General features: G+C 45.6%; 5 protein-coding genes across 16 annotated transcripts; 2 read left to right on the top strand and 3 right to left on the bottom strand.

The window, feature by feature from the left end:
- Positions 1 to 42,089: 42,089 nt before the first annotated feature.
- Positions 42,090 to 88,291, bottom strand: IFT43 (intraflagellar transport 43). Of its 2 annotated transcripts, XM_054067461.1 has the most exons (10): positions 88,212 to 88,291; positions 87,940 to 88,029; positions 82,341 to 82,370; positions 72,923 to 72,990; positions 60,331 to 60,363; positions 59,769 to 59,815; positions 46,625 to 46,697; positions 45,164 to 45,239; positions 44,746 to 44,808; positions 42,090 to 43,907 (listed from the first exon to the last, which is right to left on the bottom strand). In XM_054067461.1, the coding sequence occupies exons 1-10, from the start codon at positions 88,248 to 88,250 to the stop codon at positions 43,797 to 43,799; spliced, it is 630 nt and encodes a 209-aa protein (XP_053923436.1). In that variant the 5' UTR covers positions 88,251 to 88,291; the 3' UTR covers positions 42,090 to 43,796. The 2 variants fall into 2 exon arrangements, with proteins under 2 accessions (XP_053923436.1, XP_053923437.1); XM_054067462.1 differs by lacking the exon at positions 82,341 to 82,370 and having other exon boundaries at positions 42,091 to 43,907.
- Positions 88,292 to 93,933: 5,642 nt separating this feature from the next.
- TGFB3 (transforming growth factor beta 3) lies at positions 93,934 to 107,963 on the top strand. The gene is made up of 7 exons (XM_054068644.1): positions 93,934 to 94,592; positions 99,529 to 99,692; positions 101,046 to 101,175; positions 102,733 to 102,840; positions 103,654 to 103,825; positions 104,333 to 104,486; positions 106,537 to 107,963. The coding sequence occupies exons 1-7, from the start codon at positions 94,115 to 94,117 to the stop codon at positions 106,693 to 106,695; spliced, it is 1,365 nt and encodes a 454-aa protein (XP_053924619.1). The 5' UTR covers positions 93,934 to 94,114; the 3' UTR covers positions 106,696 to 107,963.
- A 4,378-nt stretch (positions 107,964 to 112,341) lies between these two features.
- Positions 112,342 to 240,158, bottom strand: TTLL5 (tubulin tyrosine ligase like 5). 9 transcript variants are annotated; one of them, XR_008449999.1, is made up of 36 exons: positions 240,087 to 240,158; positions 239,749 to 239,915; positions 237,077 to 237,186; positions 235,103 to 235,185; positions 234,139 to 234,245; positions 232,658 to 232,788; positions 232,030 to 232,112; positions 229,993 to 230,062; positions 229,622 to 229,706; positions 217,123 to 217,224; positions 216,321 to 216,412; positions 214,135 to 214,242; positions 206,260 to 206,341; positions 204,981 to 205,042; positions 204,150 to 204,241; positions 201,668 to 201,709; positions 198,547 to 198,660; positions 198,096 to 198,187; positions 197,433 to 197,495; positions 196,458 to 196,496; positions 194,992 to 195,137; positions 193,691 to 193,979; positions 189,819 to 189,939; positions 188,061 to 188,207; positions 184,949 to 185,049; positions 181,896 to 182,029; positions 181,211 to 181,324; positions 180,391 to 180,801; positions 178,745 to 178,935; positions 167,572 to 167,726; positions 140,390 to 140,567; positions 132,427 to 132,647; positions 125,198 to 125,283; positions 121,403 to 121,515; positions 120,728 to 120,825; positions 112,342 to 114,916 (listed from the first exon to the last, which is right to left on the bottom strand). XR_008449999.1 is itself a non-coding variant. In XM_009563631.2 (33 exons), exons 1-33 carry the CDS (start codon positions 239,832 to 239,834, stop codon positions 114,876 to 114,878), a joined length of 3,978 nt encoding a protein of 1,325 aa, XP_009561926.2. In that variant the 5' UTR covers positions 239,835 to 240,074; the 3' UTR covers positions 112,342 to 114,875. The 9 variants fall into 9 exon arrangements, 5 of the variants coding, with proteins under 5 accessions (XP_009561926.2, XP_053923650.1, XP_053923653.1 ...); XR_008449998.1 differs by lacking the exon at positions 240,087 to 240,158 and having other exon boundaries at positions 239,749 to 240,074; XR_008450000.1 differs by lacking the exons at positions 132,427 to 132,647; positions 140,390 to 140,567; positions 240,087 to 240,158 and having other exon boundaries at positions 239,749 to 240,074.
- Positions 240,159 to 240,240: 82 nt separating this feature from the next.
- On the top strand, positions 240,241 to 242,436 carry ERG28 (ergosterol biosynthesis 28 homolog). Of its 2 annotated transcripts, XM_054068614.1 has the most exons (4): positions 240,249 to 240,482; positions 240,602 to 240,692; positions 241,881 to 241,999; positions 242,172 to 242,379. In XM_054068614.1, the coding sequence occupies exons 1-4, from the start codon at positions 240,350 to 240,352 to the stop codon at positions 242,249 to 242,251; spliced, it is 423 nt and encodes a 140-aa protein (XP_053924589.1). In that variant the 5' UTR covers positions 240,249 to 240,349; the 3' UTR covers positions 242,252 to 242,379. The 2 variants fall into 2 exon arrangements, with proteins under 2 accessions (XP_053924587.1, XP_053924589.1); XM_054068612.1 differs by lacking the exon at positions 241,881 to 241,999 and having other exon boundaries at positions 240,241 to 240,482; positions 242,172 to 242,436.
- Positions 242,437 to 242,585: 149 nt separating this feature from the next.
- On the bottom strand, positions 242,586 to 278,465 carry FLVCR2 (FLVCR heme transporter 2). Of its 2 annotated transcripts, XM_009563679.2 has the most exons (11): positions 277,930 to 278,465; positions 265,914 to 266,055; positions 264,629 to 264,769; positions 259,881 to 259,948; positions 258,980 to 259,083; positions 252,217 to 252,327; positions 251,481 to 251,586; positions 250,883 to 250,994; positions 250,391 to 250,446; positions 248,072 to 248,169; positions 242,586 to 244,207 (listed from the first exon to the last, which is right to left on the bottom strand). In XM_009563679.2, exons 1-11 carry the CDS (start codon positions 278,413 to 278,415, stop codon positions 244,201 to 244,203), a joined length of 1,431 nt encoding a protein of 476 aa, XP_009561974.2. In that variant the 5' UTR covers positions 278,416 to 278,465; the 3' UTR covers positions 242,586 to 244,200. The 2 variants fall into 2 exon arrangements, with proteins under 2 accessions (XP_009561974.2, XP_053924586.1); XM_054068611.1 differs by lacking the exon at positions 248,072 to 248,169.
- Between the last annotated feature and the right edge of the window lie 2,505 nt (positions 278,466 to 280,970).

Raw genomic sequence — 280,970 nt, 5'->3', positions numbered from 1 at the left:
GCCCGTCCGCCCCCCTCAGGGCTGCCCGGCGGGAAGGGGAAGGGGAAGGGGAAGGGGAAAGGGGAAGGGAAAGGGAAAGGGAAAGGGGAAAGGGGAAGGGAAAGGGAAAGGGGAAAGGGAAAGGGAAAGGGAAAGGGAAAGGGAAAGGGAAAGGGAAAGGGAAAGGGAAAGGGAAAGGGAAAGGGAAAGGGAAAGGGAAAGGGAAAGGGGGCGAGCAGCGCCCGCGGGTGCAGCACTGCCCCTCTGCTGAACCCCTCACCACAGACAAGCTGGAGCTACCAAAGAAGGACTAAAACTCGGGTACCAAAATACATTTGGATCTCCACCTCCCCCGCCCAAGCCAAAAATGCTGAATACCCTGTTTATTACACCATCCAAACTGGCCTTGAACACTTCCAGGGAGGGGGTGTCCACAGCTTCCCTGGGTAACCTGTGCCAGTGCCTCACCACTGCCATGGTGGAGAAATTCTTCCTTATATCAAGCCTAAATCTGCCCCTCTCCAGTTTGTACCCGTTCCCCCTCGTCCAATCACCACAACCCTTTATGAACAGCCCCTCTCCAGCTTTCTTGTGGGTCTCTTTCAGGTACTGGAAGGTAGCTATAAGATCTCCTCTGAGCCTTCTCTTCTCCAGGTTGAACAACCCCAACTCTCTCAGGCTGTCATTGTAGGGAAGGTGCTCCAGCTCTCTGATCTTCTTTGTAGCCCTCCTCTGGACCCATTCCAACAGCTCCATATCTCTCTTATGTTGAGGATTCCAGAACTGGACACAGTATTCCAGCCAAGGTCTCACAAGAGAGAAACAGAGTGGCAGAATCCCCTCCCTCCCTGCTGGCCACGCTTCTTCTGATGCAGCCCTGGACACGGTTGGTTTCTGGGCTGCGAGCACGTGTTGCCGGCTCATGTCGAGCCTCTCATGGACCAGCACCCCAAGTCCTTCTCTGCAGGGCTGCTCTCCATCACATCATCCCCCATCCTGTGCTGATATCGGGGATTGCCCCAACCCAGGTGTAGGACCTTACACCTGGCCTTTCTGAACCTCATGAGGTTCTCACAGCCCCACTTCTCTAGCCTGTCCAGGTCCCTCTGGATGACATCCCGTCCTTCCGGTGTGGCAACTACACCACTCAGCTTGGTGTCATCTGCAAACCTGCTGAGAGTGCAGTCAATCTCACTGTCAATATCATTGATGAAGATATTAACTCTTATGTGTGTGTGTGTGTGTGTGTGTGTGTGTATTTTAATATGCAACCAATAAACTCGGTACTCAAACTATTGTTTGTGTATATCAGGATGGAAATTAAGTTAAATCTCTCTGTGTTGTTCCTCTCTCCATAAGCTTTGCACCACTGTCATCAAGTTACACATCACCAACAACCATTAGAGTAAAGCCAGGTGTGACCCTGCCACTGCCCAGTTTTGCTTAGTATTCCCTTTTATTTCTCATCTTTCATGTTTTGTTTTGTTTTAACTCAAGTGGCTGCATTCATATTCAAGCCCATACTGATTCATTTTTCAAGTTAACATTTTACAAGGCACTGTATCAAAAGGCTCTGCCAAAGTCTGGATACATTATGTTCGTGGCATTCTCTTCACTAATTTTGTAAACTCAATCAGAGAAAGTAATCAGGTTTGTCTGGCGTGATTTGTTCTCTATAAATATACGCTGCTGCTTATTGGTCATAGATCTCTTATCTTTTGTATTTTCAGATATTTTTTCTGCCTCTATTTATTCAATCATGTTACCAGGAGAAGAAGTTAGTCTGGAAGGGTGATAATTGACAAGATCACTGCCTCCTCCCAGTTCTCCCCGTAAAAGACTGGTAGGAGCTTGCTGTTCCTCAGTCCTCTGGCACACTCTCTAATTTGTCAAGATACTTCAAAAAAAACCCAAATCCTTGACTTTGCCATTGATTCTCACACCCCTATAGGATAGTTGTCGTTTTGCTTCACCAAGCCCTCTACATGCCTTTTCTCTAACTAGTCTGTTATGTCCGTCTGAGCTGTCACATTAACATTTTCATTACCTTTTAGTTCTCTGGGAAATTTCCTTGGAAACAAAATACTAAAAGAAAAAAAATTGTCATTAGATAGATATTTTTATCCCATTTCCAATTGCTGCCTTCATTTAAGTTACTTAATCCACACCAATTTGTCTGTAAAATTCTGTCTTTTTGTCTTTTTAACCCTTTCTCTGGCAGTAAGTAACTCTGCTTGCCTGCAGTATTTTGTTTTCCCTGCCAGTTTCCTATTTCCAGTACAGGGGTTTTCTTTTTACTCTCAGATCTGAGAGCCAATCCCTCCTAAAATCTAATCCTGTTTCACCGCTACAATCCTTTTTCATGCTTCAGGATATAAAACAGCTACAAAATGTCTGGGTTAAGAGAAAAACTCCCCTGATGGGAAGGTTATTCTGTAAACATCCACTTCAGAGCTTCTTACCCCTTCATTTCTAGCACTCGGTACTGGCTGCCGTTCCAGGCAGGATGACAAACCAGACAAACAATTGTGTATAAGAAATCCTGTTTTCAGATGTCCTGGGGAGATGGCAGCAAATGCCCACTCTAATTTATCTTCTTTTCCCTTCATTTTCCAACTAGTTCTCTGCTGTTTCTGTTGGTCAACAAACTGTTTCACAACTGGTATAAATTGTACTTCACTCATTCAATTTTTTTTGCCATTTTCAACACTTCTACCCAAATTTCAGGAGCTGTTGTCAGCAGTTTGGCCTGAGTAAAGATGACAGACAGGTGCAGGGGTTGATTTTCTGGGAGTCGTAAAGGGCAAAAGCAAAGCACAGGGTGAAACTGCTTTTGCAATTTTGAGAGTCACAGGAACTAAAAGGGGAGAGCAAAGCGACATTGATGCGTACAGGAAAAAAAGCAGAAAACTGGGTACAGGAGTTGGAGAAATATAATGGGGCAGTTGAGGTAGTCTGGTTTTGAGCAGTTTATGGTATTTCTGTCCTTTCTTACAAGGTTCACTCTGACATGGTCTGGTGAGCATAAATTTTGAATCCTTGCCTGCATTCGATTTCATCCCATGACCCTGGCAAATTATTTACTCTCTGCAGTTTGCAGGTTCCTTGTGTGGGCAATGGGAACCGGCCCATCTTTTCAGCACTAGTTTTGCTCATGGAATGCTCTAGGGAGGATAAAATGTTTAGCACGCTTATCCCAGCTGGTTTGATAACCCATCACTGGGCTTTATACGTAACAGGCTTCTTTTCCCTGCCCAGGGGCTGCAGACATCAGTGCTGAACTGTTGCTAGGCCTGGAGACAAGCAAGGAGATGTTAGTGGTGAGGGACATCTCTGAAGTGAGGAGGAGAGGATGTTTGGCTGGATGCTTGCAGCATGTCGTGGCGGCACCTTTCCCCAGGTCCCTGTCTGGTGGTCAACAGGAGAGCTCCGGCTCGGTAGGACGGGGAGAGCAGAGGGGTCGTTGCTCTACCCTAGCAAGTGCTTTGCCTGGTCCCACGGTGCTTCTCAGCAAAACCTTCCAGGGGTTAAAAGGGAAAAAAAAAAGAGAGACAGAAAGGGGACAAGAGACAAAGGGAGGAATAAAGTCAAAAAATGTGCCGTGAAGCTTCTTGCAGCAAAACGCGGAGAAAGTCATTTCCAACTTCTTTCATCTCAGAGATGAAGCCACTAAATAAAAGGGCAGCGCAGAACACAAGGGCTTTTAATCTGTCTCATCTCCTTCATAATAACTGCAAATTTTCCCTGGGCTCCTGGGAGTGAGCCTCTTTCCTCTGTCTTTGCCTTATCTCCCCCCTCCATATTTCACAGCCGGCTCGGCTCCCCTCACTCGGCTGCCCCCGGCCTGGTCTCCGAAAGGCCTGTGGGAGCCACCAGCTCCCGGGGCCTCATTGTTCCCGGCTTGGGAGGAAGCTCAGGGAGGGAATTGAAGGCAAGTCAAAGGGAAACGGCATCATCGCTGCTTCATTAATGGGAACCTTTCAGCAGAAAACATATCAGAGCGAGGTCTTTTCAGAGGCAGTAATTAGCAATTTGGAGCCTTCCCCCCTCAGGAGATGCAGCTGCGATCTAACAAGTGGGAGCCGTGCTCGCCTCCTTTTACGCTTCATATTTATTGTTTTTCATTTTCTCCATCTTCCTCCCATTGTCCAGCCTCCTCCTCGCTGCCAGATAAGGGCCCTTTATTAATCGCTCCCTTTTAATTCTTCATTAATGATAATAACTTTCTCTGGCGCGCGGAGAGGAGTTAATCTTTCCTGGGTATTGAGAAAGGACAGGGCTGAAAGGGAGGGAGTGAAGAAGTGCATGGTGGACAAGGCTGTACCGCTGCGTTTCCCCCGGCCTCGCCACCCGGAAGGGGTTTCTTTGGCTGTCAAGCTGTCAGTTGCCCGTTGGAAAGCCTCCAGGCTGAGAGTTTGGTCAAGCCGTGTGGGTTATTCCCTGGCTCAGAGATACGGTCCTTACCAGACACAGGTACTGAGCTGGAGGGCGAGACTTTCTCTGCATGCCTTTGCACAAAAAAGCCCAATGTCTTAGTATGACTAACAGGCTGTGTCTACTCATCTCATAAGAATGCTCCCTCCAACATCTTCAAAGCCCTGTTTCCAAATTGCCAACACTGTCCAAGGTTAAACAGCACCTAAATGTGGAAAGAAATGGTATCTGGAAAGCTCTGCACATAACATCTTCCCTGGTGCCTACCCCGAGCATCTGTCGCAGTCTGCCTTGGATTGCTCCCATCTGAAAGTGTGTGTCCGCCAACATGGACATTTAGGAAAGGTGGCTGCCGCCAGGCTGGCTCAGCATGGGCAGCCCCACCACAAAACTGGATGAAGATTGCAGGGAATGGGGGGAAGCTGTCCCACAGGGAAGGCTGTGGCTGCATGCGTGAGGGCTACTATCGGTGAATACCAGCCCCAAGAACATGACTAGGGAGGACAGTGCCTCAATACCCAACTCGCTTACAGAACTTAGCTTCTCTTCTTAGTGTTGCGTACCACTGGTTTCATGAGAACTCCTGCTAGTAAAGGCCATGCAACCAATCTTGCCTTCTAGCGGTAGCCTCAGCCCTTTCTGCATAGCTGGGTGTGATGCTATGCCATTAAAAATATTTTACTACTACCAAATATGAGGAAAAAAGGGATGGATGCTACTGTCACCAGGTTAGGTGGCTCCACAACCTCACTGAGGAGTGGCAGCATTGAGAGATGCTGAGGGAAGGGAACAAATGGCATAAGGAGAACCCAGGAACTTCACTGCAGGAACTCAAGCTCGTCAGTCAATGGCAGAGACAGCCCTGTGGCCTTCTCTCATATGGTGGTCCCATCCCAGCTTCGCACTCCATGTTATTCCATGGATGTTGCCAAAGAAGCCAGCCACAGTTCAAACTGTTGAATCTCGTGGCCCTGGAAGCCCAAGTCCCATATGCCTACCTGTGACAGAAGTCACCACAACACCATTAATATCATTGTGTGTTGATCTGAGGCAGTTGTCTCGCAGAACTGAGAACGGGGGGAGAAATCAAGCTGCTGAGGGAGTCAGGGCAGGAGCGGGAAGAGGGAAAAAAATTAAATTTGCCGTTTTCATTTGCTCTTTCTTCAATGCCTTTTGCAAGGCAGATATCCTGTCTGCATTCTTTTACAGATCGTGGCAGTAGATGTTTTTTTCTCTACACTCAATGCTCTTTCTTGGCCCATCATCAGGACTCTTTCTAATGGTTGTGGAGCAGAGAGGGCCAGTTTATTTCTGGCTACTGTTCTACAAGAATCAGTTGGTGTTTCCTTAATATGCTATTCGCAAGTGTCCTTGAAGGTGGAGTGAAACTCAAGCCTACATTTACGTTCCTCTGAGTAAACTGCTGCCAGCATCTTTGGTATTCATTTTATGTGGACTTTAGAGGATTCTTGATGGTCCAAATAATCAGGGATGACCTGTATTTTAGTGTCCTGTGACAGACCTGTGCTTAATTTCCAGTATACTGTGGGGAAATGTCTAAAAGTATTTTCTAACTATGAACTTAAAGTAATATAGAAATTGGGGCTGGCCTGCCTGTAAATGTTGCATTACAATCTCCCAGTGGGTCAAGCTAATCCCTTATATGTGAGTTGGGCTTTAGGCCTTATTGTTCGCCTACAGCATCTCTACATGAGGCCAAAAGAATTCACTTCAACATAGCAAATGGAAAAGGTTTTCACACTTAACAGCAATAAATGGATTTTGTATTTTAAAACATCCATCTTTTCCTTAGACTCAGTAAATCAGGTCTCTAGTCTAACACTGCTCCTCCGCACTGGCAGGCCACCAGGGTCTATCAAATCACCTCTTCCATCTTTGCTGCCCTACTAGTCATAGAGGTGCTCTGCACCTTCTGGGACTGCTGCCTGCCTTCATACATCTGGACAAACTCTGAATGGTGGAGACAGAGGGAGCTGAAGTGAGGGGAGCCAGAAGGTTTGTGGAACTCGGTGAATAGGAGAGCCACTGTCCTTCCAGTATTGTGTGCTGCACACCGAATAGAGATGCAGATTCTAGCTCAGTCAGGATTCACGGAGACTTTGTGGCTGCTAGCAGTCAGCTGAGCAATGATCATGTGCAGCATACATGGTCAGGACTTGTGACAAGGTGCCACTCCTGCTGGTATGGCCAAGTCAAACTCCTTATTGCTATGGAGAGGACACTGTGAATATAGGCGTGAGGCAACATAAACCATATTTCCTTGGGAAAGAAATTTAAAAAATTAAGATCAATCAGTTTTACATGGATTCCTCCACGGAAAAGACATTTAAATATGGTAAGCAGGATGCTAATAATGCTGTAACTTGGAAGCAAGAACTAAATAAAAAGAAAAACTGACTGCAAGCATGGCAGGAACTGAAGAACCACTAAACAAATTACAGGAATCCCCTTAGTCTTGCAACTGGAAGCCTGGTCATGAAACTACTCATCTCTAGTCTAATATTTTTTGTTTGATAATTTGTCTTATTTGGCAATAGATCAAGGACTTCTGTAGGACTGGAATGGTCTAGATTCTTACTATAGTACCTGTCCACACTTCATTGCTGGCCACATTAATGGCCTCTAAGCCACCCAGAGGGGCAATCGGCAGGCTCCCAGCCAGCCTCAGGGAGCCAGCAAAGACTCCAGAGGATAGTTTCATGTTCTGAAAATAAATATATTCATCCCGGCAGCAGAGAGCTAGCAGTCACACCAGTGATGCTGGGGAGGGCTGGAACATCGTGGATGTTAATGCTGAGTGGCAGGAACTGAGTACTAGCTTGCCCTCAGCAAGAACTAGAGGTATTTCAAAAGCTGGAAGCCTCAAAGCAAGCCAGCATAGCCAAATGTGGGGATCACCCCCAAGGACTAATAAGGGGAGACCTTATTACTCTCTACAACTACCTGAAAGGAGGTTGTGGAGAGGAGGGAGCTGGGCTCTTCTCCCACGTGACAGGGGACAGGACAAGAGGGAATGGCCTGAAGCTCCGCCAGGGGAGGTTCAGGTTGGATATCAGAAAAAAATTCTTCACAGAAAGAGTCATTGGGCACTGGAACAGCTGCCCAGGGAGGGGGTCGAGTCGCCTTCCCTGGAGGTGTTTAAGGAACGGGTGGATGAAGTGCTGAGGGACATGGTTTAGGGGGTGTTAGGAATGGTTGGACTCGGTGATCCAATGGGTCCTTTCCAACCTTGTGATTCTGTGACTGGTGAAGCTTCAAGGAGGCTGAAATTATGCCCTTTACAGGTGTAATGGTTGCAGGTTTTGATTCCTGAAAGTCTCTGTGGAGTCTCTTGCTCTTCTCCTGCTGTCCCTGTATCTTGCACTGATCTGCCTGTTGCAACGAGTTCAGCTGGTACGCAGGAGAGCAGCGGGGCTTATGTAGGGCTGCAGGGCATCTCACAAGTCTGCATAAAGTAGGCAAGCAGGGGTTGCCAGAAGGCTTTGTTGGGTGCATTGTCGTTCCTCATTTGAGAGGAAGGTGAAGGTGCTCTACCCAGTGGGTGTGTGAACCAGGCTGGGTGTTTCACGCAGGGGCACGCTCGCTGGAGTGGCTCTGCAGGCTGGAGGGCTGGGCTGGGCCAGATGGCTTATTTTTAAACATGGCACTATTATGCATGCAGGATCTATAAACGTGTAGCTTTGGAAAGCAACCCAGAGGACAGCAGTCACAAGTGTTACTGAAACACAGCTACATGCAACAGCAGCCAGATCCCTGCCTCAGGCTGCACGTAACCTCCTCCTGCCCTCCAGACACACCTGCAGATAGGGCTCTCCTCCATTAACCCCATGTACTTGCTGATTCCTCCTGCCACTGCCTTCTTCCTACACAGCCTATTTGCCTGGTCCTTGCCTCTTCTTGCTCAGGACCCAAGGAGATCTGCTGCAGGCTCTTGCCCAGTGAGCAGTTCCTGCTTGATGCCTTACCTGGCCTTCGCCTGCTGGGTGCTGTGGCCTTCCACGGCCGCTCCCAGCCCTGCACCCCGGCACCCCGTCCTCCTACACCATGCTGTGGTCAGGGGGGAGCCTGCGGTGCTGACATTGCCAGGGCTTTCGGAGGGTTGAGAGCGCTTCATGGAAAGGAAGAAGGCAGCAGTGTGGATCTGCAGGGAGGGGGAGGGGAGTAGCCTGACAATCCCCTTCGAATTATAAACATATCCTCTTTAAATACATTTCTAAGGATAACATTTGTATTACTGCGTCCTGTGGCTGCTGATAGGGCCCTGCTTATCGCCTCGGTCTCTTCTCCTTTCTCTGGGCCCTGCTGGGAAAGGTCCCTATCTGGAGCCGAGCTGGCAATCCTCCGCCAGGCAATTGTTTCAGTCCAGGGGAAAAATTAATTTCTGCCTATCGTTAATTGAGAGAATTGTGTGGAGAGCTGGGAGGGGGGCTGGAGGGGGGAGTGGGGGATGGAGTGGGGGAGAGAGAGATCGTGTTATTAACAGTGTCCCTTTCATAACCAAATACCCTGATTTCCATCAGCGAGATGAGAGGCTCATTACAGCAAGAAGGCGATTAGAGAACTTGGAGGAGCTATCAGGCTAAGCAGGAGAGTGGCAGGGAATTCGGGAGGGACTCCCAGCAGAAGAGCAGCCACACCAACCAACCACTCCCTCTCACCCTCACTGCCATCTCCTCCACTCCTCCTCACCCTGTCAGCCCCAGTGACCTCCTGCCCACATCTGAGGAGAAAGCAATGAAGACGTTCCGAAGATCAGCAGTTTTAGTGGCTGGAGAGAAGCTTTATGTGGTCGCAGACCCTGCACACTCATAACCAAAAGCCCACTGGTGTTGTTCAGCTCCCCAAGGCCCAAGTGACAGCTCACCTTAAACGCCTTTCCCCAACAGCCAAATAAGAAGATGCACAAAAGCGGCAGCCTTCCTCCCAGCTATGTGGAGAAGTCATGCATGGACATTCAGAGTGTCTTTTAGAAGCCGATTCCTCAACAAGTGGCTAAAAACTAGGACCCTGACTGTGTCACTCACTCACAGAAATTACATACAAGTAGAATCAAACTACCCCAGACTGTATTCTGATCCAGCTTTTGCACCACTCTTTCCATGCATGTTGTCTTCTGCAGTATTTCCCCTATTTTAGAGATATTTCTGCTGTGATACAGCCCACCAGCCCCCAAGCCATCTCATGCACCATGTGTATGTCTTCATGAATTTGCTGTCCTTCAGCTCACAATCACTCCCCTGACAAATAGCTACAGAATCCCCTTGATTTCTGACATTGCTAGAAATAACTTTCTCCCCCTTCGGGAAGGTAAGCAGCCTTGAAAATTCATCCAGCCTGCATAAACCTAGGGGATGGGACTAGGATAAAAAGTTGAACTTCTTCCCCCTTGCATGTGAATGATGCAATAAAAAAAATCACTTTAATTTTCCTTCTTTTTTCAATATAAACCTTTGCATCCCAGACAAATTTGTGGCAGACAGGAAGATAATGAAGATTCTACTAAATTAGAGTAATCTATCTAACCATTACTCCCATACTTAATATTAGTTAATGCTCTAGTTAATAGGATTTTTTTGTTGTTAGTCTATTGCCAATGTTGTACTTAAGACTGTCAAAAATCCTGTTCTGAAATGACAAAGGGGTCTTTGGCAAGGTCTGTAATGGAAAGAAAAACTGCAACAGAGAAATCAAAGTGTCAGCTGAGCAGCCACAGATTGAAAAAAATTATGGGGACTGAACTTTCCTCTTCCTTTGATGAAAGCCATTCCTCTGGGCTCGGGCTGAGAGGCAGACTGTCTCACGCTAGAGACTGCAGGAAACCCAGTCCAGCATGGCACTTGCAATAAATTGATGTGAAAACAGAAATACTTCTAGAAGGTAAATGGGCTATTTCTCATCTAGATCATGCAAGAAAACGTGAAGGCAGACAGAAGTGCTCACTGTCACAGTGTACAGAGTTCTGCATAAAGTAGCACAACCAGCCTCTCCTAACTCCTGCCCCAGGCAGATCTCATACCTCTTCTTATCCTAATCACATCTATCCATGACTGTATGCTGATCTCCGGTAATCTCCAGCTCCTCTGGGATATCCAAAGAGAAGCAGACCCCCCCCACATAAGGCAAGGCCTTCCATTTTAGCACCAAGTTTCATTGCGGACAAGCAGAGAACATGTCCAAGAATATATGGCCTCTTGGAAAGCCAGCTGGAGGGTAGAGTGGTCACCAAGTTCCATTCAATTCTTAGCAATTTCTCTTCATTCACTTATCCCCACGGGACAGTTACTGGCAAAGAGCAAACTGTTAACAGACAGTTAAGAGTAGGCCCAGAGCCAGACCTAGAAATCTTTGAAGCCAGAATGATTTGTGAGAGTCTGTGTATTTAGCCTTTCCTTTTTAACAAAGCGTTCATGGCTTAGCTGATTTCATGTGCCTATCACCAGTAAAAGGGAAATGGAGAAGAATTCTTCTCATAAATAGCTTGAGTGTTGAAATTCTGGGTTACTCATATCATCTTCTTCTAAAGATGCTGAGGACTTAGCCTTGAATTTCTAGTATCACCAGTCCAATAACAAATAAAGCGAAGGATCCTGTATTATTAGGTAGCTCTGTTCTAATACAATTGATAATAAGATCAAGCTTCTTGCCAGCCCCTCAGCTAATCTGACCTCTGGCCAGAAGGGTTCTGGAGATAAAATACAATACCATGACGGGCAGCCTGACCTAGGGACTAAGCACTCAGTCCTGGGCAGTTGGACACAAGTGCCTTCTCACCAACTCTTAAACAGATGAGATTCCACAGAGGTACTCTAAGCTAGTAGCCTCTGGCTTCGGATACACAGCCTGAGCTATTGTTCTACATTCACATAACCAATGTTGCCTTCAACTGGAGAAGCCTGGGCCTCGCATCTCAAACCGAAAAATTATCAGGCATTTGCAAAAGCCTCCACTACTAGTTTTTTTTCTTCCTCAGACAGTATACTGCCACCAACTTTGCAAGGCTGCAACAATGAGGTCTGAGGAAGAGCTTGTATGGCTGCTTCTCATTCTCTTTCCTCTCTCTCTCTCTGTAGCCCGTCAGGAAGTAGAAAAAGGGAGAGCCTACATGCTTGGCCTCCTGCTAAATCCATCCCAACTGGTGGCTCTGAAGTGTCAACTATAATGACTAGAATAGAATGAGACTGGGAAAGGGGGTAACTGGAAAATGTAAAAGGAACAGAAAGAGGAGGTATTTGGGGCAAAAAAGAGCCCAGTAGTGACAGTGAACTAAGGATGGTGACTGCGATAGCTCAAGAAGATGGATGGGAGGGAGAAGAGAGGATTACAGCTCCTCCAGCAGGGGAAAGCACCAAAAAAAGAGAAAAAGAAAAGACTGAACTTAAATATTACAGTGATATAAGACCTTCATAATAACTTCATTAAATGGATCAGTGAGAAAACAACACAGAAGTTGACAGTGCACGAAGAGAGAGAGAAAAAAAGCAAACTAACAGAGGGAGGATGGGAAAACAAGCAAGAGAGTGCATACCATTTCAATGCTACTGAGCTAAAATGACCAATGTTCCTATTTATTATTACCTTCTTGGCCATCACCCTGTATCTAACTTCTCTTTGCCTCTATGCGTTTGGTCTGTCTGTATGGGATTCGAAAGGAACAGCATGATTATTTTGACCACAGGTTCTCTATTACTGTGAGTTACTTTAGATCCTATAACGAGTCATCTATAAAAAGAGAGCATAACTGAACCATGCCAAAGCACGTGGGAGCATTTCAGCAAGTAACAAGAAACCTCACTCACAAATAGCCATTCATGTTGAAACCCTTCCTGATGCTCACACTGCTTGGGCACTGTTGAGTCATGTAAAGAACCCAACAGTGGTTAGATGGAGCCTTTGGAGAGAATGGGATGAGGGTGAACATGCTGAAAATCAGGTCATGGGTCAACTCCAAGATGCTCTGATGATCTCTGGTGGCCCAGGGACTCCCAGGGCAAGGCAAGCTGAGACAGATCCTATGCTGGCATAGGGAGCACGTACCTCCCAGCCTCTTTCCATCAGATTTGCACAGATAAAAAGGTGAGGAGATTAGCCAGACTCACAGAGTAAAAGTGAGAACGACCCCTGTACAGAGAGGGACAGGCCAACAAACTAAGCTGCAATCAGAGAACATAAGAGAATTGCAGGAGAAAGAGTTTGAAAAACAGAAACGTGACTAAAAAGAGAGGAAAGTAAAGATGAATGAGACAGAGAGAAATGGAGACAGGCTGTGTTCAGAGGAAGGAGCATAGGGAGAGAAAGGAGGGGGCAAAGTCCGAGGCATTCAGCAAGTTCAGAACAATCTCTATTCTCTACAGCGCTTTCTGTTTAAAAAAATAAAAAAGGAATGATGGAGAAGGGGAGAGAGTCAGACAAGTTTAATGATGTGTGTTCAAAGCTCAGATTGGAAAAATGACAGAGAAAAGCAGCCTGTTTCGGCTCTAATAAATTGTTCTTTGCTGTAAGAGACGCCTTTCGCAGCATTAATACAGGGCCCTAATACACGGGTCAGGGTTAAGTAATTTTCTCCGGCAACTTAAGCGAATAATGAAGCTGGCAGCGGCTAGTGGCGCAGTGGGAGAGATGGCCCGGGCCGCCGGCACTTTGTCTTCATTTATTATGCCAGCTCTCATGATTTGGGTACTGGCTGCAGCGACGGGAAGCCTCCGCCGAGGAGATATCGCTTCATTTCGGCAAGGTAATGAAAGCTGGTATGGGGGGAGGATAAACCAATTTGCTGGCTGACATGGGAAGGAGTGATTTGCAGACCTGAGTAAGGGAGGGGGGCAACCAAGCGAGAGGAAGCACAAGGCTAAACCTAGGGGGGGTGATCAAGGCCCTTCCTTGAGATAATGGCACTGTGGGCTTGTGGGGAAGGCGACAGAGCTGGACCGAGCAGGAGGGGATGGTGGGGCTGGAGCGCAGCACATGTCAGGGACTGAGCGTTAGGGGAGCAGGGAAGAGCCGCTAGGAATAATAGTGTTGGCGAGAGAGGCTGGTGGAGAAGGAAGCAGCAGGAGCAGGTCCAAGGGCTGTTGGAAGCAGTTGGTGAAGTAAAGTCCAAGTAGAAGAACATGAAACGGTGGGATGATGGAAGATGAGAAGAGAACAGCCACGTAGGGAAGGCAGGCGCACAAGGAGCAGGGTGAAAGGGAGAGCAACAGATGTTGCTTGGCACTGTGGGAAAGAGAGGCCCTAATGAGCCACTTGTCTAAGGCATAGAGACTGAGAAATTGCAGTTCTGGAGCCCCTGAAGTTCATCCCTACTGAGCCCATCACTCTTCTCATGAGGAAAAACTCCAGATGCCTGCAACCCTGCAGCCACATCCTTTCCAGGAGAAGAGGGAGCTTCTGTCTCCTGCACTTCATCCCCACCACATGGGCATAGGCAATCTATCGCCAAGACTACTTCTTCAAAGCAAATTAGCGATGACCAGTTTTGGGGCTTAACTCCCAAAATGTGAGCGTCACTCTGACCAGCCTGGGTATACCATTTGCATGCTCACAATCCCTTTACCACTGCATTGCTGCCCCCTCTTCTCAGCCTGTGAGGATATATGCCATCTTTGTCCTTGTTTTAAAATCCCTGCATCACTCAGAGCAGATCCCCACCTCTTCCAAAATCCACGCTCCCTATTCTTGAACAGTGAGTGGAATGGAGGCAACAGAGCCCTGGCAGAGTCAAGTCTTGGACTCTTACACTTTCCTTCCCTCCCCCTCCTCTCGATGTGGGTTAAGGATTTCCAATAAGGACCAAGTGTTGGAGGCTTAACACTGCAGTCTCTGGAGAAGCAGGCCAATTTCACACTAATCTTCCCCATGAAGGGAGAGAGCATCGGAAGCAAGAATTACATCAAAGAGAAGTTAATGCTGAGAAGCAGACGACAAAAAGGAGCTGCTTTCAGTTTCAAATGAATACACACAGCTGGATTAAGAGATCAGGCAGCTCAAAGCCTGTATCACAAGCTTTGGTACCCAGGATTTAGCCAGCAGGGAAGACTTCTGATCTGGGGGCCCTTTTGAAAGGAGAGGAGGGTCTTTACAGAGCACTGCAGAGCCAGGTAGAAGGCAGGGAGGCTGATGTCTTGGTCTGGCCTCTGCTGACCTCTTCTAATAAGTTTCATGACAGACTTGGATAATGAGAGAGGTTTGCATAGTCTACATATCTCCCGAAGCCTTTTGGTTAGCGGGCAGCTAAGCTGTCACTTCCACCTGTCCCACACAGCCCTGCACAGCCCCCTGTCCCTTTGGTCTAAGGCAGTGCCATTGGATGGGGAATAGCTCTCCAGGCCCTGAAATGCAGGCAGTGCTTTTCCTCATGCCAGGAGGTATGTTCAGCTGCAAATGCTACTACCAAAGACAGCTGAGCTCCCTGTAATATAAAACACACCCTCCGGAGGAAGGGAGAGCAGAGGGTGACTGCAGTAATGTGTCTGTTGTCCCATTTTAAGTGGTGCTGAAGTGAGTCTCGGGGCGCTCCCCCCGCTGGGAGGCTGACAGGTGTAAATCCCGCGATGAATGAAGGCACCGAGCCCTATAAAGCTGGTGTCTCTCCACGCATCTCCGCTCTGATTGACTTGTCGGCTCTCTAAGGCTGACTCTATCAGCTCCTCGCTGCCTCCAATTCCAGGTGTGATTTAGTTTGGAGATGAGAGGTGACAGTTAACATTGGTACTCGTCAGTGTAGATCAGACACAGTCACGCTGTCTTCTCCTGGCTCACTCCCTTGCCTCCTCCCCCGTGCTCCCCACCCCTCTGGTATCTCCCACTCCTATCTGTTGCGCTCACTCTCCCTGTCTATCCTCTTCCAGTCCCACTGTTTACCACCATATCCTTTTGACCCCTGACACCATTGCCAGAGCTCATCCTCAGTAAATTCTTCCCTTTCTCTTGTCTTGTCTTTTCTATTCCAGAGTAACAGACTCCTAATGCCCTCTTCAAGGAAACTTCTTTAATGAAAAGACCAGGAACAGCTGTTTTGTCTTGCCCTTTCCAGTCCCCTGTAAAACCAAGCAAGCAGTATTTCACAAATACTCTATTTGCCAGATTTTATGTATTTGTCCATTGACGGGCTAATCATTTGTGTTGAATTCTCTCAACTGTATTTGCTGTTTGGAATTCACCAAACAGTTTTCAGGAATTAATCTGGCCTTAAAGACAGAAGAAAAGAGGGATTTTGCACTTGGTGAGTGAGATTACAACTGAATTGTTTGGTGTGGAAGAGCTCTTTGTAGTTCATAGGCTGTAATATCCTAAAACAGCCCTGCAACCACGGTCTCTGACACAAATGCTCAGATTTCACATCTGGAACTCCTCCCTAATTTAACACTTTCAGTTCTCCAAACATTTCCTGCCAATGCCCACTAACACTTGTGGAAAAGGAACACAAGGAAAAGAAATCCCACTTTTTATTAGAGCTAATAGTTGCAAAAAAATCTTGTATGTATTCCCACAGCTCTTTTCAACCCAAGTAACTTTATGCTTTATGTCACTCACGGTCTCCCATTTGCAAATAACTTTCAGTTTCAGTTCCTAGTACTTTATAAGTGTCAGGATTTCTTCAAACCACACTAAAAAAAGGCTGCTTAAGATGTGACTCAGTAGGCAATGCATTGGTTAGGTTCACCTTTCAGTTCCCAGTTCCCACCACTTTCATTTTCAATAACTTATGTAGCTGATTCCCTTTTCCTCTTTTCCTGGGGGTGGTCACCCATCACAGAATCACAGAATCACCAGGTTGGAAAGGACCCACTGGATCATCGAGTCCAACCATTCCTAACAGTCCCTAAACCATGTCCCTAAGCACTTCATCCACCCTTTCCTTAAACACCTCCAGGGAAGGCGACTCGACCCCCTCCCTGGGCATCATCACAGTCTTCACTGTACCAGAGAGTTTGCTTATAAATTTACAGATTAATTAAGCTGGAAGAGAGTGAATGTGCATTTTAGAATGGGCTGAGAATCCAAAAAGATCTTGAAAAATTGGAGAAAAATGTCTGGAAGAAAGAAGGCACCATGCCATCCAGCGTGGAATAACACGAGCAGGTGGAACTGTTCAACTAAACAGGAGGTGAGAGACTTGCAGAGCCACATTGCCTCAGCCCAGGACATATCATGTTGCACTTTGAAGTGGTAAAGGAGATGGGCTAAAGCTCCTTTAGCGTGCTCCCTCTCCTGTACATCTGAGCTTGAATAATAACTGCCCAATCGTGGGTCTGGAGAAGAATCTGGTAGGTAGCAGCACTATAGAAATGGATGTGGGGAGAAACAGTGGGTCATAGGCTGAAGACATTTCCCCATGACAAGCTGTTGTGAAAAGGCAAACAATGTACTGGGCTCTAAAAACAAGAGAAGAGCCTACAAGGCACAGGAACTAATCCTTGTGCTCTCCTTAGTGTTAATAAGGCCTCAGCTGGACTTCTTGGCCCTTCATCGTTCTTCTCTGGACACTGAAGTTCAAGGAAAAACATGGATGAGTCAGAAAGACTCAGGGAAGATAAGAATTATTTGAGATCTAGAAAGCTTGGCATGCAGGGAAAAGGCTGTAACTGAGTTTTAGTCTAGAGAGGAAAAAAACCCCAAACCTGAGGAGAAATGATGGCAGCCCTCAAATACATAGCAGGCTGCTTTGAAGAGTGGGAGAAATTGTAGCTTTAAACCCCGGAAAGAGAAATTGAGAAAGCTTAGAGAACTTTTTAGCTGTGTGTGTAGTAAAGTCTTGAAATAATTTGATTAGAGAGGTTGTGGTAGCATCATAATTTATCTTAACCAAGTTAGGTAAACATTTGCAAGGAATGAGGTATCTTTGGGCTGGATTAGATGAATTTTCAGCATTCGTCCCTGCTGTATTTTCCCTGAATCTGCAAATATATTGATGGCACTACTGACATGACAGGGACTACCCATAACACATTGTCCTTCCGGAAATAAACACCTGCTGAAAATCTGCAGTGGAGCTGCACTAGCATGTGAATAAGAGGGATTGATCAAGTCCTGTCTGTGCTTCACAGCACAGCTATGACAAGCAGAGAGAAGTACCACTATACAGGTACCATGACATTACCTAGAATCTGAAGGAGTGTATCCTTTTCTCTGCAAGAGAAAGGCCAAAATGCAGAACTTGGAGACTGAAGATTGTCTCCTGCAGATATTGCTGAGTTCTGTGATTCCTTCTAAGTTTAGGTATTTTAATGATAAATTAAGTTCTGAGCCTTTGAGCTTCAATGAGGTGTGGCAGTAGTTCTGTTCAGGGCTAGTGGGAAAGACAATGCTTAGAATACACTTATCCTTTAATTCAGACTACATGAATAATATTTACTCTAGTTCATTCCGTGATATTTTTCCTCTGGCTTCCCTTAGAGTCATGCCACTGTGGAAACAGTAATGATATGAGAAGGTACTAACGTTGTTTAGTTCCTTCTTGTTTAGTCTGTTTTGGATTGGTTCCATTTGGTTTATTTCAGGTAGCTTTTGATCTCTGACACCTATATATAACCATTCATTCTCAGCAGCCAGGAGACACCATGAACAAGATATATCCCTGGCCTGTGGATCACCAAGAAGTTCTGTCTCTTTCTCTGAGAGAGGAACAGAGAAACTCTGACTTACCTATCCACCCCGTAAGTATGAAGGGCTGTCATTCCCTGTCGTGTCAAACAACACTACCCAAAAGCTCAAAGCGACACTAGGTACAGCTGTCCGCATCACCATGCTCCAACTACAAAAGTTCAGGGGAAGATCTTAGTGATGGAGCACATCTGCCAGTCTCATGAACTTCCCTGTGACACACCGATGACAGCCACTGTTAGAGCATGGATGTCAAACTAGATGAACCACTTGCCTTCCCTACAGGGGGGAGGAGGGGTACAGTACTGCATGTTCTTCTTCACCTTCCCACACATAGCCCCGGATCCTAAAAAAAAACTTCAGGCCCATTTATAGTAAGAGATACCTGTGCTATCTGTAGCTCACTAAGACAGTTTGAGTCATTGAAAATACAGGAACTGGAAATGCTCCCATGTATATCCCTGGAAAGAGGAGCTCTCAGTCCTAGCCAAGGGAACAACTTGATCAAGTGGCTTCCAGTTACGAGAAGAGCAAAACAGAAATTCAAGTTTAAGTGATGAAGTCTTAGGAAGGCACTAACAGAACCCATGGGAAAACTTGTATATGCTGAAGTTACCCAAGTCAGATCAGAGACAGAAACAGTTGTCTCTGAAACATTCCCACAGATCTTCTCAGTTCTTGCCCCAAAGCTCAGCAGTGCTGGAGCCTGACCATACTCATGACTACACTTGCTGCCAAGACATTTCTCAACTTCACCTTAGCCTCTCCAGCCCTTGTCTGCCAGTCAGCATTCTAATTTTCCCATTGTCAGAATCTAAATTATTTATTTCATTTATATGGCTCTATGACAGCTGTCCCCCTGTTCCATCCAAAATCCTCTTCTCCAGGATAAAGATACATACCTCTCAATCGATCTTCATCTGCTTTTTCCTCATTCTTTGGTTTTCTGAAGATCCCATCTCTACCTTCAGTCAGAAAGGGGACGTTTGTGGTGTATTTGGAAGACTATTTACCCAGGCAGCCTCAAGTAGTCCATTAAAGACTCCAGACACGGAAACTGCAGAGGCAAATAGGTACTGTCAATGCAGAGCGCTGGATGAATGAGCCTGACAACTTCTCTGTCAAATCACCCCCAGCAGAGCACACATACATCTCATTTTTTAATGTCTGAAAGCACTCTTACCTGTGTTGTCAATGTTGGGATGCAGCAGTGGAGGGAAATTGCAACATTTTAAGGTGGTCAAAAGCCTCTCTAAACAGAGGGCTGCTTCCTGATCCCGGGAGAGATCCCTCCAGCTTTCCAAATGCCCTTTCTTGCTCTCTGGAGGCCAGAGGTTTGGTTTGGGGAACTGACTGGGCTTTACACCACTTCATTTCTCTCCAGAACGGAAAACCTCTGCCTCCCATAACCCCACTCTCATCTTGTGTCCATCCGCTCCCCCTCCCGGCTCCAGCACCTCCCTCCCCACCTCCAGCCCGGGTGACGATCCATGAAAGCCCCCAGCAGTATGTCACTGGAGTGATAATTACATCCCCAGCTCGCATCATGCCGCCTGCTGCTGACCTCTCACCCCTCCTCTCTTTTAATCACCCCCTGGCATCAGTCACTCTGACAGGGCAGCGGCACGGGCCACGTGACCTGTCAGCCCACGGACATGACTTATAGGGCCCGGCCGGTGGACAAAGGGAAGGGAGATAGGCAGCATAAATCTCCAGGGTGAATAAAAGAGAGTGATGGGGCACTGTGCCGAGGCCTGCGTTAGCAGATTCTCGGCCTCTTGTTATTCAGCCCAGAGTTATGGTGATGAGGAAGTGGCCAAGAGTGACACGCGCTGGTCCCAATCAACCTTGCGAAACCTGCAGAGCCCTGGACGAGCCTTAATGTCACGCGTGGCTGGAGAGCCCCAACGAAGCGGGCTAAGGCCAGGGGAGCGGCCAGAGCACCCAGAAGCTTCTGGCCTGCTAAAGCTTCAGCTGTCAGAGCAGGGAACGAAGTAACGGGACAGGAACACGGACAGGAGAACCCAGGGTTGTGCCTCCTCCTCTCAACTGAGCACAGCTGCAGCAGGATTTGCACACCAGAGCACACACCACTGGCTCGGGGCACAGGTTTCTCCCCAGATAGCACATTCCTCCAGCTCCCCACCAAGCCTCTGCTCACCCACAGGTTCCTCTGCCATATATCTCCTTTCCACCTGCTCCCGTGCACTCACCTGTTGCTTGGTAGGATGAAATCATTGGTCCATCAATCAGTTGCTGCCATCATAAAGGTACAGGACTCTTGGGGGTTCCACCAAGGAAGAGTTTCACATTGCTCCTCTGATGGGATAGAATTGCTGTTCTTGGTATTGCAGAGACCGTCTACTTCTGTACACAGCACAGGAGGGAGTATGGTCCACTAACGCCTGCTGTGATGAACGCTGCACTGGACAGAGGCACCAGAAGGACCCATCTGGATCATCAACTCTGTCCAGTCACCAGCCAGAGTCCTTACAGGTCATCCTGTCCCCCTCATCCATATATTTCTCAAGAGGGAAAGTCGCAAAGGAGAACTGATGTCCCCGGTAGCTCTGTAATTCACCTAATACCACACCTTCAGAGAAGCCCAGGAGCTTTAACCCAGAAGGTGTAGGAAAGAAAAGGAAGGCCAGAGATGAAGGCTGGGGGCAGTTTTGAAGGAGGAGAAATTAGGGAGAGGGAAACACCTGGGAGGAATACAGGGAAATTTTAAGTACATTTTCTTCCATTTGTTTGAAAACTGATACCCCATCATTTTTAAGAAACACTAATTTCTAAAACAAGAGGCATGTAGGGGCAATGATGAGTGAAGGTTTCCTTGTGCCATTCCCTGGGCCGGGGTCTGCTCTTCTGTGCCATGGTGTCCCCACTCATGTCCCAGCTGAGGGGCCCCCACAGGGCTGTATAACCCTTACAACTCAGTGCTGCTTCCAGTTAAATGAGAGGGAGAGGCACTGAGATTGACTCTTGGACCAAGGAGAGGGCTCAGCACGGTCACAGCAGCATCCCATGAGTATCCTGGACCCTCCTCCACCGCGAGCGCCCACCGCTGCTGCCCTCCTCGGTTTTCCCATCCCTGCCTGCAGCCCCTGAGGCCACTGCACAGCACAAGGCGGAGGGGCTGCCTCCCACACAGAAGCAGCTTTATCTACGCAAAACTCTTCAGCCCTGGATGTGAGACTGAATAGCACCCCACGCTTTCCTCTCCATCCTTCCCAAAGACCTCCTGTCCACTGCCAGCTTCCCTCTGGGCGGAGGGGGAAGCTCCACAGCCCTGTGCCTCCTCACCAGCTGGGTCTTAGCCTCTGACACACAGCTCCTTACCCTCCTCCCCCCCATCTGCCTTTTAACGATGATGGAAGCTGCTGTCAGCATGCAGCGACAGTAATAAACACTCTTCTTAATAACACAGGGTGTCCCTCTTATTAAAATGAATAGACTTTGGTGGTGAAGCCGGGCTGCCTGCCTTGCAGCCTGGTGGAGACAGCCACCCTCAAGCAGAGTAGTTTATCTGCTGTAATTACAACAGCAGCTTCGGCTCCAGGACGTTCCTGGTTACGGCACCGTACTGTACCCTCCAGGCAGAGGTACCTACCGATACACCAAAATGCAGGCATATAATTGCCTGCATTCCTGCAAAAAAATGTATAGTAATCTCTGGGATGCACGAACACAGTAGAGTAGGGTTAAATGTATGCACAATCAGGCTTTTAGGAATCCTAACCCCACTGAAACTAGCGGCGGCAGCAGCTGGTGACACTCCTTCTGCCTCTCTCATGCATAACAGGTATGTTAACACATGCATTTTAACACACCACACTGAAGGAGGTAGGGGAAGGCGAGTGCTTGGTGTGTGGGTGAGAATCCCCTCCTCCACCAGCTCACAAAGTATCTGCTCAGTTTTTCCTGTTCCCTGGTCGATAAGAGGTCACAGGATAAATGTATTTCAGGTTTTACATACCAGTACAACATGTTGAAAAGAGCTGATGTGGCATCCCTCATATCCACTCTTTCTGGGGTTTGGATCTCAGTTAATGTATCGGTTTCTCCCTCATGGGGAAGGTATCCATTTCTCAAGCACAAAATTCAGAGGATCTCTATATCCCAAGCACTGACTGTCTTTCACCCTGCGTGCAGTGGCCAAACACCAAGTTAGGGATCCATGAGACAGGGTAGGAAACCATCTGACGTGGTGCTTGCCAGTGGCTCTTCTGCAGGTATGTTTGGACTGGCTATTATGCAGTAGCCTCTATGTACCCTTCCTGGCCTGAGAAAACAGAGTATCCCCTCTGCTGATCTGCCTCTGCCGATCTTGTTTATTTTCTCAGCATTTACTGAGCTGTCTGGATCTGCAAGTGTACCCAGCACTGACCAGAGGCTACATGTATGTGGAAGAAAAGCAGCACTGGAGAGCACTTTCCTCCTTTGGAGCTTCCTCAAACAGAGATTATCCAAGAGGAAAAAAAGCCTATCAGAAAGAGAAATGACAGTAGTACATCCCAACATCCACTCTGCTGCCATCTCAAAGCAGTTCTCTGGGCTGCAGAGACCCAGCAAGACCAAATCTGGTCCACTGCATCTCACCTTTCCAGGAGTAAGCACAGAGAAGCTGTTGCGTGATTTCTCTGTACCTTCAATTTTCTGCATTGCTGTCATCACCAGGCCCCAAACAACTCACTCTCTCACAGGATTCCAGCATTCAGGAACACCGAACTCCATCTCACCTTGCAGCGACCCTCACCGAGGAGCCCACAGCAGACAGCAAATGTAGCAGCAGGCGATTTAGCAAATTTAGTAATGGGGTAGCATTAAAAAAAAATTGATTCATGTGCAGCCAGGAGAAGCCGTTGGCAGGACCTCCCCAGGAAGAACCAGACTGAGGTGTGTCTTCCTTTATTATCTGAGAGAGGCTGGCATCTGTAAGCTCTCCCTAGAAAATATTCGTGGTGTGCAATACTACATCTCTGGTTTTGCTGGTGTTTAGTACAGCAAGAGAGACTAGCGCAGTGGAGCAGATAGGAAAAAGAATGAAATAACAGATAAATGAAGCGGTCTTTCTCACCCAGTGACTTCCTGTGCTGAGAACCTGCAGACATATTGTTGATTCATATTTCCCAAATCACTTCTATGCCATGTCCTGAATTTGTCTGCCTTTCTGTTCAGCAGAAGATTAGCAAGAATCATAGAATCACGAGGTTGGAAAGGACCCACTGGATCATCGAGTCCAACCATTCCTAACACTCCCTAAACCATGTCCCTCAGCACTTCATCCACCCGTTCCTTAAACACCTCCAGGGAAGGCGACTCGACCCCCTCCCTGGGCAGCTGTTCCAGTGCCAGATGACTCTTTCCATGAAGAATTTTTTTCTGATATCCAACCTGACCCTCCCCTGACGGAGCTTCAGGCCATACCCCCTTGTCCTGTCCCCTGTCACTTGGGAGAAGAGCCCAGCTCCCTCCTCTCCACAACCTCCTTTCAGGTAGTTGTAGAGAGCAATAAGGTCTCCCCTCAGCCTTCTCTTCTCCAGGCTGATATACCAGAGCAGATCACTTCCTATCACCTTCATTGACCACAACGCTGGGCTCAGGCCCTCATACCGAAGGGCAGAGCTGGTGTCTGTAGCCACCAGGCTGTGGCTCATCACCTATCACCAAACAGCACACGGAAAGCACAAGAGGGAAAGAAGCTGCAGCGTCCCGAGTGAAGTGTTTCTCATAAATGCGGATACCCCAACTCCTGAGCAGGTCTTATGTTCCAAGTAGCCGGCAGAGATTCTGCTTGAGGATGTGATTCATCATTGCTACAGTGAAGTGAGACACAGGAGAGCAGAGAAACCAATCCTTCAAAAATAATAGCACCCGTAACACCATTCTCCTCTTTCCACTGGAGTGAGTTCCAAAGCAGCATCAGGGTTTTGCTTCTGGTGCCCTTTGCTGAGGGGCCATAGGGCTTTGCAGCACCATCAAACACACAGTTGTTGCGGAGGCATCGGCTCAGAGAGGCAAGATGAGACCTATGGATGACAGCCTGGCCAGAGGACAAGGAGTTGGGAGATAACCAGCTCTTAACCAGATCCTAGAATGCTCAGACCATAGTTTTGGCAAATCACTTTCTGAGCAGGTGTCTGGGTGGGCTGAGTGAGGGCAAAGGGCCATCCATGTCACCCAGCTGCGGAGCCTCGCCGCGCGGAGCAGGGCGCTGGGAGGAGATGGGAGCTTGGCAGAGCCAAACAGCAGAAGGCAGATCCCAGATGGAGACACTCCCAAGCAGTTAACGTCCAGGAAACCGAGTCAGGAGAACTCAGTCCCATGACTTCGCTAGGCTTGCACGCTCCACGAGGCTGTGACATGTCAAGAAGCAGATGAAGAAATTATTCTGAGCAAGTGTATTTTTCTCCCATCGCCCTGCAGACAAGCACATACAGATAAAGAGAGACCTCTAGTGATGCTGGAGGGACTCTGCCTGTCCTCCGCCTCTGAGCATCCCTCACAGAAACAAATATCTCCATTGCTCCAAGTAGCGCAGTAATCGCTTTCCTCTCGAGTGGGAGAAAAACAAGGGCTGACCACAAGAACGTCTGTTCATCCGTGGAGGGGTGGTGCTCGGAACAGAATCACAGAATCACCAGGTTGGAAAGGACCCACTGGATCATCGAGTCCAACCATTCCTAACACTCCCTAAACCATGTCCCTCAGCACTTCATCCACCCGTTCCTTAAACACCTCCAGGGAAGGCGACTCGACCCCCTCCCTGGGCAGCTGTTCCAGTACCAGGGGAAGGATTATGCCACACTCAGAGGGAGGGGGGTGTTGGGAGAGGGTGTCAGAAAACCTAACGAAGGTAAGCACTCGGGTCTTGCCCACACCTGCCTCCCCAGCTGCACCTGCCCAAGCTCCAGCACAGTTCTTGGATCTGACACACGATTCCATAGGCATGTGGAGGGTGGGCAATTGCCAGTGCTGGAAGGTGATGTGCAGTTTGGCTGCAATTTGAGCCTGAAGTTTGCATTCAGGCAGAGAGGGAGTTCAGCAGCTGCCAGCTCAGCGTGGCGGAGGCAAGGAACAGCAGGTCCCTGGTAAGCCCAACCGTGCCAGGAGATGTCATATCCCCCTTGCACAACCCTGACAATTGCAGTATCTTGCACTCAGCTGAGGGACAGAGGAGCATTTTTTGTTCTTGCTGAATTCAGGCTCAACCCCCCTGTCTGGGTGTGGACAGAAAGGATGGGACTGTGCTCATGCAGAGCATCCCACGCCCACACGAAGAGAGGAGGTGAGGAAACACCACCAGTCACGTTCTCAACGCTCTGCACTGAGCGGCCGGACACAGAGCCAAGAAATGTCTACTCAGGCACACAAACCACTACATTAGATTTTCCAGGCATGAAAACAGTTTGAGGGAAAACATGAGGAGAAGAGGCAAATGCTAGGGGCGGACTTAGCTGTGGCGCGGGCACAGCAGTTGTGCTGTGCAACGTCAAAAAGCAGACAAATATACCTGTCCTGCTGCACTCCAACCCAGGGTGAGAAAAGAAGGTAAGCGTTCCTGCCAGGTAGAAGAACAGGCCTCTCACCTGCTCCTGCCACCTTCTCTGCAGCTCTCAGCTGCAATTACTCAATTCCCAGCTCCTATAGTACCCTCCTTCAACTGAGCAGTCTCTCCTGTCGCCCAGCCAGCATGTAAATCAAAAAGGAGCAGCTCTTTACCCGGGTTTTCTTTTTCTTCTGCTAGTCCAAGCCTCAGTGACCTCTTGTTGGGAGAGGGGGCAGTCATATTTTGTTGGAATGTTTTATTTTCTGTGCTGCATGAAGAGTAATTGTGGAGGGAAGGGAGAGTGCATGCACAAGAAAGCATGTGCGCTGCCAGCCAGGCCAATGTCCTTGTCCCACAAGGTTATGGATCCATTTTAGCTCAAATAATAATAATAAAAAAAGCCTCATAGAAGCAAGGGATTCATAAAACAACACAGGAGCTGGGCATTTGGCAGCAGCTGCCCACAAAGTAGGCTGGCTGCCTCCAGCAAGTCTGGAGGTAGGAAAACTCGCTGTATCCTGCCAGTAGCTCAGAGATTTCAAGGAGCTGGCAGGGTTGGCGTTAGTGTGTGCATGCATGTCTGCACATGTGTATGAAGAGATAGCCGGCAGACGCCCGCTCTTTCTTTCCCTGCATTCTTTACTGATGCTATTTCAGATACTCACTGCAGCAGAACTCAGAGCGTCATTCAAACTGAGCTCTATATCTGACCCAAATGGAAGCAAGGGGCAGGAGGGAACAGCCCACACGGTGATCTCCCCCTCTGCCCTGCTGCCTCCCAACACGCTTCCCAGGACGGCAGAAATGCAGCTTTTTAACATCTGCGCAAGACACTTGCACTGAGTATTTCTCTTCCCTGTTTAGAGGACAAACATCACGAAGCACAGAACAACAAAACAGCTTATGCCTGAGACGCAAGTGAGAATTCAGGAAACTTTGGGGATTTGCGAGTGTTCTGATGAAATCCCAACAGGCACGTGAACATTTCCAAGTGACAAATAAAGCCCTGAGGACCAAGATGAAGATTTTCTGAAAATAAAGATGTTCCAATTCGTTTTGCTTCACATACAGCAAGCTCTAATAACAACTACTAATTCTTTCTTGTAACAGGCACACACGATGCTCTCCTACTGCAGAGGACACCTCACTTGCTCATTTCCAGTGCATCAGGACAGAGACATTTAGATCAATGCAATGGGAGCTGGGATGAGTTAAGACAACCCGATACTTCGGAGAAGTCAATTGTTTCATAGATTATGCGTTAGCCAAAAAGATTTCTGACTTGGTAAGAAATTCAGCTGGTGCTGTTGAAAGATAAAATCTGTTTCTTCGTGATAGGTGTTCTTACATTAGAAAACCCTACAGTTATCTAGGGAAGCTGAAGGCAATATCCAAAAAGTCAGGGGAGATTTCTGAGTTCACCGCTCAGAGTGCAAGAGGTGAGACCACTGACCAATATCCACATCAGCCTCGACTATCGGTAGCTTTTGACCACCCAAGCTCAGCATCTCCAGGCTAGAGGCAACAAACTGGAAGAGCAAAAATGAATGGAAAACGAGGAAAAATATGAAATTATTTTTTTAAAGCAAAACCAGCCATCCCTAGTCTACCAGAAACCTCCAGGAAAATGGTAAGAAAAGGAGACATCGTTACCTGGACTTCAAAAAAAATAATAATTCATGGTCCTGAAGACACTGCTGATGAAGTTAAGCCACGACGAGGCAGAGGTGACGCTGAAGTGCTGACGTGGGTCTGTGGTAGCAGAGGTCTGTTTAGGAGATAAGACCAGAAATGGGACCAGAGATAAGCAGAGCTACAACACAGCTCAGGAAGGGAGTGAGTGGCCCAGGCAGAGCTTAAATGGAGTCCCTGGGAAGGACGTGTGGGTGGAGGTCCCAGGTGAGACCACTCAGGGCTATTCAGGCCTATTGGTACCATCAGGGCTCTGACAGTTGTGGTTGATGTACAGACCCACCTCAGCTGGGGTAGGATCACCCACAGGAGGAGTTCACGTGGAATTGCCCTTCCTCGCTAGCCGGCTCTTATTGACAGCTTTCCTTACATACTCCTGTAACATCTGCCTGCCTGCACTCATGACAGGGAGCACGTGTTCCCATCCCTCGGGAAAGGATTTAGCACCATCCAGGCAATAGAAAAAATAAATAAAACAAACAAACAAACGAACAAAAAAAAACCCCAAAAAAACCAACACAAAAAAAATTAGGTAAAACCCCACCAATTCCCTCAAAATCTCAAACTGCATTAAAAATAATGCAAACGCCTTTCCACTTCTGAAGTATAAAGAAAAAGGGCACGTAATGGGAATAGCTGTGATGGGAGCACAGAAGGAGGCTGTAAGAGTCGCTGTGTGGAGCACGTACGCCCAGCGCGGCTCAGGCGCTCGTGCGGGTTGTGGAACACCCGCAGTGACCACGGGCAGGATTTTAAACATGTGATTTGTGAACCTTCCTTGTCAAGGGTGTGTAGCAACCGTTAAGCAGCTCGAAAGAAGGAAACCAGTACTCTGGGTGGCTCAGCCTCCAATTGTCCATTACGGTGTTTCTTGGCCTTTTTTACCCCCAAGGTCTTCGATTGTGGCTGCGCTGAGCACTGCGGAGGGAAATCAGTTCTCTCCGTATGGACAATACATGTGTTAAGGGAGTGCTTTTTTTTCCCACAGCGCTCCACAAGGTGCTGCAGGATCAAATAAAGTGTATTTTCTGTCCTGAGGAGTGAGCTGTGCAGACGGGAGAGAGCACGAGAGCAGACAGGCAGCCGGGAATGGTGATCAGCTGAGAGTGCAAAGGCAGCACAGGGGCTCGTAAATATAATGTTTTGCTGTTACTCTGGAAAGGCAAAGGCACGTCCTTGTCGGAGCCAGACTGTACAGATTGCTTTATTATTTTCAGTCCAATGAAATTAGCAGGAGTGGAGGGAGAAGTGGAGGAAACGGCAGGAAGGAAGAGCGGCGATGGAGGGCACCACGAGGGCTCCCTGTGCTCGGGGCTGCACAAACCCCCATCCCAAACCCACCGAGCTGGTTGATGCCTTGGAAGCACCGTGTGGCCGCACAAACCGGGGGGTCTGTCCTTGCGTGGTGGGCCCCGCAGTGCCCAGGTGGAGGTTTGGCGTCAGGGCCCCTTCAGTTCACTGCCGGAGCCTGTGGTGAGACTCCAGCTCTCTGCTGCTGCTCCTGCCTCGCAGGGCTGGGACCTCACAGAGCTCCACACCTCTCCCTGGTCCACCATCCTGCCTCCTCCCTTCTCTGGCGCTGAAAGCAACAAGAGCCCACACTCCATCCATCCCTCCACCCATCCATCCCTCCATCCATCCATCCCTCCATCCACCCCTCCATCCCACAGGCTCTGAAGGAAGCAGCGCAGCGGCTGCCATGCCCATAGGCACATTGGTCACTTATTCCCCTACTGTGTTTAGTGATTTATTTATTTGATGTAGAAGCCTCCTTTGCGTGCTCCCCCTCACCCCTCATCTCCTTTTGCCATCTGTCAGTTCGTTTGGAAATCTGTTCCAGCTGACCTCGAGCTGACCAGCTCTTCCCTCTTCCCTCCATCCTGCCATGGGCTCCTCCAGACGTCCCCAGCTCAGCTCAGGGGCTTTTAGCTGACTATGCAAATGTCACCCAGCCAGCTGGTGTCTGCCTCCCAGAAACACATGTTCCGAAGCCCCCCTGGATGGCCGGGGGGGAGGAGGGGGCAGATCCCTGTGCCCCAGCCCGGGGGCCGCACAGAGAAAGTTACTTAGCCAGGAATTATTCAACAAACAGATGGGAAGAGGAAAGGAAGGCTGCGGAACGGAGAAAATAAGAGTGCGGTGCGAACGTGTGTAGTTGTGGGTGTATGGGGGTCCCGGGCGAGTGTCCGGGAAGTACGAATGAAGTCACTGTATGAGGACAGGTTGTGGTGGAAAAGGGCGTGTGAGATACGTTGCTCGTAGTCTCGTGTCCTCCTAATGACGTCTTCTGCAGCACTCAAAAGGAGTTCTAACAGCACAGCATAAAGGAGACGCCGCTGTCAGGGAGCCAAACAGCGGCCCCGTGGATACAGCCCTCCGAGAGAGATACTAAAGCCAGGCAAGGCCAGGAGGGCTCCTTTCAATTCTTCTTCAGCAGATCTCTCTCTTCTCTCCATTACCAAACATATGACCATCCACTTCAGATCTGTACGTGTCCATGGAGGAAGAGGGTGGAAATACTAGAGCTGAGGATTTGGGAAGGCATTTGGGACTGAATCAAGAAGGGAAGAGAGCAGAGGAGCATTGCCACCACACCCCAGCAGGGATGACAACCACTGTAGGACATACATGTCCAAACAGAAAGTCCCCCATGTGCAGCAGTCCAGCTCACTTGGGAGCTTTGCAGGACACAGGCTGGGACACAGTCATTTCCTGAAGTGCTGGCAAGGAACAGGGTTAATGTGATGATGCCTGCTAGGTCTGTGCCATGAGAGGAAAGCTTGGAGAGAAAGGGACAAAGTCTTCACAGTATCTCTTGTAGACCTCCTCAGCCAATCATGGACCTCCTCAGCAGCTCTGCTGTTGCACCCAAAGGCTAATGCACCCTTAGTTTCTCAGGCGGAAAGGAAAGATTGGATGTCCACGTGTAATTATCCAGGGCTTGGACTCTCTCTCCACAAAGCAGAGAAACTGTTTTTCTTTACCTCTTTCAGATGTTCTCCCTCATCTCACTTCAGGTGTCTGAGTATTTACCGATAACATTTGAGCAGGGCGACGCCAAGTCACGCGTCACTGTTTTCTCCAGGCTAAAGAAAAATCAGTGTATTTGCTCTTAAAATTTAATGAGACTCTTGTAATAGCAATTAAAGTTAGAAAAAGCCAAGGTACCTCTCCCCAACCTAAATTTTTCCTGTCACAACTGCAGCGCTGGCCCTCTGACGGACCCCTTGGGCTCCCTGGGAGAAGGCAGGATGGCAGCTCCAGATGTAGCTGACAGATGATGTTCTTCCTGGCCGTAGGCAAGAACTGCGCGATGGTGAGCTGCCAGGAGCAGCTTAAGGAGAGCGTGTGTGCAAGGGAATCTGAGGGGGTTACAGCATCAATACGGAGCATAGGGGAGCTGCCGGACATCAGAGATGTCGCCTTTGTATCCTGACCAGAAGTGACAATGAAGCCTGGCCCTGAGTCAAGCCTAATGGTAGAGAAAATGAACGTTGTGTAAAAGAAACCCGGGCAGGACCACGTCTCCTTTCCACTGAGATTAACAGGACACCTATGCAGGTAACCAGGGCTGAGTTTGCTCCCCAAAATGTGCTTGAAGAGACATTGAAGGATGGAATGGACTGTTCCTACTCACAAACCACGTCCATCTTATCCAGGTTTAGAGCAGCTCCCAGGATGTCAGTAGGTTTTAGAAAGACCAAAGCGGAATACGTGAGTGGATAGTGCCATTCTTTAGGTGTGTTTGATGTAGTTGTGTTTGGCATAAGAAATAAAAGCAGCAGTGGTTTTGATTTTCACTGAAGAAGAAATTTGGGTTCTTTTTGCATTATGGCATACGTCTTGGTCATCCTGGAGATATGGGGGAGGTACCCGATAGGCTTAGCTCCCTCAGGATCAGGGATATGGGATAAGGGGAATGAGGCAGCCATGTATTGGCTGCCGCAGCCTTCAGAGCGGAGACTTGTGAGCACATACTTTGGTCGCTGTAAGACCAGCTGAACATCCCTGGACAGTTTGAGATTGAGAAGATGTTCATCACCAACCTGCTGTAGCCTCTCTGGGGCCTTCAGCCCAACGTGCATGGCAAGCACAGCATAACCACGCCGTGACAGGCTGTCAGGAGCACAAGGCAAACTGGGTTAGTCCAAAGGACCATCCAACCAACCTCCAACAGGCAGAGCGGGAGCAGTACAGGAACAGGGTGAGCACTGTTGTGGGCTTTAATGTGAGGGAGTGTATCCCACTTCTCTCAAGGCCAAACAAGCATTAGCTAAGCCAAAAAGAGCAGAAGTCACCTGCACTCAGTGTGCACCCACCTTCCTCACAATCTTTGACAGGGTCTTTGTGCCTTGTGCTGCAATCCTCTCCTGAGTATCTCTCAGCAGCGTTTTTGTAGCTACATGTTTTTTTCCTCCTAACTCCAATATCCTGAGGTCAGAAGTCATCCACCAAACAGGGCAAGAAGGAAACCACAAGGCTGCACCCACACCAGCGAATTTACCAGGGCACGAGCCCCAGCGCTGGCGCTCTTTGAACACGGGCGGGATGCTGGTACCCACCAGCTAGTGCCTTCCCAGGCACCGCCTGGCTGCGGTGGAAGAGGTTTGGGACATTTCAGCACGAGTTATGCCCCACTGCTTGAGTTTGCTTGAATATACTTGCACAGGCATCACTGCAGAAGCCCATCGAAGGATACCAAAGGGAGCCCGTTTCAAAGAGAAACTCCGAAACCGCACATCAGGTTGGAGACCTTATTACTCTCTACAACTCCCTGAAAGGAGGTTGTGGAGAGGAGGGAGCTGGGCTCTGCTCCCAAGTGACAGGGGACAGGACAAGAGGGAATGGCCTGAAGCTGCACCAGGGAAGGGTCAGGTTGGATATCAGAAAAAAATTCTTCACAGTAAGAGTCATTGGGCACTGGAACAGCTGCCCAGGGAGGGGGTCGAGTCGCCTTCCCTGGAGGTGTTTAAGGAACGGGTGGATGAAGTGCTGAGGGACATGGTTTAGGGAGTGTTAGGAATGCTTGGACTCGATGATCCAATGGGTCCTTTCCAACCTTGTGATTCTGTGATCAGTGGAGTGCCCGCTGCCGCCCGGTGCTCAGCCAGACCCACCGAGGCAGAGCCAGCACCCCAGCCCAGAAATCCTCCTTCTAGCCAGGAAGCCAGAACTCGAGCGTCCAGTTTAACACAAACCCAAGGACTTATTCTTTGCTTCTGGCTGCCAGCGTGCAGAACCAGCTCGGCCTCTGAAGCAGCCGCGAGCCCTCCCGCCACTCTCCCGGCGAAGCGGGGTGCGGGGTCCCCGCCAGGCTCCCCCGTCTTCGCAGGGATGCTGTGAGGCAGAGCGTGCGAGTAGGGGAGCTGCCTGCATCTCATGTCTCCTCTCCCTTTGTATGTACCTCCTGGTATGATTATTAAACACAAATTACAAAAGATGTGACCCAAACGATCTTTATTTCTTCTTTCACCGAGTGGTGCCTGCAGGGTCCTGATTCTGAATTCCGTTTCAATTACCGATGCCATTTTAACACAAAGCTGCTTCTGTCTGCAATTACCGGCACTGACGGCGGCGCAGAGACAGCTCCGGTGGCAGAACACAAAAGCCTGGCATCTTCCGCCTGTTTGGAAACTTTCATTTGCCGTGATTAAAGGCAGAAGACGCGGGAGTTGTCTGTCTGCAGAAGTGCACTGTACGCCGCGCGCACTCCTTCACGGTACAGTCCCCGAGAAACCAGCCCTCAGCACTCACCTCCACGAATCACTCAGAAGGACTTTAACTGATGTTCCAGGCGATATATGAAGATAGACTGACAGAGTTAACCCCATCATGCTTTAGCTTAGCGAGGAAACTCTCTGCTTTCACTGCTGATAAAGCCGAGCAGCCTAGACTGCGGAGCAGAGATGCTGGTACAGGCTGGAGGGCAGGGTGATGCAAAATTAAGTGTTTTCCTTTTACAGTGGCAAGAAAAAGCGCTAGCGAACAATTCACAGAATGCACTCTTCACTTACAGCTGAAATGCAGCATCCTCTAAGTGTGAGGGTAGGAAATGCTGTATAAACTACCGGCACAAATTAACAAAGGAAGAGGTGATGAGGAATCCCTGGGCCAAATGAAACTGGTAACAGGAGACTCGCACATCTGCCGGAGTTGGCAATTACCTAAGACAAGGGGAGTTGACATCTGAAATCTGCGGGGCAGGGACCCAGCCTTGCATCTTATCGCAAAACCACAGCTCCACCACACAGCATCCTCTTGGTTCTCAAGCAAAATTCACAGTGACTGCAGTTTTGACAGCTAAAGTCAAACACAATGGGATTCAAAGAATACATTTCCTTGCGGCAGCTGCACGTCGCTCCCTGAGGCTGTATTGCAGAGCCCCTGCTCTGCCTCGAGCTGGGGCACAGCCTGCATGCTGACCCACCGACAGCCACGCACATGCTCCCAGGGTCACCCACACTCGTAGCCGGGAAGGCAGAGTTTTTCCTGCTTCTTCAGTACGAGTGGCTGTGCCACTTTGTCCTTCAGCTCATGCTTCTTCTCTTCTCCCAGATCCTTTCCTCCTATTCTGTCCAGCCTCCACCAATGACACCTGCTTCGTCCCTCTCACTGCTTTTTCCCATACCATCCATAATGTACCAACCATTTTTCCACGTGTTTTTAATGCCACTGCTCTCAGGGGAGTTTCTACAGACCCACAATAAGGCTGACCACAGGTGCTGCCGGCTGGTAAGAGGTGTTGTTCACATTTATTTTGTTAACGTGTTTTTGTTTTCTCAGCCAGTGGTTTATTTCTCTCTCCTGTATGTCTGTTCTAACACAAGCGCACAGCATCAAGCGCATGTGAGCGCTGCAGGGTGAGAACAGCGCCAGGGGAGCCCTGGAAAGCCCTGGAAAGCCCAAGGCAAGGCAGAGATGCTGCCTCCCGGGGAAGGTCAGTCGGCAGCTCGGGTGGCTGATAATGCCGTGGCACTATTCGCACGGGCACAGGGAACACCAGCCATGGAGGCCCTGGCTCTCAGAGGTCATACGGTGCTGGAGTAGAGCGGCCAGCTCAGTCACAGAATCACAGAATCACCAGGTTGGAAAAGACCCATTGGATCATCGAGTCCAACCATTCCTAACACTCCCTAAACCATGTCCCTCAGCACTTCATCCACCCGTTCCTTAAACACCTCCAGGAAAGGCGACTCGACCCCCTCCCTGGGCAGCTGTTCCAGTGCCCAATGGCTCTTACTGTGAAGAATTTTTTTCTGATATCCAGTCTGACTCTCCCCTGGCGCAGCTTGAGGCCATTCCCCCTTGTCCTGTTCCCTTTCACTTGGGAGAAGAGCCCAGCTCCCTCCTCTCCACAACCTCCTTTCAGGCAGTTGTAGAGAGCAATAAGGTCTCCCCTCAGCCTCCTCTTCTCCAGGCTAAACAACCCCAGCTCTCTCAGCCGCTCCTCGTAAGTCCTACCTCCTGGGACCAGAGGGACTCTTGGGAAGACACTGTCGCCCCTTCCCTTTAAAACTTTCCCAGAGCTTGCATGGATGGAACAAGTCTCAAGAGTCTCCACAAAACAGAAGGTAAGCTGGTGGTTTGTAGGTCAGGAAGGTGGTTCGCGGCCCTTTGCTGCACAACCCCCGTTTTCCAGTAAACCCCTGCGTCCTCTTGGGCTGCGCGGCCCCATCGGGGAGTGAAATGGAGACATTAAATCTCACAACCCCAAAGGGCAGCGCTGGATATGGCTCTGCCGCGGCGTGGCTGGGGTCCAAACGCCCACTGCTTCTCCCCATCGCACCCTTGGTGGGGCCGCACGCTTCACGTGGGCTCAGCCCCGGCGCCGGGGGCTGGCGGAGGGTGAGGAGGGGGCAATTTACAGCCATGGTTATCGAGTGGTGTGTGAGCCGTTTGTCACGCTGAGCCCCGGCACCTTGTTCTACCTGTGTTGTGCGTGTTTTATTGGTGTCGAGCAGAGGGAGGCTGGAGCGGAGGGGAGGCTGGGAGGAAAGGCACTCAAGTGAAAAATGAACTGAGCCAAACAGGATTGAGAGAGAAAGAGAGAGAGGCATGCAGGGGAAGGGGGTGAAGGGGCCAGATTATAAAACAAAAGACAAATGTCCCCACTGGCAGCAGGGTTAGGGAAAGAGGGAGAGGGAAGAGATGAGGGGGGCAGAGGAGGAAAAAAGAAAGAGAGAATAAAGACACTGCCTTGTGGCCAGCACTATCCTAGTGGGATCGGGGATGCACACGTAGTCAGAAAAATAATTCTCAGTTTAACAAAGCAAGAAGAGGGGGGCAGGAGTGGAGGAAAGCTACAGATCCAAATGGAAAGTGCCCCAGGGTGTCCAATCTGCTGGGTTTAAAAAAAAAAAAATCATTTTGTCTCATTCCCCTCCTTCCCCCACCCGGGAGCCAGCTCCTTCCCCGTCCCCCCTGCCACCACCACCAAAAGGAGAGGGACCGAAAAGCAAGCAGAAGGTCTGTTTAGAATTTCACATCCCTTCCATCCTGCTCCCTCAGTGCTAAACTTTCAAGACAAAAATCATAAAACGAGGTGCTTTGTTGGTGAGGCAAATTCAGAGAACTTCCTGTTAGGAACAAGAAAGGGAAGAGAGAGACAGAGAGTGAGACAGAGAGAGAGCTAGATGGAGGGCTGGCTTTGTGCTTGCAACAAGCCACTAAAGGTGCATTTTTAATTAAATTTATACAAAATGTGTCAGTTTTATCTCTATGTTTCAAACCTGACTCTTTTCTATCAAAGTAAAGTATTGATCTTCACTGCCCCGAAGCTACCTGACTGAATTAAACAGAATAAATAGAAGAAGGACTGAAAGGGCTTAGAAACAACTGCAGAGAGGCGAATGTTTAATGGCTCCACAGTCATTTGCTGCAATTAAAAAACAAAACCGTTTAGAGGGGCTGTTAACACCTTGAAGTCTGAAAATCCTCACTTCAAAAAAGCCCCAAAACAGCTTCCAGGCAAAACATTTTAATTGCCATAAATACTTCCAACCTCAGCCATCACTGGTGCGTGTGCGCGCTGTAAGATAGACAAACAGATCCCTGGGCCCAACAGGACAGAACTCGCTCAGCTGGTGAGATATAGGTATGCTCTATAGGGCCCAGAGACACCTCCAGCCAAAGAAAGGCACGTATCCCGTGTGATCCAGATACACATCCACTTCATGGAAGCAAAACAACATATTTGTCTCAGAAGTTAAGGATGGATGTTCTACACTCACACACATATTCCAGGTCTATTTGTCTAATGTGATTATTACTCTCCAAACCAATGCTCAATTCCAGGTCTTGCAAACCATAGGTATCTCACAAAGAGCTCACTGTGTCCGTCTTATGTCACAAGAAGCCACAGACTTGCACCACTACCAGTCCCACTCGATCATGTATTGGGCCTGGGGTACCCCGTGACAAGAACCTACAGCCCCCGAGACACACAGGACCCGCAGTTATGCAAAAGGCTCTTAACCATCACGTGACATTAAAAAAATAACCAAACCGGCAACACATTTGTTTGGTTAATCTTAAGGCAATGTAGTACTGTATGACTTATCAGAGCCCTTCTGAACGGCCCGTGCGTCACTCAGCGTGGACAGTATTTCCCATCCCTACTCTGTGGTCCTCTTCTGCTGAGCTCTGAAGAGCTTGATTTTGGGGGATTCCCTATGGAGAGACAGCAGCAGGCTGAAGAGCCCTATGGGCTTCAGGCTTCCAGAGTTTGTGCTGGAAAATAGTTAGGCACCTTGACAACTCATCCCTTTCCCTGGGTATTTCTGGGACACGAGGAGCAGGCTTATGGTAGGAAGCCAATTTTGCAGAGGATGTTACGGTTTCCTACCTCAGTGAAGATCCGCCAGGTGGGCAGTGTGCTGTGCTGTTCCTGGGGAAGGGGTACAGAGACTGTGAAGTTTTGCTTTGTATATTTGAAAATCTGAAAGGAGCTCTATAGCCCGAAACCAGCTATTCGTTGAAAATCAAAAGAAAACAAATACACTGGTCTTGTAAACCTTTTCATTTAGTTGGTGAAGTAATGTGGGTGAGGCACTGGATGGATGCTCAGAGGGGCCGGATTCAGTTCCTAAATGTGCCACAGTCTCACTGTGGGACCATGGAAAACTTGCATTATCAGCCCATGATTCTGGTCCCTGTGTTTGAAATCAAGAGCATCCAATCCCCTTACACAGGGACAGACGGGGTCTTAAGTCTTTGGCACCGCTTGTTTGAAAGCAATGGAAGTGAGTAAGAGTATCTTTAAAGGGCATAGAATGATGTAGAGGGGCAGTACCAGAAACGGCTTTAAAAGAGAGCTCAGATCCCTGAAGAAGAGGAGGCACAACACTCAGATGCGTAAATCCAGGCTCTGGGTTAGACAGAGTTTGCTATCTGGACTATCTTTGAGTTCGCTCAGGCATAGCTACAATGGCCTGAACTGTTATCACCCATTTATTTACCAGATCGATTCACCAAGCCATACAGCACACATAACCCCGCAGGCACAGGAAGCCACAAGCTTGACTCTAGTTTAGCTTTGGAACTCGAAGCACTTAGAAGACTGCTTGACTTGGACAAAATTCTTTGGCAATTTCCCAAACCATTTTTCCAGCTTTGCAGGTAGTTCTGCTGCTTGGGGTAATGACCAAAGCAAGACTTCAGCCTATCGCATGCAAGTCCATCTTTTTTCAGCTGATACAAAATGTGCCACAACACCAAAAAAGGTCTCTCTCATCATTTCAGGGACAAACCATTCTGAGAATTTTCCTTCCTTGGATCTGAAGGGAGGATGATTTTTGAAGGGTCAGATAATAAAAGCTCTGACCAGTTACTAGTGCGTCAGTTGAGGCAAGTCAACCCTACATTTTCTCATCTTTCAGACGTTTTGTTCAACGTCAAGTAATTATGAAAAGATGGGCAGCAGAATGTTTCACACGGAAGAAATGGCATGAACGTCACCATGCACAATTCCTGCCTGTGATTGTTACAGAATCACATGGTTTTAAAGGAGCTGCTAAGCCACGTGCGTGGGTTTGTACCGTGGCAGCTCCTTCTCCAACATCTGAACTGCAGGTTAACATTCATCCCAGTTAGCTGAAATGCTCCAAAGCAACAGAAGCACAGGGACAGAAGCCAGCGTGGCTCTGCTTCACAGCATTTGAGAGCAACTCTCTCGCTTGAGCATCAGGAAGTTCTGCCCTATACCCTTCCTGGACCCGCAGCCTCTCAGGGGTGAAACAGCCCACAAATCTGAGCCAGTTGCCATATTCCGTAGCAGAGGGTACATACGCATTCAGTCAACGCTGCAACTTGTGCATCTGAAATGAATCGTTTGGGAACCGAAGAATATGCATTTTTAGTGCTAAGGTTGAATACTCCTGCTGCTTACGGCTAAGCTCCTGCTGCTGCACTTCAGAGCGTTTTGCTTTGTTACGGACCCCTGATTAACACTTTCTAAGCATTTCAGCCCACACTCCAGTCACTTTACGGATTGCAATGAATGCAGATTTGAGTTTATGGGTTCATAAAAGTGTGAATTAGCACAACAATTTTCCCGCAGCCTATTTGCACAGCCCTTCCTCGAGTGACCTGTCCTGTCAGGCAACACAAATATTTCAGCTCAAGTGAACTGCCTGGCGAGGCATTTTTAAGAGACTAGAACGAGATCCGTAGCCCCAGGAAGCAGCGGCGGTGGGAGCACAAAGCAAGAGCGTCACTATAAAGCCCAGCACTTACATCTCCTGGCAACATTAGAAAGTGCTGAGAAGCAAAGTCCTTTAGCCTCTGTAGGGACTGTAGCCCTCGCAGTGCCACCTGCACAGGCGCTGAGCCTGGCATTGCTGTGCCACTCATTCCAAGCAGAGAGGGGCAGCAGAGCTCCCCTGCCTCCCTTGCACTGCTGCAGCGCTGCCTCTCACATGTGCTTTAATCTCTTCCAGCCTCTACTCCAACATCCCCTATCTTTCTGCGATGGAAAACAGTCACCCAGTAATCTACCCCTTTTCCTGCTCTCTGCATATCGCTGGGGCCATCAGGCCTATCTCTGCATGGAGGAGGGGCTGGCTGACCAAATTTCTTTAATTAAAAGAAGAAGGATCAGGTTTATTCCAGATAAGCAGGCAGGATTAAAATAGACAGAAAGAATAGACAAGGGGCAGCTGTCAGCGCTCCAGCCAATCCAGGGTGATTATTAATAATGATAAGCAGGAGAAGAGGGCTAATAAAAGGATAATGAAGTGGTCCTGAAAGTGACAGGAGATGGAGCCTGATAAGAGGGCCTGCGGCCTGGAGCTGCTCTGGCCCCAGAAAGGTCTGCGAAGAGCAGCCTGATGGGGCAGACCCACATAGCAAGGTTTCATCCCCCCAGGGACCATGGCAAAGAGATTAATGGGCTCAGGAGCCCTGGATGTCAGTGTCATGCAGCACTGATGACTGAATCAATCAGGAGGCTTCCTGGGCTGTGGACACATGGAGTGTGGGTCATCCCCCCAGATAAAGCACAGCCCTGGGAGGATTGGTCTCACCGGAGCAGCCAATTGTGCATCACTCATGGTGCCCCAAAGCCGTGACCCTCCCTTGGCCCTCACTCAGCACTGCAGAGTCCCAAGCAGAGCCCAGGCAAGGGATGTCATGCTCTGAAAAGCAGTGCAAGTGGAAAAAGCTGCTGAGGTGTGAGGGCAGTTGCTGGGGGAGCAGAGAATTGGTGTGTGGGGCTTCTCTGCCCTGTCTGGGGATCACCCACTGCATTGGTTTCTCCTGGCTCTGTCAACTCTGCAGGCCAGGAAAGTGTCCCAAGCGGTTGCTCAAAAAGGTAGAAGGATGTGGCTGAAGAAAGAGCAACCAGTGGAGCATTGGCTCTGGTTGCCCTTTCCCAGGAGAAAGCTCACACACAGAGCACGGAGCACAGGAAAAGACTGCTGCAGCCTGGAAAAAAAACAGTGCGCCCACCTGTATACAGCTGGATACAGCTCCTGGCCGTGCTGCAGGTCGGTGGAGGAGAAACAAGGTGTGGAAAGCTATTTCCCAAGAGCCATTATACAGAGAATGAAAACCCACCTAAAAGCAAATTCAACTTCTGTCCTTGCTGTTGAAGAGAGAATCAAATCATCTGTAGACAAGCAGTGGGAAACAAGGAAGAGGGAGAGTGAGGAGTTAGAGCCTCACAGCAAGCCACAGATTATGCCAGATGGCTGGAGAAGGGAGGACGTGGTCAGGAAATGCTCTTGGGAGGAATGGAGGCTCTTTGGGACAAACTGGATTCGTTTCCATTTGAATTGGTCTCTTTTCTATTCAAACATTCCCTTCTCCTGCCTGAGCCTACAGTATTTCTCATTCTTCAAAGGGAGGAAGACTCTGGCCATGGCCTGGGCTGTGACAGGCAGGCAGGAGACTGGATGTGTGCTCAGCCGGAGCAGCCGCGCCACGCCAACGCTCCGCCACAGGCAGGCAGTGAGCAAGGCCCCAGAGAGGAGCAGGAAATACGGGCTCTGGCTCGCACTGCCTGGCGCTGCGCTCCCGCCACTCCGGGTCACCCCAGCAGATGCTGAGAGCATATGCCATGAATTAATTCCACTTTCCCTGAGACGCTCCAGCGAGAGGAACGGTGGTGCCTTTCCAACTTATTAACATAGCAGCTCCCCCCACCTCCCATCACTTTGTCACACTTAATAAAACAGCCAGCCAGAGTCCCTTCAAGAGGCTCCAGGCTGGCAGGCAGGCTCTTTAATGGAAGATTGCTGGGTCTGGCTATTTTCAGCTTTTGTTTACTTTTTTTTCCGGTATTGTTTATGCTGTATCTGCCCCAGCATCCCCCACAGACAACAAACTCTATCTAGTAAGGCACGCCAGCAAGAAAGACCATAATCCACCAAGAAACTCTACAAATACTGTATCGACCATTATATGCAAAACCTGAAAGGACTGGGAATTCATTTTTCCTTTGTGCACTTCTTTTACTTTGTCTGTAAGAAGGCTCCCCATTTGCCCTGAATAGGGTAGGTATTTAGAGCCATTCAGAACCCCAGCAAGTCCCGGGGCGGACACCCCAGTCCCGTTAGCTGAGCTAAAAATGCTGTTGACAACACACACTTCAACAGGTTCACAGCTCCCTCTCAGCAATGCATGAGCAGAACAGAACAAAGAGCAGACAGGACACGAGACTCTCTACACTGAATTACCATCTTCAAATTGAAGGTGGGAAACACTCACCAGGTACATGAAAGACACGTTTGAATCAAGCATTTGAGGTTCCTCATTTCTAACCCTGATTCTGACACGGATCTGCTGGGTGGCCTTGGGCACACTCCTGCACCTTGCTTTATCCATCTGTGGAGACAGAAAAGGGATTATTTGCTCTATTCCTCAGCTAGGCACAGCCAAAAGGGCTGAGCTGAGTTGCCAGGAGCAATGTTCTGAGCTCTCACTTCTTACCTGAGGATCAGGTAGAGCTACACCTTTGCAGGCTACAAAAAAAAAAAAGGTACACCTTTCATTTCTGCCTTTATACACCCTTTCCATGGGACTTTTCAGAAATGCGGGTTCCTGAGGCCAACGCGCACTGGTACCTCACCAGGAGCCAAGAGCTGGCTTGGGCATGCAAAAGAACCTCACTGTTTCTTTTTAGCAAGGAGAGTAACGGGAGCGAGTTGTCCTCTGAGAGCACCACCACCTGAGAGAGGAGAAGCAATAGGTCTCAGTCCCCTGCCCAGCACTATAGAACATGACTGTGGAAGGAAGGTGGGTGGAAACAGCTTGCTGGAGGAAGGCCAGGAGCCAAACACTCGCCTTCCCTCCTCCAGCTGGGAAAGGAATTGAAAAGACATGGAAACAAGTCTCAGCCTATTAAGTTTATTGAAGGAAATTAAAGAGGCAACTTGATCACAGTGCACATAAATACTGAAGCAAGGAGAAAATATCTGACAGCATGGCTTAACTGGGAAGACGAAAGCATAAGCAGGCTCAGGGAACAGAAGATGAAACTCAAAAACTGAGCCTAGAAATAAAGCAAATTTTGAACCACCTATTAGAAAACCTAACCAGGGAAGACTTTCAAATATACTGTCTGCCTTTCTAAAAGACAGGGAAAGCTCAGCCACATCTCGCTGGACTCTGCTATGGCTGTATCATAGCAGGTCAGACCAAATTATCAAAGTTTCCTCTTTCTGGCTCGAAACAGAGAAGGCTGTGATATTTTCCAACTCCAACTCCACCCGAGTATTTGCTGAGCTCCCAAGGTCCCAAAGTGGGCACAGACCTGGACCACACACACTTACCTCCCATCCCAGAGCATCCCTGCCCAGGGTTCCAAGCCAGAGGCTCCTTGAGACAGATGAGCCTCTCCCTTTTTTTTGTGGCCCCAGACTGGAATTCAATTGCTTCTCTCTTGTCGGTAGAATTGTTTGGCGTATCAATTCTGATATGAAATTCTGCAGAGTACTGAATTCATAGCAAGTTATTTGACATTTGACCTGTCCTCCCATCAGTACAAGAGTGGGAATGCAGTGCTATATTAGACTGACCAAAGAAGCTAAGGAAAAAAGCACAGCAAGTCTTCCTCCCAGCGCCTGCACTGCTCCCCAGAACTATATAGCAAGATTCTCCAGCAGGACAAGGCTTTGAAGGACATTGGCTTGGAAGTAATGTTACTGTTTCCTGCAAATAATGACCACAGTTCTATGGGGACAAAGCATTAACAGCTAAATGGATTTTTCTTTAGATGACAATGAGAGTGGGTTACTTGGTTCCAAGGAGACACCCACTAGGGAGTCACCTTGTTTCAGAGCAGCAGGCTCCATTCTTTCACAGAGGTGGAATAAACAGTATTTTCTTTGCAAACTACCTATTGCCTGAAGCTATCTCCATTCGGGATGTGATCTCACCTGATTGCAAAAGCTAAGTGGGGTTAGGCCTGGTCAGAACTTTGCTGGGACACCTCAAGGGAAAAAAGAGGTGCCTTAAGAAGCGGAGTACTGGCAGTTCAATAGGTGACGCTGCTTCCTCTGAGTCAATACAGAGGTAATGTACCAGGAGAGAAGCTAAACTAGCAGAGGATGGCTGGAGGCTGCTGGATGAAACCTAAAACAGGTACCCTGAGAATCTGTGGCATCTGTTGTGAGGAAGATGGCAATGTTGATGTCCCAGGCAAACAAATCCTATCAGCCTAAGCTTCTCTGATACCCATCATTGAAGACCACAATTGGTAAGATTGTCCACCCCAGAGAAGCTGCATTTCGGTAGAGGTAAGATTGACTGTTGCAGTTATCTATAACAGTGCTAGTGAGGTGGAAGTGACTATTCATAAGTAAATATTTTATTACATTTAGAATTCTTAATCTCTTTTGAGAACAAATATTTTTATTACAAAATACCCAAAACTTCTCCCGAGCCAGTCTTCCCATGAAACAAGGTCCTACTTATTTTCACATCGGAAATAAATTCTCAAATACAAACAAGTGAATAGAAAATTGAAGTGCTAAACTGTTTACAGGGGATGCATGTATGAGATGTCTTGTGTGTCAGTGCTCTACGGCAGACTGAGGTGGTCCTCTCTCTCAGACTGTCCCAGGTCCCATTCAGTCACCAGTTCTGAGGACACCTCTGTGAAAAGACGGTCCCAATGCCAGCTGACATCATCCTACCAAGAGGAAAAAGACAAACATGCTGAAATGTTACTGGTGACACTCAAAGGTCTCTGAACAATGCCAAATATTCGAGATGAACAGCAAAGAGAGAAACTAAATGGCAACTGCCCCTGCCAGGGAAGTCCCAGATTCAGTTGGCTGAACAGGAAAATGGGAATCTTAGCCAGAACAAAATGTGAATCCCTGCTACGATTTAAAGATTTTGACAGAATTATTCATATTCCAAAATCCCATCAAGGACATTTTTTTTTATACTTGTTAATCTCAGATGCTCCCAGGCAGGGTGTAAAGAGGAGCCATAAAAATCTTCCACACTTTTGCATTTCTGTTGAAATATTTGCAATTCTAAGCTGCAAAAATCTTTTGTTGTAAGTCCTGAGCTCTTGCCCCCTCTCACTTGTATTGAGGTTGTTCTGTCCTGCTTAAACTCATTCCTCTGCCCAAATCCCAAACGCTTTCTGCCTTTGTTCCTCTGTACCACCCTGCAGAATTACCTGGAGCTCACGGTGGCCACCAACAGACAACCGAGCACTGTTTCTGCAGGGATCTGTGACAGCGCTGGGACCTTCATATTTTCTGTACTAGCTCTTTCATACTGAAGGAGACCAATCCTATCGACATCATAATCTCACAGAGAGAAAGCCCTATATATCTTTAAAGTGATCTGCTGGGGAAATCAGACCTCCATCCTCTTGGAGAAGCTCCTCTTCACAGCCTCCTCCTGATATCTTTCTCCTCCACCCCATTGACAAAGGCTTACTTTCCAAGTACAGTCGGAGACACATAAGAAGCTTTTGCTGTGTTGGTGTTCCCGCAAAATAAAAGACTCACCTCTTGTAGTTCAAGCTCTGGAGCCAAAACTTTGGTGAGAAGTTTCAGGTCAACCTCTCCATCCTATGAACACACACAGTCAGTCTTGCAGACAATGAGAAAGCGGACACTATGATCTCACCAGATAGAGACCAGCAAGACGCTAGAGTTAGGCACTGTATTTGCCTCATAAAGAACAAATACTTTGTCCAGGACAGCAGGAGCCTCATCTGAGCAGCAGATACCATCCCCACACCATTTACAGGCACAAACAAGGATGAAAGCCACAATGCAGAGAGGACGAGACTTGGAAGCAGACTGCAGGTTGTTTGGTTGATAGGCCTGCGTATTTTATGCAGCTGAGTATCACTGTGGAGGACAATGGGAGCCTGGAAGGACAGGGATTCTCACTGGTCATCCCACAGCAACATCCACTTACCAGAGTCTGAAAGGCAGCATAATTCATGAGATCTTTGTCCAGATCATGGTAGGTCAGCACTCTGTTCACCTGTACACTGCAAACAGAAAGGGTCAAAGAACCAGCACAGGTAATGGTGGAAGCACGTCTGAGAAGAAAGGTTGCACGAACAGGAAATTGGTGACACCTATCTCAAGTGTCCACATCACCCATGTGTAATCTCAAGATGAGCGTCTCCAGACAGAAGGAAATCTCATTCAGCAAATGAACAGTCATTGACAAATCTGTATGCCAGGTTGTACACATGGATAAAAGTAGGATGTGGATTGACCACAGATTCCCTCAGAGAAGCCAGCACACTAGAGAGAAGTTTCACAGACTACCTGCAAGGTCCAGAAAGAAAACAGGAACATAGTGAACATTGGAAGAGCCCCGGCAGGCTCTGAAAGCCCCACCATACAAGTTGCAGTATAGTTGGGACTTTGTGATTTCCACATCTGAGCTGGGTCACAGCTATTAAATACAATTTCTTAAAAGCTATCCTCCAAAGAGAAACATGGTATGGGGGGGATGATACGGTATTTCGCCATGCTTCCCTTTGCAGGTGATGCAATACTATAGAAAAGACCTATATTAATTTAATTGCTGTTTGTGTTTTTCTACGAAAATTACTTGTCTTTTCGGTTGCAGGGAGACTATGGATACAGGAGAAACAGATAGGATTATAAAAAAAAGAGAGAAAACAAAGACATGAACTCCAGCGAGAGATGAAGTAATTTTAATTTTCTGCTATGAAGTGTCATTTATTTTGTTAATAGCTATTTAATTACAATACCTACTCCATACTTTCAAGAGAGGCATCTGTGGTCAGGCATAAGATATCCTACCTCCCCAAATAAAGGTCAATAGAAATCCCAGTCTGTATCTTGACAATAGGCCCAACAGAGGAGGGAAAACTTTACTGATATATTTAAGACAGAAACCTCAAAACTTCCATTTTTTTAAATTTGCTGGTCTGCCTTGAGCTAACCCCCAGACTGTGCTGATAACACCTTCAAACAACAAGATTGTAACTAAGCTCTTGAGTAAAAATGATATCCCATGGAGGGCAAAGCAGCCTATGACCATTCATAATCAAAGTATGTCTGATAATACATGCGCACTGGATGCATTTGAGGTCATATAGGCAACATTAAATCAAGTGATTCCTAACTTTTGAGTTTGATTCTGCAACATCAAACATGCTACTTGAATGTAGTTTTTGTATATATATAGAGAATATGCAGTAATTGCTATCCCTGTGTAAGAGGAAACAAGAAGGTCACAGTGTTCGATTTGGAGCCCCACTGCTACAATACACTGCCCCAAATGCTGCTGTGCTGAATGGCACTGCTGCTGACGCCCGGAGAGCGTGAGATAAGATGAAGTTTAATTTCACCAACCATTTTGCACTGCCTCAAGAACACCTGGCAGTGGTCCTACCTGGGGGGAGCTGCCACTTGCATGGCGAGGTCTTCTTCCTGGACTTCCTCCAAGTCAGGGATCACGGGAATGTCTGCAACAAGAGAAAGCAGCAGCAATAAGCGGGGAGTGTTATGCTCTCTTCTCACTGGAGACAAAGGTCTCCTCGCTTCACAGAGATAAAACAGCCCGTTTCTTACTAGAGGAAAACACAAGAGAGTTATGTAGCAATGATTAAAAATATATTGTTTAATATTAAAACAAGGCAATAAAGCTGTGAAGCCTGGGGTCAAAAGAAATCTTGCAAGAGGAGCAGACTTGGGCTGGGCAGAACTCCACAGCCACGGACTGTGCATTTGCACACAACATTGAAGCTGAAAGAAGCCAACTGCACCAAACGCTGCTGCCTCACTGCTTCATTTTAAGACTGGCATGAATTTGCTTATGAGATACGTTCTCATTCGCTCGGCTCAGCCGCCAGCCACCCAGACTCTGTTAGGAAAGAAATGTGGGGCAGAAACTGAAAGAAACCATGCAAAACTACACGCTGAAGGAGCTGCTGGCTGGGTCTCGGAATGCGCAGAGGCTTGTGACCTTCCTGGCAGCCGAGGAAGGAAGTGCTGGTGGTCCGGCAGATACAAAGACTGGGGAAGACTCACCTAGTTGTAATGATATAAACCTTTTCCTGATATCCAGCATGACCCTGGAATGGCTGATGCCTAGGTCACTGGGTATTCCCGGCACAAGAATACAGCAACTCCACCAAAAAACAATGCCAGAGACAAAAGAATGGAGGAGGGACTGGGAGCACACTGAACCCTGCTAAAGGAGCAAGGCTCTGGGAGCACAGCATGCCTTTTGCTTTGACTATGCCTTGTAAACAGTTGGAGATTGAGAGAGCAAAAACGGAGAAAGGAAGAGGGAACTGGAGGCGCAAAGCAAGGACGAAGTCCACCAGCATAGAGGTCCTTTGAAGATTCAAGGCCACAAAGGCTCTGCAGAGATCCTGAGCACTCAGGCTGCGGAGAAGCTGGTGGTTCAGCTCTGAGGTCTCACCAGCACGCTGTGCCGGCTCTGCAGCCAGCAGGCTGCTCCCAGCTGCCGCGGCTATGCCCAGTTTTGCAGCCCAGTCTGAGATGAATATTCAGGAGCTGGAGAGACGTTCCCACCTGTGGCACTCAGGAGTCCAGGCAGGATCTTCCTGAAAAGCCCTTTGTGGGGCCACTTGTCAGAGCTTTGCAGGCACTCAGCTGCTGTCCCCTGCGGAATGGTCGCTGCAGGATGGCAGGATGGGAGGCAGCCCTTGCCCAGCTGCAGCAGGGCATGGGTCAGCCCAGGCCTTGGCGTGGTGGCGCTTTGGAATTGGCCACACAGTGGGATTTCTCGCTAATTGGCTGCCTGGTGGAAGGCTGAGCAGGACAGGGGCTGCCACAGCAGCCTGGCCACGGCGAAAGGCAGTGACAGCTCGGCCAGCCGCAGCAGAGCTGTGCCCCCCAGCTCCCCCGCCGCCCCAGGAGCAGGTGCCTGCGGAGCAGCTCTCCGACTGCAACAAACTTCCCAAAGACATTTAAAGGGAAACTGCAGCAACAGGCCCCAGGCTGTCCCTCAGACGGAGCAGTCCTGCAAGAAATGCCTGACTAGAGCATTGCTGGGCATTTGGGGCAGATCTGTCTCCCCTCTTGTAAGGACGATACACAGAAGGAGCTGCTATCCCACTGGCTTTTCCCTGGGGGGGCTCCCAGCTCTTCATAACACTTGCAGCAAAATGTAATTACGGGACAAAAGCATCCCCATGGACAGGTAGCTGGTAAAACCTGGAAATGTCAGAGAAAACCCCTGTATAGAAGCAACAAATACCACGGAGGGAATATACTGGTGAGACTGGTCCAAGGGGAGGAACGAAGTACTGTGCAGAGGTCCCCTGTTAGGTCCAGGCAAATGGCATGGGAATGAGAAAGAGTTTAATCTTTTCTGAGCTAATTTATCCTTTTCAGCAGAAGACTGTGAACGTTGCTCAGCAAACATTGTTCAGCGTGGAGAAGAGGAGACTCCAAGGAGACCTTATAGAGACCCTCCAGTACCTGAAAAGGGCTACAAGAAAGCTGGAGAGGGACTATTCCTAAAGGCTTGTGGGGATAGGACAAGGGGGAATGGGGACAAACTGGAGAGGGGCAGATTGAGACTGGACATTAGGAAGAACTTCTTCACTGTGAGAGCAGTGAGACACTGGCCCAGGTTGTCCAGGGAAGCTGTGGCTGCCCCATCCCTGGAGGTGTTCAAGGCCAGGTTGGATGGTCCCTCGGGCAGCCTGAGCCAGTGGGATGTCCCTGCCCATGGCAGGGGATTGGAACTGGATGGCCTTTAAGGTCCCTCCCAACTCAAACTATTCTATGATTCTATGATTCTAAACATAACTAAATGAAGAGCTACCTGGGAACAGAGCTGTCCTTGCTCATAGAACATTCCCTGTAGCAGGAGGAGGTCAGATCCTTATCCTCTTTCGAGAGCAGATACGTGGAAGGTGTTCGCAGCAAAATGTATGTCTTCACTGGGTGCTCATTTTGGCAGCTATTTCTGGGGTTTCCTCTTCCTGGTTTCCTTTTATTTTTTCTGTTGATCTCTTTTTGCACTACAGAAAACTGTAAATCTAAGTCCCTGATCAGTGATGTCCCTTCCATTTTGCAGGTTCCCAAAACTTCCCAGATTTGCCAGTGCTGGTTATATTTTATTGCCATTTCATTCCATGGAGACATTCCCAAGCCCCTCGCAGCACACTGCCTCTACTCTCTCTTAACAAAATCTAGTCAATTTGGAAATTCTTTCCAAAAGAAATTCAATATTTTAGAGGTGCTTTGAAAATATTTCAGACAGAAGAGCTGCAAACGCTCTGGGGGCTCCTGCCAGCCTCTCCAACAAAGGCCAGCATATGCTTGTTCTTACTGCAAACTGCGGGTGATTTTGTCCATTTCCAGGCAGAAGCAATGCCCTTTAGGACTGTCAGAGACTGACAGGAAACAGAACAAAACCGCTGCAAATTATAAGAAAATATCAGCTCCCCAGGCTAACTGCTATCAGTAGCAAATCAGCCCTGAAATATTGGGGTCTTTATTTTCCTTGTTACTTATAATTTCCCTCTTCCCTCTGACAATTCCCATGCTGCCACCTCTCTAGAATCTCTCTCCCTTCTCTCTCCGTACAGTTTGCCAAGTGTCTCAGTTCTCAGTTCATCATCAAGGACCCAGCATTTCCCCTCCCTCAGTCACCAGCTGCCTAATTGCTTTTGTTGCTTTCCTTAGGAGTCACATCTTTTCCTCCCAGTAAGCTTTGGCAACACAGGCAACTCATGGCACTACGTCAACTGCAAACGGAAGAAGCACGTGGGCTGCAAGAGTGCAGGCATATGCTTTACTTTCAATATCGTCATTATCTGCACTGAGGTGACATACAACGTTAGTACATGCAGAAATGTTCATGGGACCACGTTCCCCCCAGTCTCACACTGCAGCACTCATATAGCTTTTCCCAACAAGATTACATTACAAACTTATACTCTGTGTACCTTGTTCTGTGACCCACTTTCCCCTCTCCTCTTCAGTGTGAGGGTTTCAGATCATTTTCCATCACACTGATTTGGTGCAGAATCTTGACACATTACTGCCCAGACTCTCATGCCTGAATCCAGTGCCCAACTTCAGAAATTACCACACAACGTACCTACATGCTAAGAAACTGCCTGTATGAAAAAGGAAACACCTCCACACATACGAGGTGGTGTCTGCAATGAAGAGAACAAATGGCTTGTTCGTTACAAAAAGAAAATGTTTTGCCGCTGAAAAGATGGGGTAACATCAAAACCTGAAAACAAAAGGTGATTCTCTGCAGTCTTGCTCTAGGTTGGGGTGGGGGGAAGGCTGCATTACTTAGCTGCATTTTGGAGGTGAGAGCAGCTTCCATAGTCTTTAATATCAACCAATTTTAAGCACAGAAGCACCATGACAATTTTACAGCTACAGCCGTTCTTCCACTTTCCTGCAGACTTTGAAATCAGAACAAACTGACATGATATTAATAGTAAGAAACATTAAAATAATCGTTGAGTTACTGATAAAAAAATATTTTTAAGGGGAACAAATTGAGAACAATTGTACAAACCATCTTATGAACTTTGATCTCTCAGCTGGCCCCTGAACACTGTGCTGAAGGTACTGCTACCCATGCCACCTCCCTCAGCCTCCTCCAGACAGAACTCCTCTGAATCTCCATTTCATATGGCAGATAAGACTCTCAGAGTGAGTACTCCTGAAAATGACACTCACTCTTCCCCTGAAAGTGAGTATCCTGCTTTCATTTTAGCTGAACAGAGAGGAGAATAGGTAGACAACACATTAGTAGTGTTTTGGAAACAGAAGAAAGGAGTGTATAAAACAGAAGACGGAATATAAAAACTCAGTGCATGCAGTGACCTGAGAGAGGAATGGATGAGGCTTCTCTTTATGGCTGAAAATGACTGGGAACAGCGTAACACAAAGTCTTTCCCAATACAAGGAAACAAGATATTAGCTTTAGAGACTGCTCATGGTAGAGGTGTGAAAATCTGAGCGAGCACCAAATGCTAGATGACCAGGGCAAACTCTCAGATGATGGTGAATAAGAGTGGATGAAGAAAGCGTGTCCATGCAGAAGCTGTGGTGGGGTAGGAGACACCAGTACCAAATGCTGGCTAACAGGGCAGTTATAATGCACTGAACCAAACTGTCTCAGAACATCTAAGTCCAAACTTATAAGTAAGAATTGGTATTTTTATACAATAAGTGGACTGAACCAGGTCTTACACAAAAAGAGCTTCATGGCTAAGTTATGGCAACGCACCAATAGCATAAGGTACAATTGTGTGGGTGGTAGGAGGAAAAGGTGGAAAGGCAAGACTGAGGGTGATCCATGCTACATGCAGAAAGCCAAACAAGCGAGGAACAGCCCTTTAAGTCATAAAAAAGAGAGTTTTATGTGTTCATTTTAAAGTACATGCAGTAACCCTCATCTTTTTTACCTCCTGGCAAACACCTTACTGACAGCTAAGGAAGACAATCATAGAAAGCAACAGGGGGGAGGTAGAAGAAGCTGCACTACCTTAATACCCAGTTGCTCCTGCAAGATGATGAGTTGCACCTCCACTCCTAGACAGAGCTGATATTTGGTTTAGTAGCAACATCTGCAGGCTGGGACCCTTAAAAGCCTGCAAGCTTGCAGTAAGTATGGTCCTAGCCCCAAAGAACTAAGTTCTTTATTAGAGAAAAGCCAGCGTGTGGGGACAGATAGAATCTGTTCAAGGTCAGCCAATAAATCAGTAGCAGAGCTGGATCTAGAATCTGTGTCCCAGGTCAGGCTCGCAATTAAACAGCAGCGTGGATGCAGCTCTCTCCTTCAGCTGCTCTAAAAAAAACCACCCAAGAAATTACTCCATCTCATGTGGTCTGATTCGCTTCCCCCACCTGGGGGAGTGTTTCAAAGACCAGTTCAGAATGGACACTCCTGCAGTGGGGACCGTGCTGCCTTCCCTATCCACACCCCCCCCAATATCCAGAGAACACAAAGAGGGTAGTGGCTTCTGGCACTGGCAGTCCCCTGTCACTAAGCAAGCATAAGAATGAAACTAACTTTATTTTAAGTTGCTTGCTCATAAAATGTGAAACTGAAATAATTACAATATCTATGCCGCTGCAAAACTTTGTTTTACTGAATGCTGTTACCTTCTGCATCACGTTTAGGGAATTTTAAACAGGCAAGTGGAAGAAGGTCTGATTGAAGATGAAGTTAAGTGAAAGAAATTGGTCTCATTTAGCACATGACAGGATTCATCTGTGTTCCCAAGTCCACTGAGGTAGCATCATGGGCATTTCATATTCATGAGCTGCTGCGACACTGTGTCCCCTCATTTACAAAGCACCGTGTTCAGCAAATTCTGTCCCTGTGGACACTCTGTGCATTTCATGGTCTTGTCAGAGAGACATCAAACACTTCAGTAACCAAATACCAGAAAATGGCTTTAATTAGCGCATCTCAATGCAATAAATAATTTTTCTCTCTAAGTGGAAAAACGGAGAATTAAAAAAAAAAAAAAAAAAGAAAAGAAAAAAGTGGAAAGCAACAGGCAAAAAAAAACTTCAAAAAAAATATGAGGAACAAGGGACACAGACAGCTTCTGCTGAACACACAAACAAGCTTGAAGCCTCTTGGAAGCTTTCTCAGGAGAGCAGCAGACAAACGGAGAGGATAAAGAACACTTCTTTGGATGCTTGGACATTAATTTCATAGGAATGCCTTTCCCTGACTAAAATTGTCCTACTAGTAGGCCAATACGGAATAGCGTACCTGCCTGATCAGCCAGCAGGGAGATGAAAACAGCCAAGTGAAAAGCAGGCAGTACCAGAACTACTAGGGCACTGACTTAAAAGCCAAGACAAGGAGAATATAACCTGAGTGTCCCATGTCCCAAAGCATCCTTTTGAGAAGAGAATGGTGACAGCACAACCCGACCGGGAAAAGTCACCCAGTCAGTGGGTGCCGGAGGATTCACAGCATCCAGGGGAGGTCACACAACTGATTCAGAACCGATCCTCTAGCCCTGCCTTAAAAAATCATGCATTTGTCTTGTATCAGACAAAATACTTTTTTTCCTCAGCCAGTAAGCTCTGATGATGTATCAGCTAGACGGACCACTGGCTGGGAGGGCAGGTGGTCCACGAGACACTCTGCTTGCTTTGATAGTATTGTGCTTTCCCAGACCGCCTGGTGTGGCATGGCTTGTTCCTTACCCGAGAGCTCGCTGGGGACACCTATCAGGCACAGTTGCTGCTCCCCAGGGCTGTTGCTGACACTGAGCCTCTGCCCAGTTTCAAGCTTTGGGAACTGTGAAGGGAGACAGGGCACAGAACAGCTGCTGGGCTCAGTGGGGGCCTTCAACGGGCAGGAACCCATGGCTTGTACTGCGCAAGAAGCAAGGGCAGACGCCGATGGCTTTAAAGACGAGGAATCTCTTAATGCATAAGTTTGTTCACCAGCAGCAGACTAGAGGAGAGACCGGAGGCCACGCTCAGGACCTGGAGTCCACCATATTCCTGAGTTTATCAGCATTTAGGGTGGTAACACACCTCCTAGGCTTACCAGCAGCCCCCTGACAGAGCACTGTGCCTGCCCTCCTTTTCAGTAACATCTGTTTTTCTCTTTTCAAAGGCCGTTCCCTGTTCCTTTGCAGTATTCCCCCCTGCTGAAACATACTCAAAAGGTGGTGGGGCAGCAGATGAGAAGGCATGAGGTGCCTACGAGAGTCTGATGAACTCAGAAACACAAAACCCTCAACAATGCTGGAGATGAGTGATTTTGCATTACAGCGTTACTGTGGCAGGAAAAGCAGCTTCTCAGGATGCTCCTGTGGAAGTATGTTCGGGAGCAGGCTTGTCTGATTCTATTTCATCCTCTTCATGTTACACTGGAAAAACAAGACAAACTACATTTCTCTTATGCTAAATCCTCAGGTTTTTTATTTTTCCTTATATATATTTATTAAAAAATGCCTCTTTGATCGGCAGCACCATGACACTTCCACATCCAGCAACTCCTCAGAAGCCTCCCTCACTCCACACAAGGCCACCGCAGCTGACAGCCAGCCGGGTTTGATCAGAGCCACTCAGAATCGGATTTTCATAAGACAGATGAGGAATCTTACTGCTGCTCTCTCTCATATCAGATGAGAAACTGAGGGGGAGGGGGGACGGGTCCTGAGGGAATGACACTACAATCAAGGGCTATGCAGTTCTCTCTCTGTCCCTCCACTGCTACAATTTTCAAAGGAGTTTGCCTCAAGCAGTTTTAAATGATGGTGTCTCAATTCTGTAATCATCTTTCAAGAGCTTTTTCTTAAAGGGTATTTTAGGTAAACCTGGTCCGTCAACTACACTTATGGACTCAGCAATCACAGAACCAATATGACCGTGTATCTACCATATAGCAGAATTTAGTGATGGAAGATGCTTACCCAGACCATGCTTTTCAGCCCCCTACAAGCTGTGTGTGCTCCCTTGCAATTAAGCTGCCCACCACCCCTTGGCCAGGGGTCTCCTGAGTCAAATAAGACTTCAGACATATCCCTCGGGACATAATCTCTGCTCTCCCCCGCCCACCGCAGCTGTCAGGAGGGAGCTTTTCTTGAACACCAGATGCTCTAGATCACCATGCCAGCAGTCACTAGAGGAGTTCAAACTGGACTGGAACAACAACAGGTCAGTGGAAACCATCCGGTTAGGCTGAGTCTGCCCTTCACTGACCTTGCACAGGGACTTAGGGCAGCACGTTACGGCAACAGCCAAGGACTGCAGTGTGCTGACAGAGCCACACACAAAGTCACAGTGCAGAACCCCAGAAACTCAACAGTCACTGTCACTATTTGTCCCAGGCCCTTCTCTTCAGCCCATGTTTTTCACTGTCTCCATTTCTCTAATGCTCAGAATTTTTCCATCCATTTAACTCTCCCCAAACCACTCCACCACTGCCTCCTGAGCCTATCAAGTGCCTACTAGCCATCTCCCTGACTGTTCATGCAAATCCCCCCCTGTATTCCTCATGCTCAACCAACACAGCTCTCCTTGCAGCTCACAGCCCCTGGAATCCACCAGCACTTGGTATGCTTTGTAAAAACAGCAGCTCACCAGGGAAGCCACTGGCAAACTTTATCAGGAATGAATGAGCCAGCAATAACCCACAGTGCACTCTATTTTCAGGTCTGTTTGGAGCAATTTCTTTACTGGTGCATATCCACATGCAGCTCAAGAGGTGTTGGATATCTTATGGCAGTGAATTCCTGGTGCTGGATATCCTGTGAGGGCTATCTCCCACTTGACAGATAGACATCGCTCCCCAGAAGGATATAGGGATGACGGCATATGCCCACTTCCTCCATCTCCTTTTTTTTCCTCAAGCAAGCATGATTAACCTTTGATGGAGCATTAAAACATTTTCCATGGCTCCCGTTACACACAGAGCCTGGACTCCCATTCTGTTCAAATGCAAAGGAGGTGCTGGCACATGCCAGAAGGGTAAGAAGTCCTTCTGGAAGCTTGACATTGTATAGAGAGGTCTAATCCATCAGCTCTGCTTCCTTGAGGAGGCTTCCCAGCAGGCAGGAAGGGGTTTTGCCTTGAGGGCAAAGATCTAGTGTCTGTCTCCTGGCAGCTTTCCTCACCTGCAGGTCAGGTTTGGGTTGTCTGTGTAGCATTGTCAGGCTTTCCTTTCACTCAGCTGTCTCATTCACACACACTATCTGCTTTAAAATAACAAGCCGTTGTTCCTGCAGACAGAGAATCACACATCACCTCCCAATCCTCCACAGAAAGCCCTGTTCTAGGAGTTACGCATCCCGAAGGTAACAGAGAGAAGGGGGCAATAGTCTATGGGGGAAGGATAGCTGGGAGACAGATGACAGCTTAGCTAACGAGCCCCCACAGAGTGCCAAGGAGAAAAATCCAAGGGCAATGTCGTGAGGAGACGGGTATCTGGGGGAGCGCAACTCAGCAGTGCAGAACTGGTGGACAAGAAAGGAACAACAAAGAAACTTCTAGCCAAAAGGACAAAGCAGTTTGCCGATGAGGGGGGTTGGGGTAGGGGTGGGGGAACACCAGCGTTTCTCATCCCAACAGGAAAGACCCCTTTGTAGCTGCATGCCAGAGACACACACAAGCAGAGAAAAGCCAAATCAAATATCCAAGCAAGAGCTGAAGTAGAGATTCTGCTGTCCTGCCGGAGAAAGTAGCAATGGGAGGAGAAAGCCCTTAAACGTGAACCTGGTTGTTCTGTCTTCCCACCCACTTCATGAGTAAGAATAGTCTGCACCTGGGAGAAGCTCTTGGCTGCTACAGAAAAGCAAGCGTGCTCTGCAGACAGCACTTTTAAATTCTGATAAGTCTCACATCTCCCATCTCATGCAGTTCCTCTGCCATACAGAGCTCAGTCACTGCTGCCCATTTCCCCTGTTGACATGGACAGAAAATTGAGCAATTACCCTTAAACTCCTCTCTCTCAGATTGCCCAGATTGCTACACACACAGCATTAAGCCCCCAATTACCCCTGGCCAAAAGTGGCTCAACTAGGCCTGTCCTTTAGGAATTAAACACTTTTCTGTTGCTTGTGAAGGTCTATTATTCCTCAAGTTGTGATGCATTCAATTCTGCTAAAGTAGGTTTCCCACCATGCAGAGGAGCTGCCCACCCCCCAACCCCCTGACAACACTCAGCTGGACACACATCCACCTAGCAAACGTGCATTATCCGTCTGCTACGGCTGTGTATCGGCACGTACCAGTGTGTGTTCAGGAGCAACGGCACTAAGCTCTCAGTGGGTTCTCTAGGAATGTCCGATATCCATCCACATCTCTAGAGCTGTTTCTGTAAAGACACCGCACAGTCTTTCCAGACTGGAGTTTTAGAGGAGTAAATGGTGCTTTTAGTCAAACACGTGTCTTTGCTTTCCTATAACTCAAAACTGTCTCCTCTTTAAAGTGGCTCTCTTGTCCAAGACTAGCTCCCATGAAGAAGAAATATGGATTTGAAAATACAAATTCTGAGTATGACCTGAGCCAACGTACTTCACTGCTAGTATTTCAACAGTCTGTATTGCACAGTACGGATGATTTGCATCTTCTGGGTTTTCCCATGCACCTGTAAGGAACGGCTGAAACCGCAGATAGCTCAAGTACGTGCCCCCTCTGGTCTACCCACCTACAATCTTCCGTATTACTTCAGACTTTCCTGACAGCTTGAGAAGAGACTGTCCTTCTCTCCCAAACTCCCATGGAGATGAGGAATCGGACACGATTTCATGCACAGGGTGAATGGCCACGAACAGTGAGAGAATTCTACTTTTCTCTGTGAAACTAGAAAGCATATCAAGCCCAAAAGTCTCCACTTGGCTGTACAACCTTCCCTCCACCCTCCACATACCAACTTGGGCTCTTTCCAGGCCCTACGCCTTTTTAACATTTTCTCCAATAGACTCTAAATGCTAAGCTTTTAGGTGTTAGTGCGTATTAATGGTCACAACTGAGCACATTTCAAATACACAAGAATACCTTTTTAAGGGCATATAGTTTTGTCATTCATTCTTCTAATGAAAAGGTTGGGTGGGGGACAAACTATGTTAATGGAATGGTACAGTTACGCTTTCTAATAGGTTAAAGGAAGGCAATCAAAATGCATTGGTTGACAGCAGCAATCATTACATAACTGCGCCTGTTCATATTAAGGTGTACAAGCTAACACATTATGCAGCACAAAATAACCGTGACCCATCCTTGGGGATCCATATAACAATGTCTTGACTTTTGAGTGTTTAGAATCTGAGCTGCTACAGTTAATGACACAAGGCCAAGCACAGCTCTGTGCAAAGGGAAAGTTGATAAGGCTCAAGTTACCAGACAGCTACAGCAGGCAAATCCCTGCCTTCTATAACACTGGGCAGTTATTTGTATCTCTTTGTTTATTCAAAAAAAGTAATTGTACTCAGATACCAGAGTGCATTTATGTTTACATGTCACTTTTCTTCACTGCAATTGCTGAGCCGACACGGAAAACTCCTCTCCCAGAATAGCTGGTTCAATCTCACTGTAGAAACAGCACCACAAGCATGCAATGCACTGATCTGTTTAGAGATTTTCCAAACACAAATTAGATCCACAACCGAGTGTATTTGACTGTACCAGAAACTGCTTAGGTTAGAATCATAATCAAACCAGTGCGATCTTTCTTCCAGCACACAGATTTAAACCGGAACTGAATCCTGGTTTGCAAACAATCCAGATTCAACTGTTAACAACAGGTTAGGCACAGACATATAAGTGAAGTGTATTAGGACTTGCTATGTCTTCATATCACATTCTGTATCAGTTCCAGTCTGTATTTATTACCTAAGGTCCTGGAGCACTAAAAGTCATATTCTGCAGACATTTTGATGCCTGGTTAGCAAAGACAATTATTATACTCTGAATACAAGACCAAGGTACAACAAGAAGGACAGCACATATGCAAAGAGTCAAAGAGCTGTTCAGAACAGACTATCAGCCTCAGTGACATACGCTGAAATTTAAGAAGCCCAAGAAACTTCCCAGGGGGAAAATTAAGTCTATTCTGAAGATGCCAATGCTATAAAGGTGCCAGTTCTGGCAGTCATATGTTGCAATGCTTAATCTGTCTGCGAGACCCAAATAAGTCTTCATTTAATCTCATTAACCGTACTGATGTCTGATCCTTTGTGACTCCTGGTAATTCTTCTGATGCTTGGTGATATTTTAGAGATGCAATGTTTTATATGCTGTGTAAAATGCTTAGCCCTTGAAAACTGAGATAGCTCCTAAAGACTTTAAAGAATTTCTATGCTCCGCACAGTTCTCTAGTGCTCATCTCGAAACTCATACTGTGGATTTTTCCTGAGATTTCTCTTGGCTCATTCAGTCCTAGAAGAACAGGTAATACGCACTATAAAGAAAACTAGTGCTAAGTTAGGAGTCCAGCGGATTTCACAGCAGCCCGTACAGGGCCTGGGTTACCAACCAGTGCCTATGTTTAGCCTATCATCTATGATCTTGGGTTAGAGCAAGCGGATTTTTTACATGAAGAACTGCCTCATGACAGAGACCCCAGGAGAGGAGTGCAGGCACTTGTCCTAATGGGAACAAGAAAAACATGATCCCATAAAACATAAGAGAGGCTTTCAGTAGAGCATACGATTACCTAAACTAGGGGACAGCAGTGATCTCTCTCCTTGATCTTAACCTTTTATTGCTCTTTTAGTTCTATTTTTACCCCAGTCCACTCTTCTTCACGTAGAGGTAACCATAGAGAAAAGTGTGTCCTCAACACTTTCTTCCTTCCTAAAGGTGCTTCATCATTCTGTGCTAATGAAGAGCCAGAGTTAGACTTCAGTCCACTTCCTCCTCTCCATTTCTTTTGCTCTCTCTCCCTCCTTCAGCAGCTGCTAAGCCACAAACAGCTCCTGCATTTGTTTACCCCCAGGGTGCTTCATTTCCTTGCAATTTCTTACAAGATGCCTCTGCTCACTTTACTGCAAAACCCCCAGACATAAATGAAGGCACTTCTTGCAGCCAGGTAGGTGATACCTCACCTCCTCCATCATCTGATGCCTCCACGCTGTGCTGTCTGAGACGATGGCTGCAGCAAAACACAAATAAAGAAAGAATTTCACCTGTAAGCCCCGAAAAGCATCTTTTCCTCTCCCCTTCCTCCCTACAAGCCTCATGGCCTGTCAAGGGGAGAGTTCCCAGGCACACTGAGCCTGCAGACTGACCTTCTTCCACACGCCTCGTGGCTGGACTCAGCAGAAATGTCAGCTTAGAATGTTTAAGCAAGATGCCTTGTACGAGAGACAAACCCCTAGGCTGCACACAGCAGGGCCTGGGGTGGGTCTGGGAGGAAAGGGAATGCTTTCTACTTTTTCCTTCTTTCTGCCAAATGGGAGTGACAGACATCACCTACTCCATATACAGGAAACTACAAAGTGACCAGCCCTGCCTCATCCCAGGATACATGACAGGAATTCATGCCAGGTTCCGCACCCCTCCCAAGTTCCAGATCTTGGTGTACTGATGCTTAGAGTTGCACGTCCCTTCTCCACGAGATCAGATGTAAATGTTGTGAAAGAAGTCTCAGCAACAGTGGGTACTTACTCTTCTAATTCTTCTGCATGCTTTCTTCCTGACCTGCAAGACAAGGAAAGGCTTATGCTTAGAAAGGCTAGAGAAAATTTAAAACCTGTTTTATCATTATATCACTGTTATTGTGCAAAACAGTTCCTACACCAGGTTCAATATAACACATCACACCTTTAAAGAGTTCTGAGTGAGCATTAAACCAGTGTATCAAAAAGTCCCTGAGTGTATCAGACTGAAGCAAAACCATTTGGGTCCAAAAAGACAGCCGTGCTAAATAAGATATATATCAAGAGCCATATTCCCTGGTTTTATTTTAGCTTCTCAGATATTTTTTCATCCCCTCTGACATCAGCTGCACATAAAGTTTGCCTTACCTGAATAGTGAGGTCAGCACATTAAGGACTGAAAAAGATGCTATACTGTGTCTACTAACCCTGAGAGGTCAACGGGTTCTTCCCTGACTCTGGTCGTGTATAAAGATTATCTAGTTGTCTTTGTAGGCTGGGAGCCCCACCTGAGCTGGCCAAGTTCAGGTCAGACATGCTGTGACTGCAGTAAATCAGGTTCATCTGGCTGAGTTAACAGGAGTTCATAATAATAAGGGGAGGGGGAAGGGGAAGGCAGTGGCAAATGGCAGCTCCCTTGCTCTCCACCCCAGCAAGCCTAAAAGTAATTCAGTCCCGATTAGGGATGCTTGTTCAATATTCAAAATGTAAAACATGGAGGTTGCTGAACCAGCACTTTGAAAAGTTAATTAAATGCCAGGTTTCTTTTTAGCAGATACTCCATCACTCGCTGATTGCTTTGGCCATTTTGCAGAGTGAAGTTTCATCTCTGTGCACTGGGAATAAATATTCCCCACTCCCTTGAAGTCAGGGTGCCATGACAAAGAATACATGGGTCTCTCCCCTACCACATGCACTGTCCCAGGACACGGCAAGATGTAAGAGAAGTTACTTCCATGAGATGGGACAGGCCTTATCTAGCTCTCCTGTGAATAATTTACTCTCCTAAGAGCCAGGAGCAGAGCAGGGCACAGAGGATGTCTAGCTATGAGGAGTAGAAACCCCTTGTCTCCCCTGCTCTCTCTGGAGCTTGCAATCTGTGAGAAACTAAAGATTACACTGAACTAGTGATCTGAGTCCAGTAATATCCTCTGGTACAATCAGAACTACAGCCGTGTAGGTGACGTTTGCACCCGCTCTTTCAGCTGTATCTGCACCCTTCTGTTCATCAGAAGGGGCAGAAGTGCAACGGAACTGGGGAATTTAGGAAAGAGCTCTTCTAGTGAGGAGTAATTGTCCAGATCCATCTTCTTCACAGTGCAAAGCACTTTTTGTGCCCCCCCCCTCCCCAGATACTATGGAAAAAAGAAAGGGATGGCTTCAGAGAGCCCACCACCAGCTCTCACTGGAGTTTAGAATCTGAAAAGACAGAGATAGAAAGATGATGCAAGATTTATTGTATTTTATTCCTCTCTCCTGCCTTCACAGAACTGTTTCCCAAACCCTGTTTTCATAGCCTCCCTCTCACGGAGCTGAAACATCCCAAATGATGGTTGGGCACAGCCTTGCACAGTGAGATGATTTCCTGGAGGTTCAATCTAACCTCTTCTTGGCATGATCCCTTCACTCCTGGTAATTGCTCTGCCCCAAATAACACTCTGTTCCTCAGTACTCACACTCCTTACATCTTTGCTCATCTCCTGTCCCCAGGCAGCACTGAAAAACTCCACACGTTTGTACTTCCCAGGAGAGGGTCACTCCTGCTATCCCCGTAAGCAATTTCTGTTTCTTTTTCCTGAGCTCCCTGTCATGACAGATATCCAGGTGGCCCACAGGGAAGGCAGTCATATGTTAGTCCTAGAGGCAGAGACTACTTCACTCATGTTGCAAGACTTAAAGCTTTCTCAACTTTTCCTTGTTATGTTCGGGAAGGACTTATTCAAGGCAGGAAGCAAACACTTCATTATAAAATAGCTGCATTACTTTGGGAAAAAATAGATATTAGGGGAACAAATTCATAAACCGTGAGGGGACAATAGTACTGATGCCTTTAATCCCAGAGCCGAGGTGCCAGAACACTCTCCTGTTAAACAGGACAGCCCCCTCCTCTCTCTAGGGGAAGCTACAGCCCCAGAGTCCGACCCCGCAGGAGAACACCCTCATCCCCGTGGCACAGGGTCTGAAGGCAGCAGCGGGTGATACCGCTCTCTCATGCTGACAGCACTATGGTTTATGCAGAGCATTTAAATACCAACAGCACTAGAGCAGGAGCGAGAAATGACTGTCGCTCTGTTTAGGCGAGACATCTGCTTACAGTCACCTGTACTAGATGTGTTTGTGAATACATGATTGGAATAGCATTATTTTGTTGAAACTGGCATTTCAAACCAGTTGATAAGCTCACACATAGGGAACTATTCTGGAAATATAGTATGCGACTTCTGGAACACAAGAAAGAATGACATGTTTTACACTCTCTGTACCCTTAGTGATTGAGCTGTTAGCTAAAGAAGACACCAACCGGCCTGCTATTTCCTTTCTTTTTTTATAGGGCTTCCTTTCCTTTTGCTTGATGCCAGATTATTTTTTCATTCCTGTTTCAGATTGGAAAAAAAATAAAATCACAAAGTATTTTTGGTTTGTTCCTGACTAATCTTTTGTTTTTTTGGCCCAACTGCATCACCTAAATCTACCTAACAATGTGACCCTGTGAGAAAAGGCAAAAGAACCTTCAAAGCAGAAAAGGAAGTCATTAACAGATCATCAAAAGGTGCCCTACCTCCAACCCTGTCCATTCCATAACCTTAGCCAACGGCTAAGCTATACATGGAGATGCTGGAGATGCTACTTCTGCAGAACCAGTCACCTGCTTGTCTCAGGTGCTATGGGAAGCCCCAGTGGCATTCTTCGTGAAGTTATCACCCTGCTTAAAGCATTGCAGAGTAACTCCTCCTGAGAACCAGCTCATCAATGCCAACTGCAACTCAACTCAACTCGTTGAGACGAGACCGACATTTCACCCTGCAGGTATATCAGGCCTGGGTACACAGCTTCATTCACCGCTTGGGCATGGATTTCTAGCGGTGAGTGACAGCAAACATGGAAGAAACCAGACTGTAAACTCAAGCCAGCACAGACGGATTTCCTACTCTTTCCTTATATTCTCAGCACTGCCCTGGACCCTGGAGCTGGTTTGCTCCAGCAGGAGGCACAGCTCAGGCAGGGCTGCAACAAGCACCCACAAACCCAGCAATTGTGTACCAACGAACTAGAGATACACTTACTCAAGTGAGCGCAAAAAAAGCAACACGTTCCTGGGATCAGTGCTCAGAAATGCTTTCAGTCTGCTGCACTACATACCATCCGCCTCTGTTTTTTGTCAAGACAGCGATACCTCTGTTTCGTTAATTTCTTCTAATAAGCCCATTGCATCTGGAGAGCCAAAGAACATGGACTGACCCCACCACCTGGACGGTTCCGTTTAAACTCCCACAGCAAGGCTGCCTGTATTCCCAAACACATCCCAGAATATTCCCTCTGCTTTGGCCAGCTGCAGCTCTCTCTCCATTTCAGGCTGTTGAATGGCTGATAAACTGGGCAGAAGACCCCGATAGAGCGCTGCGTAACCCCACGCTCCGTGACTCCCAGCACAGAATACCCATTTCTCTCACAGCTGTGTCCTGGGGCAGAAGATATAGGTTTGATCTCCCTCTCGAGTGTTGTCTTTGCTCAGTTCTGACCAGCAGGAACCCTCCCTCCACATTAACCGGAGGGAGTTCAGCCTCAGAGCCGAGGCTCCCCCCACGCACTGCTGAGGGGCCTCAGAGCTGCTACAACTTCTGTGCTGAAGGGTGAAAGGCAGTTCTGATGTAGACATCATCGCTGTTAAACCATTTCTTTCTCATTTAATGGACTACCACGGCGATCTAAATGGAGATAAAGTAGCAGGGCTCGGAGAACAGCCAGGATGCTATCTTCATGCAGCATGACAATGTGCAGTGGTTAATTAGACACCGTTAACCTATTTTAGCGGGGGACATAAGTGGGATGAATGGAGGGAAACGTCCTTGAAGTCTTTTAATGTCCGCGGCTCAGCAGAGCTCTCAGACACCGCGCTCCGAGCAGGGCCAGGTGCGGGGAGGGCGGTGTGCGGCAGCCGGGGCGCTCTCCTGCCCGCAGCGCGCAGCCCCGCACCGGGGCAGCCATCCCGCGCTCCCGCCCGCTGCAGCGCGGCGCCTCCCGCAGGGGACGCGGCACTGCCGGCCCGCGGGCGCCCTCTGGCGGGCACGGCGGCTCGCACCGGGCAGCCCGCCCGCCGCGGGGGGATCCGGGGGGTCACAGAATCATAGAATCATGGAGCAGTTTGGGTTGGAAGGAACATGAAAGCCCATCCAGTTCCAACCCGCTGCCATGGGCGGGGACATCCCACTGGCTCAGGCTGCCCAAGGCCCATCCAACCTGGCCTGGAACACCTCCAGGGATGGGGCACCCACAGCTTCCCTGGGCAACCTGGGCCAGTGCCTCACCACTCTCATAGTGAAGAAATTCTTCCTAAATGTCCAGTCTAAATCTGCCCCTCTCCAGTTTATACCCATTCCCCCTCATCCTATCCCCACAAGCCTTCATGAACAGCCCCTCTCCAGCTCTCCTGTAGCCCCTTCAGGCACTGGAAGGCCACTATAAGGTCTCCTCTGAGCCTTCTCTTCTCCAGGTGGAACAACCCCAACTCTCCCAGCCTGTCCTCGGATAGGAGGTGCTCCAGCCCTTTGATCATCTTTGTAGCCTCCTCTGGACACATTCCCGGCCGGGATGCTGAGGAGGCGAGCACCGGAGCTTAGACGTGGCTGCTAGCAGCCCGCAGGGTCAGACGGCACCAGGGGCTGCGAGCTGAGGTCAAAGTGAGCTCTCAGTGTTTTACCAATCCCAGGCGGCGGTGGGAGAACCACATCTGCCTGTGGGCTGGCTCATTTCCTGGCTTCTCCACCGCTTCTCTTTATGATTCACACAGAACCAGACAGCTGCTTCAAGCTGCCCTCTTGCAAAGCGAACAAAACAGGAGAAAAGGGAATGTCCCGATGTTCAGAGATGTTTTGAGAGAGCAGGGCAATCAAAGGGAGAGCAGAGAGGTGGGTTCTGCATGGAGGAAGGTAGCCACTGGCCACCGTTCTGCCACCATGCTTCCATCCCAAACCATACCCACCCCAATGCCGAAGGCTTGGCTCAGCCCACAGAGAGGCGAAGCCTTTTGCCTCTAGGGCACAGCCTGTAATGCAGGTCTAGGCCTGAGGGGAGGAGGGGGAAAGATAAAAAAGGACATTGTACTCTGTTGCTCAAAGTATTTTTTTGGTGCCCATCACCACAGTGAGTGGGCGGTGAGCTACCGGTTGTATATTGTTCAATAGCCTAAGGCACAGCTAAGTTGCACATCCAAAATGACGCACCAGTGCTGACTGATTGCTTCTCCCAGCTCTGGAAGTGTGGGTCTTGGTCACTGCTTGTTTGCTGAGGCACAGGGAGAGAAAAACACTCATCAAAGCTGTGTGTAAAGCAGAACTGCAGCCTGTGCTGGAAAACACTACCACAAGGTGTCTTCTCAGTTATTCCATTGCACCTTCCTTGGAGCTCTGATCAGTTAAGTTTCTACTCCCTCTCCCTAGACTGTGGCAGCCTTGAAAAGGCAGGTTTGCCTTGGTTAAATCAAGGAGTTCAATCTTCACATCTCCCAAAATCAAGACAAGTTTTGCCATTGATTTCAGGAGAGCGAGGACAAACATGGGCCTTTATTTCTGTCATAGGATGTCACCTCACAGCCCTCCACTTCCAAGCCCCGGGGCACACCGCTACCTGTAACTTCTCAACGGGGTTTTGAGCAGACACACTTTTTTCCAAACTGTCCCATCATCCACCTTCTTGTCCCTCGCAGGCTTCCTGGGCTTCCTGGACCATGTGTAGAACACATCGCTCTAGAGCATGGCACCAGAGGAAGGGTGCAAGGATGAGCAGGCATCCTCTGTGGGACGGGATCTGAGACGCTGCAGCTAACCGCCTCCAGCTGAAACGGGCTTGCGAGGCACTAATCAATCTAGCAGAAGTGGTGGTGTTTCTCCTCGTGTCTAATACGTGGGTTTGCTTAACAGAAACAACAAAGGAGGAAACCTCTGACAAGCACGACTTAGGAACCGGCACAAAAGAAAAAGCTGACAGAGAGAGGTCAGGGGGTCACTGAACCTCAGCCTACTCACTGCACCCCCTGTAACAGATGTTCCCAGGGTTCCCCCACCCGCTCCCTGGTAGAGAGTTGACCTGCAGAGCTGTTCAGAGCTCCCACTGAGCAACAGAAAAAAACCAACAACACTCAATACAAATTCCTGCTGTGTGGGAAAACAGCGCTGCAGTTTCTAGAGGTATCCACCACACATCTTTGGTCCCTGAGAACAGGGGCTCCTATCCACGTGATCGCTTCCGTCTTTGGTCTCCAGTCAGCACCAGGGCCAACTCGCACACCAAATGGCTGTAGAGGTTACAGGAGTATTTCAGTTTCCATTTAAAGGGAAAAGCATACTTCTGACCCTCACGGTTATACAGAAGAGCTGACTGCTAAAGAAGACAGTACTAGAATGCAAAGAAAAAGTATCTAAAGTTGATTGTTTTTTTCCAAATCCCACAACAGAGAACAAACTCATGATTCTGAAGTAATGGCTTTTCACTTGTGATTGGCCTCACTGAAAACATTTAAATGAAAAACACTAGAAAGAAGTAGGGTTTATTACAGAATGGCACTTTGTGAGCTGGCCAGACAAGATTTCAGCTTTGACAAATACAAAAGGGTCGCAAGTTAGATGTGCTCTTCAAGAGGGTTTTGCTTTTGTAAACTAGAAATACTTGAGAAAGCAAGGATAGTATCCCCTGAATTTCCTGGTGAATTCCTTGCAGATGCAGAGAACTACAGAAGGAAAATGCTTTATCCCCAGTCAAAAAAATCGGAGACTTCACCTGGAGCACACTCTGCCACCTCAGCATCTTACATGGACTGTTACCAAAAATGTCACACTCCTGCTCCATCTTTGTCAATGCAGGCTTTATTTTCTAGGGGAGCAAGAGGCTACAATCCTACCAGTTCTTCCACTGCCTAGTTTCTTTCAGGAAAAAGAAGTCAAATAAAACTTCACTAACAGAAAAAAACAGAGATCTAGCTTTAAAAAAAAAAAAAAAGAGGGGAACAGAAAAAGAAAAAAAAAAGGAAAAAGAAAAAAGCCCAACTCTTTTTTTTTCCAGGCTCCTCTAGGCACTGCAAAGACACAGGAATGAGTACAAGTCTAGCATTTTCTCTTTGCAGGAAACCCTTGCAAGTCACATAAAGCAGGATTAAAAGGAAAAATATCCCCCACCACAGCCATGGTACCGAGGGATTCTCAGGTGACTCCTCTGTCTTTTAGGGACTTTCCTTTTTCTGCTGGTTCTCTTTACTGAGTCTAAACAGGAACACCAAGGAGAGCTCACCTCAGCAATGACATCCAGGGACAAGAGGACAAGAGCCTGTTAGCATTCCTGGAACATCCTGCCTATTAAGAAAAGAAAAAAAAAAAAGAAAAAAGAAAAAGAAGTGGGGAGGGTGAGGGAGAGAGAGGGAAAAACCCACCCTGGGCCTCCACATCGCAGCTTAGCGCCATCTTGATGTCCTTGATGCGTGCCGATGGTGTGGAGGCGGTTGGCACCAGATCAGCCCAAGAGAAGGAATGAGAGGCCAATGGAGATTTATGTGAGGAGAGTGAGATGGACAAGGTAAAATTGTCAGGAGGAGTTGTTAGAAAGTAAAATATATTGTGACAATTCCACTCCTGCCGTTCATCAATAAACTGACAGATCATTTAGTGTCAATTAGGAGTGATAGATGGACAAGTCCCCATGATCCTGGGCCAAAATTAATGGCTGGGAGGGAGAGGGTGATTGAAAATGACGGCTGACATTGAGAGGAAAGTCCTGAAGGTCCCCAAGGGGCCATTACTTGCCTCATTCCCTTGCAGATCAATGCAGGGACAAACCCAAAAACAGACACTTCAAGACAAAACTTAATCAGACTTCCTTTTCTTTCTTCTCCTTCTAAATTGTGCCCCCTTACTTGGCAGCCTCGATCCTTTGTGCCTATACTCTTCACATCTTTGAGGACACCCACAGATGCTCAGTGAGGCCGTCATCTTCCCCACCACCAGGAGCCCGGCTCTACTCTTAACACGGCAGCGTCACAGGGAAGCCCAGCCTGAGATGGTCCTCAACAGTGCAGGACTGGGAGTAGAGGGCAGAAGCAATGACACAAGCTTCCCTCTACCATGTTAGACAGAAATTCATGAGCATTTTACTACTCCCACTTGCAAGAAGGAGACGGCTAGAGTTACCATAAACCAGGCACTCTCAGAGATCATTTCATATAGATACAACACAGGATAGTTTAAGCCTGTATTTTTGAAACAGGAGGTTTTTAACTTTACTTACCTCTAGAGACCTTGAATCATAAACTCCCTTAATCTCTTAAATAACTTTCCTCCAGCTCCAGGGTGCAATCTCACCTCCAGAGCCCTAAATGATTTCTGCACAGAGGCTGGGTTACCTTGCTCTAAAGGACTGCACCCCTTCCTGTAGGCCCTTAATATTCGCCGCCTTGTTAAATGTATTCCTGGACACTGTACCATCAGTTCTGTTCCAAATACTTCAGTGTGGTCATTTTCCTAAACAAGCCTTGATTATTCCAACTCTGTGAGACCTATCAGTCAGAAAGGAGAAATTTCAGTTGTAGCTGGAGCACCTGTTGCTAAACTACCATGATCCTTGCAGAAGAAAGTATGCATGCAGGCACTGGAAGGGACTTCCCACTGAAAGGAGCACTTGCGTTTGCATGCAAGACCGCCTGGAATGAGCCTTGGTTATTCCACAACAACCCTAGCTGCTGCCTGCAGAACTCTATGAATTTTAAGGGGCTGCCTGCAAGACCAAGGAGACCAGTGACCCAAGTAAACTGTTAGTGTCCCAAGAAACAAAGAAATAAAGACACCAATAGTGAGAAAAAATGAAAAAAAAAAAAAAAACTATAAAGAAAGTAAGATAGATGAAATCAGCAGAAGCTGGAATTAAATGGATCCTGGAAGCACCTCTCCTTTGTCAAATCCTCACCAGTATGCAAAACTGAGCTCCCTTTTCCTTTTCCCATTAGCAGACACTTGGTGTTTCTTCCTTCTGATGCATGAGATAACCTGACAATAAACCTCTGCTTTGCTTGTCACAAGTGTCAACACTAATGTCATTAAGGACATCAGCACAGCGTTTAGAATGGCACTTGGGCTCCATCCAGTGGTTAGAGAACTCCTTCTGTGGCAAAACCAGCTGTAATTACTATTATTTATGTAATCTCAGCAGGGTACTAGGGCCCAAGTAGCTGCCTAGGTACTTGGCTGATCCCCTTTCCTCTAATACGGGGGCTAGAATATTCCTCGGACAGCAATGGGACTGCTTCTCATTGAGATTGATTCTCCTCTCTGAGTACAAATTTAAATAAATACAGCAGATTCAGGTGCAGAGGACCCCATCAGTAAGTAAAAGATATTCTTCTGTCACGACTTTGTACCGTTTATTTGATAATCGCAGAGGACAAGTCTGTGGGTTTGCTCAGGCACTTACCTGCAGTCTTCATGATTATCCATATATTCAAAATGGAACTCCAAGCAATGACAGCTGTTCTACAGAGGTACTGAGAGTCCAAAGTAATATTTCCACACTTGACTTTTGAAAAATTATCAGCAAAAGACAGCATTTTGCTAGTTCCAAGGAATTCAAATATCTGACGCTTGTAAATGCTATGGGAACTCATGATAAAATACTTTATCTTACATGCACACCATCTGTGTGAATTAATTTCAGTCTGGAAAAATGTTAAGGGCCTTCCTCATCTTCCTGTCTTGCAACAGTCTGAGACAGCAGTAGTCTGATGGGAAGAATCAGCAAGATGGTGAGAATACTTGCAAGTTTACCAAGGTATGAAAAAACCTGGGCAAGTAACGAACTAAAAAGAACAAGCAAAGGTAGTGAAAAAAAAGAAAAATGGATTGCAAATTAAAATCTGCTCTTTCATGTGCCAAATGGAAACACAAAGAACAATTTCAAGTGAACTAGAAATACAGCAGAAAAGATTTTAAGTGTCCCTGCAGGAAAAGCAACAAGTATGCATTTGCAACTGGCTGAATCCATCAGAAATGGGACTAAAAGCTTAGACCTCAAATGGGGAGAGAAGAACACAAGAACAACTATAAGATCATTTCACAAGTAGCTACAGTATCCCATCTGACCCACAAAACACTTACACAACACAGAAAATCTAACTGTAGGCACTCTGCTCATCATTCCTTTCAAGTAGGGAAAAAAAAACCCACAAGATTTTAACACTATCATATCTGAAAACCAAATTACTTAAAGCAGTACAATTCCCAAGTGTAGGCTCAGTTACACTGGCACAAAAGTGCTTACACCTACATCAGATATATCAATAGAAGCACGTTAGTCTAACTGCATCTGTATGAGTGAAATTGGAGCAAGTTAACTTGATGGGCTTCCAAACTGAGTTAAAGTGGTTGAAAAGCTGTGGGGAGATAGAGCCTGAGAAAACAGAAACAACAAAGCCACAGCACATTGGTATGACATCAGCCAATGACTCAGACTTTTCACATGAAGATTTTACTCTGGGATATGTCACCAAGACAGCCTTACAGGCCAGCATCTCAGAATTTTTTAAGGGAGAGATCAGCTCGGGGAGAATACACAGTTGAGGGAAGGAAAAGACAAGGGAAACTAAGTTGTACAAAATCCCTGCACCCCATATGACTGAAGAAAGCTTCCCTTCATAAAACTTATTAAATAAAAGCTCTTAATACAAAAGAAAAGAATATGTCAGATATGACATGATATTGTACGCGTGACTGAGTAGGGGGCATATCTTCATCTCATGTCCCACTATGCAGGGTCTCACAAGTAGAAAAGTCCCAAACCCTTCATCTTCTGTTCAGCTTCTTCAGCTGAACTGTGTCCAATGTCATAGAAGGATTTACTCCAGATACCTGCTATATCTGTAAACCATGGAACTGGGATGCTGGAAAAGCATCATTGATGGGTACTGTTCCAAATCCTCCAGATGAAGCTAATGTCAAACAATGGAAAGCATGTTAAAGTAGCACATGGCACGGTGTTGTTACATTAGGAACCTGTACACGGTCCTTTGTCCTTCAGGGCACACTAGGCACAGCCCTGAACAACTGTTTTACCTCCAATCCAGTCCTTCAGCTAGCCAACAATTACATAATTTATTTTTCCTAAACAATGCAATACACCTTTGTTCTCTGCTATCACATTTCCATAAAGTTTCTGCTTGGTCCTACAAAGATACAGGATCACTGGTGGTACTTTTTTATAACTCTTAGGTGGATGCATCTTTGCAGTGGCAACTTCTAGCTGCACCCAGTCAAAAATAAATAACAACATTATCAGGGTTAAACTGAGAGGAACAGGAAGAGTTCAGGCTGAGATCTTTATTTCTTTGCTTTACTCCAGTGTTCAGATTTTCAGCTGATTTATTCTTCAGAGAAAAACAGTGATAATTTTCCCAGAAAAGTACTGCTCTCCAGAAAGGCTATTCCAGAATATAGATGTCTCCTCTCAAGAAATACTGACTGTTTAACAGGTTTCTGGATGTCCTCTCCCACTCTCAGGGCTCTGAGAAAGAAAATACGTAACTTTTCCATAAATCAGAGTGCCTCCAAAGTTTATGTCCAGACACATACACTCTGATTATAGGCCTTAATGTTTATAAGCAACCTCACACCACTCCATGATTGAGCGCTTCAGCTCTGTGAATAGGAAATTTAACACCAGCAAAACTTTACAGCTTGAAAAATAACAAATAGCTCAAAACCAAGTCATCCAGTCTGAACTGTCCTATAGTTTTCCTACCCATTCTATTACCATGTCCAGACATTTCCTTTTCCTTAGGTGTCCTTCATAAGTATCAGGCTTCTCAACCTACATGCTACAATTTTAAACCTTTTTCTTCCCATCACTTCTCGCTGACCATCTCCATCCATCTCCATTATACCATAACCCCACATACACATAAACATTGACAAATTTCACCTTTACTGTCAAGGCTGATCACTAAATCCTGAACTGTTCATTGCATTCTTGTCAGTGGGGCCCCGTCATGTGTCAGTCTCCTGGAAAGGACACAACCAGTCGAATCCCCCTGTCCCAGCTCCTGCATTTAACAAGCTTATTATGTTCTTGACTCCTTCCAGTTACTGTACCAGGAATACACTGACTCTGGCAGACAGTGACATGTACACAGTTCTGAGCTCTGCCAGGACAATTTATAAGAAACATTCACCAGCAGAGCCAACCATGAGCAATACTTCAAATGGTTTGAAGGAGTTGCAGCGATACTGGAGGCACAGGTCAGCTACCAGGTACAGCAAAACTGTTCCAATCCCTGTGACAACAAAGACCAACCAGTGATGTTCACTAAATCCATGCCTAAGGCCCTCACAATAAGGAGAGAGAGAAGGACTCACTTGGTAGGTGCTGGTACAGGATCATCTGCCCAGCCTCCTTGCCGGCGTGGAGGTTTAGGTGGTGGACCCTTCAATAAAGAAAAGACACATTACTACTACCAGTTCCAGTCAAGGCAAAGTGAAGCCAACCGAGTCACCAGGTCCACACACACTAATGTAACACTACCAAATAATACATGGAGAGAGAGTGTCCAGTGCTGTTTATTCATAAAATAAAAGGAAGATAAATATTGCAGGATAGGTTTGTAAGTTTCTCTGTAACCAAAAGATGTATCACTCTAATCAGCATCTTGACAAGTTTCAGGTCTGTGTGCCTTTGACACAGTATCGCAGCAGACTGATCCACAGAGGATGCACCCTCATGGCAAACTGTGGTTCACCGGAAATTTGTTCATTACTGCTGCCCACATTTCAGTGGAAGGTATCACAGGTTACGCATTCCCTAGGGTACAAGTCAGCACATTTTAGACATCTTGTTTCAGATGAGGAACTGTTCCCAAAAAGTGTCTGCTTTTGTCCGCTGCCTATCACAGGCGACCAGCTCAGACACAGCCACCCACACCACACATCTGTGAAGTCAGTTGAGATGAATCCCACCACTGCCACCACCAAAATGCTAAAGAGGAAGATCATTTGGAGCTTAGAGACACTCCCCGCTATTTTTTTGCATTGTCTTGTGTGGCACTGTGCTGCACAGCAAGAGAGAACAGGAATTCAGCTTGGAGCTTACGATAGGAGTTGTCAAAGAACAGGGCCATGAATTCCCACCATGTGGGAGCTGCCCACTGCCTTTTGCAGTTCTGGGCTCGGTTCTCACTGTCAGAAGTACCACGTCCAGCAGTGCCTTCAGTGTTTTGCACAACAGGCAGAAGGGAAGGTGAACCCAGCAGATTCCATTTTAGATAGATCCCAATTGACAGTGCCCAGTGAGGGATGAAGGGTTACAAGGACCATCATGAGAAAGGACGATTGGGTAAAAGAAGTCCCAAAAGCGGGAAAAATGGTCACTGCAAAGGATTCTAAGCTGGAGCAATGGTGGGCGGACAGGTGGCTCTCACAGCTTTTATTAAGGGAATGAGCTGTGCGAGTCCTAAGGATTTTTGACTTGACAGAGGGGATCTTGCGTGTGTGGTGGGGTCAACCCCGAGCCAAAGCCGAATTACCTCTTGCCACAGATGAAGAAGAGGTTGAGCTAACCCCTGATGGTAGGGGTCTCCCGTGTTTATTTCTTGAAGCAGAAGCATTGTTTGCGAGTGTGGGAAATGAAGAGACCAGGCCAGGCGCGGCCACTGCCTGCGGCAGGGAGGGGGCACGACCCTGCATAGCTCCCTGATAGGAGCAAAAATAGTCATCCTCCAAAAATAAACAGGGAGCAGGAATGAGGCAGGAGCTGCAGTCCCAAAATACCAGCTTTCTTCGGCAAAGGGAGCACAGGAGGGCAGACGGACAGGCAGGGAGCGTGAAACGCAGGAAACAGCCTCCTTATATGGGCTCATCCACAGGGGACAGAGCTCAGCCGACTGGAATGACCATGTCACAGAATGTGAAGCCTTCAGGGGCCAAAGTGAATGGAGTTTTCTGATCTTTAAATGATTCCTCCAGATTCTTAAGATGCCAAACCAGAGAAAAGGCAACAGTGCCAAAAAAGGAGCATTTTGAATTCAGTTGATCTGGACACACCCGGAGCCCAGGAAAAAGGGGGAAAAAACACCACATATGGGCGTGCATGCCCACATAAACATCCCTATTCCCATTACACACCCCTACCTCAGCAGCACACTCCCTCCCACATGAATCCTTCCCATGCAAACAACGCTGCTTCCCTCACAGCATCCCCATAGCTCCCCTGCTCCCCACACACAGCCTCACAACTCCTCACAAAGGTACACGTTGTTACACAAACGGCCCCAAAGAATCCGTGCCATAAGGCGAAGGGAAAACGCAACGCTTCCAGGTCATTCCTATACACCTGCAATTTAATTACCTCATCAAAAGTAGCCTTCAGACCAAAGATATCTCAAGTGGGGCACTGCAGATCAGAGGGTGATCAGAATCTTCGCACCGGGCACGACTCCTTGGCATCTAGGGGGTTGATTCTAATGTCTTGACAACGTTATAATATCTTCCCATTGATCATCCACACCACGCAAACCTGGATGTCTGTCAGGCCCTGACAAACACCTCACATATACCTACAGGTCTTTTATTCCTCTTGCAATAAATCAGGTAATTCTTTTTGAACTGCCTCCAGGACCACTAGCAGCAGGAAAGGCAATGTTAACTGTCAGCTGAGAATAAATAGCTTTTCTTTGTTAGTTGCCTGGAAAGTGCCATAAGAAGGTCACATGCCACATGCACTTTTGTCAAGCAAATAAACTTACCTTCATAGACTTTCACACTTCCAAAACCTCAGCATAATTTACAATTGAGAATGTGGTGTCACGCATTGCCATAACACGGTGACAGGTAGGGACACCGCAGCTGCAAGCAAGAGCCTGAGGCAGAAAGTGGGAATAATGTCAACCTCAGAGGAAGAAGAGCAGAAATAGAGGACAGTGTTCTTCTCTAATGGAGCAAATGTGCTTCTGAACATAACCTTTTGGTGAAAAAGACTGGGGGTTTAATGGATCAGAACTTGTTGGTACCTATGTACTCTGTCTTGGACAAGACTTTTATGCATGTTCCCAAATGAAAAGCTAAGCTATACACCCAAACGCTTTGGTGTTCAAAACACTGACATTGCACCAACCCCTGACAACAGTTGTCTCTCAGCTCTCGCTGCTCTGTCTCTTTCACAGCATTAACTAACCACTTGCTTGCTGCAGTTTGCTTGTCCACTTAAGTGTTGACAGTTATTTATCTCCAGAAGCTTTCCTCTACCTTAGTTTCTGTAGATCGTCCACTTTTTCAAGGAACATTGCCATGGTGTAGGCTTTTTATTTTATTTTTTCTCAGAAATTCAGTTGACTGGTTTTGTGATGGCACTTTTTCAATATTTCTCAGGCCACGTTCCTTACCAACACTTTTAAACTACCACCATAATCAGTATTTTATCTCTCCCTTTGAAAAATGACTGGCCTGGATTCCATATCTCCCGCATTAAAGTACAAACTCTACCACCTTCTTTGTAGGTAGTCATGCCCTTTCTTACCCAGACAGATGTAGAATTCTAATTTGGCTTCTCCATTAAGGAGAATTTTCAGGCCACGTGTCAGAGCATGTCTGCAGTTTTGAAGGCGCTAGCTGGATGTTACTTCCCTCGTTGAAGCAACTACCCTGTGTGTCTCTGTATCCTAAGGGTTCAGCAAAGTTTCTTTTAGGACCTACTACAACACAGGCAGATTTACAGACATGTTTCGTCCCTCAGATTCTCAGGTGGGTCTGGAAATATGGATTAATTTACCTTCATCAACATGACAGCTCCTTTGAAACAGTGAGCACTCTGTTCAGGGAAGCAGGGACTCAAATGACATTGACAGCGTGCAACAGAGGACACGCAATTTTTCTGGCATGTAATATATGCCCCAAAATCTGTGGGATCTACATTCTGCCTAATATACAAACACTGTGAAATTTTATGCAGTATGCAGGCGTTTTGCTTCTGTCCAATATTGACCACGGAGCAGAAAGAAAGAATTATGGCCAGTCTCAAGTTTCCTCTTCTCCAGCAAGCTGCCTGAGGCTCCCGCGACTGAGGAACAACAAATCTCCACAAACAGGCCTGATGAATTAGTTTTGACTGCTGCCAGTTAGGAGCTGGCAGTCAAATAGCCCCACCGCTTCCAAGCAGCCACGTAATACTTATAATCTATAGCGATCTCAGAGCAAATGTGCTATCAAAAAGAGCTTGATTCTCACATCTATGCAAGCCTCGGCTGTTTGCAAAGAACAGCTCATCTCTGATGGCCCTCTTTATCATGTCCACACACCGTTCAAGTACTGATTTTCTGATTTTCATGAATCCCCTCCAAGGACCTCTGCATGTCTTAAATGCCTAGCAGAAAATACTGTATTTCCATTTCATCCACACTTTGTTCTTCTTTATGGTCACTGACCTTCCTTTGCTAGGGTGAGTGCTACCAAGACAGAAGAAGTTCTTGGGGTATCTTAAACATTCTCTGCCATCTATCACAGCAGGTAAAGGAGCAGCTTATGTTGTTAAACAGCTTTCAATACTTTCTTCCCCGAACAACTATCAGCTTCCACTTGCACCTGCTAGGAAAGCTGTCATATTGCAGCATTTGGCACCATAACCTGCCTGAAGAGTTACTGCTCTCCTCTGCACGAAAACAGTGAAGCAGCACACAACAATCTGATTCTCTGAGGAAGGAGTTACCAGGTAGAATTCTCTCACAACCCACCGTTACAGGGCAGTGCCCTTGAGCCCTCTTAGGCACCAACATCTCTCAAACCACTTACTACTATTGTCTGCTACATATCGTCAGACTCCACCTCCACCACTTCTGCAGTTCTTTCGTTGCCTCCAGGAAGGTTCAGGAGTGCTCAAAGTGTAAAATAAACGCATGGAAAGGAAAAGCTTTTAATAAAATTATGTTCAATAGGATTGTCCCAAATCTATATCAAGGTAGCCAAGCATGTTGGGTACTACTAGAAAGGCTGTGCAATACGGCTGACTACAAGTGCTATTTCAGTAGATGTCATCAAAAGGCTAGTAGATAACCTCAGAAAGCTGAAAATAACTGCCCTGCTGGCCAGTCACTTGGGGTGCACCGGAGAGAGGCAGCGCAAAGCCTTGGGGAGCTCCACGCCGTGCAGTGCTGGGGCTCACACTGGGGAAGTTGGCCTAATTAGGGAACAAAAGTTCAGCTGCATTTTTGAGATTCCTCCTGGAGAATCTGGCCAACTTCCAGCTCAGCAGTCCCCAGGAAGAGGTTGGGAGTCCAGCATTTCCACAAGCAACCAGGAGACCACTGCAAAAAATTAAGCAACATCTGTAAAATGGAAGCAAGTAAAAAAGCCAGTGCTTCTTGGATGCTGGTTCCCTTTGGTGAAGCATGTTTACTAACACAATCCAAGACTCCAAACAGATGACAGAAACTCTGGGACATGGAGAGACAAATTCAGCTCAGCACATGACACGCAGATTCACGTGCAAAAACTACAGGAAATTCTGTCTCAGAGAACCCTCCCAGGTTCTCACAGATGCCAGTTGCTTCAAGAGCTATCTACTGCGAGTCCATCCCATTCCCAACTGTGTGCCTAAGAGGGCAAAACCCTGGCAATGTGCCATATATAAAACACAGCTAGCCCCAGGTCAGGGCTCTTCTACAAGCTGAAGATCACAGGGAAGAACACGATGCTAGAGAAAAAATATGCAATCAGACAGTATGGTCTTTGGGATAGGAACTTTTTGTCCCAGTAACACACCAACGTTCTCTAGATCTTACTGCAATGCAAGTTGCAGATACAAAAGGGGCTACAAGGGACTGCATTACAATTATACATGACTTCTTAGGTCACTAACTCTCTGAAGTAGAGAGGCTAGACAGTGCCTAACCCACTGTGATTATTTTTACACAAATAAGGTCCCCCAGCAAGCACCCAGCTGAGTGCAGCCAGTGCCGGGCTCCTCCGTCACACATTTCCAAGCCTCAGGGGACGTGGGGAAGAGCATTTCGGGGGTGGCTGCTGTGCAGATCCAGATCAGACAATGGAATGAGAGTTTGGAGCTGTGTGCCAACCACTTTGTAAGGGTAAGAACTAGGTCAGGAAAACACCGCTCTCATCAAAGGCCCTGATCATATAAAGCCCTAGGACATGTCTACACCACAGGCGCAGACACACCTGTAAGCTGGATCCACGTGACTCTGCTTGAGTCTGGAAATGGCTTACCTTTAGGTACTTCTGATAACAAAGCTGGTATCTCCCCCCCGCAGAGTGCAGGTCACTTCTCACTGAGGGATCTCCTCATCATTTGCACCATATTTCAGGATACAAGTTCACCCAAATAACCCCATCTATCTAAGCCACTTTGCAACATTAAGTCCACAACTGGCTCACATTTCTGGTTCTTAAACTTTTTTGATAGCTGTTCATCCAACAAACATTTACGGAAAACAATTGTTCCTGACGTGTCTTAACCTGAAAAATAGCCCGTATTTCACCCATTTTTTTTTTTTTTCTTAAAAGCACTGGGAACTAGAACAACAAAAGGACTTGGTTGCCCCCTCTGGAAAGATCAGAGTCTCCAATCCTCTTCCCAGCTGCTGCCTTAAAGAGTGTCATCACTCAGACTTTGAGTGATAAAGACCCACAGAGGTCAGTATCTGCCTAGTTAAGAGTCAGAAATAAGGTACTCTCCCTCCTTTAGACCATGAAAAACTTTGAGACTACCTATGGTATGTCTACTAAAGCATAACTAGAGAACAAGGTCCCAGCTGGACTCATTAGGACTGGAATAGATGTCTTCCTGCTAAAATGCTGATGCCTTCTGTTAGAAAGTCCTTCCCTGTAGCCTGAAAATTCTTTGTTTCCTTTTCCAAAGAAGAGTAGCTTCAGGTGAAAGGACTGAAAGCCTTCTCAGACCCAGAACAGCTCACAGCGCTGTCATTACATAAAATATTCCCTAGGGAGGTGGGAAAGACTACTTGATACATCTTTCAGGATGAGGAGAAGAATAAGACCAGTATCTTCCAGCTTAGAAAGGAGATGGTGGGTTTAATCTTAAAGCTTATGTATAAAGCAAGTGGCTTCAAAATCAAAATTAACACCTCCATCCCTGGAGGTCCCCAAAGACAAGGAAAAGCTCTGCTTCACTGCTGAAGGCTACAAAACACAGGATGGGGGTCAGGATCACTCACTGCTAGCAGAGGAACGTGTGCTCCCAAAGCTCTCAGTGACATACCACAGCTCCGTGGGACAGGGTTTCAGACACACTGCAGTCCCCGTCCACTCTTTACCACCTTAATAGATCCACAGGCCCATCCCGAGATTGTCTACACACTACGTAGGCACCTTATGCAGGCTGTGGATTTTGCTAAGAAGGCATTTAGAGACTCCTGTGGATCTGAGTTTAGGGAACCCCTGCAGTCCTCCTACAAAAAGCTCCAGCCCATCTTTTAGACAGGGACTAAGCAAACTAGAGGAGGGACTTCTCCAAGGCCCCAAAGCAAATCTGTGGCAAAGGCAAGAAGAAAACCCAGCAAAATCTTGGCTCATGGTCGTATCTCCTGCCTATTCTGCCTCTGCAAATTAACTGAGATATTATAGCACACTCTTTATTACACCATTGATCAGGCCTACAGCCTCTGACTAACTGTTCCAGGCAGCCTCGGAAGGTGCAGCCAAATGAGTGATTCAACTGGCAAACATTGAGATCCAAGATGAGTGGTTTGCCAAGGGACGCAAAACAAGTCTCAGAGCAAGCAGATGGCTGGAGGGCAAGACTTCAGCAGGTACGGTCACATCGACAGCCCAGATGGGGCTGCTTGCTAGTATTCAGGCAGCTTCAAAGTATCTTGAGTGGAGCAAGAGGAAAGGGACCAAATCCAGGAAGACTCAGCACAGCCCAAAGGGAGTTCACAGAAGGGTTACATGAGCCATCAGGAAGATGAAGGGGCCAACTTCGGACAAATGATTCAAGAAGCCAAGTATTTTAGCTTGGCCAGGCAGTGACTAAGGGAGGGATACACTGCAACAAGTTTTGGATCACACTTTATAATATAAAGTTCGACTAACAATTGGTTTGGAAGTGACCTACCATACAATTACCGGAAGTTTGTAAGCATATAGTATTATAAGTTAAAAGCAGCTTACTGATCAGTCAGATTTCTGAATGCTCAGTTAACCATCTTGTTACCCTTCACAAATGGAAAAATACTATAAGGTGCAACTGTGATGCTTAAGAGCAAAATCTTGAATAAAGGGTGCAGGAATTATCTAAACGAGGAGTTTCAAAGCAGGGATCACTGCATACAAAGGAAAAATCTCCTTCCCAGGCACCATAACATAACATCCTTGAAGCAACAACAATTATCAAGTGGAAGTCACATCAGTTTAGCTATTTTAATAAAATTTATCAGCCATGAGCAAGAAGGCACCCGTGGCATGTGACCAGCCACCACTCGGTACGGCAGTCCTTGGGAATCAATGATTTAGGGCACTGTATGGAGGTGGAATTAGTTCCAGTGAAATGACTGTATGGACTAGGTTCCAGGGAAGGCGGGGGGGGAAGTTTAGATCAATTATCAGGAAAAATTTCTATTTGGTAACCAGTCCCCAAAACTACACCCACCAGCAGGAGGTCTCTTTGCCTGATAAACGGAAAACTGCTCTGGGCATAGTCCTTAACCATCCGTCACTGGTGAATAAGCCCAGTGGATCTTTCATTCAATACCATCTCTAGTGCTACCAAGAGAAAACTGAGCTAATCTGAACAGTCGTGACTCCTGGTGACGTGCATACCCCTGTGAGGCCAGAATTAATGAGATGGGTGATACACGTTTCTTTCCTGGGCTTTAAATTTCACAAATGGACCTATTATGCTACCACTGCCGGGCTGGTGCTTCAGCAAAAAGAATGAAAAGTACAGGAGAGGATGCTTTAATTGTCTAACATACACAGAGAACAACTGTAGCCAGGGAAAACTGGGCAACACCAATTCCATGCTTAGGAGTCGTGGAAGACAATCAGCCTCAAAAGTTTAACAGAAACAGGTACTAGTCCTTCGGTTGTTCTGAACACCACCAACCTGGCTTTTAATGTCACAGGAACGCCGAGAAGTATTTTAGCTTTGCAGGATGAGAAAGGATACGTGAATTCTTTTTGTCCGTATGACAGAAGCCTGTTATACGGAAGCACTGCAAGCTTCTGCATGGTAGCTTAAGAAGCACTTATGGTAAGTAAGCCTCTTACCATAAGTGGTAAGAAGCACTACGCCATCCTATTAACCACAAATATTAGCATTCCAGTGCTGGTGCGATAAAAAGGAAAGACTCAGAAAACACAACAGCACATTTCCTTGCTACTACTCGCTAGCCGTCTCCTCTGGGGCACCAGCAGGACTCCACAAACCCTAAGGACAAGTTTTCATTTTATGTGAGCAAGCTAACTATACTGGACAGCAAATCTAGGCTCAGTCAGGCTTCGTACTCTATTAGATAATTGCTGCCCTGACATTCAAATGAAAGAGTATCTTTCCAATGGCCACATATACATCTGTGACCACAGAACAAGACACAGCAGCTGATAACAGCAGCTGTTACAATGATAATTGAAAAAAGTCCTGTCAGCAACAGGAACAGGGGATGCAGGAAAGGCACTGCATCTGAGGCAAATGTTGTCTTATTCCCCAATACAAGAGTCCCCTCTTAAGGCAGTCTCCAGACACAGGAACAGGTTAGTCCTTCTAGTCCCCTTCAGAGGAGCCAGCATCTACCTAGAAAGCCTCTAGTCTTACATGGTCAACATTTTCCTCAGGGTCTTCATCCTAGAAGGATCAGGAGGAAAAAAAGAGAGAAAGAAGTTAAAAAGAAGAACTACGGAAGTCTGCACAAAATAGCTTGAAGATTGACACAAATGGCTGTCCTGCAGTACATGCTTTGCAACTTTATTCACTTCAGCAAAGTTCATGCCACCATTGTGAGATTTTTATATCCACAGTCATTTATGCACACACCAAGTACAGTACTATAAAGCACGCCTGCTTGGCTGCAGTGGCAGGGAAGTCTGCAACCAATCAGACCCTTCAAAGGCACAAAATGAAAAAAACTACAAATGAGAGCGAAAGGACAGAAGACTTAGTTCCTCTTCCCTATAGCATGAGAAGGCCAAAATTATTCAGGTGTGTAAGACACTAGAATAGTTGTATGGATGGGCTCTGCAATAATGCCAGAGACCTGAAATTATGCTGTACCGGTCATACTGGGGGTTAAACACCACAGCAGCCTGCGGCTCTTTTTTCAGGACCTACTGTTTCTCAAGCCAAGGGCAGATCCTCCACTGGGAGCAGCAGCTGTAGCGGTCAGCACAAGATAGGCCAGGCTGACGACAGCATCAGCTTTCGCAGATGAACTTTAGCTAACCCTATGGAATAATGGAGTAGCTTATTTATGAGGTGGATGAGTAACTCAAGGGAAGTAGCCTGTTAATCACAGTGAAAGCTGCAAACTGGTAGAGAACCTTTCTGATGATCAGACTGCCAGCATCAGGCGTGACAGCCAGTTCTTAGGCACCAAATGCAGTAATCCAGAACCCAGTAACCTCTACGAGATCCTAGAAACGACACTGCTCAGAATCACACAGGGAGAGCGAGCAGCAAAAATGAAATCAGATTCACTCAAGTGGTAAAATCTGTTGGAAGTGTGTATCTATCAGCCAGGGCCCCACGTGTTCCCACACCCGAGAGCAGAAAGGCTTTTGCAAGGCCCAGTGTGACCTAAGCTTCTCTGGATGTACGGAGCCCAAGTGGTTCAGGACTCACGGTAGCACAGAAGGAAATTCAGCTGGACAACACATGTTGGAAAAGCATTTAATAACCTCTTCTTTGAGTAATCTTCCAAGTGGATTTCACCCTCAGCAATTGATTTGCAGTTGTTTATTCACTTGGGTTAGATAACCAGAGTCCTATGTAAACAATGTCTGGATGTCAGCCTGAAGAATCACTGCCAGGAGTGTTTGTAAGCTGGGTGGTGGAGGTCCAAATAGCTGCTTTGCAAAATCCACCTGTGGAAACATCCTTCCAACATGCAGTGGAGGCAGAACAAGCTTTTGTTCGTCTACATGAACCTAGCCTGAATAAGCTATTTTTTACAGCACAGACACACTCCTTAACTACCACCCCCAGATTACAACTTGTGTCATCAAATTAACCAACAGCAGGTAGGACAAGAAGAGAAGAACATACTCCCTCAGAAGTGAAAGCGCAGAGCCTTTCCCTGGGCCTTAGAGAAACATAGGTAAGAGAACCAGCAAGGAACGTAGATAATTTTGGACAAAATCTGATATAAAGTGAAAGTGCGGAGATATTCTCATCACAGCCTGGAAACTCCTCATCCTTTAGGCTGACATATGGCCTAATAAAGCAGTCTCCACTCAAAGGATCTACAGGTGTCACCAGAGCGATACAGGCAACATCACACTGAGACGGTAAGAGGCAGAAACACAGGGAAGTCTCGAACAAGGACCCAAGGGAATCTTGTCACTTTAAGATGAAGAGAAAACAGATTCTGGAAGCAGGATAACATTAAAATATTTTTGCATACTGACTTCTTATGGAACAGCAAATAGTTCACCCTTGCTGGGAGGAGACACAGAAAAGGAAAAATTTTGATATATTTTTTAAAAAGGCTTTTCACTCAGCCTCCCAAATCAACCTCCTCAAGAGCTCCAAGCCTGGCCAAACAACCTCTTTTGGTGGATGCCATTAAGCCAACAGTCAGGCTGTTGGAGGCAGCAATGTTAGAGCCAGGAAAAAGGTATAACTTTTATTCTATGAAACTGCCCAGAACCCCTGGTAGGATGGGACAGCAAAGACCTTCAACAGATCTCGTTATATGACATGGTCCTCCCATTACACAAATCATATGACCAGCTTGAGTTTGTCCCATTTTGTCAGAAACGTGATAGCATCAAGATGAGTAAAAAGAAACACATCAAGCCAGGGGATGGGAAAGGCCGCCCAACAGAAAAATGGGATACATTACTCCTCTGAAAATGAATGTCTAAAATGCGGAGTTCTGGCACGCAGATTTATCTCTTGGAATTCCCATTTACAGCATATTCCCCTGGGTGCCCAAGTGCCTGCCTATTTGCCAAGGAGCTCTAAAGGCCAGGAACACACACCGCCCCTGCTACAGGACGATGCTGACTGCACCAATTACAGCAAAGACTCGTGTTCCTTCTTGCCCCATGAAATAATACATAGCTGCAGTGTTGTTTGTTAGTACTTGTACTTCTGAAAAGGCAGGAATGCTCTGCATGCCAGATGGCAGACTGTGAGCTTTGTGACCCTTAGTGAGCCCCTTGAGGAGACAGAGGTCTGAATTTGAAGGTAAAGCAGATACTTCCACAGAGGAATAGGAATTATCAATTAGAGATTTGGGCAGAGGAATTATAGGTACACCACTACAACTGAGGAACTTATTGTGGGAGTTTATATATACACACCCAACATGCACTGAAAAGATACTAAGATATCGTAGGGTTTTCATAGAGCTTGAGGGGGCTGTATTAGGCTATAGGGCACAAAAGACTGCAGTTGTGCCCAAGGGAAGGAGGTTTTAACAACTCTTTTCTGAGAGAAGACACACAACTGAGATGTACCATTGTTTGGAGTCTCTTTTGGAAGACAGATTCCAGGTCAAGGAGAGATCAGCAGTGATCTGATAAGCTCACTCTCCAAGTCAGATGATTTGCCTACTGACTTCAAAACAAAGACCTTTTAATTATGCTAAATGAATTGTTCACACCTCAAAGTGAACTTCCTTGTAAGAAGCCCAAATGTTGAAACATGGATGGACAGGTACATTTTGCTTCCTTCGGGCAAGCTGCTCTGCCTTGGAAACACTTCATGGATGGTTCTCAAGTGTTGTTGAAAGACCAGAACAGAACAAATAGTGTGTTCATACCAGGAATTTGAGCTGGGTACAAACTAGGTGGATTGACATGGAATTAAGAAAAAAAAGTCAAGGCGAATTTTAAGAGAACTTTAAAACCCTGAGGAACTACTGAGGACAGAATCCAGAAGCATAGGAAGGTGTAAATATGGCAAAGGTTTAAGACAAACTCATTTGTCTTCAACATCAGTAGTGAGAACCTCCTACGCTGAAATAAATTACATGGGGCCTCATCCACTACTGTCAGTTCCAGAAAGAAAAAGTACTTTCTTTAAATTTTGCATTTCTTCTGGGAAGGTTCCTTGAAAAGTTTTCAAGATGACCAGATGGCTGAATGAGACATCCATTGTGAGAGCTGACTGCACCACTTGGAGGCAAGCCAAGGCCAAGCTTCCAGAAAAGTAAAAGGTGATTGCCAATCTAGGGTGAAGGGAAAAACAGTATTAGTTCTATTAAATGCTCACTTTTGTATCAGATATGGTCACATACGAGGGGCCTCCAATTCTGGAGCAAAGGAAAAGGCTGAGGCTCATTTATAGTGGATTTGACGTCTTCTCCAGTAGCTCCAAGGTTTTCAGTTAACTGCAACGTTTAGCAATAAACTGTCGGAAGAGAGACTATTGACACAAGCATTTCTTCCTGGTGGTTAAGATCCAGTAACAACATATTTGAATCTTCTAAGGCGTGGAAGGCTGCACCCTTCTGCTGAAGAGCTCAATGCTTTCAAACAGAAGATTGTAACTACGTCTTAGTTCTGTCCAGGGGTGCCCAAGGACAGGAGCCTTTATGATCTCTTCACGGCTGTTACAATGCCTATGATGCAAGACATACCAAGTAAAACTGCAGTAAGTCACAGTCAGCTGTGGTCTCTGCTCTCTTTCTGACCAGGGAATCAGTCCAGGAACTAGGACAGCCAGTTCCAGTAAGAGAACAATCTGACAGTGAGCCACCCTAATCTGGAGGCTAACCAACAACAATTACACTCACCTAAACCACCAGCTGGTTTAAGACTTTCTTTACCTATGAGGCCCGTGGTTATTTCAGTTTCTTAAACCATGACTTCTGCAAACTCCCTCATGGAATCCCTCCTGAACTCCTACAGCATACCTGGGGAGAGGAAAACGCATAGGTGGGAGGTGATTCTCCGTTATGCCTATCAAGACAAAAGAGCACACTTTCAGCAGAAAAGAAGCCTGTTCTATGAGATGCTATTGTAAGCTAAGCCATAACAGTGTATTTTTTAAGAGCAAAGCAGCGACTCCCAGGAAATATCCCCCCACAAAACCATTTTGGCACAGATGGCTGGGATGCAACCACTCAGCGTAAGCCAAAAGTTTTGTCCCAGCACAGAGGATCAGGGAGTAGCCACTCCCAAGACAGATGGTCCCAGGACTCAGAGCACAGCAGCCTGAAGCATGTTCGTTGCCAGGATGGCCAGCAGGGCAAAGTGGGTTTGCAATTTAAAGCCAAGAATATGGTATGCTGGAGACCTCCCTAGAATTGCAAAAAGCTAAGGATCACCTAATTTAAACAAATATCACTGTAAGGTGGCAGTCTGATGACTCTTTTGTCCACCTGAAGGTGGTAGAGAGCAAAATCGGTATGTCATTTCTTGACAGGTGGTACTTCCAGCAGTACATACCCGTGGAGGAGCCAAGCTAACATCAGAGCAAACTTCCAAGTAGAATTTAAGCATTTTGTGGCGCTAAGCAAGACGGTGAATAAAAAGGTTTCATATCTCCTATTTCTGGGTATCAAAGGTTGCTGCCTCATTGTCCTGTAAAAGAGGGGTTCCAGATCATCTTCTACCTTTTAAAGACGTAACGACAGAACGGACTCTGAACAGAAGTTTTTCTCAAAAGCGATGCAGAAACGGAGTTTGCATGTTACAACCCACAACACAAAGCCTCAGATGCTGCAAGGCTGGCTCCTAGCATGACCTCCGTAGATTGCACACGGAGGAAAGGGAAACGAGTGTCCCTACACAAACTCAATGCTGACCACCTCAGATACTGTACTTTGGCTCTAGCAAGTGCAAAGTGCAAAAGTAAGGCGTTTGCTCACCGGTACTCTGTCTCGCTACTACAGATGGTGGTGCAACTGGTCACAAGGTGATGTACCTCCTCATTCTTTTATCCCTACAGATGATACACACGTACAAGAGGAGGCGGCCCCGAGTCCTGTTTGATACTACTTTCCATATCTCACATTTGAGAAACTATATCTCAGACGTGACCCTGTGTGAAAACCACACTCCTGCAGAGGGCAAGAGCCGGACAGGGACAGGATGGGCACAACTCTATGATGGTCCCAACTCTCGAAGTCCCAACTCCAAGAATAAGCTTCAAAGGACAGAGCACAGCACGTGCGAAAGAATCTTAGAAGAAACGACGAATCCCCCGCTGCGGGGTCACAGACAGGTTCCCCCGACAGGACACCCACCTCTCCCAGAGAAGCAGACGAGGAATTCTTCCTGCTGAGATTTTCATCCGGAAGGAAGTCCGGGCGGGCTCGGCGGCCCATCCTGAGCACCTGCGGCGCAGGGGAGACACGGGAGGGGTCACGGTTGGGGACAGACGCCGCTCGGAGCGGGGCGAGACCCCGGCCCTGCCCGAGCCCGGACGGACCGCCCGGAGGGTGCGAACGCCTCCCGGGCCGCGGGCACCGCCTGCCCCCCCACCGGGCACCCGGGGAGCCGCTCCCGGGCCGCTCACCCCGCCGCCGCCCGCCCGCCGCGCCGCACCGGCCTCCATCCTCCGGCCGCCGCCGCACGTGCTTCCGGCACCGCCCCCCGGAACCGCCCCGGGCACCGCCCCCGGAACCGCCCCCGGGCACCGCCCCCCCCGCTCTGCCCCGCGCACAGTTCAGTGCAGTTCGCTCTAAGGCTGCGCGGTCATAGACTCGTGGGGTGGTTTGGGTTGGAAGGGACCTCAAGCCCACCCAGTCCCACCCCCTACCATGGGCAGGGACACCTCCCACTGGATCAGGGGCTCCGAGCCCCATCCAACCTGGCCTGGAACCCCTCCAGGGATGGGGCAGCCACCACTGCTCTGGGAAATCTGGGCCAGGGCCTCCCCACCCTCAGCGTGAAGAAGTTCCTCCTCATGCCTGATCTAAATCTCCTCCCCTCCACGCCAAGTCTCGCAGATCCATCTCCTCATAGGGAGTATTGCCAAACCTCAGGAAGGCTTCTGCTGCTCTTCCCGACTGTCTCTCGCGCCGCGCTCCAGGCAGGGCAGCCAGGCCTCAGAGCGCTCCAGGCAGTCCCGAGGATCAAATATAAGCGCGAGGATCCTCACACACACACCTCTCAAGCATAAATCGTGCAGACTTCCACCGAGCTGCATAAAGCGACCCCTGGTCCCTTTCTTGGCTGGATAGATGTACAGATATACTGCAAGCAGATCTGTTTTTAGCACCACGTGTTAAGTAAACGTGCAGTTCTCCAATGCCTCGTCCATTCGCCTATACTTTCTGCTATCTGACATTCCTCACAATCTTCAATCTTCAATAATTGTCATTCGCCTCATTCTACTCCTACAGTCAAGGATTGCACCACACCACAAACCACACCATGATGAAAACTGACTGTATAAACCTAAAGTTTTAAGCCCTCCAGGAATTCCTTCTACTTAAAGGCACCGGATCTCACTCCGTACCTGCTCAGCTTCAGTAGAAGCTCATGGTCTGGCTAAAGAACTTTAAGAAGTCTATATAAATTGCATCAAATAATTCTCCTTTTTTCCATTCTTTACTGAAATTTTCAAATAGTTGTGATGTGACTGCGACAATCAAGCATTAAGTGTAATAAGATTTGTGGGCAGAGGGAAAAACTTTTTATTAGGCCAACTGATACAGCTGGAAAAAAAAATTACAGGAAGTATTTCTGTGCCCGAAAACTTGTCTGTTTTTTCCACCTATATCAACTGGCCTAATAAAAGATACTATCTCTCTTTACAAACTTTGACATGTTCAAGGAATTCAGCGAGTGAGATGTGATTTTTTGAAGCCAGGCTGGTTAGGCTCTATGAAATCATGATCTTGCAGATACTTCTTTTCTTCTCTTTTAATTAGAGATTAAGTATTAAGTATTCATAAAGTAGAGAGGGCAGCTTTCACCTAGCCCCATGCTTCACCACCAGGAATATCACCCTGCATTTTCCACTTCCCATCCACTCCTCCAAGGAGATGCCGCAATTGTGCAGCTACACAGACACCAAGAGACAGAAGGTACCGTAGCCCTCAGGTTGCAGTAGCTACTGCAGGATGTCCAAGTAGGAGTGTAGACTTAGAGTTGACCTTCTTGATCAGAAAAAAGAGCATCCTAAGACAAGCACGATAGATTCCAGAGCAACATCAGCTAAAACAGGAGGGCATCTGTGGAGCGGGAATCCTACGGTAGGAGGATCCTAGGGTAACATTGCCAGTTATGGCCACAAACAAGTAGCTGGCGGGGTGTTGATACCAGAGGCATGCTAGGAACAGTACAGGGTGTCATGCTAGACAGGAGTCGGCAGGACCCATGGGTTCACTCGTCTTGAACTGACTCCCCCAGAAGCCCTCCTGATGACCCCCCCCAGTCCCCATCCCAGGCGCCACCCCCCTAGCACATCCTAGCCCCTCCCCAGACGTGCTGCGCTGCCCGCTGCCCACCCCGGTGACATGAGTCCCAGGCCAACAGAAGGAGCGTGGGGTCCACATGTAAGAAAGAAAACATGTAAGCAGTTGGGGAATCGTGTCTTGCCTCAAGATGACTTCAGAGATTTTCGATGAGAGGGAAGAGCAGATGTGCAGAAAGAATGAAACCTACAATCTGTCCCGCCTTGAGTCCCTTTGGACTCCTCCACTCATGGTGAATGGGATTTGTCACCTACTCCCGCACATTTTTTCCTACTTCGGGAGGGCAGTGGTTGAAAAAGTTTTCATCCATCGTTTCATGTTGTGGCTAAAATGGATCTTCCTTGCTTTAAACATCGGGGTCACCTTTTCTGGACAGCTCAATTCTGCTCTGCCCTACTGCAGGCACTGTTTGATCCTGGGCCTAGAGCAGCCCCAGGAGACAGTTATCTGAGAAGGAGACAGTTATCGGACAACTATCTGGTGGTGCTGTCGCTGTCTAAAGCCATTTTCTGTGCTTGCTTCCCGTCCAGCTCAGGTCCGTGGTGCCAGGGTTTCCCTTTCGCTGTGTACAGTTTCAGCGGTATTCTCAGCTCAGGGTCTGCCTTACTTGTTAAGTTTTGTCCTCGCTATAAATCACTGCTGCCACCCCCTCTCATCTGAACAGCAAGTAAGAACTACGCAAGCATTCCTTTCACAGACAAGTTCTCACACCTAAGCATGGACTCTCTCCATCTGGTTCCAACCCAAACCCGACCACGCAGAACAGGACCAGCAAGAGTCCCCTACTAGCACTGTTTGCTGTTGATTGCTCCTGGACTGGACCTATGAATAGAGCTTGTGTCTGGTCCTCCTCCTACCCAGGAGAAAGCTGGGAAAGTCTGGGAAAGCAATCACACTTGAGCACTCCCACATGCTTCTGGTCCTGGACCACCTTTAGAGCAAAGGCACACACGCATAGTTAAAGCTACAGCTATGGTGGAAAGCCCACATGGCAGCGCTGCTGTGAGGGAGAACAATGACCACCTTATTCGGAGCGGCCAGAGGTTTTGTTAAGTAGCTTTCTGGCAGCAGTAGGATTTATGGGATGCAGGACAATTCCAGTAGCAATCAGTAACGCTGCACTACGCCTGCCTTCCTCACCCAGTCCTCCCATCAGGCGGCCAGCCAGACTCCCAACTTTGACAGAGGCCAATTCCTTGAAAACAGTAAGCTCCCATTGGGAAGCACAGCGCTCAGTGAGGACTGCTCCCGTAGCTGGCTCCACACTAGCAGCACACTGGCAGCTCCGAGCACCTCAGTTTAATTTTTCCACAATTTTTTTTCTTAACACACCTCAAAGCATTTACCCCATCTGTAAGAGTTTTCAACTGCAAATATTCTGTTATTTGTGCCGGTTCCAGGACAAAACCTTCTAGCAACTGCAAAGCTTCAAACAAGAGGTTCCTCCCTCTGGATGGTGGAAAGGGGCTTTGATAGGCAGAAAAGGCCCACGCATTTGCCTGTCTTGATCTCCATGAGAAGAGATGCTTTTCGGGTTACATCAGCCCCAGCACAGACTGTCAAACCCAGGCAGGATTGCCAGGTCTGAAATATTTCCTACGATACTCATGTGTTCAGAAGCCTCGTTGGGCTCTCCCTCAGCCCAGCTCGACTCTAGCGTGTCCAAGACGTGCAACTTGTTAGCGACTGCTACTCACAGCCACCAGCAGCAGTTCCAGCACACGTCAGGGCACAGAGTTTCCACACCTCTTCTCAACCCACAGAGAGCAACGCGCAGAGCAGAAAGTGAGTGACCCATTACTGGGAACCAGCAGAAAGTCCCTGAGGTCAACTCCTGCGAGAAATGTCTGCTCTCAGCCATTAACATAACCCTACTCTTTGTACTACGGCATTTCATTCCACTTCTACTGTCTCAGCCATCAAAATTGCTTTGCACCACTTATAGGATATCCCAGTTCTCCCGTATATCGACGATGCCTCTCAACTTTGGACGAGCAGCCAATTTCATGAGCACATCCATTCTGGTGTGCCAAGATTATTAATGAAATCTGGGCCCGGGACCAACCCCTGGGGAGCTCCTCTGGTAATCTTCTATAATTCCTGTACTTATCTCCATCTTAACTAATAACTCGCCACGCGGCACTGTAGCCGATGGATTACTCGAGTCCAAAGCCATCAGTGCTACCGCATTTAGTGTGACCTCCGACCTAAGGCAGGGTAGAAGAGCACCCAGAGCAGAAAAAGTATCCAGAATTCCTGTCAGAAGTGCCAGGGGAGCTCTGGAAACATCCATCCTCATCTCCACAGAAGTCATCCACGGACAGTTAATGGCAGCGCTCAGACTTCTCGCCTCGCTCCGAGCCGTGATTTGCCTGGCACGGCCTAAGAGCCATTAGATCTTATTACATCTTTGTCTGCTCCACCACGGAGCTGCAGTCCCCCCTCCGAGCGGCGGCCCCGCGGGTTCCCCCGCCGCTCGGTGCCCCGGCGCGGGCCGGGCCGGGCTCCCCGCAGCAGTGCCGCTGTTTCCGGCCGCGGGGCCGCCGGTCCGCCCGCCGCAGGTGCTGGTGGTGCCGCTCCCACAGCAGCGCCGCGTTCCCCCCGCAAAGCCACGGCGTTGGCGCTGGGGCAGGAAGGCACGAAATCATCGTCGCCGAATCACAGAATTACCAGGTTGGAAAAGCTCTCTTGGATCACCGAGTCCAACCATTCCCATCTGCCACTAAACCACGTCCCTGAGCGCCTCATCCACCCGTCTGTTAAACCCCTCCAGGGATGGGGACTCCCCCCTCCCTGGGCAGCCTCTGACAGAGCCCCATGACCCTTCCTGGGAATTTTTTTTCCCGGTATCCAGCCTGACCCTCCCGTGGCGCAGCTTGAGGCCATTCCCCCTCGTCCTGTCCCCTGACACTGGGGAGAAGAGCTCAGCTCCCTCCTCTCCACAACCTCCTTTCAGGCAGTTGCAGAGAGTGATGAGCTCTCCCCTCAGCCTCCTCAAGGCTAAACACCCCCCGGTGCCTCAGCCGCTCCTCTTGTTCTCCAGCCCCTTCCCAGCTCCGCTGCTCTCCTCCGGACACTCTCCTTCGCCACTCTGGAGGCTCCGGGGGGAGCGGGGCGGCGGTGGGGCGGTGCCCGGGGCAGGGGGCGCAGGAGCCCCGGGCTGTGCCGGCAGCGCCCGCGACAGGAGCCCGCGCGGCCCCCGGCCGGGGTTTGCCCTCGCAGCCCCTTCCCCCGGCGAGGCTACCCCGATGCCCACCTGCCCGCTCCCTCCCTCGGAAAGAAACCACACCGGGAAACCATCCGGGAAGGCACTTCGAGCCGCGATTTCGCAGCTGCGAGCGGTTCCCCCCCCTCACCCCCCCCCCCCCGGCCCGGCTCCGGGCGCCCCGGACCCCGCGAAGGGCCGTCCCGCCGGCAGGGGGCGCCCGCGCGCCGCGGCTCCGCGCCGGCCACGTCGGAGGGCGCGAGGCAGCCCCGCGGCGGAGGGGCCCGGCCGGGCGCGGGGGGGGGGGGACGCGGCAGGGCCCGGCGGGGCGGGGGGGGCGGCGGCGGCGGAGGGGGAGGAGGAGGGCGGGCTCGCGGTGGCGGGCTCGCGGCTGCCGAAGCCGTTAGCGCGGTGCTGCGGGCGAAGGCCGGGCTTGGAGCTCCCTCCCCCGCGCGAGCCCCGTCCCGGGCACGTCATGGGAGGGAGGTATAAAATTTCCTGGCGGCGGCCGGGGCGGCGGCAGAGCGCGCGGCGCGGAGCGGGGCGGTGCGGGGCGCGGCGCTGCTCCCGGCCGGGCGGGGGGGCGCCGCGGTGCCGCGATGCGGGGCGGCGGGGGCTCGGCCGGCGCAGCGCTCCCCCCGCGGCGCGGCGGCGCGGGGCGCTGACACGTGCGGCGGCGCGGCGGGGCGCCCCCCGGCTCCGCGTGGGGACGGAGCCCGGCGCGCCGCTCTCCCGCTCGCGGAGCGCTGCCAGCTCTTCCTGGAAGCGCCGAGTTTCGCGCGCGGTGAGTTCATGCACCTCCTCGCCAAGGCTCGGCCCGCGGGATCCGGGGAGGCCGCCGCCAGCGCTCCGCCCGCCGCCGCGCTCGCCGCCGCCCGGGGGGCTCTCCCGGGGGGCTCCGCCGCCGCCCCCTCGCACGTGAAGATGTGCGTGCAAAGGGCGCTGGTGCTGCTCTCCCTGCTGAGCTTCGCCACCGTCAGCCTCTCGCTGTCCTCCTGCACCACCCTGGACCTGGACCACATCAAGAAGAAGAGGGTGGAAGCGATCCGGGGGCAGATCCTGAGCAAGCTGCGGCTCACGAGCCCCCCGGAGACCGTGGGGCCGGCGCACGTGCCCTACCAGATCCTGGCGCTCTACAACAGCACCCGGGAGCTGCTGGAGGAGATGGAGGAGGAGAAGGAGGAGAGCTGCTCGCAGGACAACACCGAGTCCGAATACTACGCCAAAGAGATCCATAAATTCGACATGATCCAGGGCCTCCCCGAGCACAGTGAGTGCCGGGACCCCGCGGGGGAGGCGGCGGGAGGGGAGCCGCGAGCCCGGCCCGGAGCCCGGGGGAGGCGCGAGGTGGGGAGCGGCGGGTGTCGGGGCCGGTGGTGCGGGGCCGGCGGTGCGGCAGGCGGCGAGGCTGGCAGTGCAGTGGTGGTGGGCTGGCGGTGCGGGACCGGCGGTGCGGGGCCGGCAGCGGGGCGCCTGCCGCAGGGCCGGGGCAGCCCGTGCGGGCGGTGCGGAGGCCGCGCTGCCTGCGGGACGCTGCCCGGGGCTCGCCCTGCCGGCGGGGGGGGACTGCGGGGCTGCCGAGCAGGTGCAGAGCAGGCGGTGGGGTGAAGGGGAACCCCCGGGGGGGACACGCAGGCACTGAGGAAGCGCGGCAGATGTTGGGCAGGTGTGGAACAGATGATGCGCGGGCCCAGATGTGGCCGCTGAGCGGATTCAGGTGCGGGATGCGTGTGCAAAGACAGAAACCAGACAGACAGACCGAACCCCGAGCACACTGCAGATGCTGAGCGCGTGTGGGCACCGGCTGTCCTTTCGGTCTGTGCTTAGGATTCCTTAGGGCTGGAGGATGGTGGGCATGCAGTTGCACCACCATCCGGGGTGTCCTCCTGCCATGTAGTGCGGTCGTGGGGATGCGATTCGAACGCCGGCAGTTCTGGGGAGGAGCTGTGACTTGGTGCAGGCAGCCTCAGAATGCACTTACTGTGCCAGGTTTATGTTAATCTTGACATATGATGAGCTGGAATAAGAGCTACAATGTGGTAATGCAACAAATTTCACTTAATCTCTAGCAGACTGCGTTCCATATGGTTATACGATTAGCTCTTAGCTCAGGAGACGGCGAGACTCAAGGAACAGAGACTGCACAGGGTAGAGCAGCTTACCCATATTTCAACATTTTTAGCATACTGAAGTGTCGTTTGTGAAATCCTAAAAATATACAAGGAAGCCAAGTCTCTGTGCAAAATACTACAGCCACTCTATGAACCGGTGTGTTTCGTGAAGGAAACTGGGGAAGCACAACCGTGGGAAATGAAGGCAGAGGAGTGGATTTGGATAGAGGGGAAAGAGGAGTGAAGATGTGGTGCGTGAGAAGGAGTAGTGGAAAAGGACTGTGGGTTGGGGAAGATTCCCATGGAAATGAATGACCCTGTCCCAGGTCCCTGTAGGACACTGAGCAGCAGATTCAAAAGACCTAGTGCTGAGATTGAATTCCGAGGAGTGGGCAGTGTAGATGCCACCAGCCAGAGAAAGAGGGAACTTTGGAATTTGGTCACGCTGGCAGAGACTAGCTCCAGAGAGGCTGTGGTGTCAAGCCATGTGCTCCTTTTGAAACCTAGGAAGTTTCATCGCTTACACCATGGCTGAATTTGGCCCCATGTCTTCAGAAGTGGCTGATGTTCAACTTTCCCATGATTCTGTCACTGTGCCAGGTGGTGATCTCAGAGCATGCTCTGAGCCAAAGCCAGTCTCCGCTGGAGAGAAGGGGAGGACTGCTCCATTGAGGGAGCTGCGAGGATGATACAGACAAGTCTGAAATGTGTGCACAGGCACACTCACGCACACCAACTGTCCTAGCTCCAAACTATTAGTCAAGCGACTTTTTGGGTCAGAGAACTCATCTTTCTCAGACTTAAGGTTCAAAAGCGAAGTGAGCTGAGAAGCAAAAATAGCAGTGGAGAGAGCCCCATCCTGCTAGGAAGGAAGGATATTAAGGACTGGGTTCCCCATCTCTACTGTGAGCTGTTTGGTGACACATGGAATGGTCTTTCTGCTGTGCCCCTCAGGCACATCGCCTGAACTATAAGGGGCTTTCAGAGAATAAGTTGCTCTTGACCAGCCAGGGATCTCCTAAAACTCACAGGATTCAGACCTCCTTAAGCACTGACTTGGTTAGATTCAAGCTCAGACAGCATCTGCAACCATCCTGCAATGGTTTTGCATACCTCCCTGAAGAAAAAGAGATGCCGTTTTCTACACCAGTGTGAGAGACAGGCTATTAAAGCCACGAGTTGCTAGGGCGAAGCATCTCTTCCCTCCAAACCTGCCACTTGCAGAGTTCCAGAAGGATCAATTTTTTCTTCGAAGTTATACAGCTTTGGCATGAAACACCTTTAAGTACCAGCGGTACAATATGGAGTGAGGCAATACCTCTCCTTCCTTGGAGATCAAACTCTAACTGCACAGCCATCAGCCTTCTTGGCGCTTGCCAGAAGCAGCAGCTGTGTAGGATTGGCAGCACATGGAGAACCTGTACCTCGCTAAGAGCAACGGTAGGAAGAGGGAAGCTCCCAAAAGAACCTGCTTGCTCAAAGGCTATGGTCTCCTCATTTGTGCAGTCAGCAGCTCTGGGCTCCGCACTAACAGGTCTGATCGTCTGACCTAGCCTGGCACGGACACACAGGGTGCGACGGATTCCCTGTCGGCAGGCAGGGTTACAGCCATGGAGCGTTGTGGACTGGGCGAGCTTGCAGGAATATTGCCTCCACATTTCGTTTCATGCTGGTAGGTGGACACGTCTGGATTCCAGTGTGATTAACACCCCTGAGTTGGGTCTTTGCCTCAAAGCAGTCAGTGTCCTGGGAGCAGGGCCTGTGTCCGGGGCACCCGGCAGGCTCCAGCCTCACCGTCTTCAGAGTGAATCAGTTCCATCTCCCCATCACAGAGGGCTCGTTCCCAGCGTACAAAAGCAACATGAAACTTATTAGGGAAAGGAAGATATCTATTACTATTTCCACTTTGAACATCTCCCAGGACACCAGCACTTTGATAATAAAGCAAGTAGGTAGAAGGCAGTGTGAGGACAGCAGGTGAAATACAGTAGAGGCGGTAATCTCTTGCCAGCGTGGCTGCCCATGGCTGCCTGACAGAGCCAAAAATATCGAGGAGATGATGATAAATTATTTTGCCTCTTGGTTGCACTGTGCTGTAGGACCAGACCTGCAGTCTCTAAATTGACTGTCAGATAAAGCACTGCTGTTGGAAACAGATGCCTGGCTAGATTGACCACTGGTCTGGTCTAGAAAGGCATTTCTGAGGATCACTGGGACACCCCTCGCGGGCAGGCAGTCGGGTCTGAAATGGAAGGGCAGGCTGTTAACAGTGCTATTAATAGGGCTAGGAGTGCAAAACAGCTTAAGGGTGTATTAAAACTCAGTATCTGCCTAGGTCCAGGACACAGAACAGTTATCAGTGTTAAGCTTCAGCCAGGAAGATGCCTTTCGGCATTTAATGAGATCACAGCTTGGGTTTTCTGCGGTTCATTTCTGTGGTGCAAAACCCAGAACTGGTCACAGAGGAGGAATCCCCACTGTGAGAGTCCTCAGGTGGCTCAGTGTACTCTTTGCACGGCAGCGCTGTAGGGCTGAGCGTATCAGCTCATGGCTGCAGTGGGGTCCGGTCTCTTGGGATTACCAAACATCCACCTCTTCAGTAGCAGCCAGAGGCTTTCCTGTATGGGAAAGCACTTCCACTCACTACTAAAAATGACAAAACACCCTCCAATTAAAGCCTGATGTGAGCATCTGGTCATCAGCTTATTGAGTAAAACTTCAGCACCCTAAGAACACATCCTTGTAAACTGGCAGGCTCCTGCTTGCTGAATCCGGGTGTAGCACAAGAGGAAGACCTTCATCTTCATGGAGATGAGACTGGAAGTGAATCAGTGTTGCTCAAAGTAGAATTTGGCATGGGAGGTGAAACTCTGTGCTCAGATGCCATTTCCCTGGGGAGATAACGGTGGTGGAAGAGAGGAGCCCACTTCAGGAACCTAACTTGAAGGTTGCTTCACCTAGGGCTTCTAGCCTGTTTATCAGAGGCTGGAGCTGTGGCTGAGTAGAGGTGATCAGTTTTCTTTCTGTTTTTTCCTCTTTCTTTAAAGATAAATTGTCAGCTGTCGTGAGAGCCCTGTGTTGCACTGGAGAGCAGTCATAGGGAGGCTCTGTAGGGCTGCAAACAAACCTGCATGTGGGTGTAGAGCAAGACCTGCTGTATCTTGTTCACAGGAAGCTTTGGTGATGCTAGATCCTTGAACACTAACAGAGGTCAACAGGAGAGGAACAACAACAATGACAAGAACTTTTCCATGGAGCCAAAATGGGCCCAAAGAAGAGAAGCTTGTCTTCTCTTGAGGACTCTTGTTGTGGACCTCCTAGCTTTTACCTACTCTCTTGGAGCATCTGTGAAATGGATTTTTCTGCTCAGCAGGCACACACTGAGGCAGAGAATTGCTGTGTTATTTCCTGCCCATGTGTCTGATCTTAGGCCTCTCAGCACTATTATTCTGTACTTGAAAAATTCTTATATGTAGTAATACTTATTGATTCCTTTTCCAGGTCATGAGTGAGAACTGATCTCAAAACCCGTATCTTTCAGTACACATTGAATAGTCACTGACCCAAATAGTCTTCCACACCTCATGCTTTGTGGACACTTGGCTGGCTTTCATTTTAGGATGCAACGTCACGGTTTGTAAAAGTAAGATTCAATGGCAATGAGGTCACCTCCTCTTTGGTCTTATGTCTCCAGTACGTGGAGAGTAACACCATCATTGCAACTGGGAACGGGCCCTACTAGCTGCAAATAAGGTCCCCCCACTGCCTTGGCTGGGGTTGTCGTTTTGGATGCAGCTCATGAGCATGAGCGATATTTGATGAGCAGAGTCAGAAAAGATAATATTCGGTGGTCGATCTCTACCGATTCTGAGGCTGTGGCACTGAAATAATGGTGGCACTAGTGGGAAGGTTTTATAAAACATTGCAACGTGGACCAAATTTGAGTGAATTTGTCATGTGACAGCCATGCTTCACAGGTGGCAAGATGTTTGAATGACAGACCTCTGACGGAAAGCTCTTTCTCAAACAATATTTATTTGACACCCCACCCCTCTGGCCTATGGTTCTCAGTCTTTCTATCTTTCTTTCTCCTAGATGAGTTGGGCATTTGTCCAAAAGGTGTCACATCCAACGTGTTCCGCTTTAACGTGTCCTCGGCAGAGAAAAACAGCACCAACTTGTTCCGAGCGGAGTTTCGGGTGCTGCGCGTGCCCAACCCAAGCTCCAAACGCAGTGAGCAGCGCATTGAACTCTTCCAGGTGAGTATCCTTCCCCTATGCCTGAGCCCAAACTAGCTTGGCTTCTTAATGGTTGCCTCAATTGATACGTGCAGGGACACAGAAGAGAGAGAGAAGAAATCACACGCTGCACTCCAGGCTTCTCCCCACATATGTGGCGATACAGTCCTCTTTTTTTCCTTTTACAGCATGGTGCTGTCCTTTCCCCACTCGCGTTGTCTGGCTGCTCTGTGCCTGTTGCAGCTCTTTGCTGCACTGAGGAGGCAGTTGGGAGGGGAACCCCTGAGCAGAGCAGCAGCCCTGACCCTTCTGTCACATTTGCACGCCCAGGTCCCGTGGCAGTTTTGTTCCTTTGACCGCAGCAGTACAGTTGGTGCTAATCCAGCGGGTGAAGTTCTCTGTCTTGTCACTGATTTGCTGGAAAAATTATGCTTGCTTTCAATGTTCCCTTCAGCAGCAGCTCCTGAGGGGCACAATTCATGGCACCGTTAATTCGGGCACTTATCTGGAGTTTGGTTTTGACTCGTCTGACACAGTGAGGTCTGTTTCAGATTTGGAAGTGGTCATAGGCTGGGCCGGACCACTCAACTGATGGTACAGTTTAGCATTCCCTTAGGCTGGTGTCTGTCTACTGTGCAGTAAGAGTGCAACTAGAATCACCCTGTGGCCAGTACCTCTTGAGGACTTCAGCTGGAATTCAGCTTCAAAGGTCAGAGCAGTCCTCTACCGGGTGTCACTACTGACAATGAGGCAATCCCAGAGCTTCTCTGTAGGTTCAGTGCTCCGTGGAGTGGACCGGAGGTACTGCGGGAAGGAAGACATTGCACAGGCTGTGGCTGTTTGGAAGCCAAAAGAGGTGTCAGAGCAGGGGGAGAGATCTCCAAACCTGGTCAGCCCTGGCATGTTTTGACAAAAGTTGAATTGTGTAGGACAAATCAAAACACCACCGTGGAAGACCAGAGACGGTGCAGAACTCCCTGCTGGGCAGGGGACCTGTGGCAAGATCTACTGCCCACTGCTGATTCTACTCTGAAATCCAGACCCACATCCCACAGGTGTATAAAGAAACAAACCCACCCATTGTATCAGCTACAGTGTGCTTCTGCCTCTGGATATGTGCCCCGAAACAAGGATGAATTGAGAGAAGTGGGGCTGCTTAGGACACAGAAATAAGTGTTGTATAGATCTCTGGAGTTCAGGTTGGTTGTAAAGCACTTCCTTCTCACCCATGCCAGGGTATTCCTTGTGTCACACTTGCTGGGACTTAACCTCCCAAATGAGTTTTTAGCAAGCTGTGGAAGAATAAAGACCCAAGGCTATCCCTTCCTTTTGCGCAGCACTGGCTTATTCTTTCTACCGCTCCTTCTGATGCAGATCCTTCGTCCGGATGAGCACATAGCAAAGCAGCGCTACCTCAGCGGCAGGAACGTGCAGACCCGGGGCTCTCCTGAGTGGCTGTCCTTTGATGTCACCGAGACTGTGCGTGAGTGGCTTCTGCACAGAGGTAGGGGTCTTAGCTGTCAAGGCATCCGTAGACACGTGGATCGATGTTTACAGGAGCATCTCTCTGCTCCCCTTTTTGCAGGAGCTTGGCTCACATACAGGACAGCCTCTTTCAGTCTGAGAACAAGCCTTCCCCCAGAGAGCTCCCTCAGTGCCTGACGTTTGCTAGCTCTGTCCCGGAGTCCCCACTGTGCAGCTCTAATGGCTGACTCAGAATGAGGACTTATCCTCAGGAGGAGGAAATGGTTTTCATGGAGAGATGCTGGAACTTCTTATGGTTCTTCGATCCTAAGCCTAGAGGGTTCCCCTGTCCTTGTCTAAACTATAATCTGTAATATACAGAAAATGAGGATTGATCTGGCTTAATTTTCATGTGGACTAGAGCAAACCTAGTAGGGAAAAAATCCGGCAAGGATCCTGGTTTCTCTAGCTGTTTACAGCTTGGCAGGTATAAAGGTGAGGAAATACCAGAGGCTGACACACCTAGACAGATGGAGGCTTTAGCACCGCAGAGAACATACCTCTGCCACCACTGGGCAGCCCAACAGATAGTTATGGGGCAGCTCCCAGCAAGAACACTGACCCCATTCACAGCTGGAGCGTAGGCACTGTGACTCAGCTGGATTGGCCTCACAGATAGAAGTTAGGGGCCACTGAAAACTGGAATGCAGATACTGGCACTGAAAACTGGAATGCAGGTACTGGCAAGCAGCTGTTCCCTGGAGGGGTAAGCTGTGAGCTTGTAAGCTCCTCCTTTTTCAAGCAATCTAAGTTGCGTCGTGATGGCTGGGGTTCAGGGCTGGAATTGCAGCAAGCTCCGGGCAAGCATGCAAGCTGACAAGACACCATAGAGTATACAGTGCTTAGGAAAAAGGATGCTAGGCACCTTGTCAATGCCCCAAGGAGCCAGATGTTTTAATTCATGACACAACATTAAAAAGCTTTCGTAAGTGTCTTATGTTCCCTTAGTCAAGCCCACACAGCGTGAAGTCCAGGAAGTTATCATGAAAATAGACTTGCCTTTGGGAAGTCTGTGTGACTTGGACCACTAGTAGCTCAACAAAACAGGAGGTTGCAGCTGCTGAGTAAAATGCTTCCAGTGAAATTACTTGTCCATATCCAACTTATTTGTTTTCAGATCCCTCCTTCAGACACTAACCAGAAGCCAGGTAGATACTGAGGGTGGCGAAACTGATTTAACACAGACACTGCAAGCCAGCTCTTCAAAATCCTTGTTTTCTAGTGGGGCTTCTTGAAGCTCACAAATGCTTTTGGATGCTGAGTAGCCTAAAAAACAACCAAGTGCTCCCTTCTCACCTGACCAGGAAGTTCCCTTTACCAAGAGCAAGGCTTTTGGCACTGGTGAAGCTGCAAGATTCTGCTTCCCATTCTCCTTTACAAAGCAGCTTCTGTTCCCCAACTCTGATCACATCCCTGACTTTGAGACTGACCTACGGTCTAGGAGTTACCACAGCACATGTCTTCAGTGAAACTTCCCTGCGCCAGTAGCTGTCCTGGATAAGGAATACTGTTTCTCACAGAGTCGTCTTCTTTGCAGAGTCCAACCTTGGCCTGGAAATTAGCATACACTGTCCTTGCCATACGTTTCAGCCCAATGGGGACATCTTGGAGAATCTGCATGAGGTCTTGGAGATCAAGTTCAAAGGTGATAAAGAGCTGGGTTAGGGGAGGCTGTTGGGGAAGGGAGGGCCTGGAGTACCTCAAGAAAAAATGAGGTCTTGCCTTGCATATTTGAGCATTTTGTGTTGCATAACATTTGCCTTAAAGCACACGCTCTGGGTTTGTATGTTGATTATATGGGTATATCCACTTTGTACGTAGGTTAGAAATGGAAGAAAGTAAGTGCAGGCTGGGTGGGTTTGCGTGAGTTTCTGCAGGAAAGAATAATTTCATATTTCAGTTCATCTCTGGGACGTTCAGCTTGGTGCCTTCTCAGATTTCCACAGAGGCTCTGCTTTCCAGTTAGGGTGACTGAAACACAAGGAAGTCAGGCATCCTGTGTGAGGTGGCCCAGAGAGTCAGTGGCTTGGCTGGCCTAAGAACTAGGAACCTCCTGGCTTGCAGCCCTGGGCTGCAGCCACTGGCCCCCACAGGCTCCATTTCTGAGGCTGTTCTGCAGAGTGCCAATGATCTGACATCTTCTTTAAACCATTCATCTTCCTGCCTGTCCTGGGACTGAAGCCAGGAGTGAGTGGGATGGATTAATGGCCCCACCAGCAGTTTGCAAATGGTAAAACAGGTGGCCCGTAAGCCTCTATTTCAAGCCTGCAGCAGTCACATTCACCACGTGTAGAGGGGTCCGGGTGAGGGAAGAATTCCCAGAGTAGTTGAATGTGGTGCCTGAATATCTTTCATTCTGGTTCAGGGGCAGGTAGGAGAGTGTTAAATGTATTGAAAAGTCTCGTATCCTCCACTTCCACACTGATTTCTTACTTGTGGCTCCTGTTTTTCTCTGAAGGCATTGACAGTGAGGATGACCATGGCCGTGGGGATTTGGGGCGCCTGAAGAAGCAGAAGGACTTGCATAATCCTCACCTCATCTTGATGATGTTACCCCCACATCGGCTGGAGAGCCCAACGTTGGGAGGCCAGAGAAAGAAACGGGCCCTGGATACCAACTACTGTTTCCGGTAAGTGAGAATCCTGCCTGGAGTTGACCAGGTCCCGTGCCTGAGGTGGGCAAGCCTGGTGACACTCCGTGCCACAGGGAAAGGCAGAGCCCTCCAAGGGCGTCGTGGGTCACCGTGGTGCCACAGGGGCTACCTAAGGAGCACAGCTCTGCCAGCTGCTCCTCGGGGTGTCACTACGTACTTCTCACTGGGCTGCTGGCTAGAGGGAGACTTGCAACAGCTTCCAGGAGCACAGCCTGGGCAGGGACCCGTGGCAGCCCCGTTTGCTCCAGGTGCTGCCGTGGGCGAGCAGGGTGCTGCCGCACTGGGCCAGTGGTTAAGCCGCCTGCCAGCGGGCACGAGCAGTGCCGGGCTGCCCGTCGCTTCCTGCCTGTGCCATTCCTGTGCTGCTCGGTGCAGGAGGCCACCAACACCCGCTGTGCACCGCTGGTACTAGTCCTGCTCAGGAAGCTGCATTACACCATCGTATTTAAGGCCCCTTTTTAGATTCACTGTGTTCTCTTTCAGGAACCTGGAGGAGAACTGCTGCGTGCGTCCTCTGTACATCGACTTCCGACAGGACCTTGGCTGGAAGTGGGTCCACGAGCCTAAGGGCTACTTTGCTAACTTTTGTTCAGGCCCTTGTCCGTACCTCCGCAGTGCAGACACCACTCACAGCACGGTACGTCCGGTATATTACCTTCTCAGGGCCTGTGGCTATCGCTCCCACTTCCTCCCTAAGTCTAATCATATCTGGTCTCTTCAAAAAGCAAAAGCAGTTCAGATCAATACTTGTTAAAAAACTGTCTGGGCAAAATGCAGAACAGAGTGTAGGTGGTTTAGCAGGGAAAATGTGCTTCCTTTGGAGTCATACTGAGCCCATGCTTCCAGCCAAGTGTTGAGGAGGACGAGGATGCTGTCTCTCGGATAAGATGTGAAACAGCAGGACTGATAGTTTTAGGGTACTGATTTGGTAACGGTCAGAGTATTAACTGAACTGTTCACATCAAACGTCAGCTCTTGTAATTATCTTCTGCCTAAATTTCTCCTGCAGTTTGCACTGGGCAAAGGGCTTTCCTACGCTCTTTGCCAGGTTGTCATGCAAAACTGCTGTGCCGTGGTGTGCAGCTGCTGTCTGCTCCCACGAGGGCAGCTGTAGCCCGAAAGCGAAGGAAAATCTATGTCCAGAAGTGAACACAGCCATGCAGTAATCTCTCCTTTTTGCACAGCCATCCTTTCCAGATGTATAAATCCCACCCCAACTATGGCATGGAGGAACCTACTAGGCAGTGGGATTAATTAGTAAAAACTGGCAGAACGCGAATATCTTTAGGTATCTTACACAACTTTTGTTTAACATGAGTACAGTAGGCACCTGAGCCTGCCTGCTGGGTAGAGTGGAAGAGGAGAAAAGCGATAGAGAAGAAAAGCGATAAGAGAAGAAAAGCGATAGAAAAGAAAAGGCACAAGAGATGTACAAAGGGGAGAAGACAGACTAAGGAGCAGGCAGTCCATTGCTGAAGCAAGAAAAGTCATAGGAAAACTCTGTGCTTCTGCCCACAAAAGAGTAGCTCAGTAGTGGAGAGAAAGGAGATTTTAGTATGGTTATGTTCTGCAAGAAAGGAAACCATGAAGCGTTAAGGTCACCTCAGTGATACAAGAAATGTTTAGAAGAATAGAGCTGTTGACAGCTTGTCAGCATCACCGAGGAAAAACATGGTGAAAAGGAGGTTTCTCACCAGTCTGTTTAAACTACTGTCTGTTTAGTGGAGTGGCCCCAGAGCATGTGGTACCCCTGTGGTACAGCTCAGTATCCCAGAGAGCTTTCTACCAAAAAAAAAGCTATTACATGGATCTAGATGATAGAACGAGGTGTTTCCTTAGCACCTCTCATTCCCTAAGACTGTAAAGTAGTTAAAACAAAGTGCCAGACCCTGTCTTTTATACCAGATAAGCACTAATGAGACCACGATAGTGCAGGTGAGCTCATGTTTTGGCCCCACAACTCAAGAAGTTGCTTACTGCTGAGAAGTGGCCACCTCTGGCAAGAAACGTGGCAACTGTTCTGTAGCGGTTACATGGCTGAAGTGTACGGTCATCTGTGGGCTGAGGCCAGCTGGGAGGAGGGATCCAGTCGGGTCCCAGAGGACGTACTCCTGGCTCCAGCATTATAATGTAATGACTTGGAAAATGGAGTGGAGAGAGAAGGCATCAGACAGTTCAAAGCTGGGAGGGAATTGTCAGTACTCAAGAAGATTGGCATCCATCCACTGCTATCTAGAGATGTTGGTTGAAATAAGCAGCTTGATGTTCTTTCTTCTGGTTTCTTTAATGGGACTCAAGACACAGCTCCAGGCTGGTTACACCCAGCCTTGTTAAAAGCAAAAATTTTGACACTGTTCACCATACCAAAGTAGAGATTAAAGGAGACAAGTACTTGTGTTCCCTTCAACCCCTGAGCAGCAGCCACAGAGCAAGGCTACTACAATTTGAAATAAAAATAAAAGAAAGCAAGCTTTAAGAGTCAGGTGAGGGCAGGTGAGAACCTTTAGAAGCAGTCCATGATTGGAAAGTGAGTGGGGAGCTGGGGGAGTACTGCTCATGTCAGGGAAATACACTCTGATAAGTACAGTCCGAACACCTGGAGACTTACTGGCTTCGCAGTCCCTTCCTGTCCTCAACCACTTAAATATATTCTTGGCTGCATCACCACGTTTACTTTGTTTCTGCAGGTGCTGGGCTTATACAACACGCTGAACCCTGAGGCTTCTGCTTCACCCTGCTGTGTCCCCCAGGACCTGGAGCCGCTCACTATCTTGTACTACGTCGGGAGGACCCCCAAAGTGGAGCAGCTCTCCAACATGGTGGTGAAATCCTGCAAGTGCAGCTGAAAGGCACCCCAGCCCACCCGAAGCCAAGAGAGAAACTGTCAGCACCCACTCTCCTGCTCCCGGGCTAACACAAAAGGAACTGGGGGTCAGAGACTATGCATGCTGAGGGCTGAGTGCCAAACCCTGTGGCTTAGGGGCTGGCAGCCCTTGGGGATCTCTTCTGGAACATTTCTTGGTCTTGTTGGCAGTGTCACGTTCCTTCTGGGAGTTAATTTGGTGACACAAAGGCCACACTCTCCAAAACGGCTGGACAGTTGGTGCAGAAGAGAAGGATAGGGTGGAGGAACTGCTGTGTTTGAATGCTGGGTGGTTGAGCTGGGAAAGCAAGGGAGTGAGAAAGAGCAAGTGAAAGGAGTAATGGAAATGGGGAGATGTCTTCTGTTTCAGCTTTAGCAATCTTAGGACCTCAGCCCTCCTCGCTGGCCTGAAGAATTAAAGGTTTCCCCTGTAGGAAGATACCTTGAAAGTTTCTTTAGAGAAAAAAATGCACCAAGAAGGGAAGCTGCTGAGAGAAGAAATGCTCAGAGATACACATAGACTTTTATTTCTCAGAGCTGTGATCCAGGAGTCCTGCAACTGAAACTGTCTGCCAAACCTGTAAGTCCAATTGGCAGATCCTGGCTATTAGTTTCTAAATGCAAACTGCAAAGCTCCCTGGCAGCCTGCTGAGGGTGGGCAAATACAAGGAAAGAGGGTGCTGAATCCATTTTCAGAAGACTGATGCCTCCGTTCAGCTCTTTTCCTTTCCTGGAGTTTCTGGGAGATGGTTTCTGGGTCAGGGCAGAAGCAATATCTGTGGGTACCCGAATGCTGGGCCCATTCATTCATGAGCTGATAGATCCTGAGGACCTCTTGTCTGTTGTGGTTTGTGAGGTGCTTTGGTGTGCTCTGCACATGTTCTGCACAATGACATGAACGTGGCCCAGGCCTCACCTGCCAAGACTTTAAAAATAGTAATCTCAAAAACATTGTAAAAAATAAATATTTGGGGGGTACATGCTCTTTTTTTTTTTTTTTACAAGCAAGTTGTTTGTTGGAGGGTTAGATGGTTCGCCATGTTTAAACTGCTACTGCTGTGACATACTTGGTCTAAAATCTTTCCCCTTTCCAAAATGTCTCTTCAATGGAACACACAGAATTTAGGTCAACCAGGGAGCTCCAGAATGGAAATTCCTTGGTACCCTCAAACCGTGTCTGGCGTATATGTGCCCTGTCTCGCTCTAGTTCTTCAGACATGTACATCACTTCTGGCATCTGCTTTGAATAGATTAATGTAAAACTTCCCTCACGTGTAAAACACTTCCGATAACACTGTTTAAATAACCAGGGCAGCGCAGTCGCCACAGCTGACGGGTGTCCTGTGGCCATTTGAACGTATATGGTCTGCCGGTACAGACCTACACACACAGGTACACGAAGCCCCCCCTCCTCCTCCCGGTTCAACGTGAACACTGCAGATGCTCATAAAAAAACTCAGATGATGTCCAGGCAAGAAATCAATGCATCCTTTTAAAAGTATGGGCTTTTTCAACTCCCAGAGGTAAAAATCTGGTGCTTTGCCTGCCACACGAGACTCAGAGGCTGTCTCTCTGACTCTCCACAACTAAAGTTATAGAGACCACAGAGGGTCTTCCCTGTTCCTTCCCAATTCCTGGTCCGCAGCAACTGTGTGTAAAACAACACCAAGGTGGGTAATCACTTGTGGCCAAGAGCTCTCTATGGTCAGCTCCGAATTCAGCTGTTCCATCACGCCCTTCAAAACAGTGGCTGCTTCCGCGTACCCCCCGTGAGGCTGCCCTACTATGTCACCTGGAACACCCCGATAAACTGTAAGCAAACCTGCGCCCCCACAGCTGGCTAGAGGTTAGCAGGCATGGCTCAGCGGAGGGAGCTGCCAACCTGTGTGGAGTTTCCGCTGGAGCATCCATGCTCTGGTAGAGGCACTCCCCGATGCTTAAGCTTTATCCCTTTCATCTCTGTGGGGCTCCTTGACCTGTCATGGGTGTGAGGATGAAAGGTGCAGCTCTGAACAGCCCTGCAGCACTACAGTATCCCTGTACAGCTCTCCATGCCCGCGCTTCCCTCTCCCACCCCCACTTGCCCATGGAGGGAGCAAATAAATGCATTATGACTACACTACCATGCTGATAGGCCAGAAATTTAGTGGCTGCGATGGAGGAGGGTGTGGGGAAATCCAGATGCCAATTGGCATAGGAATTCTCTCTAATCTCCTTTTAGCAGCAGCCCCTGGGGAGGTTTTGGTTTACGAGCTGCAGCCTGTTCTCTGGTCATTGTTCCTCCTGAGCCCTGGGCTGGCTCTGCTGCCCATCCAATTGAAGGGCTTCCTCGCTAGTAAAGGGGAAAAAAACAAACCCAAGGAGGGGGAGCTGCAAAGAGCTGAGCTAGAACAGTTGCTCAGCTCGCAGTCCTACGTGGCACTTGGAGCACGCCAGAACCACCCACGGATTAACCCTGACGAGCCCCTCGAGGTGGGTCTGTTCCTAACCCTTGTTCATTGCTGCTCCTCGGCAGCAGGGAAGGGTGGCAGAAGGACCAAGGCTTTTGCTTCCTCAGAAAGAAGGCAAAATGGCAATGAAAGATCAGAGGAGTAGAGTCTCAGGGTGTCCAACCAGAAGGGACACAGGTAATCTCGTGGGTGCAGTAATTCTTCAAGTCAAACAGACACATTTTAAGTTCCTGCTTTTCCGTCCAACCTTTCATTCCCCGAGCAACATTTGAGAATTAGATTTGTGAGACAGGATCTGAATTCATTTTCTTACTATTAAAATAGCTTTTCTAGGGGATGTTTTGGCTATAATTCAGCAACAAACTATATTCACACACACTGATGACACGGGGTTAGTAATAGATTGCATAGACTCCTGGGTGCAGGCTTACCATAACGTTTCAGGACTCTTGCGTGAGAAGGCAGAGGGCAGTTCTCTGTATGCTGTGTTACCAGCTGGCAAGCTGAGCAAGACAATGGGAGAGAAAAAGTGGGATCTTCACTGCCAACACTGAATACAGATCCCAACAGTTTCCTTTTGTTGTTCTCAGGAACAAACAAAAGCTGATGAAAACAATCCCAGCACACTTTCTGTCTCTCTAACAAAGATCAATGGTTTAAAGAGTGAAAAAAACCCTATTCTGCGCTGCCATAAGGCAGATCTTACACTGATCAAACGACCATCTGTGTAGTCCCTGCTCCTCTGTGGCATACTCTCGTACCGCACGCTAGAGGCCTACACCTGAACTTGAACACCTTGGTTTTTTATGCTGTAGAGCTCTGCAAGGAACACTGCTTCAGTAAGTGCAGGGATGTACACTGATATTCTTTCAAAGAATAGTCTTTGCAGACTAAATGAGCCTTTGTTCCCGGGTCTTTGGGGTTGGACAGTCTTTAGCTGTCTCACCGCACTTAAAGAAAGCAATAGCGTATGCCCACGACCACTGTGTGAACCGGGATGTGCTGCTTTGTGTTTCATCTTTCCATAACCAACAGACATCAGTTACACATCGTAAGCAAGCCGGACCATATTGAGAAGTGACAGAAGATACAAGAGACAAACATACTTGTCCACACCTCTCGCAACATCAGAGCTCTGTTCTGCTCTGTCCTGTGATGTTTCACATCTCTCTGTTGTAGGTACCAAATTTCCATGCTATTAAGTATACAGATCCTTATCTTTCTATGCTGCTCTGAGGCTTTCCTTACTGATGACTAGTGCTCTCACGAGAGCAGAAATACAGGAGGTCTCCAGGCTCCAACTAGTTTGTAAATGAAAACACTACAGCCATCGCATGACAGAAGAGGATCCATTGCACTGTCTTACGAGGCAGATGTCTTCAACACGGCCCGGGGGCCGATGCAGGGCAGGTGCAGTACTACGGGGTGCGCAGGATGCAGCTCTAAGGCCATCTCCATTGCGCAGAAAAGGTTTTTTACATGCTGGTGGCATGCAAAACATAACTCTGCAGTACTGGGTTGTCTTCTCTTAACGGGTGATTGAAAGGAACGAAATCCATCAAGCAAATACAGTCTGCAATAGGTAGAACCAACAGCGTGACACTGGCACACTTGCAAAGCCAGACTGACGTGGTAGTGCGAAGTAATAGATGGATGTATGGGCTGCCTATAAATTACATTGACTCTGGTTTAGAGTAACAGCAGCAGTTTGGATACAGCGCAAGGAGGAAAAAATGACTTCTAATCCTTTAAAAAACATTGATTAACATTTTCTTTTGCATTAAAAATCACTAGAATATTTTGGTCAAAAGCTGTATAAAGTCAGTAACTAACACACATACTATGATGCTTAGTAAAAAAAAACTACCTGGACTTTCAGGTCTCTGCTTTACCAATATTTCCTTTTTTACACAGTCATTTAAGCTTTGGTTCACTTTTGATGCAGCTCCAGAAGTGAAAGATGAAAGCAACTAAGCTCAGTATCTTTTGTCCTCTCTTTAAGCGAGGCTTCAGATGCTCTGTAAAAATGCAAGATCCTTTATCACCCAACAAGTCAACATAGAAGAGATGAGACAGTTTTAGTCACTGGGAAATAGCTTGACTTAGAAATGAGTTCAGATACAGCAACAAGAAATACAGCACATGAAAACTGCTGATTAACAGTTGCCATTCTCTTACTTTTCTAAGTAACAGTAATGCATTTGAGATGCCACTTATGCCCAAAAGAGCAGAAAGAATAGGGTACGCTGTTTTGGGTGTCACTGTGTGCTTCCAGGAAAGACTAAGTTCAAAGATTACAGACCTCAGTTACTCAGCTGCTTTTAAACCATCCTTCTCCAGGGCAGATGGCAGAGATGGTCTGGAGGCGTTCAACCAAGCAGCTGGGGGCCTGTCTCAGTGCCGGCCTGCAATTTCATGGAAAATACACTTAGGGATAAGGACCTTTATATCTAGTACAGAACAGAGATCTCTTTACAGCTGTGGTTCGTGGCAAAAAAAAATCACACGCTATTAGTTTCCCACATCCTGCAGACTTACTGAACAGCTTTCAAGCAGAAACTCCACCCCGTGTGGCACAGGCTCCCAACGTTAAATTACACCAAAGAATACCAATGTTTCAAGCAGTATCTTCCGAGGACAAAGATTTATTTCTCCCCCTTTGAGGTGGGTAATGGGTTTTGTGTAGGGTAATATTCTTTTTCTTTCATTCCACTTATTTGGTTCAGCGCGATGATACTTCATCGCTGTCCACAGAGACACAGGCAAGAAATAATTCCATGGAGGGCTTATGCAGATTGGAGAAAGCAAAGGTGACTTCCTTTTCTGGTCTGCCAATACTCGGATGTTTCTCACTAGCTGCTTACAGACACTCATTCATCACACACAGAAATCAGCACTTCAGATGAAACTCATCGATGAAGACAGGGAAGTGAAAAGCAAAGACAAACTAATACCCACTTGAGTAGCACATATATAATTGCACTCCCCTCATGTACAGCTATTATAAAGCCAAAATGCTTTGTTATTCTCCTTTCTGCCTTGTACTAGAAAGTAATTCCTGTAAAATGCCTTCTCGCCAAGATGAGTGAGAAATAGTTCTAACGCCTCCTCACTGAATCTCTTAATTGAAGCACTCTGAAAGGGTTTTGAAAAGGGACAGACACAGAGGTAGCAGAGAAAATACACGTTATCCTTCAGTATGCAGTAGCCACCACGCACAGAGACATACACGGACTCCAGGCTGAGGAGTACACAGAGATGGAAAAAATAAGGAATTGCAGGATTTGTTCCTGATTCTCTATTACTCGTGCTCCCAAAGTAATAGCATCTGTGCTCAGAGCTGGGATCAGCAGATGCCCAAGCAAAAGTAGTACTGCTATTTCCTTTGATGCTCTGGCCGGTCTAACACGTGGCGTTGGCTACAGCCAATATGCAAGGCAGAAAAGTTGAGAAGACACACTGGCTATAACTGAGCAGAAATCACTATCCCAAAACCAGTGGGTGGGAGACCAGCAAAGCTGACAAAACAAGCTATGTTCACAATAAGCCAGCACTAACTGGTCATTTGCCAGACAAAGATGGAAGAATGCTGTTTCTGCCAACGATCTTCTGAAGACAACACCTCTCCTGGGCTAGGGTAAATCTATACCCTCCAAACCCTTCCACAGTTTTTAGTGGTGGCTGTGACGACTTGAATGAAGAAGCTACAGAGCGAAAACAGAGACGAGAGTTCCACAAGGATGGATAACCTGCAGCGATTTGATCCCACACATGAAACACAGTGGAATAAGGATACCTCAGAACCCCTGGGAGGAAGAAAGGAATGGAATCCGTTATTTACTGAAGCTAAACCTTGCAGCAAAATAGCCCTCTGACAATTCTGGATCAGAGCTGGGGGCTACAGCAAACATCGCCACACGTAGCAGAGTAGGCTATGAGAAGATAGATCCAAGGTCTTGAAGCCCACAGCTGCTGGGGAGCTGCAGGCGTTCAAAGTAGCAACTTCTACAATTAAGTTTTCACTAATCATGAGCCAACAACTTCATGCAGGAGTAGAAACAGCCATTTCGGAGATGTATGGGTGGAATTCAGTGCTTACAGACAGCAGGACAGGATCTGAAGGTATAACTACTTCAAGAGTAGTGTGGGGGTTTTTTTTAACGTATCTCTTGGTCACTGACAACACGAGACGATAAATGCTGTGGAGTTTCTTGAAGAACACAGCTGAAAGCGAGCAGGATCACAACTGTCTAGGAAATGAAAGATAAGCCAATGAAATAAGAAAGGGAACAACTACATCCAAGAACTGCATTTTGGATAAATGAAGTAGCCAATGTCTGTCATATGCATGAGTGGAACAGAACTAGAAAAATGCATGTTCTTTTCTACGAATTCATGCCTGGAGTAAGCAACAGTGAAACCAACAGGGTATGAATATAATTATTTCATCTTCTCACAATTTATCTGGTCTTGAATGACAGAAAATATGCACAGTCCAAGAGTGAACATGAAAACAGTCATTTCAAGAGAAAACACTTTCCCCCTCTGACACTGTTTCTTCTGTCAGCCATTTGGGCTGATCATTATCTACTTGCCAACACACGACCACGGTTTCTTAACACTGACTACACAGGCTAGAGCTGTGGAATAAGAAAACAGATCAAACTGGCTGTTAGAACCCATCTCTGAGTGCTCTGATACAAAAAAAGGGGAGATTTTGTACCCTTTGAGAATTACAGCCACAGCTTTTGCTGTTTGACAAGGCAGAAGTTACAAAATACTGACTTTTCCTTTTAACCTGGCACCAACAAAGAGCCAGAGCCAAAGCTGCTTCCTATTCATTTTAAGGATGGGTGGATCTTCTCTCTAATACATTTTCCAGCTGCTGATGTTGTTTTCTAACGCAAGCAAATTAATTCTCATAGCATTAGGCAAATTTTAACTGGACTGCTTCACCAAGCCAGTATTGCAACTGACAGGAGCCACCTGGGCCTTGGGGTTCAAGCTTGGGTCTGAAAACATCAGCCAATTTTAAACGTTTATAAAGCCTACCCAAACGGTAATCAAAATACAAAAATAAGCCACACAGAACATGAGCATCCAACAGTGAAACAAAGACAGATCTAAAATCTTGTCCGATATAACAACAGCAAATATTTTGGGGGTGTGAATTAATAACCGAAATGATAACCAAAACAAACAAATGAAATGAATTTATTCAAACCAACCATTTCTATGACTCTATGTCAAAATTCAGGATGGTGACCACCATGGATGTCTCCAGTCATATATTCTAATATTTTTCTCTGCTGTTGGTTGCCACGTAATGAGAGCAGAGAATCTTGGCTGTTAGCAGAGTAGGACAGACTGTAACGGCTGAACAAATGAGACTTTGTGTTCAAACTTGGACTTTAGGAAGAACAATACAGACAGCTGGAGGACCTCCATCTTATAAAAAGATCTCACGGTTAGTGATCACGAAGAGATGGGAGGAAGGAACCCCCAAGACTCAGCAGCAGAAGCTCTCAGAGGAAATCATTCAACTCAGCTTTCACGTGTATCGTCAGCTTCCACAGACGTTCAGGTGCTCTCCTCAGTGGGTCCTCTCACCGAGGCCTCCTCTTCACTTTTTCCCCAAGTGTTATGGGAACGTGGTGGTATGAAGTCACTGCTGCTTTTTCCTTTTCCCCATACTTGAGGCACTCTGGATTCCTCACCTAGTGTTCAGTGTTAGACCTTCTCCACAAGCAGAGGCTGGAAAAAAACCCACAAAACAAAGATTCTGAGTAATCATGAAGGACTGTGTTGTGGGAAAAACCGCGGCACTGCTCTGCAAACCTTAACCGTCACCAGAGATCTGGATCTCTCCATCACGCAACCTTTCTCTACAGTAGCAGATGAGATCACAGATCAGTATGACAAACCCAAAATTAATAAGCTACTGTGTGAAAAATACTCTTGGCATTCCTGTCAAGCCCCAGAACACCTTCTTCACTCTGCCTCTGCCTCATCACTCCACGTGACACTCCAGTAGCTCTCTCCTCTTCCTATATCTGTAGCCTTTGTCTCTTTGTGTCTTTTAGTCATTTGCTTCCGCTTCAAAAGTTGCTGAAGACCTTAGTGCAGAAAAGATGAGGGTGTGAAAAAGCTGATCTTTAAAATAAATGAAATGAGGGTATGGAAATTTTTTTTCTTCCCATTATTACATAGATATTTAATTCTACATACTGCAACATTTTTCCTACTTGTGCGTGTTATGGGGAAAAAGTCAATATCATCTTCACTCCTTTTACTTAAAAGTCCTTAGATAGTCCTTTAAAAAGAAAAATCCAAAACGCTTAGAAATGTACCAAGGTTTTTTTTTGTACAGTTTGCATTCTACAGCTAACCCAGTAGGTAAAGCCTGTCCCGTGTACTTAGCACATCAGCTTGCTCCTAAATGTAAGCGATCTTTGTTGAGAACTGTTCATTAAAAATAAAAATACACTCTCCTTGAATGCCCAGCGCAGAGACAAACATCACACAGCAGAGGATCTGGAAAGATGTTTAGAAAGCAGGATTGCCAGCTGTGTCACTGTACAGAAAGTTTGGAACCTGAATTAGGAAACAAACTGTCAACCATATGTACTAAGATAGGACACCAATCCGGAAACCTACCCCTGGGCAATATGCTGAAATTAATGAAACAAAGGCAGACGAGAGAGGCAGCCATCTCAACCTCATCGTCCTGTTTTGAAGAGACTTCTCAGCCTTCCTTTTCCTACAGAAATGCACAGTACACTTTGCCTTTTTTCAGGCAATTAAAATCTCTTTGTGTGTTCCTCTTTTATGGCTACCTTGAGGACTCAACACACAGACACACATTTCTATGCCTACAAGTAAATATGCAGGTTTCTACCTTTTGATTTACGAAATCATTTAATTAATCATTAAAATCAAATGATTTCCGAAATCATTTAATTTCATAATTCAATGAAATATGCAGGTTTTCATATATTCAATTCAATAAAATATTCAATATTTCATTGAATTATGAAATTAAATGATTTCGTAAATACTAATGTATATAATTCTATGACATTTGATCATTCAAAGCTACCGGCGAGCATTCCACCTCCCTCTGCTGGAACAGGTTGAAGTTCCAGTTGAGTAGAGGGGACAGAAGAAAACCTCCCCCTGACAGCTGCCAACGGTAAGCGTTGATCCTGCTCAGCCGTTCAGAGTCATCACAGTGAATCACCACATACAAGAGAATGAATTTCCTTTACTCTCTGCCCGCATGTTTACATCCTATTACACCACCCGTGACTGCACCTCAAACTCTAACATTTCTGTACTTGGAACAGTTACGTAGGAGGAAGAAAAGGATTACCCCCATTTCATGGATATGATCCTGAGTCACAAGAAAATCACAGGACTTGCGTAAAGTCATTCACAGGATATCCACACGCTAAAATTCAGTGCCATATAGACTTTCCCAGCACAGATGTACACAGCCTTGGTCAGATACGCGTGCCTTACGTCCTCTGCGTCCCAGCTGCAGGACTGAGACAGAGCTCAGCACTGGGTTAGATGACTGCATCAGGGACCGACGCTAACATTTTTAGAGCTACTTTGGGCTGTTTCATCACACCCACAATTTGTGGCAGGACTAAGAAAGATGTCGAAGCCCTTCCGAATCTAGTGCTGAAACCAGGAGCTTCCTTTCTCTTTGAAAGGCTCTGATAATCCTAGAAATTCAGATTTTTTTATTCCAGAGAAGAGGGAATTTCTAAACCCAAGTGTTGCCAAGCATTCACTTGATAATATATAGTGCAACCAAGAAAGGCAGTAAGTAGCTGGGGTTTATTTATATCCCTGGGTGACTGACACTAGCAAGCCGGGACAGCTGACGGGGGAAGGCCACCCTTCCTTCCCCCATCTTTTGGGCACAATTTCAAGCTGGCTCACTGGCTCGGGCAGGCAAGGGAAAGCAGCAGCTCCAAGTCACGACAATTTACTTGGGAGCACAGTGCATTGCACACGTGGTACACACAACTATATTCAGGTGAAGTCTCCCTTCATGAAAAGAGCAGCGTGAGCCTCATTAACAAATTGAGAAATAGCAGTGGAAGCCAGCGTGAGCGGTGTTGTTCCCCGTGTTACAGACAAGACACCAGGTGGGCTCCTCACCCTGACCGCTAATGCCCCTCTGTACTTGACGGCTTTCATTCCGATTTCCCTTATTCAGCTCCCTACTCCCTGGTTTGTTGTGGCTCTCTCTTCTCTGGCTCTCCCCCACATTTCATTTCATAACTTCAGACGCTCCTTTTACCCTATTCGCACACATTTTGGCTTCTATTTTTAGTCTCAATAGAATAATGCCAGATTAAAACAAAATCCAGTTTGGATGGGCAAAGTCATCCTCTCTATAGGTAGCTTAATGCCAAAGGGCCAGATGTGAGAGCGGAGTAGCCAAGACGTTATATAACCTCTCCCCAGTCTTTGCACACCTGATCGGGAACGGCATTTCCAACACAGCAAGGAAATACAGGCACTTTGCCATCACTTCACTACTGAGAACAAGCAATGCTCAGCCTCCAGTCAGGCAAAAATGCCAGCTGCCTGAAGTCATTACTTATCCCGCTTCGGAATTGGCTTTGAGCTTGTCAGAAGTGAAGGCTCCTAAAAATTAAAGCTGGGTTCTAGTTCTCAAAAAGGGGAGGCGATCTTCTAGAGACTGTCCTTTCCTTTTTTTCTTGCTTTCTCAGTGGTCCTGAAACTTGGAATGTCCTTTCAGCGGCATAAGAGGCAGTAACAACAGGAAAAAGCTCCTTCCTTTCATAAAAGAGAGGCAAAACGTGGATTAGAGGTCCAAAACTGGGGGCTGCTCTCACAAGTTAAGCAATAAATGTAATTTCTGATCATCAGAAGTGAACACCGACCCTCAGCTGTAGCTGAGAGGCGATAGCTGGGTTGGATATTATCTTCTCAATGTGATCTGAGAAGGGCCTGGAATGCTGCCCTTGGCAAAGCTTTACATGCTGCTAGGACTTAATGATAAAACTTAGATACAGTTTTCTGGTAAATGGATAAACTCCAATACAGTCATGGTCTGTTGATAATTTCTATCTATTTTAAAGGTCAGAGACCTCAATATTTGCTCATTGCTAGTCATAAGGTAATGGTTCCCTGCTCCTTCAAAGAAGATGAAGAAGTAGAGTAAGAAGAAAGTCTCTCTTGACTCTTCTTTTTTCCCTTTCTGGTCTATCTGGAATTACAGACATCTGTCATTATCTGACTTGAGACAAATGTGACAACTATCGCAGGGAAAGAAATTCTCCTTTCTTTCCTCCTGTTTGGCCTCTTTATGAAACTGTGGAAGCAAGCAGGGGAGAGGGATGCAGGATGCTTTTGTGATGCACGAAAGAACAATGGCTTTAGGAAGATAATTCTAAGAACAAATGTGAAACCAAACATAGAATCATAGAATGGTTCGGGTTGGAAGGGACCTCAAGGCCCATCCAGTTCCATGAACCTGATCTGCCCCTACAGTGGGAGGTGCTTTACCCCCCTGGTCCCCTTCTTGTTGTCCACTGACCCAGGAGGGGCGAGGAGAGTGGTTGTTGGTAGAGACTGAGGCAAAAAAGTTGTTGACTACCTCAGCTTTCTCCTCATCATGGATACAAGGTCACCATTTTCATTCATCAGTTGGGGTACACTTTCTTTTACCTTCTTTTTCTGGATGACATACCTGTAGGAGCCCTTCTTTTTAGCCTTCACCTCCCTTGCCAAGTTCAGCTCCAGCTGCACCTTGGCCTTCCTGACCCCGTCCCTACACAACCCGGCATTGTACCTATTCCCTTCCCAGGTTCCCTCTCCCTGCTTGCACTGCCCGTGCAGTTCCCTCTTGGTCTTCAGTTTGACCAGCAGGTCTCGACTCAACCACGCTGATCCCTTCCCTTTCCTGCATGATTTCCTACATCTTGGGACGGAGCGCTCCTGTGCTTTATGGAAAGCATCCTTAAATATTTGCCAGCTCTGTTCTGCTCCCTTGTCCCTGAGGACCATGTCCCAGGGGGTCCTACTGACTAACTCCTTGAAGAGCTGGAAGTCTGCTTTCCTCCACTGTAATCGGCACTTTTTACTCCCCAAAAGGGAGGCACAACAGTAGGATTCACCTCAAGCTCCACCTGCTTTCCAAAATATGACAAAACGAACTGATTGCATTTCTCAATAACCCCTTCTCTGCGTGGAGGTGGTGCTACAGAGAGAGATGATTACAGAATGTTATTGCTGCTGCTGCCAAAGGCTGTAACGCAGGAGGGGAGGCTGCTCTGGAAGAGTCTGATGCAAGGTGCTGGCTACCACTCTGCTGTTTCCTTTCAGTGACCCACTGAGAGCTGAGACAGGTGGTTCTGAAAGGATTTACGCGGAACAGCTCATTGTTACTCCATTCCTGGACTAGGATAAGTAACGAGACATTAGAAGTTGCTCTTTTGTGTCATAAGACACCTTCTGCCCCAGTAGTAAAAGCAGTCTGAGGTAGAGGTCGCTCAAGGTGCCCATTTGAAGGTCACCTTTTAAAGTCAATACCACTTGTGCAGTCAGTCACAGCAACAAGAGAGAACCAGGCGGGTGGCAAATGAAGACTGGAATTAATGGGATTAGTGGGAGGGAGGAGGTGTACCCAGCAATGTGCTGTGCAGAAACTTGAGTGATTTCTTTTCCCAGCTGCTCCTGATGAAGGATTTGGATGGTGTGGTGAGACCAGCTGAAATCATAGCCAAGGCTCCTCTTGGGAATGTGGCAACAACGTAAAAATAAATACATTGGTGTTCAACAATCTACTGCCTTCCGAGTCTACAGAGCAGCGTGGCATAAGCTGAGGAAGGCTGGACAAGGCTGCGCAGCTGGGAATTCCACCTCACTGGAGCAAATGGTTGGGAGTTATGGTTGGCCAGGCACCGTAGCAACAGTATATATCCCACCCCACCCCCAATTTACTCTCCCAGAGAGCTAGGAGACATGGACTGATGAAAGAATCTCACAAAATGACGAGCATTTAGGAATAGTGTTAATTCAAGCATTGTGTAAACAACAGCCAGTCGCAGCTTAGTACCTCCAAAGTTAACTCTAATTTCAGATCTGCGATAAAAAGACATAAGAGCCCTTCTTATGAAGGACCGCACAAGAATCTTAGATATAAAAAACTTTAGAAATACACAGTTTACCTGTAGATTTCCTTTACAATGAAAAAATCCTGAAGCCTGCTAGATGCAGAGATGAGTAAGTGCAAAAGTGCTCCTCACCATCACTAGTTTGCAAGCAGGCTTCATTCATTGTTCTAGATCAGACCACGCTGTTTGCACATTCATCTGTTTGGATGCTGTTCAGACACTGCTTTCCACCTTAGCCTAAAGAAGGAAATCACTAGAAAACCAAGAACAGCAGTCTGCCTTCTACACGGATTAGATCCAAACCAGCTATTAATCCCCGTGTTCTTTAACTAGTCTCTCAGCAGTTCAGGATCAAGTTTTAAGCCCTTAAAGATGATGATACACTCTATTTCAGAGAGTTGCATACCTTCAGTACTTGGCATTCACGCAGATATGGGAGCCAGGTGAATGTCCAAAGTAAACAGACAACTGTGCATCGTCCTGCAGCTAAACTCAGATACAGACCTGGGAACCACAGGGAATAAAATCAAGTCTATAACACCTAGCTCAAGAAGTTTCCTCCCTAGCTTCAGATTGAGTTTTGACATTTACCTTCTCTATTCTCAAGAACTAAAACACCAATAAATTAGTTTTGGACTCATGCTTTAAACCAGACTAGGCAGAGATCTGAGACTTTGCATGAATTAGCGGTCTTCGCTGCTCAGACAGCATATTACTAACTTTTACCTTCCCTAAACAGTAAATCTAATGCTTTTTTCAGCTCCTAAGCACACACAGTGGATAAGCCATGTGGATGGTAGTAATATAAACATTAGCACACTAAAGCTTCATCACTGCTAATCAGTCGGAGTATGAAAAGGTTAAAGCCCTGGGAAGTCTGAAGCCAGGCATCAGTCTTCATCAGTTTTAATCATGATTCATATTTGTTTGTAATTACATAGGTTATTAGCACATTATATTTTTGCCACAGCAAAACAGAAACCCAGGGACATCCTGTCTTAAATTTCACAAACTCTCAAGAAGCTGACAGCAAAGAGAAGCGCAAAGACAGAAGACACATTTCACTCGTAGTTGCTGTTACCTTTACAAATCAAACCAAGCCAAAGAAAATCAGCTGCGGTGATCTCCCTGCGCATCCACTCCACAAGTGTGCTTTCTTAACCATACTTTCAGACTGTTCCTGTCTGCAGGCTCCTGCAGATAAAAGCACAGCTGAAGAACACAGAAGCTGCCTGAGACTATGCTCTCACTTAGTGCCCTCCATCCTCTACTCTCCCTAAAAATTGCTTTGTATAATACATTTCTAACTATGAGGTCTTTCACATAACTACAGAAATTCCTTGACGTTTCTTGCCAGTTCTTCAATAGCTAAATTCTAGTGGAAAAATGGCACCTTTATAACTGAGAACTTCACTTTTTCGAGAAAAAGAATTTATTCACCATTCACTTAATGCCACTATAGAGGAATAGAAAATAAAACAGCAAACTATGGCAAAGTGTCTCCATACATCTTGCACTGTAGCAGTGTATATATATATATATAAAATTACCAGCCTGTAAGTTCCTTCCTTTATCATCTGAACTTGCCATATCAAACACAGCCTCATAAAGACAACCTAGAACTGAACAATCCACCGTACCGCTTAGCTTAGCTGTTACTCAGCAAGCTATATTCTGAAGCAGACATGGAAGCCCCATCCCTTGAGGTGTCCAAGTCCAGGCTGGATGAGGCTTTGAGCAATCCGATCTAGTGGGAGGTGTCCCTGCCCATGGCAGGGCGGTTGGAACTAGAAGATCTTTAAGGTCCCTTCCAACCAAAACCATTCTATGATATGAGTCTATGAAAAGAGAATTGACTTTTTTAGTTCACAATCACCATATTTCACTGATACTATTTGAATTGCTAAATTCCATGAAGTAGGAAAGAGTGTAATGCTGAGGGACCCTCAAAGTAACACAGAATTTAAATAGAAGTGTGACAATGGCTGTATTTTCAGAATAACTGACAACCGACTAGTGGGTGCATGTTCAATTTCAGTGAAAAATCAGGTCAGAAGCATTTTTAATGTTTCCTAGATATAGTAATTCTTAGTATTTCTTTAATAGAATAAATCTTATTAAACTTTCAGGAACTTTGATAGGAAACTGTCTGTTCAGACTCTACAAATAACCCCAAAACGATACCTTGCAGATTTAGCTTCTCCCCTGTAGGTACTCATCAGACCCTCTGCCTTCTCTCTCACTATGCCAGTGGCACACAGCACACACATTTCCTTCTCTCCATGAAATGAGGATGAGGCCATAGGGATGACAGGCTGCCAACCTTTGATCATCCTCGTGATAGCTTGTTTCAGAATCCTGAGCTGCTTTGCAGAAATGCTGACCTTTATTCTCCCTTATTTTTCATCTCAGGGGATTTGTCCTCAAGAGCTTGAGCCCACTGCATGGCAGTATCTACAACTGGTATTGCCCTGTAGCTGCAGGACTGACCACCAGCGAACTGCTTTCTGGATAACGTGGTTAAAAGCTTCCCTACTGCCTGACTCTCTCCTCCTTCAAGCATTATCCTTACGTTTGGTTAGGTCATTTGTGAAACCTTTACCCTTCCTCTCTGCAGATCCCCAGCTACCCTCAGACAGGCGGTGAGAGGAGGCGGCCTGTTCAAGCTTCTCAGACATTTCTGAACGCTTGTATGCGTGTTTATACAGAGGTTCTGCTGGTTCCTCTCATCTCGGCAACTTTTCACAGCCTTCCATCTTTAAACGCTTGCAGTTTATTCTGTAATCTGCTTTACGACTTACGTCTCCAACTTCTCTAGCTGGCGTCTAGGATACTAAATACATGTGAAACAGCAACACCAAATAACCTGCTGATGTGGGAAATCAGGGAAATCATATTGTGTAAGCATTCAATGGAGTAAGTGAAGAAGAAAAACAGCTGTTCCTGCAGGAAGGACCCATGTAGTTTCTGAGACACAAAGACTGGGCACAGCAGCCTCTGACACATACCAGTGGCTTGGTGCAAAGCTGAAGAAAATATTATTCCCTTGTTTCCAAGAACAAACACTTTACTCTAGTTAGTTCAATCGCTGCAATATTTAGCACTGTTCTTGGAGCTATATACTTCTTTCTAGCGATGAGACTGCTTTGAATGACCCACCCACCGCCAAACTAGGGCTCTAAGCCCCCACTCTTAGCTAAATGGAAGTTAAGCCCTTTGCTTCGGCTTCAGAGAGGATAATTTTAGTCCAGTGCAGCTCGCGCAGTCCCGCAGAAGGAAACCTGAGCTGAAGTTCTCAGTTCTCACTGGATGACAAGTATTCCAGAGAGGGTGACTGCCATGAACTTTGTAGTTGTTATCTAGCCTGTATGCTTCCTGCAGCTCTGACTGTTGCCTTCCACCACCGGTATTATCAACAATCCTCATGCATGCTCTGCATAAATATTCACAGGAACAGGGAAGGGTAGAGCAATGCTACCTAGAGTCATCACAGAGACGTGTAACAACAGTACCCAGAGGAGGTGGAGAGAATCTCTCACAGACGTTAAAATTACAAGGTAGCAACTCTGAGACTGCTCTTAAGACTGTGAAAAAGAAGGCAGAGTTCAGCACACAAACACCTTCACGTGAGCCCACTCAGCAAACCAGTTTGGTCAATATTTTGAGAACCCGATTTTTACATTTACTTGTAAACTTATGCATAACCTACCCTAAAAACTCAACTTGAACCATACAGTAGAGCATGGCTTTTGCCTCAACAATACTTATACTACAGTGTTGACATAATTTTCTTTTGATACTCCTGTTATATTCCATTCCTACACAGTCACATTCCTGTGCACTGTGGGGTCTTTTTTATTCACCCTATAAAATTTCTGGTAGGATAACTGAACTTTTTGGCAGATGGTGAAGTGTGGGAGGCAGTTTGGAACCGTACTGTAAGTGCCTCAGCTGAAAGTTTGTGCTAGAGGATCAGCAATAAAATCATTGTCATTAATAATGGAAATATAATCTTAAAGTTTCAGAGCTAAATATCTAAGACGTGAATTTGCTATGCAAACTTTTCTTTCAGCCTGTGAAACACAGAGATGACTGCATTAGTGATATCCAAGTCACTGTTTTAGGGTTTCCACAGCAAAACAGAAGGTCAGAAACAATTTTTTAGAGCATTCTAGACCATAATTTGTCCATGTATACAATTACAGCACCATCGCAAATTATGGCGGGCCATGGAAAATATGGATTCATCAAGACTACTCTCTACCTGCCAATATGTCTGCATCAATGAAAAATTGATTGTGTCCTCACTTACTGAGACTTTAAAAGCAGATAAGCTTGTTTGAATTCATTAGCTGCTAGGGAATTACGAAGATTTGATTCTATAAGTCTCAGTGATTCTCCTTTGGGAACTTTCACCTCCAGTGATTGATTTTACTACGCAGCTGATTCACAAGTCTCAACTACATCTTTCTGAACTAAGGGGCTTTTCTGCAAGACTGAAAAAAAATGTAAAGAATGCCCTGGCCCTTTATTACAGGCCAAGCTTAAACAACAGAGCATCTTTGAGCCAAACCCTAAAGCAAAGAGGAGCCATTTTAGCCAAGTTTTTTTTTCCCAGCCACATTTTTAGGGATCTTCCATTTCCAACACTACAAAACTCAGCCTTTGCTCCCTTCTGTTTAGTCTTTTTAATCCCAGGAGGAATAAATTCCCTGCACAGCTGAATCCAGACTGTTACCTAGAAACCACTACATGCAGAGTAGGCAGCTGTGTTTCTTCTTGCTGAGAAAGTTTTTTCCCTGCCAGTTCTTGAGAAAGATTTAAATATCCCAGTACACCCACCCCCACTTTCCTGGTCTTCTGCACCGGCACTTACCTGAGGAATTTGTCTCTGGATCACAGGATGCGGCACTGTGAAGGCTGTTCTGGAATCTGTTCAGTTGCCTTTCAGTGGAGGTCACCCTAAGAGGTAAAAGCAGAAATCAGAAGGGATATACCAAGGAAGAAAAAAAGTCCTAAACAAAAAGTTGGGACTTCTTGTTTACATAATCTCACTGGGATTGTAGCTATGAAGTGTGTCTGAACATGGTATAAAAAGGCAGTGACAGCAACTGACTCCAAAACATCAGAGCAAGACAGATGAACACTCAAGCCACAAGCAAGACTTTGACGTGCCTAAAACACTTAATTGTCCCCCGTGCCTTGGAACACAATTCTGGAGGATAAAGGAATCACAGAATTGTTTAGATTGGAAAAGAGCTTTAAGGTTATCGAGTCCAATACCAAAAAACATACCAACTGGACCACCAAAGCACAACTCAAAAAGTAACACTGTGGTCACCTTAATTCCAGTGATTCAAAGTAAAATGATTAAGTGACCTTAGAACAGAAACGCACACACTGGCAAAAACACGCTGCATTCTGAAGGTAAATCCTTGCATCTTGTCTCAGTAGAGAGGTCATTTAGGCAAGACTTCTCACTTGTCTTTAATCTCCGGTAGCCACTGCCAGTCCTCAAGCAGATACTTTGTGTAAATCCTGCTGCTTTTATCTCAGCATTTGAGCTACAGCAAAACTATACTCTGTAGAGGAACTTCACTTCCTTTAACTGTTAGAAAGATTCATTACCAAACTGAAATCATGCCCTCCCTACATAAAAAATGGGTCTACTCACAAGGTGAGGTCAAGCTATACAGCTGCAATGATCTATTCCGTCCTTAAAATTTCCGCAATTGATTCATGTATTCCTGGTTCATCCTTAACCCCTCCTTGCCTTTCTTCCTTCCTGCCCAACTGTTTGCTGATTGCTCCAGACTTATGCATTTACACTCCAGTCTCTCTGCCAGTCTCCTTCACTCATTCAGCTCTGCGGCGTTGTGCAGTTATTGTGATCTCTTCCCCAGCACAGCACTGTAATATCCAATTCCCGTGCGATTCCCTTCCGACTAACAGAGTCAGGCACACATGTGCAGTTTCTATAGTTTGGTCTGAAACTTTTCTTTCAGATTTCAAAGTCAGCAAGTTGCCAGTAATCCAGGCACACTCCTGGCAGCTAAAAAGCCAGTGAGGGACTCCTATATTTTATCTCAGTTGGATTTCAGTGAAATAAAAGTCCGTAGAGGAAGAGAGAGGAATGCAGGTATGACAATTGCAAAACACAACCCCTTACTTCAGTCAGCCAGGATTTGAAATGCTATTGTCAAATGAGGTGTCTGTTTCTATGCTTATTCTCACTTGGAGAGAATTTCGGATGTGTATTTATGGTTTCTTTTGCTGCTGATACTGCATGGTCCTCTTGGGAGCTGAGAATCCAGATGGATCTTTGTACTTCCTATATAGAGATTCCACGCTCGTAATTAGTTTGTCCATTTTGTTAATACAGCACAACTGACAGCCAATTTCAGCTCACCCTTCTGTAGGTACAGCACAAGACTGGACATTGAAAATGCCATCAAGAATGCCAGCGAGTATAACAACAAAACCAAAATAGGAATTGGTCAGACCTCTACCCTGAAGCGTGGTTTATGTTTGGAGAAACCCTTTCTCTCTACAGACTTGCCCCTCTTCTTTTCTGCCTATCCACAGCGTATCTTGATTCTTGCAGTTTCAACTCTCACCTCAACACAGCTCATTCTCAGATCTGCTTCTGGGTCACTGATCTCTCACCACACTAAGCTCACCCTCCCAGTTCTCTCTGCTGTCCTGATGGAAGCTCCAGTGCCAAAATACATTCACTGCTTAAACTGAGTTAATCCCTTTCCACTTTTTTCCTCCTTGGGTTGGCTGAAACCCTACTGCCTTTCTCAGTTTCCTGCTTCTAATGTCTGTGTCGTTCTTGCTCCCTCCTCTTCAGTGCAATCTATTGTTGTCTTCTCCATTTCTTCTTCTTCAATACTAAGAGAAACACTGTCCTCTCCACTTAAATGTCTGTCATTGTCCTTTTCTATTTCTCACACAGCGAACCCCTCCTTGAAACTGATACTGTCTTCCTTCATTTAGGCACTCAGCCAGCCCTAAGCTGCCCAGACTTGGATTGCAAATACGGAGGATGCTCTTGTAGCACAGGCGACAAGGAAATACTTTCTTGACTAAATGTTGAACACCTTTGTTTTAGCAACCTATTCCTGAACACATCCAATGGTCTGGTGAGGGACAGAACTGGCACTAACAAATTCACAACACAAAAAGCCGAGGTTTGACAAGAGGATACCAACAGCTGTGAAGTCCCAGAGCCAGGGAGGATTTTTTGTTCCTTTTTTGTTGCTTTTGGACAGAGTTTCTTCACATGTCTATCTGCATGGATGATCTGAAGCTAGCCAAGAGCTAAGAGCTACAGGCCTAGTAAGCCCAGCCGCGCCAGGGTGTCAAGTCAAGGCACGTCTCTCAGATGCACCGCTTTTGCTGCCAAAAAGTTTAAGGGGTCCCGGATGCTCAGGAGTTAAAAAACTGAGTGTGCTGCAGCACAGCAGTAGCAAAAAAGTGAAAAGGGTTCCATAACAATTACATGCTTTCTCTCTCGCTGCCTGTCCTCTTTCCAGTGGGCACTCCGTGTGTGTGATGCCCTCCGCTCAATTAAGACACTTCACACATGACTATGAATAATCACATGTGGGCAAGACGTGATACACACCAGAGTCATAGTGTTTTACAGGACTTGCTCTGTGGCCACCATTCTACTTTCAGCACGTTTGCCAGGCCTGGCCAGCCTGTCCTACAACAGCTGGCTGCTGCTGTAGCCAACCGCAGTCAGTACTCCACCCTGCCGTGGGATGGATTTCCCAAACCCTGGAGAAATACATCACCTCTATCCTATTTCTGTGCTAGTTACAGTAGAGCAGAACTTTTGCTCTTCTGCTGTTGGCACCACACAAATCAAATATGCAAAAGAAGAACAAAGTAGAAAACCTTTGTGCTGTCATGTTGGGACTTGAAGGGAGTATTTGTTTCAAAGGGCTTCCTGCATAGAGATATTGGGAATGGCATTTACAGAGAAGATCAGTACAAGAAATGATGCCATGTTGATCACCATTACCATCAGTTTGTGACGTTCTGGTCTATCGATGGTAAAGCCTGTGATCTTCTTGGACTTAGTTTTTCCTTGATAACATCTTGAGCTATACGTGCTTCTTTTCTCTACCTGACACTTCCTCTCTTTATATACAGGGGTCTAACATGGATATCTGAAATTTTCTGAGATCTTTTCTTTGACCAATATCAGTTCACAGGCTGTTCAAGGCCTTGCTCTGCTCACAGGCTGTCAGAGCCAGAGAGCAGGTTTCTGAAGAGTTACTACGGGAATGACAGCACAGAAATTTGTATTTATTTATGACTTAGAGAATCCTTCTGCTTTTAGCAATGACTGTGTACCACCCGTACTGCTTCATTCTGGGTTCTGACAGTTAAGCTAATACATTTTTCTACTTCGCGTGCTATCATCTGTAACGTGAGGATTCAACACTTCAAATGCTGTTTCCAGGGACATCTGCTTCATTCCACATCTGATGAACACTCTATCTGTGATCTCTGTCACAAAATGTTGCTCTCGGCTATCAGCAGGTCTCTTCGTGGTTCACAGATCTGCCAAGAGGGTGGCAGCGTACGCACTGAGTCGGACCCAGCCCGACTCTTGGAAAGAAAGACGAGCTTGTGTTAGCTATTCAAAACCTATGTTTCCACCTGTGATATGAGCACATTCAATCAAAACTATGGAGCCCCATGAGACCATTTTATGGGACTACACTTCAGCACAGAGCTACACGTGAAACTATTTCTCCCAGTTTTTCTTTTCCCACACCTTAATAAGGGCCCCACATTTCCATTGTTTGCTTAAGCAAGGAGCCTGTTTTGGACACAATCCATTATAAAGTCAACCTACCACCTTTTACAAGTTGAGAGACTAAGAAAAAAAAAGAGACATCAGGAACTGAAAAGACAAGACTGAATTGTCTGGCTGTTTCATTTTTTCCTTTATGTTTCTAATTTTTCCTTTCTTTTTTTAAGGAGGGAAATGTACAAATTACTTGACAGTTTTTTAAATAGTCAGTAATATTCATCTTTAGCATCTCATTCAGTTTGTAGTTGAGTTTTCTACTCCTTATTCTTTTCTTCCTCTTCCAGAAGCCATGCATGCTGGCTGGGAGAGAATTGATAACGCATGCAGGAAAGAGACCGGTCAAAGAGACAAAGTTGATTTTAGTTTGTCTTCACAGTCCAGTCTGTGGAGAAATTCTACAAACAACTTAAAAGATCATCTTTTTAAAGATGATTAAAAAAAACCCAAAAACAAGCCAGGCAGTGCAAGAGCAGACAGAGAAATAAGGTCTGATTTACCAAAGATATGAAAAAAAAGAGAAGCGAGAGCTTTAACAGAATGGGATTATTTTCGGTGAGTCTTGTGGAAACAATATACAGCACTCAGATTTTCTTTGAGGAAAGAAGGCAGGAAAACAGCCAACAAGTATTATGGGGTGAGAGTGGGCAGCAGATCAAAAATGACCTGACAGCAAAATGAAGCAGCCAGAACGACAAAATTAGATTAGATGTAACGGAAAGGGATAATTGCCATGTCATAACCTAAGGATACGGTAGTCCCACATTGGAAAAGTACAATTCTGGGTGCCACAATGCAAAGCACTCTGACACACTGAAGAAAATATAATAAATTCAAGGCAATTAAGGACTTGGCAGGTGGAACTACTATCTGAGGTTAATAAAACCTCAACAAGTCTAAGCAACGTTAGGAAACTCCAAGAAGTAGAAGGATATGCAAAAGATGGAAAGAATTTGCAAGAGAAAGCGTTTAGGGTGGTTCAGGAAGGCAGAACAAGGTAAAACAGGATGAAACAAAGGAAAAATTCAGATTGCACAACAGGAGAAACTTTCTGTTAATAAGGTTGTCTAGATTATTAAATAGTCTTCTAGAGCACATAGGGGGGTTTCTGCCACTGGAGTTTTTTGAAGGCAGACTACCCACAGTGCCCGAGAATACTTTGTACAGAATAACCAGGGACTACAAAGAACAGGCTGGAGCACGCAAGACATCTTTTTCTTCTCTAATCTATATTCCTTTGACATAGAGGATGTCTTCTTTCCATTCATTCTCCTCTGTCGACATATCTCTGGTCCTCTCCTGACAACAATAAGTGGATTAAATTAGACTGAAACTTAGCAGTTTTTAAACAATCAGCTCTCAGTATGCTGGAAATATAGCTGGGCACTGCTGTTTTCCATGTAAGTGAAAAAATGTTACTGCAAGATCCCATGAATGGCAAGAATGGGTTTGGAGCCTCGTGCTGGAGACTGAAAGGCAACTTGGAAAGTATTTCTGGAGTGGCTCCTTGCAGCCTTCAATACTTGGATTAGTTTTCTGAAATTCTGAAGGAATCTTTTGCTTTTTTTCCCCCTTCTGTGCATTTTTGGTGCTGAACTTTTTCCGGTTTTCCCACACTCCTGCCTGTCACAGAGCTGAAACCACAAAAATGCAGCAAAGTAAAGTCTGTCCAAGGAGCTGCAATTCCATCTCACAAGGATAAACATTTCTTCTGCCAAGAAGTGAGCACAGCACACCGGCATCTTCAAATACACATCCTTGCTGCCCGGCAGAGAAACCCACTGACACAGCCTGTCACCTGTACTAACACGAGCTACCCAACATAAAAGAAATCAGACAGCAAACCCACCAGCATATACCTGCCAGACCCGATGCTCACATCTGCATGTGCTGAGCTGACAAAGTCTACCAACGTCTTGTTTTCTTTTTGAATAGTTTTGAGGGATTAGTTCAGCGTGCTATCTCTTAAGATAGCAAGAGGAAATACACAAGCTTCCCTGAAGCCGTTCTGTCCAAGCTCCTTAAATATGCCTTGCAGTCCCAGATCTGATCCACACACACTGACAGTGCCACAGCATCTTCAGAAAGTGTCTTCCATCAGTAAACTTTTACTGACGCTTCTCTCTTTAAACAGGAAGGGAACACAGATCAGGAAACCTCATAGGAACCTGCACTGAAAGTTTTACAACTCTTGTGGCTGTGGAGTAAGTATAAGGGAGGAAGTTATGAAGGCAATTTTTTCCCTTCAGTATTCAGGGATGAAACAAGGCTGAGGAAAAACCTGACGAAGGATTTTAGTCTAAAGCAGTTCTGTCATTTAAGAGGAGATAGACAGCTGAGGAAGCTACCAGGAAAAGTAAAGGATAAGAAGAAAACCCAGAAGTCTTGTTCACATTCTCTCATAAGGCATAAAAGATAAGACACACCAAGAAATGGAAAGGAAAAAAAATTTACAATCAATAAGCCACTTTTCATGGTGAATTTTGCTTGTTTGTGTTTAAAGATAACACATGCCAAATCCATCTAGAATGGCAAACACTATATAACTAAAAGCTCAGTAAAAGTTAAAAGAAGGATTTCTACAAATATTAAGAAAAGCTATTGTTATATTAGGCACAATATAAACACTTCAAATAAAATAAACACTTGTGCTTGAAGGTGTAAGTCAATCGTTTTATGTTAAATTTATGGGGAAATCTGGCTCAAGGGCAGATTAGCTTGTTAAGGATATTGTATTTTTTCTTTAGGCAGCCTCTTTTGATCTATCAGATTGTAGCCCCCATCAAAGATTAAACACGGAGGGAGTGACTCAAGTACCTAAACATAGCTGTCTAATACGATACTTGGTGCTTTCAAGTTATTTGAGACATCTGCAGGGGACTGGCATATACAACACAAGATCTGCGTAAGACTTATGCTCATCTGGAGCAGCAGCTGGAGATCAGGCGGAATAGCCCTGGGCAGCTAAAATGTCACGAGCAACCTGTATTTAGATAACTGAATCCCGCCCTGGATCAGGTACTTCTCTGATTCAATCTGACAATTCCTATGTCCTTATGTTTGTTTGGTGCTACCTCACCACTGTGAAACACGAAACTGCAACATAGTGCACACCTATTTCAGTACACATAGCTCAGGTTATTCTAAGATTTATCTTGGACAGCATAGCCACAAAAATTTGTCAGATTCACACGCAGACAGGTTCTTCTCTGATATTCCTTCTCAGGGGAACCAGTGCCAACTCCCCGTTGTGGATGGGAAGAGATAAAACTTACTTGGAAATCCTCCGGGCTGCAGCCTTTCTGACCACTGCCTGCCTGTGGTTTGCCGGAGGCTTTGGAACCAACTGAGAAGGCGTACTCTGGGATGGCATCACTTTGTGCAAACTGGCTGCCTTCTTGTTACTAGAAGTGGCACTTGATGTCTTGCGGGCATCCGAGCCAGCTGGCACGGCTATATGGCTGGTACTGGATTGGGAGCAGTTGGCAAAGAGAGCCTGGTAAAAAAAAACCAAAAAAAAGGAAGAAAATAAAAACATCATAGTAATTGGCAATTACCTCTCTGAATATTGCTGAGAGCTGACAGAAGTGGGTGACTTTTTCATAAGGGGTAACATCTGCCTGGCGAAGGCAACTCCAGGACTCCGGGGACAGTCCCAAGCATAAAAATAAGAGTTAAGTGGTCAAGGCAGTGAAGTAGTTTTTAGAGCTGAATTTTATACCCTTGGAAGCTTGGACTACCTTCTAAGAAGGCAGACAAGCTCACTGCTGCCACAGAACGACACTGTTCTGGATCAAAAAACAAGAGGTCCTATCCTCAGTCTAATCTTTCCGTAGGCTCTCATCCACAAAGAAGTAAAGCTTTTATTGCTTTGACTGATTTTCTGTATTTATCTTGCTAAACTATTCTTTGTATGGAAGGTGGGATTGAAACACAACTCTAGGAAAGAAAAAGGTTATAAAGAAGACATCACAATGCCAGTTCTTCAGTCTAACCCCGCAGGCGCGTGGAATAACAGAAAGTGTCTAAGGGTACCTACGCTGCAAAAGGGACTTTAGGTCTGCAGCTGACAGAAAGGAAATTCCCAATAACACCAAGGAACAGAAAATCTCTCTATTCCTGTAACAGGTGGGAGAGCGTGTATGCTGGAGATTTGGCACAGGCAACAAAAGAATCTGAACGTTACAAGACACTGGAGAACTAAGCAGGGGACTGGCAAAGCAGGGAGTGAGGAATGGTTCCCTATGGGAGCTCTGCTAACGGCTCAACTCTCTTCAGAGAGGAACAACCTGCTGGGACTGCTGCCTTGGCTTTCCTCGAAGTCACATTCCCAGGGCAAAGAGGCAATACCATAACCACGTAGTTTGGCAGCTCGAGGTCAGTGATAGGAGACGAGCTGGGCCCTAGCCAGTCACCTCAGCCTGACCCTGGGAGCAGTGCCCTTCACTGCATTTGTCCTCAGCTTCTTCTCTGGTGAAAAACACACAAAGCCACAGGGAGTGGGCTCCAGGCTCCAGAGAAAACCACAGTCTGAGGGCTGGCTCAGTCTCAGTGCAGACAGGAAAAGCCCCTCTCCCCCGCAGTTCTCTGGCAAGTGGCAGGGCAGCGGTGTGTGGGAAGGCATTTCTGACTGACAGAGAAAAGGAAGTGTGGGAGCCAAAACAGGCCTGTTTCCTAACCAGAGCTCACTGACAAGATGCCCTTGAGCTCCCAGCCTTTCTTAACTTCTCCCTCCTTTGAAGTTCTACCTCGATCGCAGCTTTCAGATCTTGACTAAGTAGCTGGTACAAATGCAGAAGTCTGGAAAACAGCAATCACAGCCCTCCTCCCCCCAGCAAATAAACCCAAATGGAACTCGGTCCAGTCTCTTGCACCTTAGAGTCTGACACATTATGTGGTTGGGATGGAGACCTCTCAAGTCACTGCATCCCCTTCTTTTTCAGGGGTAACATTTCATTGTGCTCTGTTATCACGCACATTTCCTGTAAGCTTTTTCCTTGTTATTAAAATCACTAAGATCCTAGAGACCACAAAGCACACAGTCTTAACCCCTTCCCTGTGTCAACATGCATTGACAAAAAGGTCCACGAATATGAAGAAGCAGTAAGTATGGATGCTCTAACAAAGTCTGATCAGCAAAAGCTGGGCTGAGAACTGCCTAAAGAAAGGTCATGAATATTTTTCTGGGGGGTAATGGACTTCCAAAAAGGCCTTTGTCTCCAGCTGTGCCAAGATTCTGGCTGCCTTCCAGGCAAGGATGGGGAGACTAGAAGCTGACACAGACCATGGGCTCTGGATTGAGCTACAAAGCATACTGTCCTGCTGGGAACTCCATGGGGACAGGACAGGAAACCCGGAGAAGCTACTGTGCAAATAAAGAGGGCAGCTGGGGAGAGCAGAGACTGACCGCACAAAGGAAGGGTTGGGAAGATATTTCAGCTCATCCAAAAAGTAGAAGACAGACCTCATCACTCAGGATTCTGAAGGCTCAGGGCCGAGGGAGAGCAGCAGCCTAGACAAACCCTGACAGAGGCAGCAGTCCTGAAGCAGGTAGCACCCAATAACTATTGCCGCAAGTGAAAACTTTGAACCATGCTTCCCAGGCTGAGAGAGTTAACTTGATGTTGAGGAGACATCTGCTTCGCTGACAAGTTCTTTGAGCGACAAATCTGAAAAATACTTCAAACACTATGAGACTTTCTATCCAAAACCGTGTAAAGCACTGGTGATCTAATTCTCTTGTATAATCCTCTGGGGAGTTAGGACAGCACTAACCCTGTCTCGCACATGAAGCACGTTAACGCTGACAAAGTGACTTTCCCCAAGTCACAGACTGAAGTAATAAAAAAAAGTGAGAGCTCAGAGAAGATCCTGACTCCCAATCCCATCTTTGCCCCACTAGATCACACCTCTCCTTGCTTCCACACCTACATGTGAACACCACACACAAAGTGTTATCTGTACAAACCCAGCAGTTTTTAATCAGAAAAATCAATATGTACAGCTTATCAGTAAGGACAATGCACACCTACGACTATTAGCCAGTAGCAGCCGAGCTCAGGCTGCTCATGATTAAAAGAAGAGAGGCACTGTAGTAATTTGCAGAAAAGCAAATATATTAATGATCTTCAAAAACAGAAAGAATGTTCCTGGCACTTACCATCCCTGTATCTAACACCCACCCCTAGCACAGTAACGGAACAAATGTTGCAAGCAAAAACATGTTCATTCTGTGACCAGAGGAGGTAATGAAGCTCATTTCCTGCGAATCTGTCTTGCGGCTGACTCTTACAGTATCTCATACAAAGCATGCCCCAAATTATGCCTCCCTTCGTGGATTCAGGGCATTCTTGTGCTGATTTTCTGCTGTCTAATTAGGAGTGGCCTCATGCTGCAGCCTTTGCCTTAATGGGAACAGCAGCTGAATCCTGTTTCCAGATACATGGCTCTTTATTTTCATGAAATTTATATGAAACACAGCTTTCAGATTTCTGTCCCCTAGTCATTGTTTAAATTGGATCAGCCGGTCTGAAAACGATGAAAGACTCAGAAGTATACGAGAACTGACACACAGATGCACACACATATGCAGCGAGTTCCAAATCACTAGTAATGGAAAATGAGATGTTTATAAGCAGTAAATAACAATGAGGTTTTACATTTACAAAAGGGGAAAAAAATGCAAACGCCAAAAAAATAAACCCCATCACTTTTAGAAAAGCAACTGCATTTCAGATGACATTGCAAAAAAGAGAATTCAAAGGCTAGGAAGACCTTTGGGGTTATATGAAGTGTTTAGTGGAGATTCTTTTGAACACACATCAATGCATTCAGTTAAATCAGTTTGGATGCAGTGTTAAACTGCAGTACGAGACGCATCAAGGGGCCACCAAGATATATAAAGAAGACGAGCAAATGCAAGGTATGCACAGAGTGTCCTGAAGCATGTCTTCCTTGGCAAGTTCTTCAGATTGAGACTAAAATACACTAAAGGAAGTTGACTTGGTGCCTTCTCTTTTGTCTCTCTTTTGGTACTAGGAGCTCTCTGGGCCATATCATTGCATTGGAAAGACACTTAATATATCTGGGTGTTAACCACGATCCTAATAATAGTGGCAGGATCAGAAACACGGGGACAAAACTTCAGCTGGTATAAATCAGCACAGACTACTGCTTTCAGAACAGTTCTTCTCCTTTACTTAGACCAAGACTTTGACTCATCAGCATCACAAGACTCAAATAGGAAAAATGGCAGTTAGCACATTGAGTGGGAAAACAATCTGAGGAAGAAAGCTGCAAAACAAAAACGAACAAGAGACTGCAAAGAAGAAAAGAAGAAACTGCAAATCTGAAGCCAGCCTAATATATAATAGCTTAGAAAACATTCTAACGATGCTCAAGGCTGCATTCAGAGAGGCTCTGTGTCCTCAATCAGGAATAATGTAGTTCTAGGAATACCAGCAATATTATCCTGAATACTTAACATTCACAGTCAGATCTAAATAAACTGTAGGGAATTCCGAAGGGAATCACATACACTAAAAAACAATAATTTTGCTGAACTTCATAATCACATCACTTCAGAGAACATACAATTTTTAAAGGATTGAGAGGAGAATTATTTAAATTAACTTAGCCCAATGTTTTATATCCTAAAAACTACTTAAACTTCTGAATGGAAATGTGATGTTTTGTTTAACATGGCCTCTTTTGATATAAGCAGTATTGATGGGGATCATTCTACTACACAACTGAACTTTTCTTGTTTTAATCTAGCTTTTTTCCTCATGTGAAATGTTTGGCATAAAGTTCTAAACCTAGTAGATGCTAGGCTAAGCAGGCAGAACAAAGCCACACATAGAAGGAGGAACCTCCCTAACAGCTAATGGCATCTTTCCAGTACAGGAAGCAATTAGAGAATAAACAATGATGGTATATTAACTGCCTTGCCAACTGCAGCAGTGATACTAACATCTAGGTCATAACATGTCACATGCAGTCTCCTTTAAACATCAAAAATAGTGCTATAAGTCTGTTTTTCTTTTCTTTTAGTTTGATTCTATAATCCTTGTTCCTCGATTTTGTTGATATCAGATTTAAGCTTCTTGTCTCCACTTTCAAACTTTGCCCCTTCCTATTTTTTTCTCTTTCTTAGGTTCTGTATTGTCTGTTCCTGGGCCCTATCACTACATCCATATGTTTGTTAAATTCTCATCAGTCATTTCAGTGTTTTTCTTTCTGTCCAGGGAACAAAGCACCTATTCTGGCATCAAAGGGCTATTTCTGCCATACTACACTGCATGAACTTCCACATACAGTGAACATTGTTGGTTATTATTCCTGTTCCTACACAGTATTTGCTACTCTGCAAATTGTTACATGCCCAGAGGAGAAATCATCATTCTTATGTGTCTGGAAAGTACTCAGCCAAGAGTGGGTGCAGCCAGAAAGATGTACACAATAAGCCTTCATGTTAAGATCCATCCACTGCATGGCAGATCGGGGTTTTCCTATTACACAAATATTTGACTAGGGATTTCCATGCTTTCCAACGCATCCATCTCATCTCCAACATATCAAACTGGTTAACATACAGGCAGAAGTGTTTGCTTGTATTATTAATCATGGTACTTCTCTCTTACTTGTTCACATGCTATCCCGATACATATGACTTATCCATTCGTCACACAGAGAAGGAAAGATGGCATCCAGTCATGTTATACGGTCACGCCACACTCAGGGTGTGCCTGCGGATGTATCAGGAAATGTACTTCAGGTACTGACACGTGGCTAACCTGCCTTCCAACCGCAAAAACAACAGCAGATGAAACGGGTTTGGAGATACCCTGCACGCATTTTCCAAAGCAGAGAGATCATTACATTCTTTCAAGTGATAGGTTTCCATTTCCGGGGATATATTCCTTCTGTTGAGAGGAGGCTGAGGGACTCGATGTAACAGGCAAGACAATGAAGGATGGAACCGTCCGCTGTTCTGGATGGAACAGAAGGGAAAGAGCAGGCAATGGCACACACGTGGCTTAGGTGGCACTGACTAGGAAACGTGGTAAAGCCATGCAGACTAGGATAAACTACATTAACTGTGAGGAAAAAGAGAGGACAAATGATGGCCAGCAGGAAAAGGCAGGATGGAAGTCAAAGCAGCATCAGCGGGAAGGAGATGTAGGGCAGGGAACATGTAACCCACAGAAAAGAGAAAGCAGCTCTTGGAAATGCCAAGTCAAAAGGCTGAAGTCTGAGAAGATAACTAGCAGAAGGAAGAGGAAACTAGAGAAGGAGCACAGGACAGCAGATGAGGATGAGGGTAGTACAGTGACTGGGAGGGGTGTCAGAGTAAAACTGTGACTAGGAGGAGAGGTCTGGCTGGCTCCATACGATGTCTAGTGGGAAAGGAAGTATCCAAGAGACAATAATTTTATTAAGACATGGTTTTCACTACAGAAAGTCTGAAAGCCTCCATGTTCAGCAAATACCTTCCTTCATTAATGGCAGATTCAGTACAGCCTGAGCCCTCCGGCATGGTAATGGCCTCAATACTGCAGCTCCAAACTGCTTGGCTCAGAAGAAGGGAGGGAGGGAGAGAAAGGAGGGGGCCATTGTGGGAGTGAGAGGAGGTTTAACAAAGAATCACTTTAACAGAAACTCCTGAGTAATGGCTTTGCCTCGCGCCAAGAATAACATCAGCTCAATGTCAGCAATTAGAAGAGGGCTCAGCCAGGCCCCATGACCAGCTCCAGCCTCCTCACAGGCACAAGCCAGCTCACAGACCTTCCCTGAGCAGCCTCAGCTGCCCACCCAGAGCCCCTTGGACGGAGATGAAAGGAAGACCTCCTGCTCAGAGGGGGAGCAAGAAGACTGTAGGTGAGGGAATTTGTGGATGGAAAGTGCATGGCTAAGTAAGAGCCTTGAAAGGAGGAATGCAAGGAGCAAAGGCAGAAGCGTCTCTCCTTCAAGATACCACCAGAAAAGGATGAGGGCAAGTTCTCAAGGACCCTGACTAGTGACTCATCTGCTTCAGATAAGGAAGACTGGGTGTTCAGACCTCCACATGTTCACTCTGTTCACAGCTTTGCTGGAGTCCTGTCCCACCAGACTGCCCAAACAGCTCCTTCCTAATGGAGACCAATCTCTTTTGAGTGAAGGTTTGTTCACTGAAAGACTTCCTTCCCTTCAGCAAGGAAGCTCGCTGGACATCACTCACACACCTCTCTCTCTCTCTCTCTCTCTCTCTCCATAAAAGCAAAGAAAGGTCACAACTGCACCAATGAACTCAATGCAGCCTTGGAAGATTCCCCAGGCAGATGAAAATGCTGTTCCAGACACAGTGGTCCAGTCTTGACATCTAGGTGCCACCAAGGACATCAATAATACAAACACTTTTTCATATTTGCTCTAAGCCCATCTTTTCTCCTTGCATTTGTAACAAAGGAGTCATGTATCCATCAAACAGTTCCATGCAAAACAGTGAGAGGAGACCTTAAATGCAGCAATTACAAAATGTGCAGGAGACCTGGAGAAGATCTGCAGGATGGCAGAGAAAATTTACATCTGGCATCAGGGTCAGTGGCCATGTCTTAGGCACACTGAAGGCTCTTAAAAGATATTAATACATTTCTTCAAAAGAATAAGGATCTCCTAGATAATTTTTGAGTGCCTTTAACATATTGTTCTTTCAATAACTGTATCAAATGAGAAGACATGCAGAAGGAGAAGAACTTAGTCAAGAAGAAGCCTTGATGGGGTCTGTCTGCCACAGAAGACAAAACTGCCAACACAGTACCAAGATCCTATATTTAGAAACACTGAAATACAACAGTGACTCAGCTCAAAGCACTACCCAAGAAGAACTCAAGTCAAAGCAGGAACAGATCATCAGTGATGAGATTAAGTGACAAAGAACTGTGGAGCCTCAACTGTAGACAGTTCTAAGGCTGTCTGAGGCACTATAAGGTGATGCCCTGGACTGATGCACAAAAGCAAGCAGCAACATGCCAGTAACCAAACAGAGAAGGATGCCAATGCAGTGGAAGAAGTCATTGGCAACTATAGCCTCCAAATGCTATCAGGATCAACGCAGGTAATATTAGTTCTTTTGCAACCCACGCAAAGAGCTACTTCCTTCACCAAAGCTGTATCATATGTACTGGCTCTGGGTTGGTTCTGCACATCTAACACTCAATCAGCACTGCTACATCCCAGGCAGGATTTTTTCTTAGTTACCTGATGCTGGGCTTGCCTTTGCTCCAATAGCTGTTGTGACTGAAGTTTCTGCTGCTGAAGTTGCTGCACAGCAAAATGGAGCTGATAGTTGGGGTGTGCCAGCGGACTCTGTGTCACCTTGTTGTAGATACTATTGTCCATCTCTCCTTCCCAGTCAAAACGATGATTCTCTGGAGCCCTGAGAAAAGAACAGCCATCATGCTTTCACCACTCTGTGTATATGGACTCCTGCTTACAAGGCACTGCTGCTTCCAAAAACTCCCTTAATACAAATTCATAGCTGGCTAAGTATTAAGTGGATCCAGCAAGCACAACACCTGCTAGAGGTGCCACGTGCCGAGTGCTGTATTGCTAAGGAGTTTATTGAATTCCAGGCTTGGACTATATTAGTAGCCACAACACCGTGCTTGAGGAGAACAAAAGAAAAGAGAAGAAAAACTTATAACTGGAGCACATCTATCACTGATTAGCACTGAAAAGAGGCAGAGTTGCAGAAAGAAAAGAGTTAAGGATTGCCCCCACTAATGAGATAACAATATCTCTACAAATCCAAATAAATAATACTCTAACACAAGGCTTACACCAAGCACACATACGCTGCAGTGAGAGTGGAATAGAAGACAGACATGCAGAACAATATCCACAAAGAGGGTAAATGACTGATAGAGTTAGGTTGTAACTAGGACACATTGAATCCACACAGCTGCAATCCAGAAGAGCTAAAGGGAATGAGGATAGGTTCATTTCTTTCATCAGAGTAATGCAAGCCTATCCCAGAGGAGAAAAGGCCTCCTGCAAAGAGGCAGGAGCTGTAACAAGCCAGGCTTACACAGCGGGAGCTCAGCCGTGGCCTGCAACACCATAAGCACAAACAGGAGCTCGCTGGTTTGCTTTGAAGCCTTTAAGCCTCAGGGAGAAGGCAGCAGCAATACGCTTCTACATAAGCCTGCTGGGCTTTGCGGAGAGCAGATGACAGACGGACAGGACCACAAGGTGTCCTGGAGAGGCTACCACGGCCCAGCAACCCACACGTCCTGTGCTCACAAGACAGGATGCCGCATGACACACTGAATCCTGACACTGGCTAATAAAACCTTCGCTCCTCAAAGCTTCCCAAGGTTCTGCTGATCTGTCATGTTTCTCTAGGGCAATCTTTCCAAATATTTCCTTTGGAATCTCAGGGCAGAAGTCTGTTATTTCCTACACATCATAAGTAATGGGGATGTAAAAGATAGTAAGTGTCTTTTACATTTCATGCCACGATTCGGAGTGCAGGTCACGGTTTTGGCAAGAATTAACTGCAACCTCCTTGCTTCAGGATCCTATAAAAACTTACAACCTAGATTTTTTTAATACATCAGAGCTTCCCTTGAATGTGTTGCACGTTCCTCCACAAGTTTCGTCATCACAGTCAACCCTTAAAATATTCAGAAGGATGTTTCAAACAAGATAAGAAGCAACTGCGAATCCTATGTACTCTCCCTCAAAAATAATATAATGCATCCATTTCAAAGCAAGTTGAGAACAAGGACTCTGAAAAATGAAGGGTCACCCTCCATACTGAGCTCCTCAGATACAGAGGAGTAAGACAACACGGCGCACATACTACTACAGTCGCTCTTATGGGCCACTGGCTGTATGTAGCCTTCCCTAGATTTCCCTATTCAAGGGATCCCACTTTCCTCAGTCCTTTGCTTCCATTGTACCCCAGTGCAACACTGGATAAATGACTTTCACTCCCCGCTTCCTTTTACTACACGATTCTCAGCCTATCAGTTCTTTTCTTTTCACCAGTGCTTGGAAAAGTGACAACTGTAAAGCTGCTGACAGTACTCAGGCCTTGAAATCCAAGTTGTATACATCTGAATCTGGCTTTGTGGTTAACCTTGGAAGAGCTGCTGCCCTCTTCGGAACATGCCTTCCCTCTTCTGCCCCAGCAACAGGGTCATGATCCTCTGCAACCGTGGTTTTCCCTGCAGCAGCCCAGCTGTGGATCCACGGATGCACGTGTGCTGCTGCCCACCCAGGACTGTCCCCTGCTGGGCACAGGGTACCACAAAACACATTACTTAAAAGGAGGCCACAACAAGGCACAAGAAATCTTGGCAACAGTACCCAGCTGCCTCCTCTCCAGTCCCAGCAGCTCACCACATGGCAGTCAGCTGGCTGCTGTCAGATGGGCTCAACTTCCACCCCAAGGGCAGTATCTGCTCGTTTCACCGCATAGACGCAGACTCCACCATCCATCCTGATATTAAAGCTCATCTGTTTTTTTCCATTGTGTGAAGCATCTGGATTCCCTGATACCCTCCCAGTACAATCAGGTCATGCTGACAGCTGAAAAGGACCAAGGACCGTACTGGGACTGGGAAGAACCCTTCAGAGACAGCTGAGGGCTACGACAGAACAGCCCTTGAAAGAACCATCAGCTGCACCAGATACAAAGTTGAAGTGCATTCAGGAGCTCCAAAGTCATGTTAGCACTCAGTAAACTCCCCCTCAGTACCACTGAAAGATTATGATCTTCAGTGCCTGTTTTGACCTCAACATCTGTCCACTTCGCTAGAGTAACTTTTTCACAAAAGCAATTTCTCAGATGAGAAAATATACTACGTTAATGAAAAATGCTCTGAAATAAAGTAAGCCAACATAGAACGAAGGGGTCACCTCCCATTGATTTAATAACTAGTTAAAACACATGAAAACAGAGCTAGAATAAACGGACAGTTTCCACAAAGGAAGGAGATTACCGCCAGTGTCTCACAAGAATCTATGCTATGGTCTCTGCTGTTCAAAACATTTATAAGTGATTTGGGGAAAAAAAGAGTGAAATAAAAAAGTTTGCTGCTGAAAAAATGAAAGTCACTGAGAGGAGTGAAAAAATATCACATTACTGAATGATCAGATATTAAATCATGAATGGCACTTAATTTAATAGCTACAAAATCATGTATCCAGGGAAACACAATCCTAGTTCTATGAAGTGATGGACTTTGAACTAGTTATTTCTATTCAGAAAGGAAACTTTATAACTATAGCTATCACAGACTTTTTAAATGAAATCATCGCTAAAAAAACCTCTCAAAAAGCAAACTCAGTGTTAGGAATTATTAGGAATAAAACAAACTTAAACTGTGGATGCCTTCTTACTACAGGAAGGTAAGGATGCCAAAAATTTATAGAGGTTCAAAAATTATTAGACAAACTCCAGAAGCAAGAGCCACTAACACTATTTATACACAAAGATACCATCTTCTCGCCAGAAAATCCCTGATTACCAAGTCCCAGAGAGTATTCGGCAAGTATTACTATTCCATAACACCACCTAATTCTCGTTCACCGGATCTTCTGTCTAAGCAGAACATTGAACCAGACAGTCCATCAGGGCTGTTTATGTATCAGGAGTCTGAAACTAAACTTGTCTCGGGTCTCACTCAGAAGTTTGAGAATCCAGTCAAGCACTTAAGGTATTAATTCCAGTTATAGGAACGCTCGGGAAACTAGGGATTGAGCAATTTGTTCTGAAAATGTAAAAGTCAAGATGAAGTGGAGAACATAAAATTGATGTAAATGAAAACTCCGCTGAAGTCGGACCTGCTGGTAGCCAAACTGGCTTTGTGCCACAGAGGTGATGTAGACTGCAATCTGTAGTACTGTGAGGGCCACGAAATGAAAGGCAAAACTTTAGTATCGTTTCCTTGATCATAATTTCATTTGTTTTGAGGTATCTGTCAAAGGATTACCTATCATGGAAATACAGATACTGAAGACTGATGGTCCACTTTTTAAAAATGCACTGGGACTGCTGCTTTGCTCTTTGCCCACTTCAATGAACTCTCAAAATGCTTTCATGAAGTTTCTAAACGGTTTTAATCCACTTTCTCTGTTTTAGCCAATACATGATCTGTAGCCCAAAATAAAATTCTATAGGATATAATATTGCCCAGATAAGCTTGGTTTAAGCTAGCCAGGAAAACACTGCTGAAACTGTTATTAAATCACTAAGAACAATGAAATTAAAAAAAAAACAAAAACAAAACCAAAAAAACCCAAAACCAAACCACAAAATCTTTGGCTAATGTTTTGTTGCAGCATTGTGTCTTGTACACACCGCCCTGCAGTTCCAATACCTTCCCTCCACATGAAGCAGCACAACAGCACCTATTATTTCTACATACTATATTGAAAACACCGTTGCTTGCCTGAGTAGATTTTGCTCTCACGGCCTGCGGAATCCTTCTGCATTGAATATGCTTCTCTTAGCTTCTTCATAGATGGAAATCAACATGAATTCATTACAAATAAGTTCATCCTTTTATAACGTAAGCATTAAATATTTGACAACAGAAAGCCTGCGTAGTTGCAAGTCTTAGGATCACTTCCATAGACAGATGCTTCATCCGCAGTTTTGGAATGTCCCCATTTACTGTGCTATCATGTTGCTGATAATATATCTAAGGTAAAGCTCTTCCTGGTCTCTCAGGATCTGAGACTCAATACGCTGCTGCCAGAGGTGTGCTCCAGCTCTCGGTCTATTTGCCACGCTCACAGGAGTGCACCATGGTGCAGCTCTCATTCCCAGTCTCTACCTGTCCGGTGATTTATTGAAGCACGACAGCACCTTTGCATCCTTCCTCAAGTTAGCTCCTCCGCTTAAGGGATTCCAAGGCTAAGCACAGTAAGGAAGGCTGGAAAAAAAGCTGTAGAGGACCTTATATCTAAATAAATACTATAGAGTTCACATGGTAGAGAGACTACACGAATAACCCAAACTGAAGGAGAAGCTTTTTCACAACTCATACAATTTTAGGGAAAGTCAAAAATAACCAGAACCCCACCCCTGAACCCAGTGGAAACGGGGATGGTAGAGCTGGTACTCACAGACCTGCTTGTTTCCTATTCAGGACTACCACTCGAACACCAACAATCGAATGAATATTCATTTGCTCCCACGTACAGACGGCAGCCAGAGGCAGAGCTGCACGCACAGGCAAATGGGAAGTAGAAATTCCTGGTTGTGACAGCAGAAGAGATTTGGTTTCATTCTGTCAGTTAGGCTGGTTGTGAGCAATCTTCTCACAGCTTGCTCAGGATTATTTTTGAGTTGCTTAATTCAGGGACCTAGCCAGGATTCAGGCCTTCACTATGTACAGGAAATCTCAGCCTTGGCATTACAGCACGTCCTTTGTAAGCAAGATTCTGTCCTTCAAGCATCTCCTAAGGGCTGCTCAGTATTTTTTGCAAGAACTCTATCGTGTTCCTTTTTTCAACTCCATTTTTCATAAAGCCTGGGCCAGAATCCCCTTTTCCTCTTCACTGACAGGGTAAGACCTCTCTGCTGCAGCTTTTTGCATCACAAAAGGTACAGGTTTGTTTCTGAGACCAATTTCAACAGATGTCCATTGCTATTACGACCGCAACATAAAAATCCTAGAACACCACGCACTCATCTCCAGGTTTTCTAGTTCCAAATTCCCTTTCTGCCCCAGTTCTCCTGTCCAATTCATTAGCTCTTTTCCAATGTACGCAACACTTATGCAATCAACCACATACACCTGTACTAGGAACTAATGCTAATGTACTAGAATACTAAATACTAATAAAATACTAACAGATTTCTTCATTGACTACAGAAAAAGAAATCTCAACTAAATGCAGCCCCTGTAGAGAAGGGATGTGATTATCAGCTCTTATAAGAAATGACAGAGCTGTCTTCTGTCCTCACTTCAAAGAGATTACCAAGGACCAAAGCTGTAGACAAGTCCAGGACACAGGACATCACTCACCAAGAATCCTGCAGTTATGAAGAACTCTCTGACATACAGCAAGTCTGTACTAAAAGAATGATACTGGTAACTACTAATGATAGCCCACGCTTCTATTAGTGTCCACCATTCCTAAGTAACCAATTCAAACATCTGACAATGCAGAGTCTACTATAACACAACCACTGCTGGGACAATTACTATCAGACAATAAAAGACAACAGCATAGGACAGAGCAAAGAAAAATCCTTACAAAAGTGAAACTACAAGGAAATAATCAGGGGAGAGGAGGGAAATGCAGGAGCAGGAGACATCCAGGATATAATTTCTTAGCGTATAATTTGGATATGAATTGTGTTTAAAGCTTCCAGTGTTCCCCCAAAACATTGGAGGATTATTAAGTTGCATAAATATTGCACATAGGGCTTTCATTTATAGTTCAGCTGAATCCTTCTTCCAATGGCACAGCTGGGCACTTGTTTGATATCAACTTCTGTGTGGCGGACAATACCAATTCATGAAGTATATTGGTGCTCCCCACACATCACTTACTATCAGACACTTCCAAAACACTTGAAAAGCGCCTACATCCCATTGAAAGGCAATGCACACTTGCGAAAATGAAATATCAGCATTTTTGAAGAGTATTCCTCTATGTTTAACCCTGCTTAGTTTGTAAGAACTGATAGAGGATCACGGGAGTCAATATAACTGGGGGTATAGCAAACTGAGAAAAGAATTATCCTCCTTTTAAACAAGGAAACAAGCTGACAAACTATTTTGCATCCTTTCCTGTAAAGGCTGGAGCTGAGGATTAATAAGGGCAATTGCTGGCAATAAAGGAACCCGCTGCATTTATAAATCAGCACTCCCACCTTGTCATGGAATGCAAGACAATCTTGGGCAGCAGTTTCCTTCCCACAGGGCATTCAGGTGGTGTAAGTCCAGGAAGCTTTCAGTACAAAGCCTTAGTGGGCACCAGCTGCTAGAAAGCAGTTGGCAGAGTAACTAATGATCCTGCCTAGTGTGGCAGCTCCCAGCATCCTGCTGACTTATGTTCAGGCACTCAGAAAAACACAGAACATTTTCCTTGGCACGCTATGTGCTTCTTCCATCCCTAACAATAGGCTCTAGATTGGGGCTGGCTATGGAGCAACGATAAACATAGTGGGACAAAGCCCAGGACGCTGGGGGCTTGGCTGGGATGCAGGACTGTCGGGCCTCTCACAGTGCCGCTTGCCTCAAGGCCTTTCTTTGTCTTTTCTCCCTCTTTCGCTCCCCTCAGCTTCAAAAGCAATAAATTAAAAACTGAAAAACAAAGCAACAAGCCTTTGAGAACAATTCGCCCCTGTCCTCTGCTGTTATCAGCAGTGTCTACGAAAGAGCGACTTCGGTCCAGTTCAGTCACAAGAGTCTGTATTTTAGTGTGGTCTGTAGCTCTGCCTGGTGCAAAAAGCAAAACGCAAGCCCCCTAAACCACGCAGCAGCAGCAGCTACGCTACAACAGTAAAAAAAAAGTAGGTTTCCAAAAAAAACCAGGGGCAAACAAAGCATTTCTAATATTCTTCCAAGAGCTCTGCCTAGGACTGCGGAGATCTCCTGCGGCACAAGGAGCCGAGCAGAACTCACCACCGTGCAGGTACCTGGAGCCAGGGAAGGGCGAGGAAGCAGCTGGCCCGTGTAAAACGAGGATGCCATCACCTTGCCTGCAATCTGCTTTGGCACAACAAACATGCAGAACTGCAGCGTTCAAATCTTGTTCAAAGTGACCTATACAATCTCCCGTGGTGAAGATGTTGCAGAGATGTAGGAGAGTTTCAGTCCCAGAGGATCAATCAAATTTTCTCTTTTAAGTCACGAGGCACAGACACAGGTATCTTGTAATAGTTCCAGCCTTAGTTCTTCAGCTCCCCATTCTGTCAGGAACTCAAAGTACTTTTACGTATTATACAAGAAGCTCTAAGCATCCGTATCTCTGCACCGTGAGACAACAGAAGAGCTACAAGGTCCATGCAAAAAGGTTCAGGGCTGAGTTGCTTTCAGGCAAAGAACATGAAAACTTCTGTGGATTTAACTAGAATTCCCAGATCTATTCACAGGTTAACTGTAATAGCTACCAGAGGCACAATTCAAGCATCCCAGGACATTTCAATGTGCATAATTACTAGCAAATGTCAGGAGTTCCCCTCTGCTATTCTCACAATTCCCCCTTTCAACTGAGAATTGATGCTGTTAAATGAATTTTATTCAAAACCAAAGATGTGAGCAAAAGCATCCAACTTAATGTTTCAGTGGCTGAAGGAGTCCGTGTCTCACACTCTCAGCTACACAACTCCACAGGCAGGTACACATTCAGTGCCAAGAATTTTCCACAAGATTCCCAATTAAACTCATTTTTTTCTGTTTTATTGCACAACCTTCCTCTTATTTCAGGTCTCAACCTTCACTATTAGAACTATGCCTCCTTTAAGCTTAGCCAGCCTTGGCACGCTTAACTCCATCTTTTTCCTCAACTCAGTCACTCCTGGCCTTTCACTGTATATTGTTTTTTTCTGAACTTTTTTGCACTTTATCGGTATTTGGGGCTAGGCAAGTGCTCAAAACCGAGCGCATTATTCCAGATGTCCATGCACAATGGCTACACAGGGAAAGTCTACTGCTTTCCTGCTCCCTCACTTTATTCTACAAGCACTATCAAAGCTCAGGGGCTTCCCTCTTTTCTGGTATACGCTGCTGGATGATTTATTTCTTGCTCCCTGGCTTCTGAAAATTATTCCTGCTATTTCCCTGCCACTGAGAAACCTGGGGTTTGGAGCAAAAAGATTTTCTTATAACAAAGGCAGTGTAGTGACTACTCGGTTCAGCTGCAGATGAGGAATTCAGAGCATTTTAGGTCCAAGGTCTCCATACACAGGCCACGAGCGTAGCAGGTTACAAACAAGGTACATCAAAACAGCCTCGTGCCAATGAAGCAGAGGAAGGGCAGGGGGAGATTACGGAGCTTTGGGAAACCTCTTCAGGCAAGGCCTCATCTACCTCAGCTTTTCCCGGGTTTAGCTGGCATTATCAACATCTTATTTTCAGGAACACTAAACTTGCCAGTCTTTGCAAACAAAATGAAATATTTACCCTTCGGTAGAGCAAATTTTTGTTGGGCCCCTCCTAGCATCCTTGGCTCCGTGCCAGTTACAACACACTGTCAGTCTCTCTGATCTGCAGAGTATTTGCCAGGTAAACACCACACATTTTTTTAATTTTCTTTAAACATGGCAGCTTTGAAATCCACTGGTAGAAAAGCTAAACCAAGATGAAAACTAACAGCCAGCTGGCTGCAAAGTTCAACACCTTCATCCTATTGTGGCTCACCAGGTCACTGGAGAAGCAATGAAGGCAACGGAGCATATCTCCTGTCCAGACGAACAAAATCACATCCCCTTTCTGCCTTCAATCAGTGCAAACACAGGGGTGAGCTTTATCTAGTGGAAGGTAGTTTTTGGCTTCACGTTTCCTGTACATAGTTCCACCTGCAAACATAGTCAGAGCCTGCAAAAATATTTTAACAGCAAGACTTGCATACAATAAGACTAACACAGAAACCACGTGTAGCTTTTCTCTCATAAAGCCTTGGGGAAGTTTACCTGTTTAAATGTGATAAGCCATTGCTTGAGCTGTGTCATGTTGCCGTCCCCTTTCCTCGCCACCTCGATACTAAAATATTAATTAATGAATAAAATTCAGACAAAGCAGGTGGAGTGCAAGTGAATTTACCTCACTGTACTGTGTGGCTCCACTTCGATTAAGATAAGTCATTCAGACTTAATCAACATGTTAAGTGCCACATTAAATTGGATAACTTGTCCTAGTCTGGGCAGAGATTCTAGGGTGAAATACACACACCACAGAATTCAAAGTACCAGAAACTTAGATGCCATACTGCACCACTTACAGAGATGGGAAAGGTTTTCTTCGCTGCAGGGGTTCCACTGTAAAATCTTAGCATGGGTCAAGTGGGTCAACAAAAAACATGACTCGTACTGACATTCTTTTACTTTTCCTCTATCAATACAGGCAATTCTACTGTAAAACAAACTGGCAAAGACTGATGGACTATTTATTCCTAGCCACGTATTTTTTAGTGCTTTAACCAAGCAGATTTTGCGTTTTCTGGGTCTACAGCAGTGGCAGCATGTGAGGATGGAAAGAGTAAATAAGCACTGCTATTTGTCTAGAATAAGCTTACGGTGATGTCTGTAATTGAAGTCTCTAATCTCTCCTGGAAGCCCATACTCCCCATCTCTCCAGAGAGGCAAGGGTTAAGTCAGGACTAGTAAGTTAGCCCTGTACCCTGTAACACCTCCTTTGAAAAGCGTCTCAAGAAGTTTACAGGGAAAGAGTGAGAGTGCAGCTGCTGTCCCAGCCAACATTTGGTTCCTATTACAGTGAATAAATCTCCCCCTCTTCCTTTTCTTTTCTTTCTTTTCCCTTCCCCCCCTTTTATATTAAAAGTCCATCAAACACATTTTTTTCTCCTTAATATTTTCCATTAAGTTTCCTTCTGCGCAGGCTTTCCCAGAGCGTGGTGCTCTTTGCTGTATGTGCTCAAGCAGCGGCTGCGAGATCCCACTGAATAAGAGACCAGGGAACGAAGTAAGCAGCTCAGGCCCTTTGTTCAAGTCTCAAGAGGCAAGTGAAAAGTTACAGTTGGGCTAAACTGGTGAAATCTAGAGCACTCGAGAAGAATCAACAAACAAACAAACAAAAACTCAGGCTGTTGAGTTTTGTAGGGTGAGGATTCATGAGATGTGGGAGAGTAGTCAAAGCACCTGCCCCTGCCCAGACCTAAATGCCCCTGACACCACCAGCGCCCCCAAAGACACCGCACAGGATGGTGTTACACTGCAGAGCCTTAAGGGTTCCTCCAGGGCTGGGCTGTACACGTCTCCCACCACTTGAGGCTCAAATGACTTTAGCTGTGCCGTATGACCATGGAGTAGAGACACAACACGCTTCTGACTTTGGGTGTTTTGTTGTCTAAATATCAAATACCAAGTACACAAAGAAACCTCTAAAGAACATGGCAAGCCTCTAGATTCCACAGAGTTTGCTCTGAAGTTCACGAAAGTAATCAGCTTTGCTTGACAACCAGTACACCTATGACCTGGTTATGTTATATGGTAGATGAAGACTCTGACAAATGTCTTGGAGAAGACCTGACAGTGGGAGTGAAGTATCCAGTTCCCTGACACCATGCCTATAAATTTCAAACCCAAGAATTACAGCCAGATAACAGAATTTCACAAAAGAAGCAACACTTCTACATTTACAATCTATATACCTAAAGGGAAGGCCTGAATCTGTTCACTTGCAGAGCAAAGATGCACAAATTCATCTAATCAGGGACTGTGAAAAGTGCCACCTGAAAGCCACCTGGGCCACAATCATATTGGGAGAAATGCTCCAGGTAAAAGAGGTAGAGTAGCGGCATGGCACCAGCAAGATGCAGCTACTGCTGTTATTCAGTAACACAACTAAAGCTGTATAACATCCAGCTGCTGAAATACAGTAAAATAAGAAAAGAATACAAAATAAGAACTAAAGGTCACTTCTCCGGGTCCTTGCTGTGAGGCTGTATGCTTGTGGTTAAGTCTCTTGGTTTTGGATAATTCCCCAAACACTGATACAAGGGCAGAGTAAAGCTCCTCAAGAGACCTTTTCCCTTAGACAATTGAAATTTATCAACCTAGATGCAATCTAATGAAGTTAAAGGAGGTTCCCAATAAAAAGATTGGATTGACACAGTCTGCCAAGCCTGGGGGCACTTACATCCCGGTCAGAGGCATCTCTGACAGTTATCATCCCCATGTTGTACACTTGATTCTGTACATAGTTTCTGCTTTCCTTGTCCCTCAAGTGGATTTAGATAAGGACAGAAGGTATGACAAGAAACAGACTGGATTTGAGAGTGATCTCTCACCTGTTCAACAGAACATTTTCCCTCCTCAGGTACCTTTTGCATTTCCATTACACTTGGAGCTAAGGGAGAAGTTTTTTTACCTCCACGTCCTGTACAAAGATGAGCTGGCCTGCTGTGGCTCCCTGGGCAGGTAACAATGGGTTAGAGAAAGAAGGGGAAGGGGTGACTGTGCCTGTGCCAGCATCCACTTTCTAAAGTCCATAATAAAACGATTACATAAAGTGTAACCGGGGATGGGAAGGGGAGGTGGACTTTGTTTAGATCCGCAAAGAGAGAACACCAGCTTGAGTTATTACCTATCGCAGATGCTGACCCAGTAACCGTAGATATTGCACAGATCCTTCCTATCACACATTGCAGGCGAAAGAACAGCTGTGGACACTGAGAGGACAGATCTACTACACACAAACCATGACCTACAGACGTTCGGCCATCCCCAGAGCTGTGCGGCGCATCAGCGCCACAGCAATTGCAGGTGCTAGACATTTTACAGCTCGCTTTTTGGAATCCTTGCAAGCCTCACGATGGCCACACAACACTCTATTTATACTGTAAAAAATTAAGTGCTATTTTTCCCCTCACCCCACTGGTCACCCAGCTTCCTTAGAGGTAACAGAAGATACTTTCTAAAGTGCTTATTTCAACCAAGTCAACACAAATTCCTAGCAAGGCTCTTCTCAAGCTAAAGCTGACGGAAGTTTTCCCGATCTGTAGTGTCTCTTCAAAGAATCTTCCAGGGACATCTCACCTGCAAAAAACTATTTTACAGAAAAAGTCCAAAAGGTATTTTCAAAAAAATTTCCTTTATTTTGCTGACAGCTAAAATGCAGCCTAAAAAAATACCTTCAGAGCAGAACGTCAGGTTCTATTTTGAATTACATGTTATCAATTTTTATTATGGAAAGAGAAAATATTTTGGAAAAATCTATAGCCAGCTCTGGAACAAAAACAAACAAACAAATAAAAAGAACAGTACACCTCCTTCCCCAAACTTTCTTGCATCTGTCCCCCTTCTATTGCTTTCAGAAACTGGCAATGAACTGGAATATAAAGAACTACAAAAAAAGAGTGGAAAGACTTACTTTTATAAAGCCTCACCTGGAAAAGCAAGCCCTTCAAGTACTGCAGAGCAAGAATCTCCTCATTTTTTGGCACGTTGTTCTCCGAGGATGAATTCCACAGAGGTGTGTTGCCTTGCCAGAAGAGGCTATTCCAGTTTATGACAATTTTGGCCTCCTTGCTCATCTTTTGTTTTAAGCTATACAGAATACATTCCCCATTCCACTCCTAATGCTGTTCCATAAATTCCCACCTCCTATTGGGATATATCTACTTCTTTGCCTGAAAACAGAGCTCAGCCTGCAGCCTTTCCAGTAACCTAACATTTCAACAACAAAAAAAAACCCCAAAACCATGGAACATTTTATATTATCATAAAGAAGTTCAATATTCAGTGGAATAAACTGAGTTACAGCATCTTGCTTCTGGCAGAGTTAAGTGAGTAAAGGGGAAACTCACAGCTAACTGTCTCCAGCAGATACAGCAGTGAGTGGTTACTGTTCCTGCTTTAACAGAGATTTTACACGAAGCCTTGGTTTAGCCATCACATTTCTCCATCTCTCTCCTTTCTTACTGGAAAGAATATCTGGTCCCACTCCCCTCAGCAGGGAGTTCCATGGCATCACAGATATAAATCTCTGCCTATTTTAAGTAGCCACTACAGAACAAAAGAATAAAATTACTATGATTATTTTGGGAGGGGATATAAAGGAGAAGAGAGGCAAGGAAACAGAAAGGCAATGAAAACTGAAGAGAAATACATTTATTGCTCTAAGAGGCCGAAGCAAGTGCAAGGTGCTTCGCTGACACATGGCACAAGGCATTATAACTCAAAGGGTAAAATACAATAGGTCAACACTATTGCTAACGTCCATACTCTTGGTTTAATTAATTTCTTGTAGTTCCCTCTCTCCATCCTGGCACTGTAAAGAAGAATGCGAGGCGTGAAGGCTGGGGGCAGAACTGCTGCGCGGGGCTCAGGCAGCAGACGTGGCAGCTGCTAAAACGGAACTTCAAAGTCTCAGCTCTCTTTGAAAACCCATCAGGCAAGAACCACTCCTCCCCTTCAACTTCTTTAGGGGCTGGTACGCTTAACCACTTCCGCATGTCTGGCAGTCCTACAGCCACTTCCAACGCAGGTGGTGGAGTGGAAAATTGCTGGGGAGCCCCGAATCACTCAGTTGTCTCCCTCTTTCCCCAGCAGCAGCAATGCACGTGCCGACCAAATACGCCAGCTGACAGACCACAGTTAGGCACAGAGAACAGGGAATTTGTGATTACACCTCCAAAACTACAGAAACGGCCGACGGTTACCTCAGTAAACTGGGTCGACGATATCTCTCCTCAGGAAACGGCTAAATCTCATGACAGACAAAGTCTGTCATTAGAGGAAGATGAGTAAAAGGATGTTCAGATAATTATATTGCATAGTACAAAGAGCTGGCACACTCCAAAAAGGCAGTTCCCAGACTTGTCTAGGATTTGTTGAAAGATCCCTCTCTGTCAGACCCTGTCTGCAAAAGATGCTTGAGCTGCACAAAACCTACTTGGATCACCTACAGCTTGAAGTCTTTTACATAAGATTTCTGCCTCTGCCTAAAACTGCAAACTAAGAGGGAAGCACTGGTTTTATTTGCAGCGCCTAGAAAAAAAAGCTTTTAGGTTCTGTCCATTTGAACAGGTGTCCATATTTGTGATGTTTCCTCCTCCAGTGGACAGAGAGTTTGTGATGCAGTTGTGCCAGCTCTGCTGGTCATCCCAACTGCAGACTTTATCCATCTTTTTCCCTTAGGGTTTCAAAATAATAGGAATCTAGGAATGGTGCTGTTTTCTTAGGGATGCAACTTTCCCCAATTCCTTAATGACTGATTTTGGGTAGGACTTTCAATTCTAGGTCTTCTGGACCGTGTATGGGTGTTGAACATTTCTAGTGACTCTGGAAACCAAAAGCCAAGAACAGGTATCTTTAGAGGAAGTGCAAAAGCTTTCATAGGAATTTGTGGTTAAAGAGGAAAAAAAAAAAGGTTATGCAATCCTATATTCCAGTCCAACCCAATCCCTTCTTCTAGAGCCAAAATGGAATTGTTTCCTACAGCATACAGAGAAAATTGTATAATTAGTCAGAAGCTCACAGACTCAGGAACACAGATGGGAATCATGGAATCACTACCTCAGGAATTTCACCAAAAAATTGCACGGATGAGCACATCAAAAATGCAGCTGCTAAACCCTTATAAGGGCAGGCTGAACTATCCCAGCCACCTGGTGGAATAATTTCCTTTCAAGAGTCCCCTCCTAGCATAGATAAGGCACATCAAGAGAAGACAATAACAATCGTGTCCAGTGGTCAGTCAAGCAATCTCCATTCTATGCCACTTCTTTGTACTTGATGCCTTTCGTGATGTTTCAGGAAATATTCTAAATCAAGTAGACTTTTTCTCACAACTGGTACATTTCAAAGAAAACGAGCCCGTAGCAAAGACGAACAAGAGTCCAAGCACGGGCTCCAGCTAGCTTGAGCTGAACATGGTAACATTTACAAAGAGGTTAACCTTCACGTTGTGCGCTGTGTTCACGGCTCTCTGGAGATCACTACAAGTGTAAGAGAGTACGCAAGCTCTCGCATAAAGGCCAATGGAAGACATCACCAAAGAAACGGGAAGTAAAAACAAGAGTAGCTGTTGTTGCCTAGTTTTGCTACCTAACAATATACACCATAAACACCAGCGTGAGATTTTGATAGACATGATGCAAATCACCATGCGTTCTGTAGCAACAAGCAGAACAATTCACCGTCTATGAAGTTACATAACATGAGGAATTTAGATCATTTTCAAGCGAGATGTGCAAACAACAAAATATCCAGCACCACAATTCTCATTCCTTTCACAGAAATGCTTCTCAGTAACACAAGCCCAACATCTACACTCACAACATTCAGGTCCTACAATACGTTAAGAGTTGGATGTTAACACAGAATCACCAGGTTGGAAAGGACCCACTGGATCATTGAGTCCAACCATTCCTAACACTCCCTAAACCATGTCCCTCAGCACTTCATCCACCCGTTCCTTAAGCACCTCCAGGGAAGGCGACTCGACCCCCTCCCTGGGCAGCTGTTCCAGTGCCGATGACTCTTTCCATGAAGAATTTTTTTCTGATATCCAACCTGAACCTCCCCTGACGGAGCTTCAGGCCATTCCCTCTTGTCCTGTCCCCTGTCACTTGGGAGAAGAGCCCAGCTCCCTCCTCTCCACAACCTCCTTTCAGGCAGTTGTAGAGAGTAATAAGGTCTCCCCTCAGCCTCCTCTTCTCCAGGCTAAACAACCCCAGCTCTCTCAGCTGCTCCTCGTAAGACTTGTTCTCCAGCCCCTCACCAGCTTCGTTGCTCTTCTCTGGACACACTCCAGAGCCTCAACATCCTTCTTGTGGTGAGGGGTCCAGAACTGAACTTGTTCCATTTAGAAAATAACAATAAAGAAAAACACTTCACTACATGAACCATTTGGTCCTCTATGCCCCAAAACAACCTAGAAATTTGTGCATAACTTCCATTCTCTTTGCACGGATAGCAGAAGATACTTCAGGTTTAAATCACGTGGATTACCAGCAGCAGGGAAGTGGAATTTCAGAAAGAAGTGAAAACATCACTGTGGTCTTCAAAAAACAACCCATATCAGTTATGCAAACAACATCCTGAGCAGGACAAAATATTTAAATGACTGAAAATTAATTGGATCCAAGTTTCCTGAAATATACTAGAATAATCCAATTATTAAAATTGGGTTTTCAAAATTATTACCAGTGCCTCTTAAATTACTTTCTTAAACAAATAATTTTAAATATATTTTTGGGAATATTTAACAGATAACGAAGGGAGTCATTACTCTTGGGGATTTTTGATGAAATGAATTCCACATTACAGAACAGATCTTTCTTGAGGGTTTTCAAATTTGAAGAAAGATTAGCAAGTTCTCAATATGCAAAATGAAACTCCATGAAAAGCAGCTGTTCCAAAAAAAAAAATCTTAACAGGCAGCCTTTGTTGGAACTGTTCATACGGGATGCACTTAAATCTTCTTGCCTTTTTGGTTTTTTTTGGTAAGAAATTTTGAAAACAGAAGGCTAGGAGGATCGCTGTCAGTAGGAACCAAACTGAAAATCTGAAAGAACCAAAATTATCTCTCTTGGAAAATGTCGTGGAGATATTATATGTAGTTCTTTATTTGAAAGAGATGTGTTTATCAACACATAAAAGTTGCTGAAGAATCACTTTTGGAGCACTCCAAGAATTTCAAGAGCCTGTGCTCAGATCTTCCACATACACTGGTTTCCTTCTTGATTTCTCCACAACAGATGCCCTCTTTGCCACATCGACTGCCTGAGCTGGAAAGCCTTTAACTGCTCTTCAAACTACCATCCACCAGAAGGTATTTAGAGAGAAGCCAAAATCTTCAGCATCACGAGACCATCAAAGGATCTTACACCCAAGTGTCTGCTAGTGGAGCTGAGCAAAGAAATATATTTAATAGAATACTCTAACAAGTTATTTTAAGTTTTTCTAGCACCACAGTTTGAGATCTTTTAGGAAACAGTCTTGGAAAATAGAAGTCACTACACTGTAAGCAGTATGTTATCTTTAATGAGTAGCTGGAGGTTCTCATTTGGAATTCAGAATTATTGTTTAAAAGTGATAGAAGCCATACCTAGATACCTATTCATCAGTACCATAAAAGACCAACACGAGTGTCAAACCTGAGCTACTGACTGATAGAAAGACTACAATTCCATTTATGCAGTTCTGTGGCTAAAATATCAGAAAAGAAAAAAAACCCTAAAAATGCTACATTAGTTGTAAAACCAGATGCGGATCTGAACGTTCAAAAAGCTCCTAGGAATGCCGTGCCTTCATTGGTATGACTGTTACCTCACTGTGAATCCACACCTAAGCCACCGGCAGCAAGAAACAAAATTCTTACAAGTTCATAAATTTCTGCAGCGTTTCAAAATGCTAAGTAAAGAGGAGCTGCCACCTCTTTACTCATCAGCATCAGAAACAGATGGTCCACACTTGACGTTCCATCCTCCTCTTCACACAGTCTACCAAACAGAATTTTCTGAGCTGACTTTTGAAGAAAACTCAATTTTCACCACTGAAGAGGTTCGCAGCTCAACTTGGCTACCTTCTTCACAGAGATTATAATTATTTTTTTTTTTTTCGGCAACAAGGAAATAAAGAATTCTTGATGCATATGAGAGGTTAAGACCACATAAGCCACAGCCCTTTTGCTCCAAAGGATGACTCTTGCCCAGGCTAAACATCCCAGATAGTTGCCAAGCAGCACAGCAGCACTGCCAGACAACAATCTTCTTAGCCTATCTCGTCAGTCAAATCCCATGTGCCAGATAGCAGGAAGATTGAAAGGGCAATGGAAGACATGTACTGAGCTAGATGCAACCTGAAATTCAAGGACAGAAGCCACGCAACATCATGGATACCAGTAGCTGGAGCACGAACAGTATCTTCGATAAGGCTTTCTCACTTCGAAATTCCTTTTACTAAAGGTGGTTGTCTTGGGGCCAGTTTTCAGCAGACTTAGATCAGCCAGGCTGCCTTGGCCTCTCCCCACCTGGTTTGCTGTGGACAGTAATTGGATGAGAAATGTTAATGAAAGTTCAGTGGGTGCAGCAGGAGTGTCTGAAAACTGTGGTATCTTTAAGCACTACCTAGTCTTTTTGCATCTTTTTTTTCTTTTTAAAGGATATCCAGCTTTCAACTATTGTTACAGAATGAAACCCTAGAAATAATTGCTCATGACAAAGGACTCTGGATATATTGGTATTGCCATCCTGACATTGCAGAGCCTACCTTTAACAGTGCATTTGCAAATCTTTCTAACTGGCATTGGTGCTGGACAATCCATTAACCAGATTTCTTGAGCCACGAAAATGCTTTCTGGCTCATTATCAACCAAGTTTTCTTACCCAGAGTATTTCGGTCGAACTACTCACTGGCTGGTAGCACACAGTGCCGGGTAAAAACTAAAAAAGTGCTGCTAACAACAAGTGTTACTCATCATCATAATTCACACTATTCCCTAAACCAAATGCTGGCATTCTACAGTGGATTTCTAGATGCCCCGTCTTCTTCAGAAGACACAATATATACTCACATATACGCTTCAAAGAGCTGAGCTGGTGAACAGTATCACGAAGCAAAGCTGTCACCACACACGTAAAGAAGCTGAAATACTTCCTGCTGGTTTTATGCCTCTTATCCTCTACTCCATTTTCAAAAGAGGTTTTTGTTAAATACTGGATGGAGCCCTGCATGGCTCAGAAGCAGCTGCTGCGCAATACCTGCAGCCCAAAGCAGCCCTGGAGAATAACAGGCTGTCCTGGAGCCAACAGTACACAATTCACAAATTCCTGCATCAGCTACAGAACTCCCGGAGTCTAAAAGGTGGGGAAAATTAGGTGACAAAGCAAGATCTTCATAGGAAAGGCTGACTAACACTTTCAGGAATAGAAAAGTGGTTTCTCTGTGTTTCTGGGAGGGATTTCACATTTATGTCACAGGATAAAACACCAAAAAGAGCATCATGCTCATCTTGAGCAAGCCAAGCTAAAGCATGACCTTGGGCTGGATGGAAAACGTGCGTTGGTAGTGGAAACTTCACTGTACAATGGAAGGTAGCCCCAAATCAAAGCCTAGCAGGAAGGAAAATCCTTTGGCCCCTTTTGCTCCCTCCTGCTCTGGCATTCACACTCAGTCACTGATACCCTTAACTGATCTGTGCTTGATTCCAGGCCCTTTGGCAGCTGAATTCAGAAGTTGGTAAGGGGCTGCCCCACATGAGGGCTGCTGCCTCCTGGAAAGGCTTTCACATGAATCTCAGATCACACACTCCTGGCATCTGACAGACTTACTGATAATTATAATTGAATTTCTCTTTCTTAGCTATAAAATACCAGTGTCTTCAACAGAGCTGTTCAAGACCTTGGCTCTCACCAGTAACCAAACCTCCTTTCTAAGACTATCCTCTAGACACATCCATTTTCTCCAAGTGAAAATGTATGGGGCAGACCTGGAAATCTTGAGGTAATCATTATGAGTTCAATTTCAGGACAGCCTTGGAGAGCATGAGGCAAATAAAGGAAAGGTTGCTCATCTGTCTTGTCCTTCATAAGCCTGACTTACGAAGGGGATTTCCATTTTTACAAAGCAGCATTCTGTTGTGTGTCTGGTAGGGAGGACACAGAACATGCAGCTCAGAGATTTCAAAGAGCCTTACTGTGACCCATAGGAATAGCACAGTTCAAAGATGGGTCCATTCAATCCCTCTGTTCTTGGGCCAGACGGACCTGCCCTAAGATCAATGACAAAAAGGACGTTCTTCTGGGAACCCTCCCAATGCCCTTCTCAGCTACGCAACTGTGAACTAATTCCAACAGCTATGGCATGGGAGCACAGCTTTTATTTCTACCCCACTACCTGCAAGACCAATCAACGGACAAAACTTGAGTTCCCTGTGCAGGGAAGAGCCAGGGAATGGATAGAAATATTGCTAAAAAAGAAAAATCAGGAAAGGGGAGAAACCAGACATTCGTGGGATTCCCTGACAGCTCCGTGCAGAAGGAAGGGCTGGGCTGGAAAAAACAGGGCTTCAGGTTCCTGCCAAGCTGTCTGAAGCCCGTCCTCTCCAAACAGCTCTAAGAAACAGCCAAGGCTCACTTGTAACCCTTTCCGAACTCCTCTAGAGAGAAAGGCTGCTGTGGCCACAGCTGCTCCCACAGAGCACCAGACTGCTGAGGTCCCCCATTCCTAGATGAGCCAGTAGCAGAGTCAACCTCCCCAGGGAGAGCTAAAGTGACAGCTACATCCACATTAACCCTCTGAATGCCACTCTGGAAAGTAGCTCTTAATGATGATTGGGAAGTTTAAATAAATGCAGGGGAAAGGGAGATCTGCTGGTCGCTTTGCAACATGAAATATCTGGAACCTACACAGGGTCTTATGAAGAGATCTAAGATCACGGATGGCTGGGGAGAGGTTATGAGTCAAGTAGTGCAAGACACTGAAATTTCTACTTGTTCTATACTGAATTAGATCTGTATCAGAACAGAAAACAGCATGTGACTTCCACCACAGCCAAAAATCCACTGGTAGCAGATGAACACAGGACGAGTTCACTGGTAAGGAAGAAGAAGAGAAAAAAAAGAATTGTATCAGTATGAACTGTCTATACCTGTCGCTCAGTTTTACATATACTGCAATAGTCAAAGAAAAACAACAGCATATTAATAAAAAAAAAAATCAGTGTTTAGCATGGTCAGAAGCCAGTAAAATATTATGTAAGTTATGAGTTATAAAATAAAGATACAATTCTGTTACTTACATAAAACCGGTGTTTTATTCCTATTTGATGTATTGTTTTCATTTCTTGCCATGTTTATAAAGACTGCCAGACGATTATTAGAGGGCTAAAAAGATACCCATTCAGAACTTGAAAAGAATAGAACTGTTTAGCTTAGAATAGACAAATGACAAGGAAGATGATAGAAACAGGGAATAAACAGTACAGAAAATAAATCAAGCATTTCTGTTTGTCTTCGTGTAATACAGGTACAGAGCCTTTTGACAAATTTGGGGGCGAGGGAAACATTTGCATAACATGTAACTCATCTGTGGAACTTGCTGCTACAGCTCAACAAGACTAGAGTTTTTCCAGAAAGTAAAAATACATGATTAACAAAAACATCCACACTAGATTATGTAGAACAGAACGTATCGTGAGAACTACAAGCCAGCAGTTAAGAGGTGGAAGCTAAAAGCAAGCTTCCTCTGCAGACAGGGAATTTCCCTGCTGCCCAGCAGAACATTCCCTCTGCTTCTGCTGGAGGTGGTCGTAGTTGCTCTGAAGCTCAGGATGAGAGAACGAGACAGATCAGCAGCCCAGTCCGGGATAGCAAATCCTATGTTCACATTAGGGCAAGATCAGTTTGTGGAGACAGATGAAATCAGCGAAACCAAAACCATTACTAAGTATTGGCTCAGGGGAAGATATGAAACCCGTCACTTCCCTCCGCTTACCAATATGGGCTTCTGGCTGGGAATAATGCGAAATATCCTTGTACCTTCTCTGAAAGGAAGTCATGCAGTCACAGAAAACTTCCTTCCTCAAATTTCAAGAGCTATTTGCACAAACCATAATTGCCTAAGGCCGGCAGACACAGGTAAAGCAGACGCTGCCCTTGTGCTCAGCTAGAGCCAGGCCAAGGGAGGTCCCAGGCCGCAGCTTCAGCAAAACCTCCTCGAAGTCAGCCGAGCGCTGAGGCCGCGGTGCCCCCTCTGCCCTGCCACGAGGCCCCAGCTCTCGCCTCCAGCACTGGCTCCTACGGTCTCCCTGCACGCGGCCCAAACCCCCTTCGCCTCTGGAAAGGGTCCTGTGATTAATCTCACTTATTACCTCGGAAAAGTAACAGCACGGCGGCTGCCAGCCAAGTCCGACTCAACAGCATCTGGGGAGCCGAGCTGCAGGGCCAGGCCTCAGACTGTCTGGGCAAGTCACGAGCTTTCCGCCTTTCCAATCCCGGAGGCTCCAGGCAGACAGAGCCAAGGCCTCGCTGTGGGAAGCAGGGATTCTTCAGCACTGTGCCAACCCATGGTGCTGAGGCTCAAGGCAATTTCCAAGCAGGATGGAGAGTAATTGGACCTGCCATCACAAGTTTCTTTCGTGTGACCAAAATACATATATAAAAGAAATTCAAGGCAAGCCATGTATTTCTGAAGTTTAAGTCAGCCAATTCACTCGCACAGTTAACAAATTGTCACCGATGACCCCAGGAGATGTGTTTAAAAAAAAATAAAAGGGGGTGGTAAGAGATTGCTGAGGCGGAGGAGGGCTGTCACAGGCACAAATACGCACGGACAGAGGAACAACGTGCACAAACTAAAGACAGGATGAGTTACAAGAATGTACAGCTACCCAGGCAGTACTTGTATCTTTCACTCGCCCTCCTCAAGCCTCCTCTAAGGCGGAGGGAGCACCAGACCAAACCCCAGATTCAGGGCTCTCAAAAATGTTGCTTCTCAAGGACTACAGGCAGAATCGGGGTAACAGAGCTGCTGAGGAGATGCGGACAATGGATCGGTCATGGCAAAATCACTCTTTACCCTCAATTACTCCTCCGCCTCGAATAAAGAAATTGAATTAATTTAGACATTAAGGTAAAGAGATAAAGGAAAAAAAAGAGAAGAGGACAAGCAGCATGAGGAGCAAAGAACAGACATGTGGCTATGGTAGCACTGAGCTGGATGCGCTGCTGGGCTGCTGCTGCTCTGGCACTTGTGTGCTGCTTCGCTAGGGAGGTGTTAAGGTCAGTGCAGTTTGCTCAAACTGAACTGAAGGCCTATTGTGTAGCCCTCAGTGCTTGCTGCTTTCTTTCTTTATTTCCTTCAGAGCCATCAGTGCAGCACAGTCTCCAAGTTAGTTTGCACCCAGAAGCTGTGCAAACAGACAGGCTCTGACCACTTGGCAAGCGCAGCACAAAGGGCAGCACTCAGGCAGCCTCTACCTTGCAAGAAACTGCAGGGACTTGAAACAAACGATTCGGAATAGAATAAAGTCACTATCAACTGTTAAGATGCAGAACTCCAAAGCAAGACATATGTAACAAAGAGAAATAGATTTTTTCTTACAAAAGTTTGGCTTTAGCTGCCAGGATCCCAGGGAATTCTCTCCTCCCTACTTCTAGCTGCAGGACAATATGTGGCCAGCTTGTTCCCACAGCCCCTACTGCAACATCCCCGCGCTGCTTCTGCCACGCTAAGCCCATCCTGGCCTAGCTCACCAGTCTTGAAAAAAGCAAGACTGTCCCCAACAACTGCTCTATCTTCTGTCATTGTCAGAATCACCCTGTACGCTAGCACGTCTCTTGGCTCTTCTAGGATCACTCTTCTCATAGCTCTTCAGAGCCTGACCAGTCAGAGTCCACGCTGGATTTCTTATTATCCATTCCATACCTTCAACATTTAAAAACAAAAACTGAGGAGACAATGAAGCCACTTTCCCTTTACGGCAAACACAGCAGCCTGCGCCTTTGTCACAAAGGAGCAAGAGCAGTGAACCACAATCAGCCGGTGACAGCTGTCTGGGGTCTTTCCAGCAAAACTCAAAGTTTCAGTGGAAATAGAGAAGCTGCTTACACCAGCACAGAACAAACCCTCAAAAGAGATCACAGACTCTCCTCACAAGTCCAAAGGATATCTATTTAGTACTATCAGAGCATTAACATCCAAAACCTAGAACATGTACCTCTAGCAGTAAATGAAACCAGCATAAAGCAGTAGTAAGCACTGGGTGGAGAAGGAGGATATAAAGCATCCACTATACATTTGAGGCTAAAGAAGGCCAGGGATTAAAAGAAGGTCCTGTGTCGTAAGATTGCCAGGGAATGAGGTACAGGGGTCTTAGTTTGTGCGCTGGGGTGTGCAAGAGTGCAATGTACAATCATTTTTCTGTGTAGAAATTTGAGGATACAAATACACACATAATTGCTATTAGAACAGGCACAGGAAAGTAATTTTTTGAAGCGCTATTGGATTTCCTGCATCCATATTGTTCAGCTGATTTGTATTTGAACAGTAAAGACATACAATGCGACCCAGAAGCACTAATGATGTGACAGCTCTATGTTGTGAATGGGCATGAAGTCTGACTCCTTCAAAATCTGCAGCCTTACTGCACATCAGATACTTCTAGAATTTCTAGACATGAGGTATACTGCCAGCCGTGTTACCGTAGCCAGAAGTCAGCCCAGGTACAACTCAGAACATCTCATCTCTTGTATGGCCCTTCAGGTTTCTTTGTCCGAGGCACAGTGAAAGTCTAAACCATCATTTGAGTGTGAACAGCGCCAATGATTATAAAAAGTGACAAAAATACATCTCAAAAGGCACCACAGTGCAGGTTTATAAAATAATGTTTTGACATATCCAGAACAGTTCTCTGCATATATTTTAAACTCAAGATATCCTTTGCTTTTCGGGGAGCAGACTACTGATTTGGCACCTCATCTCACATAGCCAAAAGTATTCAACAAAAAGAAGGGAGAATTTATTTCGAGAAACGCGTAGCTAAGTCAGTACTGGGAGAGTGGGAATTAAAGAAGTGGAAGATTTGCCCATAAGAACAGTCTGAATCCTATAGTCTGTGAGCATCAAAACAAACTTTTCAAACAAACAAACAGCAGCACTATAACGGCTTAGGTTTACCATAGAGCCACACAAAAACTGTAAGAACCGAGTTTCTGAGGCAGATGTTTGAACTGGAGCCAAGTTTAAGCCAGATAAGAGACCCATTTATAAAACATTTCCATCCTCGCTGAATTGTACAACTGATACTTCAGAACCTTAATGGAACAAAACAGGAAGCTTTTCTTCTGACAGTCATCCAGCTCTGAGCACAGGCTGACACCCATCAGATGACCCTCTAGGAGCTGCTTGCTCCAACGTAACAGATCAAGTAGCAAAAAAAGGCATTTACAATACAAGACAGTCACCTCCATATATCATGACCTTGATATTCCTTTTGGAATTCCCTCATTAAATAGAAGTTCACAGCCTAAGTAATTCAGCACTGCCTTAGGAATCTTTTTTTTTTTATTTTATTTTCCAGATTTCCATAAAACTTAACTCCCAGTATTCTGGCCATTTGATACAAGCAGCCAAGAAGATAAAGTAATTCAATAAAGGGACTGAAGACATATTTCTGTCTCTGAGGGTAGTCACAGAGCAGCTGAAGTAACGAAAGACCAAATAGTTCCCAAAAGGTCTGAAGACAAAATCTTATACCAGCTGTGACCAGACAATTCTGAAGTACTTTTGTGTGGCCTCACAAAATAAAACAGAATTTCTAAAGGCATTCAACTATGCATACAATGTAGATGAGGCACAGCCCTGGATGTCATTCAGAGTGGAGTTTTGGGCATCAAACGTCAGGTTCTCAGGTCTAAAGGTAACATAGAAATGAAGTGGTTTCCAAGCAACGTGGTAATTACAGCAGCTTCTGCAGAGTTCTGCAACAGAAGATTTTGACCATGAGTAATCCTCTTCCAGCTATGTCTTGGGTCCATGCAGAGGTGCAAGCAGAGGAAGGAACAGAAGCTCTAGGACAGCCTGCACTCCGCTGTGCTCTCCAGCTCTGTAGGAGGGTAAGGCAGTTTACACCTGTTGGATAGGTTCTTTATTTGGATTAGGTAATAGCCTGCCTGGCGGGGCTCCAAGAGCAGTATCACCATCACCTCTCTCAATAACTCTAAACCCCAGAGGCAAACATTGTGCTGGAACAGAATCAGGCCAAGAATACATTTCTTGCATTCCTCCTCTTTAGGCAGGACAAAAAGCAGCGACTGATGAAATAAGAACAATTTTACTTGAGCTTTCCAAATCTCATTCCAATCCTCCTATTAAAGGACCCATTTGGGAAAGGATGAACACTCAGGTCACATGCTTTCTGCGCTGTCTCTGCCTCTCTCATCTCACTCCATTTTCCAGGAGTCTTCAGGCACCAATGACAAGAATCGGGATTTTCAAGTCTACAGTGCTTTCCAGTCCTAAACTCATCTGCTGGAGAAGCACTGCCTCATTCTATTATAAAAGACAAAAACTAAGGCTTAGGTAAAGTAATAAGCAATATTTACGGAAGCAGCAAGGGAAGAACTCAGATCTTCAGCAGTTTTGGGCCTGTACTCAGCCTACTCTACTGCAGCAAGCTCACCCTGCTCTTAACTTCCAAAATCAAGAACCCTTGGGGTAAGTCTTGCTGCTCTTTCAAGCCCAAGAAGAATAGTTTTACTACAGAATTACAGTACTCTGCTCTGAGTCCCATAAGTATATCAGCAATAAATATAAATTCCAATACCCAAAATTAAATAAGAACATAAAGAAGTTATCAGAAAACAAAACTTTTACAAATACTGCAAGATACTGCTCTATCCTTGAACAATCTAAACTTGATATTCAAGGCAAAAGCATGAAGATGAGGCCTTAGCGGAGAATTTCTGCAGTATCAGGCATACATTTGCATTCTGCATATATGTCTCAAAATCTAAACTTACAGACGCAGGGATGAGAAATGATCAAAAAGAAGCACTTCCCTTTCATTCTACACGTTCATCCATGCCCTTACTTCACCATGAACTTGCCAGCTCTGGGAACATAACTCTGTTTTCATAGATCTAATTTCTAGGATAGTTCCAGAGGAGAACCAGTATCAAGCTCTTAGATGTTAACTTCAAAGCAAGAAGACAGACAAAAACTACGAATTAGCTTCTGAGTGCATTGCATTCTTCAAAAAGCTGCAGCAGGAATTTTAACTTACCTGACTGCTGAAGACACAGATCTTTTATCAGCTTTATGAGTGTCTGACTGAACAGCCCACAATGACCCTCTTTTGTTGACTGGTGATTGATAGCTCTGTGGGGAAGCTGCATTCCCCTTGCTTATAGCTCCACTTGCCAAGTTCAGGTTTGTTAACTAAAAAGGGTTAAAGAAAAAAGAGAGACATCAGCAACAATTAAAAATCAAATAAAGAGCAAAAGGTGTCACTAAGTAAACTCGACAGAATATGTACTAAGAGAAGTAAGACTGCTAGAGAAGGGGAACCTTCGATGTAGAAAAACTATGCTAGTTGCACAAATTAGTGGGAGAGATGACACTGACAGCCACCATGCCCAAGAGGAATTCCAGTATCAGCATTAAATCTATAAACCTTCCATTCACAGAAGTACAAAGGAGGAAAACGACAAAAATGGGGCAAAAAACCTGTAGTAGGAAAGCAACACGTTCTTTCCATGTGAAAAACTAACTCTGCATGCATAACCAAGAGCTAAAAGCTCATATTGCACTAAGTGAGACCAGAGTGTCTGCCTAGTCATCATGAGCTGTATCACTAAGCCACCCACACGCATCTGTCCCGTCTACCCTTCCCTATGCATAAGTACAGGCATAAACCAACAGCAAATGTATCTTGGCTATAAAATTCAAACCCAAACTCTACCATACATGAAAGAAACTTCTTACCCAGCTACTTCCAAACTGTTGACGCAAGTAAATACTCTAGTTAACAATAGCCTAATATAATGTTAAGCGTATGTTTGTTATATCAAGCACTAAAGACATTATGCATTTTTAAACACAAAATGTTTTCCACTGTTTCCTTCTCCGAGCATGCTTTTTGTGTCGCTTACCTTCTTGAAATATCAAACATGGCAGACGCTATCTATTGGTTTATTGAAGAGAACCTAAATGCATAACATAACGGTATCTACTACAGCAGTGTAAGCAGCATTAGGTCACTTTTGAGAAAACAAAATCAAAACCAAAAACATTTTACGAAGGTTACAAAACATCAAATTTTGCAAAGCTAAGATTCCCAGTCAGGCACTGCCAGAATTACATGATCACATGTTGCTTTTTAGGAGCACAGAACAGACACAGTTCTACAACAAGATGAAGGTTATAACGCAAGCAAGACTTACCTGACTGCTCCTGTGGTATCTGGAAGGTGCATAGCCAATTGACACAGATAGACTTAACAACTAGCCCTGCATCTGCTCTAGATCTCAAAAGCTCACACTTTAAGTCACTTAGGTATGACTAAACTTAAGCATAGCTCGTGAATTCTCAGCTTTGGTATCTCAACATTGCTCTTTTACCAGAATGTGTGCGCTATTACTCCAGGAAGTACCCACCATCTTCATTACAATACACAACACTCATACCTACAACAGACTTGTGAAGAACTGCAGACTTTGTGTTTTCGGACTGAACTCTGGAAAGTGAACTAACACCGCAACTGCAACACAGCAGATGGCCACTCCTTCTGTGGTTCAGTTGTACAAGCCATAAAGGCGTTTCTTAAATTCAGGAATCTTAACTCCTACTTCAGGTTGTGGACAAGATTAAATTATAGTGGTTATGCACAAGGCTTCTGCCCACTTCTCCAAAAACAACCACTCTCATCTCGCCTCTTCTCAGCTCCATCCTTTCCCATTCTTGCCCCTTGTATCTTTGTCATTATTCTCACTTAGTCAGTCCCAACTTCCACATTTCAGGTGTCATTCTCCTTATTCTGCTCAGTCCAGTTTCATTCTTACAGACTGCCAGCACTGGCCTCTCCACTATTTCTGGCCCCTAAGCTACACAATTTCAGGCCCGGAACTTTCCACAGGAGTAGTCATTTGATCTGTCTTCCCGCACTTCCATTCTTAGTTTCTCTTCCAGTTGCTCCCATGCTCTACACCCAAGTGACTGCAGTTTCGCTCCCCTCCTCAGCTCACTCCTTTTGCTGTCTGCTTTGTTCACCCAGACTCTGAATTTGGGCTCCTCATCGGGCCACGTTTACCACACTGCCATTCCTCTCCTTTACCCAGGATGATTCTCTGTGTCCCCTCCCAAATGATGTCCAAGTGCAAATTTCATCACCTACTTGTCCCAGCTGTTCTTCACCCCCGGCAGAATTACCGCTCAGGTACCTCTGAGTATATTTCACCTGAAGCTTTTCAGATGGTTACCGTGCAATCAAGCTTAGAAAAAAACTTAAATTCCAAATTGCTATTCCAAAGCACAGGAAACCCAGAGATTTAAAAGAAAAGTTCTGTAGATATTAAAATGCACAATATATATATATATTTTAATCCAGCCTTGGTTTTAGCCTTGCCTGAAGCTCAACATCAACCACAGAAAACATGAGTTCAAATGGATTAATTTTCAGAACATTACAAGCAATTTAAAACAAGGTCTCACAGTGGAATATACCGGGCAAGCTTAGCAGTGGGCAGTGCATCTTACATGGAAAACAGCATTAGGTGTCATCTGGGTGCCTCTACCTCACCCTTAAATGTTGTTGTCTTCTGAGGAATTTAATTGAAATTTAAAGCATTTTTTTAATTGGAACAAAAGAAAACTGCAAATTCGGTTTAGTTCTTATTGTGCCAGGCACTATACAAACACCTAACAATGACAATTCCTGGCCACAAAGAGTTTATTGTCTGAAAAGAAACAACAATGGCAAATGAGGCAAACACAGAGGCAAACATGGTAAATGAAGCAGGATATACACAATTCTTAGCCTGTCAGCAACAGCGATCACAGCTTTGCAAACACATCCAATGTATGAAATGAAGATGACTTTATCCAATTCTCTCTCCTCATACCAAGACGCATTTAGTCTGATTAATTACCACCTCACCCCTTCTCTATTAATGCAATATGTTTTCCACTCTAATACTGTATCATTGTTTATTTAAATGCTGTCTTTCTAAGGAAAGCAAATAGCTTAACGTGGGTAGCAGGGACATTTCCCACATTCCAGACAGACAGGTGTTTAAACTACTGCAGGATTAACCCCTGATAGAATGGTATTCTTCCCTTTATAGAGGCAAATACTTAGTAGAAAATCAGTTATTACTTTGGCTTAAAAGAAAATAACGGATAGCACTTGGACCAAAGCAAATACCAAAATCTCCAGGAAGAATAGCTTGCAGCTTCAGAAATTGTGGTAGCGGGAAAGAAAACACTACAATACTACTATCCCAAAACCACTACCTCCAAAAAAAACCCAAACCGACCAACTTACCAAGAAAGGTGGCGGTTATTGGTGTATATCTACAAGAATAAAGTTAGTTTTCACTTTGAGTTGTACCAAGATTGGTTCAAACTCTCCTACTTTGTAAAATTTCTGGTTTTAACTAGCCCGAGGGACTTCAAAATATTTTTTTTTCTGACACTGACAGTATAACAGGAGATCTGCGTGTGCTGCGCTGCATCAAGCACCTCTATTTTCAAATATCTCTCCTCACATCATCATGTTCTCTGTGGAGTTCGTAGAAGGCAAGATAACACACAGCTACAATCTCTCATTACAGAATGACTTAAAGTTTTGCCACAATTTTTAAACTGTTGGGGACAGCAAAAAGGTTACTAGCTGAAAGGAATACGCTGAGTGAAGAATGCAATGGTATAGTAAATTCTTAAAAGCTCCTATGGAAGGGGAGAGCCCACATGATGTACTTCTATTTATTATCTAACATCAAAAAATAGAGGAGTGAAGAACAGGTAAGCTGTCACAACCGTAACGATAAATAGAGCCTTGTGTTAGAAGCCCTGACAGCACATATATGTACTGTCATATTTAGTCTGATACAATACTAATAAGCCAAAAAGACAAGTCATAGCATAATGCCAAAATATCTTTTTTTTTTCCCAAATTTTAATCCTTATAAGGCAAGTTTATACTTCTTGACAGCAGAGACACCAGCTGAAAAGAACTGGTCTCCGCAGTCTTGCTTTATACAGAGTAACTTATTTCTGACTAAATTTGAGATTGAAGGCAAGGTCACAAGACAGAAAGATACCTGAAAGTGCTGCATATAAGAACTGGGCATTTGGGTTTTGTTAACTTGCTTTATAATTTAAATAGGAAATAGGAAATCTCCAAATAGGGATAGGAAGAAAGAAAAATCCAGGACAAAATTTGTTTCTAATGAATAGCATCGTACAGACAAAGACCCATTGTACAGTACCTTTAAGAAATCACAAACAAGAATCAGAAGAGGAGCTTAATATCTTTCACATTTCTGATCGGCATTATACTATTCTTTTAATATTTTCCAATTACCATATTCAGGAACATTTTGTGTATAATAAAGTGAGTATTTTAATTTTGATCTTGTCTAATACTTCAAACAAGCTACAGCAGCAAATGTTAACCATGGGGGAAAAAAAACCCACAGTGCTGCAGATCAGCCTCCACAGGTTCAGGAAAAGCCTCCTAAAAGGCTTGAGTGTTTCTCTTTCAAGTTTGCAGGAGTCAACCAGGGTGAACAGGGACACATCATCACTAGAAGCTGTTACTCTGCCCCTCTTGGCAGAGAGCAGAAAAGTGACTTAAATTTTCATTACCAACATCCTGAACAGCAGATCCTGTGTTTCAGTGGTCAATGCGTTACAACGCTGAGCAAGCTGTGCGCTACAAAAAATACGTACTTGTCCCTCCCCAGCCGACCCTTGTAGCATTTTTCTGCCAGAGGCCACTCGCATCCTCTTGCCTATAAAGCGCTGGGGGACTGGAGATCTACAAAGTCTAAAGACTATTTCTCTCACTTGGAGCAACACATCTCCTGCAGTTCACACATCTCACATTTCTGTGTGGATCTTTCCAATTCGTGAAGAGGAAAAAGGATCCAGATTTCGAGACATATTTCAAAGATCAAGAGTAAGAGATAAGCCAAAACAACGCAGTCATCGTAGGCATACTTTGTCTCTTCCAAAAAACCTTCAATGTGATAAAAAGTCTGAAATAGGAGGTGACCCAATGCCACAATGTTGTTGGCACAATGTACTCTGTAAAGAAGTTACAAAAAAGTATATATAACACCAAAATTTCACTGAGAAACTTTTTCCTTCTAAGACAGATTGGGCAGGTATCATGGTAAGACACACATAAGGTCACCAGGCCTCTACTTTATCACCAGAATCTTTAGGCTTTGATGCCTCAGACAGGACAAGATGACACTATACAAGGTCACAGAAAGAAGCATTTCAAAATGCGCAGTGTCTTATCCTTCGTAATATCTTTCCCTTTGCCTTCTGATCTATTTTTTCCCGTGTGCTTCAAGGCCCCTCAGTCATTCCCAGATTTTCCATTTTATTACTTATCATTCATCCAGCAATGCTATCTTTACCTAATAACTTATAAAATAAATGTTTCTTTTCTTCTATTACCTGCCTTCCACAGTCACTGCCTTTGCACCTGCACCAAGCCTTGCTCAGACTCACATACCCCTAAGGCTTTTGAGATCAGTGAAATATTTATACTCCAGGAATAGAGGAGAAGAGCAAACAACTTGCCATTTAAAATTTTTTTTACAAAGGATTTAGCTGCATTCTTTCAGTTATATTTTTCTTCTTTCAGGTTCAGAGATGACTATGACTAAATGCTATGACAATATTTATATTCGCTGTTATTCTGTCCTCTCCTCAGTCTGTAAGTTGCATTTTCTTGGCTTCACCTCAGAGCTCCCATGTACAGCTGTGATTAAGCACGGGCGAGCATGACTTGGTCTAACAGAGCACTGAGGTCTTCCAGTACTATTGGAAACAGTCCACTTGCCTTCCTTAATGCACTAAGATACTGGAATCCAACACGCCATCCCAGTGAGGGAAACATCACAGGATCTTATACTGCCTCTTTCCTTCAGAGGCAAAGGAAACCCCAAGCCATAAATCTCTAGTGTGCACACACACACACACGCGCTTCCACTCTCTGAACAACGGCACAAAATATACCTACTACAAATTCCTCGAAGAAACTGTAATACAAACAAATTTTTCTAGCATCACCTTTTTGTTACCCAACCAGCTTGCTGACCACACCCCGCACCAAACCACCTTCAGTTTGTGTACAGATTCGAATTTGCAGGAGCAACCAGCCAGAAGAAGGGAAGAACTGAGGCTAACAGACTAGGAAGTGTGAAATCTGTGTGTGTACCAAGGCTGATTTGGCCAAAGGCCTGTGACATTCCTTCTCTGCTCGCTGAGCTTACCAGCTTACAGGATATACATATGCATACAGAGCACAAGTGTTCCAGTCTCCAGAAAATGTTCCAGACAAAGACCTGCCAGAGACATTCCTGGGAAATCTGACAAACTTGCAAATTCTTTGTAGTATTTCCAGCTTATGCATCTATTTAACAAATCAAAAAAAAAGAAAAAAAAACAAAAAAAAGCAGTTATTGCTGCTGCTGTGGATAGCTGAACTCCCCTCTTCCTTCTCCTGAAAAAGTCAAGCTTTCATTTCGACACTGCCTCAAAACTTCCCAACGGGAGTGATTTTGATAAGGCACGGTCCTGCCAAACATTTGATGATCAGGGTGTAATCTTTCCCACAACACAAGTTCTCGCTGCTCAGCCTGGCCCACTTAGTGACTCTGCAGATGTTGCTGCATCATAACAAAAGCCTCTTTTCCTATTCCCTTTGGGACCTCAGAGCAAAAGGGGTTCAATTTGAGCACCACAGAAACTACATTGATTTTTTCACTTCCTACAACCTCTGAGACCAGTCATAATACTGCTGATGCTACAACTCAGTAGTGTTAAAAGTAATTCCAGCTCCTGTGTGAACAGCCGGGGGACAAGGAGGAAAAGGGGCCCTGCAGCCGTGCAGAGCTGTACGAGAGAGGAAAGAAAAATGTCCCTCAGACTTCATCTCCTGGTTTCTTGCTCCTCTTCCTAGTTAACCGAGAGATGCCTTTTTCCTTGACACCTCCCTGCCTCTCCATCGGTGGAAGGCTAAAAGCCAACCAAAGAGTTACATAAGGAAAATAAATCTGATCAAGACTCAGATAAAGTGGGTTGAGTCAAAGGAAAGGACTAACACTGACAAACATCCTCTAGCGGGGAATGATCCCCATCAAATTTCTGCAAACATCTGCTGCACCCTGAGTGTCATTGGGTTTTTTTTGCAGTCCCCACGTTGCACTGCTCAGGTCTAGAACCAAGAGAGCTGACGCCCACTGGGACCAGTCCAGTGTATTTTGGCACACGTGGCAGTTTGCTTTGCAGCACTTCTCTGCTGAGGACCCGGCGGCCCAGGGTACCCCACTGTGCAATTCAGAAGGGGTAGCAGTGGTGGGGGGTCAAATACTGTTGCAACTGACATCAAGCTGAAATTCACTATTTTGAGATTCCTGTGCATATTATTCCCACAAGGTTACTCTGGGGCACCGTAAGTTGCCCACTCCAGTTCTTCCTCACTCCCTCTTCTCTGCCCGAACGTTTAGTAAACTCCTCTGCTTCTTGCTAATTTCCATCTTCTGTCCAAATGAAAAATTCAGAATGAGAAAAATGCCCCATCCTCCTATGGATCTGTCAGCATTTTTGCAGGAATCCTTGCTGCTGGATCTCGGGCACTGCCTGGCTGCATAGAGGAGATGGAGGCAGCTCGACATAGCCTTTGCCTGGGTGGTCTGATGTTATCCCTGTGATTAAACTCCCTGGCTCAAAGAATTGGAGCTATTCCTAATGATAGCTGGGTCCTGAAATCTCACACTCTCCCTCACACAGAGGGGCAGAGCTCCCACCAGGCTTCCCCTCCTCCTTCTCTTCCTCCTCCTCAAGGTAAAGTTGGCCAATTCAACACATTCTTCAGATCACCAGCATTAACTACAAAGTACTACAGCCTGGTAGATATCAGCTGCAGCCCCCCTCACATCAGCCAGTGATAGGGACCTCACACAGATCCAGCACTGCAGCAGAAATCCTTCTTTTTACCTTACAGCACATTTCAGAGAGAAGTAGCATGCTCTTCACAAAGAAAAACCACATGCCTCTCCAGGATCCAGCCACCTGGCTCTGGATCTACACACATGGTGTGCATTTAAACATCCTCCCTGTAGGAAGCCCTGCAATACAAGCGCACGGACATACGTTAAACACACATGAAATAACTTTAGGATTAATGTCTGGTAAGGAATATAGCAGAGGGAAAAGTAGTCTGGATTATTTTGGTCACAGCCTTCATCTATCTATCCATCAGGAAAGGCCAACGTCTAAACAGTGGGTACAGATTAAAAGCACTTCCGGACAGCTGAACACAGAGAACACAGTAGCTACTAAGGTCCCTATACCACAAACCGAGGCATGAAAAGCAATTAAATTCCTGTACTATGAAAAGGGCTTACTGAACTGCATCTCTGGGCTTCATTCCCCATCTTCCAACTGAGGTGTCTGCCTCGATTCTCCAACAGGACTGTCCCTACCTTAGGTTCCTGCCAGGCAATGGGCAAACTGAAGGAGAGAATTTCAGGACAGCTGAAAAACTGAGCATCGCTAACACGGACAACATCACAGGTGAACCACTACGCTACACATACGGATATCACCACTCTAAAAACAATTAGCAAGCATTTGCATGCCATAACTGGAGAAACTGCTGATTTCAGCTACTGGTTTCCTCTCCCGTGTCTCTTACAAAGGAAATATTTAGCTTGACTGCAGTAAACAATGTAGCAGAGAAAAATACATAAATATGGAAAGAGCAGCATAGCACACTCAGTATTAAAGAGACAACTTCAGTTCAGAGCTATGGCCCAGCCAACTCGCTATCCTGCCTGACTTATTCCAGAAGACGGAAGTTTTTTAGTTTCCATGCATCTAACAAACATATTGATAAGGAAAATTGTTAACCCTGTGTGTTAAAACTCAGGGATCTATTGTTCACAAAACACACATCTTTCTGCCAGAAGTAACTGTTAAGCTTTCTGCCTTAATGGTATCCTGCTGCAGGAAGCCTCATTCAGGTACGTATATTCAGTGACAATAACTACTCACTTTTATTATCAGGATTTACTCTGAGGTGTTCCTACTAAACCAAATATATTCCTCTTTTTATGGGAAACATGAATAAAATCAACTTTATTTACTTTGCAATCCACTGCTCTGTACAATTTCTTCATATTTATTTCCTCCCTAAACAAACTTAATATTTTCACTTCCTCATTGAAAATGCACTTTGCAGTTAATTGTTATAGTTATTTATTTGTGAATCCCAGTTATTTTCCCTGAATTCGCTTCAGGAATGGCAACCAGAACTGACAACAGTTTTTTGAGGGAAGGCATATAATTGATGCTCACATAATTAAATACTATTTCCTAACCTTCTCCTTAAACATACTAACAATTTGTTTGTTTCCTTTACTACCCAACTATGTTTCTCCAGTGAGCTTCCCAGAACAACACTATTTTTTTCTTCCCTAAATGATTAAAGCTTATCACTTTAAGTGCTTAACATTATTGCTTGTCATGTTATCAGTTATTTGTAAACACTGAACTTAATTTGCTGTTGTGTTGCCCAGTTAATGCAGCTGTTAAATTCCTCTTACCTATTTTCATAGTAACCAACAAAAGAATACAGACGTACGGACAAATTCCCAGGAGGGAGGATCAAGCCGAAGTTTACAGCACACACATAACTTCACAGTAATTTAACATCTGGACACCTGCAGCCCATATTTTACAGAAGGTGGCAAGAAGTTACCTCATGTGGTAACCATGAGCTGCACAAGCATGTGTTCACATGGATGAACACTACAGAGCAGTTAATCTACTGTAAATTCACACCCCATATTACCTTGTAATAACTTGCTTTTATATTCATTCTTTAGGTAATAATATGCCAGTCATTATGAATCTCCTCCTTTCAAATCTTTAATTTTACACTCCATATAGTGCATTCTGTATCTTCAGTTATATACTTACTGTACATCAAGCTGGCTACGTATTTTTTTGTTTGCTCTCTGTCTGTTCTTGATCTTTAACAAAACCTTACCTCTCACCCTACAGCCAGCTGACCTGCTCAACAGTCCTTGCTGAAAACTTGTCAAAAGCTTTCAAAATGAAAGTTTGAACAACAAGAACCCATTCTACTAGATGCAATTTTCCTCAGTTCAAAGAATTCCAATAGATCAAGACATAGGTTGGGTGTTTGGGGGATTATTTTTGTCTGAATTATGTTTATCTGAATGAACTGGAACTCTATATCTGCCAGTGGAACGAAACTCATTGCTTCAATTTACAGGAAACTTTAGGTTCCTTATTACACATAAGCACATTTGTTGCCTTTCTGTCCTCTAAACCAGTTTAACACTGACCGTACCTTCCAGTAGAAACTCTGTTATTTCACTGTTGTGTTCCTGCACTCCTAAATGTATGACATCCACCCAGAGAAGTCTCATAAAGCATTTTTGCCTATTTTTTCTCTTAGGAGCTTAACTTCATTACTTGGAAAGAAAATGTACCTCCTTTGCATCCGTTATAGTGAAAAATAATATGAAAAAATTATTAAATACATTTAATGCCCATATCCTCAAATATTTGTTGCTACAGATCTAGACCTGCTGAATTAATAAATTAATCCATAAACAGCATATTTATAGAAATCTGATTTCCTGTGGTATCCCCACATGTCCTCCTGGTCAATGACCATATCATTCACAAATCTACTACCTAAATGTCTTCGAGATCTTTCCTCCCTGTGTCCGCCTAACATAGAAGCAAGCAGCAGCATATGTTACCACTAGTTCTGAATTAGCACCCTGTTCACTGCTAATTAACACATGCATTCTGACTGGCTAGGCAGCAGATTATGGTGAACTCCACTTGACTTTAGCCCTGGACTGAAACACTGTCAAGGGCCTCGCGCCTCTATGTACGTAACATTTTTCACATAACAGGTAAGAATGTACTATCTTCAAGACTAAATCAGTTGAAACTTGGGGAATTTGGACAGTGGCTTTCTCCTTACTCATTTTCTTATGACTTTCTTATTCCTTACATATTTGCCAGCTCTGTTCCACTCCCTTATATATATAACAGAAATCAATTTTCATGAGATTTGCTCCATCCAGCATGTTTCAGCACAGCGCAGGGCGATACAAAAGCCTGTAACAGATTTTCCTGTTGTCACAGAGGCTCTGGCTTTACTGCTCACGTACCTGCTGTGTAAGGAGACTGATGTGGCTCAGTGGGGGAGACTGACAGGCCGCTTGCTTTTCTGCCAGCTGCTGCAGTTCTGCTGCTATCGCACTGAGGCTGCAACCTTTGCCCTGGGAAGAAGGATCTTCTGCATCTTTGTGCATCTTGGCTGAGCCCACACGCTGCCCACTTGGACTGCGATGGCACAAACCTATCAAACAAACATTTGGACATGTTTAGTGACCAATACGTCAGACTCTCTCAGACTGCTGATCCCATAGACACAAAAGCAGGTATGATACTTTCTGCACATTCCAGGGAGAATAAAGCCTCCTAATTCTACATGGGTGTTGCCTATATGAGCTTTTGTCAATTCTAAACTCATATTCGCCATCATAATGTCATCTAATGGCACTCTCTTACAGAGAATATTGGCTGCTATTACCTAAGCTAAATCTATAATGTTTTTTCGAAAAAAGAAATGGATCATCCTAAATAAGCTAATCAGCTGGGAAGTCAGATTTATTCTAATGCTGAAAGGTTGTCATATATACATAGCAACCCTAGTGAACACGTGCTGACCCTGACACATAACCTAAAGCAAGCATCATTAAAAAGACACACACACACACACACATATATATATATAAAAAAAATCAGGACTGCAGCTGTTGGCCCATGTGTGGTTCCCAAATCTTTCCCAATGGATTACAGTCTGCATCCATAAATTACTACAGTTTCTTCTACCCTTCAGACTCCTTACACTCTAAAGTGCATCGTTCAACTGTGTTCTACCATAGAACGGTAAATGAGAAGTCTCTGAACCTTGTTTTTAAGATACTCCTGGATTAGGCGGTGCTGAAAGGTCCTGGAAAATGAGATGCAGTAAAGATGCATTCAGATACTTTTTTTTTTTTTTTTTTTGAGGTCTTGACACGCCTTTAAATATTCAACAATTATGAGGTTTCATTAAAGGATTTCTCTGCGTGATAAACACAGAACTAACAACAGCACATAGACTGAGGCAGGCCTTCTGCTAACCAAAACTACATTGAAATCACTAATGATAAATACGAGATGAGTAGCACAATCAAGTGAAAATTTACAGTACTTCATTTTCCAGCTCTTTTCAAACAAGTTCAAAGGCAGAGTTCAGAATCCAAGGCTTTGAAGAGTCCTATTGCTCTCGACAACTACCTAAAAGGAGGTTGTAGTGAGGTGGGTGCTGGTCTTTTCTCCCAAGTAGCAAGCGATAGGATGAGAGGAAATGGCCTCAAGTTGCACCAAGGGAGGTTTAGACTGGATGTTAGGGAAGATTTCTTCACAGAAAGGGTTGTCAAGCATCGGAAAAGGCTGCTCAGACACAGCACTTCGGGACATGGTTTAGTAGTGGACTTGGTAATGTTAGACTAATGGTTGGACTTGACGATCTTAAGGATCTTATCCTATCCAAATGAATCTGTGATGCCCTGTTCTTCTGCTCAATAAAAGGGCATCTTCAGCAAACAAAGGCTGCTTCCTGCACTCCTCCTCTCCATGAAGAATTTAGCACCATTCAGCAAGACTCGTAATTCTGGAAACATAAAATTTTTACCTACTTAAAGAACAGAGATTACATAATCTCTATAATGACCTACCAGGTTATTATGCATCTCCGGACACTCACCTACTTTTGCAGAGGATGGTCGGGAAAATCTTTGGTTGTAGATCTGAGCAGCTCTTGGAAAAGATGAGAACGGGCCCATAGTGCAGCTCCCAGAATAACAACGATGTAACCCTCCAAGGTTAGAAGCCTCACTGGGCACTGGGTTTGTGGAGACAGAAGAGCTGTCAGGAGCTGTGCTTTGCGAGGATGGTGGTGGGGACGAGGGCTGAATCAGCCTAGGACCAACTGGAGGGGCCGGCAATGAACGGTGACCAGGCATCTGTGAGTTTTCAGAGGCTGCAGGCTGAGATGGTACCCAGGAATTGGTACTTCTCTGGAACGTGGCACCAGAAGCAGAGGAAGAAGCACGACGATGGCCACAAGGAGGTAATTTTACTTCAGCATTTAAGGAGAAGGTGGGTCCTTCTGGAACTACACAAAGATAAATGAGCACACTACATGAGAAAAAGACACTTCTCGGGTCCTTCAGATAATATCAACACACAAAAGACGCCTCTGCTCAGACACACTGAAGCCAAAATTACCTCACCTACCAGCAAAGACAAGAAGAGGCTCTACATGATGGAAATCCTCTTTCAAAGCTTACCATATCTAGATCTTCCCCACAAGAAGAGGGGGGAAGATCATAGTGCTCACTCTACAGTATCTTCTCTTGGGTTTAAAAGAAAAATCTGTAGAATCTTCCCCAAAATTGGGCATTTTAATCCCTCAGTTTGAGCCTGAGCCCAAAAAGTTCCAACCTTTGTTTAAAACAGTATGAAAACCAGAATACACATCTGTTATTTTTTTTCTTGATGATAACTTAAGCCAGATCACTTACAGGATGATTGAACTTCTTTGGGTTTACAGCCTTTTAAAACTCTTTCTGCAGGCAGATCTGCAACTGAAGTTTTGGGCTCATCACTTTTTATTTTTCTCACCACCTCAGGATGCTCTAGAACAAAACCAAGGAGTTAGGAAGTAAAACAATGCAAACAGTGATATTACTAGAACAGGACTCCAGAATTTAAACCATGTTACAATAGACTTTCTTGCTATAGTTTACTGTAGACTGTGCGACTCTATAGATCACATGTCATGTACAGTAGCATGGACTACTGGATATGTATGGCTGGCACTGCACCTCCTTCCATGGAACACTCAATTAGGCTCAAATATACAGTCTGCCCTGCAATAAGTACACCCACTGCAGGCAGTACAATTTAACAGGCCTTGATTTCTCTCATCCCTTACTTAGATTTTGGGATTTTCTGTTAATTTTAAATCTCAGTGCCTTCAATCTGCACATTTTCATTTCAGTCCTATCTAGTTCCTTACATATCCTCGTCCAGATTCATCCCATCCCACTTCAGGCAAAGAAAGTAGGAGTGCAGTTACTCTCATCTTCACATATAGATTCAGTTTAAAAAGAAAGAGATATGCAACCCAAGTATTATTCTGGAGGGGTTGTTCGCTTTCCAAATAGGATTTGTCTGAACAACATCAACACTGCCTGCAAAACTCACCACCTTGAGGCTGTTTCTCTGACTGGTTACTGGTGTTGCTGGGTTTTCTGCTTGTGGACTTCGTTCCTAGGAAGACATTTGCTGACTTGTTTTTGTGCGTATAAAATGTCAGCACTTCCTCCAGGTCACTTTCACTACAATAAAGAGAGAAGAATGGATGTAAGTAAGCTTTTCTGCCTTCGTGTAACAATCAAAGACAAGAACTGAAAAGGAGACTGAAGAGGGGAGTGGGGAAAAAGGGCTAGGCCAGCTAATGATTTGCTCAGTTCTGCATGGTAAGAGCAGAAGGAAAGGAACATGCCTTGGTTAAACCCAAGATTCCCACTGAAATGCCAGTTTCTCATCCAGTAAAAAATTCAAGGCATTCAGGAGCCTTCCCAGAACAAATAAAGTAAAAAATTCAAACACATTTTTTGGGAGATCAGCTCAACGGCAGAGATTCAGTTCACAGCTAAATTTGTGAGTCTTCCCCAGGTGTTCTCCAGAACAAGCAGCTGCTATGTTCACGAGAGAACTCAGGTCAACCTTTGTTTTACAGTCATCGTTAGTAATTCCAATTCAGCAGTGGGGGCAGAAGAGGAAAGAGGAAGAAAGAGCTTGTTAGTTAGCCAAAACTGCAGGACAAATAAGCAGAACAATCAATATTTTTGTTAATCTCACAGAATTTGCATACATTTCTCAATTTCTTTACAAGAAAAGAATTTAACCGCCCCAATGTCCTAAGCTTCTGTTGGCCCTAAACCAGTGTCAGCTATTTGGCCATTCATATCTGAGCTTGTGCAACCTGTAATTTGAATTGTTTTGATATCTAATGTGCTTTCTTTTTGCTTTGTAGTGTGACCTCAGCATTAATGATTACATATAGGGCAGAGCAAAGGCCAAAAGCAAATGTATAGTGCCAGGAAGACTATGAGCAAACGGAATGCAGGAATACAAATTAGCATAGCAGCAGTTATAATCCCTCAAAACGTCCTTTGCATATCCAACTCATACCAGCCTCAGCTAGCCTGAGCTTTAATAAAAGCAATGCCTAAAGCTGATCCCACTGGAGTTCAGACCTTCAGGGCAGCCTGCAAGATTCACCTCTTCTCCCAAACCAATGAGAATAGAGGTGAAGAGGCAATTTAAGAATGAAAAGTTGTTGCTGGAAAGGTGCTTTAATCTTTTAAGTGAATTTACCGGCAAAAGTATATACTTTTACATTGCACAAAAGATGTTTAGAAGCAATGGTTGTAGCATGTGTATAACTAAACACAATGCCATCCATGTGATACCACAGTTAGAGCATCAATGAGACGATCTCATTTTATTAAGTGGCAACAGTTATTACTCATGTTCTCCGGTACTGCATTCACTGTATGGCAGAACAAACACTCCAAGTGGAAATCTACCCTTTTGCTCAGCTCCAAATGACTAGCTCACTGATTTAAGCTTCAAGCACAGCACAAAGTAGCGTCAGGTATCAGAGTCTCCAAACATACACAATACTTCATAAGAAGCTGAAAGATCAGCACTAGGAATTGTCTGATCATTGACAAACTTGCTTTTTCTGTTCTTTATCACACAGGCAGATCATCCAATAAAAATCTCCAGCCCCAGCCTAGACTGTACCTCGGGCCATAGCAGGATAGCCAATAACATGGAAACAGAAGAGGATGCAGTTCTGACCCAAAGAGCCAAAAGGTAAAATAACCTGTCCTAGGAGGCAAAGTCATTTTAATGGCCAGAGATGTCAGAGAACCAGAAGTGTGCTGTAAGCCCACGTAATCTGTGTTTCCAGTGATGGGAGCAGATGCTACAGTACATGGCAGCAAGACATCTTCGAGTATCATTCTTCTACAGAACTCTACCTGAAAAGCAGTGACATTTTTCTTGGAGTCTGTAAATCCGTTGCAGTAATGACTTCAATTAAATCAGCAAAATGTAAAAGGAATTGTTTTTATGAGAAGGTAGCGTCAAAAAGAGACTGGGAAGCTTTCTGAACTTAGTTAAGAAGCCTCAGTTACCACCCACTTCTAATCAGTCACTAAGAGCGCTATTCAAACAGAGAAAAAGAAAGATGAATTTCGTAACTGATCATGAAAAAGAAGCAGTGACTGTCAACCTACCCAGAGAAGACAGAAGTGCATTAAAAAGGCAGGTGAATTCTGCCTGTTCAGATATTGACAGGGGTCCTTGTCCATACAGACATGTCATACGGGTCAAATAAAGGACTCAAAAGGAATCAGGTTTTGCGCTCAAGAATAGAGACTTTGAGGACATAATTCTGGTTTACCGAATAATTTCAGACCTCTCCACAGTCAGATAGCTACACCACCATTGTTTTTCATACAATGCTGAAGGCCATAAAGGGTATTTACCCATCTTCAAAATGCATTTCCTACCAGACTCTTGTAAAAGTCTAAGGCAGATCAGGTTAAGAGCATGCAGTTAGCAAATGCTGGTTTTATCATTGTGGAAGTAACTGCTCACAACGGACCACTTTAGGAAACCAAACAGGAAAGAAGGATGAAGACAGAAAGGAACTCCTTTTCTTCCTTGTCGCAGAAAGTCCAGACCTGGAGATCTCCTGAAGAGAGTCAGCAAGCATGAGATTTGTTTCTGAGAGCAGGAACCTGACAGCCAGAGCCACAAACTGTTCAACCACAGCAGCTCAAAGTCATCTAAGCAGCAGCAGCTCTAGTTTCATTCTCCTTCCAAAGTACTGCCACATTTCTCCAGCATCACAGGAAAGGAGACCACTAGCTCACCAGCATCAGTTTGACATTTACACAGACCAGGACAATATCTGCTGTCCTTTGGGAATCTACTTAATGGTCAAAACATCTATTGTGTGTCCTCTTCTGTGCACCAGATGCTGACGCTACAAGTGTGTGGTTGCTGGAAAGGAGGGAGAAAAGAGAAGACAAGTTCTCTGTTCCCCAGCAAGAGCAGGTGCTACTGCCAATAAAGGTATCTACAAGCTTTTAGATCAATCAGAACATCTTTAGAACAATACCATCATCTTCAAGGCTGGGAAATCCTTTATCAAAGGGAATAAAATCCATGCCTACCTCGCTCTGGTAATGAAGTTCTGAAAACCTTCAGGATTCACTCCCTCCTCCTCCTCTTCCTGTTTCTTTTCTGACCGTTTCTGAACCATCTGCTCTGTTTCCTGTTAATAAGCAGTATCAGTAAGTGTCTCTATGCAGTTCCTTTATGTTCCATGGCATAGTTACAGTTCAGAGAAGACAGAAACCCAGTGCCATGGGATCCAGGAAAAGCTCCAAAGAGCCAATTTATTTCTTCATGTGCAACAGAATGGATAACTATAAGGAGCCCCAGACACAGCATGCTAAGCACATGCTACATTCCCCTCATTCCTCCACCTGACATAAGACTTATTAGAATTGATTTGCTGAGAAGAGGTCAAGTCTTCACAAATACATGGTGCGCCATCAAATTCAGTCTTTGCTGGGACATAAGGAAGTGGCAGGGGGTGTATCATCGTTCTTCCCATCTTGAGTCCCTTTTCTATTTCTGCTTTTTCTGTCCCCAAGTTCCTCAAAGTAGCTTTTAATTGAGCATCAGTCCCCAAAGGAGGTATTCAGGAAGAACAGTGGACAAAAACATAAAATTACATTAAACAAATTCAATCGAGGAGGTCTGCTGAGGGCATCCACGTTTCCTACTGCAAACTAGGAGTTCACCTGTTGAGTAAATTTATCTTGTCATGCGACAAATTGCCAAGGGCTTATGTACATACCAAAAATATACTGCTTTAGCAAAAGCAAAGGAAGTAAAACAATAAAGCAAGTGACAAATATGCATTTGTACACTAAAATGTACTGGAATAAGAGATGGTAAGCCTTTGTATGTAAGAATGGGAGCCAGCTCAGACACAAAGGATCTATTTTACACCAGTAGAACTTGTTGACACTAGAGGTTGTATTGACACAAACATTTTTGTTAATTAAAAAAAACCAAACCACTAAATGCCTGTCTGAAGTACCAATACCAACATACGAGCTTTATCTGACCAGATTTGCCCTCCACTTAATTATTTCCTACCGGTACTCTGAGCATTCCCAGATGAAAGGGTCAGATGAATCTTTTGAAAGATAATTCAAGAAGATGACAAAAAAAATTCTTCGGGACACGTCTAGCATTTCACTATTCAAGTACAAGTCTGGACAACATGTGATCTGTTTTACTTAGTTTCTAGAAATAGTATTTTTTTTCCTTCTGTGTCATTACAGAATCTATATAATGGCTAGTAGGAGACCCCTACTAGATCTTAAGTTACAAGCCAGTGAAAGAAGCCTGTATGCAAGAATCAGACATCAAAAAAACTCACAGCCTAACAGTCTCTCGATGGCGTACACATGTGTGTCCTAAAACCTCAAGAGATCTGTTCTCACTCATTTTAAATGAGAAAATACATTTACGCACTGATTCATTACCAGTTACACAGCTTTATTTTGTGAATTTATTCAAGAGTTAGCAGAAAATCCTGATGTTTGAATACAATTTGAGTGGAAAGTATATCCAAAGCAGCTGCGTTCCTCACTCACCACTGAGCCACTCAAGTGTTTTGTGGTTACTCCTACAGCAGTAATATAGTGAGCATGAGGCATAAAAGGCACTCCCTGGAACAGATTTGGTTCGATACCAACCTTGCTTTGACAGATCAAGTTACCAGATGTCAGTTCTGACAAGGGAATGTAAGCGAACATCCTCTGCTAACGAGTAGGAGCTTGGAGGCTTGTGTGCACAACAGCCTCTGGAAACAAAATTTAAACTCCCCTTGTTCTAACACCAAAGAAATGCTAAGGGGCAAAGGAAAGGGGAAGCTGTTCTTGCAAAACAAGGATTAGCGTGAAACCATCACGCCAAGAAGAGTGTCTTCTACATCTAAAGCAGTGAAAAATTATTTAAATTAGGACCTACTTTTCCTTATCACTGAGCACGCAGAGTCCCATTCTACATATAGCAGCAGTCCCTCTGTATATCAAACAAGTTGTAAAGTACTTATTTCATATCATTCTATATAAAAACTCTCTAGAGAAGCATCATAAAAATAGGGAGAAATGGGAAGAGGCGTTACAAAACACTAGAATCAAAGACAAGCTAAAGGAAAGGATACTGCCAGGGCAGGCTACAGGGGCGGCTGCCCGGAGGCTGCTGGCTCTGGGACAGACCAGAGCAAGGCCAAGCCAATCAGCGATGGTGGTAATTTCTCTGATAACATATTTAAGAAGCGGGGAAAAAACAGCAAGGCTGCAGCAGCAGAGAAGGGGCAGGCACAGGCCTCTCCCCAGGGCACACTGGAACACTCATGCCCCTTTGGCAGAGAGAGAAAAGCAAGATGTGAGAGAAATAGGCCTGCAGACACCAGCTGCAAGAGAAACAACTACACAAACATTCAAAGTGAGGAAAATAGCGCTGCAGAGAAGACAGGTCAGTCAAAGAGGGAAAGGAGGTGCTCCAGATGCCCAAGCAAAGATTCCCTGCAGCCCATGCAGGAGACTATGGTTGAGCAGCCCATCCCCCAGCAGCATATGAGGAGTCCCTGGGGGTAACCGGGAGAGGTGCCTGAAAGAGACCACGACCCCATGGAAGGGCCCACGCTGGATCAGGTTGTGGAGAACTGCAACCCATGAGAAAGATCAGGCTGGAGAAGTCTGTGAAGAACTGTCTCCTACGGGAGGGACCCCACAATGGAGCAGGGGAAAAGGGTAAGGAGTCCTCCCCATGAGGAGGAAGGTGTGGCAGAGACAATGTGATGAACTGACGACCGGAACCCCCACTTCCCATGCCCCTGTGCTACTGGTGAAGGGTTGTGGGGAGGTGGAGAAAGCCAGGAGTAAAAGTCAAGTATGGGAAGAAGGGAGGGGTGAGAGATTTGGGTTTGGTTGTCAATACCTTTCTTTAGTTTCATTGGCAAAAAATTAGATTGATTTTTTTCCCCGAGTTGAATCTGTTTTACCCATGATGGTAATTGGTGAATAATTCCTCCCTGTCCTTGTCTTGGCTGTTGCAGGGCTCAAAACCACAACACAGACCATGTAAATTACAGAACAGAGCCTTTAAAACAGGCTTCTGTCTTGTATATGACAGCAGTGAGCAGAAGAAGAGAGCAGAAACCAAGAGTTACCAACAGAAGATCAAGAAGGAATTAGCTACCTTGTTATACGAGACAATGAACTCGCCCAGCTGGTGAGCCAGGATACGAAGACGATCATTTAATCCCAAACGACGGCTGGGGAGCATCATCCTCAAGGACTGCTGAAGATTGCTGGCAGCTCGCTTCAAAAAGCGTACTACAAGCTCCTGCAAGAAAGAGAGATGAAGTTAACAATGGACCAGCTGCAAAATTTGGGGAGAACAGAGGTAATGCAGCAGCTAATGACTGGCAAGAACTAATTATGCTGTCCTGAGAAAATGAGCTTACAAATGTCAGGCAAAAGCATTCCACAATGCATTTCTCATGTAGCTCTACAAATTCCAGGCAGAGGGAGAAGAACAATGGTGTGCCTTTCCTGAGGTGGGTCAGAACTGGCAACACTTGCAGTGTTTGTTTGACAAGCATGGCAGATGAAGAAAACAGAAAAACAAGCAGCAAAATGTAGGAACAACACAAAAGAACCTGTGAAGTCCAATATTAGGAGAACATCGCCAAAACCCAACACACTACATGACAAAGAAGGTCCGTGATGAAGCGTCCTGATGTAAAACCCTCTCAGCACTATCACAGAGAAGGGGATCTCGGTCAGATAACTCCACTAAAGTGATGTAGCTCTATTTCGTAACTTTTCCTATATGTATACCACTGCCACAGCCTTTCCACAGCAACAGATGACTCATGAACAGCCACGTAATTCTAATCCTCCACTATGTCTGTTTGACCTCTGGTGGGGGAATCGTATGACAAGGCAGATCCTAAGGCAAGATGCACCCTGTGGGTGTTTTGAACCCCTTCTGTCTCCCCTCTAGATTTGCTTTTGGTTAGGAGCTCTGCTAATGCATAAATGAGCAGCCTCACAGCCAAACTATTGGATTTCACAGCTCGCCTCTCACTGCCATTACTCCAGGCTGGTTTGATCTGTTATTTTAAACATTATTTTTCACAGTACAGCAGACAAAGTGACTCTCAAGAAGCCAGTTTTAATTTCCACTTGGAAAGAGCCAGGGTAACATTTTCCACTGAGTCGACTGATTATTCTTGACACACAATTTTATCTCTGAACAGTGCTGGCTGTTTCCCTGCAACATGCATTCAGTAAGTGTATTTAGATTTGCAGAAAGCTCAAGAGCCTACCACACTTTTAGCAAGGTTTGTGAGGAGATCTGAGCTTGTTCCACTCTTTAAAATGTATATCCATCAAATATAGGGCCTTAAAATACTGCCTAGAAAAATTAATCACATTTTTTTTTAAAAAAACGAACAGGTATACAAGAAAGTAACTCTCTCTCCTCAGTGGCTTTTACATTTTCCCTCCGTTATCTAGAATGCAAGGAAGATTCCTAAGCACAGATGCCTGCAAAGAGTAAAACGGTTCATAGGAGAAAAACCTTATGTGGGTACCTATCCCTAGCTGAGTAGATGCATGCTCTGCTTAACGCAGTAGAAACCAGATGCTGCCAAGTAATCCTAAAGAAGATTAGAATAATTCAAAAGCAGGTAAGCTCAGAGATCAGTGAAGAACTGGTGAAAGATCTGAGCAGCTTCAAAGTCAATCATGTTCTAGTCATTAAGAGCAGTCTATGGCTGCTCAAATATCAGTCAGCAGTCCCATCTTCTCTATATATTAAAATACAACAATGGCACCTAGACAAAGATAGGCAACTAAAATCTACGTTCTAAGAGTGGAAACTGATCTCGAAACTCTGAAGGCAGATTTCAACTTGACTTCTCAGCCTAGCCAAGACAAAGATTCTTACCATTTGCTCATCCTCCTTGGCGGTCCAGGCAGGATTCTGGATTTGGACACCAGCCTCCTTCATCAGTCGTAACTGAACGTGCTGTAGATAGGCAGAGAAAGCCCTTCGAGCTTGCACTTTGCTGTGGACCAATAGAATCAGTCAGCTCTCTTCAGAGTGGTAATGGGAAGAGTTACAATTTGTGGACCAAGATACAGTCAGCGAGGACCTCCTAGGTGCAAATATGCTGAAGAGCTCCCTAGGGAACAACCACCCTGGCACCCCACCAGCATTTTCAAGGAGCCCTTCAGTTCACCAAGACGGGGCAGGTATTGCATGAGATACAAAAGATGGCAGATGCTCTTTAAGTTCATCTCCAAAAACTGAATGCTCTCCTTGCCTTTCCACAGCCTTAGCTACTCTCCTCCAAAAGCCAATAGTACAAACATCAGCAAAACTGTGTATTTTTAAACAAAATCCAAGGCTCTCTCAGGCCTCTCTCTTCACGAGCATTTTGAACACCACAACAACAGACCATAAAATAAACAAAGGGCTTGGTACTGGTGCCAGATTTATAACAAAGGCCCTGCAATTCCCACTGGAAATGAAAGAACTAAATCCGTGAAAATGAGCTCTTTCCCTGCTGCTCAAAGACACGAGCGAAATTTCATTGAGCAAGGCACCATTAAAGAATGAACACCAGCAAAATCTGCTGTGCATCTGGTGAACCACGTCAAGAAGCTGTGAGCATGGACTGAGGAGAGGACTGGGGTAGGACTGGGAGGGACACATTGCTGCTCATTCCCTCACAATGGTAGTCACTGTATGCATCTGCTGTGAGAGAAATTGCCAAAAGCCTTTTCTAATTCTGTTCACCGTCATCTTGGCCTAAACCCTCTCCTCCAACATTCTGCTCTCCCAGTCTCCACTCTTCCTTAGAGTTTTCCCCATAGTCACTACAAGCCATCCCTTGGATTGCCAAGCACAATTTCCCCTTTTCATATGCACAAACAGAATGGGCTTTGTCAGGGACAGATTCTCGTTCTATTACAAGTAACATCCTCACCTCTTCCGTAAAATTATCACGTTTCACCTTAAAACAAACTAGTGTTTTTAACCCATTAGTTTCCTGGAACATTATTCCAGAATTTACTTTTCTAATAATTAGAAAACTTCTTTTACTGCCCAGCCTATCTTCACTCAGGAGCAGTTTATATTTGCATTTTCTTTCTCCAGCATTGTGCTGTGTATTAGATAATTTCATCCCTGATGGGTCTCCTACACCAAATATACTTATTAACAAGTACATCCTTTTATAGCTTTCATTTTATTGGTGTGAACTATCCACATTTTTCAGTGTCTTCTACCAAAGCACCCACCCTGGTGACTAGATGAGACTGGCAGCTCATCTCCACCCATCCCAGTCCCAACTCACCCTCCATGAACATGGGTGATAGCAACCGTATACCATATTCCACAAGAAGTCTCAGAAGTATCTTAAGTGATAAACCCTGGACCATTTGGTGTCTTCATGCATGCATGAGCTAGAGCTTCACACACCTCCTGTGATCAACAAGCATGCAAGATATTTTTCCTTATAATTAATTTCCAGTTGATGAACACCCAGTTGATAGAATTTCTGCTCTAAATTATTAGTTCTTAAAAGCATGCCTTTGCACTTTGTGCTACGGAATTTCGCCCTAGTTATATTATTCCCATCCTCAAGGTCATCCAGTTCTTCCCATATTTATTCCACTACTTTTCTCTCTATCTATGCAATAACTGAAGTTAAATAAAACACATTAAGTGTATCAACACATCAACTTAAACATGAGGTTTCGATGCTTCCGGAAGATCATGCCCAGACGAAAGACGGCCTAAGCAAACGATGAGTTCACAAGAGTCTCCTACCAACATCCTCTGTGGATGGCAGTACCGCAGTAACTAACACACGGTAAAAATACCTGGTTGCAATTCCTGTCTTCTAGATAACTCCAGAATTCACAGCAGGCTTTGTACCACCTCCAAGCTCCGTATGCTGCTTGTCACCACATCTACCTTCTCTCCCCACGTGTGGAACATCAAGAGAACACTCCAAATCCTGACTAACACTTCATACATCAGGCCACCATACATCAGGAAAGGCTTTCCCCCAAGGGCTCTCTAAGGCTGCCAGGTTTGGTTTAGGTGTAACTCAAGCATCTTGTGACCAGGAGTTCGAGATCTGTGGTGGGAGGAACTAAGAAATCCCCATTATCAACATTGGCACAGTGATACAGTTTTTTGTGGGCACCTGATACTTCTGTGATTACAAAACAGGAAACTGAAGAAGGTCCTTGTATAGCGCTGCCTCTCCTCCAGCACGTGGAATATTGAAGCACGAGACCTTCAATGCAGGAACAAGTAATTGCCTTTAATTTACTTCCCTGGGAATGGCCCAATTGGAGGAACACGTTTCATTTGACTGTCATCTCTTCACCAGTAGCACCCAAATGTGCAAAAGGCAGAGAAATTCCTTCATCAGGCCAATAAAAGAAGAGAGAGAAGTCCTACCACTGACGAAAAAATAACTGAAACAGGCTTGGTGTCTTTTAAATTAAAATTTCATTACTTCAGCTCCTGTGCAAAGCATTCATCAATGACAGATCAGATGAGGCTAAGCCCAGCACAATCCAGGAATATGAGATCACCACAAGCCTCTGTGGGGAATCCCAACAGCACTGGGTGCTGAGCAAAACTCTGCCAGGAACAACAGACAGAGCTTACGTTGTGCCAAGAGTCAGTTCCATACACAGATGACAGCATTGTCATGTTCATCCTCGAAACAGGTTTCAGAATCTTCCCTGTCACAACAGCAAATGTCCTTGCCCCAAGAAGAAATCAGAACAATCCCCAAATCCATTTAATAATCCACAAATCCTTCCCAAAACTAAACTAAGAATGCAACAATTTTTTTTTTTCTACCTTTGGACACTTTTCACAAAAACCACAATGCTGCTTCTTATCTAGACTTAAAATCTCCCTACACAGATATCTATGATCACTCTTTTTCCTGCCCTTCCTTTCCATCTGCAAGTAGACAGTTTTACTACCCACATTTAAGGGGGGGATGATGCTTCTAAACATCTAGTAGGACCCTGGATGGTGCTATTCTATACAGCCTCCTCCAGCACTTCTCTTTTCCAAGCAACAGAGCCATGGATCAGAACACACTCTGCTCCACACAGTCATACTCAACAGTAGGCAATGAGATGCTTCAGTAATTTGTCTCTCCTATCTTGTTCTCAAGAGGTGATGACCTTGACCAGAAATAATTATTAGAGGTAAAAATTCTATCACCAAAAATAAAAGCACAAAAATGAGAAAACCACTTTTATGGAGAGGCAGCACTGAAGTATCCATGCCCAACCTTTCTTGGATATTTTAACATATACGACTGCACTTGATCTTAAAAGTCTTTCCCAACCTTAATGATTCTATGATTCTGTGCTTATATCCACTTCTTTGGAAACACAAGCATGAAATTATGAATTTTAGAATTCAATAGTGGGCATCCTACATTAAGACAGAGAGGCATTTTAGAAGCCTGAGTTGACCCAATAACAGCTTGCATCACAAAAATAAAGAACAGCAATGGGAACTATGGCTTATACTTTCTACTGATCTAACAGGTCAGGCATTTAGGTAAACTGTCAGTCTCTAAAACTATTGCCCTTCTGTGCCAACTAGTTGTTAAGGCAGCCCAGAGTAAGACAGAAATCTAAGCCCTTTTCTCTCGGAATCTCTTATCTCTTCACACTCGTTCACAATGCAGCATTAAGTGTACCTCCTCCATATTTTAACCAATATTAGCTGCTAGTCAGAACTTAAGGCAATATGCAGAAATTTCTCACCTCAGGTTTCCATGCTTTTGAAGAACCTGCAGCAGGTTAAACTGAGATTCCGAGTCTGTTTTTTGAAGAAACTGATCTCCATCTCCAGTTTTCTTGTCAAATTTTTTTGGCAAGCCCTCGTTACAAGTAGTTTTCACCAAGTTGGAGAGTTTTGGTTTGCTTTTCACCTGGGTGCCTGAAAGTGAGCCAACAGTTCTACCCAGTTCTTTATCTATATCTGCATCAACGTCTTCTTCCTCTTCACCTTCTGTGTCCAACTTGAGAGACAACTTTGTTGGTTTTGATGTCCCTGTAGCAGAGAAGAAATCATCTATACTGGTTAAGAAAGAAAGGAATAGGGAAGACTGTCCTGCTATTTATACACTTTGGTTTACTTCTAAACTCTTCTGCTAGAAGGACAGAAGACCATCATTTTAGAATACCATCTTTAAGTATTGCTACCCTTTATTCTTTGTCTTTCTGCTTGTGTATCAAACAGCTGAGAAGCCCGTTTTCCCCGTATCAGAGAAGACAGACCAAAACTCTTGTCTTAACATTACAAATGAAAAAGAAATCTAAAAAAAAAAGAAACAAAGGCGCTTTCCCATATTTTATCCTGATTCTTACAAACACTGACATATATATAGTCATACTCAACGTATATACTCATTTTTGTATTTTTGTGTCAGAAAAAACAAAGCTACAGAATCTGACACTTCCACGCGTCAATAAAGATCACATAGCTTAACACAGCACCAAAAATCATTTTATAACATACAATCCCACCCACAGCAGTCAGTATCAAATAGCTACTAGAAAGAGTATAGATAGAGGCTTCAGGAACAGACACTTTCAGGATCATTCACCCCTGTATGCTTCAAAGTTTTTCCCACATCAGCTTGGAAAAGAAGGATTTCTCTCTTTCCATCCGCTGTGTAGGAAAGAATCAGCCTAGAAGGGCCGAAGTTTTTATCATTGTCTGAAAAACCAAAGAACTATAGAGGCACATATACCGTTGCATTCTTGTACCCAAAACGCAACCACAAGCTCATCCTCAAGTAAATAGTGATTACCTTTAGTTATATACATGGGGATATGGAATGGTGGGAATGAAATTCTAGGCACTGAGAAGGCACGAAGCTCAGAATAGAAATGAAGTCAAAACTACCAACACTTTAAATGGAAGCTACTGACTTCAACCTGTGAATCCCTTTAGGGACTATGAAAGTACAGAACGATCCGATTCACACACACTTAAAATTAAGAAGTCCTTCGTGCTAGTTTTTGACTAGCTACTCGTCTAAGATTCTAGCCATGCGTACCTGATGATTTTGTCCGTGCTGCTCTAGCCTTGCCCCGACATCGCTGGCGCTTCCGTAACTCCAGTGAAACAAGCTTTCTCTCATAAAAGGGAGCATGAGAATCTACAGCTTCCAGTCTCATATCCAGCCTTCCATTAAGACCTGCTCTGGGAAGCATAATACAGAGACATCCTCAGTCTCCCTTTATACTTCTCTCTGATGATTCAAGAGACTTAGTAGTACATTAAATTTCTTCAAGAAACAGTTTTCCTAACACGCCTTCATGACTGAGCAGCATCTGTCCATAACGTAGCAGCTCAAGGCACAATTAATAGGGAAAACTGAATTTCAAGAGTACAGAACAACGGAGAGGAGTGGGAAGAGAACAAATGGACCTGACTACAGTCTCCTGAACCTTTGATGTAGACAGTTTGTTGCCCACTGTTTGCTCAGAGATAAGAATTTTAACATAATCTAAAAAATTACAACCTTTGTACAAGTTCTGCCTAAATCAAGGGAAAAGGACCCTGCCAGATTCCTTAAGGGAGACAAACGTAACTTTCTGCCAGTGTACAAAGATCCAGTAAAGCGTTCTTAATGATACAAGTGTGAACACTCAGAAAATCCATGTTGCTCCACTTACTTTTTAGATCTAGTAAATATATATGTATAGGGGTATAAAGTTCAAAACCCTCTTGCATTTGGGATCTTTTGATAGAGCTCAATGATGAAGCTTATCCATATGGCAGAAATGTCAAAGCAGGAAGTCTAAGCAGCCAATTTTAAGGTTCGATCCAACAAAATTTAAGCTGTCCACATAGAATCACAGAATGGTTTGGACTGGAAGGGACCATGAGGGTCATCTAGTCCAATCTTCCTGCAGCAGGCAGTTACATCTTCAACTGGATTAGACTGTTCACAGCCCCATCCAACCTGGCCTTGAATGTTTCCAGGAATGGAGCATCTCCCACATCTCTGGGCAACTTGATGGATGCAATACTCCAGGTGGGATCTCACCAGGGCCAAATAGAGGGGGATAATCACCTGGCTTGACCTGCTGGCAATGCTTCTTTTGATGCAGCCCTGGATACAGTTGGACTTCTGTGCGAGCGCACATTGGTGGCTCATGTCCAGCTTTTCATCCACCAGTACTCACAATTCCTTCTTGGCAGGGCCGCTCTCAATCCCTTCAACCCTAGCCTCTATTGATACCAGGGGTTGCAGGACCTTGCACTTGGCCTTGTTGAACCTCATGAGGTTCACATGGGCCCACTTCTTGAGCTTGTCCAGGTTCCTCTGTACAGCACCCCATCCTATCACATACGCTGGAATAATCCTCATGCACTGTATTTACTCTACTAAAATTAGTTTGATGAATTTCAGGTAGAAAAGGTATTGATGTGGGACTTAAAGGATGAAGCTGTGGAAAATCTAAGCTTAGAGTAAATTCTACAACATACAAATTATTTAATTAAGAAGCTATTTACCGGGATCTCCCAGTGATGAGGTCTCTTCTCGTCCTGCCCCTACAAAGGGAAAAGCAGAAAAAAAATCACTTCTGTTTCGGATCACTGACCAAATTATAAAGCCTCCGAAGTCTTTCACATTTAGAATGAAAAGGCCAAATTTACATAATTCCTTATGTTTCTATCTTAAAGGAGTGGGAAAAAAGGCTCCAAAGGACAAAATCTAAGCAGCTGTTCTACAATTGATGCTTGCATCTGTGTGGCTTAAATTGGAGAAAGTATCATTTGGAAGTGCCCTCCAGACACGTCCTTGAAAATACACAGGAAAGAAAAAAATATCACAGTGCTGAAGCTTCTGTGTATATTATCTCCTCAGTTAGCAACCTTATCATTACTCCGCAGTTATTTTATTGTGGATCTTAAACTCGGATAAGAACAACCGTTGAGAAGGATGGGTGTTAAACAAAGTGGAAGATACTGCACACAACTCTCAATGGAAGTTCAGCCAGTGGCATGAACTGCCATTTCCACCCAAGCACAATTCAGAGAAAGAGGATCAAATCAGCCTTGCACAAGTCAAGAGACGGATAATAAACCTTTGGAGCAAGTTTCAGTGCTTACTTTACATGAGGACAAGCTCCAATGTGACTGTAAATTTGAAACAAAAGGTAATAAGCAAGGACGTCCAATAATCCCTTCTCAGAGAAGCCTGGGTGCTCGAAGGTTTTTCATCTCTATAGGCACCTTTTTACTCCAATGTCTCCCATGTATTTTGTGTATCATCCTTTTTGCCCTTAGACTCAGAAGCACAACACAAAAAATGTGAGAAACCTCCACAGTCACTGGCACACTAGAAAAGAGATGCAAAACTACTACTGCCCGTATAAATCACAGGGAGTAACCAGTATTTATAACATTGGAGAAGTACGAAATCAATCCTTTTCATGCTGTTTGTGCCATTTGCACAAAGGAAAAAAAAAAAAACAAGTTTTCTACCTGTCTTGGAACAGATGTGTAGCCAGCATGTAGTTCATCGATGTCTTGTGCTCTAAAAAGGATCTAGAAGAAAAATACAAGATGTATCAAAACTGATCTCACACTGAAAGGCAGCATAATAAAGAAATAAGTTATCTCTAAGAAATGTCTCAGAAGCGAATGGAGACAATATGCTGCAGTATAACAGAAAAGAGCAGAGAGCTATCCACTTCTCAGCTGAAGTTCCTGGTGAGCCAAGAGACAGAGAAATGTCACAGACTAGAAAAAAAAATTAGAAAAGTGTAATATACTATCATTTAAAAGGTGAGTCCTATATTGTGGTTTTGGCTGAATGACAAAGCACACAGTATGTGCAGCTCCAGGATATAAAAGCAGAGAGCATGAATGGATTATCTGAAGTGAAGACATTTTTACTCTGACGGAAAGGCAACATCAGAAATGATGCTTGATAGCCTTCCATGAGCTGCAGTTAGACAAAGCAGCAGCAGTGAAAAACAAGGGATTAGAAAAAAAGCATCCTCAACACTAAAACTCTACCAAATCCCTCAATCTGTGTCTTTTCTATTGCTAAGCTGGTTGATTTACATATATCCGACATAGAATATACCTCAACACAGAGCATCAATGCAGCACTGAGCCATCCTATCGGATTCTTATTCTTACCCATAAAGGTCCCATGTTAATGGGGTAGGGAATATACGGACGAAGCCACCTCTCCGTTCATCTTCCTCTCTCACTCGACGAAGAACTTTTATCTTGGAATAAAAAGAAAAAAAAATACCCAGCAAAATAGATACACAAAAAAAAAAAAAAATCAACCCCACAAGAATCTGAGTTTCAGAGGACATTACTGGAGTCCTGGGAGTGAACCGGATACAAATGATATCCTTAAACATTTTTACCTTGTATTTAAAGTTTGAGTCTATCACTGCTTGGAGCACTCTCGTACGCCTGGCATGGCTGAGGGCAAGGGCAGTACCAGCAGTAAAACTCAGCAGTTCCATTTCAAAAATTCTACTTTTACATATAGATGCATTTGCTGTTTGCTGAGCAAATAACCCCACATGTGGCATGAAAGCCAAGGTAAATAAAAGATATTTAATAGCCTACTTACCTGTTCCATGGAGAGACCTAGCACAGAGCTGCCTTGCCTTCCTGTTGCTTTTTCCCTGCCTGAAGGCATTAGGGTTTTAATTTCAGCATCACTGGCAGACAGAGGGCGGGTGCGCTGTAGAGACAGTGTGAATCCAGATTTTTCCCTTTTCCTCTCCTAACTTACTTTAAAAAAGTTACATTCAAATTCCAGGACCCCATTCCCAGCTGAATCCACACTCCAGAGTACTACAGTCAGAATTCACAATTCCACACTCCAGCTGCTGAGAGTCCATATCCCAGTGGGCACTAACCATGAGTATACACATTCCTAGTTTTTAGCACAGCAGAAGTCACAACTTGGGCACCAGTGCCAGTATTTACATCCCGGTGCCCTTCCAGAAAAACATGAGACACACTCAAAAGCGCCAAAGCCAGGATTTCACACAGGAAAATCCTCACTCGAGGGGCACAGCATTCACAGGCCCCAAATGTCCTTGGATTCATACCTCAACGACACCAGAACCACGACCCTCTGTTCCAGTTGTGTTGCTCCAGTAGAACAACAGAACTGTAATTCATGATGAGAGAAAGTCGCAGGAAAATTCAGTTCATCGCCTGTTATTTTCCTGTTGCTATAATGCTGGATCTCAACTTGTACTTCTTGCACTTACCAACGTATCTTCTGCATGTACACAGACACATTGTGCAAATTTGCAAAGATATGTAAATTTAAAAAATAATATAATAAATAATTTGCAAACAGCCTCTCCAAGCTCCCTTTTAGCCTGATGGGCAGTCTTGATCAATTCTAGCAAAGGGCAGGATTTTAAAGAGTCTTCAGATAAGCAGTATTATAAAACCTTAGAATTCGAGCAAGACTGAAGTCTTTGAACATGTTCTCAAGTACATTTTAGCTGCGCTTGGGCCCAGTTCAGATAAATTCCCTCCGTAAAAATAGCATTAAAAGAGTCCAGCTGAGATGGTTGCATGCCTTTATACAAAATTCAGATTTTCTTTCAGCACTGCACTGAGCAAAGAACGCACAGAGATTTCTTAATCTAGAAAGAATTAAAAAAACATGACAGAAATCTTACACTGAATATCCTATACTACTCAGACAGAAATAAAACTCATGGCAAGGCCAGGTTGTAACTTTATTGGTAAGGATTGATTTGAATTCCATTCTCTGTTTCATTAGAAATTGCAGGCAGCTATTCAGACTCTGCAAATGAAGCAATTTCAAGAGCAACAGACGTCGCACCAGAATGGGATACACTGCAGTGATTGGCACAGAAAGATCCGAAGAGAAAACAGATGTAGCAGGTGCCAGCTGAAACATTTTGTTAAGCCTGATGGAAACTTATTAAAACAATAAAAAAAGAGACAACCCGAATGAGAAGTCAGAAGACACAAGCATTTGCAGAAAAATAAAAATGTCAGTAGTCACACGGGTTTGTTTGATGCTGTAGACGGCATTAAGTTCAAAGGCTTCAAGTCTTTCTTCCTCTGCTTTCCTCCATTTCAAAAGCATAGCTCAACGACATTGCTTAATAACTTCCTCTAAAATCTCCCGCTAGGTAACCTCCACTTCAAAACCATTTCCTGACACTACCGTCATACGCACCATGTGAGAACTGCTGCTCAAAAATAGTATTAAGGGAAATTGTTCTTCCTATCAGATGATCTCCTTCACTGAGGAAATACTTCAATGAAACAATCTCCATTTTCTTGACACAATGGAGACAATTTCATCGATTACAAACAAAAAAATGTATGCTTGTGTATTTAAAGCTCTGGCTCCTATCTAATAATAAACTACACTACTGTCAAAATGCTTAAGAAAAACTCCAACTTCACTAATTTCCTGCATAAATATTTTTCACAGTGTTTCACTGCAGAAGTCTCTGTGGTTATAGCACAGAAACGCCTCCAACTTCACAAAAATCTTGTTTCCTCTTTGACTCAGCTTATCTTTAAAAGTATAGATAAATCCAACCACTTTGTTTTCTCTCCAAATTCTGCAAGCATCTCTGTTTCCCACATCATGATTCTAATTATACTAAGCACTGACAGCAGTTGGCACAAAGATTCTTCCTATTCTCTGTGAAACCTCATTATTCACAAGACTCTTTCCTCTTAGCCTCAGATAAACTTACAGAGAATGACATAAACGGCAGCAAACAGAATGAATTGGGTTTTCAAGATTATTCCATCTGTCCTACCTTCCTTCCTGCTGGGAAACCTCAAAAATGAGAGTCATCGCTGTTACGTTTGTGCATGAAGCCCAGCAGGAAATTAATGCCTGTCCATGTCCCCACACAGCCAGGTGCTCAGAATTGTAAAGTAACATTGATTTGTCCATATGGTTTGCAAGAAGGGTGCCAAATGTGACATTTGGAAAGGTGGATCAGTCTGACTTCACAGTAGTTCTACATTACTCCATTATCTTTAATAAATTCTTCTTATCTCGGTATCTATTTTGACGCAGGTCATTCAAATATTTGCAGATTCCTTCAGATGACTATCTCACAGCTAATAAATACTTATCTTATGGAGTCATCTGAATTTTGTCAATACAGATTCACCTGTACGATCCTTTTCACCCACACTTATTCCATCCCCTGCAGTACACAAGACAAACTACTCCTCCTCCTCCCTTTCAGTGTGGCACTGCAATTTGCTGCCCCTTTCACCAGCTCTTCCTTTGGTTTTACACTTTACTTTTCACGGACCTACCAAATCCAGAACATTGTGCTGCCATGGTCTTCATCATTTGATGACCAGAGCGACAACTTTATCTTTAAACATCTATATCCAATTCCATTAAAATGCAGTTCAGAATACTTGTAAGGCTTACAGACTTCGAGGTATTTGACTCAGCTGACCCTGACTCTCAGAACATCTCCTATACTCTTTTTTAAAGCTGCTAGAACTAATGTAAATGTTTTTCCAACTTTTGCTTTTATCACATGGAAACATACAAGCAACTACCCATCTCCTCTTTTCTTGCTGACTTCAATCCCCACCAGGCCACTTAGCTGCAAAATATATTTTGGGACCAATTGCACTAGAAGTATCGTACTAGGTAACATCTGAAACTGTGTCCCTTATACTGGTGAAAGGAGCTGAAGGGTACTTACCAATTTGGTGTTTGCTGTTTGTGGCTGTGCAGACACAGGATGCTGCAAGAGACACACAAAGAGAATAAAAACTTTGTGTTTTCCAAGACACCATCACTCCTGCCTGAGTTGCATAGGAGTGCTGAGTACCCTAAAGCAAAAGGGTATAACTGAAGTCCAGAGATACAGTTAAAAGCTTCTATCATCTCAGTTCAGATCTTCCTCATATCGTCCACAAACGTATCCCGTCCCTATTCCAAAGTCAGTACTAACCCTAACCTCAGACGTGCTCAGCTGTGCAGAATGCATTTGGATATACATATCATTTTCAAAATCACACAGGAAAGGAGCAGAATGGATGAAGGAACTCAACTCTCATGACCAAATTTCATTTTTTTTTTTTAAGATAAGAGTTATCCAGAGGAAAGTATTTGATAGCTATGTATTAGGGAGAAACAGATGGTGTCAAGTAGAATTGTTCACAGAACTTCATTTAATTATCTCAACAATATTCCAGCTCTTGCGGAGAAATGAGATGCTAAATGGCATTCCAAAACAGGTGTAGGAAAATCAGCAGAACGTCAAAAAAGTTCCCAGTTCCCTGGCATCAGGCCTAAAAATCAAGACCAGTTTAATGACAGGGGTAGTTTCAAAAGAAAAATATTATGATAAGAGCTTAGATTTTTCTTGCCTTCGTTGGTATTCAGGCTGCCTCCCTCATCTTCAGTGCCCAAGAGCAGAAACTGGTGTAAGAAAGGGTTCTGAAGAGACATATCTATCATTCCTAGCTGTACCACTGCCAAATTCTTCTCTATAATTGGTCTACACAAAACAGGCTGAAGACCCTTTATTGCTTACAATTAATTGAAAGAACCCAAATCAACAATAAGTTACAAAGGAAGCAGTTAAATTGTTCATTTCCCTAGAGAGAGTCAAACCAAAGAATTGAACCAGGAACTTGCAGTCCAGTCTGCTGAAACTCAGAAAACAGAATAACCATCTCATAACCAAGAACACTGGTATCAGCACTTCTTCCCCAAGAAGCAACTTTTACAATGATTAAAGATAAGCAAAAGCTTAAGACATCGTGAAGGAGTCAAGAAAAATAAAAGAGGTTCAAAGTACCTTTACTACTGAGAATGCGAACAGAAGTATCAGAGATCCAACAAGCTGAGATAAAATGTATTCAGCAGAGAGTAGGCAAAAACATTCTTGAACCATGAAAAGATCTATATACCTATTTAGCCGTGGGATTTGCATTTAGGCTCTCAAGATAAATATGCTATCAAACTTTTATTGTTGGATTAAAAGCCTGTTCCTGGTAAAGATATGCAAGGGGAACATCTTTCCCAAAAGATACATTAATCCCACCTCATCACCACCACCCTGTCTTACGAATCTTTGCAAATTTCACCTGGCCACGTCTTACATCTATTTGTGTTTTTTTTAAGCAAAATAAACCTATAAGTTTAAAGCCTCCTTAAAATTTAATGCTTCCCAACAGCTCAATTTTCTGCAATTGTCTTACAAAATTTTTTCCTGATAAAAGATGACAAATCATCAGGATCTGACTGCACTGCTCTAGGAGAGAAGATTACTTTTTCTGGAATGGTTCCTAATTTATCTTTCGTCTGCCACAAAGAGCACCTCTATAGTCAGAGGGATCCGTATGAAAACATACCTATTAAATTAGCCTTAGAAGCTTTGGACTCAGCTACGCATCCTATAAATACTCAAATCTCACCTTTCCAACTATTAACCTCTCTCCCAGTGAATCAAGACTCCAAGCTTTAGAAGCAGCAGAACGTTACAACTTCTGCAAGTTCCATCTATGGACAAACGGACAACATATTGGTACTCTGTCACTGAACAAAAGCAACTTTTCATTTCCAAAAGTGAACTTGAGCTACACAACTATGTTGCATGTCCCTCACAGGAGCATATGCATGAGCTATGGAGAGCACTGCAATACACCATTTGTCAATTTGCCTGAGGAGAAATGCCTTTGAAAGTTCAAATAACATAAGGGATCTCCCTGTCTTTTGTGAGTGCTCTACTTCCACAGATATTTATGGAATCCATCTCGTAGCCAAAAAGAGAGAGAACTGCCCTTCAGCATTACAGTGATAAGAAAGTACTATCATAGCAGAAAAGGTAATGGACAGTCACAGCAAGTCACAAGGATCCTTGGAAAAGGAAGTGAAAGATTCCAGGAGTGAATGGTAAAGAAGCTTTAAACTTCAAACACAAAAAAGCTCTTTCCGTCTAGAAAGAGATCTTGAAGACATTCACAAAGCTCTATGGTTCTGGAAGCTTGCTGCCCACAATGAAACACGTGGCTGAACAGCCCATAGCTCAGGTACATCCCCCGAGTGTCTTCTGTAGTTACGCTAGAAATTCAGATGACCTCTCTGACTCACTGGCTCTCTCACTTGTGAGCCAAATTCAATGAGAACTATTTTCCTGCTATCCTACTCAGCTCCGGCTTGTTGAAGTCACTTACCTGCAGCTTCTGATATGCGCTTCTCCTGACGGATTCAGATGAATGATAAATGGTCCGGCTTGATCGCTGGCCTGGATCCTGGCACACGAAACCTACGGGCATCAGAAGCCACATGAGATCTTTAAGATAGGCGAACCCTGAAATACAAACTTAGCAATCCTATTAACGATCTTAGCCTCTACACGACCTTCCTATCCCTGCCCAAGGACCAAATAGGATGGGTTTTTTTTAATCCCAAACTGTACGCTGCATTACATTTTTTAATAACTTACTTCAAAAGCTGAGGAACTTGCTTCAAAACCGAGTCCTTGAATCGATACGATGGGTTACTGAATAGCAGCATAGAGGTAGGCTCCGTTTCTTAAACAGCTGAGCAGACTACAGTGACGATTCTGCTCTTTTAGTACTAGGGCTAATTGCTTCAAGTAACTAAACCAAGAGGTACGAGGGATGCCTAAAAGCTGCTGTGCATTACGCAGTCGTGCAGCTTTCACAGTCATGAAATATAGCATAACCAGAACCCACACAACCAACCTAAATAAAAATGCATGAATACTGACTCTGAGGGCTAAGCAGAAGTCCCTTGCTAAGGAAAAAAGAGTAATGTCTTCAAATACCAAGCTAGGAAGTTTTAATACCATCTAAGCAGCACACATAGTCAGATAACTTTGAAGGTAAAGCATCCACCCAACTTCTCAGTGCTAAATACAGTTGCTCTCCTTAACTAGAGTTCTCCTCTATTATACTTACCTAATAACATACAGCTCATAAATCTACCTTTCGCTAGTTTTAAATGAGGGACAGATTGAAGGAGCTTTTTGTTACACTCACCTACAAGAGTGAACATATCTGAGAGCATGCTAGCTTTGATCTTCAGGTCCAAAGGAGCGTCGCTATCCCCACATGCAACAGAGGAGAAGAGAAATTATTTGTCTGGCGTTAAATGAGAGGAATGCATCAATATCCAAGGTATCTTTCAATGAAGTTTCTTTGTATTGGTCCTTAACACAGACATAATCAACATAGGAAGAAAACTAGGTGATTTCCACACATACAAAGACAAAACAGCAACGGATTTATCTGTTTATCCTTTTTCACAGCTTTAGCCATCTAATACAACAACACAGAGCCCTGTTTTAGCTCTGCTTAGCTAGGAACATCTTATTGGAATGTATCTGTGCTACATTTCATGGAGTAGATAAAGACTGCAGTCATTCTTAAAACCCACAATCACCTATGCCTTTGCCACATAAAATCATAAAATCAGAAGGGTTAGTTCTAATGGATGGGAACAAATTATTAGGGAAGGTGATAGATATGAAGAGGTAACAGTGGGGACAAATGGGAAGCATCCATCATTTTATTCGGTGAATAACAACAATTTTTTTTAAAAAAAAAATCAATGAATATAGCTCAGATCAGACAGGCAAAGTTTGATTTCTTGGGATAAGGGAAATCAAAAATACATAATTTAAAACTTATTTATACCATCATAATTGAAATATTACTCACAGTACTACAAAAGTTTATTGTGCATCTATGTTCCTGTAAAGTTAAACAGTATCACAGAAAACACACATAGTTGGAGAGCTACAAAAATAAGTCCTCAAGTTTCTTTACAGCATCAGGGTCGGCGTAAGGGCCACAACAACACTCACTCTTTTGATTTGAGCTAAAAAGAGAGTACTAGACCAAAGAATTGAGCCCAAGCATATATCTACAGATTCAAGTCAAGCACAGTGTCTGAATTCTGTTGAGACTCCAAAATCTTAAAGTTCCTACTCAGCCAAGCAGATGGAAACACCACACAATAGTCTGGAGAGTTTCAAAACTTGTCTATGATGGGAGATTATGAAGTGTTAACAATAATGACGACTGTGGAAGAGAAATAATTAAAAAGAAAACGGATTCCCAATTGGGTTCTTTCAAAACCTATTGCTGCAATAAGTTTGTTTAGGCAAAAAGAAAAGCAAAGGACTATCCTCTCTCAATTAACAGTGGAACAAATACTCTGCAGGCATCATGAAATCATGCCCTCCTAGGACCACAAGTTTCAAGGACAACCACCTCCAGCAACAGTCCCAGCCTCATTAAATTGGGAATCACTTACCAGGCCAACGATGGGGATAGGTTCACTTCCAACAGCCAAGGCTTAAGAGTGTCATCAATAAGGACATCAAAACCATAAAGCTCTGAAAACACAGCAGACACTGCACGTTCACCTTTAAACATTCAGGCAATGTCCAGCATTAGTCTATCAGGTCATTTCTATCTATACAATTCATGTTAAATCCAGGGAACTCTCTAGGGCTGAATAAAAGGTAACGTTCCAGAAGTGGGAAATTTAACTTCCTTACAATCAAGATTAAATATATTGTTTGTAGGGAAAAGATGGAAGCAGAAAATGAGTCTGAGAAAAGTATCGTATAGAAAAATAAACTCTCTGCTGTTCACAAACTGCAGTTCCTGCAGTCCTTTACTACTTGTTTTCACACAGAACTGAGAAGCACAGTAGGTTCAATCTACTTCTTCCATCCGATCCTGGAAACAACAGAACACCAACCTCCTTTTCGCTTTTTAATTCCTATATTCATTGTTCCAGTCAGCTATAGAAAAATTTGCTTCTTTCAAACGTCAGCTTCTCTTCAGTTAATCCTCTATGTTTTTCTGCAATATTCTTGTGGAAGTACAAGAGTCTTCTCCTTGGCAGCCCCACCTACACGGACAGCCTCCCGTAACCCTTTATCTTATTGACAGCTTGCCACTTTGCAGCAAACCACTGTAGAAATATTTTTCCCTTACTTTCTAAACATTCATAACATGTTACATCTGCTAGACGTGTTCTGCTCTACACGGGTCAGATTGAAGCCAGCTTCCCATTCCGAGTCTGATTTTACTAGTTTACTCCATACACGTTCTCTCTAGCTTGGATGGATGCTACGCAAAGGCGACTGTAAATAAGAAGTTGGCGTTAATGCAACTCCCTCTTCCAGCATTAAGAAATACAGTTAACGATCATCAGGGTAGGGTAACTTATGAACATTTTTCAAAACATTGCAGAACAGGGTATTGGCAGAGGAGGTTTTCCATGGAATTAACCAGTCCCCTAGTGCCTGGAGTGAAAGCAGGAGGATTTCTTTGCCATGCCGCTTTCCTTGAATTCTGGCGTTGGCCTTTTGTCGCCTGCCTGACGCTGGTGCTGGCTGTGGGGAATTGGACTGCTTGACAAGATCTTCCTATGCAGACAGCTGTGTGAGAGCTCATGTAGCTTATAATGGGAAGTTAATAAGCTGCGGAGGGGACATGGAAGGGGAGGAAACGGCAGCAGAGTGAATATTGCCTGCTCACTTCTCTAGACTGTGTAGCCAGACATCGAGTGGGAAGTAGAACAACACAAAATTAAGGCGTTGGTTCACTCTAAAGAAATAAGGCTGAATCTACGTTTGGCTTTCTTGCTCCTCAGACAGGAAGAGCTACAGCAGAGGGGAAAGGAGGAGGTGGGGATTATAAGTGTAAACATTAGCAAAGCATTTTGACCAGGAGAAACTTCTGATTGTTTTAATACATTACTCCAAAACACAATTTCAGGTTTGGTGACTGTGATTCTCAACAACATAGCAAACTCCACCGGACAGGCAGCTCATGCCCAAGGCAGAGAAGCAACGAGTGGGCCTGTGGCAGCTGCAGGTCCGCAACCTCCCAGCCCCAGTCAGGAAGCAGAGGATTTTGTTTTGACTAGCTGCCGCTTCTTTTGCTGCTGGCCATTCCCTCCCTCTGCCCCTCAAAAGACCTTTGCTAGTATTTTGTCCTCCTCTCCCACACTTTTCTCCTTTCCAAACCACTTGCTTTTTAAACCTCCCTCTTTCCCACCCAGCTACTCGCTTACTCCATCCACTTTTACAAATACACATGGGAAGCCTCTTGACCTTACTAGCCCTAACCGCGCCGCTGATGCTTTACGCTCTTTTCCCTTGTGTCTGCCTTCATTAGGACAGCAAGCTCTTCAGGGTATCCCTGTTAACTCAATTCCACTGTTAAACATGGAAATTTAATACCATCTGCAATGCCTTAGGGCCTCCTAAGAAGACTCCACTGCTTTTCCGTAAAGTCCCAAGTTTCATCTATTCTAGGTCATACCTATAACTCCTAGACACATGCCTCGATGTCTCTGCAACCTCAGGGCACCAGGAGCTCTGCCATATCCATGTTCTGACAACAGAATCAAGCCTCCCAGGTTCCCCCATAGGGCTTAGCACAAACTGACTCTCAAGGCTGCCTGGGATACTAGGGCACAAACAGGAAGCAAATTACTTGTGGTTTCAAATATCCTAGAAATATCTCTTTGGCCCCCTTCCACTTTTGGAAAATGCATTACCTAGATTAAACACAGAAGCACGCTCTCTATTGTGAAGCTCCACCATCACTGTAAACATAAATACATAGGCAGCACAAAGATGTAGAGTCACATGAGCATAGCAAAATCAGAAGTATAACCTCTGCAGTTACCAACTTAAGCAAGACTGCCCTTTCCCTCTGTAGAGGGAGTACAGAAAACAGTATGATTGAAAGAGAAACACATGCCTCAGGCGGTTGCCATGGTAGGTTTATCACAACTCACCTTGCAACACTATTATTATTAAGGGCAGAATAGAAGAAACTAAGATACAAAATCTCCTTTGCTCCCCTCCTCTTGCTACTACAATCCACAACAACATGTTTCACCCTCGCAGTTTGCTAAAGAGATTGGAAGTGTATCAGGAGGTACCAGCTGTTGCCAAGACTCAGCAGCCTGTCTCTCCCCTCCAAACCCCACAGAGAAGTCACTGCTGACCAAGCTTCCCACTCTCCCACCAGAAGAGCTAAACTGCAGACTGATGTCTAACAGCAACGGTTCAGTCAGAGATTTTTTTGGCAATGTCATTATTTAAGAGTAGTGGAAGGCTAGAAACATGGTCTCAAGCTTTTTCCCCAAAGAATTTGCTGTTCTCTAAGTGTAGAAACTAAGCCACAATTGATAGCCTGGTAGAGCAAACAATGCTTTCATGATTTTGCATAGAATTAATAGGCTCAATTCCTAGAGGGTCGCTGTAATTCTGGTCTTTGTTTACTGCTTGTTCACTGGGGAAAAAGCAGCGGCTCTGCTGCAAAGTACATATTCTGCAACTAACTCGAGGCAGCCTGAGGTTACGAAGGGACACATATACACTGAACAAAAAGCTGCACAGGATGCAATTCTTCTGCTTTTGCAAAACAAAAAAAACCCAAAAAAACCAAAAAACCAAAACCCCTGATTGCCTCATTTTAAGAAGGAGCATATTTAGAGACATTCTTAATGCAAGGAACTACACCTGTGGCACCGAAATCCAAGTCTTCCCCTTTTATTTCCTACTGTTTCTGTGCTTTATATAAAGGTGTCCTGCAGACAATGCTTACAGACAACACGTATCAAGGAGATTCATTTTGAAAAGTTAACTGTGCTACAGCTCCATGCAACGCATCAACCAGTGTGAAACTTCTAAGCGTACAGTGATGGGCACAGTGCTTTACTGAACACACTGTCAAACTGGAGTCTTCAGAGACTACACAGCAGTTTGTAAATGAACTCCATTACTTTATCCATCAATGAACTCCCTCATTTTATCTAGTGATGGTACAGTACCTGCTTCAAATCTGGAAGAGCACATCTTAACAGCTACGGGGACACGAACAAATCTACATCTTGAGGGCTATCACAGTCAGGTCTCAAATCATTCCTATTACTCTACAAAAGGCCAGCGTAACAGTTCAGGGATTGGTAAGCAAAAGGCCACGTAATGTCATATCAGAACAGAAGCCTCTACTCTGGACACCAAAGGCTTTAGGGAATGTACTGCTGCTGTGGTCTTGTGGGGGAATTTGCCTTACGGTCCAGATAATACAGCTTAATTCCTTTTTTTAGAGCTGAGAATAGCTTCCTAAAGAAATCAGAAGTCCTCTGCAGCAACAGGGATCCTGACTCTTACAGCTGAACTCTGGATGCTAAATCATCAACACTCGGGTACCATTTAGAGCAAGGCAGTCACAAGTAAGGAAAACAGTGCAGTGACAGAGCCTTGGTCCTACAGGAGCTACGACTAGAACAGCTATCCCTTAAACTTGTTTTACCCTTCAGGCTCAGCTGATAGTTTTGTTAAATTCTGAAGACAAAGTTATATTGCAAAACCTACCCTGGCACACCAGATCATCAAAAGACCTGTTACGAAAGGTACGGGGCTCCTAAATCTGGTGGTAGCCAGAAGACTCTAAGGACAAGCTTTTTCAGATTCAAGACAGCATCTTTACATACTGGCTTTAAAGCAAGACTGCCAGTAAGGGTATAAAAATAGAATTGATTAAGCTTTGCAAAAAAGAAAAGTGTAGGGAATATCTGTTATACTTTTCCATGACATGTCTTTCTCTGGTTTCATAGATGACAGAGGATACATGTACGATACACATGTATGGCTGACCTAAGTCTCTAAGCAGGGACTCACCTGCTCAAGCATGTCTGCACAGAAATTCCTTACGAATCTTAAATTTTCAGCGTCCTGCAAAATTCATTATGGAGCAGGCCAGCAGTGTTCAGTACCACCAAAGGCTCCCACAAACAGGAGAACTGCTACAACTAAAAAAATCAAATGCTCATGAAGAACAACAATATTAACGGTTGAGAATTGGTGATTAGATACAAGTTTGGGGACTTAGCTCTAGGTCAGCACCACTCAAGTAGAGCAATAGTTTATAGTTTGCTTTATATCATCTTAATATAGTCATTCAGCCTTAGGACACAGAAGCAGATTAAATAAGAAAATCATTGCTTTGGTAGGATCAACATGTCCATGATCCTATCCTACCCTGCTTTCTTGATCGCAAAAGAGCTCAACAGTGTGGCCACTGGGTTGACTAGAGCTGGGAATGAAACAGGCAACTCCTATCTACTGCTCCAAAAAAAAGAAATAAAAGAAAAAAGTGCTGCACTCAGTTGCCTTCATTTCGCCTCCTACTAAACATCCTACTAAGAGATTTTTAAGACTCTGAAAGCAGAGTACATGTACGATACACACGTATGGCTGACCTAAGTCTCCAAGCAGGGACTCACCTGCTCAAGCATGTCTGCACAGAAATTCCTTACGAATCTTAAATTTTCAGCATCCTGCAAAATTCATTACGGAGCAGGCCAGCAGTGTTCAGTACCACCAAAGGCTCTGAATGCATTTTCTAGCCTACCTAAAAGTGTTTAGTTCAGGAGGGAGAACAATGCAGTCTTTAATTGGCTTGAGAAGATGCATCCCTATAGCACCTCCTGCTTCCACACAGAGAGGTCACGTTCCTCAAAGTCAGGGCAAAATCCCTTTTCTCTTAAAGGAGGCTCCAAAGGTAACTGACAACTCAACTGCTGACCTGCTTCAGTTCAGACTCCTGCAGTACACCCTCCTCTGGAGCTACTGGATAAGACAATTTTTACTTGCAGCTTAAATCTTAAATGAGGAATTATCAGCTGATAATAAAGAACAAAACAGAAGCTTGAGAATACATTGTTAGTGAAGGTGCACAATCAAGATAGTGACAAAGTCAGGTGGTACTTACACTACTTTGTGATGCACTTCAGAGGAACAAAACTACTGAGCATGGCAAGTCCTCTGGGAGCTGATTATTACTAGAATGCAGTAAACAGCTCACACAACATGGCCAAAAGGAGACTCGCTATGATCTTTCCACAAATTGTCAGCAGCACTCTGCTTTGACGCTAGAAAAAGATTTATCCTGACCTATCACTCTCACTTTCTGAGCAAGCATGGCAGCTGGAACCATACAGACTGTTTCCCGAGTCTTATTTTAGAATGCGAAGAAGTCACAAATAGAATCCCTTCCCTTAAATCTAGGAGGAAAAAAACATATTACATAAAAAAAAAATCTTGGGAAAGGAATAAAGGACCACGGCAGCACTAAACTGTTAGAGAAATAAAGTGGGCAGCCTAATCGAGACAAATAAGTACTTTTGACTTAATTTTTAGCAAGAAGGTGGCAATTGGGCTAGAGTCCTATTTCACTGAACAGTACTACGAAGACTAGAGTAGAATACACATTAAGTTAGTCATTTTTCTAGAAGCTTTCCAGACAAGGCCTACCTCTGTATCTGAATCTCACCTATAGGTTTTTGAAGTCTGAGAAAATCATCAGTCTTCTATAGGACATACATGCAGGTTCATTGTTCACAGACTAGAATAGAAAAAGAAAAAAAAGGCTCTTGGGAGCCTCTGCATGCTGTCTCAAAATCTTGACTCCTAGTTTTCTCCCTTATATTAACAGCTATGAAACTCCATCATTCTAAATATTTCCAGCTAGAAAAATTGCCTTTTTAACAACAGGGTTAAAAGTGGCAGAACCAAAGAGTGTCAGAACAAGATGTGCGGATGAGGAATAAGCCATACAGCATGACAAGAGCTATTCAAATCCTTGGGACAAGGACCACCAGCTTAATTGTGGGGGAAGGTGGCAGAAAACACTGAGCTCTGGAAATGCCTCAGGCTCCCCAGGGAAGCAGTATGGCTCCTACTTAAGCTCTCTTTCCTGGGAAGCTCTTAATTTATGTTTACACTGAAATAAATGGAACAAAACAGTTTATTTGTGGGGGACCATCTAAGAGGGTGGTTAGTACAGCCCTGGGGAGGCAGCAGGAAGTGGGATAACCTCAGAGCCAGGCCCAGCAGAAAGCGCACGAGGAACATTAGTTTCCACATACACAGCTCAGAGGAATCTAGAGACACAACAGAGGGAGGAAAAGGGAAAAGCAAAAAAGAGGCAGTTAAAGTTTTTTGGTGTGCTTTTCTATTAATCCAGTTGTTGATACTTCTGGAGTAGGTGATAAACTGCTACTTCACTAAAACTATTAACTAACCCATAAATCCCCATGTGTGCCAAGATTCTCCAACTTTGAACAAAGACACTGGTGTCAGCCAGGAGAAGCTAAGGCCAAAGAAGTATCTAGTTTGGCAGGTAACTAAACAACATATTAGCAGTGGCTCCTCCTTGATTCTCGACTGTCTCATCACCCAGATCCAAAGATGACAGCATTTATGTTACAGTTTTGAAAGCTGCAGAACTGTCAATACCCAAGTGCGATGCAAAGACCACACAAATGGATTTACCTGTCACAACTAGTTTAAATATAAGTCCTGATACCTCAGCCAAGCTTGGTCTTCGGTTTAAGCACTGACTGAGACTAATTCTAGACTCATCTCCCCTGCCCCGAGACTCCATCTTCATGCATGTATCCACACGAGCAAAGGGCGGCTAAGAGCAGGAGGAGGCCTCTTTAGGGAAGATTGGGAAGCAGCCTCTGGAAAGCAGGAGAAGGCACACTGTGGTACCAGCCGCTGCTTTCTGGACCTCATCCCAGCATCTGCTGCCAGCGAGTTCTCAAATCGTTTTGCCAGCACATAGTTCTGCATCCAGCTTCTGCCAGAAACAGGCTTTGACGCCACCATGTGGCACTCTCACACAAGCCCAAACCCAGAAGCATTCCCAACACCTCAGGCACTGCATTAAACATTCCTCCCTATCCTCAGATGCATGGAGGACAATAATTCAGAACTACATTGGGTGAGATGGCTCCACAGAAAATACTAAATGCTTTAAAGGCATGTTTGAACATCCACTGCCATCCTTTGCAATGGCACTAGTGAGTCAGTAACTTCAACTTTCCAGCACTTCCCCAGTTCCCTTTCCAGTCTCTTTTCATTATCCCATTCTACAACACAAGATTCTGATGAACAACACTGGCCCGGGGCAACTGTAATTCAACATTACAGAAGCTTATACTTAGTTAAAAAAAAAAAACAAAACTATATTCTGCTTCCTTGCAAGAGGGAATACGTATTTCTCTGCAGAAACTTCTCTCCAGCATCAGAAAGCTGGAAGTTTCAAAGAGTACTCAAGCAAATCAAAGACGCTCCCAATGCCTTACCAAAGCAGTTGCCACGATGTGAAAGGAAAGTTTTACAAGCTGTGGCAATGGCCAGCTCGGCAGAAAGTACAGTCTTGATAATCAGGTCTTCCACGTTGGCCATCAGTGCTGCGAGGAGGGGAGAAAAAAGGAAAAAGTGGATTGAGAAGTAGTGCACAATATCTAGAAACGCATGAGAATATGCATATGGACAGATCCCTTCGTGAGTCAAAGCACGTGACAGCCTACGGATGACAAAGCAGTGACGTTCGGAAATCCATGCAAGCATAAGTATATCGATACATGCATAAGTATCCTAGTGCAAAAATACTCACAAATGAGCATGATAAAATTGAGTATATGTACAGTGCAAGTAAGCAGAAACATGTGGCAAGCACATCAGCACAAGTCAGCTGGAGTCTGATCACTACCCACTCAGAGCATTAGGAAGGATTAAACAAGAGTGGGTTAGTAAGATAAAGCCCTTAAACTACAGAGAATAAACCATAGCCACTAAGATATAAAAATGTTTCTTGTGGAGTTTTATGAGGTAACTTTTATGTGATGTTGCACCTTCCTCTAAAGCAGCTGTTGCCATATCATAATTTGCAAATCCTTCCAAAATTATGACTGGTGACAGCTCCCAGTCCTGCTGACCTATAGATAATCTGCAGTTTCAGCAAGGAAGCTCTCTTTCCAGCTTCTGTACGAGCCTGTAAACAGAGCTCAGGAATAGGAACCTGAGCTGACAGAAGGATCAAAAGGCAAGAAAAGATGCACGTTAGATGTAGACTTGAATTCTGCACTGTGCTTGGGATGAGTCATGCAATAGGAAGGACACCACGCTTAGCTCCTGTTTTCAAGGACAAGCAAAAGAGAAGGGAGAGGAGCAGGGAATGAAGGAACACTGGAGTCCTGGTCTGAAAAGTTCATAGGGATGACAGGGCAGCCTTCCCCACTCCTTGAAGGGAGCACAAGCAAACACACAAGACCTCCAGCAAATCTACACAGACGTTGGGTAATTCCTGCCCCAAGGAACAGCTAGTACAAACCACTTGACTAGAGGGTTCAATTTAGGCCTATAATTACTATTTCTCTTGTTCAGATGATGGCATGCAGGGACCGGAATAATCAGAGGAGCGTGCAAATTCGGACGTGAACTTCTGTGCCAGAAGATGACCAAGTGGAAGCAACAAAGCATGGGAATCTCTAAGTGAACATAAACATCCCAGAGCACAAAAATCTTGCCAGCCCAGACGACGCCAGTGCTTTCAGGCCAGCATTCTGCCTCCATATGACCAGAACCAGATGCATCAGAGAAAGGTGCAAGAAACCTTGTAATGGACACTTAGAGAAATCTCCTTGCATTGCTCAGCAGTTTATTTAATTATTAAGAGTACATGCTTTATACTTAAGGTTGGGGAGGGGTGTGGAAATGTAGCAATATAAGTATCTATGCATACACATTTTACTGAACGAATACGGTGCAAGTGACCAGACAGCCATGCACACATACGATTGGGAAAAAGTCTATTTCCATCTGAAAGCCAGATTCAAACCCCTTCCTCCAACATCTAAGTGGCTCCCGGCAACAACATGGGCATAGCTGCTATCAGTAATGTTACTTAATGCATCAGTATCACAGGTAATTTCTCCCTTAAAGGATATACCTGGATTCTGCTCTGCAGACGCATTTACTCCCAGCAGACCTGGCAAACGTGTGCGAGAGGGAGCTATTTTATATGAAACACAGACTGAAATGAAAACACTCAGCAAAAACCTGAGCCATGGAAAGATGACACCACATCCAAGAGTCATTCAAACTGGCACAGTTCTCCAGAGGTTGGTCACTCATCAGACTGAGCAGGCCATGGGAGCAGTAGAGGGAGGGAAGCTTTTAGAAGGAATGGAATGACCTTAAGAAACGGGAAATGTAGGTAAAATATTAAGAAACAGCCTGAGAAAGTCTCAGAATATTATTTGAAAAAGGGAAGGGTTAGGACTCATCTCTGGGGGTAGAACTCATCTCTAGGGAAAGAGAATAAATGCACAGCTCCAGTGAGAAAGCTGTAAGGAACAATGCTTCCCTCCACCCTGCTCTGGTGCTAAATGGGACTCACAGGGGCTATTCCCTGACTTCTTCAGATTTGCACTAGCGAGATGATTAGGAACCAACAAAGGAATAAAAGAACGAGATCTGTACTGACCTGCAGTGTCTCTCCCCTTTTGTTTTAAGTACCTCAGCATGGCGCTCATGCTCCACTTGTTTCCATAATCCTCTACTTCAGGATCATCACAGCTAAAAAATAAACGAAAGAAGCAAGCTGACACAACTGGCCTCCCTGTAGGAATTCCCACTAGCCTCAGACAAACTTAGGCAAATTAACCCAACCTCTAAGTGTGGTAAGCACATCAAGAGAGGTGATTCTGCCCCTGTACTCTGCTCTCATGAGGCCCCCACCTCAAGTATCGTGTCCAGTTCAGGAATCCTCAATATAAGAAGGATATGGAACTGTTGGAAGAGGGCCAGAGGAGGCCACAGAGATGATCTGAGGGCTGGAGCACCTCCCATACAAGGACAGGCTGAGAGAGTTGGGGTTGTTCAGCCCAGAGAAAAGCCTACAGAGAGACCTTATAGCAACCTTCCATCACCTGAAAGGGGCTTAAGAGAAAGCTGGGGAGGAACTTTTTACAAAGGCATGGAGTGACAGGATGAGGGGGAATGGCTTAAAATTGGAGGGGGGAAGATTTAGACTAGCCATTAGGAAGAAATTCTTCACAATGAGGGTGATAAAGCACTGGCATAGGTTGCCCAGGGAAGTTGTGGCTGCCCCATCCCTGGAAGTGTTCAAGGCCAGGTTGGATGGGGCCTTGGGCAGCCTGACCTAGTTGGATGTTCCCGCCCATGGCAGCGGTTTGGGACTGGATGATCTTTAAGGTTCCCTCCAACCCAAACCATTCTACAATTCTAGGATTCTAGAGATCAAGTTCCATTTTCCAGCCAAGTACCTGACATAATCTCTACTCTTCTTGTTGACACTGTAGTTGGTCAGATGCATGAACTGGTTTTTAATGTTCTTGGATGCATGGTCATACCTCACTGTTGCAAACCTGTGAAGAAGGATAAAGATTCATAGTATTTCTTGAATGAGTGACATACTTGCCAAATATGACCTACTAGACAGATTGCTCAATAACAATGGCTAAGGAGAGAATGCATGTAGTGAGAGTTCTTTCCCAAGGGCTGCATAAAGTTGCATTTAGTCTCTTTTTCAGTGTCTTAGAGCAATCATACTACATACATATATCCCAGTCAATTGCCCTGAAGTCTCACACCAGCACAACTCAGTTCTTGTGTACTCCAAGGATGCCTTAGGAAAAGCTGAGCATAGGAATAGATTTCTAGTAGTATCACCACCAACTTCACAGCCTAGAATAGATAACCCTCTTTCTCGAGAGGCACCCAGCTACGACCTGCAGGGCCAGACCTATTTGTCCAACAAGGTGGCATCTGCTCCAGGGTGCTGTCATTCTCAGGGACTACACAGCCCTTCCTTATCTCAAGGATATCACCCAGCTGCGTACAAGGATAGGGATGGTAGAAAAGACCACAGTCAGAAGCAAAACACTGCTATAAAACTCAGACTTCGGAAGCAAAAAAAGATAAAACAAAAGATTGAGGGCAAAATCCAGTGCACCTGATTGGTAGAATGACTGTTATGAGCCACTGCTAACCACCACAGCTCAAAACAGCAAGCACGTTCTAATTCAAAACAAAACAAATCAACAAGCAAAACCACACCGTTTTCTTTACTCTGACCATACTCCTATACCATAACAGCTCAAAATACCAACGTCTCGAAAGAGAGAGGGAACTAAGAAGGGGCAGAGGAGAGTTAGAAATGCTATCCTAAGAAGCTTTGGCAAGAGGCAAAGGAAGTAGCAAGAAGAGCAGGATTAATTGCAAGAAAAGGAGAGTAGAATTGGGAGAAGCCTCAAAACAGGAAAAGGGAGGCAGTGCTCAAGAAAAATGGAAGAGGGAGAGAGGTTTGGAGCATCTCGCTGCGCAGTGAAGTTAGTGTCCAAAAAAGAATGCACTCCCAATTAGTTTTAATGATAGTTATCTCTCCTCATCCTTCCCCTATTATTGTCCATAGTTCAGAAGAAGTTAGATATACTTGTATTGTTAGATATACTTGTATTGTTCAGGAAGTTACACAAAAAAAGTCCATCCTTTAGAAAGAACTGCCAAAACAGAACAACAAAAAAAAAATCTAATTTCTCAGTGAGAATGAAGCCACTACTGCCCTCAGTCGGTAGCCACTTAGAAAAATATCTCTCTCTGCACAAAAGCTATACCACCAAATTCATGAAGATGCTTAGCAGATCAAATCTATCCTAAAATACAAAGGTGGAAGCAGGAAAATAAAAGCTCCATGCTATAATTAGCTCTAAGCAGCAAGGTTTAAAAAAGTTAGAGATTTTGCACAATATTTTTCTGAGCTTTAACTACATATGAAGTTAGAGCAGCTGGCAACAGAAAAGAGTTTGGAAGTTTGGATGCCCTTTCCACGTATTTCCACAGCTTAAAGTATTTTAATTTCTTTTCAGTTTAATTGTAAGCTTCATAGAATCGCAGAATCGTTTAGGTTGGAAAACACCTCTAAGATCATCAATTCCTATCCTTAACCTAGCACTTACAAGTTCACCACTAAACCATGCCCCTAAGCACCACATCTACACCTCTTTTAAATACTTCCTGGGACAGCAATTCAACCACTTTCCTGGGCAACCTGTTCCAATGCTTGACAACCTTTTCAGTGAAGAAATTTTTCCTAATATCCAATCTACACCTCCCCGGCACAACTTGAGGCCAATTCCTCTTATCTTATCACTTGTCATCTGAGAGAAGAGATCAGCACCCACCTTTCTACAGCCTCCTTTCAGGTAGTTGTAGAGAGCAATAAGGTCTTCCCTCAGCCTCCTTTTCTCCAGATTAAACAATCCCAGTTCCTTCAGCCGCTCCTCACAAGACTTATGCTCCAGACCCTTAACCAGCTTCGTCACCCTTCTCTGGACATGCTCCTCAATGTCCTTCTCGTAGCAAGGGGCCCAAATCTGAACACGGTATTCAGGGTGCAGCCTCACCAGTGCCAAATACAGGACAATCACTTCCCTCGTCCTGCTGGCTACACCATTTCTGACACAAGTCAGGATACTATTGGCCTTCTTGGCCACCTGGGCACACTGCTGGCTGTTGCCCAGCACCCCCAACTCCTTTTCTGCCAGGCAGCCTTCCAGTCATTTGTCCCCAAACCTGTCGTGCTGCAAGGGGTTGTTGTGACGAAAGTACAGGACCCAGCACACAGCCTTATTGAACCTCATAGATTTTACCTCAGCCACTACATTTCTATGGGAATTGATTATTCATAAGGGATTTTAGTGTGTTCCAGAGTTCCTGGTACATAAACTTTCTCTGCTACTAGGATGCTGTCACCTTAAGAGATATCAGAACCACTTCAGGGATGCATCAAAAAAATACAAAACATACAGTGACTCAAATATACTATTAAAACCCCCAAGAATTAAAAAATGGAACCAAATTCCAGCTTAATACATTCTCCAGGAGCCGTTCTGACAACCTTACTAGCCTCATCCTAAGTGCAAGTCTGCAAATGGAAAATCCAAGTTATTTCTAGAGCTTCTATGAATAGCCTCTGTATGTCACAGTGGTGACAGATCACAGGTACAACACTGACAACAGCCCACACCCCTTACACTGTTTTACATTTACTTGGGATGGAAAAGCATTACTACCACCAAAATACCCACGATGATTACTTTCAGCCCTCTATAGTTCTACAGATTTTCATACTATATTTTCATACTTCACTGCAGCTCTCCTCCACTGTAGTAACAAGGCTGTTCATTCACTCCAGAAAAGAAAAGAGACTTTCATGCTACAGAATGCATTGCTCCAACAGAAATTTACAGGTTATTCTTAGAGAAACTAAAGGCATAGGAACAGGCATACAGCAAGAGCAGAAAGTAAAGAAACTTCGGTGCTTATAAAATTTTATACACGTTAACCTCATTAGAATAAACTCTTGAGAAATCTTACAATCTTTTAGCAGATTATTTCATTTTGGAGGGCCCTCTCTTTTACCCCACAAAATTGTGGGGGCCCCTACTTTTTCCAATTTCATTTTGGGATCCCTCTCTTTTCCAGTGCCAGTGTCACTTCAGGGCCCCCCTTTTTCCTCACACCACTTTAACAGACCCTCCCTTTTCAATGGGATTTCACGTGCTTCCCTTCCTTCTCCTACATCATTTCACACTCCACACACAACACCGTTTTGTGTTGTCATCCTTGTGTCCCACCACATCTTTTCCTATATCATTCCAGGTTGCGCTGTTTTCAAATTTCTGGCCACTACTAAGAATAAAATATTTGTCACCTAAAGCATAAGAGCCAAGATCCCAAAAAGCAATATAAAAACTATACAGTAAGGTGGCACAGAAGACAAAGGGGGAGCCTTATATTTACCACATAACACAATTTACCACCAGCACACGTTGCAACATTCTGCACGAGCTACTGTTCTAAGCGCTGAAGTCTTCATGCCCAGGTATCTCACGTTGCTCTAATTCAGCCAAAGAGTAACGAAGGCACAGGCCAGGTCATCATCCAGGGCAGGACTGTTTTCTAGCCAAAGCGTTACTCAGGGATGCTGCTATGTGGAAGCCTGCAATCAGCCAAGAATCCAAGAGTACTCCTAAACTGGAGGCTGAACTGCCCACGTGCAGAGGTGCATTTTCAGCCAAAGGGAACTATTTTATCAAGTAAAATTCGTTGTCTTCTGCTCACTAACACCATCTCTTTCCCGCTCCGCTTCAAGCAACCCTTATTTTCTCCCAGTGTGATCCAATCCTGGACTATTCCATAGGCTTTGCTATGCAGACACCCAACACGCTTAACATTGCTGTTTATTGCTGTAGTTAAGTTTGTGTGATCTGCACGCTTCAACAACCGGATCCATATCATTTTGTGTTCTTACAATGGCATTTCCTGCAAGACTTGTCGACTGGAAAAACCGAAAAAAACCCGTAATCTAGGAACAGGTGAAGTTTTCCCACTATTAGTCAGACAGGAAGGTTTCCAGCCACTTCAGTGCATTCTTCTGAGCCCACCTCATCTAAACAAACAGTCCTTCTTGTTAACAATGTGGAATATTGAAGAGGTAACCAAGAAAGGAATGGATGTCTGTTCTGTAACCATGACCAGAAGGTTATCAACTCAATCAACTCAGATTTGCTTTCTCAACAACACAGGTTCTAAACACAAGTATTTGAAGTTGGATTTCTCCTGTGTTGACCGAACTCTTTCAACTGCCAAAGGACTTCAAGACAGGCAGAGGACGCAGGAGGAATGGTTGCTTACCACAGCATTAATGTGGGTCACCTCTGTGATATGTATCACATAGAGATAACATAGATCATAGCAGCAAGGACACAGGAAGCACCTTCCCCTGTCCTGCTGTTATGTACTGCTTGTAGTCACTGCCTAAATTGAACAAGTTTCATTAACTCGATTCCCTGGCCTTACTGTACTCCCATCCCCTCAAAGATCCTGCCCTTCTAGTGACATCCTTTTAAAAACTGAGGAAAGAGAGAAGAAAATAAAGTACACCCATTGAAACTATCTACAAGAAATTAGATTCCGAAAGCCACTAATCAGAAATACTATTGGAGACCTTCCGTCCCAAAACTATAGCTGGAAATGGGAAAGGTTAGACTGAGGTTGACTGAGCAAAAGCAAGCAGCAGAGTGGCAGAAGCGGCATGAGGTGGCCTGGGCAGCAGAAACAGAAAATGAAGGTAGAAATCCTTACTGATTCCTTCAACTCCAGAAGTAGTCTCAGCCTCCAGACTAACAGCGCATCACTTGGAGACATCCCAGCTCTCTGCCTCCATCCCTGCCATGCTTCAGAATTTCCCTGTTAAAATCATCCTTGGCACTCAGGTACTGACAGATTACTACTCATCTTGTAATAGGTCACTCTTCGCCCAACAAGCAAGCTTAAGCTCCCCCTTCAACAGGCTATCTACTCCACAAGTGATATGCAGCACTCTTCTCTGTCGGCCGAGCAATCCATGAAACATGTCACAGAGCCCACACTTATCTCTAGGAATCCCCAAATCCAGCCACACCAAGGTAAACTTCAGCTGGCCCCTAACCCACACCCCTACACTGCCTTAACCCAAACAAACTACCCTTTTAATGTCACAAATTCAAGTAGACCGAGAGGAGATGTACACCACCCTCTGCTTTGTGCCCAGCATTACTGCAGGAAACGAATTGACCACAAGGTAAAATTGGTCATATGCAAGTCATTCTAGAAATACGTAAACAGGATCATTAAATATTTACATTAGATGTTACATGGTTTTGCATGAAACTCGGCAGCTCTGGAATGCTTATTTGTGACATCTAGCCAGGCTCTGGGAAAGGAGGAGGAGAAGAAAAATGACTCTGGAGTAGGAAGATGGGAAAAATAATTAATCCCTTTTTTCGTAGCACTTGTCTGAGAGAAAAACATACATTATGATAGTCTTTTCCATGACTGCACATAGTTCCTGCCTAAATGTCCTGGGAAAAAACAGTGTAGTGTTGCTATAAGCACGCTACTCACATTTTATGCCTAGAGTAATTTTTTCAGTCCCTATTTGCTCCCCTCTCTATACATTAGACTTTGGCTTCCCTGCTAGTCGATTCGCTGACACTGTTTAGGGAGCTACGGCCCCATAGAAAGTTGTTTACACCGTTTAATTCTCCGTATGGTTCCCATGAACTGCTGTTAACATTGGGATGAAAAAAAAATAAGATGCCCTAAGGGAATTTTCAATGGACTAGAACCGGTAGAAGAGAACCACAGATATTTCCATTTTTAACCTTATCAAGGTCTGGACTTGAAAATGCCACCTGGGACTCAGTTCTCTTGTGGTACAGGACAGAGAACAGAAGTCCAGAGACCATCACAATCCTGTGTCCAACTTGAATTATTTTCCGCAGCATCCACCTGATATGCCAGTTAGCAACTGAGTATGAATAGAAGCCAAAGCTTGTAAGGGAATTACTAAACATAAAATGGAGTTTTGGTGACATCTGTATGACAGCAGAGTTTCTCTAACCAAAGCTGGATGAAATTATTATTTAACAGTTCAGTTAAAGGATAAGATCCAGAAGCATTTATACCATATGTCCACAGGGATAGGAGAAAAAAAAATTTTTCCTTTTTTCAACTTTTCATAACAAATTTGCAAGTTCTCAACTCGTGGACTACCATTTATCAGATTTTGAACCTATGGAGCATAAGGAAACATCACAAAGGTGACCGAGCACTTACAGAGGCTGCCCAGAGAGATTGTGGAGTCTTCCTCCTTAGAGATATTCAAAGGCCATCCAGGCAGGGTCATGGGCAACTGATTCTAAGCAGCCTGCTTGAGCAGGAAGGGTTGGACTAGAGACCTCCAGAGGTCCCTTCCCACCTCTGCCACTCCACGACTCAGTGAACTTCTATTTCTCTCATTCTCCAGTTTCTCACTGGGCAGATTGTCAGCGAGTTGCCCAGCCTCTCTGATTCTTTGCGACGCTGACTCTGCCAAGCACAGCAGTAGGGTCATTGAGACCAAAAGACCCACTATGCCTGGGCAGATCACCCTCTGCTGCCCAAAGACTCAAAGGCCAGTCGGGGGGAAAGGAATTCGAGGAACATGAAAGACGAGGGGTCTATAGAAGAGATCAAAAAAGAATTTGCCAGGTAGCATTTGGCTACCTTTCCTTCAGAATATCCTAAAACATGCCATCAAGAAGACAGGTTGCTGAAGCTAGCAAGACACTTTTTACTCGGGACACGGATATGCTGTGTCAATATTACTACCACAACTCTGAAAGACATACAAATATTGCTCAAGGAGCCATTTTTCCACTCCTTTTTTTAAACAACTCTTTCAGCCAAAAGAGTAGTTCTGATGAAGTTCAACAAGAGTAAGTTGTTCAAAATACAATCCTTGTCCAAGGACCCTAACTAAGAGCCACATCCTATACCCTAGACAAGTGTCTAGCTGCCGGCCATGGGAACCCGATTTAACAAAGGGCATCACTAGGCCATGACTGAAATATATATAGCAAAAAAAATTAAATATAGTTATATTCATATGTAAATATATATAGCAGGCTTCCTTGCAGCTCTCAAACAGTAGCAGCCCGAGGCCCAACCACCCCATTTTACAGAAGAAAAGTCAAGGCAAAAAACAAGTAACGGGCGTCTGAATAGGCAGTACAGTCTATTAAAAGACATATATAGACAGACAGATCTTCCCCCCCCAACAATTCAAACACTGCTTATCTAACTGTAAAAAGCAAGGAAGCAGCAGAAAGTCTCCTGACTCAAATCACTGGATAGCGCATCAAAGTCCAGTGGGGACATCTAGTGAAAAACACTGTTCCACAGCTTCTGTGTGAGGCAATGTCTACCAAAACAATCGTAGTCTGGTCCCAGGTGTCCACACACAAGTGAGTTACGTTCCTCAAGAAGCAGAGGTCTGACAGGCAGGGGCTACTGCAAGGGGGACGGGGCTTCTGCGGCCGCCTAAGCACAGTCTGTGAAGTAATGTGAATTCCTTGGCTCCAAGCGAGCACCCGAATTCTTTGAAAACCACAGGAATCCAGCACAGAAAAGGTAAATATCCCAGTGGAGCCAGCACTAATTAGGAAGCCGGGCTACTGAAAGAAGGGGTGCTGTGAGGCTGAGTGGTGAGCTCAGGTGGCAGGATGGCAGCTGGTGGCAGCAGAATGGCATCTGGTGGCAGCCAATGTGAACGTCGGCTGTCTACCCCACCATTACAGGAATCTCCTGTCCCTCTGGGAAGCCTCTCCCAGCTGCTGCTCTTGGGCCCTTTGCAAGAGCATTTGGTTTTCAGCTCAGCTTTGTCATTCTTGGGGGGGGGGGGGGGGGGGGAATCTATTTCACAAATTCAGGATAAATTTGATTAAGAAGTTCCTGTTGGGCTAGGATCCTTCCAGCCATTCAGACTCAGAAATAAGGCTGCCTAAACCTGGTAGTTCAGGCAAAAAAGTAGGGTATAGAGACGTCTCCCCAAAACAAGGCACCATTCCACTACAAATTCCCCACACCATATGTTAAGTCTCCGTTTTGTCTGCAGGCACCAAGCAAGACAGGTCCACCAAGTTCACGTCTGTCCCACAAGGACGTACACAGAAGGAAGGAAAGTCAGACAGGAGAGAGAGAGAGAGAGAGAGAGAGAGAAGCATTCCTAGCTGGCAAATTATGGAAGGCTCACAAACAGCACAAGCTATTCCTGGCCCCATGTCCCCTTCAGTCGTACTTCAAACACAAGCTAGGCTTGTTATTTTCTCTTTGCATGGATGCCACTCCAAAAACCAGCATAATCCACCAAGTCAACAGCTGGCTCAGAGCAGCCTTGGAAGTTCCACATAACTGGGGTTGGTGAGTCACCTTCAAGAGCATGTCAAATTTCATAATTAACAGTGTAGTTTAACAATATACCTCTTAGTCATACTAGGGTATAAGAGGTGTGTCAATAAATATATTCTATAACCTATTTTGGAATTCCCAGATAAATAAACCTACCTAGATTTTTAACATAAGAGCATATGACTGAGTTACACCACCTAGCAAACCCGGACCAAGCTTGCCAAGACCATCTCATTCTCCAAACTTATACCTTTGATGCAAAGCTCTCAGCTACAGTTCTCCAGGCCGTCAATCACAGATGGTTAATCTAAATAGTAATTGTTTTTTTCCAGCACCAAGTTACTAAATATCTGCCAATTTACCAGATTTATGACAGTGTACTTTTATCTACTTATTTTTTTAATATGTACTAGAAAAGTGTCCAACACCACATTTTTCAATCCAGCGGAAAAGAATCTTAAGTCACCCAGTGCTGCTTTATGCCTTAAGCACAGCACAAACCAAGCAACAATAGCTGAAGACTTTGTTACACACTTCTGAGTACATACCTCTCACCTCTTTCGAAGGCAACTTTTTCTTCACTCTTCCACACCGAAAGTGGAACACAAGTTACACATCCTAGATCCATAATACCTTTCTTCTCCTTGGCACTGAAGCCTCCCATTCCACTCTAGACCATGTCATGACAAGTTTAGCTGTGCTAAGAGCAACCAGCCCTAAAGAAGTATCTAGCCAACCATCACAAAGGCGTATTATATCATTTGTTCCTTTTAAAGATAATTACATCTTATGGTTTCCTGATAGCACTCCTAAGGTCACCAGTGTTACTGAAACAGTCATGTTCCTTCTACTTGGAATATGCAAAGCGTAACACTGAAGGGGAACACTACCCTTGAGACAGACTAAGAAAAAAAAATAAGAGAGCAACCCAGAAGAGGTCACCCTGACTACACTTCAGAAAGCAAACTCAAAACTTGGAAGTCACCATAGTGCACCACAGGCACTAGCAGAGGTCCTTCAAAACCACCTTTGATTCCGGGCCCTGATCCTACCTCCCAGTTCTCTGCTACAATTTGCTTCCACTGAAGCAGTGGGGGGGTGTGCATGTGTTTCTTAAGTAAATAAACAGCTTCCACTCACTAAGGTTAAAGCATTCCCCCATCCCCGCACAGTTAAAGTTTAGCCCCAGCTTTAAACCAAAATGTTGCACTGTGTGAGGCAATAAAAGGGTTTCTCCCAGCACTTAACTTGCACAAAGTTAAATGGAAGTCAAAAAAGCTAAGTAGGAAGCCAGAATCCAGTAGCTCCAGACTCCTTACCTCTCACCAACTGACTGCAAATCCAGGGTATGGGAAAAATCCAAACATCTCATGCTAACGACCATTGGAGGCCGTACAGCACAGCCCACCGAAAGTTTTGCTCACGCTCAACTGTTGTCCTTCAAAGAGCTTGCTAGCAGTTGCTGCACAAACGTACCAACTCCACAGCCACAGAAGATGGGAAAAGTTTAAAAGTAACTAAAGACATTGGTTGCAATAAATTTATACCTATCACGTGAACGCATGGATACGCACTTAAGTTATTCGTTCAGGGCTGACTACAATACTGTTTCAAGCTCTGCAGGTGAATATTCTGAATGTCAAAAGAACAAAGAAATTCAGTCAGCAAGCATACAGGCTATCAAGTAGGAACAGTGGCTCACAAACTCAAAGAAATCAGATTATTGTTTCCAGATACCCATTACCTAGGGCAGCCCAGGTGACCGACAGCCTTGTTACCAGTAGTAGCTCCTGGACTGTTATCTTTCAGGAAGGCATTTGCAGGCATACGAAGGACAAAACAATTATTTGGAACAGCAAGCACAAATTTTCCAAGAACAAATCATGTCTAATGCCTCCCAATTGCCTTCTAGGATGACACAAGTGGCTCTGGGTACAAACGAAGAACAGTGGACAGGTTGGCGCAAGACCTGAGAACTCAAACGGCACCCTGTAAAGTTAGAGGAATGGGCTAACAGAACACTCACAAACTTAATCAAATGCAGAAGTGTTGCACCTGGGAGGAATAACCCTCTTCAACAGTACAGGCTGGGCAGATAGAAAGCAGCTCTGCAGAACAGACAAGCAGTCCTGGTGTAAAAACTGAACACGAATTAGTAATTTGCCTTTGCAACCATGAAGGCTAACTACACACTGGGCTGTATCAGCAAGAGTGCAGCCAGAAGGCTGAGGGAAGCGATTAGTACCTCATACTTCTGAGTGCTTACCAAGCACTGGACATACATCTGGAATGTTGTGTCCAATTATGAACCCCCAGTACAAGTAGAAGTATTGATTAAGTGGTGTAAATCCGGCAGGGAGCTCTTAAAATAGGCTGAAAAACATTATGTGCAAGGAGAAGCTGAGGAGAAAAGGATTGTTTAGCTAAGAATAGATCTAAACAGCCCTGTTCAACTCTTCAATGCACAGCTACAAAGACAGAGCTAGACTTTTCTCAAAGGTGCACAGCAGAAGGACAAGAGGCAACAGTCAAACTGCCACAAGGAAAATTCTGATCGGATATAAACCATACACATTTTCATAGTGGAAATTGTTGAACACTGGAAAAGGTTATCAGGAGAGGCTGTGGAATCTCCATTCTTGGAAGATATTCAAAACTTCATGGTATAAGGCCATAGAGCATTTTCCCAAACTTTGAAGAAGGTCTTGTCTTGACAAGGAGGTTGGACTAAAGACCTCCAGATTTCCTTCCCACCTAAATAATTTGATGATTCTATCTTAACGGACTCACTAGAACTCTCTGACCAGTGTATTTCAGTCAAAAGAATATGCTTGTTTCTTTCCCTAGTCTGATAGGGGAACACTCAATACAAATAGAATGGTTAAAACAAAACAAAAAAAAAAGTGTACACATTCACATATACGTTTCTCCACCAAACAAAACATGTCATTCTGTCACAGGCAAAAATGCTATCTACAATGGAATTGCCCTGAAACAGAGTAGAGCACTTGTCTCTTACATAGATGGATATTTTTCAGAAGTAAATTCCTTTGTTACAACAACAGCAAAACTACCCTTAAGACATGAATGGTGGTGCACACCCCATTCTGGAGACGCGCTATGCCCCCCTTTAGGGAAACAATCTGTTCACATTATCTTTGCAGGTAGAGGTACATTGCAACACATCAGAAGGGGATCTGTTCATTTAAAGAGGCTATTTCTTGTGGTATCATTATTAATACACTCTTTTGGATTCAGTATCTGCTTTGAATAAAGGTAATTTGGATTCATTATCTGCCTATGTCAGAGTTGTGCAGATTGAATCCTAGAGATATTCCTTCTGGGTATGTCACGCTTGCTTATAAGACAGATTCAGCATTGCTTAAAAATGTTGCAGATGACAGCCTTACGATGTTCTCTTCTCATACACCACTGCAGTAAATTTCCAACAGACCAGAAACTTAAGAAGGGGTGATTATTTCAAATTCGTTAGTTGCTAGAGACAGTTATTTAGCTAAACTTCTGTGCTGAAGAGAAACAGGTATTTTTGGTAGAGAAGTGTAACTTTCATGATTTACATGCAAACCAAAATTGACATCTTGCAGGGTAAGAACAGTGACCTAGTCTAAATCTTCTTACACAATAGGTAACAGGTCTCCAACTGCTTTTGTCATTTGGATTAAAAACAAATTGAGAAGGTGTGAATTCCCTTCACCTTGGAGTACGGAGAAGGGGCACAAAGGCACCTAGCAGCACAAAGGGGTTTCAAGCAGAAGCAACCCTGTGAATGAACATGCCAATGATGATGTACGTGCCCATGCAACCTTTGAGAGTTGAAAAGTTATGTAATTTATTACCTGTATAATAAAGTGCCTCACTAAAGATCCTATAATCTATACAAAGAAAACTGATGGGACACAGCATAATGTATCACATATTCAAACCCCGCAGAACTCAAGCACAGATACACTAAGAAGACAACTCCCCTACCTGGCCAATCCTTCCTCGTAGAGATAGATGACGAGTGGATCATAGGATGTCACCAGAACATAGAGGCGCACGTCAAACTTGAAATCTGAAATACAGTTGTCAAGAGCTGGTGACTGCAAATATCTTTTGGACATCGTATCTAGTGGAGGAATTTCATCAGACCTTCAGAGCAATAAACCATTACTGACACAGAGGCCTGAAGCTTTCCCAATCATAAAGCTTCCAGATTTTAAGAAATTCTCTAGTTACATTTTTCCAGTACTAGAGGAAGACTGACCCTCAATTGTTCAAAAAAAATCCTGCAAAGGCTGCAGAGATCCTCAGGTACGGAGCTGGATGAAGGGAGAAAATCAATTCCTAAGCACACTCACCATCTATGAGCAGAGGGTTGCTGATGTAACGAGAAACCAGGATGTTGTCTTCCAGTACAATCTGGTTTGGCTACAGAAGAACAGAGAAACAAGGAGTGAAAAATAAGATGACCAGATCAAACCCACCATTTTTTCGAGCCTTTCCCTCCTAAAGCCCCTCTGTACTGACAGATATGTCTGGGGAGGGAGGAAACAAAAACAAAATGAAAACTCATCCCTGTCAGTCACAACAGACATAAGGTAATTAGAGCCTAACCAGATGCCTGGGAGTGATTACATTTCCAAAAAAACTGCCCATTGAATCTTCCAGTTAAACGCTCCTTAGGGAAGAACCAAGATTTAAAAGCCACACAGCAATCATGTAAAATAAAAAGGAAAAACATCTAAGAAGTGACTGTCATTCTGTTTGCTTCTCAAGCATTTAACCAAAGACAGGGAGGAGGCATTTAGAAGACACTGGAAAGAGCACATGACTACAGTTGATGAGGAAGTCAGAAGTGAAGAAAATGACTCCTCAACTTGTGATCTTTATAGCTAGACCTTGGGCTGGTATTCAGCCTTTGTGCCTACAGGAGTAAATGCCTTCAATCGAGACTCAGTTCACAGCAAAGGCTACTGTTCTGCACGCTTCCCTTTTAGCTTTGAACAGAAAGCTCTACCCATGACCAGCACACATCGCAAAGTCATGGGATCTGCTGAAAAAGCTTTTACTTTTTGCTGTATGCAGGCCTCTCTTGCAACCAGTTTTAACTACTCATACAAACGGTTTCTTGCCAGACATTTTCTTGCCTTCAGTTTGCAAAAAAGCCAGGAAAACATCGTCATCCTCCCTTTATTCAATTTTGCATGTAGTCAGCCATATCACCAGCATCACGAGCAGGAATCCTAGGAATACAGGGTGCTCAACTTCCCTCAGCACACCACAGAAAAGTGGCAACCTGTCATATCACGGAGCAGAGAAATTCAGAGGTTTATTGTTCTGTTGGGGTTTTTTATTGTTGTTTTTAAACACTTTTGCGATGAGATTCTAGAAAACTCTCCCTTAATGGCATCACATCGAAGGAAACTGAAGTCTTTAGGCCAAACCAGCTGAAGTGTTTCTGGAACAGATACACACAAAGGAAGATTGGTCCCAGAGGGTCTTTTCCTCACTTCGTGGCCAACTGCCATAATCCTGAGCTCGTTCCTCTTTCAAGCAAAGAAAGAACTGAGTGCAGCTCTGGAAATACTTACCTCATACACTTGGCGAATTGCTCCCTTATTTTATGGGAAATGATCCAAGTAGAGAACAGATGAGGCAACGTGACCCCCTCAATGCAGGGGAAGCTAAAGGGGTTTGAGTGAGTGAAAACAAAATTACTCACCAGTCAGTTTTGCTGCCAAGAATATTTACTGGAATACCCTCATGTGTTTGCCTCCTGTCCAAATTTGTTACCTATGACAACTTAACTCCCTGCAAAGCCCCAGAAGGTCAAAAGACACTATAACCAGAACACAGATGTCAAAGAACCATTCCCTTTACACCTCAGTAAGGGTGCACTGGCATTTAGATAACACAACTTGAAGACCGATCCACATCCTACTGTATCATATAAGGTTTCATTTTAACTGGTCTTTTCCAGGGGAAAGACAGAGGCAAGGCGACTGTTTAGGTCACACAGGTAAAAAACTAAGGAGAGTTCTGGAAATCTTCCTAAGGCCAACCTACTGTTAGCCACAAGGAAAGCATGAGGTAGCACAGTTCCCCAAACTGTATCAGGGAGCACGAACTTGCTCCTAATAAGACAGGACTTGAAAGTACCATGTAGATTGCAAGATAAGCACAGCATACAAAGAAATAGACAGCTTTTGGATACACAGCACAGGCCCACGCAGGCTTTGCCAACTGCTCAGGACTGTTGAGCTGCTCACTAATGTATGCTTGAAATCCAGAGCACACCCAGTGTCTGGTTAGATGTTTCCACGGCCCTTGTCTGGAAGCTGGCATAGTTTTGCAAACAGTGTTACTGAAGAGCAGTCGCTTTGCAGAAGACTTACATTGTTTATCAGGTAGACACCTCGACCTCTGGAAGAGGCCACCGGCTTCACTATCCATGGGCCTCTGTCCTTAGAATAGGTATCTGGTTAAAAGAAAAGAGAACAAGTCTGAAACATCTTCCATTTTGCTATTTATGAAGGAGCAAGAATCAAGAACACTGCCTACAGTAGAAATTTAGAGAACTCCATGAGGAGATCAAAGTCTACTTTTTTGATGCTCTATTTTACCCCTCGGCACTCACTGCATTTATTATGGCCCCTCCTGCTGCTCCAACTGATTGATTTCTCTGCTCTATGCCTCCTTTTGGCACTTCTCTCTGCAGTACTCCCAGATTTTAGTCAGGGATATTGTAAAGTTGACCATCAACAGCACTAGGCACAAAAAAAAATTCTCAGCTCTGGAGCCTTAAGCCCACGTCAGCTTCTTGAGGACTTTGGGAGGCATGGAATAAACAGCAGAGTAGAAATTATATAAAGAAATTATGTTTCCTTTTCCACTATCCTTCCAGCTTCCTCTGATTTTATCGCCTTATCCACATGATCAACAGGCTGGGATATGAAAAGTAAATCTCTTCCCCCCACCTAGTTATTTTGTTTTAGGTCTGGGCATCATCAGGCATTCACTTACTGCAGAAGTCCTGGTACTCTGTTGGGAGGATAAAGGTCTGAGGTAATATATGGAATGTCTTGAATCCATGGGCCAGCTGCATACGACTGACATTCTTGTAAAGTCTATCCTTTCGTGTCAGTTCATAAGACCTGAAGTCCCAAAACACAAGAGACCGTATTTATTTTTCCCCACATGAAAAACCCACATTACAGCAACCCTTCAATCCTAGTTATTAAAGCATCTGTTGCCCTGACCGACCTCTAAGCCCTAATCTGCAACTACTCTTCAGTTTTACCGTCTCTGACCTACAGCCATATTAATACGCATTCTCATTTGTCACACTTCTTGCCATTCCCAAGACAGACAGAAGCACAGCCAACTTCTATAACGGTGTTCATAAACTTTGGCAGGTGACATGTGACTGTCTCTGTAACTAAGAACCCAAAGCCCCAAACAGTTTATTTACATTACAGACTGGAGAAGTGGGGCTGTGAGAACCTCATGAGGTTCAACAAGGCCAAGAGTAATGTCCTGCACCTGGGTAGGGGCAATTCCCGATTTCAGTACAGGATGGGGGATGACGTGATTGAGAGCAGCCCTGCACAGAAGGGCTTGGAGGTGCTGGTCAATGAGAAGCTCAACGTGAGCCGGCAACGTGCGCTCGCAGCCCAGACGACCAACCGTGTCCTGGGCTGCATCAGAAGCAGCGTGGCAAGGGAGGGGATTCTGCCCCTCCGTTCCTCTCTTGTGAGACCTCTTCTGGAGTATTGTGTCCAGATCTGGAAACCTCAACATGAGAAGGAGATGGAGCTGGTCCAGAGGAGGGCTACAAAGATGATCAGAGGGCTGGAGCACCTTCCCTACGAGGACAGGCTGAGGGAGTTTGGGTTGTTCAGTCTGGAGAAGAGAAGGCTCGGAGAAGATCTTACAGCGACCTTCCAGTACCTGAAAGGGGCTACAGGAAAGCTGGAGAGGGGCTATTCCTAAAGCATTGTGGTGATTGGACGAGGGGGGAGAGGTACAAACTGGAGAGGGGCAGATTTAGACTGGATATTAGGAAGAATTTCTTCACAACAAGAGTGGTGAGGCACTGGCCCAGGTTGCCCGGGGAAGCTGTAGCTGCCCCATCCCTGGAGGTGTTCCAGGCCAGGTTGGATGGGCCTTGGGCAGCCTGAGCCAGTGGGATGTCCCTGCCAATGTCAGAGAGGTTGGAACTGGATGATCTTTAAAGTCTCTCCCAATCCAGACTATTCTATGATTACCAAATAAAGGAGAAAAAAAATAAACCAACACCTAGTATTTGGGCTACAGACAAGCTCGACTCACTATCTCACTAAAACCCCAAAGACTGTTTAGAATGAAGACGGCATGCAGCACAGACCCAGCGCATTGCAACTTTACAATACCACGTACACTCTATTTTTTTTAGAGCTATCTATGTTCAGGTTTTTGCAAACCATCACAAAGATGTTCAGCAAAACATGATATCAAGGCCTCACCTAGGGAAATGATTGACTTTCTGAATATCTGTAAGGGAACGCAGCAAGTAGGGCTTCAAGTGTGATCCTGTCCACATGAGATTATATTCGCTGCTGTTAGGGTGCACCTAAAAAGCAACAGAAAATTACCATGGACATAAAACCATAGAATTAATGAAAGGCTCCACCACTTGTCCTACAGACTGTGACCTTATGTCTATGAGATCAAAGCAATCCTAGAGAAAAACAATCTCCTCTATCCATCTCTAATAATAGGGCAACTATAGCCAGACTCCTGTCCTAAGCTACTGTACAGTTGTGCTGGGAAATAACCATATCACATTTTTCTAAACCAATTTATGGTTTTGTTCTTCTTGCAGGCTGTTTAAACCCAGTTTTTAAAGTGTTTTAGATTTCTTCAGGAAACTTGTGAGACCAATTCCTTAACTTGGTGTTATTCAGGAGAAAATCCACCACACACACCTTTCAAACTGTCGCTAGCTGCATCTAGGACATTCGTTAGAGCAAGAGAGGTGCTAGAAGAGAAACATGAAATACTAAATCAATGTTTCTGTGGTCTTGCAAAGGCTGAGAGAATCAATCCTTCAGATCTTCCCAAGGGTGAAAGATGACACTTCAAAAGTAAGAAGAGAAAAAAACATGGCCCAACTTCAGCATCCCTTGTTTTTCAGTCTTAAGGCTAAGGGGTGCTTCCTTTGAGAGTGCAAAATCATGGTACATTGCCTGTCTTGACTGGCTGAGTAGATAAAAAAGAAACAAACCACATCTCAATGAAGTCCACAGCAACTTCCTGGTTCTAACCCTACAGCAGTCAAAAAAAAAACAAAAAAAAACCAAACAAAAAAAACCCCACACCACAAAAAAAGCACAAAACAAAACGCTAAAAAAAAAATCAAAACATAATCGTCATCATCCCCACCTCCCAACCCAGCACATAATCAGATCTGAAGTACATTGCACTCACTTCATGGAATCCATGGGCAGTCAGAATGCTGCGAACAAGACGGCTGTCTGTTTGCACAATCTTATAGGACAAGCGGTAGCGCTCTGTTAAGAGGGCAACAGACAGGATATTAGAGTCTGCACCTAGAGGAGTAAACCAGTGTTATCTACGCTACCAAAGGAGAGAGAAGAGTGCCATAGGACCCGGCACAGTACAGCTGCACTTAATCCACAGTGGAGCATTCACACAGCAGCAGCACATAACAGGCAAAGGGTCACAGGAAATGCCTGTCCATCTCTTGGGGCACTAACTCCAACGACAGCACTGAACTGACTTACATCATTCCTTAGGTATAATTTTTTTATATCTAATACAATGCAGCAATATCTTATCAAAATAAAACACAGGACATCCTAACAAATGTCCAGATTTTTTTTTTAAAGAAAGCTCTTTATATCAACTGTTTTATAACACTGCACACATGATTTCAGTTCTTTCTTCTCTATTCAAGATTAGTATTCCTACCTAAGAGTAATCATGCCATATGCCCTTCATTGATATGGTTAACTTACACCATCGCTTTTTAGATCCTGAAAGCCTCATATAAAACACCAAATTTCTGTTTGCATCTCATTCACTTGTACCAATTCTGATAAATAACTGTAGGAAACCAGTAGGAAATAAAGTAAACAAGACAAGGAAAGAAAAAGAAAACTACTATCCAAGTAGAAAGTCAGGAAAACAAAAGCTATAAGCAGCAGTGGAGGTATAAGACAAACAGAAAGGAAAGAGCAAGACTAGAGGCCAGTAGTACAAAAAGATGTGGCAATGCATAAAAGAGTTCAAAGAAAGCAGAGGCAGAAATTGCAACACTAGAATACAGAATCACTTGGAAAAGGCATTTTACAAATTGGTTTGAACCGAGAACAGAAAGATGAAAATTAAACTAAACCTCAGCAAATATGTTCTACCAAAAAAGTAAGTCTAAAGAAAAGGGTAAGAAGTACCATAACCTGGGACTAGAAAAAGCCCAAGGAAATTTAACAAGTTGCACTATTCAGCAGTAGACTTGTTAAACCAAGAAAAGCCTGTGTCTCCTGAGAAAAAGTCAGAGACACCACGCTCCAGTTGGGATACAAGTTACAATTACCATCAGCTTCTGCCATCATTCAGCTGTGTTTTTAACTCACATGAAAAGGATCAGGAGTTTCCACACACAAATCACCTTCTCCACCCCTTACCCTTATGAGCCAGAAGCATTTCTGTTTGGATAGGATATTAGAAATGAGGGCACAAATTACCTAAGAAAGGGAGAGGCAAGAGAAGAAAGGAGTGTCAGCTTCACAAAAAGAAGTTGTGTAGATTTTAACTTTTCTCCAACTCAGCACATCCAGAATAAGCTCCTAGCTGTAACACCTGTGAGTATTAGCTTTTGCAATGCAGCATGATTGTTTATAACAACTCTGCCTCTCATTTGGAGGCTCCCCCTTATCTGACACTATACAGGTTTGGTATCCCAAATCAAGCACTGCCATGGCAGCAAGCATTCTGCTTATGAGCTTACTCACAGATGTGAGGCTTTAGATGCAGAGATCTGTCACTAAAGCTTACTACTGTTATTACCACTGTGGGGATGGACACTTTATTTCCCAGTGAAACTCAATGCAATGATTGACTTTAAGTTCTTAGCTACTGAGTAGTGAATTTCTGCCCCGGTCTTAAGTTCTAGCACAGCCTCCAAGTTCAGTTTGCAAGCAGTTTCAATTCGAAACACATCAGGACCCAGTGAAGGGACAAACAGACACTTGTCACAACCCAAAGACATGATAAACATTCACCAACCCATCAAATATTTCTGAACGCCTCAGTGTTCAGACGTGTTAGAGACGACTGTAATTTCCTTCCTACCATGTCCTCTTCTCCACCACAAAGAGAACAGTAAGAGACTTCTACCTCATGCCTTCAGGCCAAATGCTGGCGCGTAGTTGCACCTACCTCCAATTAGGCGGAGGTAGCTGTCGTTGGTCAGAATGGCTTCGGCGTGAAACACAAAGACAGCAATCCGCCTGCATCCACCACCAGTCCACTTGATGCATGGATGATCCCTGAAACAGCAAGACAATCCGTATAAGCAACTGCTGAGCCTCATGCACACGGCAGTTAGTTACAGTGAGGACACAAATATTCTGTGCTTGCCCATGCTTGTCCACCAAGCCTGTGGGTAGGACACAGCAAACATACTGTGGGAAAATAACAGAAGATGGGCAAGGAGGATTGTAAACATGCTCAAATGTACATATGTTATTCTAACTGTCAAGCACACAAGGATAGGCAACAAGCACAACATCTATGTTCAGATAGCACAGGCCTGTGATAGACTTAGAGGCACTCTGTTGAACATGCTTGAGATTCCACCCCTGGTGTAGTAAGAAAAACCAAAGCACAGTGGTTAAATTACACCTGTGCGAATCCCTGAAAAACAGGCACAAACAGCGAGTTCGTCAAGCCTCTAGCAAGGGCTGAGCTCCACAGCACCTGCGTCTCCACCTGTGCGCCTATGCCTGGGTACTGCTTCAGGGATCCTCTTGTTGGCAAGGTAACGAAAATAATCTTACTCTGTATTTCAGCTGTGGTTTTGCGGTTGCGTCTGCGCCCTGCCCATCCTGACTCACACACGCTATGCACCCTATCCTCAGCTATAAAGGGAATCTTCCAGATCATCCTCTTTTTGGGTTGGTCTTGCCAGGCAAAGTTGGAGTTCTGTTTAACTCGTATTTATTTTACCGAGAGTAACTTGGAAGAGTCTCCATGAATTTTCACAGCTACGACTCTCTGGATTTCTAGCCTGAAAATGGGATCTATAATTCAAGATAAACAATAATTTCTGCTCTCCACACAACCAGACTTTACAATGCAGGTTCCAGTCCCCAATTTAAGAACCGCAAACCAATGCATACTGCCTGGTTGTAATCCTGGACTCTGAAGTGCACAAAAAGGCACTCATGCAGAGTTTGAAAGACTACGAAAAGCTTGGCTCAACACAATGCATAAACTTTTGTGCTCTTCCTTTTCAATTTCTGCCAGATGCAGTGGAATGCAAGCCCAGAACTCAACAATGATGACCCCAGCCAGCACTCAAGCTACAAAGCTACAACTTCCAAGATACAGTGATCAGTTCTGCATAAAACAACAATATTACATTGGGAACTATCATGTTCTCAGAAAAATTAAGGACGTACAAAATAATTAAGATCTATTATGTGAAACCCTAGGATCACCTGTCAACCTCTCTAAGCAAATAAAATTGAGACCACTTATTACTCACTCCACAAAGAATGGAACCATGAAAAAGTTAACAGAAAACAGAGACTGAGGGGCTGGAGAGACACATCTCTATCTACAGAACCAACAAGAAACATAAAGACTGGCAGAGATACACAAAAACACACCTAGAAAATATGCAAGATCATTGTCTGCCAAAGGAGTGGAGAAACTACAGAAGACAAAACACCTCCTACACTTAGGACATAGGAACTGAAACGAAAGGGAAACTTTTGATGTTAGGACAAGTGTAACCTTGGTCCTCTTAACTAAGTTAATACCATCATCACCCAGATAAATTAACTTCACAGCACTTCCATCTGCTTCCACTACCTCTAAAGAAGAAAGTTATTAAGGAGTGAGGGGGATATCAGTTACTGTGGTGGTGGGATTAGCTATTCAGACTGGAAGGGACACGAGAAGCTTCCAGAATTTACACTACAAGTCTTATATAAGTGGGAAATCAGCTGAGGCAACAGGAAGGACATTTATATTAAGCCTGTCTTGAGGACTTACAGTAAGGCTCAATCCTCCAGGTGTCAGTGATTCATTCCTAGTATGACCCCCGGTCCCTTTATGCAGACACACTGTTACAATGACATTCTAGGTGAAGGCAGCTTTGGACCTTTCCATCCAGGAGGGTCTGTGAAATTTGTGCCATCTATTTGGGGTGAAGCAACATTCCCCTAAATAGCTTAAGGTACTGCAGTTTGCAACTGGGCACTCGGTCACAACACGCATGCAAAATAAAACAAACAGGATGTATTAAAGTAGGTCTGGCTGAAATGGAAAAGAATTCCACTCTGTGAAAGGGACCAAACCCCTCACAAGATAAAAGAAGCTATTAAACAAAGATAGAACAAACATACACTGGTAAGCAATAAGAACCCTAGAAGCAGGGTTCTCACAAGATTATTTTTGAAAAAGGACATAAAACACTGCGTACCAGCCTACTGTACAGTACGTTTCCATCCTCTGAAGCACAGTGGATATTAAACCAACAACAACAAAAAAAAAAACTAAACAAAAAGACCCTGACATTCATTTCCTTCGTTCTCATAAATATCATCAAGAAAGTTCCCAGCTTAGGAACACAACAGGAAAAGATCAAGGAAGCTACAGAGTTTAGAGTAGCCAAGAACAGCTGTATGTCCAACCCTGATGAATGTGGTGGCCTTCTAGGCTACAGCCACAGCCAGCCTGGCCACAGGCCCGAGGCCCAAACCAACCATCGCCTGCTTTATCAGCAGGAGGGTGAGCAATGCAACTGTCTTCTCAGATTAGTACAAATCCCGCAGGGAGCTCGGGGAGACAGGAACAGCCAAGAGGGTGTTCTTCCTACTTACTCCAGCTCATCTGCAGCATCTTCCTCCTCCTCCTCCTCTGAGGACGAGTCAGTCTCCTCCAGCTCCTGCGCCATCCCAGCCGGCATTTCCTCCGGGAGCTTTCCTGCAGCCCGGCCTCAGCAGACCCCGCGGCTCCTTCCCGCCGATCCGAGGCACCGTGCGGTTACCTGCGAGAAGGATTAGGAGCACGAAGGCTCCGCCGAGCGGAGCAGCGACGAGGGACCGCCACTGCCGCCTCCCATCAACCCACGCTTCAGCGCGCCGCCGCCCAGCGGGTTACGGCCCGGGAGAGCCCCGGGGGCAGCCGCGCCCGCCTCCCCATCGCCCCCCCCCCGCACCTGCTCCCGCCGCGGCCCCTCCCGCCGCTTCGCTGTTGCTACAACAACCGAGGGGCGGCGGCCCCGCCCCGCGCCCCCCTGCCCCGCCCGCCCCGCCTCCCGCGCGGCGAGGGACGCGATTGGTGGGGGGTTGCGTGACGTCATCGTGACGCGCAGCGAGGGACGTGATTGGCGTCGGCTGCCGTGACGTCATCGCGGCGCGCGGCGGGAGCGGAGCCCCCTGCGCCAAGGGGAGCGCGGGGCGGGTCCCGGTACCGGGGAGGATGAGCCGGTTCCTGAACGTGCTGCGCAGCTGGCTGGTGATGGTGTCGGTCATCGCGGCCGGGAACACCCTGCAGAGCTTCCGCGACCACGGCTTCCTCTCCGAGAAGCTGTACACCGCCAGCCCCGGCCTCGGTGAGCACCGGGACGACCCCCGGCGGGGGGCAGGGGCGGCGAGCGGACCTCCCCCCGGTACCCATGCGATCCCCCCGTCCTCCCCCCGGTACCCATGTGCTCCCTCCTTCTTTGCGCAGTGAACGGGCTCCAGGCTCGGACATTCGGCGTCTGGACGCTGCTGTCATCGGTGATCCGCTGTCTCTGCGCCATCGACATCCGCAACAGGACGTACGTAAAGGCGCACCGGAGAAACCCCCCAGTTTGCTCGCTCACAGCCTGAGCCGCTCGCTTAAGGGGCAGCGGGAGGAGGTGTGGAATTGAAAGCTGTTCCTGAACCTTCTAAAGCGTTCTGCTGAAAAACCTTCCATAGCAGCGCAGGACTGTGGCTGCCTTCTGCCTCTGGGGAGAGCCTGCGCATTGGAGTCGTGTTTCCGAGCGCAGGCAGAAATTGCTAGAGCTGAGAACTTACGTCTCACAATTCTGAGCTGCAACTTGGAAAGCATCTTCTGCTGGCATTGCTGCGCTGGTGACATTAAGCAATTGCTAACGCTGTGCTCTGACTGATGCTCGGTACTGCTTTTCCTGTGGCAGCTCAGCAAAGGACTGGGGCAGGTTAAGATGCCCCTCGCAGTGGTCTTAACAGCTGCCTTCTTAGTTGCACTGAGGACAAGGCCTGCAGCGCATCTGGGTGCTGTGTGGGAGGCAGGACATTCCACACTGTAGTAACAGAAGTATTTCTGAGAGAGATTTCTAAGCAGGATGACTCTGGGTCTGTGCTAGACAGGGTCTATGTTGGAGGTTGCTAGAGAACACTCTTGTCACTGCCTCCTCCAGCTGCACAGCAGAAGTCACTGCTCGCCTGGCAGCGTGTCCTCAGATTGCCTGGGCTTGTCTAAGGTAGGGAGATAGAGGGACTCAGCGGTCTGGTTTTAGGGGCTGGTGGCAATGCCAGTTACCAGGAAGGCAGTTGTTTCTTGTAGTTTCTTATTTTGCATCTCTTGGACCTGCTCCCTGTCCACGGCTGTGGCCCCTAGAGGGTAGCAGAGCACAGGTGGGAAAATGCGTTGAGGGATGCAGCCTGGAGACAGCCATGTCCTGTCAACCTAGTTCCCGGCTTATCGAGCTCTCACTGTTTTTATGTGCACACCTGCTTCTCACTTCCCCAGTGCTCTACTCTTGCGCTTCCCTCTTCACCTGCCTTCAGGCCAGATGATGCCTGTGACTTTCAATGCACCATTGCACATGCTGCCCTGTTCTCTCACTGTTGCACCTCACTAGGTAAGGGACCAAATGCCCTCTGTGCTGCCACAGTGAGGAAGGGACAGCATACAGGTTTGCCTCTTTTCAACTCAGCCATGCTCATGTTCATACTATTATGGGCTGTATGATAACCTGCTTCTTTCTGCTTTCCAACAGCCTCTATTACATCACGCTCTTCACCTTCTGTTTGGCCCTTGTTCACTTTCTCTCTGAGGTCTTCATTTACCACACTGCAGCCTTGACAATTGGAGTTATGGCACCCCTTATGGTAGCAAGTAAGTTGAGCTCTGCATTCTTCCCCAACAAACTCTCCTTGGAGCTATGACCTTCCACCCCAGAAAAACTCTGTGGGACTACGAGCTAAGAGCAGGGAGGGGGTTGGGTGAGGGAATGTCTCATCTCCTGTCCAGCATTTTCTACATAACTCTTCCTGTATCTCCCTCACAGGTTTCTCTATGTTGGGGATGTTGATTGGGCTACAGTACCTGGAAGTAGAAGAACTGTCACAAAACAAGAAGAAAAACTGAAGCTGAGGGCCCTGCATAGGTCAGCACTGTCTCCTATCTTCACTGCCAAAATTCCACTAAAGCTCAGAGCTCAGTTGAACTTCTCCATAACACTAATCCCCCCATTTCTAATAAATGACAGAAAACTGCAGGCTGTGCTGTCTGTCTTTCTGATACACAGTAGCAAGTAAAGGATGTACAACTTCAGAGCAAACAGCAGTTTCTACTGTATGTTGCAGGATTTGTCATCTCTCTTTACAGCAAATCCACCTTTCCCTCTCTTCTTCTCACAAAGTTCCTAGTCCGACTGCTCACATTACCAAAACCAGGAACAGGTTGCTTAGACCTAGATGAAATAATGCCCAGAGCAGATGAGCAGTGCACAGGCGGTAGGAAGGAGCCAGCAGGATCTCCTAGCTGGGGAGATGGTCCACGTGCAGAATAAAGAGAGGAAAAAGACAGATGAGAAGAAAAGAGCACAACAGTAACACTGGGCACAAAGATGATTTTTCCATTCTGCAAAACATTTTATGCTATTAAGAGAGTCAGATGCAGAATGTTTCAACAATTTAATATGCGTCAAGTTTCATTGTATATTTCAAATGTTTTTATCGTATATAAAAATGTGTATTGAAAAGCCATTTTAGAGACCCATCCTCAATCCCAAACTACCAAAGATAGGACTTGAATTTTTTAATGTGTCAAAAGACAGTATAATTTCACCCATAAAAATGTCAGAAATGGTATGTCAGCAAGGACTATTTTTATCCATTCTATGCGGTTGTGGGTTTTGTGCCCTCCCCTAAATGAGGAGTATAAGGACACTTCATGTCTCCACCAGTGGAGAGATGCTGGAAAGGAAGGAGACAGGACATAAGGATCTACATTTGTGCATAGAAGATAAACAGCAGCATACAGAGGGGCAGTGTCTACAAGACACAAATGCTAGGAAGAGGCTGCTGCTTCTGTTGTCTGTTATCACGACAAGCCTCAACACTCGAGCAAATCTGTATTCCCATCATACTTGAACCCCTCATGGCTGTGAAGAGTAACACAGCTTTTGCTGATTATCTCATAAAACAAAAGTTTCTATATGGCATGGAAATATGCAGAAGGCACTTTATCATTAAGGATGAAGATACAGTCCTCAGCCCCGGGAGTTTGTGGTTTGACTCCTGTTGCCAGTGTAGTGATGAGCTTAGGCTGTAGCTTCAACATAAGCATCAGTACTAGTCCTCACCTCCAGAGAGGTTTCTCTCAATTACTCCCAACATGTTCCCAACGGGAACATCAGGGCAACCTCAGTGAATTTGATTAGAGGTTTACCCACAGACTGAGTGCTTCATCTGGGACAGCCATGTAACAAAACCAGAGCTGGCAGCAGCAGATGTGCTGTTTTGCACTTGCTGGTGATATGTTAAAGCCTCTACCATCACCTGTGCAACACAGCATCGCAGGCACTGAGGTAGAGCAATCCTTCCCTTTGAGAGCCACCCAAAAGCTTTTCCAGGGCTGCTCACAGAGTGAGCTCAGTCCCGCTTCCGCATTTCATGTCACAGCTCACCTGTGAGAGCCACGGGCAAGATGTCGCCATCATGTGCTCAGGGCTAGCCTGGAACTACGGCTTTTCTCAGCACATGTACCTTTTCTTTTCCAAGCATGTATGGTGGGATGGGGGGAAGCAGTGGGTATTCCCAACTTTTCCTCCCAAGCAGCGAAGTCTCCAAAACCGCAAGATGCAGTTGAAGAGAGCAACTCCGTTCTTGTTTTGTTCTTTCACACTCTCTACAAGCAGTTCACTGAGCTCCTGTCCTGAGGCTGCGACCCCCTGCCATGATGCACATGGAACAGGAGGACAGCGTAGGTAGCAAAGATGGGAATGAAGGTGGCTGCATCACCCAGCTCTACCACCCCTCCATTTCACAGCTTTGATTCCTCCAGGACTATGGGATCAGCGCGGGCTTCTGGCATCACCTTCTGCAAGTCAGACAGAGAAAAGCAACATGGTTAGGATCCTGGGTGGACAGGCCGAGGCTTCAGAGAGACCAGCTAGCCAGAGGCTGGCTAATTTCCAGCTCCCAGCTAGTATGCAGACATCCCCGAAGAGGAATCACCATCCTCAGAGAATGCACCTGGTTCTCTCCTTGTCCAGACCCTCCTACTGCCCAGACAGGAGGCCCTGAGGCAGCGGGGCACAGCAAGGGCCCCGCTTCCCTTAAGCTACTCGCTGTAGTCCTCGGATCACAGTTAAATCACGGCAGCTGGACTGGCCCAGGTAGCAGCAAGGCTCACTGAAGACTTTTCACTGTGATTCACTATCAGCCTTGAAGTAGTGAAGCTGTAGAGCCAGTTCCCTGGAAAGGGAAGGAACTGGGAATTCCTCCTTCAGGCCACAGGGCAGCACAAGGTCTGTGCAAGCACCAGAGAGAACCTACATCCTCTGCAGCCTCAGGAGGATCAGCATAGCAAGCAGCTCCTCTCTGTCCTTACTCTGGCATGTCCAAGGGCCTCTTCAACTCCCAGACTGCTGATTCTGCTCATCTTCAAGTCTTTTCATCTCCATTTCCCATTCAGGGCTGCCACCCTCTTCCCCATCCCCAGCTTGGACTTACGGCTGGGATAATTCCAGAGTGGTACAGATAAGGCCCTCTTTTAAGTTCATTACTCATACCTTAAAGAGCCATTAGAAATAGGAGGCAAACATACATGAGGTTTTTTCCTGCATGAATCTTGTAGCTGAATTAGCCTGATTACTTAAACGCTCCTAAAATTTCTTCCCTTAAGATGGAGAATTGTCTCCCAGTGGAAAAGCCGCTGCCCAATTACCGCCCTGGGTTGCATGAAATAGCCAAACTTTCGCAACTCCAGTTCAGCCTTCCCGGGCCCAGCTTGCTGAGCTCCTTGCTGAGCCTTGCTACGGTGTGTTAGGATCAGATCCGAGACTTCTCCTTCCCCTGGAGGATTTCAGGCACTTCAAGTTCTGATTCTGCTTACAGTGAGATACCCCAGTTGACAGCAATTCAGAGGACAGCATGCAGACTTGCAAGAGTACGCGTGGAGTCTCGCACAGCCTGGGCTCTGAGTTAGCTCGCTGCCATCTGAAGCAGCCATCAGAGGTGCATGGGAAAGAGGTTCATATCCCCACTGCAGTTCAAGGGAAGTCCAGGCAGCACGGAAGCAAGAGATAGGAAACAATTTCATTTTGAGTAGCTTCTTAATACAAACTGCAGGTGGAAAGGTTTTATAGAGGTCAACAGCAACATCCCAAAGCAGAGAAGTGAGATCAGGAAAGCTTCAAAGAGATGCCTGGAAGCAAAAGCCAGGAAGTGCAAAGAGGGAAATTCTACCAGCAGGAGGGGTAGTGAGGTGCGTGAAGGAGTGCCAGGGGTCGGAGGAAGGGGAAAGCTGCATTTAGGCTTGGGAAACCCCACCAGAAGGCATCGTGCAAGCGTGGTGGCAACTCTGAACAGGCTCCTCAAGCACCTCTGGGGTCTGAACACCACTCACCTGCTGTGGAGCTACAGGAACAGAATTTTAGGAGATCAGCCAGCCTGCAGGGTCAGGGCCTTGGGAAAGGAAGGCTGCTCTCACAGCTGGGAGTCACAGAAAGGGAGAGGAGGAGTTTGGGAAGCAGTAGCTGGGATACACACCATTTGTACCTACTATGCAAAATCCCAGCAGATGTTTTTTATTGGCAGTATTTCTTTAAAGTAAGCATGCTACAGCTTGCAAGGGACCCCATAAGCTACTAAGGGTGGATGCTTGTCCTCGTGCCCTAAGCAAGGCTCTAAATCACACTGGCCTTAGGAAGAAAAAGCAACATGCTTTTGGGTATTCCACTCAGATCCATGAGATGCATCTTTGCATCCAGGCAAGCATACAATCAGTAAGAAAAGGTACTTATCCCTGTCCAAGTCCTGTTTCAGGACACATCAGAACTTCAGTCCTGCTTTAAACAACCCCCTTTCTGTGGCTGTACACCTACAGCTGGTCACTGGTCATCCAAAATCACCCACCCATCAGCGCTCAGCCCTGCTGGTGGCACAACACTCCGGACAGAAGGTTTTTTATTCTATTACAATGCAAAAACCAGGACAGAGTCTGAAATCACTCCTAGTACCTACTCTCCGCTATCGAGAACGGGTTCCTCACAGAACAAAATAATTAAATAACAAATAAATCTATTTATCTACCAATGGGTAAGACTGGGACAAAGTAGTCTCAAGTGCTCTGAGCACACATTAATGACATTTTCAAGTTTCAGAGAGGCTTAGCAAAGCCCCTTCTGTTGCCAGCAGGCCTGGTGTCACATAGAGTGACCCATGAATGAAAACCACAAAATTCTACTGGTGGCACTAGGCTTGGAACCAGGTATCAATCTGCTGGCTTTTCCTGTTCTTCCTTCATCATTCCCTGCAACTGGGAAGATAGAGAAGAACATTACTTGTGCTCTGGATCCTTTAACCAGTTGCCCCCAGGCCGTGAAGTCTCTTTTGATTGCCCTCAGACTTCCTGCTACAACCTCTTCGCTGCCTACTTAAAAAAAATCAGTAATGGATAATAATCTGAGGGCCACATCAGGGTAGGTACATCTCTTCACATTGTTATCCTGGGCCCCAGGGAGGCGGCAGACTTCCCTAAGAAGTGGGTATGGTCTACATATTGGGCCTTCTGTTCCCTTCAGAAGGGAGTCTATGATAATGACCCATCCTTTTTTTTTTCGTGGAAGCAGTTTTGATGCAGGATGTATACAGGAACATGCCCGAGACTCACAGTGCCTATTTTGCAATTGGGATTTCAGTGGCAACACTGCAGTTGTACCATGCAGTGTGTCATCAAAGGTGATGATGAACTTCAGCCATCAAAAGTACCACTATACCCCAAGTCCACCTGCCCAGCTGACGCACCTACAGCTTCTCAGCTGCTTAGTCCTTAACTAACATCATACATGTATGCTGCTAAAACTGCCACAGGCTACGGCAGGGAGGCAGTCTCAGAAGCACTCAGACTGGAGACAAATCTTTCCCTGCCCACGGGACTCTTCCTCATGCTTCATTAAAGCGTGGCAGCTTCACGCTCCCTGCAGCACATGCTCTATTCTTAGCAGGATTAAGGCTGGTTTCCCCCAACACACTTGCTCTGCTTCCTATTAGTCCTGTTGCTGTGGCACTAAGTGATGCACACACTTGATGAACACCTTGAAAAGCAAATGGTAGCATTGTTAACTTGGCAGGTTAACCAGTCAGTGCAAAGCAGAGGAGAGCGAGTAATAAAGCATTACACCCCGAGCAACAGCTGAGAAAATGCCAAGTGCCATTGAGATTCACAGCCCAGCGATCACAGCGCTTTACGATTTCCAGGCATTCTTATACCAAAAGGCACCAACCCAATGACTCTGTTATGGCTAAGTGTTTTTGAACTTCCTTCTTGAAGTTGGCCATGCACTCTGGCTGTGATCAAAGCCAACTCTTCTACACTGCTCCTGATACCACTTCCAGCCAAGAATCTGGACTGTAAGAGTAAGATCAGAGAAGAGCCTCCAAATGCTTGCATCTTCTCTTCCCAATAACTTACAGAAAATTCAGTTCTCCACCTGCTTCAGCACTAGGCTTTGCCCCGCAGCGTCTAGTTTGAATCCTATGCCTCTATCTGAAGTGAATCTGGTGGAATCTCCACCCTGTTCTTGAAAGCTGTCTTGTCTTCCTCTCAGGTTGGTACCCGAGAAGGCCAGAAAGATTCTCAGTACCGTACAGCCTTTGCTGTCACCCCAGAAGTGCCATTGGCTTGGTGCCTGTGCAACCCGTGAGTGTTCAGAGAAACAGATTAGTGCGATTCTCCTACCTTTGTGTATGAGCTAGTGAGCAGGAATGGGAATTGATGGGGTTAGGGTTACAAGCTACAGTCCCATAATCCATGATCTGATTGCTGCCTTGTAGTCTCTGTAACAACAGCCACAAGTCACCATCCCAGAAAAGATGGAGGCAAGTAGGGAGGAAAATTAAAGGGGAGGGGAAAATACAGAAGAGGAACAGGCAAAGGAAGAAAATCAGTAAAATCACTCAGGCATGCGTAAGGCAACTGTGCCACGTAGAAAAGCTCCGTATCTGCCTCGTTTAGAGTTCTCCACAAAAGCAGCACACTATGCCCAAGCCCAGCTGTCCGCTCTCCTGACTGAGGCACCCACGTTAGCCCAGAACACCAGGCTCACCCCCCCTTCAGCTGGCTGAGCACATGGCGTTGTTTGTTAAACTTGAGAAGTACTCAGGTGAGCACATCCATGCGGAGGCCACATTTGGGGGCCTGGTGGGGTGTCTGCCATGACTTCCACAGATCACGACTCCTCAGGCAGAAGGAGCTGCCACTGAAGCTTCTGACGGATCGAGACTTGCTACCTCACACACATCCCTCTAGTTCTTACTGCAGGCAGTTCTGGAGGCTCTTAGGATTATAGAAATGACACCTGTACCACCTTTGCTCTGGTCTCAATGCCCTCCCCCCTCTAGCAGCAAACTCTTACAATTGTATTTATACCAAAAAGATTTATAACTAAAAATGGCTTAAGCAAAAGTGTACAATTAATCTGGTGACAGAAGTGTCTGACAAAGGGAAAGGACCTTACTATTACTAGACATCATGTTTGCTGCCAAAGGACCTTTATATTTTCTGGATCTTCCATATGCCACATGCATATTATGAATTAACTCACAGTGCCACCGGCACCTTTCATTACAACTCTGCTGCCTCAGTGCTTGCAGAGGATGGTTTGGCCTTACAATTCATCTTCTGCCTTTGACTTCAGCATCGTTAATTGAGGGATACCAGCAGTTTGGTGTCTATTAAAACACTGGTCTTTACCCCAGCTCAGCTTAGCTAAGCGTGTTCCAGCTAGCCCCATTCATGCCAGGATTCTGCAATCTTCCAGCTTGGTCCAGTACACCACGATGCCCACAACTGCTAAAATCAGCCTCAGAGCAGTAAGAAACAAGAGTTCTTTTTAAGTTATGACAAAGGTGGTGTGTATGTTTGTTTCTTTACCCAAACTAGATAAATTGTACAGCCTTTTCCCCCAATCTAGTCCAGAGTTGTGTGCAAGAACTACTCAAGGCAGCATCAATTCTCTTTACTTATACTACCCTCTGCATTTGTGCTCAGATAGTTCAGCAAAAATAAATAAAAATAAAATAAAAAAGTGTATATTTTGTAACTGAAAATCCACCTTCCTGAGCAGCTGGGTTGAGCAGAGCTGCTTCTTGGACCATGCGGTCTCTCTCCAGATCAGACTGGTTAAACCACGTGGAGGAAGGCAGTACTCTGAAAGAGCTGACTTGAGCCAGCAGAGAACTGAGCTTATGCATTTTGCTAGTCGTGATCGCTGATGGCTTCATGAATGTTGAGTGGATATCTCTGCTAATGTCTTAGCAGAGGAGCCCAGAGCAACAGGGAAATGAGCCTCACCAGCCCTCTCCCTTTTCTTGCAGAGAGAGCTTCTAGAAGTATCCACTGCAATTAGTTCACTGGAGGCCCTCTCCCACATGCAATCAGTTGCATCTGTTGCAGAGCACGCCATGGGGACATCACATCCCAGGCTCTGGTGCACACACACGATCTAGCAGCCTCGCCTGCAGCACAGCGCACAAGGGCTGGGGAGTCAGCCTGCTCAAGCCCTCATTTGGGCTTTGCCACCAACTTCCTCCAGTCCCATACACTGAGCCCCATTTGGCAGCTGAGGGCAGGGAATAAGAGGAATAACTTGCCTCCCTACAGGCCTGGAATAATAGCTACCCAGCTCTGAACAATGGCAAAGCCCTGGAGGGCTCAGTGCACTGTCAGGAGAGGGAAGTGAGCACAGCACTGCCCTGCGTCTGTCCCTCGACAATACAAAGATACTTGAAGCCCTACAGACTCCAAGAGGACCGGAGCTTACAGATTCTGCGTGACCTTAACAGTAAACAAACAGCGGTCTCAGCAGCTGTCAGAGCTGGGATTACAGCCACTTGTCTGAAAATGCCAACAAGGAGCCTCCCCACAGGCTGGGATAAGAGAACTGCAGCTGCCATCGTAACTCAGAAAGGGCCAGCCCCATCCTAGGGAGGAGAGAGGTTGGGTGATGACCTGAGCTAATAACAGGGGTACAGCAAGGAATGAAGGCGGTTTACTCACTGTCTGTTCAATATTCAAATTGGCCTGATGTCTTCGGAGATCAGCCTTAATGAATGCTGGGAAAGAGGGAGAAAGAGAGATGTGAAGGCAGTTAAGTCACCAAAATCAATTTTCCCCAGTACTCAAAAGGGGCAGCAGAGGCCCCAAAAGAGACGAGAACGCGTTACGGTGAGCAAGGGAAACCACTCTGTTGGATAAGGCAGGAAGGAGACACTCTGAAACAGGCAGGATTGGAGACTCCTTATTGTAGCATGTAGAAGGTATGGAGCACAGAGTCTTTGAGATCTCAGCCAGCAGCCAGGGCAAGAATCCCTGGATCTGCTTTGCAACACAGACTAGAAATTTCAAAAAGCACAGCAGCATTGCTATGGGACTGCTGTGTGGGTCCTGCCCTTTCTTGAAGGCACCACTACACACAAAAACCCTTCAATTCATATGCTGAGCCGCAGGGGAGGAGTCACAACAGAGCAATGCTGAAAAAAAAATAATTACCTGTCATAATGGTCCCCAAGAACAGGAAGGAACAAAGAAAGAGGTTTCCTGCCCTTGTATCGAAGTGATCCATGATTTGCCCTTGGCTGATGGTGAAAGCTATACCAAAAATCTACAAAAAAAAGGAAATAAAGGCAGTCTGAAGCTGTACTGTTACTACAAAGCAGCCCAAACGGCTTCTCATCTTTACAAAAGTATCAGAGCATATAGGCCAGCAAAGCTGTTGGCCTAGAGAGGCCGAACTTTGGCTATAAACACACACAGAGGGTGCACCTCCTTGCAGCTGATGGGAAAACCCATGACTCTTTAAGCTGGAATCCCATCTCCCACTGGAGAAGAGCCAGATCCTAAGCTGCTAGGAACAACGCTGTAAAAGGCAAGAATAACCGGCATCCTGATGGATTTTCCTAAGCAGAAACAGAATGGGTACCACTAGAGAAAAGCCACGAGGAATAAAATTTAAAAAGCCAGCTCCCATGGGTTTATATCTGCAGTATATCACAAGAACCATTGACAAGAAATAGGAGCCAAGGCTGGGACCTGCAATTGAATCTCCCTGCCTATAAGGAGGTAAGCAAAGGGAAAACTGCACACTTACCTGTGCTGAGACATTAAGGAGCCCTGATGATGTTCCTTCTGATTCTGGGTAAGTCAGTTCTGCAGCAAACTCAAAGCCCAGAGGAAGGTACCCTGTCATGAAAAACCTGTAAAAAAAACACACAAAAAGGAACACTCAGCAACAGCCGTAACTAAGACTTAAGAGACAGCGTTGCCCATATCCGTTTCGGGATGCTTCGCTGACTGCACAGGATGTTTCCCTTAGCAATGTCACAGCCCAGGCAGCTGTCTGACTCCTTCACCGTGGCACAAGTCTTCCTCCTGCCCAGAAATACCTCTGCCCACAGCCTTAAGACACAGAAACAGGCCAGCAGGGAATTGCTGGTTGCTACAAGGCATTAAAAGCAGCATCTCCCACAAGTAACTCTAAGGGGCAGCATCCCCAGCACGGTCCAACAGCCACCTGAGCCCACATGCTTCTCACTCCTGCCCATTTGTGGGCTACCCCATACGGGGCTGTGGCACCATTTGCTTCTCAAATGCTTTCACTTGACTACATTTCAGGCAGCTGCAGCTAAGCAGGACCATGCTATTGTCACTGACTACTACAACACACACAAGAGAAAACTGGGAAGAGCGGATCATTTTTCCCTTAAACTATGCAAGGAGCCACACACAAGCTATGGCTTTCCCCAATCCCTCCTGCACCATGAGCTCTGCCTCCCTGCTCATCCCCTCGCAGCTCATACCTAGACAAAAGCAGCCTGTGAACTTACCCTAGTATGCCTGCAGTCACAAATACAACCCAGAGGTGGCCGAGGTTAAGAGTGAAGGTGAAGACTATCATTCCAATCAGAGACATGATATAGACAGCTAGTGTTGTCTGTCTGCAAGAAAAAGCACAGTCAAGGTTTTATTTAATCCACTCCTATTCTTTTTTTTTTTTTCCACCAACAAAAGAGTTTGCAGCAGGTGGTTAAAAAAAATAAAATTACACAGTTACACAGCTCTCTGACAGCCTTACCCCAGAGAGAGGAACTGGACTGACAGAGCACACAGGGGTCTGTGCACACAGCAGGGCAGCAGCAGCAAGAACAGCACCTTAGGAGTTTTCCTATCCCTGCCTCAGGACTGGGGCTTCGCTCCCTGTGGGGTCACGTCATCACATTTCTAAGAAGGGACCCACGAGGCAGTCAGGAAGTTCAGGTCCTACCGTGGGCTGACAGGTCCCTGGTCATGTACTGTACATTATTCTCGAGGGAGAGAACAAGAGCCAAACTAAGATATCATTAATCTTTCCTGAGCACCCTTTGTACTACAGCCAGTTGGACACACTCAGAAGCAGGAGCTGAGGTGACTAAGCAGGAAAACAAAGGGAAGAGATGACACAAAACAGCTAACAGTGTTATGATCTTATATTTTTCAATGCTATCCCAAACACCTTTCATCGCTGCTCCTTCCTGTTTAAACTGCCTACTGTACTTGGGCAGGCGATGTGCAAGCCAGGTTGCCCTCACCACCTCACCTTCAAACCACAGCAGCATTCAGCAGGACTTGTGCCGGTTCCCCACGGCCAACGGCAGCTGAACCACAGGCTCTCATCTCTGGGCAAAGCGGACAAAGAGACAGCGTGCCCGGGAAGCATCCCAGGCAGATCCTGGGAACAGCCGTATCTGCAGCCTGGCCACACTGAGGACCACCAGCAGGCTCAGAACTGCGAGGCACATGCAGCAGCCCATGCCAGCTTTACCACAACTGAAACGCTAGCAATGGTCATCCCTGACCAGGCAGCAAGGAAACTCTTCCCACATAGGGGAAAAAAAAATAATCATGGCTCTTCCTAGTACAAGAGGTAGCACATAGCCCTTCATAGAACATAATTTTGAGAAGGAAGGATGCAAAGGTAAACCCTTTACCTTATTGAAATTCCACCAGGCTCTTGAAAGCAGAGCAGTTACCAGAACTGACAAAAGATTAACTTTTGAGCCACTGTCTTTTAGGAAGACGTTAAATGTATAACTATGAGCTACGTGCATTTTCTACAAATTTTAGTCTTAATCCATTAAAGAATGTGTTTGGTATCAGTTCCTAGAATTCTGTTAAGGAAACCAGACCTCAAACTGTTTCCACTTTTTTTTTTTTTTTCCTTTTTCATGCAAATAACCACTGCCAAAAATCCAACCCCAAATGGGCAGCCAGTATTATATTCCATGATAAAGTTTTTCCACTACACTGAATTACTACAGATAAAACCAGAATGTTCCAGCTAAGGTTCTGTCCTCCCTCACTGCTGGCAGTGATTGAAGTCAGTGGGTTTCATGCTCCTACATCGCTTCTTATCCAGATACAGGCTAAGCTAATTTCAGACCTCAGCTATCGAGCCATACTTACACCAGTTCACTAGACACATTCAGTGCACTGAAAGTCTAAACAACACTTTGCTGTGATAAGTGATTTCAGTTTATGTCAAAAGGATAGGCAAATCCTTTAACCTCCAATGCTGTATTATTTCTAGAATACGTTCTTTCATGAAGGAAAAAAAGTCACCTACGAATGCAGCATAAACTTCTACTATACCTGTTACAGAGAGTTGCTACGGGACCAGCAAACAGCGCAGAGACTGCAGAAAGAGAAGAGATGAAGGACTGACACAGGAGTTAGAGAGCATGAAAGAGAACCATGGAATGGTTTGGAAGGGACCTTAAAATGTATCTAGTTTGAGAAGCATGTCAAAGCCTCTCTCTGCTGAATACAGGGCAGCTCAGGTACCTCCTGTGTGTTCTTATGCTTCCCATCTCTTGACAAGCAGCTGTGGATTGCACTGACTAGGAAAGCGGTTCCAGCCTAGAATTACAGCTCCCTCGGCTGCACGGACTCAGCATGAAGTGGGTGCTCCTCCCATATACAAGGATCTTCAAACTACATAGCAGTCAGTGCTAAAATACAGTGCCCACAAGAGCTGGCTGTGACCCTAAGAAGCTTAGTCTTTGCCAACAGGGACATTTGGCACATTTTTTTTCCTTCCCACAGCCAGTTTTGGTCCAATGCAGCTCTCAGAGTCCCAAAAAATCTTACCCAGTTTCCCAGGCTCATGGTTCAATTATTCTAAGTAGCTTGTATCCAATTCACTCTCTCGTGACATCACTCCTCAACTTCATGAAACGATGATGGAGTTAATGATCGGATATGGTCAAGACTCTGTTTCACATTGATGTTATGTCAATTATTCACGCTGCAAGAAAGAAGTCCCCAAAACATGCACTCCCCACACTGAGAACTACAGCAGGCAGGCTCAGAGGAGCAGCCAGCTTTTGCAGGTTAAGGCCAGCGGTGCTCTCAATCGGAACGGCAGAAATTAGTGGGGGACAAAATGGAGAAAACTGTTCCATCTTGCCATGGGTACCACATCTACTGCACACTACCTGGCTCAAGGAGCCGATGAGCTTTCCTCACTGACCTGCCTCCCTGAATCATTAGGCTCCAGCAGGACAAAACACATTGATAGGCTCTTGTGAAAGAACAAGACCACAAGCTCGTACGCTGAGGAAATCACACATCAGGAAGCACTCTGAACCCACGCACGGAGCGGCTGCCTGCCCAACACAGTCCCCAACGGGGACCTGAACAGACAGCCCTGAATGCAACTTCTGCTGCAGTCTCATGCACACAGGCAGACTTCTGCTAAGCCAGACTTTAGCAAGACTCTGAGCATACCACTGATGACAAAAAAAGGAGATTTAGTACTCAGTAGTGCAAATAAGGCCTGAAAATTTGCAGAGGGTTTAGTTGAGACAGAGGTAGATACTGCTGCAAAAGAAAACAAAGAAACCCCTGGGGAAAAACTCCAAGGAAGGGTGTTTCTCAGAAAGTGGCCTTCGCCACCGTGCACACTAGATGAAACAAGAAGAATGCTCTATGGCCCCAGGGGCACCAGGGCATGGAATAATGCCTGGTTTTGTTTGATAAGCCTCTTATCATAGCCATAAAGATGTTACTGGAGAGATAAAAACCCAGAGGAGAAGCACATTCACAGAAGGCATCTGCACAGCATCCTGGTGGTTTTCGCAACCTGTTTCCACGATGGTCCTACATGAACTGATAATTATTGTCAGGTAAATATTGGAACGGGTACAGCCACTCTCCCTGAAAGGCTGTCCAGTGCAGTCAGTCCAGGACAGGAGTTACACATCCTGCTACATCACCTCAGGACAACTGAGGTTAACCTGCTCCTGTGCTCTGGGTGTGGGAAGGAAACCCAGTGCACCCATGTGGAAGCAGTGCTACGAAGGCACCAGAGCCAGAGGGAGATCTCTGCAGGAGCTGGAACACTTGTCACTTCAGTGCACTTAAGCTGCCCTGACAATCATTTGCCCTCCTAGCCACATTTTTAAGAGGCAAATCAAAATGCTCACATAAGGGACTGTGAGAAAATAAAGAATTCGGGCAAAAAGGCCAGCATCAGCAGGGAAGAGTATTGAACTGGAGAGCCCCACTCCCGCTGTTCAGCCAGCTCCAGAGGAGGCTCAAGAGCAAGGGCCGGGCATGGCCCAGCCCAGCTGTGTCTCACAAGGTTGCGTGGATAAAGAAAGCCAAAGGGACAGGACCAGACTCACAGGAGATCGGAGCTGCGAACACACTAGAGGCAAAATCTGAAGCAACAATTTAACAGAGGCAGCCGGGAGGCTACAGCCACGTGCCACAGGTCCAGCTGCTCGCTGGGATGAGTGCTGCTCCTGAGCGCTCTGCTATACAGACTGGATGATGGATTGCCTCTACAGGCTTTGGCACAAGGACAGCACATTCCAGGCTGTGCAAGACCCTGAACAAAGGCCTTGTCTCTATACTCCCAGAAGGACCTCACTGCCGAAGGTACTGAAGCATTAGAGGCTGGAGAGGGATGGTTTGATTTTTCACCACCTCCTCATCCTCTGATACTCAGTTTTATGCAACTTTCTTCCCGTATGAAGGTCACAAAAAAGGACAGCCTTGATAAACTATTTATATAAGTGATACAGCAGGACAGGGTGAAGGCATATCCACTACACAAGGACTAACATGGAAAAGGGGTACAGCAAAATGATTCAAATTGCATGCCAAACTAGACTAAGAGAGCATTCACCTTTCAGTGTAAGAAACCTAAATGCCACATTCTCCGATATCCAAGTCTTTCCTTCCCAAATTTCTATGCACTTCAGGCCTGTACAGACCTAAGTTTAAAACACCACTTGGGGTCCTCTGCCCAGTCAACAGAGATGGGTATTTCTGATTTCTGCCCGGAACCAGCTGGACCCAAGGCCATGTGAACACTGCCCTTAAAAGCAAAGTGTGGCCAAAGAGAAGTGCTGACTAGTCCGGTCCCCAAGCCCCTGATTCTGTGCCAGATTCTGCTACACATACCAAATCTCCAGATGTCACAATCCCATCTCTCTTCTGAACCAGGAACCTGAAGGAGGTACACGAAGCCTTGTTTAACTTGATGTCAAAACGTATTTTTTCAAAGAGGTGGGCTGTTCTCAACAAGCCACCCCACCAGAGGCAGCCCCGGTTCTAGGACCACTCATTCATCATAAAGCAACTCACATATTTGTATGGGCCAAATCTGTGCCTACTAATTCCAAAAATAAGAACAGCTCAGGGGCCGTTGCAGGGACTTGCCTGCCAAATAAAAGCAAGAATGCAAGGCCATTTGGTGCGTAAGCATGACAGATGGGGAAAGCCTGACTTAGCACAGCCTCCCCCTTTCAAGGAACTGCTGATGGGACAATAAAGAGCAAACACGCATGTAGAGCTCTGCAATTCCTTCTGTTATTAACCACTCTCTGCTACTCTCAATCACAGCTGGATCCCATTCACTTGCTTCCCTCTCTTGAAGCTGACTAAAAAAAGGACTTGACATCTTTACTTCTTGATTTTCATGTGCTTACCATTTTATTCCTGACACTATCTGAGCAGCAGAGGGAAGGGGGAGGGTACCTACCTAGAACATCTGGCATCTTGACAGATTTTTTCAAGTAGACTTTTAAATAGGGCTAAATAAAGCCTGGAGCACTCTGAAAAATTCTGCTAGTTCCACAGAAATATACTTTGTGGGCTGCAATGGAGAACAATTCTTAGCAGTGTTTTTCCTCACCTAAGGCTGAATCTATTCCCAGATAGTCCCTGGGGTCTGTAGGATAAATTCCATGGGTGTTATAGCCCTATTTTTCTGCACTCTAAGCCAGCTCTACTCACTTACATGGTCCCTCCAAGCAAGCAGGGGCTGTGGAACAAATCCAGGAATAATATTTTTTTCTTCTCTCCCGTCCTGCCAAATTTCAAGACAAGCTCTGCCTGGTGAGCCACAAAGCTCTTCAGTCTTCATGCTGTAACCTAGCTCCACTCAGGGAGAACGAGGAACACCACCTGCCCTGGCAGTGCCAGTTGAGGCCACCTTGCCACCAGCCCTGGGCTGGAAAAAGACACAAGTTACATTGCAGTTAGCTAGTGCTGTTCTAACAGCTGTGTTTCTAATTACCAGGGCTACCAAATGAGAAGTATTCAGTGGCACACGATGATCTATAAACAGTAACAAGTGACCAGTCTATGTATTAGTCATCTCCTCCTTCCCTGCACACCCAGGAGTCCTCATACCATTCTTTCTTGTTAGAGAAGCCCATATTCTCTCCGTTTTTCATCCCTGTACTTGAGAGCTAAGGCCAGAGGTCGCTTCAGAAACTGCAAGCCCACAGCTAGTCGCATTCATATAAGCTGCCCACAATGAGAATATGCTTTTCTGGCCCAAGATACCAGGTAGAATAATGGTAGTGGGACTCCCCCAGGCAAAAAGCTGCTGCAAAGTAAAGAAGGCTTAAGTTGCCTTCAGCCAATCACTAGTACATCACCAGTAAAGCCCCCTCTCACCCAACCTGCTCAGACAACAGGTTATGAGATAGTTCTCAAAGCCAGCAGGAACCCTCCGTCCCCCAGGATGCCCTACAGAGGTCTGTCAGTGTTCCCGAGGACTGGGAGCTGCAGGACACTCAAAGACTCACAGCAGTCCCTTTGCAGATGGCAGAGTATGCTGGCCAGATCTGCCTTCCCAACCCACCAGGCAGCAAACCCAGGATCATCCACCCACAATCCCAACGCCCCTTAGCAACGCTCCTTCATACACTGGATTCAACATACCTTTCATTAAGCCAAAGATTCACAGAAGCTGGTTTGTAAGAGCTGAGAAATGGTCTGGTACAGTCTTAATTCTGCTTGCACCAAGAACTCTCTCATCCCTGACAAAGCAGCTGCTGGGTCTTCCCACCCTCTCCCTTTGCTCCCTCAGGGACCACTACAACCAGACCTTGTAAGGGCCCAGTGCAGACTAACACACAGCTCCAAATTTCACTTTAGACTAAGTGGATTTTGAAGAATGGCATTTTTTCCCTACAAACCCTCCCAATGATTCGATTCCTGGACTGCCACGTTGCAACTGCACAAGGTTGCTCCTTGCACAGCATGGGGGAAGAGCACAGTCAGTAGGGGCACAGATGCAAACAAGGGACTTACTTGTAGGTTTTGGTTCTGTCCAACCAGATGCCGGAGATTAGAGCCCCAACCATCCCTGACAGTACAATGGTGAGTCCAATCCTGCCAGCATTCACCTCCTCCCCCTGTGGTGAGACACAGACACACTCACAAAATGCAGAAGCCAAGTCACGGCCACTACGAAGCAAAACACAAAGAACCCAGAGACGAAGAGACACCGAAGTTAGTGACCCATACTGGTTTTCTGCTGGTAACACACTAACAGAACTAGCCTTTGCGAGAACACTTTTAGGCCCAATCATGAGCAAACATGATGCCTCCTCTGGTCCATGAAGAAGAGTGATTTGGCACTTATCTCTGAGTCAGCCCAGAAAAAAAACCCATGGGCACCAGACAGCACGAACACTCTGAGAGGAGTCAGCATAAACCTTACGAAACTCACTGTCTGGTGCTAGGATTTGGGCCAGATCAACCAGGAAACATTGGGACCCAGTGTAAGGCAGCACAGCAAGGAGCTCTGTGGCACACAGCCCCAGCAGGAAACTGTACAGTAGCTCAGCTCCCGAGGTAACCCACCTTTCTGCCATCACAGCATGAGTGTGGGCAGCCTCCTGGTACAGATGTCCCAGTACAAATCCCCATCAGGAACAAGGCAAAGGCAATGGCTTCAAGAATATCTCAGAGAAAATGCTGTCATTTAGGGTGCAAAGAAGCTGTCTTTGCTGGAGCTTGCTGGCTTTTTCATCCTTTTACATCCTGGTGATGTAAAGAACTAGAGGAACCAACGCTCTGCCGCCAGGCAGCCGGCTAGTGCCAGAGTCAGCCAGGAATGCTGTGCTATTGCACTCCTGACAGCCTCCTCTGGCAGCCAGCACTGGCCAAGAGCGAGCATCAGGCGGCGGTGAGGGCTGGAAGCACTTACTGGGTAGTGACTCATCACCACGCGGTTCAGCAGAGTGGACAGGGCGTAGAAGCAACCTGCATTCAGACCTGAGAGGGGGATAAAAATGCAACACATTCAGAGCTTGCTACTCTCCTGCTGGGTAGTGAAAGGGTATAAATGCAGAGAGAGTTAACAGAACAGAGATCTATAACAAGGCCACTGAGTCTCAGGAGAGCCAGACTGGCTAGACATAGGTTACTGAAAGAAGTCCAGATCAAGGACAGCCAGATCTCAGCGTGCAGGAGGAAGTACTCTGCAGTTTCAAAATGGTTTTTACCTTGGCAGCTAGAGGAAGGTCTGTGCACGTTTTGGGTACTGAAAGGTCTTGCAAGTCCCAACCCTCCCTCACAATCAGATCCATCTTTAGCATTGGGTTTTTCTCCTCCTCCAGCCAACATAAAATACTCGAAAAGCAACTGCCTCAACATCACACCTTTAACAAACACCTGGGGTTCAATTAACACCAGGGCCATTGACCTGCATGGCTTCCTCCCAGAGAAGAGCCTGATAGCACTCTCCCTGCTGAGAGCCAGTATAAAACATCCTCTCCAAGCCAAGAAACACCAGAAGGCACATAGGAGCAGAGCTGACAGTGAAGCACGGACAGGACTTCCCCCAGGTGCCTGGCGTGTGTGTCTGCATGGGAAAAGTCTTGCATTTTAAAAGCTATCACTGAAGCCTGAAAAAAAAACCCAACAACTGTGAAAGTAATTGTCTTTCTGAAAGGGAAGTTAGATTAACTGTTACAGGCATCAGCCACCTGGTGAAGGTTTCTCAGTATCGCCCAAGGTGAGAATGGAAACCATTGGTGTGATACTGGTCAAGCCCCACTCAGACACCCTGCCTCAGCTAGCATGCACCTACGGTTGAGTTAAACACCTTCCCAAAGGGCACAGAAACAAGTATCTCTGCTTATAGCAGACAAAAACATCCACGTGAGCGCTGGACCAGCAGTACCGCAACGGCTACGCTCTCGATACTGAGAAACCTTCCCCAGGTGGATGAGGTCTGTAACAACCAGAGGCAACTTTCTTCTCAGAAAGTCATTTACATTTGCAGTTAAGTTTCTCTTCAAGGCTTCAGTGATCCTGATGGAGGAGGGGATGGGGACACAGATTTAACCACTGCAGCTCACACATCTAAAAGCTCCATAAGGAGGCATGGGTTTAAAAACTCTGGCACAGATGCCTGAAATCCTGCCAGAACAAGATACGTGTCAAGTACCCACTTCCTACTCTCCTCTGCCAGCCCCAGCTACAGCAGAAATTTCACAAGTCAAGACACAGAAGTGCAGTCTAGCAGACAGAGCTTTGACAAAGGAACAAAACCTTGAGCTCCTCTAACCCTTAAGTCCTGCAGCTCTCCTACCCCGGGGTGGTCAGCAATCCTGCCCCTAGCTCACTCCTTCACTGAGACACGGGATTCCCGTTGCCCTACACAGCTCAAAGCACTCTGAGGAGCCACAAGATTGGCAGCTGGAGGGGACATCACACTTCACATGCCATCTCTGACAACATCAGGCAGAGCTTGCTCCACAGCTTCAGGGCACAGAGAACAGATGAAGAATCTTATGCAAGTGATCCCAAATAAGACAATTGCCTGTGACAACCCTCCATACTCCAAAAGCACGTGCCAGGAGGTTACAGGAGGGGCCAGTAAGCTGAGAGACATGCTCTTTAGGCAGGAGGAATGCACCCAATCTCTTCCCAGAGCTACTCAGAAAAGATGGAAACTCCAGTTAGGCCAGCAGCCAGAGAGAGGAGAACAACTGCAGATCCCACAGCAAGGAGGCACCCTCCAGCACCAAAAGCTCACTCCTTGCAACACCTAGTTATAGCAAAAGAGTCCACAAGAGCCTAATAAGGCTTCATCCTATCTCCACCTCTGGAGTGGAGTGCCAGGACATGGGAGTGTGGCAGATCAGCACCGTCCCTTTGACCACTACTGCTTTACTTCAAAGCTCGGCATAAACACAGAGTGTGTACCTCGACTCCTCACCCAGCCAAGAGGACAGCAGCCCTGTGGGTACAGCCAGATGCTGCTCTGGTAGCTGATGCTGTCAGTATAGCAGCTTCACAGCAGCTCTGTGATGCATGAGATTTCCAAGAGAGAGGAGGGCCTCTGATCCCAAGCTGGGCAGACAGCGATGCAGAGTTGGCAGCAATACTTGGCACTAAGAGTCAGGCAAAATATTCGAAGAATCAAGACAATGTTCCGAATTTGCTTTTGTGAGGGCTGACAAAAGTTGCAGACAGTTCACGTCACAGTTCTCAGTGAAGTGTCTCCATGAATTACAGCTGTTTGAATGCCCATAAGACAGGCGAGAGTTGTTTCCAGTGGGGCAGTGACCACTTGCCCATGCAGATGAGGAAAACCAGAACTAGTAGCTGGGAGCAGGACTTCTGAAGGTCCAGTCCCACATGATTCATTAGTTACCATAGTTTACTTGTAATGCGCTGTAGAAGAACATTTTTGAGACCCCACAGTGTCTCCTCAATTTTGCAGAGGAAAAGGGAAAGTTTACTGCCTACAGCTCCAAAAGAAGCCCTTATTAAGCCTCGGACCAGAATGCAAGTCTTCTATCGTTCAGCAGCCTGTTGCCTACATGCCAAATGATTGGTCTCCCTCTTCTTCACCCTTATAGTCACCTCCCAGGACAATGGTTCTTTACGCAGATCTCACTGCCCTGCCTCCTCCTCACTACTCCATCACCTTTCCAAATGCTGACTCTTTGAGTCTGCCCACTCGCTCCCACTTTACCAAGTCTTTTCTACCCTTTTCCTGCCTCCTGCTTCCCAGTAGCAACATGCAGTTACAATTGCTCTCCAGTGCAGAGCCAAATACAGCGAACTCAGAGTTTCTTAATGCCCACTCCATGTTATGCCTCAGCTTTATGGAAGCAACATCAGTAGCTTTTGGGGAAAGACTGTCTGAGGGTTTTCCTGAAAAACAGTTCATGAGCACTAACATATCCACAGTGCCACCGATGCTTCCAGCACTGCAAGTCTTACTACAGGAAAGGCATTGGCAGGTGCTGGTAATACCAAGAACTCAGAGGTCTGCAGACCTGTTCTGACCTGGCACCGTGTAAGGGCTGCCGTTCTTTCTACAGCCAGGGGAGAGGAACAAGCAGTAGATTACCCCCTCTCTCCCCTGACACAGGCTAACTACACTAACACAAAAGCTAAAAGAGGCTGCAGATATCTTTGTGTTAGCTAGGGAAGATGACTCAGTTGCACTCATGTGGCTGCAGGTGTTTTAAATCTCAGCCAACATAACTTTTGACTTGAGTAGGAAAAACTGTCCCTGTTTTAAAGACAGACTAGTTAAAAAAAAAAAAAGTTTCACTGCATAGTTCCCTCTCTGAGTAACAGTCACCACCTCAAGTCAAGCTGGAGATTAACACGAGGCTGACACAGAGAGAGGAACAGAATAATGCACAGACCAGCAGAAAGAGAGACTGGATTATGAGCCACTGAACAGCCATTCCAAGTTGTCTGTGACTGCCAGAGGGAATTACCCTGGAGAGGTCAGACTCTAAACATGCTCTGTGTGCCAAGAGCCCTCCTCTCTCCTCTAGGGCTTGTTTCCACCTATTAGAACAAATGTTTCCCCTTTTCTTTTCCCTGAGGGGTAATTACAAACTGAACAGACAACAGAATCCAACTTTCAGACACAGTCTGCCTGACATTTTTTTCTATTTCCAGTTTCTGAGGAGGCATCACATACTATAAAAAAAAAATATACCAGCAGCTACAACGCAAAACAGCAGAGCTGAAGGCTGATCTGAGAGGGACGTTGCTAGAAGACTACTGCACTGAGAAGGGAGAAGAGATTTCAACAATTCCCAAGACCATTACCACACACAGAAGGTGCAATGCCACCATCTCAGTCTCTCTAATATCAGTTACTCATCAATCAGGTCCGTTAGGCACAACTGCTGGCAGAGCTGTAGAACTTCCAGCACCATTTAACTTTCCCCCTGAGGAGGGAAGTGAGGTCAGAACTCCCTGCAGACTAACTGGCTACAGTATATCCTATTATGCAGCCTGGCGTAAACCACAATGGCCTTTTCACTGAAGAGAAAAATACTTTTCCATGTGACAATTCAGCATTAAGAACAGATTCAACACATCACACTGCCCTCAGTGAAACAGACCAAGACAGCTGAAGAAAAGCAAGCAAGAAACCCAGTGTGCAGAGACAGACGGCAAAAGATATTCTCTAACCCTTCCTTCTATTTGCTTCACTGGGACTGCCAAGAAAGCTGAAGCAGTCTGCACATCTACATCCTCCACATGAGATCCACCGGGATGCTTGGCAGTCATACTCTCTCACTCGGTGCTGCGTCCTGCGCTCAGACACAGCTCCATAGATTTCTTAGGTAAGCACTTAGATTAGTTCATGGACAGTAACTGACTGGAAAAGAAGACAACAGAGTAAAGACATCCTCTGAACAGAATATAGTCAGAGATTGGGAAAACAGCAGTAGGGGCACATTGTTCCCTGTGTGCTTGCCTTGCTTTTGTTCTTCCTTAGATATTTACTTGTAACAAGAGATGGAGATTACAGGGCTAGCAAGACTCCTGCTCAGCGGCAGCACAGCTATCCTTATGCTCCCGTAAAACACCTAAGGCCAGTTACTGCCCTGGCAGAGTATAGAGTGGGAGGGAGAAGCTCAGCATGTCTAACAGCGGTAAGTGCAAAGAAGAAAGGCCAGATCTTACCGTAAGTGATCATAAGCAGCAAAAAGTTGATGTTGCGGAGCAGATGGAGAATTGATTGCACATAGGAACAGTCCTCTGTCGGTCTTGACTGGATCAAGGCCTGAGCTCGGCTTGGAGGGTATTGGGGCTTCTCCTTGAAAACTAAAACCAGACACAAAGTACATGTTTGTAACGGTGCAATCTGGGAGCCTGAGCACACACTGTAGGTAGACACATCTAAGGGACTGCAGAGGGGCTAGTAAAACCAAGTGTACAAAACACACTATCGTCCTTAAGCTTTGCTCTCCATGCACGAACTTATCCACGAACAGAAGAGAAGAGGTTCTCTCCAACAATAACTCCTGCCACTGGGTAACACCTTGCCTTCAATTGGCTTTTTGTGTAGGCAGTGTCTGGTAACAACAGAAGAGCTCACAGGACTAATGCCTTTGTTTCCAGGAGGATGGCCACCCACCCACCCACAAAAGTGTTACATGGAGCGACAAGCGCAAAAATGGAATGGGAAAAGCCAGCTGCAAAAGGTGGCCTAGTGCCCTGCAGTGCCCAGTGTCTCGGGAGCGATGTGTATGCCACGTTTTATTTTTATTTGGGCTGGCCAAGCCATCTGCCCTCCCGAACTAGCAGAGATCCAAAACTCCCAGTCACAGGCAATGCTACTGTAGTGGGTGCTAGAGAGCCATTTTTGTACCCCGTCTATTTCCTGCCCCAGATTCTTTAAAGTCTACATCTGATTCAGCCACTAGGCAACATGAAGAAGCTGGAAAGAGGAGCCTAAAAAAAAAAATAAATTTATATGGGGTTCAGCAGACAAGCTCGGCTCTCCAGAGCGCAAGCCAACCTCTCACGCTATAGATCTGGCTTCCACTTCACATGTTAAGCAGGGGAACTGCACCTCTAGTGTCCTGCTACTGCACCGAACGCTTCCTCCTCTCCACTCGTAACTGGTTACCTTTTTTTCTCCTGGGAACAGCTTGCTCCTACGATGCCATATCATCTGCCTCTTTCTCCCTACCCTCAAGAGGCAGTCAGGCCCAAAACACAACCCACGGCCCAGCACCCTGTTTGCAGGCAAGATGACTGTAGACCTTGGAAGATTTCTACTGGTTTTTAAAGGACTTACTCATGCAAAGGTTTTATTACATATGCAATCAAAGGATAAAACGAACAATTTGGCAGGCCTCTACAACCTCTTGCACCCCCTCCTGCATGTGCTGTTCATCATGGGCTTGAAACAGCAAGATACTGTACTGCACCTGGTTTCATGTGCATGTTCTCACCTCCTTACCTATGATGACCAGGATGAAGAGGGCTGTTGCCACACCTGCCGTAATGAAGAACATGATGCTGATGTGGTAGGCCAGCTTCTCCACATCCTCAACATTAGGAACCAGAACTGGAGGGACCAGAAAACCCACAGCGATGCCAAGCTGAGCAGGAGAGAGAGGGGACACAGGTTACACAGAGCCGTAACACTGAACCACAATACCGCCACCACCCCACCGCTCACCCCCTGTGTGCACAGCCTACTCCAGTTCCACAACCTAGGCCAAATATCTTCTTTACCACCCAACAATTAAGATAAAAGCCAGACACACACTGCAATTAAGCCATAGAGAGGTGTTCCCTCACTGCACTCACAACTGTCAGTTGTGACAACTCAAGCCAAGGTTTTACAACAGAATTGAGCAGAATGAATACCTGCCTCCACTGAAGTGGAGGTCTTGATTCCCCTGTCCTCCCCCATGCATGTATGTTCCTATCCAGACACGCATCCCAATCCTTATCTTGCACCTGCCCTGATGCTGGCCTGGATCACCTGGTAATCCAATTTTGCTCATTAAAAATTGCAGTAAACAAAATTGTCAAGACCCACCACAAGTCTTGGCTGGCTTAATGAGTTGTTGAACCAATTTATTCTCCAGCCAGACAAGCACTACTCCCAGGATAACAAATTGGAGAGAATAGGGTTTATGTCTCACTGATGACTGAACAGCAGCAAGACAGCCCCACTTAGCCAACTGCTGCCCTACAGAATGATTCTGCAGCACTCGATGTCTTCACGATCCCTGGAAAGCGTCTATTACTCTACAAGTACGGAAAACGAGGACTATGCCCCAGAAAACTCTCCACAAACTCCTCCACCCAGATAGTAGATTCTTAAGATATGACTCATAGAAGAATGCTTATGTTTCAAACAGACCTATCTGCTAGACTTCGACACCCGATTCAACAATGTCCAGCCAAACTTCTCCTGCGTCAAACAATGCCCTCTACTAGGATCTGGAATAGTGTAGGTCAGGACCAGCAACAGGCATCTGCGCCAAGTTCTTGGTGCTGGGACATGGAGCTGGTGGGAAGAGTCACCACAGGATTAAAGATGCGCTCCACCAGTTTAGGGCACTGAATGACAACATTTGGTGGTTGGTTAAATGGACTGAAGACAGACACATGTCGTGCTGACCCAGACAGCAAGCCAAAGATTGAAAGAGCTTAGGAGGAAACCTCAGAGAGAGACCATTAGGAAGGTTTAAACCTTCCTAACACCCACTGGGCACAGGCAGCCTCCGACACAGGACTAAACTTGCCAGCACTCAATTTTGTTTGGACATAGCCTATCCCCAGCCTCTCATCACAGCAAGTCAGATCTGCTCTCCTCCTCTCCACTGCCCTCTGACCCGAGAGACTCACACAACTATCATCTAGCCTAGAGGCTTCAAGCTCCAATCTTCATCCAATTGCCAGCCTCCCCTTTCTCTGCCCAAGGGAAACAAGCCTGCAGCTGCACAGAAGGGGCAACTGCACCAAACAGAGGTGCTCTCAGAGATAGCTCCTAGAGGGCAGAGGCTCGTTTGTCTCTGCAGCACATTTATTTCACACTGTTTGTGGCCCAAGTGCAGACCTGTGGCTCCAGCATGCCTGTTCAGCCCAGGACAAACCCACACTGGGCTCTACTCCTACCTTCTTAGCATTTCCAAAGGTTCAAACTTGGAGGTAAAGACTCAATATTGGTCCTTTCCATTTGAGGGAAAAGTCCTACTAGCTCTTACATATCAGGTCTCACATGTGCCCTCTACCTTTTACCAACTGAGGTCTATAAACACCACCTTCCTGGAAATTGCTTCTTTGTCTTATCATCATTTAATGTGGGAAGAACTGGGCTGGATTCCTCTGCTAGGTGCTTCTTGGCTTCCTGCTCTCTGCAATCACATGCTAGTCCCACAAGGAGCTGAACCGCAGGAAATCAAGAACAGGAAAGGAGGAGAGATCCATGCTTTATTCTGACCTCTGACAAGTTTCTCCAGGACCACAATTGGGATTCACTCCTTTCAGGTCTCCCTCTAGCTTCTCCATCCTGAAAAAGGTTCTATCTGATCTAGCTAGCAGAGAAGGTAATGAGAATCTCTTTTGCAAAGTGTTCAGAAATTCTTTAGTGGGAAGTCCTATAGTCACTGCTTACCCAACAGGACACAGACTTTCTCAGCTTTCTTGGACACTGTTGTTGTCTTCTCAGAAGACTTGGACAATTTTACCTAAGCATAAATGCCTTTCATTCCGTGTCCTCTCATTCCCTCTAAAAAAAGGAATCACTTGATCCATCAAGTTTGTTAAACCCTTGAGAAGGACTAGGTATTAGAAGGAAAAAAAAATTCTCAGAAATCATAGCAATAGGAGCTGCATCTTAAATTTCATAGCAACTGATGTTATTAATCCTATGAAGAAGAGGCCCATTGACTTCATAGAATCATAGAATCACCAGGTTGGAAAGGACCCACTGGATCATCGAGTCCAACCATTCCTAACACTCCCTTAAACCTCATCCCTAAGCACTTCATCCACCCATTCTATAAACACCTCCAGGAAAGGACTTGATAAGAATGAAGACTTCCTGGAGGATACTCACAGACCCTGGATTACTCATACCATTTTTAGTAACAAAGACAAGCTGTCAACAACATGATGAGTATTATACAAAACATACTTTACCCTTCACAAGGAGATTTTCAGCCTGGTTCTTATCAGGTCAGTGCCCCCTTCACCTTCAACCCAACAGATAACACTGTAATCAGTTAATAAGAAAATTTAAAGACACCTTAGCAAGGAAAAAAAATAACTTTTCTTCCTTCTCCACACCTCTCACATTAGGGCAGAGGAAATACAACAATGTAAAACCAAGGTTGGTCCTGCAGCAATCTGTGCTACACTCCTTACAAAGATCATCAGTCATTAGGGTTCTTAGCGCGGTCCCTCTCACCAGCATATAAATTAGCATCTCCAACCTTTGTACAGGCAGAAAGGTCTCCAAGACCTGGACAGATAGGCTCTAGTTCCCAAAATTTAGCACATCATTCAGCATCTCCACACCTAAAACACACAACACTGTCATAATCTCTGAGAATCTCTCCTCGGGAACCAGGCTGACGGCACTTTATTTTAAGAAGGCTTTGGGCAATTTTTAAACAGAATACCAGGAAAGTCAACAACTACAGCAGAGCGTACTTACTCTTTAAAGGCTGATAAAGGACAGAAAGATGGCATTTCCTACCTGAATTTTGTCAAAGACCAGCCCCAACAACAACATCATATTAAAGATTCAAGCGCATACAAGAACAGGCAACAAAACCAAGAGCAAGTGGCTAATAAGATGGTATAAATGTAATCTAAGTCTTGAAATGGAAAATGAGATGTCTAATTTAAGCTTAGCTGTTTGTATATTAAGAGTCTGCTGAAGGAAGATAAACAGTGCAGTGCCAGCATTAAAATTGTAAATGAATGATCAATAGAGGAGTGGGTCCCCACCTTAAAGAAAATTAAGAGTCAGCAATGGGAATACAAAGCCGTACAAATTCCTTAAGTAAGCACAAATATTGGCAGAGGAGACTAGCAAACACGGAAGGTCAATTAAAGTGTTAAAAGATAGAAGGAGAGAGCTGCTGCAAAGGCAGAAAAAATACAACAGTGAGAAACTCCAACAACGCCCTTGCAGGATAAATAAGCATCATGACAGGGATGATGCAGAGACTGCATTTTTTGAGTCCATAAATACTCGTTTCTGAGGAGGACCTGTAAGAGGCAGCACAATTTGTGATTTAGACCTAGAGCAGCACAGTGTGACCACTATGAATATTACAGAACGGTTCTGCACTGCACTCAAATTCAGCTTCCTTGCAGCAGTGACAAAAAAAAATCCACCCTCCAAAGCACTAAGGCAATATTTAAATCGCAAGAGGGAGCTGCCTAAAAGGAAAGAAGCTTGTTAAAAGGAAATTAAGAAGAAAAGCCAAACAAAAGAAATGCTGGCAAGCAGCATTAAGATTGTGTAAAGACTGTATCAGAGGCTTAATGTAAGCCTAGAGAATATTAGCAAAATATTTTAGAACAGAATAAAGGAACCACAGTTAAGTAAAGAAAATCAAAACAAACCAAAAAAACAAAAGACATTATACCTTCAAGCAAAGAAAAAAAAACAGCAGGCAGGACCAAGCTAAAGTGAGACCATACTTGGGCAAGAAAAGGCTGCAGAATAACTTCACAAATTAAGTCAAAACTCTTCAGACACACAAAAATCAGGAAGCCTGCCAGAAAGTCTGTAGGTCCAAAAGATGATCACTGTGGAAGGAGAACATTCGAGGAAGAGGGAGAACTAACTGGAGTCTTTCACCGGCTTTCATGACACAATATTTATGAGAGGTTTCTACATCCACAGAACCTCCTCACACAGCAAAAAGCTGAACAATTATGAATGGAAGTTCTTAATTTATTTCAACTAATTTCTTCTAGGAGATGGTATTCATCCAGGAGTACAAAAGAACAAGTCAGCTGAAAACCTACGCTGCTTGCGTACAAGTCCACCCAACTGCTCACTCTGCTCTGTTACCAAACACTCAAACCAGGAATCAAGGCAAATGTCCTGCGAATTCTGTAGAGGCTCAGCACAGGGAGTCTCAGCAAACCCAAGGGTTTGGCCAAATGGGCAGAAACTGTAGCAATCAAAAACCTGAAGTTTAGGCATTGATAAACACCAGTGCAATAGGCTTCTCAGCCACTATAATTTCAACACGGTCTTGGCAAGTTCCCAAGCCAAGAATTCGGAAAGTTGGGCAGATCCACTCCTTTTTTACTGTCTTTCCCTTAGCATTTATCACTGACTGGCCTGAAGCTGCCTGGCAAATTTGGCCTAAACTAGTCCAGATGCTCCCATCTTCTGACATATCGCATCTTTCCACAGGAAAGGCTTTAGGGGCAAAAAAAAATAAATAAAGGATTTCACCTGCTCTCAGCAATGAGAGCTCAGTGCATTTGGCAGCACACCACTGGAGCCACCCTACCTTTCCACTCCCAGAGTGCCTTGTAACAGGGTCCATGGTCATTTAGATCTGAGAATCAATCTTTCATGCACACCACCCGCACCACCACCCCAGATCAGCCTGGAGAACAGAAATAGGAGAATCCAATTACCCACTACAGGTCTCTCTTTGAGGGACGTTTGTGAAACTCTATCAGAGTCAATGTTTTAAAGCGTGCATAAAACCGATACTTCACCTGTGCCAAAGACTTGCCTCCTGGCAGCCCTACACTGAGCCACCCACCTGGTGCCACTGCCAGAAGCCATCCAAGGGCTGCATCAACCCAATTCCCTCCAGGGTCACCTCTCCATTTCTAACGGAGCCTCCTCCACCACCTCTGAAAGCAAGGGAGCAGGAAAGATTCATATAGCTGCTGGGATGATGCAGTACCAGTCCTGAATAATTTACTTACAATGCACAGCACTGTCTCTAATCCTCAACACCACATCAACCAAGAAACATAGCGATGAGGAATCCTCTAGAAAACCAGAGGGATTACCATGCTTTGGAAGAAAATGACTGGTATTTCAACTGTTTTAACAAGTCAGTCCCGCTGGACATATTGATTTAACTGATTTCTGACAGCTATGTTTAAGTCTGTAGGGCTTCACATTTTCAAGATGTTCTTCTCCAGACACAATAGTAGAAATGGTTCGGGGATTCTGGGGTTTTGGTTTTTTTAAATTATATTTCATCCTAATACAAGTGACTTCAGATACAGAGAGCTTAAAATCAGATCCTGTGAGATTTCACAGACGAACAATGAGAACCGATCTGACAGTATTATTACCAAAGAAGCCAAAGTTCTTGGTGAAAAGTCGACAAAACAAGCCCTACCACCACGATTTTTGTTCTTCTAGAAACCTCCATCTTAGATAACTACTACCACAATAGTCTGCCTCTCCAAAAATCTCACAGACTAAACACACAAGACAAGTGCAGCAACATCCATACTGTTCAGTAAGAGATGAGTCCAGATCAGGATGTCACACAGCCCGTATTTGCTATCCTGTAGTGCAAACCAGTGCGAAGGTGCAGAACATAACTTGTGGTGTCAGAAAGACACATCTGACAGGTGGGAGGAGGAGGAATTTGAACAGTTTGTTGGAGCCAACAGTGTGCTTTGGTGGCCAAGAAGGCCAGCAGCATCCTGGCTTGTATCAAAAATAGCGTGACCAGCAGGACCAGGGAAGCGATTGTGCCCTGTAGTCGGCACGGGTGAGGCTACATCTCAAATCCTGTGTTCAGTTTTGGGCCTCTCACTCTAAGGACATTGAGGTGCTGGAGCGTGTCCAGAGAAAGGCAATGAAATCAGTGATGGCTCTGGAGCACAAGTCTTATTAGGAGCAGCTGAAGGAACTGGAGAGAAGGAGGCTCAGGGGAGACCTTATCGCTCTCTATAACTACCTGAAAGGAGGCTGTAGCGAGGCGGGTGCTGGTCTCTTCTCCCAGGCGACAAGTGATAGGACAAGAAGAAATGGCCTCAAGTTGTGCCAGGGGAGGTTTAGACTGGATATTTGCAACAAATTCTTTACCGAAAGAGTGGTCAAGCACTTGGTGCCCAGGGGAGTGGTGGAGGCACCACCCCTGGAGGTGTTAAAAAAAATGTGTAGACATGGCACTTTGTGACATGGTTTAGTAGGCATGGTGGTGATGGTATTATCGGTTGGACTGGATGATCTTAGAGGTCTTTTACAACCTTAATTATTCTATGATCTGAACAATGTGCCTCTGTTGCAGTAGGGAAGCCCTTTTGAAGGGGAGCAGAGGGGCTCTCCTCACCACACTGATTTTACATGTATGACAGAGGGGACCTTTGAACCAACCTCAATACATACGAAACCTGTGCAAGATGCCTCTCTTGCAGTTCTGCCAACATAATTAAATGCATCAGACTTGGGTCTCTATTCACCCAGGGAATCCCTCTGAATCCCATGAGAGTGGTGAAACAGGTTGGATGCGACCTTGGGCAGCCTGATCCAGTGGGATGTCCCTGCCCATGGCATGGGGGTTGGAACTAGATGATCTTTAAGATCTCTTCCAATCCTAACTATTCTATGATTCTATTTGAAAACCATGGGCAACACAACCTCTTGCTCTACTCTTTCTGTGAGTCAAAGCTTTGCCCTGCAGTGCTCCCTCCTTTTCTAATTACAGGTACCTACCATGCAATAACTATGACACTTCACAGGAGAAGCTAAACTTTCTGACCCTACAATTCACATATCGCAATCTGCAGAGGGCAGCCAGCCACCCCCATCTCACACCCTGTGACTCCTCCTGTACATCAGCTTCCCAACACTTCGCCATCAGCACAGGTCCCAGCTGCCTTTCTATACCAAAGGCCACAGGAGAATTGAAAATACCCAACTGAAGAGCTGTGCAAAGCAGAAGCTGCCAGTTTCTAGCCAGTATACTTTTGTATGGATTGCTCTCCAGAATACACTTCTTCCATACCACTGACAGCAAAACTAGAAGAGCCTGCTGAAATCCAAATAGTCAGGAAGTCAACATGCATGTTTGTAAACCACAGCTTAGTCACCTTTCTTGCAGTGTTTAAGAAGCAGAAAGGATTCAAGTTGTTAAAGTAAAAATTGTAATCCAGGTCTTGTGATGAGATAAGACAGGGCTTAGGCTGTTTCTCACTTTCCCAATGATGTGGGAGATAACATATTTTTTCAAACTGCACTTGCATAACCATGGCTCTTCTGGAAGCAAAGCAAACTCCCTTCCTCATCAGACTTCTGCTTCTGTGGCATCATCTGATATTGCATAACATGATGCAATGCCGTATCATGAAGACTGCTTCTCTATGCGAGTCATTCAGGGCCTCTCTGCCTCGAAAGCACCTTCCCCTAGTTTACTGGGAAAGAAATGCAAGACAGCAAAACAACAGCAGTAGATATGAGAGAGTAAAGCTGAAGAGCGGTTCCAGCTCTGACAGCTACCTCAGCTACTGCTGTACTCCTCAGTCAGGATACAATACTTTGGTCAAGGACCCACTACAGCCTCTTAACGTAGGCAGCCTCGGGGTCCTGCAGGGCAAGTGCTGAGGGTGCCACTAGGGCAGCCCTTCCCCTAAAAAAACCACTGCAGTCATTCCTTTAAGTCCCATCTAACTTTCACAGAACATAATCCAAACACCAATCGCTTCTGTGAGGGAGAAGGGGGAGCTGCCTTTGGTGTATGGCTGGGAAGGGAGCACCAGACGAAATGGGTAGAAAAAGCGTCTTTCAGGCTCCAGCATCCATTTATAGAAATTTAGACATTCCTGGGAAAGCCACGTTGCTATTTGGTCAGTGCATCCTCCCACACTGAGCCACGTCCAGGATCCTGGAGAGCTGGCCACGCAGCACTCCTTGTGATCCAAGTGCTTTGATCCACTCTGCCTTTCTGTACAGGGGAGAACGGAGCCGGGGCTGGAGAGTGTCAATCATTAACTACTATCACTATCAGCTCCTCTTGGTTTCTTACTAAAATCTTCTCTGTTCTAGTAGTTAAAACCCTGGGAGATAGAGGGCCAAGCTACAGACGGACACGAGGCAGACCACCACCTGAAGAGATGGGGAGCCTCCAGCAGGGACAGAACAGCCAAAGAGATCAAAAAGTCCACTCGAAGACAGGAGTTTCACCAGACACGCTCCATTTCCACAACACTTCTCAGACTTTCAGATGCTGCCTCCCCTTAAGGGCAAAAGGTACAAAATAGAGTTAGCAATGAGGCATCAAACAGTGGCACATGCCCAGCACAAACATCACTTGCAGACTTACAAGCGCACAAACCAATGGTCATTCCGGTTTTGCAGACCCGATACTTAGCAACACGCAGCAACATCCACCCCACCCACGACCCCACGCAGACTCCTTACCCAATTCAGATCCAGCAGGAGAGACAGTGTTTCCCTGAATGGAAGCAGTAGGGCCTTAGGCAAACTGCTCTCTCCCGCTCACCTCTTGTGCACAGGACTTGTTGTAAACATCCAACACTGAGCTCCTCCGCAAGTGACACCGCTGCTGATGTAGCAGGCGTGCTGCTACTGATGGCTGTATCTTAGAAGCATGTCAGACAAATTCCTCTCAGCATTCAGACACATCTGAAGGACACCAGTGAACTCTCCAAAACACTTCTGCTTCCTTAGCCCAGAACTTCAGCCTGAGGACAAGTCCCCATACAGATTTTTCCTAGTCTTTTAAGCAATGAGATGCTAGTAAGATTTTTACAACGCTAATATTTTAATGCCAAAGTACCCAACATGCAAGTAAAACTCATTCTACACCTCTCCATCCATGCACTTGCAGGGACAAGGGAAAAAGAATGGAAAAAACTATGCATCTCCCTGTTAAAATCAGGAAAGTTACATGTCATGAAAACCAGCAGCAAGTAAACAAGAGACTGAGCGCCTCCTCCACAGGTGTCCACATTCTTCTCTTCTAGTACTCCAGCACAGATCCAAGTGTGCTCAATCTAACCCTTCTCTGCACTTCAGCCAACTGCAGCCAACACATGGCCAGAAACAAGTGAGGAGAATCTGATACTCTGCTAGGATTCGTTTGGGTTTTAAGATAATTAATACCCAGTCTGACTGATTCACTGATTTGCTGTTCAGGGCTAACTTTGAACCTGAAGGTCCCATCACTCAGCGAGCAGCAGCAGCGTCCGGAGCAGACGTCACCCCAGCAGGCAGGACTCTCCTCAGAACAGCGCTGCTTAAGTGATGCCGAAGGCCAAGAGGGTGGGAGCAGAAAGAGAGAAGGTGCATCAAGGAAAGAAGCAGTGACACTGTCCTACTCTTCCACGTAGCCCGCTGCAGTTCTTGATGGAAAGGGACATCAATGCTTGGCATTCAATAATAATAATCATGATAACTCATGACAGTTTTCCACCTAGAGGATCTGTAACTAAGTGACGTGACAAGGAAAGGAAAACCATGCAGTTGTAGAGGAATGAGTAAAGGGAATAATTTGACATACTGGCATGCTGCAATTGCAAACTCACTGTATTATACCCTTTGCTAACACTCCCTAAAACACTGTCTTTAAATGCAGAGTTAGGAAAAAAATAGTGCCTCTGTTTCTTCCCCCTGTCCAACACCACCAGTAAACAAAACAGCTACTTTCCGTTCACTGTAATTATGCAGCTCGAGACCCTTTACTAAGGGAGTGAATAGGTCCTTCTCATGAAGTACGCCCTGCCTTCAGTCACTGCTATTTCTGACTTCTCTTCTCTAAAAGGAAAGTTTGGGCTTACAAAGCAAAGGCTATGTACAGAACTGAGGTCTCATTCCTGTGTCAGTTCAACCTCTGGAGCAGCGTGGAGCAAAAGTGTAGCTCAAGCTTGCTTTTCACAAGCGTTATACTGACCCACTCCTTTTAGGACGATGAGGATAACACAAGCAGGCTGAAAACCTTACTGTTTGGATTTCTTATGCACGCTGTTGACTAACTCCACCTGAATAATTAAAAAAAAAAAAAGTCTGACAGCAAAATACTCAGTTACTTATTTACTCCTCAATCAACAAAGCGTTGACGCCAAATTAAATGCCTTCCACTCTAAAGATTCATTTAAAATGCATAAAAACCAGCCCACTAGCCTGGGTGACAAAAGCAAAGAGGAAAGCTTAGGTTTGCTCAGAGTAAGATAAGAATGTTTTCTCTTTCCAAAAGATAGAAACCAGTGTCCTTAATACCCGAGCACTGTTTCACAAACTTCAGCTCCTCAAATACCATCTCCAAGTATTCACTTCTTTTTGCCCCAGCAGTTTCTAAATAAACAGAGAAACCCATGAATGTGGGGAAAAGAGACCTCAAACCCACTGCACACAAAGCTGTCTGTGAGGAAGAACTGTACATTAGAAACTACAAACCATTCAAATCCGTATTGCAGCCATCCACAGGCTGATTTAGAGATGGTCCAGGGTAGTGCAGAGTCACGCGTAGGGGAGTACGCTGGGTCTCAAAGCAAGGGGCAGAGGTCCAGCGTAGCAGCTAACGCCAGGCTCTGCTTCCCTCATCTTCGTGTCAGCACTGCAGAGCCAGATTCACTTCGTTTACACCACACTGCATCAGTATTGTGCTCTCTGCTTAGTGCAAGAGGGATGAGCGGGTATTCCGGTTCAAAGGTCAAGAAGCTATTTCCCTAATCCTTTCAAAGCAGTGGAACAATTTATCTCCTCTGAGCACTAGTTGGTTACAAGAAAATACCATGGCAGTTGAGCAAGCGCAGGTCACTGGCCTCCCTGACCCACGCTGCCACAGCAGTGCTCAGGGAATTCAACTCACCCTAGCATGATGCTCCTTTCTTTTCTAGGTCACACAGAATCACAGAATCACCAGGTTGGAAAGGACCCACTGGATCATCGAGTCCAACCATTCCTAACTCCCTAAACCATGTCCCTAAGCACTTCATCCACCCGTTCCTTAAACACCTCCAGGTCCTTTCTTTTCAAAGCAACTCTGTACCTACTTTAGAGAGGTATGAAAGTGTGTTACATCCTTTTCCTCCAGGGCTCAGTAACAAATACTTTTTCAGTAGACAGCTGATGTCCTTCGTCTCATTTAGTTGTCAGCAGGAGAAGGACATCGCAGCATCAAGTCCAGAAGCGACTGCGGATCTGAGGTTTGCGGGACACTGCCCAAATCGCGTTTCTCAGCACCACACATTCCCCTCCTTCTACTGCTTCACACCCCTGGACCGGAGCTTCGTAGACACGGGAGTAAAAGGGCACTGGAGAAAAACCTGACACGTCTCAAGGGCAGAATCACAGCCCCACGCTCCCCCTGACCTCGCAGGCTCGGGTCCCTCTTGCTTCTGCCGCCACTACCGCCCCTCAGCCCCTCTCCAGGTGCAGCTGCGTCTCCCTGGAGGAGCTTTGTGTGACTGCTGCCGCTCTCGCCCTCTGTGCCCCGGGCACCTCTCCCCACCTCAGCTCCCCCATCTCCAGCCTGCCCGCTCCTTACCTGGTTGCCAAAGACAGCGATGGAGCAGGCGGTAGAGACCTCGTGGGAGCCGAACCAGACGGAGGCGATGTGCGAGGGCATGCCCAGGATGAAGACCTGCGCCAGGGCGCAGATCACCTGTCCCAGGACGGTGACGGGGAAGAGGGAGGGCTTCAGGCTGCCCAGCTTCACCCAGGCGCCCAGGGCGTTGAGCGCCGCCCCGGCCAGAGCGATGGGGCGCAGCCCGCGCCGGTGCAGCAGCCAGGCCGCGGGGAACAGCAGCGGGATGTAGGCGAGCATGTAGCACATGGACAGCCAGTCGACGGCGAAGGCGCTCACGCCGTAGAAGCGCACGAAGATATTGTTGATGCTGCCGTACTGGATCCACTGGAAGCCGTTGCACAGCGAGTAGCCGCTGAACAGCAGCAGCACGGCCCAGCGCCGCCGGGACAGCCGCACCTCAGCCGAGCCGGCAGCGCTCGGACCCGCCGGCAGCCCCCGCGCCATGCCCGCCGCCCGCGCCGCCGCTCCGCCCGTGCCTCGCCGCCGGCACCACCTGCCGCAGCCCCGCCCCGCAGCCCCGCCCCGCCCCGCAGCCCCGCCCCGCAGGCCGCAGCCCCGCCCCGCAGGCCGCAGCCACGCCCCGCAGGCCCCGGCCCGCCACGCCCCGCCCCGCAGACCACAGCCCCGCCCCGCCCCGCCTCGCAGGCCGCAGCCCCGCCCCGCCCCGCAGGCCGAAGCCCCGCCCCGCAGGCCGCAGCCCCGCCCCGCAGCCCCGCCCCGCAGGCCGCAGCTCGGCCCGGGCACCGCGGGGTGGCGGGGGCGCGGCCGGGCCCTCCCCGCCCGCTGCAGGCAACGGTCTCGCTGCGACTGGAGCGAAAGAGCCGAGAGCGGCGTTGCCATCCTGCGGCTGTCAGTGAGCTCTTGAGCAATCCGCCACCCGGACCGGCTCCTGCCGCGGCTCAGTGACCATCTGCGGTTGGTTTCATGGACGACGTCACGTTTATCTGAACATCGCTCGGAGTGAGCTTTAAAACGTGAACTCGTTTGCACAATAGTGGTGTTCGGCTCCTTTCCAGCAGTGAACACACAGCCCAAAGTTCACTTAAAAAGACAGGAGCGATAACCTGTCCTTCGGGTGTTGTATTCCAAAACAAAGATTTGGGTCAGAGAATGAAAAAGTGAATATTCTGTGGCCCCTCTTTACCCTGTGGAATGCTCAGAGGTTACTGACGATGTGCTCTGACTGTTACCCACTGGGCTGCTGCAAGGAGGAAAGAAACAACTATTTAGGACAAATCATTCTAAGGGGCAGATGTCACCTGAAGTGGTTCTTGCTGTCTGTCCTCACAGAGCTCGCATCTTGTCACCCGCTTGGCTTCTCTGCTCCCAGCGGAGTGGCCAGGAGCACAGCTGGAGACAGGCAAAGGCAGCACAGCCTTCCCTGTGTGCTCCACTGGAAGCGCCGAGGGCAGAGCTGCAAATCTTCCTATTTTCCCCCTCCTCAGCCCACAGTGATCCTCCAGCCTCATCTTGGATGGTTGGTATTGTGGTACTACATAACCATAATGCAGTCCTTTTACATAAGAAAGGCAAATTCAGAAGCGAGAGCCAGAAAAGAGGTTATCGGTCCCATTTATTCTTAGATTAGGCACCCAAAGTTACTCCAAGCTTTGTACTGAGACAATGGGAAGAACAGAGGAATTTGTTCTAATAAATTTGTAATTTAAATTTATCTGGAACGCAATGAGTGACAGCAGTGCAGGGCACGAAGGTGAAATGCAGCAGGAAAAGGACTGTGATCCAACAGCTGCGTAGTCGGAGAACTCTGAGGATATAACAGTGAAATAGTACAGATTTTTTAGGTTCATCAGATTTGAAAAGGTTTTTACAAACTTCACAATATTATAAAGTATTCAAAGTTCCCCAGAGGTAATCACTGTCATTGATTAAAGAGTAGTTGAAAAGCCAAGATCAAGAAAAGAAAAAAGGCCAATTTTTAGCAAGGCAAACTGGATTTGCTCAAGGTAGTGCCGTTTATTAGTGATCCCAAAAGCAGAGCAAGGAGCAAAATTTGGAGATGGTAAGATAGTATTTAAGTTATTCAAGACTAACTTAAGTACATGACCTACATAGTATATTTAGATCTGTGTGACATCAGGACTGTAGCTTTAGTTATCTGTAACTGGAAGTGTTATCATAGTCCATGGCATCTTTAATTTGTAAACTTGGATAAATTCAGGATGATTACACTTAGGTACTACACAGCAGTTTACTGTAGTCAAAGGTCTCTGGGTACCAGAGAAGAAGATATCAGTGACTGATGGGGATTGGACGTGGCTTTCGGGATTAGGTCACAGAAAAAGAAAAAGCAGAAAGAGTACACAGAAAAAAAATATGGAGTAGACACTGTCATACATTAGGAAAACACTGAGGACAGTTACATTTCTTTGGGGGTTGGAGCTAGATGATCTTTAAGGTCCCTTCCAACCCTAACTGTTCTATGATTCTATGATTTACATGTGACTGAAAAAAGCACATGCATAGAAAAATCTTCACATATATGGGAGACGAATAATAAACACACAGAGTCTTTTGCCTTCCACCAGCCCTGCTCCAAACTCAGAAACAGTGTGTCATCTTGTTTCAGTCCCACCTTCAGCTCCGAGATGTCTCTCAAAAATGCTTAGTTTTACCCATCACCAACAAAAAGGCTGTGGAAAGCCAGAGGGTGCCAAGCAAGGAATAATTTTCTTGCACTAAAATGAGGTCTTTGTCCAATCGGAAAAGTCAAACAGTAAATCAAGAATGACTAAAACACAGCCCCTGCTGCAAATAACAGCTGAAAGCAGATGGATGGAGTCGGCGTCCAGCCTCTGGTAACTACAGCCTACAGGCAGGTGAGCATAAGTTAGGCAGGGGAGCAAACCTGGCTCTCCCAAAAGCCCATTTAGTGAAGTATTTTTCATACCTGTAGACCCACACTTCCCAGAACTCCTGCCCTCTTATTTTGGGGATGTTTTGTTTTGTTTCTGGTTCTGTGAATTGTTCAAACACTCTTT

The sequence above is a fragment of the Cuculus canorus genome, chromosome 5, assembly GCF_017976375.1.
Source record: "Cuculus canorus isolate bCucCan1 chromosome 5, bCucCan1.pri, whole genome shotgun sequence".
Lineage (NCBI taxonomy): Eukaryota > Metazoa > Chordata > Aves > Cuculiformes > Cuculidae > Cuculus > Cuculus canorus.
This window is presented reverse-complemented; position numbering and strand designations above follow the sequence as displayed.

What these genes read in the sequence shown, in the direction of transcription:
- IFT43 (XM_054067461.1), bottom strand. Translation starts at nt 88,250, where the DNA reads ATGGAGGCCGGTGCGGCGCGGCGGGCGGGCGGCGGCGGG. An exon ending in GGCGGGCGGGCGGCGGCGGG is followed by an intron (nt 88,030 to 88,211) that starts GTGAGCGGCCCG and finishes CCTGCGCCGCAG; the next exon opens with GTGCTCAGGATGGGCCGCCG. An exon ending in CCTGTACCAGCACCTACCAA is followed by an intron (nt 60,364 to 72,922) that starts GTGAGTCCTTCT and finishes CTTGTCTTGCAG; the next exon opens with GTCAGGAAGAAAGCATGCAG.
- TGFB3 (XM_054068644.1), top strand. Translation starts at nt 94,115, where the DNA reads ATGCACCTCCTCGCCAAGGCTCGGCCCGCGGGATCCGGGGAGGCCGCC. An exon ending in GATACCAACTACTGTTTCCG is followed by an intron (nt 103,826 to 104,332) that starts GTAAGTGAGAAT and finishes GTTCTCTTTCAG; the next exon opens with GAACCTGGAGGAGAACTGCT. An exon ending in CAGACACCACTCACAGCACG is followed by an intron (nt 104,487 to 106,536) that starts GTACGTCCGGTA and finishes TTGTTTCTGCAG; the next exon opens with GTGCTGGGCTTATACAACAC.
- TTLL5 (XM_009563631.2), bottom strand. Translation starts at nt 239,834, where the DNA reads ATGCCGGCTGGGATGGCGCAGGAGCTGGAGGAGACTGACTCGTCCTCA. An exon ending in GCGCATATCAGAAGCTGCAG is followed by an intron (nt 201,710 to 204,149) that starts GTAAGTGACTTC and finishes TGTCTCTTGCAG; the next exon opens with CATCCTGTGTCTGCACAGCC. An exon ending in GCAGCCCGGAGGATTTCCAA is followed by an intron (nt 125,284 to 132,426) that starts GTAAGTTTTATC and finishes TTTACCTCTTAG; the next exon opens with GGTGACCTCCACTGAAAGGC.
- ERG28 (XM_054068612.1), top strand. Translation starts at nt 240,350, where the DNA reads ATGAGCCGGTTCCTGAACGTGCTGCGCAGCTGGCTGGTGATGGTGTCG. An exon ending in CACCGCCAGCCCCGGCCTCG is followed by an intron (nt 240,483 to 240,601) that starts GTGAGCACCGGG and finishes TTCTTTGCGCAG; the next exon opens with TGAACGGGCTCCAGGCTCGG. An exon ending in ATCGACATCCGCAACAGGAC is followed by an intron (nt 240,693 to 242,171) that starts GTACGTAAAGGC and finishes TCTCCCTCACAG; the next exon opens with GTTTCTCTATGTTGGGGATG.
- FLVCR2 (XM_009563679.2), bottom strand. Translation starts at nt 278,415, where the DNA reads ATGGCGCGGGGGCTGCCGGCGGGTCCGAGCGCTGCCGGCTCGGCTGAG. An exon ending in CTTCATCCTGGTCATCATAG is followed by an intron (nt 264,770 to 265,913) that starts GTAAGGAGGTGA and finishes GTCTGGTTTTAG; the next exon opens with TTTTCAAGGAGAAGCCCCAA. An exon ending in TGGTGATGAGTCACTACCCA is followed by an intron (nt 259,084 to 259,880) that starts GTAAGTGCTTCC and finishes GTCTCACCACAG; the next exon opens with GGGGAGGAGGTGAATGCTGG.